The 288,281-nt window shown below is 38.9% G+C and overlaps 3 protein-coding genes and 2 pseudogenes across 8 annotated transcripts; 2 read left to right on the top strand and 3 right to left on the bottom strand.

Annotated features, from left to right (window-relative positions):
- Positions 1–64,750: 64,750 nt before the first annotated feature.
- DOCK7 (dedicator of cytokinesis 7) lies at positions 64,751–253,420 on the top strand. Of its 3 annotated transcripts, none has more exons than XM_028142342.2 (48): positions 64,751–64,875; positions 94,068–94,173; positions 99,323–99,498; positions 99,685–99,753; positions 102,892–103,021; positions 103,120–103,332; positions 104,134–104,219; positions 107,475–107,541; positions 108,854–109,003; positions 110,250–110,330; positions 114,177–114,342; positions 118,515–118,657; positions 122,579–122,672; positions 123,322–123,484; positions 147,535–147,652; positions 151,077–151,147; positions 155,174–155,312; positions 156,226–156,327; positions 163,554–163,640; positions 166,001–166,232; positions 174,423–174,587; positions 176,215–176,384; positions 181,486–181,575; positions 182,520–182,615; positions 184,277–184,417; positions 184,509–184,622; positions 186,073–186,243; positions 191,422–191,561; positions 194,204–194,373; positions 195,093–195,247; positions 204,626–204,808; positions 204,914–205,049; positions 209,083–209,179; positions 212,077–212,173; positions 212,752–212,886; positions 214,246–214,398; positions 227,088–227,246; positions 227,895–227,995; positions 228,849–229,041; positions 232,163–232,306; positions 234,980–235,111; positions 242,976–243,110; positions 244,234–244,323; positions 244,441–244,677; positions 245,001–245,144; positions 246,849–246,955; positions 249,659–249,826; positions 252,489–253,420. In XM_028142342.2, the coding sequence occupies exons 1-48, from the start codon at positions 64,838–64,840 to the stop codon at positions 252,529–252,531; spliced, it is 6,297 nt and encodes a 2,098-aa protein (XP_027998143.1). In that variant the 5' UTR covers positions 64,751–64,837; the 3' UTR covers positions 252,532–253,420. The 3 variants fall into 3 exon arrangements, with proteins under 3 accessions (XP_027998143.1, XP_027998141.1, XP_054576783.1); XM_028142340.2 differs by having other exon boundaries at positions 204,914–205,076; XM_054720808.1 differs by lacking the exons at positions 151,077–151,147; positions 156,226–156,327; positions 163,554–163,640; ... (27 more) ...; positions 249,659–249,826; positions 252,489–253,420 and having other exon boundaries at positions 155,174–155,211.
- LOC103284182 (glycine cleavage system H protein, mitochondrial-like) lies at positions 100,753–101,284 on the top strand (annotated as a pseudogene).
- Positions 132,194–141,313, bottom strand: ANGPTL3 (angiopoietin like 3). The gene is made up of 7 exons (XM_008139385.3): positions 140,816–141,313; positions 140,052–140,162; positions 136,820–136,934; positions 136,199–136,312; positions 135,676–135,771; positions 133,594–133,860; positions 132,194–132,366 (listed from the first exon to the last, which is right to left on the bottom strand). The coding sequence occupies exons 1-7, from the start codon at positions 141,311–141,313 to the stop codon at positions 132,194–132,196; spliced, it is 1,374 nt and encodes a 457-aa protein (XP_008137607.2).
- A 2,064-nt stretch (positions 253,421–255,484) lies between the features above and the next one.
- USP1 (ubiquitin specific peptidase 1) lies at positions 255,485–269,157 on the bottom strand. Of its 4 annotated transcripts, none has more exons than XM_008139384.3 (9): positions 268,677–269,157; positions 266,053–266,294; positions 263,926–264,046; positions 262,987–263,091; positions 262,271–262,431; positions 259,890–260,575; positions 259,020–259,190; positions 257,783–257,984; positions 255,485–256,960 (listed from the first exon to the last, which is right to left on the bottom strand). In XM_008139384.3, the coding sequence occupies exons 2-9, from the start codon at positions 266,223–266,225 to the stop codon at positions 256,228–256,230; spliced, it is 2,352 nt and encodes a 783-aa protein (XP_008137606.2). In that variant the 5' UTR covers positions 266,226–266,294; positions 268,677–269,157; the 3' UTR covers positions 255,485–256,227. The 4 variants fall into 4 exon arrangements, with proteins under 4 accessions (XP_008137606.2, XP_054576782.1, XP_027998131.2 ...); XM_054720807.1 differs by lacking the exon at positions 268,677–269,157 and adding an exon at positions 268,189–268,204; XM_028142330.2 differs by lacking the exon at positions 262,987–263,091 and having other exon boundaries at positions 268,677–269,156.
- Positions 269,158–285,046: 15,889 nt separating this feature from the next.
- LOC103284078 (60S ribosomal protein L23-like) lies at positions 285,047–285,464 on the bottom strand (annotated as a pseudogene).
- Between the last annotated feature and the right edge of the window lie 2,817 nt (positions 285,465–288,281).

The following is a 288,281-nucleotide window of genomic DNA, read 5'->3' as shown; positions in this document are numbered from 1 at the left end:
TTACCTCACTAAAACAGGTAACTAGAAAATTCATTTTTTGTTATGTAATAGGGAAGCCAAGTAATTAATCACTCAAAGGATGGAGCAAAATCACAAATGGAACATTTATTAGATTGAGCAAACAAGATTACTGGTTTCTTGCCTGAATAGATAGCCTATGGTTCTGAGGCAGGATAGTAAGAAGCTATGGAAATTCCTTGACAAGTGGAATAAGGGAAACTAAGACAAAATAATTAGACAATGCCAAATAATTTGAGCAATTTACAGCTAGTTAATAAATCACAAGGTTTATCTTTCCTAACCAAATACACTTAGGAGCAAATGGTTTACACATTACATACCGTCCCAGGGCAGACCAGCCTTAATCCCAATCCCCCTTCGATCACATTCTAAAAATAAAACTGACCAGAAAATAACCCTGGCCCCTTTACACACACATTTTGATGAAGACACCTGAAAAGCTAATGAATATTCTGTTAAGACCCTCCCCTGAGACCTCCCCTAGGATTCCAGCAGGCCAAAGAAAGGTCAAGAAATCTCCAAGAAGCTGACGCCACAGCGAGCTCTCCCAAGAGCATGCCCACGCCTTGCATCTTTGCTGTTTTACTCCTAAACTCTAAGGGACCTTACAAGACTTGCAACTACGGAGCAGTGGGCAATGGCAGGTCAACCTAGGCCTGTGGTCGGCAAACTGCGGCTCGCGAGCCACGGTTTGCCGCTCTGTTGACTAATGAGTTTGCTGACCACTGTCCTAGACTCTCGATTCCAATAATTACAGGCTGTTGTTGTTCCTTGTGATTAAGCCCCTAGGCTAACCCCCTGAGCCTGTCTCCAAGGCCCCCTTTCTCTGACTTTTCCTCTCCCGTTGCTTCTCCTACCTTAAGCCCTCCCTTTGTTTCACTGTCCTCAGCTTTAATAAACATACTCTCAAAAGCCATGTGGACTCATTTTGTGAAGTCTTTTCTACACAAAGTCAGGAACACTACCAGCGGACCCCAGGCAGACCTGCCCCAGGTCCACACCCCATCCAGTAACAGTTCCATATTTTAAAACACAGAACTCTGTTTTGATTTCTTAGAACACATAACACGCATTAACAAGCTGTGTGGATACCTTTTTGTTACTTTCATTAAGACTAGGATTACAAGAATGAATTTATTTTATTTTTGATAGTGTGCATTAACAGACATGAGAAACAATGCTTGAATTCTCAAAATAAACTACATGGTAATTATAAAACAAACGTGTGTGCATGCAACAAACAATGGTTTTCTATGGATTTATAGCAAAACAAATTTTAATTGGTTAAAACAGACTAGAATAGTCTCCATTTTTACAACTTCATGTAGAAGTCACAGAGGGAAATTATATTCTGTAACATTGACATGGCATCAGCTACCATACAAACTGCCTTCCAACACCAGTGTGCTAAATTATGCAGCACTAGCAAGTAAATATTTAAAATCTATGATCCTGGAAAACAATCTGCTGCTTTCCATGCTCGTGCACCAACACAATAACACACAGAGAGAAAGCATTTCCTTTGGAATGATACAGAAGTAATGATCAGCTATAATTAGGTTCTCAGCTATTCATAGGTGTTCATAGTAAATAAATACATAATTGCATCCACTTATTAGGGGAGTTATTAAGGAAGCTTTAAAAATATGCTAAATATTTGATACACATATTTCTAGAGCAGTTTCAGTGATCAATTGGGTAAATGAATGTGGAAGAGAGTTTAAAGAATACATAATTTATGTAACAGAATTTAGGTTTTTAAAAGAGATTTTTGCAGCTGCAGTGCTTAGCCATATTCTCTCCTCTAGATGTATCTTTGAATTTCCAAGTCAGCCAATTCCCAACCATACAAGAGTTAACATTGGACAAGATATTCGTTTCAGTTCAACAAATACACCTGCTGGGGGCAAAGCACCCTGCCTAGGCACTACAATCTGTTTCTGAAGCACTGATAGTTTTGATAATTAGGAAAGACTTGAAGGGAAATAAAAGGAATATAAGAGCTTTATCGGAATGGAAAATAGAAAGTAACATGTGTAATATCAACTTTTAATAATCACAGATGCATTTGGTTAATTGGAACTCTGTAATAGCCCATTTACCTTCTAAAAGGCAGGAGCCACATCTTAAACATCTGTGTCTCTCTCAGCTCTAAGCACAGTTCTTTGTACAGAGTGACTGGCACTCCCTAAGTGTTTGTGGGAGTCCACAGTGATGTCTGAATCCCTGAAACTCTCTCCTCATCCATGCTATGTAGTTTTAACATAAGCTATTATTTTTAAATTAATAATTCAGGTTATATAATAAAATAGCTATTAAAACCAGAATATTTGATTAATCAGACATTCAAAAATAATGAGACAGCAATTTACTGCTATAGATAGATAGATAGATAGATAGATAGATAGATAGATAGATAGATAGATAGATAGAGTTAGAGATATACTAGTATATGAGGCAGGACAATAAGAAGCTAGAAAAATTCCTTGGCAAGTGAAATGGGAAAACTGAGGCAAATAGCTGAATAAACTGGCCAAGCAATTTAAAGCCAGATACAGAAGGTCATGAGGCTAGAAAACCCCTGATGCTTAGCCACAGGCAAAACTGGTGCGGGACTTAGCCCTCAGGGTGGCCTTTCCTCCTCTGGCATATCACTGGTCATGAGGTTTAGGCCCCTGACCTTACCCCCCTAGAGAAAAATATCTAGGCCTCAATTATATCTCAGCTCCAGACCCAGAAAAGCAGCAAAACCTTGTAGGCCATGCCAGGACCAGCCTCAATTACTAATGACCCCTGCCCTAGCACTCTGAAAGGGCACACCTGGGAGCTGATGACTATTCCATTGAGATATCTCCTCAGACCTCCCCTGAACTCCTAGCCTCTAAAAACCCTCAAAATAAAGGACCCAGCACACTCTCCCTCCATGCCTTCCCCCCACCCTTCCTCCCTCACAGGCATGCGTCTCCTAGACTTGAAAGCAGAGGAGCAATAGGCCACAGCAGCCCGTCCCGGGTTAACCCCCTGAACCCCTTTTCCCTGACTTCTCAGTGAGCCAAAGCAGCCCCTCCTAGGCTCTCTCCTGTTGCTTCTTTTATCCTAGGCCCTTCCTTGTTTCCTTGTCCCTGGCTTTAATAAACATACTCTCAAAGTCACCTGGACTTGCATTGTGAAATCTTTCCTGCACAAAGGCAAGAACCCACAAATCCTTCCTGCAAGAACTCAAGAACCCACATACTATGGGCCAGTCCGAAGCAGACCTGCGAAGGGCCAGGTCCCCTTTCCGGTAACACATATGTATATTACATACATTTATCTTAAGTGTCAAGCCCTTTCTAAAATGTCATCATATCCCATGCTTGTACTTTGAGACCATACCAGCCACTCTAGTAGCATATTGATTGTGATGGGCTCTACATTTTTGTTAGTAAATTTCAATCTTTAACTTCTACCTAGTATACTCCGTCCTTAATTTATTGATTGATTTAAGAGAGAGAGAATGAAAGAGAGAGAGAGAGAAACATCAATTTGTTGTTCCACTTATTTAAACATTCATTGGTTGATTATTGTATGTGCCCTGACCAGAGATTGAACCCACAACCTTGGCGTAAGGGACGCTGCTCTAACCAACTGAGCTACCTGGCCAGAGGCCTACCTAGTATACTTCTTATCCATCTTCCTCCTGGACCTAGGGAAAGATGAAGGTTCTGCTTAATAAGTAAATGTGTACAATGAATGCTTGATTGAGGATATTACTTTGAGATAAATTGAACTCAATTAAGGATATTATTTTGAAATAACTTGATGAGGTGAATACCTTGTAGACTTTACAAGACTAAAAAATTATTTTAGGCAAAATTTGGTGAAACCTTTTCTCCTTTCCAAGTGACCTTATTTCTATCACCTCTCCTGTATATTCAACCTCCCCCTCTCTCCGCTGTCCCCTTTACCTCAGCCTACAAACATTCACAGGATTCCTATAATTTTGCAAGCATCTTCAGTGAACTCAGCTTCCCTCCTAAATGCAATATTATTCTATCCTCCTTTTCCTTTCATAGTCACACTTCACAAGTGCTACCAAATAAGTCTTAGCCTTGAAATGTAGCACAGTATCTATTCACAGCTAATATTATTAAACACTGTGCTAAAACCTGGAAATATGAAAAGAATTTAGATAATATATGTATGGTCGCCCAATATAGTGTTATGATAGAGGTATGGACAGGTAATACGAGAAAAAGGAATGTCAGTTACTCTCAAATTGAGGGATCCTAGAGGAGGAAATCCTGCGGTCACTTAAATGACAAAAATAATTATTAACCAGCTTCAGAAGAAGGAAGTTCAACTAGTTTAAGATAGCCCATAAACTCATTATAACTGGAGCATGAGAATGAGGGAGTGGTACGATATAAGGCTGGAAAGACAGACTGAGGCTATTTTATAAAGGGGCCTTGTATACTATGATAAAAAATCTTGGACTTTAACCTGACTATAAAGGGAACCATTTAGGGAATGGGAACGACATAATTCGATTGCATTTTAGGTTGCTCATTGCAATATTATGGAGAATGGCTTGGACTGAAAAGACCAGTTGGGATATTATTTTTATATTTCAGGTTGTGGGTTTTTCTTTTTTCAGGAATATCTGAATAGTGATAAGGAAAAAGCAAAAATAAACTGGTTAGAAATATTAGGATAATAGAATAAAAAAGAGTATGAGGGCCCTGGCTGGTTTGGCTCAGTGGATAGAGCATTGGCTTATGGACTCAAGGGTCCTGGGTTCGATTCCAGTCAAGGGCACATGCCCAGGTTGCGGGCTCAATCCCCAGTAGGGGGTGTGCAGGAGGCAGCCAATCAATGATTCTCTCTCATCATTGATGTTTCTATCTCTCTCCCTCTCCCTTCCTTTCTGATATCAATAAAAATATATTTTAAAAAAAGAGAGAGAGATATGAGGGAGAGAAGAAATCAAGGGAGACTCCCAGGTTTCTGTTTTTCAACTTTCCACATATTAAATTAAGAGAGCTTTGGAGATAACAGATAGCTATGCCCAGGAGGCAATTAGATTTGGAGTTTAAAAGGAAGATTTGAGCTGAGCATTTAGCATTGAGAGTCATCAGTTTTAGATGACAGTTGAAAAAATGGGCAAGGGTAAGATTGTGAACCAGGTTGGTGGGAATCTGAGCTAGTAACCATCCAGCCAAAATGTGACAGAGATGAGGTGGGGTGGAGAATGATATATGCAAATGTCATGAAATCCTTTAAGGAACAGATTTTTACATTAAAGCAAAGCACTACTGAATTATATAGCACTAAATAATGAGGAGAGAGCTGAACTCATCTGTGGACTGTGGATGTGGTGTTCATGAATAAATGAAACCAAAAAGACAAAAAAGCATAAATTCAAGAAAGTTGTAGGGGGACAGAATCTTCAGAGATGAGTCGGTATTCCTTAAGACCAAGAAGTGAAGCAAGAATTCTGTGAGAAGAATCAGGATGTAGCTAATAAGAGCATCAGAGAAGGAACTGAAATATTTGAAGGGAGAAAAGTAGTGGGAGATTGGGTCATGGGAAAGGAAGCACAGGAGAGAACACAAAAAGAAAGATGGTGATGGAGGATGACAGGAATGTGAGATAGTTATCACTGGCCTCAAGGTTTCAAAAAAGAAATCCTATGTAAATCCGTGTTTTACCCTAACCTGTGTGTGCAGCTTTCACTCATCTTGACAGCAGAGAGTGTAACTGACTTGCTTACAACACTCACATACTTCCCTTAAAATGGAAGGCACCCTCCTCCTCAAAGCCAAGAGCTTCAGGGGAGGAATACTTTCCAAGCCCTTCATGGCATAAATTATCATTTGCCGAAAGTTTAGACTCTAAGTCAAACATTGTGGCCCACTTTCTTTTTTAAAAAAAAATAATTTTTAAAATTTTATTGATTTGAGAGACAGAGAGAGAGAGAAACAACTATTTATTGTTCCATCCATTCACGCATTCATTGGTTGATTCTTGTATGTGCCCTGACTAGGGATCGAACCCACAACCTTAGCATATGGGGTCAATGCTCTAACTAACTGAGCTACCCAGCAGGGCTGTGGCCCACTTTCTTGGTTTAGGCATGAACATGTGACATAATTCCAGGCAATAAGATGTAAGGGGAAATCTGCTGGGGAGCTTCTGGGAAAACTTTTTCTCCCGAAAAAAAAACAACACAAAACAGTGCATGCTGTACATGCATGCCATAGCAGCATTATTCACAATAGCTCAAAGATGGCAGCAACTCAAGTGTCATCACCAGATGAAAGGGTATGCAAAATATGGTATATAGATATAATAGAATATTATTCAGACTTTAAAAAATAAAAAATTCTGACACATGCTACAACATGGGTGAATCTTGAGGACTTTATCCTCGGTGAAATCAGTAAGTCACAAAAAGACAAATACTATATGATTCCACTTACGTGAAGTACCTAGAATAGTCACATGCACAGAGTCAGACAGTAGAATGGTTGTTGCCAGCGGCTGGGGGCTGAGGGAAATGGGGAATTATTATTTAATGGGTATAGAGTTTTAGTGTTGTTAGATGAAATAAGTTCTGGAGATGGATGGTGGTAATTGTTGCACAACAATATGAATGTACTTAATGCTACTAAACTATACACTTAAAATGGTTATAATAGTAAATTTTATGTTATATTTTACCACAATAAAAAAATGGAGAAAAAAGCAGTGCATGGCAACCAAGACCATTCAATAGCAAAAGAATAGTCTCTTCAACATGCAAAAGAATAAAGTTGGATGCCTACCTCATACCATATTCAAAAACTAACTAAAAATGGGTCAAAGATTTAAGTATAAAAGTTAAAATGATAAACTAGAAGAAACCATACAAGTAAATCTCCATAACCTGGACTTGGCCATGGCTTCTCAGCTATGACACCAAAAACATCAGCAAAAATGAAAACATAGATAAATTGGACTTCATCAAAATTAAAAACTTTTCATGCATCAAAGGACACTGTGGAGAAAATGAAAAGACAATCCACAGAATAGGAAAACATATTTGTAAATATATATATCTGAAAAGAGTCTAGTATTCAGAATATATAAAGAACTTACAGATCAATAACAAAAAGATAACTACCCAATTAAAAGATGGAGAATGGACTTGAATAGACATTTCTCCAAAGAATATATACAGCTGGCCAATAAGTACATGAATAGATGCTGAACATCACTAATCACATTTTTATGATAAATAAAATATATTTTTATGTTTAGACCTATATTTTATACATTTAAGAATAATATATACATTTAAAATTGCAAAATGTTTCGCAGCCACTGGATTAGTGACATATCCTATCTAATAAAAGAATAATATGCAAATTGACCATCACTCCAACACACAAGATGGCTGCCCCCATGTGGTCAAAGATGGCTGCTCCCATGTGGACACAAGATGGCTGCCACAAGATGGCCAGCAGGGGGGGGGGGCAGTTGGGAGGGACCAGGTCTGCAAGGGAGGGTAGTTGTGGGCAATCAGGCCAGCAGGGGAGGGCAGTTGGGAGGGACCAGGCCAGCAGAGGAGGGAAGTTGGGGGCGACCGGGCCTGCAGGGAAGGGTAGTTGGGGGGGACCAGGCCTGCAGGGGAGGGCAGTTAGGGGTGACCAGGCCTGCAGGGGAGGTCAGTTAGGGGCAATCAGGCTGGCAGGGGAGCAGTTAGACATTAATCAGGCTGGCAGGGGAGTGGTTATGGGGTGATCAGGCTGGCAGGCAGAAGCGGTTAGGGGCAATCAGGAAGGCAGGCAGGCGAGCAGTTGGGAGCCAGCAGTCCTGGATTGTGAGAGGGATGTCCGACTACCTGGATCGGGCCTAAATGAGCAGTCGGACATCCCTCAAGGGTCCCAGATTGGAGAGGGTACAGACTGGGCTGAGGGACACACATCCCCGTGCACGAATTTCATCCACCAGGCCTCTAGTTTTGTATAACAGACTACCCATCTCTTAGTGGTTTTAAAAAACAACATTTATTATCTTACAATTTTTAGGAATCTGGGCATGATATGGTTGGGTCCTCTGCCTCCTGGTCTCAGACAAGGCTGCAACCAAGGTGTGGGCATGCCTTCTGTGGCATGACTGGGGAAGAATGTGCTTTCAAGTTCACTCGGTGGTTGGCAGGATTCAGTTATTTGCAGTTGGACTGAGGGCCTTAGTTCCTCGCTGGCTGTTGGCCATAGCCACTCTCAGTTCTTTGCCACATGGGCCTCTTCAAACAATAGCAGCTTGTTTCATCAGAGCATGTGAGCCAAGAAAGCCAGAGAGAAAGTCTGCTAGCAAGAAGGAAGTCACGGTCTTAAAATCCCATCATGAAATTAACAGCCCATTACTTTTGCTGTATTCCACTCACTAGAAACAATTCACCAAGTCTAGCTCACACTCAAGGGGAGATGATGACACAAGGGCACACATACAAGGAGGTGGGAATCCTTGGAGGCCATGTTAGAAATACCTATCTCAGTCACCACATACGATGGCTGCACATACCATGCTAATTCCTAAGTACCTTGGAACCCCAAATTGGAAGAGGAACAAAAGCAAGAAAGTGAATGCCTAGCTGTATTGCAAAATGATTCTTTGCTATGCAAGAATCTATTGCATTCATAATTTTTGTGAGAAAAGATTTGATAAAAAGTCTTTTTTCCTATCTGAACACTTTGCCACTCGAATCCTCTCCATACCCTGAAGCAGTGTTTATCTTTGATGTTGCCACCAGCATGACAGCATTCCAACACAGTGGCCTTTGTGGGGCAAGAGATGTGGAAAAGCATTTCCCTGGGGCCTGACAATGTTAGTCCTGAGAACGGATGTTTAGGGGGAGGAGTTGCACTGGGTTAGTGCTGAGAGCCAGGAAAAGAAAATGAGAAAGATACTCTTGTGCTTTTAGTATGATTTTTGTGGGTGTATTATGTGTGTGACCTCTAAGGCATGGGGAGATAAAACAGTGGTTCCTCTTACTTGGTGCTGGTGGCAGAATTAATGTTTTGTTGTGTGTTTTTTATAATTCTTTGTTGTTGAAAGTATTATATGTGGACAAAAAGGGCCACATGCTGACCTGACAAGCCCAGGGGAGGCCTGCATGGCAGTCTTGCAAACTCAGAGACCTAAAGGAACCACAAAGGATGGTCTGAATTAAACTAACTGAACGCAGTTATGGTGGGCAGTTACGTCCTAGGCCTGTATCTTCACTGACAAGGTCAACCTTTACCTTAACTGAGCCTATCTGTCTTTTTGCATCTATGATAAGATACCCTTGAAATGTCTGGGTACCTTGTAACGTCCCTTTTTCTGGAGCCCCTGGGGCACAACCAATTGTGGTGGGCACCAGGACAGATACCACAAATTCCTTCATTATCATGTTAATTGTTCCTGCACCCACCTAAGTATGTGTCCATCATTTTACTTTTTATCCAATCCCAGAGGGTCCTGCCCCCCCCCACCCCCCCACCCCCCGCTTTGCTTTAGCCCACCTCCTTAATCTATCACCAATGAATTTCATGTAACCCACCTATGTTCCTCCTTTGATTGCAATGTATAAATACAAATGTAACCCGCTATTCTGGGGAGCATTATCTCAATTCGTTGAGGTTCTGCTTCCCAGTATATGTCGACAGTTTGGCTCAAATCAACTCACAAAAAATTCTTTACAGGTTTCAATGTTTTGTTTTGTTTTTTACGTTAACATATATATGTCCCCTTTTAGAACTAATGGATTTAAGCGAGAAAAGCTGTAAGAAAAAAAGGAATCGTTCAAAATGTCACCATCTAAAGGCAACCATTGTTCACATTTTGATCTGTATTTTTTATACCTTTTCTAAGTATAGTTTTTATACATGTGTTTGACAGAGTTGTGATTATTTTACCAGCATAATTTTTATCCAGCTGTTTTCACTTGTCATTAAAACATAAAGCATATACCCATGTTATTATGAACTATTCATAAACATTATTTTTTTAAATGCTCTTTTTTTTTTTTTTCTACCTTACACTCTTTCCAGGGAAAGACAGGAAGTTAAACACTGCTCATAAACATTACATCTATTAGTCTAACTTTCAATCTGGCCCAATTTCAGATTCTTCTGAATCTAAAACTAGTCTTCTCAGAATATCATGTAAGGAAAAAATATCCTGTAAGTAAATTACATCTAGAAAATTTGTACTTTAGAAAATTAATTGTAAGGCTAAAAATAGTCTCCTCTCTCTCTCTCTCTCTCTCTCTCTCTCTCTCTCTCTCCTCTCCCTCTCTCTCCCTCTCTCTTGCACAATAAAAAATTAACTATTTTGGATATTTGGAGACTCAAGAATTCAGTGATTTTAGAGAAAGAGGAAAGAGTCTAATAGTGGCAGTTTGTCAGTTGATCTAAAAGCAAGATCTCAAACTTTCAATTAAGTTGATATTAATATTAAATCTTGATATCACAAAACTTTAAATGAAAGTATAAAAACATTATATGTATATATTTTGAAATAAAAAGCCATTTCCAGAAGAGAACTCTTCTTGATATTTATTCTTTTTTATTTCTCTGTAGAAACACAAAAACTGGGAAGATCACAGTACTTCAGTGCAAATGTCAACATAGTAAAAAAGACAGATATCTTAGAATTATTATAAAAACAGTTTTGACTGCAAACTTCTTGAGAGTGTCTTGGAAATCCCCAAAGTTGCAGACCACACTTTGAGAGCTAGTGCTTTAAACTCTTAGTCATTTACATCTTAGCAAATACCTGATATATTCCAGTCTCAGCTCTACACGTTGTCTTTATTGTAGAGCTGGGGAAAATGAAGCTGAGAGAAGTTCACTGATTTGCTCAGGATCACATAAGTGTAAGGGAGAGAAGTAGAATTTGCATCTAGAATTGTCTAAATCCAAATCCCAGGCTCTCCCTCTATTTTATGTTCCTTGGATAACAATGCTTATTTTCTATTTTGCAAAATATAGTGCTTAAAGTATTTGTTGCACATCTCTCCTCAAGTGGGTGGTCAAGTGTACATATGGACTCTTGATGATCTGTTTTTCTAGTCATAAAAGTAATACAGGTGTGCAGCCAAACTAACATAAAATAATATTGAATGTCAACTATAATTGAAAAAATGTAACAGGTAATATTTTGAACAAGAAAACCTCCACATTCTCTTACTACAAAATATATAGAAAAGCTTAGTGAAAAGTAGACAAGAAAGAAAGGAGGAAGGGAGGGAGGAGGGGAGAGGGGAAGAGAGAGAGAGAGAGAGAGAGAGAGAGAGAGAGAGAGAGAGAGAGAGAAAGGAAGGAAGGAAGGAAGGAAGGAAGGAAGGAAGGAAGGAAGGAAGGAAGGAAGGAAGGAAGGAAGGAAAGAAAGAAAGAAAGAAAGAAAGAAAGAAAGAAAGAAAGAAAGAAAGAAAGGAAGGAAGGAAGGAAGGAAGGAAGGAAGGAAGGAAGGAAGGAAGGAAGGAAAGAAGGAAAGAAGGAAGAAAGGAAGGAAGGAAGGAAGGAAGGAAGGAAGGAAGGAAGGAAGGAAGGAAGGAAGAAAGAAAGAAAGAAAGAAAGAAAGAAAGAAAGAAAGAAAGAAAGAAAGAAAGAAAGAAAGAAAGAAAGAAGGAAGGAAGGAAAGAAGGAAAGAAAGAAAGAAAGAAAGAAAGAAAGAAAGAAAGAAAGAAAGAAAGAAAGAAAGAAAGAAAGAAAGAAAGAAAGAAAGAGTTATCTTATTCTAGAATTGGGTAGGAAAAAAAGAAGGGGTGGGGGAATTTCACAATTTCCATATTTTGCAATTTGAGTGTGTCCTCACTCAGGTCTGGAGTTATACTCCACGCATAGCAGGGAATCCTCAAATTGAGAAATTGATATAAAATGAATGGAAGAACCAAAACATCTCCCTACCACACACACACAACTTGGACAATAACACTGAAACTACCTACCCCCTCACTCTCCACACATACCACTTGCTCTGCATTAACATGACTTTACTATTTCATTGTCTGTATAACCTTGTTTATGTGTATTTCTGTTTAAAGACACCTATGTAATAGATATTATAGACTTATTGTTGTTATTATTATTATTATTATTATTATTATTATTTTACTCCTCACCTGAGTATATTTTTCCATTGATTTTTAGAGAGATTGGGAGAGAGAAAGACAGAGAGAAATATCGATGTGAGAGAAACACATTGATTGGTTGCCTCACCAAGGTACGTGCCCCAAACCGGAATCGAACCTCAGACGTTTGGTTTGCAGACCAATGCTCTATCTACTGAGCCAAAACGGCTAGGGCTAGGTATTATAGATTTATTAACATTGAACCCATGGTCAACATACTATAATTCATGGCCTTGAATGAAGCTTTTCTAACACAAGCATTTTCTCTGTAAGGCACATCACAGCCTCTGGCACTGAGGAACACTAGACACAGCACTTCAACACTAGCTTGGGGGCCTTTCCAACAAAAAGCCCAAGAATCTGTAAAACAAAAAAACACACATAGCAATAAGTATACCTCGAAAGGGACACTTGTTTACCATCTGAGAGCTGAAACAGAAAGGTCTTGTTTGACCTCTGCTGGGACCATGAGCGGGGAACTCATATTTGTCACAGCTCCATGCATGAGCATGTCCACCAATGACAGAGAAAGAGCCATGACTATGGATTTGCAGGTCATAAACAAATTATAGCAAGTAGGTGAATTTGCAAATATGGAATCCACAAATAATAAGAATCGACTACAATTATAAAACTTTGCTGAAAAGTCACCCTAAAGTCAGGCCACCACAAAATTCCTATTCTGTTTAAGATGTGGTCACAATCCAATTTAAAAAACACAAGAGGAAACAATTTACCGTGTGAGATAGCAAACATAAGTACTTAGAAACCCAGAAATATCTGGAAATATAATTATTCAATAGGGCCTATGAGATAAGAATCTTTAAAGTTTAAAGTGATTTTAAAAATAAAAGGAGCCCTAACCGGTTTGGCTCAGTGGATAGAGCCTCGGCCTGTGGACTGAAGGATCCCCGGTTCAATTTCGGTCAAGGGCATGTACCTTGGTTGCAGGCACATCCCCCGGGGGGGGGGGGGGGGGAGGAAGGGCATGCAGGAGGCAGCTGATTGATGTTTCTCTCTCATTGATGTTTCTAACTCTCTATGCTTCTCCCTTCCTGTCTGTAAAAAAATAATAAAAATATATTTTAAAAATAAAAAATAAAATAAAAGGAGAAAAATCATATTGTTTTAAAAAACCAGATAGTACCCTGACCGGTTTGGCTCGGTCAGGGCACTATCTGGTTAGTGGATAGAGCATCAGCCTGCGGACTCAAGGGTCCCCGGTTCGATTCCAGTCAAGGGCATGTACCTTGGTTGCAGGCACATCCCCAGTAGGGGGTGTGCAAGAGGCAGCTGATCAATGTTTCTCTCTCATTGAAGTTTCTAACTCTCTATCCCTCTCCCTTCCTCTCTGTAAAAAATCAATAAAATATATTTAAAAAAATAAAAAACCAGATAGTTGTGAAGAAGTCCAGACAGAATTTCTAGAAATAGAAAAAGTAGTTAATTAAATTAAAAACTCAATGAGAAGGTTAAACAATGGACTAGACAGTTGAAAAAAGAATTTATTGAACTTTGAAAATAGATCAGAAAAAATACCATTCTAATCAATGCAAAAATTAAAACCAGAAAATAATATAAAGTAAAAATCATAATCTGGTTACCAAGTGGTAACCTTTTTTATTTTTACTTTTTTTGTTGTTGACATTATTATAGACCAAGTGGTAACCTTTTGTTAATATTTTTTGTGTATATATTTCCCTATATCCATACATACATATATTCAGCATATATGTATGTAAGTAATGTATGTTATAGCAAACATAATAAAATATTATAGCTTAATTATTTTGATTTGGTAATTTGCTTTGAACATTTTCCAGTTAATATCTCTGCCTCTTTAATTGATTGCATTATATTTCATTGACATGTTATAATTTACTTAGTTATTTCCCTGTATAAACTATTTAAGTTGTTTCCAAATTTTTTATTTAAAACTATTACTATACTGCATATTAGTACATATATTGTATATATGCAGTGAATATACTAAAACACTGAATTGTACACTTCGAAAGAGTGAATTTGATAATATGTAAATTATATCTAAATTTAAAAAAAAATACAGGTAGAGGAACAGATTTGGTGATGGAGGAGAAAATGTGTCCCCTTTGAATATGTTAATATCTTAACTCTTAAATACCTCTAGTATTTCCCGGTTAGATACTCCAAGCAGGCATTCGGAATTACTTCACTACAGTTCTGGGGATAGACCAAAAGTCATGTGAGTTCTGAAACTATGAAAAACTGTGAGATCATGTGGGGATAATGGTTCAAAAGAACAGATTCTTATAGAGCATATAAAGTCCTCTGGGTATGGCCTTTGCACACTCCTTCAGGCTGATCTCTCATCACTCTGTGTCTCAGATTTTTTTCTCAATACTGGGTCACATTTATTCATTAAACAAATATTTAGTAAGTGTCCAATATAAGATGGGGGGTAGGGGTGGGGGAGTGAGCAAGAAGACATAGCCCCTGACTTCAGGGAGTTTGCAGTCTAGAAAAGCAAACAAACAATTATATTTTAGTGTGGTTGGTGCTGTGACTGGGCGAACAAGCTAAGATACAATCCCTTTCTTCATCAGGCTAAGCTAAGTGCCTCTCTATTGTGGTCTCAGAGCACCCTTTGCATATATTAATTAACTTATCACATTATTTATACTAAAGTATACCTATGTTTGCATTTTCATCCTAACTATATATAACTTTTTCAAATTTGCCCTAGTGTCTCTATAAGCATTAACAATAGTGATTACATAATATGAATTCAATTAATTTTTTAAAAATCTGGTTATGGTTAAGAGTATGAACACTGCAGTCAAATTTCTTGAGTCTGAATCCAAGCTCTGACACTTATTAGCAGCTTGACTTTGGGGCAAAATACTTAATGGACCAGATCTGGGCATATATTGTCTGCTCTTATTATGTTTACTTTGCTAAATATCATATAACCTGTCATCATCATTCCTAGTGTGATAGCCAAGTTGGCTAAATTTCAAAGAACAACTCCTAAACACGGTTATCTGGGTTTCAAGATACCTTCTTTCATGCAAAGTATAGCATGAAGGTTGGTCAGATTAAATTTATCCCGAAAGTTGATCACAGTACTACTTATGGAAGTCTATTTGGCATAGAAACCAAATGAATAAAACAGATTTCAATGAACTGCCAGTAGATGGCTCTCTTAATTTATTTTCTTTTCAGTTCAGATTTGTGCTTCTAAGAGTCAGGTTACACCATCAGAAAACCCCAATAATAGGGTAAAAATAATTCTCCAAGAATTATCTAATTCATTCTTCTATCTTTTGGTTAGATTTACAATCAACAATTGTAAATTCATTTGCAGAGGTACCTCTTCAATGGATAGTTAAGGCGGGGAAAGTGTTGTGATTTTTTGTTTGTTTGTTTTTTAATTAATAAAGCATAAAGAAACACTTTTGGAAATGTTTTTATTGGAGGCTAGAATTTTGATGATTTTTATCTGTTATGATAGATGGATGAATATAATTTATTTTTTAAATTTTCCTTAAAATGAACTTCCAATTTTTCTTGCTGTCTCATTTCTTTATTATAACTTTAGACCTGTCTAATTCTTCCCTCAGTTTTTCTCTGCGTTACAAAGCTAAGTAATAACTTATAAAAGTCTATCTTTTCTTTAATATAGCAATTAGTTGTCCTGGATCTTTGTATCTCCACACTTACCTTATTTTATTATACTACTAGAGGCCCAGTGCATGGATTCATGCACCGGTGGGACCCCTCAGCCTGGCCTGCGCCCTCTCGCAATCCAGGACCCCTTGGGGGATGTAGTATTGTACGAAGTGGCAAGTGGCTAGGGAGGAGCCCTAGCCCGGGCCGGGCACCACGCTGCTCCCGCTCATCCCAGCCCCACTGCGCCTGCGGCCACCGCCACTTGGTAAGTGCTGCTGCAGAGGTGGGAGAGGCTTACACTGCCACAGTTGTGCTTGCCAGCCATGAGCCCAGCATCTAGTGCCTGTCGGTCAGCTGAGTAGCGTTCCCAATGTGGGAGCGCACTGATCACCAGGGAGCAGCTCTTACATTGAGCGTCTACCCTCTGGTGGTCAGTGCGCATCATAGCGACCATTTGACAGGTTGTTCGGTTGTTTGGTTGCTTAGGCTTTTATATATGTAGATGATTTGAGGGCGGGGGGGGGGGAGCATTTATTAGTTTTACTGTTAGTTCCTCAAATGGAACTAAAAAGTTATTTGCTGCTTACAGATACATCCATATATTCACTGGTTAAACCTTATAACCTGTAGAGTTTATAGTCCTATCACTGTTTCTGCAAAATTCTAGAATTTATTTCCTCAGATTATGTCTCTAAACCCCTAAATATGCTACAGTTCCATTCTATCCTAGGCCATCCTGGGAGGGGAAGGAAGCCCAGTGTCTTCATTCCTTCACAAAAGACTCACTTGTACTCAAGCACTTGATAAAAATCTTTAGAGTCCTAGAGAGGGGTCACCATGCCAGGTGGTTGTTCTTCCTTAATTGAAAGTCTTATATGATTTCACTGCATATTAATCTCTTTCCATTTCTTCCAGAATAAAAATAATAAACTCAACCATGTTCTTCAGATCTGCCAAGAGTCAGACCTTCTCAAGTTCCCCAGATGCCTCAACTGATCTAAAGCTGGGATGGCCCTTCAGATATGTCTTGAATCAAGGCAAAAGGTTAGGCCCCCGGTAACCCTCACTCCTCAGTCTTTGGATGCAGGCTGCTCCCAAGGAGGAGGCATTACCCGAGGGAGGCACCTCCCTTTGGTTAAGGGCAATTCCCAGAGAGAAACAGAGATCTTGAAATCTGGTAGCATTTCTATTCTCGGATCCTGCTGTCCCCGAAACAAGCTCAACTTCTAAGATTTCTGTAGTTTGGTTGTGTGCTCTACAAAAGCAGGAGTCCCAGTTGCCTGGCACATGATAGATACTCCTCAGATATAGACTTAAGTTTGGACCAAAATGGAGTGACAGGGGCCACAATTAAAAATGCAGATAAATTATATGAAAAAAATGGTTTTTAGACATTAGACATCAGACAGAAGAGAACAGACTGATTCCTGAGAGAGAGAGAGAGAGAGAGAGAGAATAAAGTAAGTCCTATTATTATTCCATTTTACTGTCTGGAGAGAGTTTCCATACTCTATTGCAAAGAGGGGAATCCAGGAAGAGCCTCATAAACTCTCTGAGTTGAGAAGATGGGGTCATGGGAGACAAGGCAGCTGGAGTTCCCAGGACAGCATACCAGAGAGGAGATTATTGCACATAGAGAGTTCTCTGGAAATCACAGAGGGTTCCCCTTTATTATTTAGCCGAGTATTAATCAGAGTATGTAAAAGAGGAACTATCTGAGGTGGGAACTGTAAAAAAAACAAGCATATCTTTGAGTATATCTGTGCTCCAACCTGGAAAATAAACACATCTTTATAGTTTCCAATGAACAAAAGCTCTAATCATTTTTTAAAATTCTTGAATAAATGTGAGTCAATAAATTCTCCCTTTTTCCTTAAAGCTAGTTCTAGTTGGGTTTCTGTTGCTTGCAACCAAAGAATCTTAACCAATACACCTTCCAATTCCACTTCCCAGAGTTTCTCTTCAGGGACAGACAAAGAATTCCAAAGATTTTGATTATAAGAATGTCTATCATTTTAATGTTTATAAATGTCAAAATCCATAAATAAACCAAATAAAGATGTTATGCAAATTTTAATAAATTAATCTAATAAGATACTATGTAGTAACTAGCATATTTTACTTTTTCATTTGATATAGCAATGTTTATGATATATATATTTTTTATATTTTTTTTTATTTCAGAGAGGAAGGAAGAGGGAGAGAGATCAAAACATCCACGATGAGAGAGAATCATGGATTGGCTGCCTCCTGCACACCCCACACTGGGGATCGAGCCCCCAATCTGGGCATGTGCCCTTGATCAGAATTGAACCTGGGACCCTTTGGTCCACAGGCCAATGCTCTATCTGCTGAGCCAAACTGGCTAGGACTGTTTATGATATATTGATGAATTTTAAAAAGCAGGTTATAAAACAGAATGTATAGCTTTTTATTATTCATATGTATATATTCATATAAAGTATAAAAGGATATATCTTAAATTTTTAATAATTCTTATCTCTGGTTAGAGTTTCAGATAGTTTTTTTGTTTTGTTTTGTTTTGTTTTTTTTAGAGGCCTTAGAGCCGTAATTTGACTTCCATGGGTCCTCTTCCCCTTCCCTAGCAGGCTCTTTTTTTTTTTTTTTTTAATATATTTTATTGATTTTTTTACAGAGAGGAAGGGAGAGGGATAGAGAGTCAGAAACATCGATGAGAGAGAAACATCTATCAGCTGCCTCCTGCACATCCCCTACTGGAGATGTGCCCGCAACCAAGGCACATGCCCTTGACCGGAATCGAACCTGGGACCTTTCAGTCCGCAAGCCGACGCTCTATCCACTGAGCCAAACCGGTTTCGGCCAGATAGTTTTTATTCTCTCTTTTTTTTAAGTATCTGTGTTTTCTGATTAGTCCACAACAAATTTGTTTCAACTCTATTTTTTTAATTCCTGTCTCCTTAGTTGACCTCTGAGTTTCTGTTTTTTATCTAAAGTTTACCCCTGATTTTCAGTTTATTTGAGAATCAAAGATTGACATACTTCTAGTCAGTTGAATAATTAAGTCATGTCCTATTCAGATTACAAATTCCTCCTATTTCCCCAAATCCTCTTCCAGAGCTCTCATCATTGCAGTTTTACAACATAACAATTGTGCTCACTGTACACGTACTACAGGCACAATTAGAAATTGTTAAGTAGATGGTTATTCTCTCAGTAATATCCTAAGGAAGATATGTTATATAATCAAAGGTATGTGTTCGATAAAATGGTGCCAGAGAAGTTTTAAACTTTTACCAAAACACATTGAAGCAACTCAGTTATTAAAGCTTAGAAATGTTTGCCAGTGCCGGGATGATCTAATGCTTTGGCAAATATTGAAAGTGGCCTATGTCCCCAGGGGGAAGCACATTACGCCTCATGATTCGATGTCCCAGATTTTCCAGAAAAGACCTGATTTCTTTTTTTTTTTTCATAACAAAGGTCATTCCTTTATTGGATTTTAACTTTTATGTCTCTGGAAGATTTTCCCTGTAAATTAATTCATGCATGTCAATAAAATATCTTTTGTTAGATTAAAAATCCCAATTTTTAAAGTAGAAAAAGGATCACCAAGGCATCAGGGTTGGAACAATTAATCCTCAGGTAGGGCAGTGTGGTGCTGGTGACTCCAGCAGGCTCAGGGAGAGATGTGAATGTGCTGAATGAATATGAAAAATCTAATTTGGGGCTTACACTTTGCTAACCACAAGAAACTACCACTTGAATTTCCAGACAATTTGCACCATAATTACTTTTGACCTTGAATTCTAGTCCCAGATATAAAGCCAACTAGCTTTATAAAAGAAGCTCAATCAGTCAATATTTTGTTGCTTTCCATACTCTAATAGCTCAAGTAGAATTTTAAAAGATGATTGATCAGCCTTGCTGGGTTGTTTTGAGAATTAAATGAAATACAGAGTGTACATGTGAATTAAAAGCCCTGTTTGCTTGATTTTGCCGAGTCCTTTGTTAACATATTACCATGAAAGTCAGAAAAATAAAACGCTGGAAAGTTGAACAGCTCTTGTTGAAGATGATATAAAGGGCAGAGGCCTACAGATTTGGTATGTTACCCTTGCTTCTTCCCATGTTTATTAGAGAAAAAGTTAAATAACTAATAATTCCACCACATAGAGAACTGTTCATGGACTGTATTTTCCCAGACCCTAAAGAATATCTTCAGGCCGCACACCCCTGGGTCCGGGAGAGGCCACACGCCCCTGGGTCCAGATGAGGCTGGGTCCCGGGCCCTGGTGAGGCCAAGCGCCCCTGGGTCCGGGAGAGGCCACGCACCACTGTGTCCGGGTGAGGCTGGATCCCGGGTCCGGGTGAGGCCGCGCCCCTGGGTCTGGGCGAGACCAAACCAGAGGGAGTCAGACCTGCATTACCACCATTTGTCCACCATCCAGAGCTGAAGGGTCAGTGCTGACATGTACACATAAGGAACTGGTGGACATTGAAATTGGGTCTCAGAAGAACTGTTGGTCCAGAAAGAAACTCACTACAGACTGATTCATTTGCCTGACAGCATAACTATTATTGCTCGTCTCACATTCGGTTCTTATAAGTATATTTCTAGTAACACATGATCTCACTCATCTAGGGGAAATAATGAACAACATAGACTGATGAACAAGAACAGACCCAGAAACAAGGAGGCATCGATCGGACTGTCTGGCCTCAGAGGGAGGGTAGGGGAGGGTGGGGGGAGGGGGGAGAGATCAACCAAAGGACTTGTGTGCATGCATATGAGCCTAACCAATGGTTAAGAACAACAGGGGGGTGAGGGCATCCGTGGGGAGGGGTGTGGGATGGGAATGGGGGGATGAGGACAAATATGTAACACCTTAGTCAATAAAGAAATTTAAAAAAAAAGAATATCTTCAAACAAACTTGATTGAACAGAATAAAATCTCTTCTCCACTGCTCAGGGGGCTTAATTATTCAACTGACTAGAGGTGGGTTTGAGATTTCAACCTCAAATCCAGGAAGCAATGGAACACATGGCCAGAAAGAGGCGACAAAGGCCAGAGCTGCTGACTGATGAGTGTGATTGAGAAGCCGGGCTGAAAGATACCTAGAGCGCTCTGGCTAATATAGCTAGAAATAGGACTAGAGTTAGCTTAGCTTGTTTCTGTAGTCCAGTGTCTGTAAATTGTTGGTTCAATCAGAATAGTATAAAGATTCAAGGTTATCAACATAATTAAACAAAATGTGGCCTTTATGTTAGGCTTATAAAACTGCATTCTGAATGTTTTATTAAAGGCTTAGCTGCTGTACAAACATTATATTGAATATACTTTGAATTATAAGGACAAAAGAAAGATAATTTTTGTCTTCTTTTCACTTAATGGAATGATTTTCAAGTTTTTTTTTCAAGTATGGTAATTATAAATTAAAATACTAAGCATTTATTGGTAAATAATAAATATGTTTCATTTCAATTAATGTAATAAGTGAATGAAGTTGTGATAAGTGCTCTAAAATTATAAAAATGACTACGAATTAGAGTGACTATTTCCCGATACCCTTGCCTTCTCCTACTTTCTTTTTTTTTTTTTTTTTTTTAAATATATTTTATTGATTTTTTTACAGAGAGGAAGAGATAGGGATAGAGAGTTAGAAACATCGATGAGAGAGAAACATCGATCAGCTGCCTCTTGCACACCCCCTACTGGGGATGTGCCCGCAACCAAGGTACATGCCCTTGACCGGAATCGAACCTGGGACCCTTGAGTCCACAGGCCGACACTCTATCCACTGAGCCAAACCGGTTTCGGCTCTCCTACTTTCTTATATCTCCAGGGTAAGACAAGAATATAACTTGAAAGAAATATAATAAGGCCCAAATAAATAAAGGTTTTTCCATAACAGTTGTTTAAAAACATTACTATTTGGTCTGTAAAGAGATATTAAAAATATTAAAACCAGCCCTAACCGGTTTGGCTCAGTGGATAGAGCATCGGCCTGAAAACTGAAGGGTCTGGGGTTTGATTCCGGTCAAGGGCATGTACCTTGGTTGCGGGCACATCTCCAGTGGGGAGTGTGCAGGAGGCAGCTGATCGATGTTTCTCTCTCATCGATGTTTCTAACTCTCTATCCCTCTCCCTTCCTCTCTGTAAAAAATCAATAAAATATATATATTTTAAAAAAATATTAAAACCAGATAGGATTCTGATCGTTGGGTCAAAACATTCATCTAGAAACTTCCAACTCATGCATGCAAAGGTGCAAAACCTTTCTGAAACATTTGATGATTGTTCTGCATCTTTCATTATCCTCCTGCTTATCTTTAGCCATTCTTTACTCTAGCACCTCCCTCCCTCCCATCCAGACTGGGCTAAATACCCTTCTATGTGCTCTAAGCCCTTCTATCATTTCTATTTACCTCCTTGTGTTGAAATGATCTGCTTATAATTTTTCTGTTTGGCTGATCCAAAAGCTTCTGTATAGAAACCCTCCACAAACCCCAGATGAGATTGAGTTCCCTATCTTAAGCGTCCATGATTCCCTATAGTTTTCTTTTAAAACACTGACGGGTGTGATTATTTTTGCAACAGGGATAGTAATTACTGCTCTCTGGTCCCGCATAAATAATCATTAGGGTTGAAGCTTTCCCTTACACACCACTATCACTTTCCTTTCTGCATCCCTTTATTTTCAAAAGATTATTTGTGGGGGAGGGAATGTTGACTGTTTCTTGCTCCTTTATTAAAACCATAGTTTATCTTTGTACAGAGATTTAAAAGTCAAAATACTATGACTTACAATTTTTAAAAATAAATTCCTGCTTCTGAAAAGCAATTTTTTCCTATTATATTAGCTTCAGATTCTTCTGCTACTTGCCTCAGTCTTCCTAAATAACATCCTTATATTGTTGCTATTTCAAGATCTCTCAGTTTCGTATCTTTTGGCTTCCTGCTATGGAGGGTGAAAACTAAGCTTTTAACAACACTGCCTGCCCCACACCCCATCTCACACACATTCACATGCATTATTTTCCTCCTCCATTTCTCCCTATACAATTCCATTATCCATAACTTTTGACTAAGTCAACATGCCCATGAGGTATACAATGATTATACTTCCTTTCTTGCACAATTTTTTGTTTCTCCTGGAATTAATAGTTGTCTTTATTGTTTGCTTAGTTTTCTGTATCACTAATTTATCCCCAAACATTCCTCCAGAATTATAAATTTCCTCTCATAATGTCCAAATACATCGGATTTTTTAAAAGTTTTTATTTATTTTGTGGCAATACCCCTGGTGGAGTCCTCTGCTCCCTTGTGCCAACACCAACACATTGTTCTCTAGAAATGTTGTGCAGGTATCTCTCTGGAATCTCTTTATTTATTTTTTATTTTTTAAATAATAATAATAATTATTATTATTATTTTTACATATGTGTCCTTATTCCCCCATTACCTCCTGGAATCTCTTTAATACTCATCCTGGGGAGTCCCTTCTTCTCCCTCTGTTGGATCTCCTGTTTTTTGAATTCTATATCTTTCTTCCTTGTTTTGCATCCTTGCTGATGGATCATGTATTCCAACAATTCCTGAGAAAGGGTACATGTTTGGTATATTCTTTAAAAACATGAACATATGAAAATGTCTTTACTCTAGCCTCACACTTGAATGAAAGTTTGGCTGAATAAAGTTGAAACTATTTTTTAAAATATGATTTTTTTTAATTTTTAATATTAGTTTTTCTCCATAATTATCTTTTTTTTAAAATCCTCACCCAATAATATTTTTCCTTTGATTTTTAGAGAGTGGAAGAGAGAAGGAAAGACAGAGAGAAATATCAATGTGAAAGAAACACATTGATTAGTTGTCTCCTGCACGCACCCTGACCAGGGCCGGGGCGGGGAGGAACCTGCAGCTGAGGTACATGACCTTGACTGAAATCAAACCCGGGACCCTTCAATACACAGGCAATGCTCTATCCACTGATCCAAACTGGCTAGGGCTGTTTTTATTGATTTTTAGACAGAGAGGAAGGGAGAGGGAGAGAGAGATAGAAACAACCATGATGAGAGAGAATCATTGATCGGCTGCCTCCTGCACACCCTCTATTGGGGATCAAGCCTCAAACCCCGGCATATGCTCTGACCAGGAATCGAACCTGAGCCACACCGAACCTGAGCCACACCGGCCAGGCTAGGTTTAAACTATTTTCCTTGGATTTCTGCAGACATTACTCCATTGTCTTCTTGCATAGAGCATTGTTGGAAGAGTCAATTCCTTTAAAATTCAAGTTCTTTATTTGTGGCCTTTTTTTTTTTTCCTCTTGGGAAATGTCTAGAAATTTTGTTGTTGTTGTTACTCCTCACCTGAGGATATTTTCCCTTTGATTTTTAGAAAAAGTGGAAGGGAGTGGTAGAGACGCAGAGAGAGAAAACTTGATGTGAGAGAGAGACATTGATTGGTTGCCTCCGGCAAGCACCCCAGCTGGCCTGCGGATCAAGCCTGCAACCAAGGCATGTGCCCTTGATGGTAATCAAACCCCAGATCTCTTCAGTACCAGGGCCAATGCTCTACCTGCTGAGCCAAACTGACCAGGGCTAGAAACTTCTTTGTATCCCAGTAAATAAAACTCCCCAGGTGGGTCTTTTTAAATCTATTGTGCTAGCATTAAGTGGGCTCTCTTACTCTGGAAAGTCATGTCTTTCTGTTGTGGAAAATTTTCGTGAATTACTGCTTTGATCATCTTCTCCCCTCTGTTTTCTCTATTCTTCTTTCTGAAACTCTTATAATTTAGATGCTGAACTGCCTTAAATTTTCTTAGGTTTTCTATTTTCCATATCTTTTACATTTTCAGTTTTGTTTTTTGGTTCTATTTCCTCAGAGATTTCCTTCAATTTTATATTCCAATTCCTGAACGTTTAGGGTTCTCACAGCATGAATCATCTTGTTATTACAGACGGTCCTCAATATACGATGTTTTACCTTACGATTTTTGGACTTTACAATGGTGTGAAAGTGATACACATTTAGTAGAAACTGTACTTTGAATTTTGATCTTTTCCTGGGTTTGCAATGTAAGTATGATACTCTCTTCCCTGATGCTGGGCAGTGACAGTGAGATTTTGCCCCACTGTAGGCTAATGGAAGTGTTCTGAACACAGTTAAGATAGGCTAGGCCCGTGGTCGGCAAACTGTGGCTCGCAAGCCACATGCGGCTCTTTGGCCCCTTGAGTGTGGCTCTTTCACAAAATACCATGGCCTGGGCGAGTCTATTTTGAAGAAGTGGCGTTAGAAGAAGTTTAAGTTTAAAAAATTTGGCTCTCAAAAGAAATTTCAATCGTTGTAATGTTGATATTTGGCTCTGTTGACTAATGAGTTTGCCGACCACTGGGCTAGGCTAAGCCATGATGTTTGGTAGGTTAGGTATATGAAATGCATTTTTTACTTGCAATCTTTTTAACTTACAATGTGTTTATCAGAATATAACCCCATGGTAAGTCGAGAAGCTTTCCCATCTGCAAGTTGAGTTTTGAGATTTTTTTACACTAGCATATTAGTTCTCACATACTCATCTGCTTCCATTCTTCCAATTTTATCTTGCTTTCTCTCCCATTCTCTTGATCCTTCTTGGTTTATGCCTTTGGGGGATCACTTTACTGGGGTTTCAGGAGAAATCTGTGGTAAATACTCCGGTTCAATCTATCACATATAATCAGAACCTTTGTTTATTTCCCTCTATTGCCGGGGCTGACCAGCAGCCCCTGAACGACGGATGAACAGATTACTCTGACAGAACAGATTACTGCAACACAGTTGCACTGTCGGGGAGAGGGCTAAGGGTCGACCTGGCTGATAGCAGCTAGGCAGCCTCCGTTGCCTGCCTCATTAGCCTTTTATTGCAGTTTTTATCCTAGATACAATCAGTAGGTGAGTAATCTTGGGAGGACATATGTTTACATTGTCCTCTAGGCAAGGGCATCCAGGATTAAGCATAAGGATTCCAGTAAACACCCGGGGGTCTGCATATACACAGGCTTGTTTGGAAAGGACAAGGAATAATTAGGGGCGCAGCCTTCGACACTCCCCTAAGTCTCCCCTAAGTCAGAATTCCGATAAACGGGGCAGGTGGCCTTCCACACACTTCCCTTTTCTCAGAATGTCCTCCTTACAAACTTTCCAACCAAGTCTCTTGTGCTTCCCAACATTCTATAATGGTCATACTTCTTCTCAAGGCAACATGGATACCTCTGAATTACAGGGAAAAGATTAAGTACAAGAGAACAGAAAAAAGAAAAAGTGCAAATATTAATATTTCAAGATATTATCTTATAACACTTCCAACGGTGTTGAAGCCAGCTCATACTATTTCACAAAAATAGTTTTATTTTCGGGAATTTTGTGAGCAATTGCTAAACAACCATTAATAAAATTTAAATTAATTAAACTTACAGTCCTATATAATAAAAGTGATGTATGCAAATTGTCTCCTCCAATGGGAGTTCATCCAGGAGTTCGACCAGGGGGCGGGGGTGGCCAGGGGAAAGGGAGGGAGTACCCAGCCAGCAGCCACTAGGGACCTTACCAGTGTACAAATTTCATGCACTGGAGTAGGGAGAAAATGGCGACGGAATAGAGTCGGGTTTGGAGTCTGTTCCTGGGGCGGAGAGTCGGAGCAGCAGAGGCTCGCAGAGGGAGTGTATGTGGGCAAGCCAAGGACAGCTAAACTCCAGGAGAAGGCGGGGGAGTGCTGGGCAGTGTTCCTCTGACCGCGCAGCACCCACAGGGGCTGGGTCCCCTCCTGGAGCTGCGGGCTCGCCGGGCGCCTCGCCATCTTGCAAGGAAAGGAGGATTTTAGTGGAAACCTGACTTTCTGCGACAACTGCAAACACTGAACGGCTGCGAGCACCAGACCACTGGTCCCCTATCAGCGCAAACATTCGGATTCAAAGGAACTCTTCACTGCACCACGGAAAGTGCCTTGTCTGTTGTGCCTGGTTGTGTTGTATTTTATACCTTTAAATCAACGCCAGAGAGAGAAATCTATATAACCAGACATCCGGAGAAGAGAGACCATGAGGAGACAAAGAAACAGCCCCCACAGGAAAGAGAAGCAGGCATCACCAGAAAAGGAAGTAAACGATTTAGAGGCAAACAACCTATCAGAGAAAGAATTCAGAGAAATGGTCATAAAGTGGCTGAAAAGGATGGAAGACAAATTCGACAATATGAGTAAGAACCAAGAAGAAATGAAGAAGAACCAAGAAGAAATGAAAAATGACATCGCTGCTGTAAAGAACTCAATAGAAAGCATCAAGAGTAGACTAGATGAAGCAGAGGACCGCATAAGTGAGCTAGAAGACAAGATGGAAAAAAATACCCAATTACAACAGCTTCTAGAAACAAAAATTAGAAAGATTGAGGAGAGCGTAAGGGAACTTCGGGACAATACAAAACAAAACAACATCAGGATAATAGGGGTGCCAGAAGGAAAGGAAACTGAGCAAGGAATAGAAAACCTGTTTGAAGAAATAATAACAGAAAACTTCCCTGATATAGGGAAGAAAAAACCCACACAAATCCAAGAAGCTCACAGAGTTCCAAGCAAAATGAACCCCAAAAGACCGACGCCAAGGCACATTATAGTTAAGTTGGCAAACACCAACGACAAAGTAAGAATCTTACAAGCGGCCAGAGAGAGACAGACAGTTACATACAAAGGAACCCCCATCAGACTAGCAAATGATTTCTCAACAGAAACTCATCAGGCCAGAAGGGAATGGAATGAAATATACCAAGTCATGCAAAGGACGGGTCTAAATCCAAGAATACTGTACCCAGCAAGGCTATCAATCAAAATTGAAGCTTCACAGACCAAAAAGGACTAAGGGAGTTTATCACCACCAAACCAGCAATGAAAGAAATGCTAAAGGGTCTGCTGTAAAAAAAAAAAAAAAGAAAGAAAGAAATAGGAAGCAAAGAAGGTACACAGGGGTATAGAATAAAAATGGCGTCAAATAAGTACCTATCAATAATAACTTTAAATGTAAATGGATTGAATGCCCCAATCAAAAGACACAGGGTAACAGACTGGATAAGAAAACAAAACCCAGATATCTGCTGTCTACAGGAAACCCACCTCAAAAAAAAGGATGCATACAGACTGAGAGTAAAGGGATGGAAAAAGGTTTTCCAGGCAAATGGAAATGAAAAAAAAAGCTGGGGTTGCAATACTTATATCTGACAAATTAGATCTCAAAGTGAAGGACATAACAAGAGATAATGAAGGCCACTTCATAATACTAAAGGGAGAAATCCAACAAGAAGAAATAACTCTGGTAAACATATATGCACCCAATACAGGAGCACCAAGATACATTAAAAAACTCCTGGAAGATATCAAAGGAGAGATTGACAGTAATACAATCATAGTAGGAGACTTCAATACCCCACTATCACCATTGGACAAATCCTCTAAACAAAAAATCAGCAAAGAAACATCAATCCTAAATGACTCACTAGAACAGATGGAATTAATCGACATCTTCAGAACATTTCACCCCAAAGCCACAGAATATACATTCTTCTCAAGTGCACATGGGTCATTTTCAAAGATAGACCATATGTTAGGACATAGGCAAAGTCTCTCCAAATTCAAGAAGATAGAAATCATATCAAGTATCTTCTCAGATCACAGTGGCATAAAACTGGAAATCAACTACAATAAAAACAACCCAAAGAAATCAAACACTTGGAGACTAAACAGCATGCTATTAAACCATGACTGGGTTACCAAAGACATCAAGGAAGAAATAAAAAACATCATGGCAACAAACGACAATGAAAACACAACAATCCAAAATCTATGGGACACAGCGAAAGCAGTCCTGAGAGGGAAGTTCATAGCTCTACAAGCCTACTGCAAAAAGCAAGAAACAATGGTAGTAAATTACCTAACCCAACAACTCAAAGAGTTAGAGAGAGAGCAACAAGATAAGCCCAGTGTAAGCAGAAGGAAAGAAATAATAAAGATCAGAGCGGAGATAAACGACATAGAGACCAAAGAAACAATACAAAAGATCAACAAAACCAAGAGCTGGTTCTTTGAAAGGATAAACAAGATTGATGGACCTCTAGCCAGGCTCACCAAGAAGCAAAGAGAGAGGACCCAAATAAACAAAATCAGAAATGAAAGAGGTGAAATAACAACAGATCCCGACGAAATACAAAGGATTGTTACAAAATACTACGAACAACTCTATTCCAACAAACTGGACAACCTAGAGGAAATCGACATATTCCTAGAAAAATACAACCTTCCAAAACTCAATCAGGAAGATTCTAAACAGCTCAACATGCCAGTAACTATGGAAGAAATTGAAGCAGTCATCAAAAAGCTTCCAGCAAACAAAAGCCCGGGGCCAGATGGCTTCACAGGAGAGTTTTATCAAACTTACAAGGAAGAACTAAAACCTATCCTCCTCATACTATTCCAAAAAATTCAAGAGGAAGGAACACTTCCAGGCTCCTTCTATGAAGCCAGCATCACCCTAATACCAAAACCAGATAAAGACAACTCAATGAAAGAGAATTACAGGCCAATATCCCTCATGAACATTGATGCCAAAATCCTCAACAAAATTCTAGCAAATCGGCTCCAGCAGTACATCAGAAAGATCATACACCATGACCAAGTAGGATTTATTCCAGGAATGCAAGGATGGTACAATATCCGCAAATCAATAAATGTGATACATCACATAAACAAATTGAGAGTTAAAAATCACATAGTCATATCAATAGATGCAGAAAAAGCATTTGACAAAATCCAACACCCTTTCTTGATAAAAACTCTCAACAAGGTGGGAATAGAAGGCTCATACCTCAACATAATAAAAGCTATATATGATAAACCCACAGCAAACATCATACTCAATGGGCAAAAACTAAAACCATTTCCCCTAAGAACAGGAACAAGACAGGGATGCCCACTCTCACCACTCCTGTTTGACATAGTACTGGAAGTATTAGCTATCGCAATTAGGCAAGAAGAAGAAATAAGAGGCATCCAAATTGGAAAAGAAGAAGTGAAGCTGTCCTTATTTGCAGATGACATGATATTGTACATAAAAAACCCAAAAGATTCCATCAAAAAACTAATAGACTTAATAAATGAATTCGGCAATGTAGCGGGATACAAAATTAACGCCAAGAAATCTATGGCTTTTCTATACACCAATAATGAACTTACAGAAAGAGAGACTAAAAAAGCAATCCCATTTACCATCGCACCAAAAAAATTAAGATACCTAGGAATAAACTTAACTAAGGAGGTAAAAGACCTATACGCAGAAAACTACAGGACACTGAAAAAAGAGATAGAGGAAGACGTAAACAGATGGAAGAACATACCATGTTCCTGGATTGGTAGAATCAACATCATTAAAATGTCCATACTACCCAAAGCAATCTACAGATTCAATGCACTCCCCATCAAAATACCAACAGCATATTTCACAGACCTAGAAAGAACTCTCCAAAAATTCATCTGGAATAAAAAAAGACCCCGACTAGCCTCAGCAATCCTCAGAAAGAAGAATAAAGTAGGTGGGATCTCAATACCAGATTTCAAGCTGTATTACAAAGCCACTGTTCTCAAAACAGCCTGGTACTGGCACAAGAACAGACATATTGATCAATGGAACAGAATAGAGAACCCAGATATCGACCCAAACCACTATGCTCAATTAATATTTGACAAAGGAGGCATGAACATACAATGGAGTCAAGACAGTCTCTTCAATAAATGGTGTTGGGAAAACTGGACAGATACATGCAAAAAAATGAAACTAGATCACCAACTTACACCATACACAAAAATAAACTCAAAATGGATACAGGACTTAAACATAAGACGGGAAACCATAAAAATACTAGAGGAATCCACAGGCAACAAAATCTCAGTCATATGCCACAAGAACTTCTTCACTGACACTACCCCTAGGGCAATGGAAGCTAAAGAGAAAATTAACAAATGGGACTACATCAAAATAAAAAGCTTTTTTACAGCAAAAGAAACCATCAACAAAACAACAAGAAAGCCCACTGCATGGGAAAACATATTTGCAAATGCTATCACTGATAAAGGTTTAATCTCCAACATCTACAGGCAGCTTATGCAACTTAATAAGAGGAAGATAAATGATCCAATAAAAAAATGGGCAACAGACCTAAACAGAATATTTTCAAAAGAAGACAGAAGGAAGGCCAAGAGACACATGAAAACATGTTCAAAGTCACTTATTATCCGAGAGATGCAAATCAAAACAACAATGAGGTACCATCTCACACCTGTCAGAATGGCTATCATCAACAAATCAACAAACAACAAGTGTTGGCGAGGATGCGGAGAAAAAGGAACCCTCGTGCACTGCTGGTGGGAATGCAGACTGGTGCAGCCACTGTGGAGAACAGTATGGAGTTTCCTCAAAAAACTGAAAATGGAACTCCCATTTGACCCAGTAATCCCACTCCTGGGAATATATCCGAAGAAACTAGAAACACCAATCAGAAAGGATATATGCACCACTATGTTCATAGCAGCACAATTTACAATAGCTAAGATTTGGAAACAGCCTAGGTGCCCATCAGCAGATGACTGGATCGGAAAACTGTGGTACATCTACACAATGGAATACTATGCTGCCATAAAAAAGAAGGAATTCTCATCATTTGCAGCAACCTGGATGGAATTGGAGAACATTATGCTAAGTGAAATAAGCCAGTCAATGAAAGAAAAATACCACATGATCTCACTCATTTAGGGATAGTAAAGAACATTATAAAGTGGTGAACAAAAAGATAGATACAGAGACAGTAAAGCATCAAACAGACTTTCAAATTACAGGGGGAAAGTTTGGGAAAGGTGGGGGAGTTATGAAATCAAACGAAGGACGTGTATGCATGCATATAAGCATAAACAATGGACGCAAAACTCGGGGGGGGGAGGGCATGTGTGAGTGTGGGGTGGGGGGGTAATAGTAAGATATGTACACATATAATACCTCAATAAAAATATTAAAAAAAAATTTCATGCACTGGACCTCTAGTGTTTAATATAGCTTACAACTTACAATGAAATAAATTGTTAAATACAAAAATAATAAATACTCAAAACTCATAACTTCTTCATTATTTTAGTGAAATATCCTATCTAATAAAAGAGTAATATGCAAATTAACCATCACTCCAACACACAAGATGGCTGCCCCCATGTGGTCAAAGATGGCTGCCCCCATGTGGACACAAGATGGCCACCACAAGATGACCAGCAGGGGAGGACAGTTGGGAGGGACCAGGCCTGCAAGGGAGGGCAGTTGTGGGCAATCAGGCCAGCAGGGGAGGGCAGTTGGGGGTGATCAAGCCTGCAAGGAAGGGCAGTTAGGGGTGACCAGGCCGGCAGAGGAGGGAAGTTGGGGGCGACTGGGCCTGCAGGGAAGGACAGTTGGGGGGGACCCAGGCCTGCAGGGGAGGGCAGTTAGGGGTGACCAGGCCTGTAGGGGAGGGCAGTTAGGGGCGATCAGGCTGGCAGGGGAGCAGTTAGGCATCAATCAGGCTGGCAGGGGAGTGGTTAGGGGGTGATCAGACTGGCAGACAGAAGCAGTTAAGGGCAATCAGGAAGGCAGGCAGGCAAGCAGTTGGGAGCCAGCAGTCCTACTGGGATCGGGCCTAAACGGGTAGTCGGACATCCCTCAAGGAGTTCCAGATTGGAGAAGGTGCAGGCTGGGCTGAGGGACACACACCCCCGTGCACAAATTTTTGCACTGGGCCTCTAGTTATATAATAATGTGCTATACTAATATATCACTTTCAACTCCATGTTTAGTGAAATCATATTCGTAGCTTAAAAGTGGCCAAAGTGGGAGTATTTGTAACAGAAATTTTAAAAAGCTACAAATAACAGATTGATACTGTTTTTCTTTTTATTGTCCAGACTTAAGAAAGTCATGGAGAAAAATATTAATAATGCCAAGTAATTTAAAATATGTTGTGTCTGTAGCATTTTCAGTGTGAATAGTACAAAAAATTGAGAATCTCTTCTTCCAGTATTCAAAAACTGTTACCTCAGTCACCCAATAAATCACTCAATCACTGACAAAAAAGTGAAGTTCTGACATTCTTCTTTTTTTTTTTTTCACTTTTCTCTTACTCTTTAACTTAAATGAAAATATCAACTGATGTTCAGGTCAAAAACATTCATTTTGTCAATTGGAACCATATGTTGGCCATGGATGCAAGAATTCTGCAAAAATCAGTGACATCCTTCTGTGAGAATCAATAGGCTATAACAATTTTACAATAAAGTATATATTATCATTTATAAATTTGTGCTACACATCCTTTCTATTAGTAAAATTAATACCCATATACCTTGTTTGATTTATTTTTGGAGAGCTAGTTCTTTTTTAAAAAATATATTTTTATTGATTTTAGAGAGGAGGGAAGAGGGAGAGAGAGAAAGAAACAGCAATGATGAGAGAGAATCAATCATTGATCGGCTGCCTCCTGCATGCCCCCTGCTGGGGAATCGAGCCCACAACCCAGGCATATGCTCTTAACCAGAATTGAACCTGGGACCCTTCAGTCTGCAGGCCGATGCTCTATCCACTAAGCCAAACCAGTTAGGGCTGGAGAACTATTTCTTAAACTTTTATCACTGTCCATAACTGTTCTTATACAGTAAGTTCTATGAGGGCAGTAACTGTTTTTGTTTGATTCCTCTCACCATTTCAATACCTACTAGGTACTCCATAAACATTTATTGAATGAGTTCATGAAAGCACAGGGACCTTGCCTTATTCATTTTTCTATCCAAGAACTAGCACAGCGCCTGGCACAAATTAAGTTTTGAAAAACAATGTTTGATGACCTGAATTGAACTTGAATCATATTCTCCTAATTCTGAAAACAATCTCCTGATAATCAAACACATCAAGACAAAGAGTGAGATGGATTATTTTTTCAGGCACAAGACTTGTTTTCACGGTTGCTTTGTAAGTTAAGTCCCTTGCCGCAGGAAGTCCAGGGTGGAAGCCAGATCTCCTGATTCCTAAAACAGTGCCCTATTCATTAGATTCCCTATTTCTCAAGGGCACCAGTACTTTTTAAACACTAATTTTGGACAGCAGAGCTGGTTTCTTGCTTTGTGGCTACAAGATTTTACTTAAGATAAATGACAATAAACAGTCAGAAGGAATCAAATTACGATGTCTATCATTTAATGAGCCCACACTATGCTCGTTATAAAACCGTGCATTAATCCTGTAGTTTGGTTTCTTTCAACAATGCTATAAGGTAGGATTAACTGTACATTACAAATGAAGGCACTGAGATTTAGAGAGGTTTATGAACTTGCCTAAAGCTAACAGATGCTAGGTAGCAATACTGGGATTGCAAGCAGTTCTGACGTAAGACAAATGCCTAGGTATTTGTATATGTTTTTTAATCCTCAACCAGGAATATGCTTGTTTTTTATTTATTTTGGAGAGAGATGGAGAGACAGAGAGAGAGAGAGAGAAATCGGTTGCCTGCCTTATACACCTTGACCAGGGATTGAACCTGCAACCTTTTGGTGTAAATAAGGGATGACTCTCCAACCATCTGAGCCACCCAGCCAGGGCTATTTTAATTGGACAATGTTTCTTTGTGTTTTTAAAAAATCTTTATTGTTGAAAATATTACATATGTCCCCTTTTCTTAAATATCAGCTGTTCATACACCATTATTTACGTACTACTTTCAGGATTTGGTCATATTTGCATGCCAGTTATATTACCATTTACTTCATATTTATCATGGACTTTTTTGTTATTATTCAGCCTAATCTGAAACAATAATATCCATAAAATAATGGTTTTATATGTTATCTTCTTTTTTTTAATATTTTTTAATTTTTTTAATTTTTTATTTTTTAATGAATCTTTATTGTTCAGATTACAATTGTTTCTCCTTTTCCCCCCCATATCTCCCCACCACCCGGTTCCCACCCCCCCTCTGCCCTTACCTCCGCCCCCCCCCCCCCCCGCTGTCCTTATCCATAGGTGTATGATTTTTGTCCAGTCTCTTCCCGTACTCCCCACACAGACACCCCTTTCCCCCTGAGAATTATCAGTCCACTCCCATTCTATGCCTCTGATTCTATTAAGTTCACCAGTTTATTCTGTTCCTCAGATTTTTAATTCACTTGACTTTTAGATTCACTTGTTGATAGATATGCATTTGTTGTTCATAATTTTTTATCTTTCTTCTTTTTCCTCTTTTTAAAGAATACCTTTCAGCATTTCATATAATACTGGTTTGGTGGTAATGAACTCCTTTAGCTTTTTCTTATCTGTGAAGCTCTTTATCTGCCCTTCAATTCTGAATGATAGCTTTGCTGGGTAGAGTAGTCTTGGTTGTAGGTTCCTGCTATTCATCACTTTGAATATTTCTTGCCACTCCTGTCTGGCCTGCATGGTTTCTGTTGAGAAATTAGCTGATAATCGTATGGGAGCTCCCTTGTAGGTAGCTAACTGTTTTTCTCTTGCTGCTTATAAGATTCTCTCTTTGTCTTTTGCCCTTGGCATTTTAATTATGATGTGTCTTGGTGTGGTCCTCTTTGGATTCCTTTTGTTTGGGGTTCTGTGTGCTTCCTGGACTTGAAAGTCTATTTCTTTCATCAGGTGGGGGAAGTTTTCATTCATTATTTCTTCAAATAGGTTTTCAGCATCTTGCTCTCTCTCTTCTTCTGGTACCCCCATAATTCTGATGTTGGTTCGCTTGAAGTTGTCCCAGAGGCTTCTTACACTATCTTCAACTTTCTGAATTCTCTTCTCTTCATGCTTCTCTGGAGGAGTGTCCTTGGCCTCTTTGTATTCCAAATCTTTGAGTTGATGCTTGCGATCCTCTAGTCTGTCCTTGGGTCTCTGTATAATATTTTTTATCTCAGTCAGTGTATGTTTAATTTCTAGTTGGTCCTTTTTCATATCCTCGAGGGTCTCATTGAATTTATCGGCCTTTTCCATGAAATTCTTGAAAAACCTTATAACCGTGGTTTTGAACTCTATGTCCAGTCGCTTGTTCTCCTCCATTTCTTTGGTTTGTGATCTGTTTCTTTGCCTCCTCATTTTCTCTGCTTCCCTGAATTGGTAGGGTAGCTTTGTGTACTAGATGTCCTATTGGTTCAATGGGTCAGCTTCCCAGTTACCTGAGGTGGACACTCTTGGTGCACCCTTGTGTACTGTGTGTCCCCCAGCAGGAGCTACAGCAAGAACTAGTTTTCTCCTCCTTTGCTTGGGCGGTTTTGGAGCAGTCTGACTGGAGCTGCAGTTTATTTGGTTAAGCTGCCACAGAACAGGCCATTTATATGCAAAAGCCGCTGTGTGGAGCCTGGGCGGGTTTGTAGAATGTGCGGGGCGGGGTCTCAGGGCTGGGCGGGGTCTCAGGGCATCACTAGGCTAGGGCGTGGCCAACGGCGATGGCTGCCGTCAGCTGTCTCTGCCTTTTCTCGTTTCCAAGTCCCTGCGCCCCGCATTCCAGTGCAGTAAAACAATGATTGCTGGGCACACCTCTGCAAAAAAGTCACTCTCACTTTCCGACCCAATGGCTGAGAGTCCAGCTTCTCCCCGTAGGTGTCTGGATCCCCCGAGTGTCCCCAGAAACTGGATTTCAGAGTGATCGGGAGCTTGTCTCCCTGTGGGTTGAAGAAAAACCGCGCACCCAGTCGCCCGCCGCCAGCCCGATTCACGCGCCTCCGTACCTCAGCTTTTCAGCATTTGTGCTCCTTTCTCCCCTTAGTTGTAAATCTACCACTCAGCCAGCTTTCCCATGGTTCTGGGTGGTAGACGTTTTGTCTTTTAGTTGTATTTTTGAAATTGTTGTGCGAGGCAGCAGATTAGTTGTTTAACCATGCCGCCATCTTGGTTCCTCTCTATCTTCTTTTAATACATATTAAAATGAACACATAATTCTTAAAATAAAATTTGCCTACTCACCAGCTAAAGTGACCTTAGATGCTATCAGAGCTACATATACATTCCTGAGGCAAGCACGGCTTCTTGCAACGCTGTGGATTTAACTCATACTGGGGCGGGGCAAGAGTGAGGTCATATTTTTTGGTTTGTCTTCCATTTCCACTCTGAAATAAAAGAAAACAAGTCCATCCATTTTATTAGAGGGAGCCTGACTAATACTTCTTGAGCAAATTCCTGTTGCACAAAACAAGGAGGTTTACAAAACTTTCTTCCGGGGTCACTGAAACCTTCCAAGCAAATGACTTGGAATTAAACTTGGCAAAGATTATTAAATGCCTACAGCATTAGACAATTGAAGGTTTCTGCAGCAAGAACACAATTCAAGAAAAATAAAACCAATTTGTTGGAAAGCACCTACAGTGAGAGTCACGCAGGATTCAAAATGTAAGAAAAGCTTCCTGGCATTTGTGTTGCCCAGCTGGAGTTGATAAAATTGTTTCTATTCTTTCCTGTAAGTATGTCGGAGGAGGAAGTAGTTGGATTGTCTTTCTCGGCTTTTGAGTGGGAGGTATAATACAGCATTGTCAGAGATGATGACAGAAGAAAAAAAGAGAGAAAACAACTTTTTATGAACTGCTGAAAAACTGGATTCACATCTCTGTGGCAGAGCCCAGATTTGGTTAAGTAGATCATTTGGAATGTTGTCCGATGCATTTCAAAGGGAAAAAATAAAAAGAGCATAAAAAATCCTAACAGCCAAGACCATAGTGGTAAATAGTATCATTTTTTAGGGCTTGTGAAATATAAATGTTTGCATTTGGTTCCGTTTTAATATATCTTCTTTATGGTTCCTGCAAGTCCCTCCACAATGTGACTTCTACCACTTAATCAGCCCTCTCTCTCTTTTTTTTTTTTATAATATATTTTATTGATTTTTTTACAGAGAGGAAGGGAGTGGGATAGAGAGTTAGAAACATCGAAGAGAGAGAAACATCGATCAGCCGCCTCCTGCACACCTCTCACTGGGGATGTGCCTGCAACCAAGGCACATGCTCTTGACCGGAATCGAACCTGGGACCCCTCAGTCCGCAGGCCGACTCTCTATCCATTGAGCCAAACCGGTTTCGGCAAATCAGCCCTCTCTTTACCTCAAACACATTTGGGGCCTATGCCCAGGATCACTGGCACCAGGATTTCACTTACATCTGGGCTTTAAGTAAACCAGAACTTACAAATCTTAGCACTGCTGACCTTTTATGTCTTACACAGAAAAATCCCCCGTAGAATTTAGAGCTAGGAGGAGTACTGTTTTTCAAAGGAAACAGAATCTTTCACAATAATGAGAACTTCATGATAGAATGTGTGTTTTCATCTTGCCCTGACTGACTGTGTGGCTAGCAACCTGAATGACAAATCAAATGACTTCCAGTTGCTGTAGAATCATAACAAATGCATGAGAGATCATTTTTCCTCCCTTCCTGGGGGAGGAGGGACTATAGGGGTGGGAGAGGGGAGGGTAGCCAGGGCTACCTGTGTTCTGTTTGGTACAGTCTAGGCTTCCTACACCTAGTTAAGAAAATGTTGTTTTTGAAATCTAGGTTCTCAGAGACTTGTGGGATTGGGTCGAAAGGGGAAGAGCTTCCGGTTTTAAGAGAGAGGGGGCTGGAGCAGAGATGGTTTACCCAAAGTAGCAGATGGAATGCTAAGTCCTCTAGCCGAGGGGCTCTGCACTCTGCTTCCTCACAGTGGCCTAGAAGTCAGAAATTTTGATAGGCAGTGGCTTCGTGTGTATCTGGGGACTGAGCACTAAGCTGTAACTCTCTCTCTGTAGTGAAGGTCGCAGTTGTCAAACTTGGAACAGAGGGAGTCAATGTTAACTTTGGCAGAAGCAGACACCTCTTTTATTTTTAACATATTTGTATTGATTTTAGAGAGGAGGGAAAGGTAGAGAGAGATGGAAACAACAATGATGAGAGAGAATCATTAATCGGCTGCCTCCTGCACACCCCCCTTCTGGGGATTGAACCAGCAACCCAGGCATGTGCCCTTGACTGGAATCGAACCTGGGGCCCTTCAGTTCACAGGCCGATGCTCTATCCACTGAGCGAAAACCAGCTAGCGAGAAGCAGCCACCATTGAGCAGACTAAATAGATGGGGACAATATGGGTTCCAGCAACAAATCAATGGATTGAGGATTCTCTACACACCTATTCCCCACATCAGTTTTCCTTATTTATGTAAACCTTAGGCCAGTGATGGCGAACCTCTGACACGCGTGTCAGCACTAAATATTTAGTTTTGGGTTTATTAAATACAATTATATATAACAATTATACATTTATGCTATTTAAACTATAAATATCTTGAAATAATGTTTTTTCCTCGAAGTGACACACTACCCGAGTTATGCTCAGTTTTTTGGTGAAGTTTGACACACCAAGCTCAAAAGGTTGCCCATCACTGCCTTAGGCTTTTTATGAAGAATAGGTAGGGCCTTATAAAAATAACCATGATTGAATTATCAACCCTAATAGGTGAGGGCCCAAAAGATTTATTTTAATCAAGAAAAATATTGAAATGTAGTATTCCCTACACCTCAGTTTTATTAGTTATCTATTATCCTATATAATAAAAGGCTAATATGCAAATCTACCGAATGGCAGAACGACCAGTCGCTATGACGCGCACTGACCACCAGGGGTCAGACTCTCAACACAGGAGCTGCCCCCTGATGGTCAATGTACTCCCACAGGGGGAGTGCTGCTCAGCCAGAAGCTGGGCTCACAGCTGGCAAGTGCTGCAGCCTTTCCCGCCTCTGCGGCAGTGCTAAGGATATCCAACTGACGCCTTAGGCCCGCTCCCCACCAAGGAGAGGGCGCAGGCTGGGCTGAGAGACCCCCCCAAGTGCATGAATTTCATGCACCATGCCTCTAGTTGTATAATAATATAACCATAAACTGAGTAACTTAAAACATTATTAATTAATAAATTATTATTTCTTTTAATCCTCCCCCAAGGATATTTTTTCCCACTGATTTTTAGAGAGTGAAAGGGAGGGAGGAAAAGGGAGAGGGAGGAAAAGAAAGAGAGAAAGAGAAGGGGGAAAAAAATCCATGAGAGAGAGACACATTGACTGGTTACAACCCAGGTACATGCCCTTGACTGGGAATTAAACCTGAGACCCTTTGGTGTATAGGCCAATGCTCTAACCACTAAAACATACTGGCCAAGGCTATTTATCTCTATATATAAAAGGCTAAGTGACCATTCGACTGTCTGACCAATAGCTATGATGTGCACTGACCACCAGGGGGTAGACACTCAACACAGGAACTGCTGAGCTGTGGTGACTTAGCAGCGGTGGTTCTCAGGTGATGCACCTGGAACCAGAGAGGAGGGAGCCCGATTCCAGGGTGCGTCACCCGAGAATCGCCCTCTCACAATCTGGGACCCTTCAGGGGATGTCAGAGAGCTAGTTTCGGCCTGATCCCTGCAGTCCAGGCTGAGGGACCCCACCTGCCAGAGGGACCCCGCTCACTCCGCAGACTCCCTTTGAGCTACCGCACCACCCCAGGTGTGGCTGGCCGGGGAAGGACTGTGGGAGGTTGGCTCCAGAGTGTGTCTGGCCTGTCTTGCCCAATCCCACTCCGCCGGCCATCTTCTAATTAATTTCCTTTCAACGTGCACGAATCTGTGCACCAGGACACTAGTTTATTATATCATAGTTTCTCTGGGTCATAGCTTAGCTCAGTTTTCTGCTTCAGGACTTTTCACAAGGCTGTGATCAGGAGTCAGCCAGGACTGGGCTCTCATCTGAGGTCTGACTGGAGAAGGATCTTCTTCCAAATTCACATCACTGTTGGCAGCATCCAGTTCCTTGCAGGTTGTTGGACTGAAGGCCTCAGAGCCTCCCCTGCTGTCCTGAGTTCCTTGCCACATGGACCTTTCCATATGGTGACTTACTTCATCAAAGCTATTAAATAAGAGACTCAATAGGGAAAGTCTAGCAAGATCAAAGTTACAATTCTATGTAATGCATAGGAAGCTGATACAAGGAAAGCCCTCTGCCCTCCACCTACTTGCCTACATGCTAGTTGTAAGTTAGTAAAAGTATTTCCCCTCCCTCTCTACCAAGAAGGACAACAGTTAATTACCAGAGACAACTCTCTGACCCTTATGAGCCCAGATGCACCAGAAGAATCTACATAACACATTTTACTAACTAGTCCTTATCTTCCATTAGTTCTCCCATATGGTGGCCTACCCACAATTTGCCACCCTGGGAATTCAAGGCCATTTCCCTCTCTGAAAATGTATCATTCTTTTGTTAAGATGCTATATATATATATAAAGAGGTAATATGCAAATTAACCAGGGCGCCGTAACATCACGACCGCTCAGGAGGAGGCTGTACACACATGTGGGCGGGAGGGGACTGCGTGTGCAGTGAGGCAAGCCACAGATGGTGCAGGCCCAGAGACAACAGGGCCTGCCAGTCGCCATTGCAGCAAGCAGGCCCACAGAGAACAGGGCCTGCCAGCTGTGTGCACCGGCAGTCCCACCTCTGCGTGTGAGCTGCAGAGGAAACACCTTTTCTGACTGCTCATTGGCTAAGCTCCCCTTACACCACTCTCAGTGTTCTTGGTAACTTGGGAAATAAGAATCAAAGAAGGTGATCTAGGGTTTTTCCCTCACTCCTGGAGAAAAAAATGAAGGTCCGCTGTTGGAGGGGCTAAGAGATGTCATATCCTGCCCTAGCCAGTTTGGCTCAGTGGATAGAGCCTCGGCCTGCTGACCCCAGGGTCTGGGTTCAATTCTGGTCAAAGGTATGTACCTAGGTTGCAGGCTCCTCCCTGGCCAGGGCCCAGGTCAGGGCTCATGCAGGAGGGAACCAATCAAAGTGTCCCTCTCACATTGATGTTTCTCTCTGTCTTTCCCTCTCTCTTCCACACTCTCTAAAAATCAATGGAAAAATATCCTCAGGTTAGGAAAGAAAGAAAGAAAGAAAGAAAGAAAGAAAGAAAGAAAGAAAGAAAGGAGGAAGGAAGGAAGGAAGGAAGGAAGGAAGGAAGGAAGGAAGGAAAAAAGGAAGGAAGGAAAAAAGGAAGGAAGGAAGAAAGAAAGGAAAAAAGGAAGAAAGAAAGGTCATATCCTATGAAAGAGACATCTTAAAAATGCCTAAAGAGCCCTAACTGATTTGGCTCAATGGATAGAGCATCAGACTGCAGACTGAAAGGTCCCAGGTTCGATTCCGGTCAAGGGCATGTGCCTTGGTTGCAAGCACATCCCCAGTAGGAGGTGTGCAGGAGGCAGCTGATCTTGCTCATCGATATTTCTTTTTTTTTTAATATACTTTATTGATTTTTTACAGAGAGGAAGGGAGAGTGATAGAGAGTTAGAAACATCGATGAGAGAGAAACATCGATCAGCTGCCTCCTGCACACTCCCCACTGGGGATGTGCCCACAACCAAGGTACATGCCCTTGACAGGAATCGAACCTGGGACCCTTCAGTCCACAGGCCGACGCTCTATCCACTGAGCCAAACTGGTTAGGGCTCTCATTGATATTTCTAATTCTCTGTCCCTCTTCCTTCCTCTCTGTAAAAAAATCAATAAAAATATATATTTTTAAAAATGCCTAAAGAAAGTTGTCATTTTTTTCATGGTGAAGGAACTGGAGTCCGTGTTGATGAAAACACCTTGGCAGCTGCGGCGGCCAGCAGTGGCAGCAGCAGCAGGGTTATGGGGGCGGTGCCTTCCCCTGATCAGCCTGGTTGCCTCCTGCAGAGGGAGGCCAGACTGCAGCTTAGGCCCAGAGTGGGCCAAAGCCATCAGTAGGATATCCCCTGAGGGCTCCTGGATTGGAGAGGGTGCAGGTCAGGCTGAGTGACCCCCCCCCCCCCGCATGAATTTTGTACACCAGGCCTCTAGTCTATAATAATAAAAGCGTAATATGTTAACTAGACCGGACAGCTGGACAACCTTCCAGACGAAGTCACGGCTGTGAGGACTGAGGCAAGCCACCGTGGCTGCGAGGGCCAAGACCCTTGCATGAATTTCGTGCATCAGGCCTCTAGTATAATTATATAAGCCCAAGTTCTAACTGCCCCTTTGAGTTACTCATCTCTTAGTGCTCCCATGTATAAGTACGATGCACATGTTATAAACTTCTGCTTGGTTTTTTTCTTGTTAATCTGCCTTTTGTCAGTCTATTTTATAGAGCTTCAGCCAATGAACCAAAGATGGGTAAAGGGAAAATAATAATTGTTTTCCTTCCCTACATTGTTCAGCAAATACTTTGTAATGGATAAGCCATCGTTCCTCCTGTTCAGTTGAGAAAAGTGATACAGGAGAAGTTAAGTAACTTATCGAAAGTGACACTGTTCGTTTGTCTAATCTTTTTTTTTAAATTGATTTCAGAGAGTGAGGGAGAGGGAGAGAGAGAGACAGAAACATCAATGATGAGAGATAATCATTTATTGGCTGCCTTCTGCAAGCTCCCCACTGGTCAGTTTGTCTAATCTTAGGCCTGTGCCCTTAGCTCCCCTTGCCTTCTTCATTTAAAAAATAATAATAGCTTAGCCAGCATGGTTCAGTGGTTGAGCCTTGACCTATGAGCCAGGAGGTCATGGTTCAATTCCTGGTCAGGGCTCATACCTGGGTTGCAGGCTTGATCCCCAGTGTGGGGCATGCAGGAGGCAGCCGATCAACGGTTCTCTCTCATCATTGATGTTTCTATATCTCTCTCCATCTCCTTTCCTCTCTAAAATCAATAAAAATATACTTTAAAAAAAAAATAAATAATAGTAATCATAATCTATTGCTACCTTCTTAATAATAGATGACATTTTCCTGGAATATGAATATTGTTTTCCTCAGCTAGCAAAATAATCCATTCAAAATGCTTTCTTGGAAAATATTTTGACATTATGGATGCTCATCCTTGCTGTTATCCCCACTTCATTTTGTGCTTCTGTTTTTCCTTTGGCATTTCTCTCTGAGGTGTATTCTGGGTCAGGGAAATCTTTCCAAGTGCCCCTCAACTGCCTCCGCCTACCCATAAGGCTGGCCTTGTGTCCAACACACATCGACTTCTCTGCCTCCGAGGGTGTAGTCTTCCCTGGCCACAAAATGTAATTACTATTTTCCTTTCCCTTTCTTCCCACACTAGTTTCTTTCTGGTCTGCATAAGTGGCCCTTCCCACCCCCTGAATATCCAAATTACAATGTATTTTAGAAAAAACTCTCTGCTCCTCTGAAAACTTTTCCTCAGGGCAGACCTCTGACTGCTATATTCACATTTTACTATAGATAGTTATCACTGTTTGAGGTCTCACAGCTGACTCCATTGACTCAAAACAACACATCAAAGCCAAGATTCTGACCTACAAAACATTTCCTCAATAGCCTGATATGAAGCAAAGACAATCATACTGAGGCCTTTAACCCAGGTTGCACGAGCTCAGGGAAGTTAATTGTTTGATGATTTCCTGTACTTGAGGAGTAAATGCTTCCTTTTCCGACAACAGACTCACTAAAGCCTCAGTCAATGCAATGAAATTAGGGACTTGAAGAGCATCCTGTATTCAGAAAACAGGGAGTGGTAATTTATTTTTTTAAATATATTTTATTGATTTTTTTACAGAGAGGAAGAGAGAGGGATAGAGAGTTAGAAACATCGGTGAGAGAGAAACATCGATCAGCTGCCTCTTGCACACCCCCTACTGGGGATGTGCCCGCAACCAAGGTACATGCCCTTGACCGGAATCAAACCTGGGATCCTTGAGTCCGCAGGCCGTCGCTCTATCCATTGAGCCAAACCGGTTTCGGCAGGGAGTGGTAATTTAGACTATGATGTTTGCAGGATCACAAAAGGCCCACCCAGTGTGAGAATTCTTTTTTTAAAAAATATATTTTTATTTATTTCAGAGAGGAAGGGAGAGGGAGAGAGAGATAGAAACATCAATGATGAGAGAGAACCATTGATTGGCTGCCGCCTGTATGCCCCCCACTGGGGATCAAGCCCGAAAACCAGGCATATGCCCTTGACTGGAATCAAACCTGTGACCCTTCAGTCCACAGGCCAACGCTCTAGCCACTGAGCCAAGCCGGCTAGGGCTCAGTGTGAGAATTCTTAATAATAGTTCTGAATATTTCTGGAGGGGCTGTGGCCCTTCTGTCAATGACTCCTTGATTTTTTTGCACTCTATGGAGTTCAGAGTCTCTTTCTTACAAAAGAGAAAAAGGTGGGTCTGGATAGTATGCAAGCATAAGCTACCAAAGAGACCAAACTCCTAAGCATAAAATAGAAGAGCCTTCATGAATTGAATTTTGACTAACCAGACAGTTTTTCTTTTTGTTTTATCCTGACAAAGATGCTTTCCTTGACCAAAATTTAGTCAGACTCCTCTAAGACCTCTTCTCAGCTAGGCCTTGACCTTGGGCTTCAGTGTCTGTCTTTGTAGGCCTGCTTTGCCCAGTTTTAGCAAGAATCCTGCTAAGTCAGTTTAGAGAGAATTGCCCACCCTTGATATTGGGCCAAATTCTTCATCTGCCACTATCTCTTAGGTGATATACCTGATTACCCTGGCCTACAATCAGCAAAAATCCTAGTAGGTCAGTTTAGCAAGAATTATCCTACCCCCTTAGTAATTTTCCATTCACTGACAGACAACACCAACCACCCACAACCCCCACCCCACTCCCTCCTTGCCTGTAAATCCCTACTTTCCCTTATAGTCCTGATAAAGACTAACTGGAACTTGAAGCAAATACAATCAGTAAAGGGGTCTATGGGAGGAGTTAAGGCTTTGGAAGTTCTCACATTCTAGATAACTGTGGAAACCCTACACGTGAGCACACCCTACAGGAAGAATTTTATATTTATAATAAAGCTTTATGGTCCTGACTTCCCCTTCCCTTAACTTCCTTTTCCCTTCTATAAATACCCCTTCATCTTGGCGCACAGACCAGAATATACACGTGGCTTATTGTGTTTGTGTGCACTGGGTTGCAACCCTTTCTTTTTCCCCAAATAAATAATTTTTGTTGACAAAGCTAGTTGATATTATTTTTCATTCAACAGTCCAAATTGAGCCCAGTTCTCCACTGAGGTCTCTTTTCCCCTATTGCAATAGTTCCTAAATAAAATCTGTTTACACCACTTTACTTCCCAGCTCTGGTTTTTCTTTGACAGTCCACTGAACTGGTCCTATGTTGTAGTCACACTGAATGATCCTCCACTCTGGGAACATTTCTTGCTTTTCCACACCTCCCTGCCTCTACACCTGCCTAGGAATGTCCTTGTTTCACTTCTCTGCCTGGTTGACTCCTAATCATTCTTTAAGACCACGCTGACATTATTTATTAACCAAGTCCCTTCCTCTCCATTTCTAAAACCACTGCCAGAGCTCAGACCCTCAAAATTTCTTGGCTGGATGGCTGCCAACAGCTTACATTCACCAGGTCTCTAGGGTTGAATCTCTTCAAATTTGTCTTCTACCCACCAGCCAGAGCAATTTATTTTAAACACAAATTTGATCATCTTATTACTTACTTGGATTCTTAAAGTCTTTCCGTCAGCTACAAGGTAGAGTCCAAGCTCATTAACATAGAATATGGAGGTGATTCTTTTTTTGTTTGTTTGTTTTTTGTTTAAAGTATTACAAATAGTAGTACATATGTCTCCTTTTTTTCCCCGTTGACCTTCCCCCGGCCTCCCCTACATCCTGGCACATGCCCTCACCCCACTCCCCCCAGTGTCTTGCGTCCATTGGTTATGCTTATATGCATGCATACAAGTCCTTCAGTTGATCTCTTACCTCCCCTCCCACAACCCTCCTTAGCCTTCTCGCTGTAATTTGACAGTCTGTTCGATGCTTCTCTGCCTCCGTATCTATCTTTTTGTTCATCTTTACTATCCATAAATGAGATCATGTGGTATTTTTCTTTCACTGACTGACTTATTTCACTTAGCATAATGCTCTCCAGTTCCATCCGTGCTGCTGCAAATGGTAAGAATTCCTTCATTTTTATAGCAGCATAGTATTCCATTGTGTAGATGTACCATAGTTTTCTAATCCACTCATCTGCTGATGGGCATTTAGGCTGCTTCCAAATCTTAGCTATTGTAAATTGTGCTGCTATGAACATAGGGGTGCATATATCCTTTCTGATTGGTGTTTCTGTTTTCTTGAGATATATTCCTAGAAGTGATATTACTGGGTCAAATGGCAGTTCCATTTTTAAATTTTTGAGGAGACGCCATACTGTTTCCCACGATGGTTGCACCAGTTTGCATTCCCACCAGCAGTGCACGAGGGTTCCTCTTTCTCCACATCCTCGCCAGCACTTGTCATTTATTGATTTGTTGATGATAGCCATTATGACAGGTGTGAGATGGTATCTCATTATTGTTTTGATTTGCATCTCTCAGATGATTAGTGACTTTGAGCATGTTTTCATATGTCTCTTGGCTTTCTGAATGTCCTTTTTCAAAAAGTGTCTATTTAGGTCATTTGCCCATTTTTTGATTGGATTGTTTATCTTCCTTTTGTTAAGTTGTATGAGTTCTCTGTAAATGTTGTATATTAAACCCTTATCAGAAATAACATTGGCAAATATGTTCTCCCATGCAGTGGGCTTTCTTGTTGTTTTGTTGATGGTTTCTTTTGCTGTGCAGAAGCTTTTTATTTTGATGTAATCCCATTTGTTTATTTTCTCCTTAGTCTCTCTCGCCCTAGGATCTGTGTCTGTAAAGTTATTGCTACGACATATGTCTGCAATTTTGCTGCCTATGGAGTCTTGTAGGATTTTTATGGTTTCCTGTCTTACATTCAAGTCCTTTAGCCATTTTGAGTTTGTTTTTGTGTATGGTGTAAGTTGGTGATCTAGTTTCATTTTTTTGCATGTATCTGACCAAATTTCCCAGCACCATTTGTTAAAGAGACTGTTTTGACTCCATTGTATGCTCTTGCTTCCTTTGTAAAATATTGAGTATAATGGCTTGGGTCATTTTCTGGGTTCTCTATTCTGTTCCATTGGTCTATATGTCTGTTCTTGTGCCAGTACCAGGCAGTTCTGAGAATCGTGGCTTGGTAATATAGCTTGATGTCTGGTATTGTGATCCCTCCAACTTTGTTCTTCTTTCTCAGGATAGCTGTGGCTATTTGAGGTCTTTTTTTATTCCATATGAATTTTTGGAGAGTTTGTTCTAGGTCTTTGAAGTATGCCATTGATATTTTAATAGGTATTGTATTGAATCTATAGATTGCTTTAGGTAGTATGGACATTTTAATGATGTTGACTCTACCAATCCATGAACATGGTATGTTCTTCCATTTGTTTATGTCTTTCTCTATCTCTTTTTTCAATGTCCTGTAGTTTTGTGAGTACAGGTCTTTTACGTCCTTAGTTAAGTTTATTCCTAGGTATCTTAATGTTTTTGCTGCAATGATAAATGGGATTGTTTTTTTCATTTCTTTTTCTGTGAGTTCATTATTGGCATATAAAAAGGCCATAGATTTCTGGGTGTTAATTTTGTATCCTGCCACATTGCCAAATTCACTTATTAGGTCTAGTAGTTTTTTGATGGAGTCTTTGGGGTTTTCTATGTATAGTATCATGTCATCTGCAAATAAGGGCAGTTTTACTTCTTCTTTTTCAATTTGGATGCCTTTTTTTTCTTCTTCTTGTCTGATCGCTATGGCTAATCCTTCTAGTACTATTTTGAACAGGAGTGGTGAAAGTGGGCATCCTTGTCTTATTCCTGTTCTTAGGGGAAATGGGTTTAGTTTTTGCCCATTGAGTATGATATTGGCTGTAGGCTTATCATATAGGGCTTTTATTATGTTGAGGTATGATCTCTCTATTCCCACTTTGCTGAGAGGTTTTTTTTTATCAGGAAAGGGTGTTGGATTTTGTCAAATGCTTTTTCTGCATCAATCGATATGATTATGTGATTTTTGTCTCTAATTTGTTTATGTGATGTATCACATTTATTGATTTGCAGATATTGTACCATCTTTGCATCCCCAGAATAAATCCCACTTGGTCATGGTGTATGATCTTTCTAATGTATTGCTGAATCCGATTTGCTAGAATTTTGTTGAGGATTTTAGCATCTATGTTCATCAAGGATATTGGCCTATAGTTCTCTTTTTTTTTTTTTTTTGTGTGGTGTCTTTATCCGGTTTTGGGATTAGGGTAATGCTGGCTTCATAGAAAGAGCTTGGAAGTGTGCCTTCCTCTTGAATTTTTTTGAAAAGTCTGAGGAGGATAGGTTTTAGTTCTTCTTTGAATGCTTGGTAGAACTCTCATGTAAAGCCGCCTGGACCAGGGCTTTTGTTTGCTGGAAGATTTTTGATCGCTGTTTCAATTTCTTTGGTAGTTATCGGCCTATTCAGGTTTTTTTGTTCTTCTTGGTTGAGTTTTGGGAGCTTGTATTTTTCTAAGAATATGTCCATTTCATCTAGGTTGTCCATTTTGTTGGAATAGAGTTGTTCATAGTATTTTTTCATAATCGTTTGTATTTCTGTGGGATCGATTGTTTTAAAAGTATTTTTCTCTACATAAATATTTCAATAACTGGTGGGTTTATTTGCATTATTAAGCTTCTCTTTTATTTAATTTTTTAATTTTTTTTTATTTCCGTAGACTTTAATTTTATCAAATGAGAGAAAGAGAAAACAACTTGAAAAAATGTAGTAGTTTAAGGTTCTAAAATAATGTTCATAAAATTTAATTTAGCTTCTTAATTATATAACAACTAAGCTTCTCTTTTTTAAAAACATTATTTTTTAAAATATATTTTTATTGATTTCAGAGAGGAAGAGGGAAAGATAGATTGAAACATCAATGATAAGAGAGAATCATTGATTGGCTGCCTCCCGCATGCCCCCTACTGGGGATCAAAATGGGAATTGAACAGTGACCTCCTTGGTTCATAGGTCGACGCTCAACCACTGAGCCATGCCAGCCGGGCAGAGCTTCTCTTTTTAACAGCCAACTCTCAAAGAGGAAAATCATCAGTCACCCACACTTCAGTGTGAATTACTTCGGATCAGTAGGAGTTGAGAGGCTAACCGGAGTAGAGTAGTACATTTTTGTTATTCTTACTGGCTGCACAGAACCTTTGAATAGTCGTCATATGTTTGGTGAGTCTTTCCTATTGATTAGAAGCCAAACCTCACTTTCTCAACCTTCCCTGCAGTCACATTCCTCCAGTCCAATCCATGTGCACCAAACTTTGAACTGGAGGCGAGGGAGGTAAAGATGCATGCATGACCCAGTCTAGACCTTAATGCAGAGGCTCCATTAAGAAGGTCCATGCTGCACTTTAGAATCAGTGGTAGAGACTGTGATGTTTCTCTGGTGGAGTTCTGTCATGTCATTTGGGTATTGGTCCTCCAAGCCTGGTTCTCTCATGTTCTGGGAGATTCTGTGAACTTCTTAATATCCTTGAATATCCCTTTCTGTTTAAAATAGCTAGAATATATTCCTGTACATTCTATCTAATCCCGTGACTAACAGATGTAAGGAGGAAGAAGGAAGTACTTTTCATGGTGCTTTGGGGAAGACAAACCAGAAGGATGGGGAACTTTGGATGAGGGAACTGCAATTCAAAGACCATGAATCCTTCCCTAACCGGTTTGGCTCAGTGGATAGAGCGTCGGCCTGTGGACTGAAAGGTCCCAGGTTTGATTCCAATCAAGGGCATGTACCTTGGTTGTGGGCACATCCCCAGTAGGAGGTGTGCAGGAGGCAGCTGATCGATGTTTCTCTCTCATCGATGTTTCTAACTCTCTATCCTTCCCTTCCTCTCTGTAAAAAATCAATAAAATATATTAAAAAAAAAAAAAAGACCATGAATCCTTAGAGGAGCAGGGCAATCACCAAACTTTGCCCACTTGGTTAATTTTGCTTCTGGTCCTGGTAGGAGCCATTATGGGCCTAAATAATTCCAAAAATAATTCCTTATCTATTTGAGTGAGAGAGGTGGGTGTATGGCTGAGAAATACTGATATCTATTGGTTTAGAAAGCTGCAGAATTTAATCTTCTCCAATCTTCTCAAGCTCCCTGGTCCAGAGAACCCTTGACTCTTCTAATACAGACCAGTTTCTTTACATATAATTGCTGTTCCTCTTTCCATGAGGAAGAAGAGGGAGGGAAGAGGAGGAGGGAGGTGCAGCAACAGCAGGAGCAGAGTACAAAGAAAGGAAAGAAGGAGGGGGAAATAATATGTGGAGAGGAGAAAATGCTGGGGAGAAAAGACATGCAAATGTCCACTTGAAAAAAGAGCATCATCCTTTTTCTTTTAACTGCCTCGTCTCTTCTTGGCTTTCCTCTCCCTCTAAGACATTCATTCTACTAAGGATTTTCCCATTTGAAAAGTCTTCCAGAGCATATTTCTTCACAAATATTAAGGCTTTCCTATAAATGCTAACTAGGATATAGGCCATCTAAATACATCTGAGGGAAAGTATATTCATTTATTCAACAAATATTTACTGGGACCCTTTATGTGCCAGGCACTAAGCTCAGGAGCAGTGCTGAATAAGATAGATAAAGGCCCTTGGGAGTTTTCATTAGCACTGAGCTCATCCATACTCTCATGTTTCATAATCTATTAAAACAAATGTTCTCTCTTGAAATCATAGCAGTGGTAAAATGGCAGATTAAAGTGTCTATCCCAAGGTTACATGCAGGTAGGCGCTTAGTATAATTGCTTTGTAATGATAAAGTGATGATACTATTAAAACTCTGAGTATAGGCAGGGTAATTTCTTGAACTTTATAAGGCAATGGAAAAAATTAATTTTTATCAAGAATATTGAAAAGAGCTATAAATCAATCAATTTGGACCTTTTAGATAGACAAATAGATGTATTTAACCTGTGAGTATGCTATTAGCGTTATTGAAGGTCCTTCTTTCCTACTCCTGATGTTTCTTCTCTGTGACAGGAGCCCATTAGTGTACATATTAGTATAGTGCTTCTGATTTTCTGCCAACTCTGCACTCATTCCATTCTGGGGGTGATGTGTTGTTGTTCTTTAAATATATTTTTATTGATTTCAGAGAGGGAGGGAGAAGGAGAGAGATATAGAAACATCAATGATGCTCAACCACTGAGGCATGCTGGCTGGGCTAGGGGTGATGTTTGCAAAAAGAAACTGGGCATGAACAACTCAACTTCTACCTCTTGGGATAAAACTGAAGAGAGGGTGTATGTGTTTATCTCTCTGCTCCTCTAGGGGCAGGCACCACCCATGCTGGGGGCAAAGCAGGGATCTGCTCAGTTCCAGCACTGCCTGAACTGGGTAGGTGTGGCTGAACAATTCTGGACTCAGTGTTATGAAGTCCACTTGCTCAGACATCAGTCCCCCGACCTAAACTTTATCAGTAATAACGGTGGGTTTTTTTTTTTTTTTTCTTGTGTGTTTTTTTTCCCTCCCACTGCCTTACTCTTATGTCTTGTTTTCTCATTTAGAAATGAGGTGAGGAAAAGGGACTAGTAAACAATAACTGGGGGTGGGGAGAGGGCTGATTTGGAATATCCAACACTGAGATAGTTACAAAAGTATTTTTGCTTTCACGAAAACTTATCTTTTTTTAAAAATATATTTTATTGATTTTTTACAGAGAGGAAGGGAGAGGGATAGAGAGTCAGAAACATCGATGAGAGAGAAACATCGATCAGCTGCCTCTTGCACACCCCCTACTGGTGATGTGCCCGCAACCAAGGTACATGCCCTTGACCGGAATCGAACCTGGGACCCTTCAGTCTGCAGGCCGACGCTCTATCCACTGAGCCAAACCGGTTTCGGCGAAAACTTATCTTTTTAAGAAATAACACTAAAAATGTATTTTTAATTTCTGAACTAATTAACTAAAAATACATTCCTCATAAAAAACATTGCATGTTTTAAAATAATTTGGTAACTCAATAATTCTTTTGGAATTCAAGAGAGATAATGAGGATAATTAGAGTGAAAGTGATTATTTCCAGTTTATTCATCTCCCTCGATTATCATAGAGAAAACCTTTACTGGTAGTAATAAGGTCTTCCTTTGAGTCAGGTATGATGAGAGAAGTGCTGGGAAAGAACAAATCAGGCATCTCACTTTTGTAGACTATTTGTGTCCCCTCATTTTTAAAGCTAATGTTCCATGTATGAAATTGTCTGTGAGTCAACATAAGATACCTGCTTTTTTCCCCCTCATAGGCATCTTTCTGAACACAGTTTTCATCATCCTTGCCCATCTCTGCTGATTTCAATTCATCATTGGCAAAGGTATGGAGTGTTTTGTGGCTGGGAAACAGATTTATGAAAAGAATCCAGATATGTTTCTATTATTTTTCTGATGCATGCTTTCCAAGGTTCATTGGGTTTGGAGATTTTCATGTTTAGCTCAAATAAATGACAAACACTGTTATCAATTTGTGACCTATAACTCCACTGAAAAGTAACATAAATTGATTTGATTTAGATTATGCTATTTGTTATGGGGATGCTTTTTCACATTTTCTTTGCTGTCCTGAAAGTTTACACGTAGAATATTTTCTCTGCAAACGGACTGTTTAGGTAAAAAGCAGGTAAGAATTTCCCTTTTGTCTATTAGTGCTTTCACAGTTTATATCATTCTTAAACAAATCTACCTATCAGCAACTACACAAATAAAACTAGAATTAAAGGAACAAACTAATTCTATTGTGCTCACAAGTGGAAACGGTGTGCTTGTGCAAAGCACTAATGAGCGGTTCCTAAGATTATACGCACAGATTATAGGAACTCCAGGCTTCAGCATTCTATTGTGGGGTTCATACAAGGAGCCAGCCTATGCAGAGAGGGAGATGTTTTGGATCGGAACACTCACCCCACAATGGAAGCCATGAGAATACATCAAATGCATCAAATAAATGACTGAAAACATATCTCTGGTAAATCCAGACCACAAAGGACACTTGAATACCTGAATTCAACTTGATTTCTGACACTAGCATAATCAAATCAAGTGATTTTTTTTTTTTAGAAAATATTCTAAATGTACTCTTAACCAATATTGCCTAAAACGAAATGCTCTCTGGTTGACTCTAGGGCAAGCATGTCAAACTCAAAGGCTAACACGGGCCAAATAAACAAGGTTTAAGTTTATGTGGGCAGCGAAAAAACAAAAGCTTCAATTTTCATAGAAATGTAGGTTTATTTCGATAAAGACATGCTGAATACAAAGGGCTGAAATAAATGAGTAATCGTTAACATAAAATAATAGAACATTTTAATAAAATTTAATATATTTTCATGAACATTAACTTACCAGACACTGAGTAACTGCACAAATTAATAAGCGTGATGCAAATAAACCTATTTTTCTTGTTCTCCGAAAGCGAAATATTTCCTGTTGCGCACAACAAACCAATCAGTACAAGACTAATGATGTGACAATGGGCTGCTGAAATATTCGCTGCTGGTATTAGTGGAGAGAAATGGTGCGCCTGCGCATAAGGTGCGCAAGGGAAATGACTGCAACACGATTATAGTAACCAGTCATTAGTGAACGTTGTAGTTCGTTATTAATAATTATGTATAACAGGATAGTGTAAAAATTAAGTTACAAAATTTTTATTAGAACTTTCTTACATCCCGTTATATTGGCTGGGCCGCAAAAATATTCGCTGTGGGCCACATGCGGTCTGCAGGCCCCGAGTTTGACATGCTTGATGTAGGGAATCAAATTTTCAGACTGCTTTGTCTCTAGCATCTTCTCCCGTTTCCCCCAGTGGGGAACAACATATGTACTGAGCCAATTTTGCTAATAAATATTAGAACTCTTTTAGTGGCCAGCATCAGAAACTCAACTCAGAATGCCTTAAGCAAAAACATGAATTTACTGGTTTATGTTAGTCTGAGTTAGATAATTTGGGGGCATGGCTAGGTTCTCAAACCAATGCTGTTCAATACAGTATAAATACAATAAAAACCACAAATGTGGTATTTAAAATATTCTATTATCCACATAGGAAAGGAAAAACAGATGACATTATTTTTTGCTAATATGTTTTATCTAGTTCAATATATCCAAAATATCATTCCCACATTAATCAATAGAAATTATTAATGAGAAATTTTACATTCATACTAAATCTTTGAAATCAGTGTGATTTTACACATATAGCACATCTCAGTTTAGACTAGCCACATTTCAGGTGCTAGTCTTGGACAGTGCAGGTTGAAGCAATGCATCAGAAGGGTATAGCTTGCTATTGCTCCACTCAACTTGTCTTTCTGCCGGCCTCAGCATGCCGCCTCATCTGGCTAACTCAGCTTTCAGTTTTATACATTCTGCCTGTGGTGATCTTCTCTCCTACTCAGCCTTATTTACTAGAGACATGGCAGTGTTTGAATGGGTGTTCTTTATCATAAAGGTTTTGAAGGAAAGGACACACCAGTCCAAATTCATTATTATTAACAGCAGCCAGATGAAGAGATCCAGAGGTACATAGGGCTAGATCCCACACAAATGAGCTTCTGTCCTGTGGAGCTTAGGGCCCAGTAGGGTGGCAAGTGGAAGCTTTCCGGTTTCCCAATGAGGGACTTCTCAGAACGCCACCTTGTTTTGGTTTTTATGGGGACTTTGTTACAAAGGCATGATTGATTAACTCATGGACTATGGGTGATTGCTTGGGTTCCAAGGGTTTTGGGAGCTGTGAGCCAGGAACTGTGGATAAAGAGTGAAAATACCTGAGAAATATATTTTGGTTATCTGAATAACCAAATATATGTATTTCTTATAAATCACAATTTCAATGAGGACAATTTATTAGAGCCAGCAGCAAAGACAGAAGCAGAGTCGGAATCTGATTCGGTTGTCCTGATAGTGTTGGGAAGGGTAAGAATCCCTCCTTACCCTTCTTTAGTTCTTACGGCCGAAATAACAATAAAATGAATACAAAACCAGATTAACAGGAGAAAAAAAAAACCACCACCAATTTAAAACATGTTCACAGGGCAATCATAAATGATGCTCAGAGAAATGATGAACCAGACAATGTTTTATACTTTTTAGACAAAGAAACAATAAAAATTTGAAAAACTGGCAGGACATTAGAAAGGAATCTAAGCAAGGCTTGGGGATTTGTTAGTGAGGAATCTGATTAAAGTTTGGGCTTTGAGTAGTAAGTCAATAAAGAGGCAATAAGGGTTGTTGGTACAGGCTCTTCAGTGCTAGATCTCTTAGCTCTAGTGATAATGTTGTCTCTCTAGCCCTCCTGGAACAGGGCACCTTTTACAGGAGAGATTAATTTCCTGCCTTCACGGAGATAAGGGGGGGGGGGGTCCAGGTACCCTTCTGGCACCAGCTGCTTGTCAAGTAACTTTATTTCAAAGTAATCAATACACCACTATGGGGTATTTGGAGGTGACCTGTCTTGGGCCCCAGCAATAGTGTGTCTATTCCACCTACTGTAAAAACAATTGTGTGACAATATAGAGCAAAACTAGTAAAGAAAGCAGTGAATTTTACTTATTTATTTATTTATTTATTTATTATTTATTTATTCATTATTTTAATATATTTTTAATTGATTTCAGAAAGAAAGGGAGGGAGAGATGGAAACATCAATGATGAGAGAGAATAATTGATCGGCTGCCTCCTGCACACCCGCTACTGGGAATTGAACCACAACCCAGGCATGTGCCCTTGACCAGAATCAACCCGGGACCCTTCAGTCCGCAGGCCGACACTCTATCCACTGAGTCAAACCAGCTAAGGCAAGAAAGCAGTGAATTTTAAAACAAATTGTAGGTAGATTAAAATAGCAAATACCAAAGCTAAGGTACAAGATGGCTTTCTACTTTAGAATCACGTAGTTAATGGATTTGGCAGCATTCTGAAGAGGCAATCACCTACTTTCCCCCCTATCTGTAAGCAAGGCTACATCTAGTAGTCCCTAAGCAGAGCAAGCTATGCAGTTCTCTAAGTTATTTGGAAAAAGAATAGTCTACCACTCTTTTTCAGACTTGTCCTAGTACCAGATGATACTGATAACGGAGAATTCTTATTTGCCTCAACAATCATCTGGTTTTATCACTTTTATTTTATAACTGAGGAAAAAGAGGCCCAGAAAGGTTGCTATTTGCTTAAAGTTTCATAGTAATATTGTGGCAGAGCCAGAACTAAAACCCCAGTTGTTCTGATTTCCAGTCCCCTGCCCCAACTGTAGGAAGAGGATTGTGACTTTCAGGACTTTCACCATTTCACTTTCTATGTCTCTTCATAAGTTTTCAATGTGGTCCCTGGCACCCCAGCCAAGGCCTTAGCTTTCAGTTCATAGACTGAACCAGTTATAGCACTGACCCCATGCCTCTGAGATTCCCTCTTTTCCTGGTTGTGGCACACAGAATTTTAAGATGGCCTCCAAAGTTCCTGCCTCTGGTGTATATGCTCTGTGTAAGCCCTCCCAGGTGTGTGGATGGGACCTGTGTGTACGATGAGACAGTCACTCCCTGGATAGGTTACATAATGTAACAAATGTATGATGGTGGTCGTCTTTGATTACACAGTGATAGACCATGAATATTGCTGCCTTACATGGTTACATTTGGTGAGAAAATGGAATTCTATCTGAATGTATCTCCCTCGATTTTCCTTATTTCCACCTTCCAAATGCTGCATGGTTTTCCATCCTTTTCTTCCCTCCTGAGGTAGCAGATAAAAGGTACCTGTTTCTCTCAAGGTTGTCAAAAGTGTCTCCCTCGTATTTTCAATTTTCTCTCTCCTCTTAATTCTTCCTTTAGTCTACAAACATGTAGGGTCTCCTACCGGTCAGAACCTTTCCATGACTCCAACTCTTGAACTTTGGTGCTTCTTCTTTTCTCTGTCAGACCTGTTTGTTTCAGAACTTCCCTACTGTTCCTAAAGAACACTAGGATCTGCTGGGCCCAGATCCAGAATCAATAATCCCAGCAGGTTTTAGCTCCTAGTCCCCTGAAATCAAATCACAGCACAACAGGGCACCACTGACATTCGTCCCAAGCTGGCCCTTGGGCCAACATTTCTTCTACTTGCTTTATTTCTTTAACCCCTGGACGCTTAGACCTTCTAGCCTGGCTACATGATAGAGTCATTCTGTGAGCTTTCACCTCTGTTTCTTCTCTAATCAGCAGGTTGTCTTCTCCCTTCTGACATCATACCAATTTAGGCCTTTTTTATTTTCTTTTTTTCTCTTAGAAAGAATGATATAATGAATCCCAACAGTCCCATCACCCAGATTCAACATTTATCAACATAAACCCAATGTTAGGTTATTATTTTTTGTGTGGCCAAAACCACATAACATTAAATGTATCATCTTAACATTTTTAAGTATAAAGTTCTATAGAGTTAAGTATATTCACATTGTTGTGCAATAGCTCTCTGGAACTTATTTTATCTTTTAACACTGAAACTTTATACCCATTAATTATGAATCATATTGGATTGCTCTTAAAGCAAACCCCAGAGCTTACATAATTTAATTTATAAATAGTTCAGTGTGCATCTTCAAGGAATAAAGATCTCTCTCTCTCTCTCTCTCTCTCTCTCTCTGTCTCTCTCTCTCTCTCTCTCTCTCTCGTTCTCCCTCTCTCTGTGGTACAACCACAAAATCCTTATCAAACATAAATCAACACTTCAACAGGATGACACACTCAAAATAAGGTAACTCTATGAGGGTTTATTTAAAGGTTGTGGGTATAGGGGAACCACAATGTATAGTGTAGTAACCTAGGGTACGCGGCTAAGTTGGTACTACCTGCAGACCCATAGGGATAAGATGAGGGAGTGGTTACCAGAACTTGGAAGGAGAATGAGGTTAGAGAGTTGGCTCTTCTTAGAGAAGCAATGTTCTTTGGTCAAGAGATACAGCAAGCAAGAGGTGGCCTTGCAGGGAGGGAGGCAGGGGAATAATACCTTGACATTACTCTCCTTCCTCCCATGGTTCTCTTGCCAGTATTTCTCACTGGCCAAGTCCATCTAATAGCTAAAGGCCGTGGGAACCCTGCTGATTTAGTTCATATAGGCCAGCCTTCTGGAGAAGAGAACAGGCTGGAGGGTGTATCTGGAGGAACATCTGGAAGATATTCAGAAAATAATAATTCTTATCATCATTTAATACCAAATCAGAGATCAGAATTTGCTGTCTCACAAATGCCTTTTATTTTACTGTTGGTTTGTTTTCTTTGGACCCATGTGTTGTATTTAAGTTGCTATGTGTGATGGTTAATTTTATGTGTCCATTTGACTGGGACACAGGGAGCCTAGATATTTGGTCAAATTTTATTTTGGGTGTTTCTGTGAGGGTGTTTTTGGATGAGTTTATACTCAAATCAATAGGTGAAGTAAAGCAAATTACCACCCTCCCTAAGGTGGGTAGGCCTTATCCAATCAGTAGAAGGTCTAAATAGAACAAAAAGGTTTATCTTCCCCCAAATAAGAGGGAATTCCTCCTGTCTAATGGCCTTTGAACTGGGACATCAGTTCTTCCTACTTTCAGACAACTCAAAATCAAATATTGGCTCTTCCTAGATCTTGAGCCTGCTGGCCTTCGGACTGGAACTGTATTCCCAGCTCTCCTGGTTGTCATGCCTTCTGACTGGGACTGGAACAACATCATTGGCTCTCCTGGGTCTCCAGCTTGCCAACTGCAGATCTTAGCACTTAGCCTCATTATCTGCGTGAGCCAATTCCTTATAATAAATCTCTCTCTTTATCTGATTGGTTCTGTTTCTTTGGAGAACCCTGACTAATATAGTATGTCTCAAGTCTATTTTATTCTTTAAAAAAATAATTTTATTGAAATATGATACAATAAGAAATACATATTGGTCTTTGTCTAAAAGCCTAGAATTCCTGAGTGATAGAAGTGACAGGAACATCTTTTGTTATTTATAACGATCCCCTTTCAACCACATCTTTTATGCAAATGAGGTGATTGTTGGTGGGCCCCAAAATAGCTTCAGGATGGGGGCTGGTTGTCAGAGGAACCACTTGTGATTAGAGGTTGGGACTTTCAGCCCCACCCACAGACCTCAGAAGAGAGGAGTGGCTGGAGATCGAATTCAATCACCAATGGCCAATGATTAATCAATCATGCCTACCTAATGGAATCTCCATAAAACTCCTAGATGATGGGGTTTGGAGAACATCTGAGTTGATGGACATATTCATGTGATGTATTAATCATTGCTTCTGGGGAAATGTAAATTAAGGCAAGATCACAAAATATTTAGTCCATGGCATTTATTTGCTCAAAAATATTCACAGAGTGATTATAATAGATCAGGCAGTGTAGTATATGCTGGAAATACAATGGTGAACAAGAGATCAAATCTAATGGGAAATACAGATTAATAGGCAATTAGTGAATAGTGTAGTAAGCAACATAAGAGTAAATATAGGTGCTATTAGTTGTGCAGTGTGGGTAGGTTTGGAATCCCTGAATTATCTCTTGTAAAAATCATATTGCTAGACATTAAGAGAGAGTGAGTGACAGAGAACGAGGTAGACAAAAGCTTCCCTAGCTTAGACTTTGTGCCCAACTCCTAGACTTCAGTTTGGGATTGAGGTAAGCCCAAGTGGCATGGCCCAGTCATCCCTTCCTCTGGGCCACACTCATTGGCCTTCCGTAGAGCCTTCTAGTGGAGGGAGCCTCATGTCAATTTTATTGCAGGAATCCAGTGATGCTTAATAAAAGCTCAAGCTTAAATAAAGGAACCACTCTCTATCTCCTTCCCTCAACCAAGTCCCCCAAAGAGAACGAATTCTGCCTGCAAAGCCAGAACTTTATCCCTCGTAACACAAACACTCTGTGGCCTTAGAACCTTGACTTTGTCACAACCATAATCTTCCTTAAAGGGGAAACTTGAACTCTGTAAAGGTTAGAATGTGAAACTAATATGAATTCCTCTCCCTTTTTTTCTTCTTGCCACATCCCTAAGTCTTCTGCTTAAAGGACTTTAGAACAATGTGTATGTCTAGTGGGAAAACTGTCCTGAGGCTTTCTTACTTAAAAGTCACTGTTTTGAGGCTGCTCTGCCAAATAGGTCCTGGCTCTTGGTAAGTCATTTCTTTGCCAGTATCTTCCCATCAGTGGGAGACTTGGGTTTTGAATTCATCAATGTCTGAGCCATTGGTGCTCCAGAGTTCCAAACAGTCTTTCCACAGTTTTAATAGGGTTACACATAGTTAAACCCCATCTAGTTTTCACCACCTTATGTCAAATGAACATCCTGGTGATAATCTGGTCTTTAACTGATGCTGAGACCTGATGCTATCTAGAACTGACATGGAGCATCCTGAACTTTTCCCATGTTAGTACTTAACATACATTTTACTTGTTTATCTCTTCAACTAGACTCTAAACTCTTTGAGGATACAAATAGTATCTCATTTACCGTTATATCTCCAGGGCCTAGTAGCATTGGTTGACTAAATAAAGGTCTCTATCAGGTAAGGCTCTTTCAGTTGCTAATGTCAGAAAAGCAAATGAACTCAAATTAGCTTAAGCAAAATCACAAACCAAACCAACCAACAGACAAAACCTCAGCACATTACTTTGTGTAACTGCAAAGTCCAAGGATCAAGTAATGTTATAGGAGCTCATCTCTTCTTCCTTGTTCCCATTTTTTGCTCTCCTCTCTGCTGTGTCTGACTTCACTCTCAGGCAAATGAGATGGAGGTACCTGGTAGAGCACATATAATTTTTAGTTCTGATTGGGCCCAATAGTCTTGGCTTGATTCACATGCCTATCTCTAAACTCGTTACATAAGACAGAGGAATGTGCTGCTCTGCTTTCCAGGGTTTAGGCCACACATACTCATCCTTTAAACTGGGATGACAGGGGAGCTGGGGTGGAGGTCAGCTCCATAGAAGTATGGTGAATTGAGGCCAGTGTGTGTGTGTGTGTGTGTGTGTGTGTGTGTGTGTGTGTACACGCACACGTGTACATATGTGCACGTGTGCGCAGGTTGGTGTGGGAAAGCAGGAATGCTGGTCAGCCAAAGCAATTCCACTCTCACTTCCTTTGTTGAACTCCATACATTTCCCTGAGATTGGACCCCTGTGGAACATGGATATCTGCCCGGACTGGTCTTGTCTGTGACTGCCAGCACTTCCCCAGAGATGGGGGCCACCATTCTTGCTTGGAGTATTCCCCAAACTCTGTCTATCCTGCTTACAGCTTGGTCCTGCAAATCCTCTTTCTGCTCTAAATGTTCCCAGCAGGCTGCACAGTGCATGCAATGTCCTTCCAGACACTTTGGCAACTAGTGAGTCATGTATACAAAGAACTATTCACAACAGAATTTGCTCAGTTCTCTATGAGAGTGGTGAAAAGATGTTTGGGGAGCAGAGATAAAGGCATACAACATCTGACTGGGCTTGAGAGCAGACAACCAATTCAGGGACTATCAAGCACCCAGGACAAGCGTCAGTGTAATGATGAATAATGATAGTAATAGTGATAATAACAACAGTTGCTAATACATATAGTACTTACCGTATGTCCTTTTCTAAGAACTTCATACGAATTAACTCCATGAATCCTCACTCTACTCTTTCAAGTAGGTACAATTATTTCCCCCATTTTAGAGTTGAAGTTAAGTAATTTACCCAAGGTCACATAGGAAGGAAGCGGCAGAATAAGATTGGGTTTCTATACAGAGGATCTGAAAGGCCATGATACAGTGTGAGCCTTGACTTACAGTTTTATAAGCAGCTGTTTCATCTTTCCCAATGGACTCAAACTTCCCGAGAGCAGGACTGAGTCTAATCCAGCTTTGTATTCTCCAGAACCCTAGGGGGGCTCTACACTTAGGTAGAACCTACATATATCTCCTCTTTGAGGAAACTATCTTTGCTGGAGCGAGCACTGTTATACAAAATGCGTACATGAAATCTCCCACACTGTTAGAGCACTGGACAGGAAGTTCTGGATCTGACTAATGGAGGTTTTTACCTCTGACTCAGTGTGTGAGTCCAGGCAAATAACTTAATGGCTGAATACTACAAATTTGCCAACTGTAAAATAGGAAAATAAGTATCCCACGTACTTCACAAGGACACAGCGAGGATGATAATAAATAAATACATAGGGTAAATTCTTGCAATATTTAAGAGGAAAGGTACAAAAAAACCAAGATATTGTTCTTTTTTTTTTTTTAAATTTCTTTATTGATTAAGGTGTCACATATTTGTCCTCATCCCCCCATTCCCATCCCACACCCCTCCCCACGGATGCCCCAACCCCCTGTTGAACTTAATCATTGGATAGGCTCATATGCATGCACACAAGTCCTTTGGTTGATCTCTCCCCCTCCCCCCACCCTCCCCTATCCTCCCTCTGAGGCCCGATAGTCCGATCGATGCCTCCTTGTTTCTGGTTCTGTTCTTGTTCATCAGTCTATGTTGTTCATCATTTCCCCTAGATGAGCGAGATCATGTGTCACTAGAGATATACTTATAAGAACTGAATGTGAGACGAGCAATAATAGTTATGCTGACAGGCAAATGAATCAGTCTGTAGTGAGTTTCTTTCTGGACCAACAGTTCTTTTGAGACCCAATTTCAATGTCCACCAGTTCCTTATGTGTACATGTCAGCACTGACCCCTCAGCTCTGGATGGTGGACAAATGGTGGTAACGGAGGTTCGACTCCCTCTGGTTTGGTCTCGGCTGGACCCAGGGGCACGGCTTCACCTGGACTCAGGGGCACGTGGCCTCACCCAGACCCAGGGCGCGCGTGGCCTCACCCGGGCCCTGGGGCCCAGCCTCACCCGGATCCAGGGGCACACGGCCTCACCCAGACCCGGGATCCAGCTTCACCCGGACCCAGGGGCGAAGATATTGTTCTTATTTTCACTGTAACTTCACTAATCAGCAAATGTGCACTAGGAGGCAAACAATCTAGACACATGGGATTACAACAGAATAATAAAGCATGCTTTCTGCTACTCCCTATTTAATAATCAGATTTAATGGGCAAGATCAGTTAGAGTGATAAGCAGAAATTACTTAATAGAATAGGAAATTGGTAAAGTACACAGAGCTCACTTCGTCCAACATATATAATGGAAAATGAGATCCAGAAGCGGGAAGTAACAGACTCAGGAAGAGTACTATCAAGGCAGAAACACTTGTCCTCCAAGCAAAGGCCTGGGCTCTGGGCTTGAACGCCAGTGGCAGAGATTACTATCCGTGTGACCTGGGGCCAGTAGCTTAGCTTCTCTGAGCCAATTTCCTTCTCGCTAAAACTGTGATCACAACTTACTTCAGAGAGCTATTGTGAATTTTAAATAATATCGTGCGTGTAACACTTTAATCCAGGGCCCGGCGAAGCACCGCAAGTCAACTATCCTTACTGTTACTTCTGCAGGAGAAAGGTCTTTTCTGACTCTTTCTCTGTAAGACAAGCCATTCTTTGTGCAGTCAGACCCCGTTCACACGGTGGAAAAAGAAAAAGAAAAGTGCTTTTAATAGGTCGGAGATGGGCGCTGCTGGCTCTCGAACCGAGCCACCCGGGGCGGCAGAGCACAGCCCCGCTCAGCAAAGTCCATCTTCCATTTCCTTCCCTTCCTTTTTGGGAAGGGCCCCCTCGCTTCCCTCACCCCCTCCCGCTAGGTCGCTGGCCCCATTCTGGCTTCTCTCTCTGTCCTGGAGGTCGTGCGGGCCACAGCAGCGCGGCGGCCAGGGCTGGCGCCTCGGTCCCCGGTCCCCCCTCGCCCCATTCTTCCTCTGGGTTCCCTCGCCGGCACTCCCGCGGGAATTGACGCGCTTGGGGGGGTGGGGGGGTGCAGAGGGGGGGAGCGGTTTCTCGCTGCGCCGCTCTCAGGAGCATTACGGTAGGGCTCGTTCCCGGCTCGGCCGCCAGCCCCAGCCTCCCGAGTCCGGCGCCGGGACTGGCGGAGGCCGCGAGCGAGGGAGCGCGAGCTGGGAGGCACGCGCCCGCTCTCCGCGCCCAGACCGCCGCCGCCGCCGCCGCCGCAGCCATGGCCGAGCGCCGCGCCTTCGCCCAGAAGATCAGCAGGTAAATCTCGGGCGTGGGACGCGTCGCCGTTGCCGGAGGAAGAGCGGGGGAGTCCTCCCGCGCCGGGCCTCGGGGGTGGGTGGGTGTGGCGGCGCGGGCGCCGGGATCCCGCGGCCTGCCCTGCGGCTGGGCGGAGAGGCTGGCGGCCGCGGCCTCGCGCCGCCCTCGGGTCCCGGCCCGCAGCCTCGCCTACTCCGGGACCTCGAGAGCCCGGGGCGCCCGCCTCCACCTCCGCCGGCCCGCGGGCACCCGGGCCTGGAGTTTCGCCGCGGCTCACGGACGGGCGGGTGGGGGAAGCTCCTCGGCCGGCCGGCTGATCGGCGGCGCTTCCCAAATTCTTTGTGTCCCCACCCCCGGCGCCGGGAAAGCCGCGGCGCTGCGCCCCCTCGCGCTCCCCGCCCACTCCCCGTGTGCCCCCCGGAGGGCGCGGGCGGCCGCCCTCCTCTCTCCACCCCGACAAAAGGAGCGGCGCGCGCGGGCTGGGCTCGGGCCGGGGGAGGCCGCCCCTCCTTCACGCCTCCTTCCCTTCCCTTCCTGGGAGATCTGACAGGGACCCTCTTGGCACCCAGAGGCCCCATGCAGGGCGGGCTCCTCCTGCACCCAGGATTGATGGCCACAATGGAAAGTTAAGAACCTGCGGTCTGCACCTTCGGGGTGCTGCTGCAGAACGTTGGGCGAATGGTGGGCTGCGGCTTGCGGTGAATACCATGTGCATTTCCGCGCGTCCCCGTGTTTCCAGCACCAGAGGAAGATGGATGAAAGGCAGTGTCCTTCACTCACTGGTCCTTTCACTGAGGTTTCACCTGTTTGGGGTGGGTTGATTGTCACCTTTCTCCCCCGCTCTCAAAACTAAAAACTGAATTACTGTGGAGGATTCTAGTATTTGTAGGATTTCTTTGTGGGATACACCAGTGTATAAGATGCTAGGCATTTTTGGTTTCTAGGGATCATGGTGTTCCAATAAAAGAAACATTCACATGTATTTTTTTTTGACAATTGTGTTTCTGTGGGTCTGGATCTTTTTAGCTTGCTGAGGTTTCTTAAAAGATTTTTGGACCTCGCAAACAGGTCCTTTCTGAACTGCCTGAACTTCCATCGTGCTTCTCTGTTTTGGCACGTTGTATATTTAAACCTAACATTTCTTTGATTTAAGCTTTGTGCTTAATTTTTTTTTCTTTGACGTTTTAAAGATGTATTTCATTTTCTCCTTAAGAGGCAAAATAGTCAATGCTAAAGGGCACGGGCTCTAGTGTTAAACTGTTTACATGAGATCCCAACTGTTATTTTCTAACTTGCTATCTTGGCCAAATTGTTTAAGCTATCTTAAGTTTTACTTTCCTCCTCTGGAAAATGGAGGTATAATAACAGTGCCCAGATCGTAGAATTGTTGTGACAATTAAATGGCAAAATGTGTGTAAAGTGTTTAGCATAGTGCATGGCCTATGCTAGCTATCACTGAATACTTACAATAATTAGCATATCCTAGAGAGCTGTGATTGATTTAATACTCAGTTAGTACTTTATTTTTTAAAACAATTGGGTCTCGTTTCTGAAGGCAGTGCCATTTTTAAAAAGATATATTACTTGACACCATGCTTAGTATTAATTTCTCTTTAATGAAACCAAAAGTTCATCTCTGAGAACATTGCACTGTTCAAGAATGTGCACATTAGGAATTTAGATATGAAACATATACAATGCTTGCTCTCCATCTATGGAGTTTGTCTTCAGATGGGACAGGACAACACACATACACACACACACACACACACACACACACACACACACGAGATCGGTTTTGCAAAACTAACACTAAATTCAAATTAATATAGCCTTATAAAGTAAAGTTAGACCCTTGCTGGTTTGGCTCAGTGGATAGAACATCAGCCTGTGGACAATTAGCTGTGTCCTTAGGCAAATTTTTAACTTCTTTGTGCCTCAGTTTCCTCATCTGTAAAATGGGAATGGTGATAATAGAAATTGTCTTAAAAGTATATTGGGGCCCTAGCTGGTTTGGCTCAGTGGATAAAGCGTCATCCTGGGGACTGAAGGGTCCTGGGTTCCATTCTGGTCAAGGGTACATGCCCAGGTTGAGGGCTAGATCCCCAGTAGAGGGAGTGCAGGAGGCAGCTGATCAGTGATCCTCTCATCATTGATGTTTCTATTTCTCCCTCTCCCTTCCTCTCTGAAATCAATAATAAAATAAAAAAAATCAGGAGACAGAATAGGTTTGAGGGTAGAAATGAAGTGGAATAGATACCATGATTCAGTGTTGGACATGCTCATTTGAGGTGCTCATGGAGCATTCAAAGGGAAAATTCTACTAGCTTGTTGGTACAGGTTTTAGGTGCAGAAGAGAGAGAATGGGATGAAGATCTAGATTTGGGAGTCATCAGTAAGTTGATTGTAATTGAAGCAGAGGAGATGAAAGCCCAGGAGAAATGTGCAGTCTTAATTTGGAGGGAAGGCCAAGGACAGAACTGCTATAGATGAAGTATTATCTGCTTATTGTGAGTGAAAGGCACTTTCTTCCTTGTTGCCAAATATGACTGAATAATACTTCTGAATAAATTCTTGTTCTGCTTCTTAGTTTCCTACTAACGGAAGTACAACAGCACAAACTCTGGAAGCAAACTGCCTTAGTCTGCCATACTAGCACTGCCCCTCATTGAGTAAACTTGGGCATGTTACTTTATTCACCTTATTATGCCTCATTATCCCTATCTATAAAATGGGATAATAGTAGGACTTATAGGTTTGTTGTAAAGATTAAATAAATCAATACATGTAAAGTGCTTAGAACAGTGCTTTTTACTAGTGCCCAGTGTCAACAATTTTTTGTTATTACAGTATTTATAATATGGCTAGGACCTTTTCTTGATGTGATAATCCCTTCTATAGTGTGCATATATGAAATCTGTTGCTCTGAAAAACCTGTTGCTATTTGAAACGTTAACTTTCTTTTTTAAAAAGCTTTATAATTATTAGAAACTTTACTTAAAAAAGAATTACGTTGATTACTTTTCTGGCTCAGTTATTTCCTAATCCTTTTGCTGTTATTTAGTGCTGTTATTTTTTAGAGCTGTGATTTTCAAGCTCTTTATTCTGTATCATTGATTGTTCTGCTTACCTCAGCTCATCATAAAAAAGCAGCATGTTCATTTTGTCAATATCTTGTCTCCCTACTTTTTAAGGACAAGGCACATGCATTGTGAAGGTTTATACTCACCTCCAGTATATAATATGTACATTTTTTGGAATGTTGACTGTAAATTAATGATCTAGGATTTTGTTTGGATTATTTTGTCCTGTTACTTGATATTCAGCAGTAACGATGAGCATTTGTATATTCTTAAAATACGTTTTACTACATTTTCATTTTCATAATCCAGAGAGGCAGAAGAACATATTAAAAAAAAATCCAGGGCACATTATACAGGTTGAAATTTTGCTTATATCACAAATAGCTATGTGATTCTGGAAAGTTGATCTAACCTCTCTATTTTCATTTATTCATCAGTGAAGCAGGGATAAATCACCTCCATAGAATTAATGTAAGGATTAAGTGAGTTAATACATGTAAAAAATTTAGAACTGTGCCTAAAACATAAGAACCATTAAAAAAAAAGTTAGTTGCTGCTATTCTTATTTCTATATTATTTTTTGTTATTATTTTGTCCATAATCTAGATAAGGAATTGAGGCCTACTGGGCATGTGATTATTTGCTTAAATTTGAACTCAAATCCTAGTCCTCTGATTTCTAGTCTTAAGGTCTTATGCTTAAAATAAATTTAAAAAAAATTTATTGGTTTGAGAGAGAGAAACATCGACTCGTTATTTTACCCATTTATACATTCATTGGTTGTGTCCTGTATGTGCTCTTACCTGGGATTGAACCGGCAACCTTAGCATATTGGAAGGCAGCTCTAACCAACTGAGCTACCTGGTCAGGGCAGGTCTTACACTTTTTATTCAACTGTATTTTCTTTCTGCAAAATATTTTCTGGACTAGTTCCAGATTTTCTAAGAGTGCTACTGTTAGCATCTCAAAAGTTATCCTTGCCTTTTTAGTCTTGCCTTTGTTAACTTAGTATCATTTTGCTGCTAAAGAAGCAGAATATAATGAAAGGCTTTCATCAGATCTTTATTTCTGATGAAAATTTTACATGAGTAGGGTTTCCTATATATAGGCTTATTTATAACCCCAATTGTTTTTAGTCCTGAACCTATTCATAACTCTGGTTGGGTAGGCCCAATCTTTCAATCTGCTGAATCTGCTATGTTCAATTCATTATCTCACTCCTGATCAAAGTAAATCCTTTCCAATTACTATCAACTACTTTAATGCTGCCTCTTTTGTCACTTTGGACATATACTGCATTGAGCTTTTGTTATACTCATTTCACTAACTCTTAATGCTGAGTATCTTATAAACTACTAGAGGCCCAGTGCACAAAATTTGTGCACAGGGCGGGGGTTCCCCTCAACCCAGCCTGCACCCTCTCCAATTGGACATCCCTCTCACAATCTGGGACCACTGGCTCCTGAGTGCTCACCTGCCTGCCTGCCTGATCGCCCCTAACTGCCTCTGCCTGCCAGCCTGATCTCGTCCCCAACTGCCCTCCCCTGCAGGCCTGATCTCACCCCCAACTGCCCTCCTCTGCTGGCCAGTTTGGTTCTGATTGGTTGGTTTCTATGCCAGTCAGCGTCAAAAGCTCTGCCTCCTAGGCAGCCATTGGCTTCCCACAGCACCCACATTTGGTTCTGATTGGCCGGTGTCTATGTCAGCGTCAGAAGCTCTACCTCCTAGGCAGCCATTGGTTCTTCACAGCACCCACATTTGGTTCTGATTGGTCAGTTCCTATGCCAGTCAGTGTCTCTGGGTCTATCAACGGGGCCTGATCAGAAAGGCGGGGCTGATCAGCAGCCCCGGTGGAGGTCTGGAGAGAAATGGAGGCGAGGCTGCTGGTCAGACTGGGAGAGAAAGAGAGAGGCAAGTGCTGATCAAAAGGTGCCACAGAGGCAACGGATCAGTCCCTGCTTCTCTCTTCAGGCCTGTCTCTGGCCCTGATTCGCAGCCCCTCAGCAGTCAGTGCTGGGGCGCTGTGCCTGCAGCGGAAGCAGTCAGCGCTGGGTTGGTCGAGCCTCAGTTGTTACTGGTTGTTACGACCCAGGGTTTTTATATATTAGGATTTCTTACTCATGAGCTGTAGAGTAGTGTTAGAGGGAGACTAGACCAGTTCACACAGACAATAGAGTGGTGAAGGCCTGGGAGGGGTGGGTTCAGGGTGGAGGGGGTCAATGGTAAAAAAAACCCCACAACCGCACAAAGGGGACATCTGTAATACTTTCAACAATAAAGAAAAAATAAAAAACACCCCAAAATTGATCTCTTATTAATAGTTTCTCTTTGAAGTTTATTGTAAACCATTTCTCTCATTTATCATCTTTGTTTCCCTACATCATCTTTTACTGAAAAGTTTGACATGAGTTCTTCATTTTAACCTCAGCATACTACTGTGCCAATATGTCATTTAACCATCTTTTTCTTGAGCCTGAAAAGTGTCTAATCTCTAAGACTTACCTATTTTATTGTACTTTGAGTTCCATACTTTGCCACTTCCCTCAGAACCTTGATCTCACAATTTTTCCTTTCCTTTCTAGCATCTTCAATCTATTCCTTTTAATGGATGCTTCCCTAAACCATAAGACTTACTATGCCTTTCTCATCATAAAACAAAGAACCATTGAGTCTTTTGGCCTTTTTAGCTGCCAACCAATCATTCCTTTTTCTTTTCTAGTCATATTTCTCACTTGTTTGTGGTATAGTCGAGACTACTTCCTGCTTGTTCTCATCAATCCTTGCTCCATATGGCTGTACTTACCATGGTACCTTATATGTACTTGAATTATAGAACTCTTGAAGATTAGGAACCTTAGACTTTTTTTCTTTTCTTCATCACTGATTTCAGAAACTACTGCTTGTTTTTTAATTTTTTCTCATGCTTCCACCCTCCCCTCTTTCTCCTATTTTACACTGGTTTTCAGAGCTCTCTGATGGCTGGTCTGGGTCATTTTATCTCCAGTGCTTAGCCCAGAGTCTGTGTAAACTGGACACATAAGAAGTGTTTGAATGAATGCCACCCTGACACCGTGGAGCATCTTTCATTACCTCACTTCTAGATGACCACAAACCAGTGTAATTGATCCCTGGCTCTCCCTCTTCTAATTCAAATTTGTTGCAAATGAATTCTCCCTAAAACACATGGCATTCTTTTGTTTAAGAATATATAATGGTGCCCTGGTCAGTGTAGTTCAGTTGGTTGGAGCCTTATCCAATATACCAAAAAGTTATGGGTTCAATTTCCAGTCAGGGCACATACCTGGGTTGTGGGTTCAATCCCTGGTCGGGGCATGTGCAGGAGGCAACCAATCTATGTTTCTCTCTCTCTCTCTCTCTCTCTCTCCCTCTCTCTCTCTCTCTCTCTCCCCCCCCTCCCTTACCCTCCCTCCCTCCCTCCCTCCCTCTGTCCCTCCCTCTTTCCCCCCTTCCCCTCTCTTAAAACAAAACAATGAATATGTCCTCAGATGAGGATTTAAAATATATAGTGGCTTCCTACTGTGTTAAATGCAAACTTTTGCTTGCATTTTAATGTCATCTGTAATCTTGTCCATCTCTTTTTTATTTATTCTCTAGCTTGCATTTTGGACCAGTCAATCTGGGGTTTTCACTGTACACCCACAAATGCTCTGCTCATTTGCATCTCTATAACTCTTCTGTTTTTTCTTTTTGGTATATCCTTCTTCTTCTTTTCTAAATCCTACCTTTTTCTTCAGACTATTCTAATCCAATACCCTTACTTTTGGGATAACCATTTCCTTTCTTTTCTTGTCTTTATTTTTTACCACGTATTAATGCATCTCTAAGCAACATGATTTTTTTCTGTTTTTTTTTTTCCATTCATTTGAATCTAATCATACTGTATGTTTGTATGCTTTATTTTCTTCTTCTTTTGCTCAAAATTATATCTGTAATTGATATTCATAATGTTAGGAGTAATTGAAGTTTATTCATTTTCATTGCTTAATATTATTTCATTGTATAAATACCACAATTTTCCATTTCACAGTCAATGGAGAGTTGGGTTGTTTCCAGTTTTTGACTATTAGAAGCAATGATCCTATTAATATTCCTATACATTTATTCTGGTACACGTGTGCTTGAGTTTCTCTATGGTATACCCAGGTATGGAAATTGCTGGGTCTTAGATATTTTATTGCTTGTCATAGCAGTTTTATTTCTCATCAAGTTTATTAGGTAATGCCAAACTCTTTTCTAAGATAGTTGTAGAAATTTACACTCCCACAACAATGTTCTTTATATAATTACATCATTTGGTATTGCAAACTTGTTTGTTTTTGCCAATCGGTGGATGGGTGATGCTATCTTATTATAAAAGTTTTAATTTGTATTTACTAATGAGATTGGGCTGTTTTATATGCTTATTGACCATTTGAATACTCTTTTGTAAATTGCTTATTTAAATCTTTTGCCATTCTTTCTCTTTGATTTTTCGCTTTGGGTTCTGTCTTTTTCTTACTGATTTGTGTGAGTACTTTATATACATTTAGTGTATTAGTCATTTATTGATTATATGTGTTGCAAATATCTTCCTACTCAGTTTTTAATCCTCTTTATGGAGTTTTTTTTTTTTTTCTTTCCAAAATGGAGTGCTCAGTTTTAATGCAATTTATCAGTCTTTTTTTTTTTTTTTTGACGGTTAGTACTTTTGAGGTCTTGTTTAAGAAACACTTTATTGCCCTGAGGTCATTAAGATTTCCACCTGTATTATCATAAACTTGTAGTTGACTCCTTTGTATTTAGGTGTATATTCTACTTGGGCTTGATATGTATATGGTATGAAATTTTAATTTTACTCAGAGTGGATTATTTTTTCTCCCTTGATCTGACCTTCCCCCTCTGTAATAGATTGTGTGTCCTTATTTGTGGTTTTTTTCTGGCTCTCTATTTTGTTCGATAGGTCTGATTATACATTTTTTCACCAATTATAAATGCTCTTAATCCTAATAAGTCTTAGAATTTGGCAGAGTAACTCTTCCCACCTTATTAAAGTATGAGTAGAGTAACTCCTCCCACCTTTTTAAAGTATGCTGCTCTGAGCTCTTTGAATTTCCATGTATATTTTAGAAAACCTCCAAATCTTATTAGAATTTGATTGGGATTTCATTGAATTTATATATCAGTTTGGGAACAGTGACATCCTTATTGAGTTTCCAATTTATGATTATGGTGTACTCTCCATTTATTTATTTTTTAAAAATATTTTTATTGGTTTCAGAGAGGAAGGGAAAGGGAGAGAGAGATCGAAACATCAGTGATGAGAGAGAATCACTGATCAGCTGCCTCCTACACTCCCTAAACTGGGGATCGATCCCACAACCCAGGTATATGCCCTGACCGGGAATCAAACCTCCTGGTCTCCTGGTTCATAGGTTGATGCTGAACCACGCTGGCTGGGCTACTCTCCATTTATTTAGTTCTTTATATTGCACAATGAAATTTTATAATTTTCTCTGCAAGGTTCTTACATATCTTTTATTAGATTTACTAGAGGCCTGGTGCATGACATTCGTGCACTTGGTGAGGGGGGACGATCCCTCAGCCCGGCCTGCCCCCTCTTGCAGTCCAGGAGGCCTCAAGGGAGCTGCTGCGGATGTGGGAGAGGCTCCTTCCACTGTCGCTGTGCTGTGAGCCTGGCTTCTGGCTGAATGGTGCCCCCCCTGTGGGAGTGCACTGACCACCAGGGGACAGCTCCTGCATTGAGCCTCTGCCCCCTGGTGGTCAGTGCACGTCATAGCGACCAGTCATTCCACTATTTGGTCGAGTTGCATATTAGCCTTTTATTATATAGGATTCCTAGGTATATAAGGATTTTGTATCCAGCTATATAACTTGCTAAACTCTTGTTAATTCTAAAAATGTATCTGTGGATTCACATGTATTATGAATAACCATATCATCTAGAAGTCATCTAGAAATCATGAATTTTTGTTCCTTCCTTTCCAAACCTTATAACTGATTTATTTTTTTATTTTATTACTGTGCAAATTATTATCATTTCTATTCAACTTTGTATTAATATTGAGAATCCTCATTTTGTTTATGATCTTAATGCCCGATGATTGCTGTACTTTTATTGGTCTGGGTTCCCTAGAAATGGGGACTGAGAAGGATTAAGAGTTGAGACTTTATCTGGGAGGCATAATTCCAGGGCATCAAAAGAGAAAATGAAAATGAGGCAGAAAAGGAAGAGAAACAATATAAGGTGATAACTTATCTCATTGGCCACTGCTCCCCAAAGAGCTGGGAAGAGATTGTTGACAGGTGTGCTTGCTTGGCCACACAGGATATCTTTTTATGGAGGAGCAGTTCCTCAGATCAGTAGATGGGAGTCTGGAAGAAGAAGAAATTAATCGCCCTGCTTTTCTCCTGCATCGTGTTTTCCGTTGGTCAATTCTGTCGCCTCAGAGAGATAACTCCCCTTCTCTTCTGGATTGCATCATTTGGACCCCTTTGGCAACCATTCTAGATGTTTCACTACTTTTTAAAAATATATGTATTTTTATTGATTTCAAAGAGGAAGGGAGAGGGAGATAGAAACATCAATGATGAGAGAGAATCACTGATTGGCTGCCTCCTGCATGCCCCACTCTGGGGATCGAGCCCACAACCCAGACATGTGCCCTAACCAGGAATTGAACTGTGACCTCCTGGTTCATAGATCCCCGCTCAACCACTGAGCCACACCAGCTAGGTTGTCTCACAACTTTTTCAGTGACTTTTTATAAAGGAGACTTTTTGGTTGCAAGTGACAGAAACTCAAATCAGATTAATTTGCACACAAAAAAGTGTTGACTTAATAACTGAGTACATCTGGTCCAGAGATACATACGATGTCGGCAGTCCTCCTATCCTCATGTCTTATATAGAGTTTCCACTGAGTTACAATGAGGGTTTGTAGCCTCAGGCTCAAATCCTGCCAGTTTAGTTCTGGCACAAAAGATCCAGCAACAATTATTGGTCTGGCTTGGGTCACATGTTCTTCTTTGTTTTTTTTTTTTTTTTTAATGAATCTTTATTGTTCAGATTACAATTGTTTCTCCTTTTTCCCCACATATCTCCCCACCACCCAGTTCCCACCCCCCCCCTCTGCCCTTACCTCCCCCCCCCGCTGTCCTTATCCATAGGTGTATGATTTTTGTCCAGTCTCTTCCCATACTCCCCACACAGACACCCCTTTCCCCCTGAGAATTATCAATCCACTCCCATTCTATGCCTCTGATTCTATTAAGTTCACCAGTTTATTCTGTTCCTCAGATTTTTAATTCACTTGACTTTTAGATTCACTTGTTGATAGATATGTATTTGTTGTTCATAATTTTTATCTTTCTTCTTCTTTTTCCTCTTTTTAAAGAATACCTTTCAGCATTTCATATAATGCTGGTTTGGTGGTGATGAACTCCTTTAGCTTTTTCTTATCTGTGAAGCTCTTTATCTGCCCTTCAATTCTGAATGATAACTTTGCTGGGTAGAGTAGTCTTGGTTGTAGGTTCCTGCTATTCATCACTTTGAATATTTCTTGCCACTCCCGTCTGGCCTGCATGGTTTCTGTTGAGAAATTAGCTGATAATCGTATGGGAGCTCCCTTGTAGGTAACTAACTGTTTTTCTCTTGCTGCTTGTAAGATTCTCTCTTTGTCTTTTGCTCTTGGCATTTTAATTATGATGTGTCTTGGTGTGGTCCTCTTTGGATTCCTTTTGTTTGGGGTTCTGTGCGCTTCCTGGACTTGTAAGTCTATTTCTTTCATCAGGTGGGGGAAGTTTTCATTCATTATTTCTTCAAATACGTTTTCAGCATCTTGCTCTCTCTCTTCTTCTGGTACCCCCATAATTCTGATGTTGGTTCGCTTGAAGTTGTCCCAGAGGCTTCTTACACTTTCTTCAACTTTCTGAATTCTCTTCTCTTCATGCTTCTCTGGAGGAGTGTCCTTGGCCTCTTTGTATTCCAAATCTTTGAGTTGATTCTTGCAATCCTCTAGTCTGCTTTTGGGTCTCTGTATAATATTTTTTATCTCAGTCAGTGTATGTTTAATTTCTAGTTGGTCTTTTTTCATATCCTCAAGGGTCTCATTGAATTTATCGGCCTTTTCCATGAAATTCTTGAAAAACCTTATAACCGTGGTTTTGAACTCTATGTCCAGTCACTTGTTCTCCTCCATTTCTTTGGTTTGTGATCTGTTTCCTTGCCTTCTCATATTCTCTGCTTCCCTAAGTTGGTAGGGTAGTTTTGTGTACTAGGTGTCCTATTGGTTCAACGGGTCAGCCTCCCAGTTACTTGAGGTGGACACTCTTGGTGTACCCTTGTGTACTGTGTGTTCCCCAGCAGGAGCTACAGCAAGGGCTAGTTTTCTCCTCCTTTGCTTGGGCGGTTTTGGAGCAGTCTGGAGCTGCAGTTGGTTAAGCTGCCACAGAACAGGCCATTTATATGCAAAAGCCGCTGTGTGGAGCCTGGGCGGGTTTGTAGAATGTGCGGGGCGGGGCCTCAGGGCGGGGCGGGGTCTCAGGGCGTCACTAGGCTGGGGCGTGGCCAACGGCGATGGCTGCCGTCAGCCGTCTCTGCCTTTCCACGTTTCCAAGTCCCTGCGCCCCGCGCTCCAGCGCAGTAAACAATGATTGCTGGGCGCACCTCTGCAAAAAAGTCACTCTCACTTTCTGACCCGATGGCCGAGAGTCCAGCTTCTCCCCGTAGGTGTCTGGGTCCCCCGAGTGTCCCCAGAAACTGGATTTCAGAGCGATCGGGAGCTTGTCTCCCTTCAGGTTGAAGAAAAGCCGCGCACCCAGCTGCCCGCCGCCGGCCCGATTCGCGTGCCTCCGTACCTCAGCTTTTCAGCGATTGTGCTCCTTTCTCTTCTTAGTTGTAAATCTTCCACTCAGCCAGCTTTCCCGTGGTTCTGGGTGGTAGACGTTTTTGTCTTTTAGTTGTGTTTTTGAAATTGTTGTGTGAGGCAGCAGATTAGTTGTTTAACTATGCCGCCATCTTGGTTCCCTCCAGTCCACTCTCCACATGTTCTTCTTTGAACCAACTACTATGTATATAAGGGTCTTTGGCAGGTACTGGGTCACATGTCCTTCTCTATGGCTTGAAGGAGGATGTGATGGTGTCAGCCCCACCCGATCTCAAGGAATGAGTTCCTTACAAAAAAGAAGGGGTTTCTGACCAAAAGAAGTAGGGCAAGAGTGTGGTCACACCAAAACAACTCATGGTCTTTATAATAAGTCATTTTAAGTTGTACAACATCACTATAATTATTTAAATATATAGCTGTATGGTCCACTTTGCCACCTATTAAAATTTAAATATAGGTTGTGAAATATCCTATATAAACAGCCTAATATGCTAAGTGTCCGGTCTTCCAGTTGTCCATTCAACCAATCAAAATGCAATATGCTAATGATGCTAAGGCTGTTCAGTCGCTCCCTATGATGTGCACTGATGACCAGGGGGCAAACAGTTGACCGGTCGACCAGTCGCTGTGACATGCACTGACTACCAGGGGGGCAGATGCTCAACGCAGGAGCTGCCCCCTGGTGATCAGTGCACTCCCACAGGGGAGCGCCACTCAGCCAGAAGCCCGGCTCACAGCTGGTGAGCGCAGTGGCGGTGGCTGGAGCCTGTCCCACCTCCACAGCAGTGCTAAGCCGTCAGTCGGACATCCCCTGAGGGCTTTCAGACTGTGAGAGGGTGTAGACCGGGCCTAAGGGACACCCCCTCCCCCCAAGTGCATGAATTTCATGCACCAGGCCTTTAGTGAAAATATAAAGGAAACCAGTGTGACCTGATGCCAGCTGTGCATCTGGTATTTTAACTTTTAGTTCTGAGATTTATGCTATCTAGAGCCCTCCCAAGGAGTTGTGCTTGTTTTTTTTGCTTTCCCATGCTTCTTTCTGCATCTACATTTCTGTGTATCTTGAGGTGTGTCTTATTTGTCCTGTGACACCCAAAAATTGAACTTCTTAACTCATATCAGCCATTTAATGCTTTTCATAAACTTGGATAGAGATGCAGGGCTTGTGGTAAGGTGTCTCATGATGCAAAACTTTCTTAGAGACTCCACTTCAGCTCCTCTTTTTCCTAATGTTATCATTCTTACTCTACTAATAAACAGCTTCTTCCCCTTATCTTCACAGAGTAGTTCCAACCATACTCAAACTCTTATTTAAAAAAATAACTTCATTGAAGTATAATTTATATACCATAAGATTAATTCAAGTGTATATTCAATGATTTTTAGTAAATTTATAGAGTTGTGAAACCATTACCCACAATCCAGTTTTAGTGCATTTTGATCACCCCCCAAAATCCCTGTGACAGTTTATAGTCACTCTCTATTCCTACCCCAAGCTCCGGGCAACCACTTAATATATTTTCTGTCTCTTCTCTCTAGATTTGCCTTTTCTGAACATTTCAAATAAATAGAGTCATACAATATGTGGTCTTTTGTGTCTGGCTTCTTTAAAATTTTTTTTTTAAAGTTTCAGTTACATTCAGTGCTATTTTGTACTAGTTTCCTGTGTGCAATGAAGTGATAAGATAATCAAGTACTTTACAAAGTGTTCCCTCTGATATTTCCAGTACCCACCTGGTACTATACCTAGTTATTACCATATTGACTACTAGAGGCCTGATGCACGAAATTCATGCAAGGGCCTCAGCCCTCGCAACCGCGGCGTCTTGCCTTGGCTCTCACAGCCCCGGCTTTGTCCAGAAGGTCATCCGAAAGGACATCCGGAAGGTTGTTCGGCTGTCCAGTCTAATTAGCATATAATGCTTTTATTATTATAGATATATCCTATGCTGTGCTTTACATCCCTCTTGCTTCTTTTTTTAAAAATTTATTTATTGATTTTGTTGTTGTTTATCCTCACCCAAGGATATTTTTTTCATTGATTTTTAGGGAGAGTGGAAGAGAGGGAAAGACAGAGAGGGAAACATCAATGTGAGAGAAACATATTGATTGGTTGCCTCCTGCATGAGCCCTGACCCGGGCCAGGGCTGGGGAGGAGCTTGCAACCAAGGTACATGCCTTGGACCTGAATCAAATCCGGGACCCTTGGTCTGCAGGCTGATGCTCTGTCCACTGAGCCAAACCAGCTTGGGCCCTCTGGCTTCTTTTACTTAGCATGATGTTTTTGTGATCCACCCATGTTGTCCCTCGGCCTAGCCAGCTGCGGGGGGGGGGGGGGTACTGCAGGAGGTTGGCCGGCCCTGGGAGGTTGGCTGTGGGAGCGCACTGACCACCAGGGGGCAGCTCCTGCATTGAGCATCTGCCCCCTGGTGGTTAGTGTGCATCATAGCTACTGGCCAGTCATCCCAGTCCTTCGATCATAACGGTCACTTAGGCTTATATATAAATAGTATTTCATTGTATGTATATAGCACATTTAGTTTATCCATTCACCAGCTGATGGACATTTAGGTTGTTTCTAACTTTGGCTATTGTGAACAGTGCTGCTATGAACAGTCATGTACAGCTTTTGTTTGAACACCTATTTTCAGTTCTTGTGGGTGTATTCATAGGAGTGGAATTGCTGGATCATCTGGTAATATTGTTTAATTTTTGAGGAACTTCCAAACTGTTCCACAGCAACTATACCATTTTACATTTCACCAGTTATGTATGAGGGTTCTAATTTCTACACATCCCTGGTAACACTTGTTATTGTCTTGTTTTTGATTATAGACATTCAAACGAGTATGAGGTTGGCATTTTATTGTGCTTTTTATTGCATTTCTCTAATGATTAGTGATGTTTTTCTTGTGCTTATTGACTATTCACAGACTTCTTTGGTAAGAGGGCTATTAAAATCATTTATTCATTTTAAATTGGGTTATTTATTTTGTTTTGTGTTGTAAGAGTTCTTTATATATTCTGGATAAAAGTCCTTTATTATATATATGAGTTACAAATATTTTTTTTTCCTGTCTGGTTTGTGTTTCATTTTCTTAATGGTGAATTTTCAAGCACATTTTAAATTTTGATGAAGTCCTGTTAATTAATTTTTCTTTTATGGATCATTATTTTGGTGGTGTATCTAAGACTGCTTAATTCATGGTTGAGAGGCTTTCTCTGTTTTCTTCTACAAGTTCTATAGTTTTAGCTCTTACATTTAGGCTTATGATCCATTTTGTGTATGGTGTGTGATGAGAGTCTAACTTCATTTTTTTTTTTTTGCATGGAAATGTTCAGTTGTTGCAACACTCTATTGAAAAGACTATATTTGTTTCATTTAATTGCCTCGGCACATTTGTCAAAAATCTGTTGACCATAATGCAAGAGTTTATTTCTTGACATTCAGTTCTTTTTCATTGATCTGTATGGCTATCCTTAGACCAGTACCACATTGTTTTGATTAATTACTGCTACTCTATAGTAGGTTTTGAAATCTGGAAGTGTAAGTTGTCCAAGTTTTAACTTAAATTTTTTCAAAATTGTTTTGTCTATTCTGGATTTTTTTGCATTTCTATAAACATTTAAGGATCAATATCAAATATAAATTTTGTTAATTTCTGCCAAAATCCTTTTGGGATTTTGATAGTGATTATGTTGAATCAGTAGATTAGTTTGGGGAGAACTGCCATGTGGACAGGATATTTTTTTTCTTTATTTTTATTGTTGATACTATTACAGATGTCACCATTTTCTCCTCCTTTGACCTCCCCCTCCACCTTGTCCCGCCCCCCTTCCCTCTGGCCATTTGAACAATATTGAGTCTTCAAATCTAAGAACACAGACTGTCTCTTCATTTAATAGATCTTACTTGATTTCTCTCAGCAAAGTTTAAGTTTTCATTGTGTAAGTCTTGTACTTCTTTAGTTAAATCTATTTCTAAGTATTTTATTGTTTTTGAGGTTATCATGAATGGAATTACAAAATTATTTTTGGTTTGTTCATTGCTAGTGTATAGAAATGCAATTGATTTTTGAATATTGAACTGGTATCCTCTGACCTTGCTGAATTCATTGGTTCTGGTAGCTTTTTTGTGTGTGGATTTCTTAAGATTTTTCCGTATACAGGACCCTGTTATCTGTGAATAAACATAATTTTATTTCTTCCTTTACAATCTAAATGCCTTTATTTCTCTTTCCTTCCTCCCTCCCTCCCTTCTTTCCTCCTTCCCTCCCTCCCTTCCTTCCATTTCTGCTTGCACTGGCTAGAACCTGCATTACAGTATTGAAAAGAAGTGGTGAGAGAAGACACTCTTGCTTTCTTCCCTTTCTCAGAAGCAAGCATTTAGACCAAGGGTCCTCAAACTTTTTAAACAGGGGGCCAGTTAACTGTCCCTCAGACTGTTGGAGGGCCGGACTATAATTTAAAAAAAACTATGAACAAATTCCTATGCACACTGCACATATCTTATTTTGAAGTAAAAAAACCCCCGCATGTGGCCCGCTGGCCGTAGTTTGAGGATGCCTGATTTAGACTTAGAGCATTAAGCATGCTGTTACATGTAGACCGATGCTGTAGAAAAGGGAAGGAAGGGACAGAGAATTGAGAAGTATTTAAGAATTAAAGAACAGGACTTAGCAATTAATTGTATATAGTTTACACCAGGATATAATTTGTACATTTGTAAGAAGATTCTGGCTTTATTTTTATGAAGGAGGGTGGAATTGAAATAAATTTATCTCCTTTTGGGAGGATTGACTTTCTAGTAGAGGTGTTTCTCCCCCTCTCATCCCCCCCCCCATCTCTCCTCCCACTAGTTTTCTTTTTAGTTGTTAATTTCAGATGTGTTAATTTTTCTAAGTGCTAAATTTTTAAATATAGTTATAATTTAATATGTTCCATGATTTTTAGGGAGCAATATTATCCTCATGTTTTAGGTGAAGAAATTGAGTTATATTGAAATGCTATAGATCAGAGTGATGGAGACATCCAAGTCTCTTTAATACAATGCTTTCTAAATCTTTGACTGAAATGTTATCCCAAAATAGTGTCAGATGGGATGCATGAGTCATCTGACTTTTTAAAAAATTCTCCACAAAAAGAAGCTATGTCTTACATGTTAAAGCCTATTATATAGAAGGACTATTTCTGTTCTTTGGTTTCATAAACCAACCTATATGTTTTCATTTTTTTGGCCTTTAGTGGTTACTGGTGTACTCTGAATCTAAATTCCTAAGGAATTTAACACAGGCTAATTTATAAGTGGCACAGAGGCAGTGCCTCAGATGGGAGTTTCATTTAGCCATCCGTGAAAGGTAGGAAGCAGATCATAACACTGGCGGTAGTCATTAAAGTGTTCCTATTTATATGGTAGTATATAAAACTAGACATTTTCCCCGGGTATATTTAACTGACCTCATAGCTAGGTTTTGAAGAATAGAGAAATTATTGGTATTAACTATAGCTAGAATAATTTACCTTTGGAAACTTGCTTCCATAAAAAGAGGCCTGAGGAGCTTTAAGGATCTGAATTCAAACCCTGGCTCTACCTTTCAAAATAAGCTTGAGAAAGTTACTTTAATTTTATCTCAATATCTATTTTTTTCTGATTATAATAATACATAGTACTGCAGAAAAAAGGCACAAAAGAGACAGTAAAAATTACTCATAATTTTTGATTCACACAAAAATCTGCCCTAATGAAATTTACATTCCAGTGACAGTCTTTGCAAAAACTAGAAATAGCCTAAATGTCTACCAATAGAGACTGGCTAAATATGTTCCAGTTTATGTATGTCATGGACTCTATTACAGATAAAAAGAAGGAGAGCAGTGGTTAAGCTCAGATCTTGATGTTACTCATTATTGCCTGTAGGAACTTGACCTCTTGAAAGTTAAATATCCTGATATAGTGCCTACCAGATAGGGTTGTTCTGAAGATTAAATGAATGAGGTGTAACAAATGTAACATTTTGCTCATTGTCAGGTAGATTGTATGTGCTTGATAAATATTGCTAGAGTATTATTTTTTATGTGCTGATATGTATCAAGAAAATGTTATTGTATGATATTAAATAATAAGGGATATATATATATATATATATATATATATATATGTATATATATTGATAAATACACATCTTTTTCTTGAAGGATACCTAAGAAAATATTAAGTGGTTACATTTGGGGAATAAGGCTGGGGATTGGAAGTGGTAGAGAGATATACCTTTTTCTTTTACCTCTTTGTGAAGTTTGAATTTTTAAAAATATATTTTATTGATTTTTTTACAGAGAGGAAGGGAGAGGGATAGAGAGAAACATCAGTGAGAGAGAAACATTGATCAGCTGCCTCCTGCACACCTCCTACTGGAGATGAGCCTGCAACCAAGGTACATGCCCTTGGCCAGAATCGAACCTGGGACCTATCAGTCCGCAGGCCGACGCTCTATCCACTGAGCCAAACCAATTAGGGCTGAAGTTTGAATTTTTTAATGTCATGCACATATTTGTTATATTTATTTTTTAAATGTCTTCTTTTATCAAGTTGTTTTCTTTGTCTTCTCTCTATATTGAAAAATCTATTCTGCTTCTCATAGTAATTTTATTTGCATAATCATAAAGCTTGAAAGTAGTTCTGGAACCAGCCCTTTGCAGAGATGGTAAAGATATATTAGAGACTACTTAGAGATATGTAAACATGTTATATATCTTGTTAAAAAATAAGAGTTTCATTAGTAACTTTTTTACCTTACCAGTTAACACATGGGATAATAATGGTGTCAATTATGCTTTTAAAGAAAGGTTATACATTTAGAAATCTGTGGATTCATATTTTCCCCCACCAGCAAATATTTACCTATTTGATAGAAATAGATTAAAAAGCATATGTTCTTGTCCCTTCTCAATAAATTAGAAACCAACTATACTTATAGGTTAGTTTACTCTAAAAAGCATTTGGAAAGTTCATATATGATGTAATCTCTAAATTAATTCTTATTACCTACCTTCTTTTCTCTCTTTCCACTCTTACAGTATACTAGTATCTATCTCTCTCTCCCCAACCCCTCCTCCCCCTCTCCCTCCAAGAAGCTCACATCACTCATTCCATTTTAGTATTCTCATTGAACTGCTTTTTTTTTGGGAGGAGCTGCAAGTTTCTCTTTATTCTCATTTTCCACTGTGGCTTTGTAATCCTTTTTAAAGCACCCTGCTAAAGGGTATAAGAATAAATAATGTGAAGATCTACCTTTTAATTGCTTAGTTCTTGCAAGGAGATTGGTAAATAGATTTCAAAAACAATTTGATAGATGCCATGATTAAGGTATTGTTCAGTTGTCACAATGAAGTAGAAAAGAGCCATCAGACAGAGTTAAAGAATATAGAGGGTGGGGCAAAAGTATGTTTATAGTTGTGAGTTTGTTCTTGTATTATTATTTATTAATTATTTAATACAATAAAAAGACAATAATAATTATTAATTATTTGCCATATGAACAACTAATTGTTAACCTACTTTTGCCACACTCTGTACACTTTCTTTAATGGCAGACATTCACCTGCTTTGGGACATTTATACAAAATAAGAGACAGCAAAGCGTACTCCAATCAAAGTGAAGTTTTCCTTTTCTTTCTTTTTTTTTTTGTTTTGTTAATCCTCACCTGAGGATATTTCCCATTGATTTTTAGGGAAATTGGAAGAGAGAGGGAAAGACGGAGAGAAACATTGATGTGAGAGAAACACATTGATTGGTTGCCTCCTGCGGAGCTGGGGAGGAGCCTGTAAACAAGGTACATGCTGCCCTTGTCCGGAATCGAACCCAGGACCCTTTGGTCCGAAGGCTGACGCTCTATCACTGAGCCAAACCAGCTAGGGTGAAAGTGAAGTTTTTCTTATTCCTCCAGATTCCTCAAGAAGGTTGCAAAGGTGCCCCTAAAGAGTGAGAGTGTACCAGGCCTGAGAAACCAAATTCTATTTATTTATTTATTTATTTTTAATTTAATAAATCTTTATTGTTCAGATTATTACAATTGTTCCTCTTTTTTCCCCCATAGCTCCCCTCCACCCGGTTCCCACCCCACCCTCTGCCCTTAAAACCACCCCCCGCCACTGTCCTCATCCATAGGTGTACAATTTTTGCCCAGTCTCTTCCTGTACCCCCCACACCCCTTTCCCCCAGAGAATTGTCAGTCCACTCCCTTTCTATGCCCCTGATTCTATTATATTCTCCAGTTTATTCTGTTCATCAGATTTTTTTTTATTCACTTGATTTTTAGAGTCACTTGTTGATAGATATGTATTTGTTGTTCATAATTTTTATCTTTACCTTTTTCTTCTTCTTCTTCCTCTTCTTAAAGAATACCTCTCAGGCCGAAACCGGTTTGGCTCAGTGGATAGAGCGTCGGCCTGCGGACTCAAGGGTCCCGGGTTCGATTCCGGTCAGGGGCGTGTACCTTGGTTTCGGGCACATCCCCAGTGGGGGGTGTGCAAGAGGCAGGTGATCGATGTTTCTAACTCTCTATCCCTCTCTCTTCCTCTCTGTAAAAAAAAAATCAATAAAATATATTTAAAAAAAAAAAAAAAGAATACCTCTCAGCATTTCATATAATACTGGTTTGGTGGTGATGAACTCCTTTAGCTTTTTCTTATCTATGAAGCTCTTTATCTGACCTTCAAATGATAGCTTTGTTGGGTAGAGTAATCTTGGTTGTAGGTTCTTGCTATTCATCACTTAGAATATTTCTTGCCACTCCCGTCTGGCCTGCATAGTTTCTGTTGAGAAATCAGCTGACAATAGTATGGGTGCTCCCTTGTAGATAACTGTTTTTCTCTTGTTGCTTTTAATATTCTCTCTTTGTCTTTTGCCCTTGGCATTTTAATTATGATGTGTCTTGGTGTGGTCTCCTTTGGATTCCTTTTGTTTGGGGTTCTGTGCGCTTCCTGGACTTGTAAGTCTATTTCTTTCACCAGGTGGGGGAAGTTTTCGGTCATTATTTCTTCAAATAGGTTTTCAGTATCTTGCTCTCTCTGTTCTTCTGGCACCCCCATAATTCAGATGTTGGTACGCTTGAAGTTGTCCCAGAGGCTCCTTACACTATCTTCATATTTTTGGATTCTTTTTTCTTTTTGCTTTTCTGGTTGGGTGTTTTTTGCTTCTTTGTATTTCAAATCTTTGACTTGATTCTTGCGTTCCTCTAGTCTGCTGTTAGATCTCTGTATAATATTTTTTATTTCAGTCAGTGTATGCTTAATTTCTAGTTGGTCCTTTTTCATATCCTCGAGGGTCTCGCTAAATTTATCGGCCTTTTCTAGAAAATTCTTGAAAAACCTTATAACCGTGGTTTTGAACTCTATATCCAGTCATTTGCTTTCCTCCATTTCTTTCATTTGTGATCTGTTTCTTTTTCTCCGCATTTTTGCTGCTTCCTTGAGTTGATAGAGTGGCTCTGTGTGCTAGGTGTCCTCTAGGGCCCAGTGGCTCAGCCTCCCCAGTTACCTGAGGTGGACACTCTTGGTGCACCCCTTTGTGGGCTGTGTACACAGTCTTGTTGTAGTTAAGCCTTGATTGTTGTTGGTTATCACTGGGAGGAATTGACCTCCAGGCCAATTGCCTGTGAGGATCAGCTGTGTCTACGCTAGAAGAACTTCTGTGCTGGAGACACCCTAATGAGACAAGACTATCAAAAGCCGCTGTGCTCAGCTTGGATGGGGCAGAGTCTCAGGGTGGAGCAGACAGCATTGGTTTCCCATCAGCCCTGCCCTAATAGGCCCCTGTGTCTCAGTGTCCCGTGGTAATCGCTGCAAGCACCTCTGAGAGAAAGCCGCCCTCTAGTTCCGCCCGCTGCCAGACAGTCCAGTTTCTCCCCGAATGAGTCTGTGTCCCCAGAGTCTTGCCCGGAACTGGAGTTCAGTGCTGTCGGGAGGTTTTGTCTCCCTCTCGCTTGAGAAAGCCAGCCGCGCACTCAGTTGCCAGTCCTCTCTGCGCACATGTCTCAGTACCTCTGCCTCCTGCAGCTCCTCTGAGTCTCAGTGTGCTTTTCTCTTTCCTTCTAAGTTGTAGAATTTCCACTCAGCCAGCCTTCCTGTGGTTCTGGATGATGTCCGTCTTGTCTTTTAGCTGTAGTTTTGAAATTGTTGTGCGATGCAGTTTAGGTGTTTACCTATGCCACCATCTTGGTTTCTCCGAGAAGCCAAATTCTTGATACTTAACTGTACCTTTTTCTTTTCCACCAAATTTTATAGTTGAGGGTTGCATCACCACTATTTAAGAAAAACCGACTTTGCAATTTATGTGCTTCTTTTAAAGAGAATGTTTACAAACCAGGCTTTCCTGCTGTTGAAATCAAATTCTGTCAGCAAGGCCAGATTCTTCTTATGCTACAGTGAAAAGCAGTCTGGCTAGTCTGCTGCCTGTCTGAACTAGCCTCCTAGGAACTCCATTTCTTTGAACGTATATGGATAAACACAGAGTGCTTGGAAAGCCCAGCGGAGTGTCTTACCTAAGTGAAATAGAATAGAAATAATCAGGCAGGGCTTTATGGGGGCCGTGATATACTGATTGAAGGGTTTTTGCCCATCTGTAACTCATTCAATTTGCTAGTTTTCCTCATTAAGCCAGAGTAATAATAACTAAAGAGTCCTAAGCTAAATCATTTGTATCTCTAAAATATAAGGATATTTTCTTGCACACTTAATACTGTTTTCACACATTAAAAATAAACAAACCAATAATTCTTAATTATGTAATACCTTGCTTCTCTGTGTTCAAATATCTCATTAACCCCAGAAATGGTTTTTATAGCTGCTTTCTTCACACCAGTGTCCATGAGCCATTTGTTCCCTCCCTCCCTCCCTCCCTCCCTTCCTCCCTTCCTCCCTTCCTCCCTCCCTCCGTCCCCTCCCTGTTCCTCCCTCACTTTGATAGTCACAGCACTGGGACATCATCAGCTGTTTTTGTCCTTTTTCTTTTGGAGATTTTTAGTTAGCCCTTTTTTGCCTTGCCTTTGATATACTTTCTTACCTGGTATATTCTGTGGTATATTCTCTTCCCCTTCTCTTTCTCCCTGACTTCTATCTTAGATATAAACAGTGCCAGTTCCAAGAGGTCTTGTTCTTTTATTTGACATGTTACATTGCAGCTATTTTCTATGACATTAAAGAAATGGCTCAACTAAATGCTTTTATTTTAGTCTAAACTCTTCTTATTTACTTTACTCAGGCTGACTGGAGATGAGAGAGACCCAGATTAGCTTATTACCCTTGGGTCATTCTGGAAGTCATGGTTGGATGGTGCATCTGAAAATGAAAGGAGGTTAGAGGAAAGATTAAATGCAACATTACTTTGCTGCAGAATATGCATCCTTTGTTGGTTATTTCCAACATCCTATGGTGGAGAGAGTTGATAAGGAGACCAATAGGTCAAATATTGGATCATGTTCTTTTGGGAGGGGAAGAAGATATTCTCTTATAATTTAGGAGCATAAGTAATTAGGGGATTTCTGACCTACTCTTCTTCTCACTTTGCAGTTGATGTTAATAGCTTATTAGGACTTAAGAAGGACTTCCTTATTACCTTACTATATGTGTTATCACTAAGTATAGCAAAAATTGTCAGAAAAAGTAATCTATGATAAAGTATTTTAACTGTTATCAAGAACTGTATTCATCACATTTCTTGTCTTGCATTCTCTGGACCATAATATGGTTAAGAGATACTGTTTTTTATTTGGGAAAAATTCCTTGTTACTATTTAATGAAATCTTTTTATACAGAGATCTCATTGTAAATACATCCCTTGTCTGGGTTGCAGATATTGCTGTTATAGCTCAGTTTGGAACTGGTTCTTATTTTCAATTATTGTCAGTTTTCTTTTTTGGGAAAATTATGTCATACAGAAATAAGACAAATATTTGTAAAATGGGGATTATTTTTTGTATGTCTGCTATTAAAAGATTCTCTTTCTGAAATACTCATTTTCGTTATTTCAAGTTTCACTTCTTAACATGAAATCAGGGTATGTCTTCCAATTAATTCATGGTGTGATAGTTAATTGGCAAGAATTTTCTTTCTTGGATATACATGAAGTAATGGCACTACTTAATCCATTAGTGACATCATTAATTTGATGAAATAGCATTTACACGTTAGATTATTCATGGTGTAGGCCCAGAAACAGTGAGGTAAGGGCTGAGGTTGGTATAGTGAGTTGAGTAACACTGAAGAAGATAGACATAGAATATTTGTTCTTTGTCTCTTTTTGAAGGTTTCTTCATACTAGTATTCTCATCTTGACAAAAGGATTAGGAGATTGTAAGGCCTTTAAACTAAACTTAATAACACTCCAAACATTTAGTTTCATTAAAAGGGCAAAGGGGAGTCCTGAATTGAAATGAATGTGCTTATCTTTTCATATCCAGAAGTGTACAGAATTTGCACTTGGCCCTCTCCTCAATCTGTATTATCCTTCTTAAAGACTTCATTCCTTCTCTAGTTTTCATTTCTAACCTTTAATTGTTGTCTTCATGTTCTTTTCTTCCTCCTGTGTCTGTTCTGAGTTGGCCTTGTTTGCTTATTTATTTATTTTGTTTAATTGAGTTTTGGGGGGAGCAGTTTTAGATTTATAGAAAATTGAGGAGAAAATATAGAGTTCCCATGTAGTTCTCATATAGAAACTTCCCTACCAAGTTTCTTCTATTATTAACTTCTTGCATTTGTGGTACATTTATCATAATTGATGAGCCAAAATTGATACATTATTATTAAGCCCATAGATTACATTTTGTTTATTCTTTGTGTTATACATTCTATAGGTGTTGACATGTACTAGTATAATGACATTAACTATCATTATAGTATCATACAGAATAGTTTCACTACCCTAAAAATCCCCTGTGCACTACTTATTCATCCCTTCCTTTTCTGACCCCCTGCACTCCCTGGCAATCACTAACCTTTTTATTGTTACCGTAGTTTTGCCTTTTCTATAATTTCATATAGTTGAAATCATATGTAGCCTTTTCAGATTGGCTTCTTTCACTTAGCAGTATTCTTTTAAGCTTCTTTTATATCTTTTTTATAGCTTGATAGCACTTTTTTTTTTTAATATTGCTGAATGATATTCAATTGTAGGGGCTATATTATAGTTTATCTACCCATTGAAGGACATCTTGGTTATTTCCAAGTTTTGGCAAGTATGAATAATGAATTAGCCTTTTATAAAACACAAATGTGATCTAAAGTACCTTAAGTTACCCATAGAAAAAAGAGTTGAGGCAGTTCAGTATCTTGAGCCTCAAAGAATGATAGCTCTTTTACATTATATCAAAAATTTCTGTTATGAGTAGTTGGCTTATAACAATGTTCAATATGTGTGTGGAATGATTGAATATATAAAAAAGCAAGGAGATATGAAAGAGGAGAAGGGGGAAAGATTATATAAAAAATCTGGATAATATTTAGAAAATGAGATGTTTAGAAATTGAGCTGGAAATTTGAATGGGGACCAAGATGTTCAGGGCTCTGAGCTTCAAAACCCTTCAGAACAAAAGTATCATCAAGCTGGTCCAGAAACCAGGTCATGAAGCCTGTTTCACTTTATGTGCTATGGAAATGATAGGAAGAAAGTAGGGTTTATTTTTTGAGAAAGAGTGAAAGAACAGAAGGCAAGTTTTATAAAATAGAGAATTGGCCAGTTGATTGATGATCATGGGTAGAAGTTAGGCATTGACATCAGGAAAATAATTGCATAAAATCTGTGGGTAGTGGTCTTTATTTTGTATTGCTGAGCTATATTTTCTACTTAATAAAAATATTACTAATGTGAGGAAGTTGTTTAGTTACTGGATTTAGGATTCGCTGAATATTTTGGTTTATAGCTTTTTTGGAAACTAAGGAATATAGATGCGAGCTATAAAGTCACTTGAATATCTAAAATATTTTGTTTTAGAAATGCTAACTAGTATGCCCCCCAAGCGTCAATAACTAGCTTGAATTTGTGGAACTTCTAAACTCTAATCCTGATTCCAAATAAAGACTTACCTGTCAGGTTATGTTATGGTAATACCTTAGTGGTTTACTTCATTGACAATAAATAATACTATATTTTTCATAGGGCTGAACATACAACTGTTTTGAGTACCATTTGTTAAATATTTTAGGGAAAACAAAATAAATGAAACCACTGCCTCTGTTTATGTAGACTGTACATGAAACATGAAAAAAATAAGTAGGAGGAAAATGCAATTTAGGTTATGATACATGCTCTAAGGCTTTTAAAGAAGGGTGATATTATCTTTAGTTATAGTGAGTCAAGAAGTTTGTTGTATGGATATCTTGGCACTTGAGTTTCAACCTTAAAACTAATTAAGGGGCCCTGACCGGTTTGGCTCAGTGGATAGAGCGTCGGCCTGCGGACTCAAGGGTCCCAGGTTCGATTCCAGTCAAGGGCATGTACCTTGGTTGCGGGCACATCCCCAGTAGGGGGTGTGCAGGAGGCAGCTGATCGATGTTTCTCTCTCATCGATGTTTCTGACTCTCTATCCCTCTCCCTTCCTCTCTGTAAAAAATCAATAAAATATAAAAACAAACAAACAACTAATTAAGGGTAAAATTGAATTTGTGGATACAGGAGAGAAACAGCGTTCTAGGAAGCAATTTAAGTTCAATGACAAGAATTTGGGAAAGGTGCTTAGGGTCAGAGTATGGAAAGCCATTAATATGAAAGTATAATGACATTTTTTTAGTAGTTAAGAAAAACAGGGAATAGTTTTCTGGAGCATGAATGAGGAGCTAGTAATATTAGAAAGGAAAAAGGGTGTTTTTTTTCTTCCTAATTCATATCAATGTTAATTTGTTAATAAAATATTTTAGAATTAATTTTATATCCTTAAAATATATACATTTTAATGTATGCATATATTTATAGCTTCTAGCTCTATCGTAAGCCAAAGTATATTCCCTGATATGCCATGTATGAAAAAAGCCTTATGTAAATTATCTGTCAGTCTTATATCCTACATCAGCATTATAAAGATGTTCTTCTGTAATTGTAAGCAGTATTAACTGATCCTATCTAATAAAAGGGTAATATGAAAATTGACCGTCACTCCAACACACAAGATGGCTGCCCCCTACGTGGTCAAAGATGGCACCCCCATGTGGACACAAGATGGCCGCCACAAGATGGCCAGCAGGGGAGGGCAGTTGTGGGCGATCAGGCCAGCAGGGGAGGGCAGTTGGGAGGGACCAGGCCTGTAAGGGAGGGCAGTTGGGGGTACCAGGCCTGCAGGGAAGGGCAGTTAGGGGCGACCAGGCTGGCAAGGGAGGGCAGTTAGTGGTGACTGGGCCAGCAGGGGAGGGCAGTTGGGGACGACCAGACCTACAGGGGAGGACAGTTAGGGGCAACCAGGCTGGCAGGGGAAGGCAGTTAGGGGTGACCAGGCCAGCAGGGGATGGCAGTTAGGGGCAATCAGGCCGGCAGGGGAGCAATTAGGCGTCGATCAGGCTGTCAGGGGAGTGGTTAGGGGGTGGTCAGGCTGGCAGGCAGAAGCGGTTAGGGGCAATCAGGCAGGCAGGGAGGCGAGCGATTGGGAGCCAGCAGTCCTGGATTGTGAGAGGGATGTCTGACTGGGCATACACGGGCAGTTGGGCATCCCTTGAGGGGTCCCAGTTTGGAGACAGTGCAGGCTAGGCTGAGGGACACCACCACCACCACCACCACCACCACCACCCCCCAACCCCCCATGCATGAATTTCGTGCACCGGGCCTCTAGTATCTTATAAATTTATAGTCTTAATTTGCATATTACTCTTTTATTAGATAGGACTAGAGGCCCGGTAAACGAAATTTGTGCACGGGGAGGGGGTGTCCCTCAGCCCAGCCTGCACCCTCTCCAATCTGGTACATCACTCTTCTATCTTCTATAATATGCCTTTTTTCTTTTTTATTGGATTTATTGAGGTGACTCTGGTTAACAAAATTATACAGGTTTCAGGTGCACAATTCTACACAATTCTTGCCTGTCTGCCTTCCTGATTGCCCCTAACCGCTTCTGCCTGCCAGCCTGGTCACCCCCTAACCACTCTCCTGCCAGCCTGATTGATGCCTAACTGCTCCCCTGCCAGCCTGATTGCCCCTAACTCCCCTCCACTGCAGGCCTTGTCACCCCTAACTGCCCTCCCCTGCAGGCCTGGTCCCCCCCAACTGCTCTCCCCTGCAGGCCTGATCTCCCACAACTGCCCTCCCTTGTAGGCCTGGTCCCTCCCAACTGCCCTCCCCTGTTGGCCATCTTGTGGCAGCCATCTTGTGTCCACATGCAGGCAGCCATCTTTGACCACATAGGGGCAGCCATCTTGTGTGTTGGAATGGTGCTCAATTTGCATATTTCTCTCTTATTAGCTAGGATAGAGGCCTGGTGCACGGGTGGGGGCCAGCTGGTTTGCCCTGAAGGGTTTCCCGGATAAGGGTGAGGGTTCCCTTGGGGCATGGGGCGGCCCGGGCGAGGGGCCTGTGGTGGTTTGCAGGCTGGCCACGCCCCACTGGGACCCAAGCGGAGGCCCTGGTATCTGGGATTTATTTATCTTCTATAATTGAAACTCTGTAGCCTTGAGCGGAGCCAAGCCTCCTGCTTTCTCTGTGGCCACAGCCATTTTTGTTGGGATTTATTTATCTTCTATAATTGAAACTTTGTAGCCTTGAGCGGAGGCCAAAGCAGGTCAGGGCTGCTGAAGCTTGGCTTCTTCCATTGCCGGGGGCAACTCAAGCCTCCTGCTCTCTCCAGCTCCGTGGCTGCCACCATTTTTGTTGGGATTTATTTGTCTTCTATAATTGAAACTTTGTAGCTTTGAGTGGAGGCCTGGGTCGGCCAGGGTGTGCAGAAAGCTTGGCTTCCTCCATTGCCGAGGAAACCCAAGCCTCCTGCTTGCTCCGTGGCCGCAGCCATCTTGGTTGGGTTAATTTGCATACTCGCTCCTGATTGGCTGATGGGCGTGGCTTTGGGTGTAGCAGAGTGATGGTTAATTTGCATATTACTCTTTTATTATACAGAATTGACATGCTGAGGTTTTGTTGTTCTTCAAATGAATCTTTAGTATACTTACCTTTCTCCCATTTTGAACCTAGTTTGTTTTCTTTTTAAAAATAATGTATTTGCTTTCTTTGTTATAGAACTGTGGCTGCTGAAGTTAGGAAGCAGATCTCTGGGCAATACAGTGGTTCTCCTCAACTGCTTAAAAACCTCAACATTGTTGGCAATATATCCCATCATACCACAGTAAGTAGCATATTTAAAATATGGATATGGTATGTTACTGTTATATTACTGACTAGGACATGAAAAAATAGTGGAAAGATAGGAGCCAGTAGATTGGATAGCATCACTGGTTTCATAACCTTATTTATTGTTTCCTCACTCTTTCCTGAAATTTGAGTTGGGGGAGAGTATTAGGAGGTATTATAGAAGTGTTGATTTCCTAGTCAATTCTGAAACTACATTCAGGATTTAATTAATTCTGAAATTTTAACTTTGTTTTTATGGCATTGACTTGTTGAGGAAATTGGGTTAGTTGTCTTATAGTATATCTTGCCTTTTGGATTTTATGTTTGCTTCCTTGTAGACTTATTTCTCTATCTCTTGTATTTCCTGTAACTGATTAGATTCTGGTGCCGCTTTTTTGAAATTTCTTCCTTGTAGACTTGTTTTTCTACTTCTGTATTTCCTGTAACTGATTAGATTCTGGCTCAACTTTTTTTAAACAGCTTTATTGAAATTTATTTTACATACCATACAGTTCATCCATTTAATGTACAATTCAGTGGATTTAACATATTCATAGATATGTGCAACCATTGCTACAGTCAAGTTAGAATATTTTCATCACCTCAAGAAAACAACAAAACTCTTTAGCTATCACCCTTTTATCCCCTTTCCTTCAGGCCCAAACAACCACTAATTAAATGCCAGAAGTTTTTTTTTTTTTTTTTTTAAATATATTTTTATTGATTTCAGAGAGGAAGGGTGAGGGAGAGAGAGATAGAAACATCAATTATGAGAGATAATCATTGATCAGCTGCCTCCTGCACGTCCCCACTGGGGATCGAGTCTGCAACCCAGGCATGTGCCCTTGACTGGAGTCAAACCTGGGACCCTTCAGTCCGAAGGCAGATGCTCTATCCATTGAGCCAAACCAGCCAGGGCTAAATGCCAGAAGTTTTGATGGCACGCTGCAAAGGATTGAAAGAGATCTTTACTCTAAGTATGTCAGCCAAAATAAAAATAAAACAAAAATAAAAGAAACATGTCAGCCAAAATTCCAATGCAATGATTGCTGAAGTTGGACAAGTTCTCACATTGCCTGTGAGAGATTCTGTAGTGCTTCCCTATTCTCTTTGTCACCCTTTAACCCTGCTTACTGACCCATCATTCACTCTCTCTTATAAAATCATGTTGCAATCTCCTTCTTTTTGTCAGTGAATACAGGATCTTTCTTTGGAGTCTTGTAAAATAATTTATAGTTGTAAGGAGCTCATCACTACATCCCAAGACTAACCCAGGCTGCTGTCTCCCCATGGGCATCAGAGGGAATGGAGACGGTTGTAGCAAAAATAAATTTGTTTCCTTGATCTAGCTAACATTACACCTAGAAAGCCACTGACCTTCTCTATGAATTATAGAAACAAGATCAATTATCCTCTATATGATTTAATGTTTTTAAGAGAGTGTCATAGCTTCCTATGACACTTACCCTAATACTTACTCTTTTTTTAAAATTGATTTCAGAGAGGCAGGGAGAGGGAGAGAAAGATAGAAACATCGATGATGAGAGAGAATCATTGATTGGCTGCCTCCTGCACATCTCCTACTGGGGATTGAGCCCGCAACCTGGGCATGTACCCTTGGCCGGAATCGAACCCTGGACCCTTCAGTCTGCAGGCCAACGCTCTAGTCACTGAGCCAAATTGGCTAGGGCCTAACACTTACTCTTGATATGGTTGGTATTATGAGGAAAAATTAATTTTGAATTAGACATGTGGAAGGTCCCCCAACTTTTGTCATTATTTTTATTGAATATTCATTTGTGATACTTTAAATCTTAAAAATTATACTGCCCCCAAATAATAACTGGGTGGAGAAGCATTGACTTCAGTTTTTAAAAAATGTTCATTAAAATTTTTTTATATATCTATCTATCTGGTGTTAAAATATACATAACATAAAATTTACCAATTCATTTCTAAATGTATAATTCATTGGTATTAAGTATATTCACAGTGTTGTGCAACTATTACCACTAGCTATTTCCAGAAATTTTTTATTCCAAAACGAAACTGTATACCCATTAAACAATAATTCCCTATTCTCTCTCCTCTCAATCCTTGGTAACCTCTATTTTCTGTCACTGAATCTGTCTATTCCATGTACCTCATATAAGTGGAATTGTACAATGTTTGTCTTTTGTATCTGGCTTATTTCATTCAGCATAATGTCTTCAAAGCTCATCCATGTCATATCATCTAATCTAATAATAGACAAATATGCAAATTGACCATACCTCCGACACACCCACAAGCCACGCCCACCATCCAATCAGAGCGAGTATGCAAATTAACCCAAACCAAGATGGCTACAGCCACAGAGAGCAAGGTTTCCTAGGTAACAGAGGAAGCCAAGCTTTCTGCCAGCCGTTACAGGCCTAAGCCTCCACTCAAGCTACAAAGTTTCAATTATAGAAGGTAAACAAATTCAAACAAATGGCGGCAGAATGGAGCTTGAGAGAGCAGGCCAGGGTTGCTGCCGGAAACAGGGGAAGCAAAGCTTTCCACACACCCTGGCCGGGCCCACCCGCTTAAGACAACAAAGTTTCAATTATAACCCCAACACAAACAGCTTCAGGCCTCGGAGGGAGCCCCAGGCTTGGCTCCGCTCCAGGCTACAAAGTTTCAATTGTAGAAGGAAAATAAATTCCAGATACCAGGGCCTCCGCTTGGGTTGCCAGGTGGCGTGGCTGGCCTGCAAACCACCACAGGCCCCTCGCTCAGGCCGCCCCATGCCCCCAGGGTACCTCACCCTGATCCGGGACACCCTTCAGGGCACACCAGCTGGCCCCCACCCCTGTACCAGGCCTCTATCCTATATAATAAAAAAGTAATATGCAGATTGATCATCACTGCAACACACAATATAGCTGCCCCCATGTGGTCAAAGATCCTGCCCCCATGTGGACACAGGATGGCCACCACAAGATGGCCAGCAGGAGAGGGCAGTTGGGAGGCACCTGGCCTGCAAGGGAGGGCAGTTGGAGGTGATCAACCCTGCAGGAGAGGGCAGTTAGGGGTGACCAGGCCGGCAGAGGAGGGTAGTTGGGGGCAAACAGGCTGGCAGCAGAGTGGTTAGGGGGTGGTCATGCTGGCAGGCAGAAGCAGTTAGGGGCAATCAGGAAGGCAGGCAGGCAAGCAGTTGGGAGCCAGCAGTCCTGGATTGTGAGAGGGATGTCCGACTGCCCGTTTAGGCCCGATCCCTGGGATCGGGCCTAAACGGGCAGTCGGACATCCCTTGAGGGGTCCCAGATTGGAGAGGGTATAGGCTGGGCTAAGGGACAACCCCCTGCCGTGCACGAATTTCGTGCACCGGGCCTCTAGTCCTATATAATAAAAGTGTAATATGCTAAGTATCCGACCAATCTCAACCAGTTGCTATGGCGTGTACTGACCACCAGGGGGCAGACGCTCTGACCAGTAGGTTAGCTTGCTGCTGGGGTCTGGCTGATCGGGACTGGGCGAGAGGGCCAGACACGCCCTGGAGCCCTCCTGCAGTCCCTCCCCGGCCAGCTGGCCAACCTCCCGCGGTCCCTCCCTGGCCCCAATCCCCAGCCAGGCCGAGGGACTTCACCCATGCACGAATTTGTGCACCGGGCCTCTAGTGTGTTATAATTTCAAAGGCTGAATAATATTTCATTTTGTGTTTAAACCACATTTTGTTTGTCCATTCATCTGTTGATAGACATTGAGTTGTTTATATCTTTTGGCTATGGGTAATAATGCTACTATGAACATGAGTGTGCAAAATCAGTTTGAGTCTTTATTTCAGTTTTTTTGGGTATTTACCTAGAAGTGAAATTGGTACATCATATGGTAATTCTGTGTTTTTTTGTATTTTTTTCAGAACACCAATGGTCCATATCGGTACATTTGTTATATAATCCTTTATAGTTTTCCCTAAATATTTTTTCTTCCTTGAATCAGGAAAGAAGTTGGGTGTCTTAATAAAAAGTATATTTTCAACTTGGCTAAGGAATGCCCTGAATATTCTGTTACTACTAATAGAAACTTTTAATATGGTCTGTGAATTAGTTTCCTTTGGCTGCTGTGATAACTTACCACAAACTGGGTGGCTTAAAACAAAATAAATTTATTTTCTCATGCTGCTTATGTCCAAAAGTCTGAAATCAGCATCAATGGACTGAAATCAAGGTTTTGGCAAGGCCTCACTCCCTTTGGAGGATATAGAAGAGAACTAGTTCCTTGCCTCTTCCAGATTCTGATGGCTGCTTATAACTGCATCACTTCTATCTTTAAGGCCAAAATCTTCAGATCTGTCTTTGTATGTCTTCATATGGTTTTCTCCTCTGTGTGGCCCAACTCTTCCTGTCTTCATATAAGGATGTATATGATTGCATGTGTGACTCACTCAGATAGTTCAGGATAATGTCCACATTATAGATCATACCTTTTATTTTTTATCTTAATTTTTTTGTCATGAAAGATCCATGGATTGGTACAGGGAGATCTTTTGGAGGGCCATTTTTCAGCTCACCACAGTCTGATTATATGTTTTTACTAGGATAATCAACAATAGCAACAAATAAAATAAAAGTACTATTTAGAAACTTAGCAATGAAAATTCCAAAGATATAAAAAAGAAAAAAGAATTCCTCTATGAGCATTTTGTCACTGTAAAGTATTATAAAACCGTTAATGATCATTGCTGGCTTTACATGAGAGACATGGATAAAGTCTAAGCAAGTGGATTAAAGAGATTACAACCCAAAACCTCGTAGTTTCTTTAGTGCATCTGTTGAAAATTTAGAACAGGGGTCCTCAAACTTTTTAAACGGGGCCAGTTCACTGTCCCTCAGACCGTTGGAGGGCCGGACTATAGTTTAAAAAAAACTATGAACAAATTCCTATGCACACTGCACATACCTTATTTTGAAGTAAAAAAACAAAACGGCAAAAACATTCGCATGTGGCCCGCGGGCCATAGTTTGAGGACGCCTGATTTAGAAGTAACTAGGTTAAAACATATTATATTTTAAAGAATAAAAATTTTTTGCTTGAAGTTTCAAATTCTTAACATTTGCCTCTTCCTTTCCATTCACCTCTTATCCCCTACTACCTCCCCCCTCTCCCCCCCTTTTATAAAGGTGCCCCTTACGGAAGCCGTGGATGCAGTGGATTTGGAAGAGTACCTTGCTACTCATCCTTTAGGTGTGGATTCTGGGCCTTTAAGGGAGTTGGTTGAATTCCCTCCAGATGATATCGAAGTTGTTCATAGTCCTAGGGACTGCAGAACACTTGTTTCAGCTGTACCTGAAGAAAGGTAAGGAGACATTAACCTATTTTTGGTTTCAGTAACTACAGAAAGGCTATGATCCATTATTTGATTTATATCCTATTTCTTATGGTGGGGTATTTTTCTGTTATACAAACAGAGAGTTATAGCAACCAAATTCATCAACATTGCTGCTTTTCTGTCTAAATTACAAATGTTTTTCTTTTAAAATAGTGAAATGGATCCACATGTTAGAGATTGTATAAGAAGTTATACAGAAGACTGGGCAATTGTGATCAGAAAGTAAGTTATATGTTTATTATAGCATTTAAAAATAGTAAGTAGGATCTATAAATGGATTAAGGTAAATTAATAATAATTATGAAACCTGAAAATTACTTTAAACAAATAGCTGAAGAAGCAAAAGATATCTTCAGCCATGTGTCTTCTCTCTAGGAGTTCCACAATTACTTTTACTTTTCTTTTAAAATAATAGGTTTGTGGAGATAATATTTCCATGTTATCATAGATCACTAATAACTGATAGTATATAATTAAAATGATTTGTAGTCTAATTCTTTTGGGAAATCAAGGATAGTTATTGATGAATAATTTTGTTTTTAAAAAAGAATTCAATTTATTGAAACTTAAGTAGTTAAGTTAAATTTTTTAAAAAAATTTTTATTGACTTTTTATAGAGAGGAAGGGAGAGGGAGAGAGAGATAGAAACATCGATGATGAGAGAATCATTGATCAGCTGCTTCCTGCACGCCCCCTACTGGGGATCGAGCCTGCAACCAAGGTACATTCCCTCGACCAGAATCGAACCCGGGACCCTTCAGTCCACAGGTCGACACTCTATTCACTGAGCCAAACCAGCTATGGCTTAAGTTAAATTTAATAGCCGCTTCCAGATCAAGCTGTTTGAGACATCTGTGCCTTTTATTAACTAATTTTTTTTTTAAGAGATCAGGTTTTAGTTTTGTTTGTTTTTAAAATATATTTTTATTGATTTCAGAGAGGAAGAGAGAGGGAGAGAGATATAGAAATATCAATGATGAAAAAATCATTGATCAGCTGCCTCTTGCATGCCCCACACTGGGAACCGAGCCCGCAACCCGGGCATATGCTCTTGACCAGAATCGAACCCGGGTCCCTTCAGTCCACAGACTGATGCTCTATGCACTGAACCAAACCAGCTAGGGCATAAATTTTTACAAGTCTTTTATCTATCCATTCAATCAGGTAAATACTTATAAAAAATAATGTTTTATTCTACCACAAAATTTATTTTTCTAATGGATGGTGTTGAAATATAATGTCCGATTAAGAAATAAAATAGACTCCTGCAAACATGGTGTTACTTGCAGCGCACCTGCCATGCCCTAACCACGGAGGCCAGGGGGTCTGAAGGCTGGTGCTGTCAGGATGCTGTGCACCAGCTCAGTCTACTTTCCCTGTGTAAATTCACAGAGAAACATGAATGGATAACAACAGAAAATGATATTGGAACAGTGGGAGTCAGCAATTTTGCACAGGAAGTTTTGGGAGAAATTATATACTGTACTCTGCCTGAAATTGGGACAAAATTGAACAAACAAGATGAGTGTAGTGCTTTGGAAAGTGTGACAGCTGCTCTAGTGAACTCTGTTCTCCTCTGTCAGAAGAAATAACTGAAATTAATGAAGCTCTTGCAGAAAATCCAGGACTTACCAACAAAGCTTGTTATGAAGATGGTTGGCTGATCAAGACGACACTGAGTAACCCTTCAGAACAAGATGAACCAATGAGTGAAGAAGCATGTGAGAAATACATAAAAAGTATTGAGGAGTGAAAACGGACCCTCCACCTAAATAAAGTAGCATGAAACAACTTGGTCTAGCATAGTTGTCAGAAATTAGTGGTGGATAGGAGATTTAAAATAGCAACTTTTAGTAATACCAATGGAAAAAGAAACTACAACAATGCTATTGGAAGAAAATACCCCTAACTTTTTAATGATTGCAGATAAACATAATACACTTCTTTTTACAACACTTCATGATTTTTAGGCTGGGCTACAGTTATAATATTCAGAATTCCTGGAATTATCTGTGGTAAAATCTAGGTATAAAATTTATGTAATTCAATCTTAAGCCTTATATCTACACTAATAAAAGAGAAAGATGCAAATTGACCGCACCTCCGTGACACCTACCAGCCAATCACGAGTAAGTATGCAAATTAACCCAACAAATATGGCAGGCTAATTTGCATATATAGGCATGGAGCGAAGACTGAAGACTGAAGGCACCGCCACAGCGGAGCCAAGCCTGAAGGCTGAAGGCTTGGCTACACAGTGGCCCGGGTCCCGGGTGCCAGAGGAAAACCGGTGCCGGCAGCCAGGGGAAGGAAGGCCTATTGCATGTATCTTTGTGCAACGAGCCTCTAGTATTTTTATAACTCCTTACATCTGTCTCTGGATTTGGGTGAAAATACTTAATGATATTTCCACTGAAAATGACTGGCAGTGGAGAAAGTTTTTGTTAGTCTTTACAGTGTCAAATGATGAACAATACTGTCTTAATTTTGTAATATACTGTGTTTACTGGTGCTATTTTTATATAGTGAAGCAATAGTCTTGTAGGAAAACAGGAAAGTTTAATAATAAAACACTCGACTTCAAATAAAACTTTTTAAAAATATATATATATATTTTATTGATTTTTTACAGAGAGGAAGGGAGAGGGATAGAGAGTTAGAAACATCGATGAGAGAGAAACATCAATCAGCTGCCTCCTGCACACTCCCTACTTGGTATGTGCCCGCAACCAAGGTACATGCCCTTGACCAGAATCAAACCAGGGACACCTGAGTCCGCAGGCCGACGCTCTAGCCACTGAGCCAAACCGGTTAGGGCAAATAAGACTTTTATTTTGCTACTTTGCATAATGAAGATAAGAGACTTTTTATGAGACTTTTAATTTTTAAGCCTTATTTTTTTAAAGGAAATATGATGACTGAAATAGTGGAGAATTCTTTTATGACTTCTGTAGTTTTCAGAATTGAAGTACTGTGTGCTCAGTTGTTCTAGCAACAATGATGTATCCTTTGCTTATTGTTTTGCCCTTATGGCTCGTCTTATTTCACTGGATTTAATATTGTGCTAAGCATCACTCTTGGGGATACTGCTGACATGCTTTTTAGTTTTATTGTGACCTAATAAAAGCACAGACTGCTACTCTTTCTAAAGAAGAGCTGTTTTTATGAACTTACACTTTTGATAAGTATTTCAATAAGTTTTCTTAAACCTCTGGTTAATTTTTAGCACACTCAAAACTGCTAGTGTATATCTTTATTATGTAAATAAATATTCAGAGAATATTTGGCTTATTATTTGATTTTGAAAAAGTGGAAAATTTTTAAAAATTGGTATTTACATAACTGTTTTATTTTGAATAGATATCATAAACTGGGAACAGGATTTAATCCCAATACATTAGATAAACAGAAAGAAAGGCAAAAAGGTTTGCCAAAGCAGGTGTTTGAATCTGATGAAGCTCCGGATGGCAGCAACTACCAGGATGAGCAAGTAATACTGTTATTTTGAAATTACTATAAAATGATATTTTAAAATGGTTTATTTTATTCATTAATTAATATATTTATTTTTAATATTTTACATGTCAGGATGATCTTAAAAGGCGTTCAATGTCAATAGATGATACTCCAAGGGGTAGCTGGGCCTGCAGTATTTTTGACTTGAAAAATTCACTTCCCGATGCTCTGCTTCCCAATTTACTTGATCGAACTCCAAATGAAGAAATAGACCGTCAGAATGATGACCAAAGGAAATCAAACCGTCACAAGGAACTCTTTGCTTTGCATCCATCCCCAGATGAGGTATAGTTATTTGGGAATAAAGAAGCAAGTAATTATGAAATAGACATTTTGGGAGTATGATTTATATATAGTATAGTGTTATAATAGTGTAGGGGATAAATCTCAACTGAATCATAGCTATAATTTTTATAAATGAAACATACTTTTTTTAAAATTTATTTATTTATTTTTTAATGAATCTTTATTGTTCAGATTACAATTGTTTCTCCTTTTCCCCCCCATATCTCACCACCACCCAGTTCCCACTCCCCTTCTCCCCTTACCTCCCCCCCCCCACTGTCCTTATCCATAGGTGTATGATTTTTGTCCAGTCTCTTCCCGTACTCCCCACACAGACACCCCTTTCCCCCTGAGAATTATCAATCCACTCCCATTCTATGCCTCTGATTCTGTTAAGTTCACCAGTTTATTCTGTTCCTCAGATTTTTAATTCACTTGACTTTTAGATTCACTTGTTGATAGATATGCATTTGTTGTTCATAATTTTTTATCTTTCTTCTTTTTCCTCTTTTTAAAGAATACCTTTCAGCATTTCATATAATACTGGTTTGGTGGTGATGAACTCCTTTAGCTTTGAAACATACTTTTTATTCTAGTGAATTTATTCTTAATGAGTAGCTTCTGTGAATTTAGCTCACTTATGATCCAGTGACTTCTGTTCTAGAATAAATAGGTCATTCTATTTTGTGTTCAATTGTGAAGACTAAAAGTACTAAATTAATAAAATAAGTTCTTAAAGAAATTGTGAAGGGTTGAAATATGATAAGCATGTTCATTTTGGTGTTGCTTGTCAATTTGTAGGAAGAACCAATAGAACGACTTAGTGTTCCTGATGTGCCCAAAGAACATTTTGGTCAAAGACTTCTTGTAAAATGTTTATCACTCAAGTGAGTATGCATTTCGTTTACTGCATACTTTTGTTTACTGTATTCTTTTGAGAAGTATTTTCTTGGCGTGGGGAATATAAAGATAACATATCTTTTTCCTTAAAGAATTGGTTGTACCTTTGTCACATGGTAGGCTTTGTTTTTTTGAAGTACATATTTTTTTCCTTCTTTAAAAAAGTTAAATATTCACATTTATATTATGCTTCACAAAATGCTTTCTCTTATTTTGTTTCATGCTGTCTTCAGAGTAATTCTGTAAGGTAGATATTATTTTCTTTATTTTACAAATGAGGAAACCAGGGTTCAAAAGCATTAGCAGAGATTAGCATACTCATGCAACCTATGCTCTTTATACTCTATCATGTTAATATTATCAGTTAGTTAGTTATTAGTTCTGACTTATGAAAAAAGAAGTTTCAATTCATAGAGCTTTTTGAAAGAAGCAACGCATAAGGACAGGCCACTTCTGTGTTTAGATAACATAGGCAATTTTCTTCCCTTGAAAGCTAAGGCTTTATGTGTTTAATTAAACATGAAAGCATGCATATTGAAAATCAAATATGATACCATTTACGCACTGGAACGGGTAAGAAAAGACAGACAATTCAAAAACATTAGCATTGTCAAGTATTACAAAGGATGCCTAGTAGAGGCTTACTCATGTACACAGTATTACCAAGACCCCTATTCTTTTGGCATCTGTTTGGGGTCTGCTAAGAGAGGCATCAGTAGCAAGTCAGAGGGTGGAAGAGAGTGAGATCAGGTTGGGGTACTTGTTTTTCTTAACTCATTCCTTGCTAGATAACATTGATTAGTTGTCACCCTGTCCCCAGGGCCAGTTTTTTGTGAAGGGTCCTCCATAGAGCTATTTTTTATAATTTTGGTTACCACTTGCACATTTTCCTTTAGGTTAGGGCAGTGGTTGGCAAACTCATTAGTCAACAGAGCCAAATATCAACAGTACAATGATTGAAATTTCTTTTGAGAGCCAAATTTTTTAAACTTAAACTTCTTCTAATGCCACTTCTTCAAAATAGACTCGCCAGGCCATGGTATTTTGTGGAAGAGCCACACTCAAGGGGCCAAAGAGCCGCATATGGCTCGCGAGCCGCAGTTTGCCAACCACGGGTTTAGGGGATGATAATGAGCTGCTGATGTTGCTGTTCCAGGGAATAGCACTCTCTGTAATTGTTTCCCCTAAGTTATGTCCAAATCTTTGTCAATGGCTTTTTATTAAACTCTTAATCTAATGAAAATATGTTGTTTATCTCTTCTAAGGACTTTGACTGATAGTCATATGATAAAAATATGAGCATTATTGACATTTTTGTCTGGGGCTCTCCTATCCTATATAATAAAACCCTAATATGCAAATCGACTGGCAGAATGACCGGTCACTATGACATGCACTGATCACCAGGGGGCTGGCGCTAAATGCAGGAGCTGCCCCCGATGGTCAGTGTGCTCCCACAGAAGCTGGGCTCACGGCTGGTAAGCGCAGTGGCAGTGGCGGGAGCTTCTCCCGTCTCCACAGCAGCACTAAGGACCCCTTGGGGGATGTCCGCCTGCCTGCTTAGGCAGGCAGGCGGACATCCCCCAAGGAGTCCTGGACTGCAAGAGGGCACAGGCTAGGCTGAGGGATCCCCCTCCCCCCCAGTGCATGAATGGCGTGCACTGGGCCTCTAGTCTATATAATAAAAACCTAAGCGACTGTTACGGTGGACAACCAGAACGACTGGTAGCTATGATGCGCACTGACCACTAGGGGGCAGTTCCTGCATTGAGCATCTGCCCCCTGGTGGTCAGTATGCTCCCACAGGGAGAGTGCCCGTTCAGCCAGAAACTGGACTTATGGCTGGTGAGCGCAGCAGCTGTGGCGGGAGCCTCTCCTGCCTCTGCGGCAGCACTAAGAAGCAGTGAGCCAAGCGGTAAGGAGTGAGCAGGTCGGCAGTAAGGAGCAAGGGATCCTGGATTGCGAGAGGGATGTCTGACTGCCAGCTTAGGCCTGATCCCTAGGGGTATTGGGCCTATGCTGGCAGTCAGACATCCCCCAAGGTGTCCCGGACTATGAGAGGGTGCAGGCCTGGCTGAGGGAACACCCCCTCACCCCCCAGTGCACTAATTTTGTGCACCGGGCTTCTAGTATAATATAAAATGGTTAGCCACCTCTCTGGCCGCTGCTCAATAAATGTCAGTAATAATCCTGGAATAATTATAATAATCAAAAATATCTCCAGACATTGCCAGATTTCTTCTTGGAGGCAAATTAGTCCTTGGTTGATAACCACTGTTCTACCATTTTATTAACCTTCTATTACATTTTATTTCATTCAGCAAATATTGATTGTTTTTATTTTTTATTTTTTATTTTTTTTTTTTAAATTTCTTTATTGATTAAGGTGTCACATATTTGTCCTCATCCCCCCATTCCCATCCCACACCCCTCCCCACATATGCCCCCACCCCCCTGTTGTCCTTAACCGCTGGTTAGGCTCATATGCTTTGATTGAGTGTTTACTAAATGTAAGTCATTGTTTGTGGAAGTCAATTAGACATCTCAACTTACACATATCGTTATAAAATAAGTAATGAAAATTAGTATGCCAGCATTTAAAATGATAGATTAACATTTATGTCATGGGAATATATCCATAAAATGTTAAGTTTAAAACAGACTATAAAATATGTATACAGTGACATTCTTTAATTAAAAAAGTAATCGATTTAATAAGTGCATTTATACATAGAGAAAAGTCTGGATGGATAGGCACTCAACTGTTAATTATGGTTCTATGTTGTGAAATTTTGGATGCTCCCATTTTCTTCCAAATATTTTTATGTATCTCCTAAATTTTTTACATTGAATATGTGATTTACAAACTGAAAAAGAAAACATTAGGTCTTTACTTTTAAAATTTATTTAAAATCTTACATATCTACATACACAAATAACCAAATTATAGTTAAGAAAGTACTTAGTGTCAGAACGTGGACTTAAAAATGCCATGAGCTTTTATGCAGAGATTACTTATAGCTGGAGAAATTAAGGAAGATTACCTAGAGGACGTAATGGTTGATATAAATTGAAAGATATGCCTGGAAAAGTGTGTTTCAGGAAGAAGGGGCTAGCATAGAGGGTGTAGCACAGATGTAGGAAAGTACAAGATATTGAGATTATTTTTGGAATGAGAATTTCTCTCCAATTATGTGTTCTATATTTATTTTTAAACTACTTCATTCTTTTTCTTCCTAAAGGTTTGAGATTGAAATTGAACCCATTTTTGCAAGTTTGGCTTTATATGATGTCAAGGAAAAGAAAAAGGTAAGGTTATATGATTTAAACATAATAGGTTTCAGAAACCTGATTTTAAGTTGTTTTATAAGATAAATAAGTGCCCAAAACCGGTTTGGCTCAGTGGATAGAGCGTCAGCCTGCGGACTCAAGGGTCCCAGGTTTGATTCAGGTCAGGGGCACGTACCTTGGTTGTGGGCACATCCCCAGTAGGGAGTGTGCAGGAGACAGCTGATCGATGTCTCTCTCTCATCGATGTTTCTAACTTTCTATCCCTCTCCCTTCCTCTCTGTAAAAAATCAATAAAATATATTTAAAAAAAAAAAAAGATAAATAAGTAACAATTTTTGAGAATTATTAAAGATTGATATTTTACAAAGGAAAATGGAAATTTAAGACTTGTTAAGTATTTTCTTAATAAGGAATAATTTAGTTGATACCTAGATTTTATTTCATTGAAAGAGTTCCAAAAGCCAGTAGCAGAAGCAACTTTTAATTGTTAGTTTTACCATCATCATTTACAGAAGGTTATCTTATCACAGCATTTCTTACTTGAATATTCTAAGCCTAAAGGGTAGTAGAAACTTGAAGTGCCTTCAGTGACTTCTGCTGTCAAAATATTATGGTTTTCTGCAGTGGAACTTTGCTTGAGCAACTTGTATTTGCTAAATCAAAACTGCTGAGATATCTACACTAATAAAAGAGAAAGATGCAAATTGGCCATACCTTTGCAGTGCCCACCAGCCAAATAGGAGTGAGTATGCAAATTAACCCAACAAAGATGGTGGGTTAATTTGCATATGCAGGCGCTGAGCAGCCGGGGGCGGGGCGGGGCGCTTGTGCGATGACACAGGCATTCCGCACTGCCCCAGTTGCTCAGGGCCTCTGGACAGCGTGGGAAGGTGGGGCTGGAGTAGAAAGAGGCAGCTCTGGGGCCAGAGTGGAAAGGTGGTGCCGGCAGCCAAGGAGAGGAAGGCCCATTCCTGCATGAATCTTCGTGCATTGGGCTTCTAGTTATTCATATAATATTTAAAGACAATTTGGGATAATTCATCTCAATAATAACTTCTTTGTATATTTTATTAGAGGTTGCATTTCTAATTAGAAGAGTTTGAGATATGCTTCTTTAGAGTATGTTTATTGTATTATATTTCCCAAATAGTTTGTACATTTCTTTGGATTTAGATATGTAAAGAATGGTTAGTGACATATATGATAAGCTGTATGTTATAGTATAAATATTTTAATATCTATAATAGTTTAAGATTGGGTATATATGATTTTTGTGAGTTTTTATAAAATGTAAAAATTTAAAAATTTGACATATGATTATATTTTTTAGATTTCAGAAAACTTTTATTTTGACCTTAATTCTGAGCAGATGAAAGGATTGCTACGCCCACATGTACCACCTGCTGCCATTACCACCCTGGCAAGATCAGCTATTTTTTCTATCACTTATCCTTCCCAAGATGTTTTTCTTGTAATAAAGGTGAGACTAATCTATTCATATAAAAGCCTAAGTGACTGAATGACCAGTCAGTCACTGACCACCAGGGAGCAGACGCTCAATGCAGGAGCTGGTGGTCAGTGCACTTCTGGTGGTCAGTGCACTCCCACAGCCAACCTCCCATGTGGTTTCTCCCCCGGCCAGCTGTCCCCAATTGGCCCCGATTGCTGGCCAGGCCAAGGGAGCCCACTGATGCACAAATTCGTGCACCAGGTCTCTAGTGTTAAATATATTTGTTTATTTGTGTAGTGTCTGTATACTCATCTCTCTATCAATGGTGCAACTTTTTATGGGCACAGATTTTGCCTTTACTTATTTTTTCTTCTTAATATTCTTTTTTTTTTTTTAAATTTTCTTTATTGATTAAGGTATCACATATTTGTCCTCATCCCCCCATTCCCATCCCACACCCCTCCCCACACATGTCCACCTCCCATTATTGTGATTTTGATTAAATCTACAGATTGTTTTAGGTAGTATTGACAACTACATTAAGCTTTCCAGTTCATGAGTACAAGATGTTTTGCCATTTATTTGTGTTTCCTTTATTTCATTTTATTTTTTTACCACCGTTTTAGTTTTCAAAATACAAATCTTTCAGTTCTTGGTTAGTTCCTCAGTATTTTATTCTTTTTTGATATTATTGTAAATGGAATTATTTTCTTAATTTCTTTTTCAAATTGCTTCATTTTTAGTGTATAGACATGCAACTTATTTTTGCATGTTTTGTGACACTTTGCTGAATTCCTTTATTAGTTCTAAAGAGTGTGTGTGTGTGTGAGAAATATTAGGGTTTTCTGTACAAAAGATCATGTCGTCTAATTTTACTTTTTCCTTTATAATTTGAATGTGTTTTATTTCTTTTTCTTGCCTAGTTGCTCTGACTCAATCTTTCAATTACTACATTGAATAGAATTGGCAAAAGTGAGCATCCCTATCTTGTTGCTGACCTTAAAAGAAAAATTTTAAGTCTTTAAACACCTAGTATGATGTTATCTTGTGGGCTTTGCATATGAGGGCTTGATTATATTGAGGTAGCGTTCTTCAATTCCTAGTTGGTTGAGTGTTTCTTTTATGAAAGTATATTGAATTTTGTTCAGTGCTTTTTCTGTATTGAGATGACCATGTAGTTTTATTATATTGATTAATTTTTATATGTTGAATCATCCTTGCATTCATGTTTATAGCTTTTTTTTAAAGTTTAATCTTTAATTTTTGTCTTTGACAGTTAGAAAAAGTCCTACAGCAAGGAGACATTGGAGAGTGTGCAGAACCATATATGATTTTCAAAGAAGCAGATGCCACCAAGGTATAGAATATCATGCCTTCATTTCCCCCACTTTTGTATTTATTGCCATTCCCCCCATATCACCAAACCCAACCCTAAATTACCTCTAATCTCCCGAATTATTGTTTGGGAAACTACTATATAAAGCATACTAATAAATTTAATTCATTTTTTTTTTTATTATCCTACTCAGTTTCTTTATTTGCTTTGTCACTTAGCTTGTGTCACATGCTGTGCTATTTTTTAAAATATCCTTCACCAAACATTAATTGATTATTTAAATTTTTTTTTGTAGAAAACTAAGTGAATTCAGTTTAATTCCCAAATAATTACTTTTTTTCTTATATATACAGAATAGTGATATTGATGGACCTTTTCCTAGCAAAACAGAAATATTCTAGGCCTCTGTCTAGCTATAGATAATTAAGAATGTGTTAAAAATAGAAAATGTAACCTCTATTTTGTCAAATAACAAATTTCTAGAATTTAGATAAACTTCTAATGCAAAAATAATTGGTCAATAATAGGTCCCAAATTCCAGATACCCTGAGTTAGCTATAGTAATAACAGGTGATCTTGGGTCTTTGAACACTTCAGTTAATACTGGAAACATCCAGGAGAGGTATGCTTGAGAAATACTTGACAAACTAGAAAATGTTTTGCTTTCTATTTTTCTGAGATTCAGAACAAGAGCTGAGCCTTTTCTGCTATTATAGGTAGATCTGAACACATAATAATCTCTGATCCCTGGCTATCTGGTTGAAAGCAGGGTTAAAGTATTCAGGCTTTCCTAGGTTGTCATTTTACAAATTAAATTTGCTCTATTATTTGGAGTTCAAAGTAATTATAGCAGCTTATCCCACATTTCTTTTTACATCCTACCTAATAAAAGAGTAATATGCAAATTAACCCAACCAAGATGGCTACAGCCACGGAGAAAGCAGGAGGGAGGCTTGGGTTTCCAAGGTGATAGAAGAAGCCATGCTTTCCGTGTGCCCTGGCCGGCCTAAGCCTCCACTCAAGGCTACAAAGTTTCAATTATAGAAGGTAAACAAATCCAAACAGAAATGGCTGCCGGCCACAAGCAAGCAGGAGGCTTGGCTCCACTCCAGGATACAAAGTTTCAATTGTAGAAGGTAAATAAATTCCAGATACCAGGACCTCTGCTTGGGTCACCAGGGGGCGTGGCCAGCCTGCAAACCACCACAGGCCCCTCGCCCAGGCCGCCCCATGCCCCAAGGGAACCCCCACCCTGATCCGGGACACCCTTCAGGGCAAACCAGCTGGCCCCCACCCGTGCACCAGGCCTATATCCTATCTAATAAAAGAGTAATATGCAGATTGACCATCACTCCAACACACAAGATGGCTGCCCCCATGTGGTCAAAGATCCTGCCCCCATGTGGACACAAGATGGCCAGCAGGGGAGGGCAGTTGGGAGGCACCAGGCCTGCAAGGGAGGGCAGTTGAGAGGGACCAGGCCTGCAAGGGAGGGCAGTTGGAGGCCATCAACCCTGCAGTGGAGGACAGTTAGGGGTGACCAGGCTGGCAGAGGAGGGAAGTTGGGGGCAAACAGGCTGGCAGGGGAGCAGTTAGACATCAATCAGGCTGGCATGGGAGTGGTTAGGGGGTGATCAGGCTGGCAGGCAGAAGCAGTTAGGGGCAATCAGGAAGGCAGGCAGGCAAGCAGTTGGGAGCCAGCTGACCTGGATTGTGAGAGGGATGTCCGACTGCCTGTTTATGGGTTTGGGCCTAAATGGTCAGTCAGACATCCTTCGAGGGGTCCCAGATTGGAGAGGGTGCAGGCTGGGCTGAGGGACACCCCTTTGCCCCCGTACACGAATTTCGTGCACCGGGCCTCTAGTATTTACATAAGCTGATAGAATTAAATACATTTTACAGCTAGGCTTTTAAAGCAAGAACCTATTTTTAAAGTATACTAGGTATAGCAGTAAAAGTGATGCCATTTAGCTATCCTTCCATTTTTTTCCCAATTCTGAGTCTTCAGATAGGGAACTGTCATTAGAATAAACCACACCAATAGACATATTGTATAGAAAGAATATGTGAGGAGTTTGGTGTGGGTTTTCACTCTTGGACCATTGGTTGGATATTATAGGTCGCCTTAGTGTTTGTTCAGGAATATCCTAAAAGTTGAGTCAGCCTCAGGGTGTCTTCCAAGTAGGCATATACTGTTTGGACCATTAGTCTTTTTCTAGGATTTAGTACTCTCATAATACTTTTTTTTTTTTTGCTTCATTTATTATTACTCTGGGCTTATTTATTGTCATATTTGTGCCCTACACTCCCACCTCATGGTTGCTCTAAGTTAGGAACTATTTTAAATTGGCTCAAGTGCTTTCATATTTTTTAGAATATTTCAAATTAATGAGTCATAACCTAGAATATTTTTTTTTTTTATTTTTATTTTTATTTTTATTTTTTCTTAAATATATTTTATTGATTTTTTTACAGAGAGGGAGAGGGATAGAGAGCTAGAAACATCGATCAGAGAGAAACATCGATCAGCTGCCGCCTGCACACCCCCTTACTGGGTATGTGCCCGCAACCAAGGTACATGCCCTTGACCGGAATCGAACCTGGGACCCTTGAGTCCGAAGGCCGATGCTCCATCCACTGAGCCAAACCGGTTAGGGCTAGAATATTTTTTAGTTTGCAGTTGGAAACATGGTAATGTTTCATAAAATAGTACTTGCAATCTCTATACTAATAAAAGGGTAATATGCTAATTAGACCAGGAGACCTTCCGGGAGACCTTCTGGATGTCCTTCTGGACAAAGCCATGGTGGCAGGGCTGAGGCAGAGGCGGTTAGGGACAATCAGGCCAGGAGGGGAGGGTAGTTGAGGGTGATCAGGCCGGTGGGGGGGCAGTTGGGAGCAAGCGGGCTGGCATGGGGGCTAATAGGGGGCGAGCAGGCCGGCAGTGGGGGGCAGTTGGCGAGCAGGCTGGCGGGGGGGGTCAGTTGGGGGTGATCAGGATGGCGGGGGCCAGTTGTGGGCAAGCAGGCCAGCAGAGGGGGCAATTGGGGGCAAGCAGGCTGGCAGGGGGGCAGTTGTGGGCAATCAGGCTGGTGGGGGAGGCAGTTGGGAGCAAGCAGGCCGGCGGGGGGGGGGCAGTTGGGGGCGATCAGGCAGCAAGGTGGGGCAGTTGGGGATGGGAAGGCCAGGGGGGGGCAGTTGGGGGTGAGCAGGCTGGCGGGGGGACAGTTGGGGGTGAGAAGGTCGGCCGGGGGGGGCGCAGTTAGGGGCGAGTAGGCCAGCAGGCAGTGTTATGGGTGATCAGGAAGGCAGGCAGGTGACTGGTTAGGAGCCAGCGGTCCCGGATTGCTAGAGGGATGTCCCAGATTGGAGAGGGTGCAGGCCAGGCTGAGGGACACCCCCTGTGCACGAATTTTATGCACTGGGCCACTAGTCTCTATCATAAAAACCCTGTGGTCATGTCGCTGTCACGGCAGCATGACCAAAGACTGGTCACCAGGAGGCTGATTGTACGGGCGCCGGCGAGGACTTGACACTGGTGCAGATGGGTGGGGCTGTGAGATTTCATGTACTGGGCTTTTAGTACATAAACATGTTTGACACTTGCTCTTTTTTTCTTTTCTCTGGAGATGAGATAATTTCAAACTAATGTCAAAGACTTATTCTATACATACATTTGTAGGACAGGTTAAGATTGTTCAATGGTTAAGATAGCACACTGTTAATTGATCTGTGAAAGGTACAGATGGTTTTTCCATCTTTGTTGAAAATTGAGAATTCTCAAATTGTGTCTTTATTTAATATGAAATACCCTTTAATTCATTTCTTTGAGCATAATCATATAATGTATAAAGTTTTGTTTTGCAGAATAAGGAAAAATTGGAGAAGCTGAAAAGTCAAGCTGATCAGTTTTGCCAAAGACTTGGGAAATATCGCATGCCTTTTGCTTGGACTGCAATCCATTTAATGAATATTGTTAGCAGTGCTGGGAGTTTGGAAAGAGATTCTACAGAGGTAGAAATTAGTACTGGAGGTAAGAGTGTTTTATATAAAATGTTTCTAAATATATAATTTTTTTTCTTTTTTCTTACATAAGCTTGTTTTATGTGTAGACTTTGCAATGTGATGAGGCATACAAAGGTTTCTTTTTTTGCCTTTTGTTAAAACCTTAACAGCTTTTTTGAGATGTAATTTGCATACCATATATTTCACCTATTTAAAGTGTATAATTCAGTGTTTTTTTAAAACAGCAGGGGAGGGCAGTTGGTGGGGACCAGGCCTGCAGGGGAGGGCAGTTAGGGGTGACCAGGCCAGCAGGGGAGAGGCAGTTGGGGGGGACCAGGCCTGCAGGGGAGGGCAGTTGGGGGGGACCCAGGTCTGCAGGGGAGGGCAGTTAAAGGTGACTGGGCCAGTAGGGGAGGGCAGTTGGGGGTGACCAGGCCAGCAGGGGAGGGCAGTTAGGGGCAATCGGGCTGCCCAGGGAGCAGTTAGGCGTCATTCAGGCTGGCAGGGGAGTGGTTAGGGGGTGATCAGGCTGGCAGGCAGAAGCAAGTAGGGGTAATCAGGCAGAGGCAGGTGAGCGGTTTGGAGCCAGCAGTCCTGGATTGTGAGAGGGATGTCCAGCTGCCAGTTTAGGCCCGATCCCAGTTGGATATCCCTCAAGGGGTCCCAGATTGGAGAGGGTGCAGGCTGGGCTGAGGGACAACCCCCCCCCCCTGTGCACGAATTTCGTGCACCAGGCCTCTAGTGTCTGAATAAACAATGTACATAATTTAATTAAAAATGCTTTCTTGCTAAAATATGCTAACCATCATCTGAGCCTTCAATGAGTTGTAATCTTTTTGCTGGTGGAGAGTCTTGCCTCAATGTTAACGTCTGCTGACTGATTAGAGTGGTGGTGGTTGAAGGCTGGGGTATCTGTGGCAGTATCTGAAAATACAACAGCAATGAAATTTGCTGTATTAATTGACTCGTTCTTTTGCCAATGATTTCTCTATAGCATGTGATGCTGTTTGATAGCATTTTACCTATAGAACTTCTTTCATAATTGGAGTCAGTTCTTTTAAACCCTGCTGCTGCTTTATCACCTAAGTTTATATAATTTCTATATCCTTTGTTGTCATTTCAACAATTGTCACAGCATCTTCATCAGGAGTCAATTCTATCTCAAGAAACCACTTTCTCTGATCAACTATAAGAAGCAATTCCTCATCTATTAATGTTTTATCATGAGATGCAGCAATTCAGTCACTTCTTCAGGTCCCACTGTTAAGTCTAGTTCTCTTGCTGTTTCCACCACATCTGCAGTTAATTCCTCCATTGAAATCTTCAACCACTCAAAGTCATCAGTGCGAGTTGGAATCAACTTCTTCCAAACTCCTGTTAATGTTGGTATTTTGACCGCTTCACAAGAATCAGTGTTATTCTTAATGACATCTAGAATGGTGAATCATTTCCAGAAAGTTTCAATTTACTTGTCCAGATCCATCAGAGGAATCACTATGGCAGATACATCCTTAGGAAATGTATTTTTTCAATAAAAAGACTTAAAAGTTGAAATTACTCCTTGATCCATCGGCTGCATAATGGATGTTGTGTTAGCAGGCATGAAAACATTAATGTTGTACATCTCCTTTAGATCTCTTGGGTGACCAGGTGCATTGTCAATGAGTAGTAATATTTTGAAAGGAATCTTTTTCTGAGCAATAGGTCTTAAGAGTGGGCTTAAAATATTCAGTGAATCATGTAGGCAGATGTGTTATCATCCAGGCTTTGCTGTTCCTTTTATAGAGCACAGGCAGAGTAGATTTAGCATAATTCTTAGGACCCTAGGATTTTTGGAATGGCAAATGAGCACTGGCTTCTATGTAAAATCAGCAGCTGCCTTAGTCCCTAACAAGAGAGTCAGGTTTTTAAGCTTTGAAGCCAGGCATTAACTTCTCTCTAGCTATAAAAGTCCTACATAGCATCTGCTAACATAAGGCTGTTTTGTCTCTATTGGGAATCTGTTTAGTGTAGCCACCTTCATTAGTTATCTTAGCTAGATCTTCTGGATAACTTGCTGCAGTTTTTATATCAGCACTTGCTGCTTCACTTTGCACTTTTATGTTATGAACACGACTTCTTTCTTTACACCTATGAACCAGCCTCTGCCAGCTTCAAACTCTTCATCGGCATCTTCCTCACTTCTCTCAGCCTTCATAGAATTGAAGAGAGTTAGGATCTTGCTCTGGATTTGGCTTTGGCTGAAGGAAATGTTGTGGGTGGTTTGATCTTCTATCTAGACCACTAAAACATTCTCCATATCCTCCTATATAATAAAAGGCTAATATGCAAATTGTCCCCTCGGGGGTTAGACAGACCTGGAGTTCGCCCACTTGCTATGGTGTGTGCTGACCACCAGGGGGCAGTGCAGAACGAAGGAAGGCCCCAGCCTGCAGCTGGAAGGAAGGCCCCAGCCAGCGGCCAGAAGGCCCCAATCAGTCCTGATTGCTGGCCAGGCCTAGGGACCCTACCTGTGCTTGAATTTTTTTTTTTTAATGTATTTTATTGATTTTTTACAGAGAGGAAGGGAGAGGGAGAGAGACTTAGAAACATCGATGAGAGAGAAACATCAATCAGCTGCCTCCTGCACACCCCCTACTGGGGATGTGCCTGCAACCAAGGTACATGCCCTTGCCCAGAATCGAACCTTAGACCCTTCAGTCCGCAGGCCAATGCTTTATCCACTGAGCTAAACCGGTTACGGCTGTGCTTGAATTTTGTGCACCGGGCCTCTAGCCAACAGTAAGGCTGTTTCACTTTCTTAACTTTGGTGTGATCACTGGAGCAGCACTTTTTAAATTTCTTTCAAGAACTTTTCTTTGCATTTACAAATTGGCCAACTCTTTGGTGCAAGAGGCCTAGCTTTCAGCATATCTTGGCTTTCAACATTCCTTCCTCACTAAGTTTAATCATTTGTAGCTTTTGATTTAAAATGAGAAACATAGGACTCTTTCTTTTACTTGAACACTTGGAGGCCATTGTAGGGTTATTATTTGGCCAGTTTCAGTATTGTTGTGTCTCAGGGAATTGGGGTATCTAGGAGAGGGAGAGAGATAGGGGAATAACCCATCAGTGGAGCAATCAGAACACACATTTATTCAGTTTGCTCTCTTTAAGTTTGTGGTGCCCGAAAACAATTACAATAATAACATCAGAGATCACTGATGACAGATTACCATAACAAATATAATAACAGTGAAAAAGTTTGAAATAGCTCTAGCCGGTTTGGCTCAGTAGATAGAGCGTTGGCTTGCGGGACAAAGCGTTCTGGGTTCGATTCCAGTCAAGTGCACGTAACTCGGTTGTAGGCTTCTCCTTGACCTGGGCCCTGATCATGGCACCTGCAGGAGGCAACCAATCGATATGTTTCTCTTACATTGATATTTCTTTCTGTCTTTCACTTCTCTTCCACTGTCTCTAAAAATCAATGGAAAAATATCCTCAGGTGAGGATTAAAATAAAAAAATAGTTTGAAATATGATGAGAATTACCAAAATGTGAACAGAGACAAATTGAGCAAATATTATTGGAAAATGGCACCAATAGAGTTGCTCAATGCAGGGTTGCCACAAATCTTTAATATGTGAAAAATGTAATATCTGTAGAGTGCAATAAAGCAAAGGGCAATAAAACAAGATCCACCTATATATAATCTGTCTTGGAGAATGTCTTATGTGTGCTTGAGAAGAATGTACTTGCCTTTTGCTTAGTGGAGCATATTGTAGATGTCTGGTAGGTCTAGTTTGTTTATAGTTTCAAGTTTTCAACATAATTATTTTATTGGGTTTTAATAATAGGGTTATTTTGCAAAAATTTGAAAGTTTCATATTCAAATGCTATAAGACTGAGGGACCATATATCGTGACTAAAATTTATAGTTCCTGATCTTCTTAGCTCATTTTGGTCATATGCATAATCTTTGTGTGGTAATTACCTTTTTTTTTTTACATTGGAGAATTTTAAAGAGAACCAGAAGATTTAGGTGTAATATTTCCTTACTGATCTCCCCAGAAGTGAAGTGAAATTCTTCTACTATAATCAATATGCTAAGTGGTTAATTTTCAACCTCAGTGGATTTCCACCCTGTGTTTGGAAAGCTGCTTTAAAACAATTTTTTAAAATATTATAAAAATGAATATTTTACTTTTTTTTCCTTTGTAGAACGAAAAGGGTCTTGGTCAGAGAGGAGGAATTCTAGTATTGTTGGCAGACGATCACTTGAAAGGACAACAAGTGGAGATGATGCTTGTAACCTGACCAGCTTTCGACCTGCTACGCTCACAGTGACAAATTTTTTTAAGCAGGTATTATTCTGTCATGTAGGAATTCTAGGGAGTTATTTATCCGTAAATTTCTTTTGGTTTCAGAAAAATCATGAATGTATATGCACATGTAGTACTTTTACATATAATAATTGATTGTAATTTCAAGAAATTAAAAAAAATTTAAGAATAAAAATAAAATATATAAAAATAAGTTATATATGTTTTATCATTTTATTTAAATAGTGACATTGACTAATAATGCATCAGAATCAATCCTCCACATCTATATTCTATTTCCTAATTGTAATATTTTAACTTTTCTTAAGTATTCATAGTTTATGGATTTTCATAGAGTGATTATGTGGTTATATTTGTCCTCCCAACCCAGGTTTTTTTGTTTGTTTTTTTTTTACCTAACCTATCACATCCATGGTACATGGACTAGAACTTTCAGGTCTTAGTGGTGCATCTCTGTACTAAAATGCCATTGCTATTTTTAAAGGTGAATTTATAAGTCCAAGAAGTTCTTAAAGAGATTTTATTATTTGCAAGTATGTTTCCTACACTTCAAATCTTGAGTCAAATCGGTATTTTTCAAATGCTGGTCATGATCCATTAATGGTAATAGAAATTTAGTATATAATACCCAGCATAAAAACAAACCCTGATAGAATAGAAATAATACTACTTCAATGAGCTTTATTCACCCTAGTTTTTTTATGAGTGTATGCATACTGGATTTTGAAGCAAAATTAGTTTTATAATGTGAACCAAAGATCAGAAAAATTTTAAAGCCTTTGTCTTGAGTAAGCAGATGACCAGAACCATATAAGAATGGAAGAAAATTTGTATTAGTGTGACAAACTGGAGAAGAACTATTCACATATTTTAGAGCAGATTAAAGGAAAATGCAAAATACTCTCTCAGAATTCCTCCTTTTGAGATGTTATTCTAAATATAGGGAGGAAATCCTCGCCTTCTGATACCTTGTAACTTGAGAGAGCTAGATTTTAGGGTAGGATGTGCCATGAGTTGACAGATAACAATGTACTGGAAGTGCCTTTCACAGTTATCTATCAATAGCATTCATAGGCAACTGCTCTGAGACACTCGGATGGAAAATAAAGCAGGTAAGAAGTGTCTGAAGTGGTAAGGGTCTTTTTATTATGAATTCGAGGACCGCGGTGCATGGACTGGTGGAGTCCCTTGGCCTGGCCTGTGGGGATCGGGCCGAAACCGGTTCTCCGACATCCCCTGAGAGGGGTCCCAGATTGCGAGAGGGTGGTTCTCGGGTGATGCACCCTGGAATCAGGCTTCCTCCTCTCTAGTTCTGGGTGCGTCACCCGAGAACCACAGCTGCCAAGTCATCGCAGCTCTGCAGCTCCTGTGTTGAGCGTCTGCCCCCTGGTGGTCAGTGCGCATCATAGCTACCAGTCAGACAGTCGGATGGTTGCTTAGACTTTTATATATATAGATTGTAGTACAAGAAAGAGTTTAGAAAAGGCCTCAATGTTACTTCGATGAGGTGATAGCCAAGTACAGCTATGGAAACAGAGTGGTAGATTTACCCGATACAATGACACAGCCTCACAGCTATGACGTTTTTCTCTTTGTGCTTCTAAAGCTGCTACATCATTTCTGCTATTTTCACAGCTTTTCTTTTCATTTCTTCAGCTGCTTTATCATTGAACTGGTATTGTAAACTCAAATCAACAAGTTATCCATCCACCTACCCACCTATTTATACAAAGGTACTTTATTGAGTATTCACCGTGTACTGGAGACTAGTAACTGGAAACTAGCACAAACTACTTGTGAAACTTAAAAATCAATTATTGCTGGAGACATAGAGCAATGGAAAGCGTTAACACTTGACTTTGTAGGGCTCTGTACTAGTATTATATAGCAGGCAAATGCAAATTAAGTAAAAAGCAGAGATTATAATTTTAATAAAGTAGATTTTAAGGCTTAATTTTCTCCTAAATGAGATACAGAAAGCAGGTGTTTTTGTTTTAATTGATGAGCAATTACTGCTCATGATTAGGATATAGTAATCAGTGCTTATGTACAGATTTTAAATGTGACAAGCTAAAGTTATTAGAAATAGATGGAGATTTAAAAATAAAATCAAATTCACACATTAGTTTTAAGGGCATTTTTTCTATTTATTAAAATGTGTGTAAGTTGTTGCTTTAGGAGTACACAACAGTAAACCTGCAGTGTGGAGAAGGGGTTGTCAGCTAGGTTCATTCACATGTTTAGAGGTTGACTGGGGTCAACTGATCTAGACTGACTTTTGGGAAGACAGAAATAACAGACCTCCTTCATGTTTCTCAACTTGTACTCTCATCATCTAGCAGGCTAGCTTGGTCACGTTCTCATAGCAGTGGCAGAAGTTCAAGAGGGAGGGCAAGCTTAGTTGTGCAAATGTTTTTGAAGTTTCTGCGTCATCTTTGCTTATTGGCCAAAACAAGCTTGGGAAGGGAGTTAACGTCCCACCTAACGAAAGGTATGGAAACAGATATGGAGTAAAGAATGGAGGTCAATAATATAATCAATTTAACAGGTTAAGTAGACAGAAATAATTGAATCTAAAGATAATCTTAATGTATCTATATATATAAAAGCCTAATACACTAAGTGTTTGACTGTTTGGTCGACCATTCGGTCGACTGCTTGACCAGTCACTATGATGTGCACTGAATACCAGGTGACAGATGCTCTGACTGGTAGGTTAGCTTGCTACTGGGGTCTGGTGGATCAGGACTGGGTGAGACTGGCTGGACGTGCCCTGGAGCCAACCTCTCGTGGTCCCTCTCTGGCCTCTAAAATATTTCTTCTAATTAATTTCCTTTCAGTGTGCATGACTTTGTGCACCAGGCCTCTAGTTATAAATAAGAACCATTTAAGGATATATGTAATTTTGTATTCAAAAGAAGAGAATATACTGTTTTAGCAACTGATAGAACATTTGTAATAATTATATGTTAGGTCACTGAAAAAATCTTCATAGAGTCAAATTTGCTAACCATAACTCAATAAAATTAAAAACTATTTATAAAAGTATCAACAAAAACCTCCAACCTCTTAGAAAGTAAAAATCACTTTTCTAGATAGTGGGATAAAAGATGAGCAATTCTGTACCTGTTCAGAACATAGCAGTGAGCAGGTGGAATATATAGCTCTGGGTGAGCGCATAATAGTAAATAACCTTAAATCTATTTAAGATAAAAAGATGACATGAACTATGCTTTAAAACCACTAAGACATTAAATGCAGGAGGTTTAAATTAATAAACTGAAAACTAACTCTTAAATTAAAAAACAAAATTAATCCCTGCCTATTTTAATTGCAAAACATTACATTAAATTGAAAAAATTTTATTAATTAGGTATGGTTTGATTTGGTTTGTCTCTTTTTCCAGGATGGAGGTCTTTTCAGCATTTTTTTCTTTCTGGTTTAATATCAAGATAGTTATACTTTATTTCAAGAGAAGTTTTTGTTATTCTTTCCTCTTGTAAATTTAGTCAATGCTGTATATTTTGCATTTGAGAGACTTGGTGATATAAAGTTGAAAAGAAATATAAACTCAAGAGTTAAAGTTTTTAAGATTGTCATTATATGTATGTCTGTTTTATATCAATATTCATTTTTTTATCCTTTTCATCTATCTCTAATTTGTATTGATTTTCCATATTTTAGAGTTCCCTGTAATACCTTATAAACAAATGGGCTATAAATAAATATATAAAATTTAAAAACAGATAGCAATATCATAACTCAATAAAATTTGAAAGCATAAAAAGGAAATAAGTCAGCATATTGATTTTTAATCACGATTATATTAATTTCACTTTTCACTCTGACTCAAATGAAGAAGGGCAGGATTATTAACAAGCAGTATTTTAAATCTACCATATTTATTTTATCAAATAATTTTTCCTTTGTTTTCAAAACCAGGAAGGAGACCGCTTAAGTGATGAAGATCTGTACAAATTCCTTGCCGATATGAGAAGGCCATCTTCTGTTTTACGGAGACTAAGACCTATTACAGGTATTTAGAAATAATTATAACTGTTATCATCACAAATATATTGTATTGTTTGTAATATGTATTCCTTTTTCATTTACTTGGCCCATATGTCTGTCTGTGCTCAATGCCTGTCATTACTCTTCATCTCATTCTACCCTCATGTGGTCTGACAGTTTGGAGGCAGGAACCTTTGATAATTTAAGTACTGAAATGAGAGCGATGAATAGTATCATGGCTTAAAATTATTTTCTAGAGGAAAAAAATGCATGAAATGGTAAAATTTTAGAAACTGATTCATATTATGATCAGAGCAAACCATTCCAGAGTACAACTATCTTTTAAGCCTACCAAGTTTAAATTAAACATTTAATCTTTGAAATGGTAGCTTGTTCCTGTGCTAGATTTCTGTTTGTTTGTTTTTGTTTTTTTTTTTGCTTCTTTCTTCCCATTCATTCATTCAGTATTTTACATGTATTTATGTCTGTCTCAGGAATTTATACCTTTGAGACTTGCTAAAATGACATGATTTAGAGGACTGAGACAATAATAATTTCGGTTTCTTCCCAGTCTTCTTGCAAAAATATTATCTAAATTCATTCAAAAACATTTTTAACATGAAGTTTTTATTTATTATGTTTACATTGTTTTAACAATATATTTTTATATGCAGCTCAGCTGAAGATAGACATTTCTCCGGCACCTGAAAATCCTCATTATTGCCTAACCCCGGAGCTGCTTCAGGTGAAGCTTTACCCTGACAGTAGAGTTAGACCTACCAGAGAAATTTTGGAGTTTCCTGCTAGGGATGTTTATGTTCCAAACACTACTTACAGGTAATACATTTTAATTTGGGAGAATTTTGAAATAAGATACTATACTAATAGTAATATAGAACTAGAATGAAACTCTCCAAAATCTTTTGTAGCTTTGTTACTTGTTCCATTTCTTACCACATGACTGTATTAATAGCTGTAATGTATGAAGCTTTTACTGTGTGCCAGATAAAATCTTAATTATCTTACATACATTATCTTACTTAATTCTCATAACTTGAGGTATGTGTTACCTTCATTTTAGAAGTGGCTAAACTGAGAGATGGAGAGGTTAAGTATACTTGAGTGTGGTGGAGCTAGCACTTGAATCATGGGCTATTCGTTTAAAACATTTGAACTCCTAGTTCCTATTTTTTCTCAAATGTTCTTATTAGCAGAATCTAGTATTACACATGAATCATGTTTATGTGCCTACACTATGTTCTAACAATAACAGTATTTGGTAAATATATTATTTAGAGAATACCTGACATGAGGTTATTGGATAAGCTATTTAGGCTGAACACTACATACTAGTAACTCCATGGGTACCATTTACATATACTTTTTATAAATGATGCTCACCACATTTTGTGAATGCTGAGACCATGACTTGATAAGTCTGTTGGGATATCCAACAGGGCAACTCAGACATAAGATTCTAATGCAGACTTCCCCATCTTAGCATATTTCACCACCATTTACCCAGTTCCTGGGGCCAAAATTTTGGGAATCAAAATGATTTCCCTTCTTTTCTTACTCCTCCATTTACTCCTGGAACAAGTTTTATAGGCTTTAATTTTTAAATGTATCCCAAATCTAGTATTTCTTAAGTCCTCCACTTTTAAAACTCAAAGTCTAAGTCACCATGTAGGTCAGCATCGTCAAATAGAAATATGTTAACCACGTTTGTAATTTAAAATTCTATAGTTGTTACATTAAAAAAATAAAAAGAAACAAGTGAAATTAATTTTAATGATATGTTGTTTAACCTTATATACCTAACATATCATTTTGACATGTACTAAATGTAAAAATTATTGAAATATTTTACTTATTTTCTCCCCTACTAAAGTCTTCAAAATCTGAGGTGTATTTTACTTTTACTAGTAAAGCACTTCTCATTTCAGATGCTAAAGAGCCACATGGGACTAGAGGCTATTATGTTTGGTTAGCTGCTAATCTTGAATTTTGTTGTACCTTTCAAATTTGATCATATTTCTACTCCTGCCTCAGTCAACTCTCAACATTGCAGCCAGAGAGGTTTTTAAAAATTAAAAATCAGATCATTCATTCCTCTTTCTAAAGCCCTCTAGTTGTTTCCATTATAAGCAAAAAAAGAATGAATTTTTTTGTAATTGTCTATAAGACTCTACATATCTGCCTTCTGCCTTTCTTTAACTTCATGCCCATCTAATCTCTGCTTTACTTATTTCATTTGAGCCTCAATGGCCTTTTTATTCATCCTGTACAAACAAAATTAAATTCTGCGTAAGGCATTCTATGTGTTTTCTTTGCCTGTCGTTTCCCCCCAGATTTCTGCATAGCTTGGTTCCTTTCTCAAACATGTATCTCTTAAAGGTCACTTCTTAGAGAGGCTTACTCTCATCACCCTACCTAAAATGATCCACTGCTTCCCTCCTCTAGTTCTTTATCCTTATTGTATTTATCATTATCTGACATTATAATATATAGTTATGGGATAATTTTTGTCTTTCTCATTAGAATTTAATGACTGAAAATGCCAGGGATTTGTTTGTTTTGTTTACTGCTTTATCTTCAGCACCTACATGAGTGTGCTAGCACACCAAAAGCACATAATAAATATTTATTCAATGAATTAAGAAACTGGAAACTAGACACTGGTCTAAGGGTGGGATTTAAAGTCTACAAATATGAATTTATAAAAGTAGTTTTTATGTTTAAGATTAAATCCTTGATTTTATATTTTTAAAAAGGTCATTAAAACCTTATTTTATAAAGGTTATTGGGGGAGATAGTTAAGCCTACCTTCATGACCTTGAACTGCACATTTCACACCGATTGAGTAATTTTGACCTAGTCTATTTTCCATGAGAACACTTTGGACTTTGATAAAAAGGCCAAACTGTTGTGTTGGATGGTCACTTGGTGGTACATGCATACATGCAATGCTTGTGGTTGTTAGTGATGGAAATAATCAAGGAAATTTGATTATCCTATAACAGAAGGTGAAATATGTAGCCATACATATTTGGAATAGGTTTCATAAAGGAGGCAAGTGGGAGGTACTGAATAAATACTGGTTAATGAGTACATTTTTGGTTAATGAGTGATTTCCATGAGTCATACTATTAGGAAGGAACGATACAGGCATGAAAACATGCTGACTCTAGGATGAGAAAGAGTGGGTAAATAGATTGTGCTGAAATAGGTAATCCTATTTGTTCTTACTGTAGATTTAGAAGCCTCAGAATATGATGTTTTTTCTTTCCTTAGTAAGTCTAGAATTTTCATCTTTCACTTAAAGGAAGCACTTTAAGATTTCTCGTTGGCTTATCCTAAGATAAAGAAGAAATGAGTATACTTGCTCTCAGTAAAATTCACACTGGTTCAGAGTAAACTTTTGGTGTAGAAATTTTGCAATACAGTAGTCTCTCTGTATTTGCAGGGGATATGTTCCAAGACCCCAAAGGATGCCTAAAATCCCTGGGAATGACAAACTCTATATACTAAAAATCCTCACTTAATGTTATGGATAGGTTCTTTGACTTTAAGTGAAATGACATGTAGCAAAACCAACTTTACTATAGTCTAATAGATATAAACAAGAGTTAAGTTTCTATAGCATCTCATCAGCGTTAGAATGAAATGATGTTGAATGAAATTATGTTATTTGAGGACCTGCTATATTGTACTATGTTTTTTCCTATACATACATACCTATTATAAAGTTTAATTTATAAATTAGGTACAGTAAGAGATTAACAACAACTAATAATAAAATAGGATAATTAAGTCAATATACTGTATTAAAAGTTATGTGAATGTGGTATCTCTGTTTCAAAATATCTTACTGTACTGTACTCACTCTTTTGTGATGTTGTGAGATGATACAAATGTCTATGTGATGAGACGAAGTGAGGTAAATGATGTAGGCATTGTGATGTAGTGTTAGGCTACTAATGACCTTCTGACAGTACATCAGGAGGATCATCGAGACATGATGATGTCATGTCTTCTACCATCAAGTTTAATGCCTTCCATCTTTTTAAAAAATAAATATTTTATTGATTTTTTACAGAGAGGAAGGGAGAGAATTAGAAACATTAGAAACATCAGTCAACTGCCTCCTGCACACCCCCAACTGGGGATGTGCCCGCAACCAAGGTACATGCCCTTGACCGGAGTTGTCCTCAGGCTGACGCTCTATCCACTGAGCCAAGCTCTATCCATTGAGCCAAACCCGTTAGGGCATAATGCCTTCCATCTTATCTAAGCACTTATGCACTGGGCTGTATCTTTGGCATTTTGAGGTGTGACAGCAAAACTACCACAAGCTTCTTTTTTCTTCTTCACCATTTCACGGATGGAAGATTTGTTCTTACTGTAGATTTAGAAGCCTCAGAATATGATGTTTTTTCTTTCCTTAGTAAGTCTAGAATTTTCATCTTTCACTTAAAGGAAGCACTTTAAGATTTCTCGTTGGCTTATCCTAATTGCCTGCATTACTATTCTTGTGCTTTAGAGACCATTTTAATCAAAATAAGATTTACTTGAACAGAAGCACTGTAATCTAGTACAGTTGATCTGATCACCTAGGCTGCTACTAAGTGACTATTGAGTATGAAGCATCTACAGCTTGGAGATGTTGGTCAAAGGGATAGTCATATCTTGGACAGGATGAAGTGGGACAATGCGAGATTTCATCATGCTACTCAGGAGAGTGCACAATTTAAAACGTAAATAAAAAAAAAACAACCCTTGTGAATTGTTTGTTTCTGAAAATTTCCATCTAATATTTTTGGACCATGGTAGAGCATGGATAATTGAAACCATGGAAAGCAAGACTGCAGATAAAAGAGGGAATTATAGTAATTCACTAAAATCAAGTAGATTGACTACTATCTTTGCTCTTGAAGTTTTTATTACTTTTTCTCGCAATTTATATTATGTTTGTCAGATTTACTTTTCTGTCTTGTCTTCATTTGTTAAGTGTCAGTTGAAGGTACAAATAGCAATGCTGCAAGGTTGCAGAGGTAGAAGCCTCCATTTACTAGATATTTGTGGAAAAGTGACATTATCTGTAACTTGAAGTATAAATAGAACCTAGCCACGCAGAAAGGTCTGGGAGGCATTCTAGGCAAGTGGAAAGTCATTAGGAAAGTATATAGGGAATGTTTAAAAGTAGGTAATTTTTATTGGAGCTGAGGGTTTGTGTTGGGCAAGAAATGGTTAAAGAGGTAACCAGATTATGAAAATCCTTGAGTACCTGGAAGAGATTTGGATTTCATTCTGAGGTTTATGCTCTTTCAATTGGAGTACATGTTCTTGTGAGGGCACAGCTAGATGGGACATGCAAGTCCATAGGATAAACATGATACATCTTCCAGGAACATCACTTCTTAGAAGATTTGGGGAGGAAATAACTATTTTTATATAAAGATAGATTTGTGGAGTAGAAAACATAATTTGCATGTAATTTTAAGATAAGATCATAAAATTTAAGATAAAGTCCTATTACGATTCTAAAGTAAATCTTTGCTTATATCAAGCCATTTTATCCTATAACTGCAGAATCTGTAAGGGTATGTTTTCATTATCTTTTCTTTGTTGTTATACTCTTTTAGTAGACAAGTTTGAGCGACACAGGTTGAAGCAGTATACAGCCATTACATATTTGTTTTACAAAGATTGAGGGGCAAAAGACATAAAATTAGGAGCCCAGGCAGGAGACTATTTAGATAATTTTAAGACTCAGGTTAAAGGCAGTCCTTGGTAGAAATGGGAAGAAAGCATATCAGGTTAAGAGACTGCAAAAGAAGATTGTGATGGATTTAGTGGCTTATGATAGAGAGGTTGTTTACAAAGTTCAGTGAAAAGCCAGAGATGTTTCTTGGGTTTTAAACTTCTGTGACTGAGAAGCATGGTAGTGCCATTAGGATATAATGAAGTAAGGAGGAGAGTGGGATAGGGTAAGAAGGGAGGAAGGACCGGCAGAGGCAGTAAGGCATTGATGCATTTGTTATTTGATATGTTGAATTTGAGGAGACTATAGGATATTGAAAGGAGAAATGGCAGGTAGGGGAATTGGAGAGAGAGCTGGAAATAATATGCAGATTCTGGAACTTTATTCATGGAAAATGAATGAGTCTATGAGAGTAGATTGAGTTTCTGGAAGGTCAGAGAAGAAGAGATAATTGAAGATTGGACATTAGTCCACAATACTAAATACTAGCAGGGAATAGGGCTGTAAAGATGGATTCAAGATAGGGATAATTCTCGGAGAGTGTAATAATATTATGGAAACAAAATGACCGTCAAATTTGAAAAAAAATGTTGTTATTAATAAGTAGTAGGGAGATCAAAGATTATGCAGACTGGGTAAAGGCCTTTAGATTTGACAATTGTGAGTTAGTGATGAAATTACAACACTTTTGGCAAAGTAATGAGGATAGAAACTCGATTTTGTGAATAATAAAGGAGAAAATTACTTCTCTTTCTATACCAGAATGATCTCTCAATTTGAGCTTTATATTTAAAGCAGAAAAAAACTAATAGTACTCCCAAAGGGAACAAAATGAAACATATTGTCTGAGAATTGTTAAAAATTGAAAAACAAATAGCCCTACCCTCAGTGGATAGAGGGTCACCTGACCTGTGGACCAAAAGGGTCCTGGTTTCGATTCTGGTCAAGGGCACATACCTTTGTTGCAGGCACCTCCCTGGCCTATCCCTGGGGCCCTGGTAGGGGCTCCTGCAAGAGGCAACCAATTGATATGTTTCTCTCATATTGATGTTTCTCTTTGTCTTTCCCTCTCTTCCACTCTCCTTAAAAATCAATGGAAAAATATCCTCGGGTGAGGATTAACAACAACAAAAAGGAAAAACAAATAGAGAAAGTAATTGGTATGTTAAATAATGCATTATTTCACATTTGAAAGCTTTCAATTTTTTCTTTAGAAAAGCTATTTTGGTGTTCTGGCTCTAAAACGTCAATTTTGACACTTTGGCTGTGGTTCTGAAAACTGAAACTTATTCTTCCCCATATTCTTTTGTGCTTTTTTGGAATAAAATATTTCTGTAGGATATATACATATTTATATATGTCATATATTATTTATATATGACACATATACTGGGTAATTTGAAATACATAATGTTCAATATTTATTGGCTAAGGTAAGTCATTATATAACTTGGATACTGTCTGTATCCTTTGAAAACTGGATTTAATTCAAAATTTTACTTCCCCTTTGGTAGTTTCTTTAAAAACATTTAAAAATGAATACTGACAAGTGATATGATTGTCAAAAGTTTTACATCTAATAATTCTGGAAGGTTTAGAATTTAAATTATTTAAATTAGAAATAGCAATTGTACTTCTATTGGATGTAAATAAAAATATACAAGAATTTAAATTTCTATAAATTAGGGGACTGAGTCTATTGAATTTGGAGACGTACATATACGTGACTCAGGCTGTTTAAACATTCAGTAACTTGAATGATTTTGAAGTCTTTTTGAAAACCTATACATAGGTATTAGACTCACACCATGTCCAGGGAGAATACATTATTTAAGTTGATGTCACAAATACATTAATTCTTTAAAAAAATATATTTTTATTGATGTTTAGAGACACTGGAAGGTGGGGGAGGGAGAAAGAGAGAAACATTGATCGGTTGCCTCCTGCACACCCACTACCGGGATCAAGCCTGCAAACCAGGCATATGCCCTGTCCAGGAATTTAACTTGGAACCTGTTGGTACATGGGATGATGTCCAACCAACTGAGCCACACTGGCTAGGGAACAAATACATTCATTCTTATTGTATTACTAGAGGCCTGGTGCATGAAATTCATGCACTCAGGCGGGAGTGGGGGTCCCTCAGCCCAGCCTGCACCCTCTAGCAGCCTGGGACCCCTCGATCCATACTGCTCGCTGCTCCTTAACACTAGGCTCACTGCTCCTTAGTGTTGCCGCGGAAGCAGGAGAGGCTCCCACCACCACTGCTGTGCTCTCCAGTCAAGAGCCCCACTTCTGGCTGAGCAGCACTCCCCTTGTGGGAATGCACTGACCACCAGGGGGCAGCTCCTGCATTGAGCGTCTGCCCCCTGATGGTCAATGCGCATCATAGTGACCAGTCATTCTGGTCGTTCTGCCTTAACAGTCGCTTAGGCTTTTATTATATAGAGTAGAGGCCCGGTGCATGAAATTCGTGCATGGGTGGGGTCCCTAGGCCTGGCCGGTGATCAGGGCCTATCTGGGTCTTCTCGCCCAGTTCCTATCAGGGCTGGGCTGGCTGGGGCCTGCTGCTGGCTGGGGGAAGGGACAGGGGAGGGATGGTGGGAGGTTTGCCAGCCAATGGGAGGGACTGGGGAAGATTGGCTGGCCATGGGAGCGCACTGACCACCAGGGGGAAGCTCCTGGGTTGAGTGTCTGCCCCCTGGTGGTCAGTGCATGTCATAGCGACTGGTTGACCAGTTGTTCTGGTCATTTGGTTGTAACAGTCGCTTAGACTATCGTATCATATGATACGATACCTTAAAATGTTTTGTTTTCACAGTATTAAGTATTAAAATATGTAAAATGTATACATTAGCCCGACCGGCGTGGTTCAGTGGTTGAGCGTTGACCTATGATCCAGGAGGTCACCGTTCAATTCTTGGTCAGGGCATATGCACCAGTTGCAGGCTTGATCCCTGGTGTGGAGCATACAGAAGGCAGTCAATCAATGATTCTCTCTCATCATTGATGTTTCTATCTCTCTCTCCCTCCCTCTTCCTCTCTGAAATCAATTTAAAATTAAAAAAAAAAGAAATATATATATATATTTAATGTATACATTATAGATAAGTTAGATAATATATGTTAAGGTACAGTGGTACCTGATATTAAAGTCAATATGACTTAGTAATCATGATCTACTGAATTTAAGACCTATTTCAATACAGTATTTCATCCCACTTCATAAATAAAGCATACCAAACATTTAAATATTCCAAACTCTTTTGTAGCAAAATGAAGCATCTGTTTTAAAATTCATATTATAGACTTTTACATGTACTATGAACTGAGTGGATTTTAGTTTTGTAATAAATAGTATTACAGTATTTAAGAACTATACAATTATCAGTCCTTTATACTTATTCAAGTTTAGAATTTTAAGAAAATTAGTCTTTTTTAATTGGGGAGGTTGTGAAAGTAGCCTTCATGATGACTTTTAAAATAAAAGTCTCTTTGTAAGCTTTTATTTTAAAAAGTTATTTAAAAATTCACCCATTAGTTAAAATTGATTTCCATATCACAAAATAAATCAGTAAATGATATAAGAATTTGATTGAGAAGGTAAGTGGTATTCTTTTAGGTGATGTGATAATATGTTTAATCTTAAATCAACAGTGGCTTTAAAATAATCTTTTTCTAAAGCTTTATATTTAATACTAGATTATTAAATCACAGTAACTTGGGATGATTTTAATGTTTAATTTATTGGCTTTTTAATTTGCCTTAGTTCAGTCAGAGCTTTATAAATCTCTTGGATGGATCAACATTTTGGTTGATTTGATGGAGTATAACCTTCCATTTTGAGACTTCCAATATATTCCTCTTCTCCTCTCTGGCTTAGGTTTTGCTCTTGGCTTGTTATATTTACCATTTAGGTTGTTTTCCTCACATACATCATGCCACCACCAGCCTCCTAAAGAAGATAGATATGCAATTTAATGAATAGAAACTCATGTAGTTATTGTTACTGTATTTCCACATGAAGCATATTTTTATTTCATATAAATATGACAGTGTTGTATGCATGTATCTTTATTTTAAACTAGAGTCCTGGTGCATGACATTGTGCACTTGGTGTGTGTGTGGGGGGGTGTCCCTCAGCCCATCCTGCACCCTTTAGCAGTCCTAGAGCCCTCAGGGGAGCGGGCCTAAGCCGGCAGTGGGACATCCTTAGCGCTCTATGGAGGCAGGAGAGGCTCCCACCACCACCGCTGCACTCGCCAACGGCTGTGCTCGCCAGCTGTTAGCCAGCCCTGCATTGAGCGTCTGCCCCCTGATGGTCAGTGTGTATCATAGCAATTGGTCGTTCCACCATTCGGTCGATTTGCATATTACCCTTTCATTATATAGGATAATCTGTAAAAGACTCATATACTCCACCAAAAATAAAATATCTGAGCAAGGTTAAAGGTAAAAAACACACAAGTTAATATTTAAAACAACACTTAATATAATACTTGTATTAAGATGTTATATGTGTTAATAACACATATCCTACCTAATAATAGACAAATATGCAAATTGACCGTACCTTCGCTATGCCCGCGATTGGCCAGAAGGCGTGGGGGGGCGGGACTCAGGGTGGCTGGGGTGGCTGATTGGGCCGGCGGGACGCTGAGCTCGCGTCTGCGGCGGCTCGAGCTCAGCGTCTGCGCCATGGCTGTGCTGCGGCACAGAAGAGGCCTCTGGGGCAGCAAGTTCACGTCCCCTGCGGACCATCAAAAGCGGGGGAGGCTGGGTGCCTGTCCGCTCAGGCACCAGGCCTTTCAGAAGCCTTGCCGCGCCGGAGGCTTCTGAAAGGCCTGGTGCACCAGCGGACAGGCACCCAGCTCCCCCACGATCGAAAGCAAAAGTATGGGAGCTGGGTGCCTGTCCACTCAGGCACCAGGCCTTTCAGAAGCCTCCGTGGCGCTGGAGGCTTCTGAAAGGCCTGGTGCACCAGCAGACAGGCACCCAGCTCCCCCCGCACACGTGCATGATTCAATCATGCACTGGGCCTCTAGTGTTAACATATTAAGATATGTTTTACCTGTAGAAAAGTGATTATTTGGGATTCAGTTTTTAAAGAGTTAGCATTGTAGATACTTTGGGAAATAGTGTCAACATAGAAAAACAAAGTATTGATATTAGGAAAAAATACCTGAATAACTTTCTGGACAATTGAAGTGTCCTTTTGCTCTGTGATCCCAAGTAGAAAACACCAAATCTTTGTTTTCCAGGAGTGCACTGGGTACATTGCCGGTAATCTCAACTAGGTGTAGTTTATAGTTGGTTTCATGATTTCCCAAGTGAAAAGAATATTCAATATAATGCTTGGTGTCTTTCCAATCTTCTAGTTCAATTCGTAAAATGTAATTAGATTGCTTTACTATGGAGTATATCTTCTCTAGACCCAACCAAAATTCTCCTGAAAAGAAAAGTTGTAAAAATCTGTGGATTGTTAACTGCAGATTAGGTACTGACTTTTTATTTTTTTCAAGAAAGATTTTTGCTAATGTAAGTAAATGAGTTGTTTTAGTCTCAAATTCTTTAGTTATTTTAGAGTCTCTTAAAATATTTCTTTTTGAAACAATTTTATTGAAGATAGTTACATGTACAAAAATGTTAAAAATATTAATAGGCTTGCCTAAGTCTGATTATTGTTTCTCAAATGGATATTGTGAACTATAGTTCATGGGTTAAACATATTAGGCTATTATAGACATTTTTATGTCTGATCATTGGTAAAATATTATCTGTACTGGCTTTACTATCAGCTATTTATTAATACCCATATACTATGAAGAGATTTGTTAAGTATTTCCAGAGACCTGGATGGTAACAGTCATTTTTGTCAAATATAATCTTGGCCTTTGACAATTGCTTGGTATATATGTTGTTGTTTTTTGTAGAAAAAGAAGAAAATAAAAATTTAAAAACATTTAAAGTTAAAGAGTATAATTTTAATAACTTTTCTCTATAATTGAAAAATTATTTTTATTTGAAATTAAAACATAACATAATACAAATAGATCTTTTTAAATAATTACAATGCTTTTTACTAAAGTATTTAAGGAAAATGTCGAAATTTTCTGTTGATACTGAATTACTAAGAGAGTTCATTTTAAGAATTGCAAGTACAAATAGCTTACTTTCTTTTTTTTAAAATCTCAAACATAATTTAATGGGAAGGCTGACAAAGACAGGCTAAACATTCAGATTACTGTCAACAGTGTTCGCTCAATGTTTCTTATGACTAGGAACCAGGAAGCAAGGAAAAGTTGGCTTTTTAAAAACCAAACATATAAATAATAACCACCATCAATGGATGGGAAATGGCATACTTGGGAAATAGAAATTTGGTACCAAAACTGATTTCCTATGTGCTTCCAGTGAGTTAATATAAGGAAACCTAATTTAAAGACACGAACAGAGCCATATATCAGGCACTTAATCATGTATAGACTTTGGAATGCATTGTAAGTGACTTATCTTCTTTCCAAAATAAATGAGTACTTTGAACTTAACTGTCAGCCTTTTATTTTTGGGTTCATTCACTCTTAGAAGAAGATTTGAAGCTACAAAACATTACTGAATATACCTTTTAGTTAGGGATTTAACTGGTAGTTTGAATACAAAAAATTTTTTAATGCTCCAATAGTATTGAGTTTTTAAAAATTTGATAAAATGATGAAATTTTCCATTTTATAAATGTATACTTGTACATCATTCATGGATTCTATAACATGTTTTTTGGATTTAAACCTCTTTATTCTACTAATTTTTTATCTTTAATAATTTTATTCTGTGATCAAAGTATAATACTTTGTATGGAGTTAACTAATTTATTTTAAACACAAATCTTATAGTATACATTTATAATATTTAAATAATTGATATCTAAGTTGCTAATAAGAAAGAGTGACTAGTAATAAGGATGGTTTTCTTTGTTCATCATTCAGAGCATTTACCATGTGTCACAATATATAGCATTTAATTAGAATTGTTTTTTTAATTATAATTATTAGAAGTCATCAAATTAAATTATGATAAGAGCAGACATCTAGTTTTGAGTAGTGTAATTCAAATAAATACATAATAAGTATAATTACTAACAAATGTGTAACTGTTAAGGTCCTATGAAGGCTGGGACTGTTCTCATTCATTGTTACATTCCTAATGCCCAGTCCATAATAAATAAATATTTTTAACAAGTAAATGAATGAATATGAAGTCACCTTACCATCAAGCTGCCCAAAACCATATTTGTAGTTTTCCCAAGTTTCATTGAAGTTTTGTGATCCATCTATTCGGTGTTGAATTAATGTCCACGAACTACCTGAATACAGTGGACAACAGTGCATTTTTAGTAGATTGATGCTGATAGATGTAACAAAAGACTGTTACTTGGTTTGGTTTTGATTGATGGCTGTGTAAGATAATTATTAATGCTGTTACAGTAATAACATTTTATTATTTATTATGGTCCTTAGACGTTAAGTAAAGGATAACTAATGAGTTTGTCTTAATAAACTTATTGACAATAGTAACTTCAGATTATTTTATGGAAAATATTTAATATATGCATAAGTAAATATATTAAAAAAGACAAATATAAGTACTAGATCTATATAACTATTACTCATGTTATATACTATATTTCATTTGATATATATTCAGAATAAAAATGACAAGATCAGTATTACTAATAGGTAGTAAGTAACCTGAACTAACTATTGTCCGTTGTCTTTGTAGGCTAATTTTACCTGATTTAACATCACAGTAGACATTAAAAACTTGAGAGTCGCTGGGTCTAATGGAATAGATGCCACTTGTATGTTCACCTTTGTTATAAATGGTGGTACAATCAGCAGGAATGTCTAGAATCAACAAAATGTTACTACATAAGATATAGTAATAAGAACAATATTTTCAGAGTTTGAGATCTTGACATTTTATGGAATTATAGTGAATGTAGCCTTGAGCCTTCTTCAGTAATGTATTACTGAAATTAATGTATTACTGAAGAAGTACTTTATGCTAAAGCTTTTTATTAGATAGCATGTTATGCAAAGAATGCCAAAATAGTTATTACCATGAGATTATTCTTTTATATGACTACAATACCACTATTACATCTAAGAAAATGAATAATAATTCCATATTATCTAGTATCAAGTCTATATTCATATATCCCTGATTATCTTAAGAATGTATTTTATAGGGTTAAAAAAACAAAAACACCAGGATCCAATTTAGGTTGACATTGTATTGGGTAGCTTTGTCTCTTTACTCTCTTTTAGTCTAGAATAGGCCCTGAGAATAGAGATTTTGTGATGGAAGGAGAATTTGATAATCGCTTCAGGAAGGAAACCAAATTATCTTACCATCATGTTCTACATTTTTTGTTTCATTTAAGTGAAGAGAGGGAGTAGTTCTGGGTGCTCTTGGTTTTGAAGAAAGAGAATTTTCTGTGGATTCTTGAATACCAGTTCTTCTTAACTGATAAAAGAATATAAATGTACATTTAAAAATGATACTGAATATACAGTTAGGGGAATCTGAGTGAGAATATTAAAAGGACAACGTGTATGTATCTTTTAATTCATAATTGTTATTGCTTTTGGTTTTTTAAAAATATATTTTATTGATTTTAGAGATAAGGAGAGGAGGAAGAGATATAAACAATCCATGATGAGAATCATTAAATTGGCTGCCTCCTGCACCCCTCCCCACCACTGGGGGTGAAGCCTGCAACCCCGGCATGTGCCCTGACCAGGAATTGAACCGTGACCTTCTGGTTCATAGGTTGACACTCAACCACTGAGCCACACCGGCCAGACTTTGCTTTTGATTTTTAAGACGGATAATCGATGCTATACAGATTATACAGACATGTTCTAAAAATATTTAATCAGGCACATTATTTAATGAGTTACAAAGTAAAGAAAAAGCAAGGCAAAGAGACATCAAGACCAAAGGCAGAGACTTTGCATAAATATTTTAATATGTTCTATTTATTTATCTGAATAGAATATATGTTGTAATCACTAGCAAGGCAGATTTTAAATTTATTAATTCTCAGTTGCAGATTTTATTGTTTCTCAGACCTGCTTTAAAGACATAGCATATAATTCGAACAAGGCTGCTTCCTGATAGTTTTTGACATGTAAACATATCTATAAAGGTACCAAATTGGCAGGCTTATTTATTTACTTTCAATATTTTCAATATTTCATTGTCCTATGAGTTTAGCAATAACAGCTTATTTAACGTGTTCTAGGTTTGCAATTTATAGGCTGAAAACTTTTCTTATTAATATCTTCTGTTACTAGTATTAGTTTTTTTATGTCAGCAGGTTCATTTAGTCATAATAAAAGATATAGGAAAATAATTTAGAAAAATAACAAATAAGAATGATATTATGGAAATCAAAACTACTTATCAAAAAAACTTTTGGACAATTTGTAAAAAATCATCTAAATTATGATTCATAAATTAACAAAAATAACCTACTAAAATTAATGTCACATAATTACTGAAACATAGTGATATGTTCGTTTATTGGAAATTGGTAATAATATTTGTACTATAATTCTTGGCAACTATTTTTTAATCCATTTCTCCAAGTCTGTTATTTTTGAACCCTCTTGACTGTTTAATAGTATTATTAATTAATATTTCTAACTATCCTATATAATAAAAGCCTAATATGCTAAGTGTCTGACCATTCAACCAGTCGCTATGATGTGCACTGACCACCAGGGAACAGACACTTCGACTGATAGGTTAGCTTGCTGCTGGGGTCAGGACTGGGTGAGATGGGCCGGACATGCCCTGGAGCCTTCCCGCAGTCTCTCCCCAGCCCTGATCATGCACAGGTGGGGTCCCTTGGCCTGGCTTGCACCCTTTTGCAACCTAGGACTCCTCAGGGGATGTCAGAGAGCTGATTTTGGCCCGATCCCCACAGACCAGGCCGAGGGACAACACCGGTGCAAGAATCTGGGCCTCTAGTGGTATTATATATTGGAACTAGAGGCCTGGTGCATGAAATTCGTGCATGGGGGTGTGTGTCCCTCAGCCCAGCCTGCACCCTCTCCAATCTGGGATCCCTCTCACAATCCAGGACTGTTGGCTCCCAGCTGCTCGCCTGCCTGCCTTCCTGATTGCCCCTAACTGCTTCTGCCTGCCAGCCTGATCACCCCCCAACCACTCTCCTGCCAGCCTGATTGATGCCTAACTGCTCCCCTGCCAGCCTGATTGCCCCTAACTGCCCTCCCCTGAAGGCCTGGTCCCCCCAACTGCTCTTCCCTGCAGGCCTGGGTCCCCCACAACTGCCCTTCCCTGCAGGCCCAGTCACCCCCAACTTCCCTCGTCTACCAGCCTGGTCACCCCTAACTGCCCTCCCCTGCAGGCTTGATTGTCCCCAACTGCCCTCCCTTGCAGGCCTGGTCCCTCCCAACTGCCCTCCCCTGCTGGCCATCTTGTGGCAGCCATCTTTGACCACATGGGGGCAGCCATCTTGTGTGTTGGAGTGATGGTCAATTTGCATATTATTATTTTATTAGGTAGGATTTTTAGATTCTGATAGCTTTATTCTAAATAGGTAGTTTTCATACCTAGCCAGTTGTTTACATTGTAGATTAATTTTATTGTTGGGAATTAAACTTAATTATCAGATACCCAGTTTCTAATAAGAATAAGTTTTTATTGATTTTTTTGTGTTGATTATGTTGTTACCTTTATTAATTCAACATATATTTATTAAGTGTCAGACTGTGCTATCTTCTGAGGCAACAGCAATTTTAAAGATGGAAGAAAATTCCTGTATTCATGGAGCTTACATACTAGTGCAGGGACAGGCAAAATAAGTAACTAAAATATATATTATGTTAAATAGAGGTAGGTACTAAGGGAAAAAAAAAGAAGAGTAATTAAGGAGGTGGCAGGTTTCAAGGATGGGAGTAGGGGATTCTAATTTTTAGGTGACCCGAGAAGACTTCATTAAAAATCCTGTATTTGGAAAGACCTAAAGGAAATGAGAGTGGCCATGCAGAAGCAGGGAGAAGAACACTCCAGGCAGGGAACAGCAAGGCAGAGGCCCTGAGATGGCAGCATGTTAGAAGTTTTTCAGTAACATTGAAGAGACTTGTATGACTAGAGTAGAAGAGATGAAGTCAGTGACATAGTAAAGGCTCATCTGGGGTCTCACAGGCCTGTGAGACCCATTGTAGGATTTTGAACAGAGAGACATGATCTCATTTAAATTTTAATAATCGCTTTGGCTGTTATATTGAGGACATACTTTACATGAATCAATCCTTTTTTTTCTCATAACAATCCTATAACATAGTTTTTTATTATTATCTCCATAATAATAGGAAAGTGAGAGACAGAGGGGTTAAGTAATTTATTGAAGGTCACACAAAAATTTTAGACTCAAGATTCAAACCCTGGTAAGTTTATCAGCTTCAGAGCCTGCAAGCATAACAATTATGCTGATACGATCCTTTTACTCACTCTTCAGCTATAATTATTTAAAATAATTTTAGGGTTCAGTGTTTTCATAAACCTAAAATTTATGTAAAAGATTAATATACCATTAAAATATTGACTTACCTGATTTTCTATTTCTTTTATTTGACTATGCTGTTGGTTTAACTGCCTATATTGCTCTTCCACAGTCTGGAGAAGGTCTTTGATGCTGTTATCTTGCTGTTCTACAAAAGTCTGAACATAGGTTATAGGTTGGTTAGAAGTTTCTTTTTTCATTTTAGTTAAGTTAATTTTTTTATTTCTTGTAACATTATCACAGTATAATTTTTAAAGCTAGTAGTAGATTAGAAAAATGAATATAGGTAATTATTTTACTCTTGTATGCTTCTTTCAAATAGTACATGTTTTTTAAAATGTTTCATTTTAAATGTACCATCTCTAAAATCTGATTTTCTGAACTTTAAACTACTTCAATTAAATAAAAAAATAAAAAACCCAAATCCTGTATTTTAGTAGAAATAAATCTTTACCATTTACTGTATTACTTTTATTTATTTTAAACATGGAAGAATAGTTTCAAGTTATATTTCTTTAACATTTTCTTGCCTCCAGTAATGTGCAATACTGTGTCCTATATTTTATTATTTAAATGTAAAGTTATAATTTTCATTTGAAATGTAGTATAGTTGTTTTCATATATAATGTATAATGTTAGGGAATCAAAAACTAACAAACTTGTAATGGAAAATGTTATTTCCTGGAGGCTTTTTTTCTTGGAAAAAAAAATTCAGTTGTGCAACAGAGTATTTAAAGTAGCTTATCTTAAATATTTTTTAAAAAGATCCACATTTAAACATAATCAAGAACACTTTTTGGTTTCTACTTACTTTAAGTGAAGTTACCTCTGGGTGTTCCTGAATTTCAGTTTGATTTTTAATTAAATTGGTTAATTGCTCTTCCAAATATCTCACTTTTTGTTGAAGTAGAATTTTTTCTTCTAGGACGTTTTCAAGTTTTGAGTTGAGTTCAAGTGACATATTCTTCACTTCTTCATTTTTGACTTGCAGTTTGGATGTAGTTGTTCTAAGTTTCTTTTCTTCTTCTTTTATTTCATTAGTTTGCAGTGATAGATCGTAGAAAGACTGATCAAATATATTAAGTTTTTCAAATATGTCATTAATTTGGCCCTTAGTCTTATGGACAAAGTCTTTAAGACCATGCCCTAATTGAAGAAGGCCATTGGCTAAAATTTTTACATCATCTAACATAGCAAATCTTGATTTTGGCTGTGGAGATATAGAATCAAATTGTGAATATAAATCTTGGTCAATTCTGGAAGAGATAACTAGAGGAATAATAAAAAGAAAGAGCTTAATCGTGTACATTTTATCTTAATTATTCAATTTCAAGCAATTTGGGACAAGTTTTCTCTTGTAAGCAGACCTAGATTTCTGAACTCTATATATACACCACTATTTGCCACATGAGCCATAAGGTTGGCAGGTGAATATAGTTAATCATTAAACTGTGTAAACTTGTACGAATGTAACCTTCCACATGAGTCAGATCAATGCTAAATGAAATCAAAGAAATGAGCAACTAACTTAAAAGGTCATTCTAAATTGTTAACTGTATATTTAATTTTGCTATAAGTTGCATTTTCATTGTTATGTGATCTACCTGTTTTTATTTTTATTTTATTATTTTTTTATATTTTTATTAATTTCAGAGAGGAAGGAAGAGGGAGAGAGAGATAGATACATCAATGATGTGAGAGAATCATTGATTGGCTGCCTCCTGCACGCTCCCCACTGGGGATCGAGCTTTCAACCTGGGCATGTGCCCTTGACCGGAATCAAAACTAGGACCCTTTAGTCTGCAGGTCGACGCTCTATCATTTGAGCCAAACTGGCTAGGGCATGATCAACTAACTTAATCAACTAACTTTTACCTGTTTTTAAAAGCTAATTTTAATTTGTCATTATATTTAGAGATTTAGAAGTAAGCACCAGACTCTTTTACCTGGTAAATTCATCATTAATGAATTAAGTATGAATTTCCCAAATTATATTTTAGTTTTTATGAAAACAGTGACCTGTTACAAAAATAAATGCCTTCTCTGTGAAGCCTTCCTCCACTTTTTTGGGTGATCTTTATGATTCTCAATGCTGTACTCACACGCTGTATAAGGTAACAAATGATTATATATTTCTTGTTATAATAATTTGTGAGTATACATATTTGCTTCAAATGATCTGTCTTAACCATATGTATTTGTATATTATCACAAAATCCCATACATTAAATGGCATTTCATCCCTTTTTCCCCTTATATTTTGTCTCTATGTTCTAGCTTGTTTTCTGTGTACCCACTGAAAGACCAATAGATTGTGTTCTTCTAAGATCAAAGCAGAGTTAAATACTTCCAGTGTCTGAAATGATGTACTCATTATAAATTTTTCTGAAGTTTGTGAGCTTGGTAACAATTTTGATAATGTAAATTTAACAAAACCAAAACAATTAGTGCTATGTGCAAAAATTAATGTTCCACTGTGCTTCTTCTAACTTAGGGTTAAAAGGAAAAACACTTAATACTTTGGTTAAATTATAAGTGATTATTCTTCTTGAGTCTTCATATTAAGAACTCTTGGAGAAAGTAATAATTCTTTAAAAATTCCTTATCTTGACAAATTAATATAGTAAAATTGTTAAGGGTGTGGGTTCTGGAATCAGACTGTGGTCTGGGTCCAAAAGCCAGCTCTTGCTGTCTGGCCTTAGACAAGTTATTTAACCTTTTCATACCTCAGTCTCCTCAACTATACATTAGAGTAGTTCCATATACTACATAATTATAGGATTATGAGAATTAAAAGAAGTAATATGTGAAAAGCACTTAGGACAGTGTCTGGCAAATAGGAACACTCAAAATGTTAGTCATTATATCTCATGAAACAGTTTTTAACCTGTGTGTTTCTGTAAAATCAGTCCTACCTAAAAGAAATTTTGCATGAAGGCTTTTGTTTGCAAAGAGAAAAAAGCTTTAACATAATGAATTTCAATTTAAGTTGTAAATTGTCAAGTAACACTTTACAAAATGAACCATTTCTAAATTTCTACTCTTAGAAATGCCTCTCTTTCTGGTATAAAATAGAGAACCTTTTTTATTTTATTTAGAATTAAGGGCTTTTGGATACATGATATTTACAATAGAGGTATATGCTTTAGTGGTTGAGTATTATGGAGAGAGACTGGCTGAATTGGAATGCTCTGCTATTCTGCAGCTGTGTGACTCTTGGTCAGATTACTTAGGTTTTCTGTATCTCTGTTTTCTTGTCTGTCAAGTGAAGTTAATACCTACTTCATTGAATTATATGAAGATTAAAAATTGATGTTTTTAAAGCACTTAGAACACTACCTGATGCTTAGTAGGGTTTTTTTTGGTAGTTAGAAACAATCAATACATTTATGTACATACTGTATTATTCTATTGTTGAATATTATCTAATTTCATGTTAAGACATAAGTTGGGAAATTTTGCCAGAATCTAGATTTTTGGAATTTTGTTCTCTTGGACTTTAGTAGTACATGGAATTATATTGTCTTTTGTTTAGCCTGTGTATACTTTTTCTAAGTATCCAATACAGAATCATGTAAATATTTCTGTTAAGAAAAATGAAGAATGCAACTAAATAAAATATACAAATACTTCCAGTAATGAAGAAGAAAAACAAAAAAAAATTCCTTATACTTTATATTCATCTTAACCTTTACCAGTGGTACATATTACAAAGTTATAAAAGCATGTGTTGAAGTAGTAAAGAAATTTGAATTTTCTCCCTCTTTTTTTAAAAAGGAAAAGTTAGTGTTGTCATTATTGGTCATGAAGGGCATATTTCGAAATTTCTCTTAACTAAGCTGGTCTACTTTTCTGGCTTAAAACTATTGACCCTGATATTTTATCTACTTTCTAGTTGAGGGGAAATTGAGATGGGCCAACTTCTCATCTCTATTGTATTATAAGCTGTTATTAGCAAGATCTATATCTGTCTTTAATTTACTAATATATCCCTTACAGCATGTTAGTACAAAGCCTTACTTTTTGGAGAAATAATAAATATGTACTGAATTAATAAGGGAATTATAAAGTCATAACATGAGAATTTTCCATTCTTTTTAGAGAAAGGAATTTAAAAAGTAGCCCCATCCAGTGCATAAAAGTAACAGCATTAATACCAAAGAGAGATTGTGTGAAGGAATTTTCTTCCATTTGGGTTATTGTACTAGAATATTAACCTTTGCATAATTTATACACTTCCTCCCTTGTGTCACTGACAGGTAGATTGGAATCAATGTCACATATTCTTGTTTTTTAGACTGTATTGTTTTGGGGTAGAAATATTTGGATTTTTTTAAATAGTAGTTTGACATATTATTGAATATAATTAAATAATTTGCCTAATTACAAGCTGTGTAAGTGTGTCAACGTGGGAAATGTGATGAAAGTAGTAATTTTATAAATGGTTTTTTATTTACCTTTCAGTGTCTCCTGCCTGAGTACACACATTATTAAAGGCAGAATATAAACTTTGTTTGAACTCGTGCCTGTTTAAATAGAGCCCTGATCAAATATAACCAGTAATGTTATAAAAATTAAAAATTTTATGCCAAAGAAAATAAGAGGAACTAAGCAAAATCAGGCCCCAATTTAAGGATTTCTAGTTTCTAATAACTAATATACAAAATTTTTAGCAACATAGAAATTTAGTACATTTAGAAGCCTTGTTTGAATTCCAAGCAAAGCAAAGTCTCTTATCCTCCCCCAGGTTGTGTAATCTTTTGGAGATACAACTTCCGAATAAAATACAAGGCATTTTGGATCTTTTGAATATAGTATCCTGTTAATTTCTCCCTTTTTAAATGTGATAATTTTTTAAAAAATATATGTTATTGATTTTTTACAGAGAGGAAGGGAGAGGGATAGAGAGTTAGAAACATCGATGAGAGAGAAACATCGACCAGCTGCCTCCTGCACACCCCCCACCGGGGATGTGCCCGCAACCAATGTACATGCCCTTGACCGGAATTGAACCTGGGACCCTTCAGTCCGCAGGCTGAAGCTCTATCCACTGAGCCAAACCGGTTTCGGCTGTTTTTTAATTAATGTATTTGGTAGAAAGAATCTGAAAGTAACTGAGAAAAACATGTATAAATAGAAATGTTTATATTAACTAAAGAATAATGCCAGAGTAATTCATTAGCTCCCGTTTCCTCTCTTTGTTCGCATTGTCCAGTGCAAATATAGTGAATTATACATGTAAAAAAGCTAAAAAGAAACTAGTGAAATTAATTTAAGTCCCCCAAATAGACACTGAGTCTGGTGTATATTTTATCTCTTAGGATATCTCAGTTAGAACAGGCACACATCAAGTGCTTGATAGTCTCCTATACCCGTGGTCGGCAAACTGAGGCTCACGAGCCACATGCGGCTTCTTTGGCCCCTTGAATGTGGCTCTTCCACAAAATACCATGGCCTGGGCGAGTCTATTTTGAAGAATTGTCATTAGAAGAAGTTTAAGTTTAAAAAATTTGGCTCTCAAAAGAAATTTCAATCGTTGTACTGTTGATATTTGGCTCTGTTGACTAATGAGTTTGCCGACCACTGTCCTAGACTATTTTATTGGACAGTGCTGATCTAGAAGGTGAGTGACTTTTCCAGGAATAATTTTATTTATGTTACTTGCTTTCACTATTAATAAATGTTAAATGTTTTATGTTAAAAATACTTACTGTGGAAACTCAGACATTTCAAAAACCTGTAAAAAGTAAAAATTCCTGCCCTAGCTGGTTTGGCTTAGTGGGTAGAGCATCAGCTCTCTAACTGAGGGATCCCAGGTTTGATTCTAGTCAAGGGCGCCATCCTGGCCCTGTCAGGGTACATGCGGGAGGCAGCCAATCCATGTTTCTCTTTCTCTCTCTTCCTCCCTCCACTCTCTCTAAAAATCAATGGAAAAATATCCTCCAGTGAGGATTAACAACAAAAAAGTACAAAATCCTGAATTCTATTAACATTTTGGCGTGTGGGATGACGCTCCAACCAACTGAGCAACCCCGCCAGGGCACTTTTGACTATTTTGAGCACAACTGATTCTTCTTCATTTCTTTAGTGATTTTCAGATTGCATGTTTATTGTCACACACACCCATATTCCCACCATGGAAACTACTTTATTGCTTTTTCTAATTATAAAGATCATATATTCTCACTGTAAAAATTTTTCAAATAAAATTATAAAAAATAAATTAGACCCATCACTATTAACCACTATGAATATTTCAGAAATATCCTTTTTACTCATTTCTGTAACTCCCACTCTAGATTTCTACAAGTAGGCTAATGCCGCTATATCCTGCTCTGGAACCTGCGTTTTTTCATCCAACATGTGGATATCTCCTTCTACATGAATAAATACTACTGTACATTGTCATGCTGTATTAATTTATCCAGGGCTGATGAGCATTATATCCTATACAATAAAAGGCTAATATGCAGATTGTCCCCTCGTCTCCTTGACTGGGAGTTTGACCGGGAGTTCGGCCAGGGGTGGGGCCGGCCGGACCCCACCCATGCATGAATTTGTGCACTGGGCCTCTAGTTTCTTTATAATTATTTGTAACTATGTCCTATTATAAGAAATGTTATAGTGAATTTCTTTGAACACACCCATTGTACAAATGTGTAGTTTTCTCCTTAGACTAGAGGTTGGTTTGTTGGATCAAAGGGTGTATTCACTTAAAATTTCTATATTACCCTAGCGCCTTCCAGAAAATTTAGACCTGTTTTTGTTGCCCTAGCAGTCCATTAGCAGGGTTTTATTATTATTGAAGTTTTGTTTATCAGCTGTCATCACTAGTCTTTTTTTTTTTTTTTATCACTAGTCTTCATGTAAAGTATCTCTAATTTTTTTTTTTTTTTAGCTCTTTCTTTTGGCAAATTATTTCTCCTCTGTGTTTATAGCAGGAACTGTTAAAATTGTGTGAGATACAAGATCATAAACTGGACATGAAGTCAAATGCAGAGTAATGCGTGATTATCTCATAGTAACTACCTATTGCTGCTCGTTATACTTATCATAATTGTCATATATGTTTTTAACAATAATATTGAATATTATACCTCAAATCTTTGATCACATTTATACAAAAGCCGCATTTAAAAATGTCATCCTATTTATACTTGCGTGGAGAACGTAAGAGAATATTAGAACTGCCTTTTAATTTCTTAATGTTTCAGTGCATACTCCTTTATTTCCTAAAGGCCTTTTGTAGGGGAAAGAACATGTGTTTGGAAGTCTGAACTGTATTCTGATTTCAGCTGTGCCACATACTTGGTTGTATGTGAAAATTCCTTAACTTTTTGGGGCCGCAATTTGTCTGCAAAATTGGGATACATTTATTTGAATGATTGCTCTAAGGACCAAATAAAACATTGTATGTGAAAATACTTAGCATAGTGGCTAACAAATATTAATAATTCTATCTGTTTTGTGACATGTTTGATAGTGTTTTTAGGTATGTATTCACTTTTGTGTACACTATTGCCTTCACAGAAATCTTCTCTACGTATACCCTCAGAGCCTCAATTTTGCCAATCGTCAAGGTTCTGCCAGAAATATAACAGTGAAAGTCCAGTTTATGTATGGGGAGGATCCAAGCAATGCCATGCCGGTAATAAATGTTCTTTACTTTGCCTATTCTTCATATGTAGTTCAAATAGACACCTTTGGGGTATCACTTGGTTGGCAGGTCTAACCTGGAAATTAATGTGATCTTGTAAACCAAATTTCTAACTGCATTACTTCCTGTCCAGATAATCATAAATTTATTTGCAGTCTTAATTTTTGTGGATTTGGTATATGCAAGGCACTCCCAGAGATACAAAGATGAATACGACTTGTAATCTGGAAGATATAAGACAAATACATAAAATTCTAAAATAGTGATTTTCAAAAGAGGGTCAGATCATATTTACTTCGGCTATTCTAACAAAGCACAGATACCTTTCCTCTATCTTGGCATCTGGATTATTCTCCTCCTTTAGAATGAAAGGCCAGGCAACCGAGGTGGAGATAATGGGTTGTGGTATAGTTTAAAAATGTTCTCCAGCTGATTTTAATATGTATGGTTCTTCCCATTTTTTTTTAAATTTAATTTAATTTTTTTTTTTTTTTTTTTAGAAACTCTGGCTATAGATCTCAACCTTGGCTGCATATTATACCCACCTGGGGAGCTTTAAAAAATATCAATGCCCAGACTGAATCTAATTCCAATTAAATTACAATCTCTGAGTGTGGGAACCAGGCAGATATCAGTATTTTAAAATCTGCCCATGGGATTACATTTTGCAGCCAGTATTGAGAATCAAGGTCTGTGCTAATTATAGAAGATTGGTATAGGGATTCAAAGGCATAGGTGCTCAGTGGTAGGAGAGAATGTCTTAAAGGTGGTGAAATGTTAATGGCAATAGGTCTAGATGGTGGGGGTAGGAAAGCAATTCAGGTTGGAGAATATCCTTCAACCGAGGTGAGTTGCCAGTGAGCCAAGAGCAGTGGAAGGTAGAAATAGTAGATTGAGGCCAGACTGGGGAAACTGACCAAATTATGACTTAGTATATGTGGAACACTAATAAATGCAAGTAGATTTTTTTACTGAACTTGAAGTTAGTAATATATAGAATAGGGGCACACTGTCACTGTAGATGTTCAACTTCTGACAACTCTAGTGGAATGCAAATGAGCTAAGAATAGGTGCAACATTAACAATTTTATTTTAGCCTTCTGTATCAGACATTTGAATCAAGTTCTGATTTTCTACCAACTAGGAAAGCTGTATATTTTCTTCTTCCCTGTTGCCTCAATTTCATCAGGATTTTTAGAACTTGGTAGCAGAAGCACAAATTATTCATCTTTGTATTCTGTGGCAGCTGTTTCAGATCCTTGCATATAATACATATTGAATAAATATTTGTTAAGTATGTAAATTTATTTTTGAAATTCGAATTAGCATTTCATGTTCTTTACTAGCTCTTTATTTCTGCTGAAGGGATGAACATGATATCATAGTTCATAAAAAGATACTGGATTGTAAAAATAGATGTGTTGGCATCTTATGTGAATTGCCATATGCATTTGAGTTTATGACAAATGCAATACATGTAAAATAATCTGTTTTATTGTTTGCCTAACAAACTCTTCCTTGTCTTACCATCTGTATGGCCTCCTCTGTAGAACCCTAGCTGCATCCAGCCACATTGCAGTTAGACCCCTCTCCCTTTTTGTGCTACCAAAGCATCTTCTTCTGTTATGGGCCTTACACCTTTATGACTATATGTTGATTTCTTCATCATGTCCACTAGACTGTGAGCTCCTTGAGGGCAGGGACCATGTCTTACTCATGATTATATCTTGATGCCTATCTTAGTGCTTGGTACATAATTGATGCTCCGTTCATATTGATGACATACATGTCGATGGTCATAAAAGGAATACATTCATTTCACTGTACATCATTCATGTTATGAAAATAAATGAGTTATTCTGTAAAAAATGATAGCTTCTCAATGGGAAAACAAAGGTACCACGTTCCTTTATTTGTATATTATTAGTCATATGAAAATATAATGTTTTTTATGTTTATGTGAGTGGTTGTTTTAAAAGAATATATGAACAGACACATTTTGTTTGCTTATTTAAAAAAATAAAGACTAAGATAATTTTTGATCATATAATGTCAATATGATAAAACCATAAACTCTAATTATGGCACTGGAACAATCTTTAAAAAATGTTTTTTAATCCTTACCCAAGGATATGTTTTTATTGATTTGAGAGAGAGAGGAAGAGAGAGAGAGAAACATCAATGTGAGAGAGAAACATCAATCTGTTGCCTCGAATATGCCCTCAGTTGGGGATTGAACCTGCAACCTGGGTATGTGCCCTTACCAGGAATCAAACCCACCACCTTTTGGTGTAAGGGAAGACACTCCAACCACTTGAGCCACAACGGGCAAGGCTGGAACAACCTTTTATAAAAATATAGTGAAGTATGCTTAGTAAATTGATTAAATTAGAGTTTTCTAGGAGAGCCATAATTATTACACTTAAAATAAAAGGGCCTGCTTGAGATACTGCAAAAAGAGACAAAATACCTGTTAATATGTTCTTTTTTGGGGGGGGATGGTGCCAATTAGTCCCTTTGTATAGGAATAAATTTGAGTTGTTTTACCAGTTTTGTTGATGAAAGTGTGCTGCATTCCTATTCATGCATACGGCTGGCCAGACGTAAGAGTTTAACTTGTGACTAGATAACATTGCAAGCCTACCTGTCACCCACTGGAATCATAGCTGTGACCTTGACATCATTAAGCCAACGTTCTAATCAGCTGCCCTAATTAACCACCACTTACTGTTAGAATTCAAGAGGCAAATGTATAAGACTATTATTTTACTGCTAAAACTTATTCAAAAGTAGTATTGTATTTTTTTTATATGGTGGATTTTTAAAATACATGTTAGAATATAAAATGGATCTGTATTACTTTCAACAATAAAGATAAAATTTTAAAAGAATATAAAATGGAGCTCCCCTCCATTGTAGAGTAGCTTGCAGGAAGTACTGGAAGCAAAGGATACCTAAAATAGGATTTTAAAATATCATTTATAAATAATAAATATTTGACTTTCAGAATGACTGCTGTCTTAGTGACGAAGCCACCAATTTGTATAGTAGATATATGCCACCATTTTAGGACCATATTTCTTATATAAATTTCAAATGATGTGCTGTATCCGGATTTTAAGATGAATTATCTTCTTTCAAAAAAGAAAGAAATGTACCTTATTGCCCAATATATATAAATATAATGGATAGAAATTTTTTGAATGTTTGAATGTCAGATGGGTCTATAGTTGAAAAGAAATTTAGAATTAAGCAATTGAACTTATTAATGATCGTCAGTAGGCACATTGTTCTTCATTGGGCTAATTTTGCCCATTGTTCTCAAATAGTTATTAAATCAGACAAATTCTTACATAGATATGAAACATCCAACATTTATTACAACAAAGTTTCAACATGCTGTTATTTGTTACAGGTAATCTTTGGTAAATCTAGCTGTTCAGAATTTTCAAAGGAAGCCTATACAGCCGTAGTATATCATAACAGGTACTGAATTCAAATATTTCTTTCAAAGTTACTCACTTCTCAGTGGCATTGTTAGCACTCACGTTAGTGTGTTTCCCAAATGCTTTGCTGCACTGAATGTGCAAATTCAAGACAGCTGACATCACAGTGATAATTTTCAACATGTGGATCCATATTTTCTACATACATCTCAAATATAAGACTTTATACACAAAACATTTTTTCTATCAAATTCTCTGATCCTTTCATTTTTATTATATTATGATTGATTATCTTTGTGGCTTCTGGTTTTTCAGTCTTTCCCTATTATGTTCCCCTAACATTTTGCAGCTTTATTTAACTCTTTACTAAGCTTGAAACCACTAGTCAATTAAATTGATGATATTTTCACCATCCAATAATCCTTTGATTTGGTGCCTTTCCATTTTACTTCTTTGAGAAATTAACTTTGGATAACCTTTAATTTTTGCCTTTATTCTTTTTCTTTTAAAAAAATATATTTTATTGATTTTTTTACAGGGAGGAAGGGAGAGGGATAGAGAGTTACAAACATCGATGAGAGAGAAACATCGATCAGCTGCCTTCTGCACACTCCTTATGGGTATGTGCCCGCAACCAAGGTACATGCCCTTGACCTGGAATTGAACCTGGGACCCTGAGTCCGCAGGCCGATGCTCTATCCACTGAGCCAAACCGGTTAGGACTTGTTCTTTCTTTTTTTAATTGAATGCTGTTGGAGAAAAAGCACAAAATTGTACCAATCAGTACTATCATCGGTTATTTTATCTTCTTTTGGCCCCAAAAGATAACTTTTTGTTAATTTTTTTGTCATCACTTTTTACTCTCTCTCATTATGCAGTAGCTATTTTAAGTTTTTCTTCCCCTTCCTCTAGCTGCTACCTCTTTTCTGTTTGGTTTTACTCTTAGCTTTTCTATTTTATTAAGTTGATTGAGTTTATCCCACTTGAGATCCATCAGCTTTTCTGCCCTTCACCTCAAATATCTTTGCACTGATCTGCCTTCCTTCTGTTTCAAAGGCTGTAATGAGCCACATCCTGCTCAATGTGAATCTGCTCTCAATCTTATCCAGCTTCTTCCAGAATATGACTTCATCAGTTATCCCTTCTCTTGCATCATCAATCTTCTGTTTCATTAGCTCCTCTCTTACTGTCAAAAAGAAGCTTAAGTTTCCTATTCTTAAAAAAAACAAACAAAACAAGTCTTTCTGCAGTGCTATTGTACAGCATGTTTTCCCGTGACCTCCTTAAAACTTTCTTCTTTCTCACCTTTTTTTATGGCCTTCTATCTCTTTGAACACTTTTTTATTCTGTAGTTATTATTCTCAATTTTTCTTTTCTTTTAAGTACAGACATTCCATACAAAACACTAAGGTTTTGTTCTTAACCCTCTATTACTATACCATTCTCTTCCTAAATAATTTTATGTATTTCTCAGACTTACATTCAATGAAAATGCTACTACTTTTACCTTTATGTGGACTGCTCACAACTTTTATTTTCAGCCAGTACCTTCTTTCTGATGTGTATTTTCGGTGGCCTATTGGGCATATTCATTTGGATTCTCTGCTGCTTTTTCAATTTCCATGTATTTTCTCCTGGCCCTCTTCCTGACCCTATCTGTCTGTTTATTTTTTTTAGTAGTACCACCAATTTTCCAGTTAGTTTGACTCAAACTTTAAGACATCCTTGCCTTCCTTCTTCTTTCCTCTAATATTCAAGTATCTTTCTTTTACATCTTGATGATTTTCTTCCTATCTCATCACCAAACAATCTGTGCTGTCCTATTTCTGGGCCTTTCTTGGATCTTTATTTCTATTATATACAGATTCCCTCTACCTACTGAGCTTTTACTCATTCTTTAAGGCCCATATTGTATATCACTTCCTAAATACAATTCCCTGACCTAAAATTTTAAGAAATCTGTTGAACTCCATTCTTAAAGCATTTAACTTTATATGCTCTATCCCAGGAGTTGGCAAACTTTTTCCACGAAGGGCCAAATAGTATATATTAGGCCCTGTGGGCCATGTGGTCTCTGTTGCAACTACTCAGTCTTGCTGTTTTAGTTCAAAAGCAGCAATAGCCAGTAAGTAAAGTTGCAAATCAATGGGCATGACTGTCTTACAATAAAATTTTATTTATGGGCACTGAAATTTGAATTTCATATAATATTTAAAGTGAACCAGTATTCTTTTGATTTTTTCAACCGTGTAAAAATATAAAAACCATTCTTAGTTTATAGTTTGAACAAAACCAGGCAGTTGACTGGATTTGGTCTCTGTGCAATAGTTTGCCAACCCTCACTCTATTTATATTTCTTCTAAATTATATATTTTTGAGGGTAATTATTTTTAATGTTCATCTTTAAACCCACCACAAAAGTAATACAATGCCTAACCTAAAGGTGGGCAATTCACTCGCTGATGAATAATTGGAAGATGTTTAATTTTTTGTAACAGTCTTCACATAATACAATTTAAAGGAAGACATTAACTAAAACACTCCATACAAGGAAAAATATTGATAAAGAAAGTAGTAATTTCTAGAAGTATCTCAGTTTATGGCTAAGTCTTTATTTTTGTTGTTCTTATCATTAGTAGTATTTAAATGACAGTATATTCTAACATTCTAGTAAATTAAACTTTCTCATTAATTCAGTGATGACTAGGAAGATCAGTAATAAGATGTGTAGCATCTTTTTACTCACCAAAGTCATCAAATTCTCAGATGGCTAGCATTGGCTATCTTTCTTATGGGTATTAAAAGCCTCATTCCACTTACTATTTCTGTGATCAAATCTACACCCCTTAGCATTTTGAGGCTTATCTGAAAAGAATATTTGACCTATAAGTGTCAGAGAAAAAAAACCCTAATTGGTTTTAGATGAACAGCCTTCACTTTAAAGGTAGTTGGAGCTCTATAGTTTGGATGCATTTTCATTGAAGATAAATCTGAGAGATACTAACTCAACCTGGAAGATTGGGATGCTAAGATTCTATCCCTTTCAAGTCTATATAATAAATAGTAGCTATGCTTTCCTATAAAAATTCTCAATGGATATTGAGATGAAAATTCCATTGGTTTGATCAAATATATTTGCTGTATTCTTTATAGTGACTGGAAACACTTCTAAAATGTTGAACAAATGTAATTTGTGGGTATTCCCTGATTTTTTTTTCTTTTCTTTGAGCTGTTAGTCAATGTTTTAGTAACCTCATTTATTTCTCTTTTTTTTAAAATATATTTTATTGATTTTTCACAGAGAGAAAGGGAGAGGGATAGAGAGCTAGAAACATTGATGAGAGAGATACATCGACCAGCTGCCTCCTGCACACCCCCCACCGGGGATGTGCTCGCAACCAATGTACATGCCCTTGACCAGAATCGAACCTGGGACCTTTCAGTCCGCAGACCGACGCTCTATCCACTGAGCCAAACCGGTTTCGGCACATCATTTCTTTCTTTAGCAATGGGATAATTGATGTAAGACATTTCATAGAGAGCCCCACTTGATACTAAGTTGTCTAAAGATACCTTTTTCTTTTTTTTTACAAAGGGGTAATACAAATTAGTCTTAATTTGAAGCTGTACTCCTATAACAGAAAAATGTTTTTCTGTGGTATGGTTTTAAAATATACTCTTATAAAATTCTATTTTATTTTTATGTGATGTGTATCAGAATTGGTATAGATATAATAGAAAGCCTTAACCTAGTCTCCTCTTTTATAGTTTCCAATCTAATGAAGGTCTCTGTATCAAGGTGGTAATTATTAATGAATTTTCAAATAATAGGATTACTCAGCCCATTAATAAAAATGGGAGGAGAAATTTTAGAAACAGTAACAGTTCCCTCATCTGGAAGTAGGAGTTAGTTACTTATTTGGGAATAAGAAATATTTGGACTAGAAGAAAAATTAAACATGAATCCTGAAATTAATTTTAAAATTACTCAAATATACAAATGCAGTAATTCTTTATTTTGAACAAATTACTGACTATTGACCTGTTTTGTTGTTTTTGTATGAAGGTCTCCTGATTTTCATGAAGAAATCAAGGTTAAACTCCCTGCTACTTTAACTGACCATCATCACTTGCTTTTTACTTTTTATCATGTTAGTTGTCAACAAAAACAAAATACTCCTCTTGAAACTCCTGTTGGATATACAGTAAGTATATTTTTGTTAAATAGTTAGCTCTTTGATCTTAAAACTAGTACAATATTTAAGATATATGTGGTTGGTATAATAATTCTTATCTGATTCCCCACATTGGTTCGGAAGGATCACTGTAACAATAAAATGCTCATTATTGTAATTAATTGACTAACAAGTCTAAACATTAGTTGTTGGGCCTAATTATTATGTTTATCCAACTGTACAATATAAATATAATTTTAAGGTTCTTAGAAAAGAGTAATTTGAATGTAAAATGATTAAAAAGGACTTTTGTCAATTAAATATATTTTTACTTTAATTAAAGGCAATTAACCCTTGAGTACTTTTAGAAAATCATTATGATTGAATTGCAAAAGCAAATCTAAGGTGAAGGACATCATAATACGCTATTACTACTTTGTTAGAAAATTCATGCCTCCATCCAAAAGAGAAAAGTCAACATTTGATTTATTTTTTTGTCTTTTGCAGTTTGTGACATGAATTTTGCTAAATGTAAGAAAATAAATTCATGTTCACACTTTAAAATTTTCTTTTCAACAGTCATATCTAATCAAATCTTTTTTTTTCTTATATTGACACTGCTACCCCAGTTTAATATTGATACACTCTGTGACCTTTTTCTACTACCAATTTTCCCTTAGCTAATAAGAACCTTGTATAGATTTAAAAATTGTATAGTTAGTTAGTACTAATAATATCCCACAGATCATCCTTAATAAAATATTGTCAGGGAACCTTTGGAGAAATTATGAAAGCTCATAATTACATAATTAAATCCCTTTAATTATGTAAAGGGATTTGGAGATGTGAGACAAATGTGGCTCATATTCAGTTCTTAAAACAGATGCAATTACTTTTGTAACAAACATATTTAAATGAATATTGTTTTCTTTTTATTTAAAAGTGGATACCAATGCTTCAGAATGGACGATTAAAGACTGGGCAGTTTTGCCTGCCGGTCTCACTGGAAAAACCACCACAGGCTTATTCTGTACTGTCTCCTGAGGTCAGTATCATGTTGAAATTCTCCAGATTGAATGAAATGAGTTTTCATTACAAAGGTGTTTTTCTCAAACAAGACCTTGTGATTCTGTCTATAAGTGTGTTGATAATGAAATAATAATATTATTTTCCTCTTAAAATTATAGAATACTAAGAATCTTCCATACTATTTTTAAAAATGTAAGTTTATTCATTTAAAAATAATAATACATGAAATATAAACTCAAAGAAAAGATACATTTGGAAAATTTTTATATTATAGCATGAGAAGTTTCTTTAAATAAATAATCTTTCTTTTAGTAGATAATCCTATATTATAAAGAGGTAATATCCAAATTGACCATCATGCCATCATAAGATGGCAGCACCCACAGTGGGGGTGGGGCCAGCTGCTCTGTGCGCTGGTCGCCGAAGTCCTGTCATCCCCACTGGGGACCTCGGGTCCTCCTGCACCCCCCACTGACAGGCTCAGGCAAGCAGAGCAGGCTGAGGTGCAGGCAAGCCTCGGAATGGTGGCTGCCCAGCCACCCAGGGCCCGTCCAAGGCTCAGGTAACCAGGGCTGGCTGAGGCTTGTGCTGCCAGCAGTGGCAGCAGCAGAAGTGTGATGGGGGGCATCGCCTTCCCCTGATCTCAGGGTCACCTCCTGCCCCTGAGGGCTCCCGGACTGGAGAGGGGGCAGGCCGGGCTGAGGGACCGCCCCCGCCCCCCCCCCCCCCCACTCCAGTGCATGAATTTTCAGTATTTTAGTATTTAACTAAAAGGCTAGAGGGAGGAGAACACATTTAAATTATTTTTAAAGAAATTTTTTATAATTGCTGATCATATATGTAAAAATAAAGTGGCTATAAATATGCTATAAACATACTCCTTTATTTTAAGAGACATTAGCAGCTTTAATGATTATATGTGACTTGAAAGAAACAAAAACATTGGAAAAATCTCACTCAAGAATCAGTAGCCACTGTTCAAAAACCAAAGTGCCCTTTGAGAGAACTACTACATGATGATTACCAATCCATTTAATGCTTTGACCATCAATATAAACATTAATCTGAAATATGTATTGTTAATGTTGTCCTGGTGGAATTTTTTTTCAGAATAGAACTCAGAAAGTATTCATAAGTAAATTAGTATTGTTTTTATTTTTTAAAACAGAAGAAGAAACAATATAATGCTACTGCTTTGACCTCATTTTTCAACATTATCTCACTGTGCTCTAGCCACATAGCACAGTCACTTTAGCTGTTCCTCAAACAAGAAAAGAGCATTTCATCCCAGGCCCTTTGCACTTCTGTCTGCTGGCAATGCGTTATCACAAGGCCTGCTTCTCCGTTTCATTCAGGTAGCCACTTAACTGCCACCTCTTCAGAGAGGTTGTCTATGATAATTGTTTCAAGTAGCAGCCTCCACCACTTTTTATCCCATTACTTTGCTATATTCTCCTAATACTTATCACTGACTTTATAGATTATGTATCTTTATATATTTATTGTCTCTAGGCTATAAACTCTGTGAGGGTAGGAGTTTTCTTGTGCATTGCTGTATCTACAAGTACTTCGAATACTGCTTGGCTCATAGTAGGAAATCAATATTTATTAAATGAATGAATAAAGATAGTAGAAATTAAAAATATGACTCTCTCCCTCCTTCCCTAATCTGTCATTTAGTTTTTCAGGAACACATTTTTTCAGTAAATAAGTTAGTCTTCTGCCAGGGGTGCATTATATTTCAAAAGGAAATATTTTGAAAGAAAATATAATTTTATGAAAGTTATGTATTTGATTTTCTATGATTTGCAAATGCAAGGTCAGCTTTCGAAAGCAAAGCTGGTGGCTTCTTTTAGCTATGTTGTGTATGCTCATATATAAAAAATATGGTGATGGTTTGGATTTGACTATAGACATGTAGTATGGCTGATTGATACTGAGATAAAGCACCTGATTAAAAGTGCTTACACTTTTGCATATTTAATTACTATATTAAAATAACAGTATATATTCTTAGCTTTTATTTAAAGAATAGTAAATATTACTGGTTTTAGTGTTTAATTTAAAATATGTGAGAGATAAGTATTTCAACATTGAACTTTTATAGGTCATTGCTTAATGCAATTTTTTATTTACTTTCCTGGCTGAGGTTGAGCTTTGTTTGAAGGTCAGGGACCTTCTGATATGTGCTAACTCCAGTAGTTCTTTGGGCTTAGAATATGAGGCTTGCCATATATGCATGCTTAGATACTGGTAAACTAATTTCTATAACCAATGAACTGTTGTTTTATGATATTTGACTGACCGTTTCTAGTGATCAGTGGATCATTTTCTTTTTAATACTGGGTAGAAAGGAAGGTGAACCTTTATGTGGCTTTGTTTTGCCTCTTCTTGATTGTTAACTATTTTCCCCTTAAGTTTTCATGTTCCTTTCACTCTGAACCTGTACTCTTCCTAGGCAGGACCTCCGGCTGCAGTTCATGTGAACAGTACTTCTAAAGTGTATAACTTGTACAAAAATCAAGATGCTCTTGACTCCTACTGTTAGTTGATGAATCCTAAATCTGCATCTCTGCTCATCCATATTTTGCCAGTTATTTTTCTTTACCAGGATATTCCACAGATACCTCAAGCATAACATGCCTAACATTAGATTTATTCTTGTTAAATAACTTTTGGAACCTTATGCTGAGAGAAAAACCTTGGCCACCAGTATACCTCAACAGACTGATGGTACTCTGGGGAATTTACCTCACTTCAGTGTCATCAGCTTTTAAGGATCAGTGTTTATTGGGCTCTAGGAAGCAGATTCATATTTACAAAATTCGTGGAAGATAGACATACTAGTAGAGACCAGCATGGCAGTCTGTCAACAGATTTTTTTCTCTGTAGGATTATGGTATTCAGCACTCATCATAGTCACTTGGACCTTAAAATAGTTTTGTTTGATTGTTTTTGCCTGATATATGTCACAATGAAAAATATACATAACCTTTGTGTGTGACTAAAGAATACATTTTTTTAATTTGCTTATGTTATGAATTAAACCAAAATTTATTATTTGTATGTATTCCTCTGGGACTTGCTTTTTCTTTTCTTTTTTTTTCTGTTTTTAAATATACTAGTATTTCATTGATTTCAGAGAGGAAGGGAAAGGGAGAGAGATAGAAACATCAACGATGAGAAAGAATCATTGATTGGCTGCACACTCCACACTGGGGATGAACCTGCAACCCCGGCAGGTGTCCTGACCTGGAATCGAACCGTGACCACCTGGTTCATAGGTCGATGCTCAACCACTGAGCCATGCCAGCCAGGCTGGAACTTGCTTTTTCCATTCAGCATTATATTACCAAGATTTAGTATTTCTTTTGATTAAAATAAAATATTGCTGTGGCCTTTTGTTGTCCTTAAAATTTAGTCCTGATTTTTTCCCCCATGACCTTCAAATCTCTGAATGATCTGAGGGTGTGCCCACCTCTCTAGCACTGTCTTTGACCATAACTGCAGCCTGTCTCTGAACTTAGAGTTTCTTCCAAAATTTTTCCTGCCTCCAAGTCTTTGAATCATCTTACTTCTCTTCCTGTTCTTCACATGGCTGGATCCTTATCATTCTCTGAATTGTATATAAAATAGCACCTCCTCAAAAAGGTCTCTCTTCACTTCATGAACTTTCGACCCTTTCCTCCTCCACATTGCTGATATACTCTATCATGTTAATCCAATTTTATTTACTTAATACTTATCACTATCTGAAATTATGTACTTGTTTTTCTCTATATATGTCAGCTGCCTGAGAGTAGACCTTATGTTTACCATGAAACCTCAAAACCTAGAAAAATAGGTAGAGACTTTAGTAAATATTTGTTGTATGAATTAAATAGAAAAAAATTACAGAATTATTGGTATTAGTAAAAAACAAAACCTGGGAATTACCTGGATGTCGACCAAGTGTTGAATGTTTAATTAAATTTTTGTGTATCCATACAATGAATGGTATAGTAGTAAGAGGAATGATATAGATTGTAATAGCCCAATAGGATATTTAAAATAAAACATAAAAACAAATAATATAGCGACAACCAAACTTAGTATGTAGGTGTACATCAGTAATTGTGTGGGAAATAGTTTGGAAAATATACATCAAATTTAGCAAAGTTAGTTATTGAAGGGGTGTGGAATTGTGAGAGTTTTTGTTGTTTTAAACCTCGTATACTTTGAAAGTCAGTGTAGCGTAATTACCAGGGTTTTATTAGTATTCTTGGCTCCACCACTTCCAGTTGTGTGATCTTGGGCAAGTGTCTTAATTTCTCTGTTATGGACTGAGTTGTGGTCCCCACTCCCGGCTCATATTTTGAAGCCCTAACTCCCACATGAGATAGTATTTAGAGATTTGCCTTTTGAGAGGAATTAAGTTTACATGAGGTCATGAGGGTGGGGCCTCTGATAGAATTAGTTATAAGGAGACACCAGAGAGCTTGCTTTCTCTTAAGGACACAGTGAGACGGTGGCCATCTCTATGCTAGGAAGAGGTTCTCACCAGACACTGACCATGTTGGTGCCTTGATCTTGGACTTGAGGTCTCCAGACTGTGAGAAAATAAATTTCTGTTGTTTTAAGCCACCCAGCATATGGTGTTTTATAATAGCACCCTAGATAAGACACTACACTCTCTGTGTCTGAATTTTCTCATCTGCAAATTGAGGAGAGTAATTAATGCTTATAATAAAGAGTTGTGTTGATGATTGTATGATTTAATGGTATGCAGAGCATTTAGAATGGTGTCAAGCACATAAAAAGTATTAAAGTAATATTTGCTACTATTACACCATTCCTTTTACCACACTGCTTGTTAGAATTTTTTAAGACAGCAGTTCTTACTTTAGCAAGCATCAAAATCACCTGGAGAGTTTGTTGTAACACCAGTTGTTGAACCTTACTCCCTCCACCCCCACTCACCCCAGTTTCTGATGCAGTAGATCAGGGATGGGTGTTAATTATTTACATTTCAAACAAGTGCCCAGATGATGTTTGTGTTGCTGATCCTTAGTTCAAGCTTTGAGAACCGCTATTTTTAAAGAAGTATGTGTTCACATTTTATTTGTGTGTCCCCCCCCCCTTTTTTTTTTTTTTTGTAACTGAAAACAGTATTTTGGGTTGATAGAGCTAGTACTGATTTTTGCTTTGAGCCATTTAAATTCACTGCTTTTTCTTTTTTTCCAGAAATATTTCTAAATCTGTATTATTTGCCTCAATAGAGACATTGCATTTATACCTATTTATGTTGAATTATTTAACAGGAAATTAATTTTATTTTATTTTCTGCACATAAAAATATGAAACCATGGAAAAGAAACCCATTTATTTATTTATTTATTTATTTATTTATTTATTTATTTCTGAGTGTATAATTTTGTCATTAGTTTCACAGGTATTCATCATTGCTTGTAGTTCTGTGTGTTTTTTAATGATGGCTGCTTTAAAATTCTATCAAATCTGTTCAACATTGATATCATCTCAGTATTGGTATCAGTTGTCTTTTTCTCATTTAAGTTGAGATTGGCCTGGTTCTTGTTATGATGGATGATTTTTATTATATCATGAGCATTTTAGATTATGACTCTAGATCTTATTTATGTCTTGTGTTTTAACAGTGGGGGAAGGAGCTGTTGCTAGGTAAAGTTCCACATTCCTCACATAGCGATGTGTTGGGGTGAGGGCCTGTATTTCAGGCTCCCCACTAGGCTGTGCTAACACCTCCCTGGCTATGAGTGGGGAGGGGCACCTTGTTACTGCTTTCCTCTTGGCCTCCACTGACACCATGGTTGGTGGGGGGTACCACTGGGCTGTCTTTTCTGATACCACCCACTGTGTTTGGGGAGAGATGGGGATGTGCACCTTCTCTAGCCAGCTGAGGGTAGAGACCCAGGCTCCCCACTCAGCCTGTGGAGGTCGCATGGGACTGCAATTTGTTTTTGCCAAAGTAGGGCAAGTATTGGCTTTGACTAAAGAGAGCAGACCTTGCCCTAACCGGTTTGGCTCAGTGGATAGAGCATCGCCCTTCGGACTGAAGGGTCCCAGGTTCGATTCCGGTCAGGGGCATGTACCTTGGTTGTGGGCACATACACAGTAGGGAGTGTGCAGGAGGCAGCTGGATGATGTTTCTCTCTCATTGATGTTTTAACTCTATCCCTCTCCCTTCCTCTCTAAAAAGTCAATAAAAGATATTTTAAAAAAGAGAGAGAGAGCAGACCTTTCTTGAAGCTTTTTTTGTTTGCTCCTTTTGACGTTTCTGGCTCGACAGCTTCTCTAGCACCTAGTCCAGGATATATCAGGCAATACTACCTTATAATTCCTCCCCTCTTGAGGTTCTAGTCTGTCTGCATTCCTATATCCATGCTTCGATTTTTTTGGCAGGACTTAGCAGGAGAAATAGAGAGAACAGATGTATTCTCTTTTAAAAATAAGATTTTATTACATAATTTTAATTAATTTCTAGCAAAGAAAAAGTTTTCTCATCCATAAAATAGAATTCCTTGGTTTATGAATATTTTAAAGCCCACTTAAAACATAAGAGTGTTTAAAATAAAAAAAAATAGAATATTATAAACCATTAAAATGATACTGTGGACATGAAAAGAGATTCACAATGTAAGATGTGAAAAACAGGTTGTAAAATATCTTTGATATCACCTATGTAAGGGTGTGTATAAAACTTATTTTCCTAGACGAAGACTTGGGATTATATAAAGGGATATGTCTCTGGGAAGATACAATTTTGAATGTATATTTTCTGCTTTTGGCTTTTTGAGCCTCTTCATTTAGAAAACATTGATTTTGTAATAAGAATTAAGCATAAGCCGAGGCCGGTTTGGCTCAGTGGATAGAGCGTCGGCCTCCTGCACACCCCCCCACTGGGGATGTGCCCGCAACCAAGGTACAAGGGTATGTACCTTGGTTGCGGGCACATCCCCAGTGGGGGGGTGTGCAGGAGGCATCTGATCGATGTTTCTCTCTCATTGATGTTTCTAACTATCTTTCCCTCTCCCTTACTCTCTATAAAAAATCAATAAAATATATTTTTTTAAAAAAGAATTAAGCATAAATTTTACATTCATTTACAGTGCATAAAAATATATTTCACAGATTTTTTTCTCATCAAGATATTATAATTTTAAAATTTGTTTTCAGAATTCATAACCAACTTAAGCATCTGTGATTATTGTATTTTATGTTTTATAGGTTCCTCTACCTGGCATGAAATGGGTAGATAACCACAAAGGTGTTTTTAATGTTGAAGTTGTTGCTGTTTCATCTATTCATACACAAGTGAGTGTTAATAATTTTTATGATCAAATTTCACTTAAATGAATTGAACATATTGTCTAGTACTTAAATCAGTTTGTTGCCTTCTGTTAGACTTAGGAATGTAAGTCAGTTAAAAATGTATAGATTTATAAATTTCTTTTCATCAACAAAAAGTTAATGTCAACCAAAGCAAATATTTTACTTTTCAAAATATTATTGACTTCATTTTGAACAATTAAGTAATTTTTGTCCCTAAGTTTCTGGTACATGGCAATACTTTAAAGTTCAAAAAGCATCATCCAACATATTTTATTTCTCATAGACTTAGATATTTCAAATGGAAAAAGTTCTTAGGGATCACTTATTCCACATTCTTCACTGTACTTCTCGAATATGCCAAGTTCTCCTTAAAGCCTTTACATTTACTATTTCTCTAGCTGGAATGCTTTTCCTCCTGACATTCATTTGACCTCTCTTCATTAAGGCTTCTGTTTACATCAGAGAGGACTTTTCTGGTGACTTAAACAGCAGGCCTATTATTCTGTGTCATCTTACCTTGCACTTACTACTGCCTTTTGCTCTCATGCACTCTGGCACTTTCTGTGTGTCCATGTGTGTTTGCATGTACATATGTATACATACATAATATGCATTTTTTTATTTGTTCTTTTTCCCATTAGACTGTAAACTTCATGAGGTCAGGGATGTCGTTACCTGTCAAGAAAAGAGACTTTCCTTCAAGGACCTTAAAATAGGGGGAAATGTAAAAATAATTACAATACAATAAAATTAGTACTATGTTACACATATGAACTAAATCAAGTACAGAAGAGTTGTCTGTTTTGCTGGGAACTGAGGTGTTTCACTGATAAGTAGGCATTTGCCATACAGAGAGAAGGTGGGCAGCTCAGAAGATAAAAACGATGTTCAACTGGCAAAGAGACAGTAATCTGTTTAAGGACGGTCAAGCAATGTAAAATGCATGGGAAATTGTGATAGATAAAGATGGAAGACCAGGCTGGTAACAGATTATGAAAGAACTTGAATGCTTTAGAGTTTAGAGTCCAGTTAGATGGTGATTTCTGACCTAAATATAGGAAACATGAGAGAAGTAAATTTGGGAGCACATTAAGGGGAAGCAGTTGTGAAGCTATAGTGAGTTTATTTTTTAGCTTGTTGAGTTTGACATGCCTATGCAATTTAGATGACAATGTCCTATAGGCAGTTGTAGTTTGTTTGCTGTTCAGGATTGGAGATAATAGAGTAAATAGATAGTGGGTGTAGATGGAGCTGAGAGCAATCCTAGCAAATAAAAGAGTAATATGCAATTTAACCATCACTCCGCTACACCCACAAGCCATGCCCACCAGCCAATCAGGAGCGAGTATGCAAATTAACCCAACCAAGATGGCTGCAGCCACAGAGCAAGCAGGAGGCTTGGGTTTCTCTGGCAATGGAGGAAGCCAAGCTTTCTGTACACCCTGGCCTGCCTAGGCCTCCACTCAAGGCTACAAAGTTTTAATTATAGAAGATAAATGAATCCCAACAAAAATGGTGGCAGCCACGGAGCTGGAGAGCAGGAGACTTGAGTTGCCCCTGGCGATGGAGGAATCGGGATCGGGCATAAACGGGCAGTCGGACATCCCTCTAGGGGTCCCATATTGGAGAGGGTGCGGGCTGGGCTGAGGGACACACACCCCCGTGCACAAATTTCATGCACCGGGCCTCTAGTAAATTAGTAATGGGCACAGATTATTTACTAACAAATCTATCCCTATAATTGAGCTCTAAAACAATAAGGCAGACTCACTAGGGAAAATATTCTGAATTAGTATCAATATATTTATTGAGTAATTAGTAGTATTTCAAGTGGCTACTTTACAATAATAAGTGAAAATATAGGGTGGGGCAAAAAATAGGTTTACAGTTGTAAATACACAAAACACAGAGTTTATTCTTATACTATTATTTATTATTGTATTTTTAAAATGTATTTTTTCTTTCAGAAAGGGAGGAAGAGGGAGAGAGGTAGAAACATCAATAATGAGAGAATCATTGTTCAGCTGCCTCCTGCACGCCCCCTACTGGGGATGAAGTCCAGAACCCGGGCATGTTCCCTGATGGGGAATCCACCTGTGACCTCCTGGTTCATAGGTCGACATTTAGCTGGCCGGGCTATTGCTATTTTTTATATTAACAACTATAGACCTACTTATGCCCCACCCTGTAGATTTAGTGTTTAATTGGAAACAATGTTTATATATACTGCTATGTACTTTTTTGTATTATTAGTTAATAAGAGATGTTTTATTAGTGTGTTATAGTTTGGAGAATTTATAGAGCTATACTTGCTTAGTGCTTTTGTTCATTCTTTGTTTTAGGATCCTTATCTTGACAAGTTTTTTGCTCTGGTCAATGCTCTGGATGAACACATGTTCCCTGTCCGAATTGGAGACATGCGAATCATGGAAAATAACTTAGAAAATGAATTGAAGAGCAGTATTTCAGCATTGAATTCATCTCAGCTGGAACCAGTGGTCCGATTTCTTCATCTTCTGCTTGACAAACTGATACTTTTAGTTGTTAGACCTCCAGTCATTGCTGGCCAAATAGGTAATTTACTTTTGTTTGGGGAATCATAGAATTTATAATTTGGTATTTCTAACTTTTGCAAAGTAGAACCATGATTTCTGTTTGTTATTTATAAGGGATGCATTTAATTGGGGGGTGAGGGTTATTGTTTACTTGTTTCAAATGTCAAAAAATGATAACTTCCTTTTGTTTTTTATAAAATGTGCCATATAGACTTCTACTCAAATTATGGAAACAAATTAATTTACTCACCAAGTATTTTATTTATTTTTTAATCCTTACTCGAGGAAATGTTTTTTATTGATTTTAGAGAGAGGAAAGGAAGGGGGGGGGGTGAGAGAAAGAGAGAGAGAGAGAGGGAAAGAGAAAGAGAAACAGAAACATCGATGTGAGAGAGAAACATTGATCAGTTGCCTCCCATACATGCCCTGACTGGGAATCGAACCCACCACCTTCAGTGTACGGGTGACACTCCAACCAACTGAACCACACTGACCAGGGCTCACCCAATATCTTTTAAGTACTTACTATATACCCAGGCACTGTCCAACATGTTGTTTCTGATTTTAAGGATCTCACAGACTAGTTAGGAAAACAGGCAAACAAAAACCATGTTGCATTTATATGACATATACCAGTCTACATTTTCACTCACCTGGTCTATTTAATTCAGCTGTTCTTTCCTTCATTATCTCAAAATCTCTATATTCTTTATTTTTTCTATGTTGCTCTAGAAGGAGAGGTATTTTTATTTCCCACCCTTTTCCCAAGATTTATTCCTCTACTTTTGCTAACATCTTCCTCCTAAATCCTGCAAAGTAGTTGAGCTTGTAAGAAATTTCAGCTAACTTGTTATAGAAATATTGTGTTAAGTTGGAGAGGAGAATTCAATGCTTGGGATTTTTTAGGGGAGACTTGTAACTAGAGGTAATTCTTAGGTCGAGCATTTAAAGATGAGTAGGAATCTGACTAGTAAATAATTAGTTCAGGGAGATGAAACAGCAGTTGCATAGTACACAGATGAACCTGGAAATATTGGGGAATTATAATTACCTAGAGGCCTGATGTGCGGATTTGTGCACTGGTGGGGTCACTTGGCCTGGCCTGTGGGGATCGGGCTGAAACTGGCAGTCCAACACCCCCCAAGGGGGCCCGGATTGGAAGAGGGTGCAGGCCAGGCCTAGGAACCCCACCGATGATGAATCCGTGCACCGTTCCTCTGGTATGCGTATAAGATCTTTGGATAATCTCTTCCTGCCCTCCCCCCTTTCTGAGATTCATCAGTCTGTTCTCTCTGAGATTCATCAGTCTGTTCCATGTTTCCATGCCTGTGCTTTGAGCATCTGCCCCCTGGTGGTCAGTGCACATCATGGCTAAAGGTCGAAAGGTTGCTTAGGCTTTTCTATATACTAGAGGACTGGTGCACAATTGAGGCCAGGGAGGTAGCACAGGAGGGCTCTAGGGCGTGTCTGGCCCATCTCGCCCAGTCCCGATCTTCCAGACCCCAGCAGCAAGCTAACCTACTGGACGGAGTGTCTGCCCCCTGGTGGTCAGTGCATGTCATAGCAACTGGTCGAATGGTCAAGACACTTAGCATATTAGGCTTTTATTATATAGGATAGATTACTGATAAATTAGAAGGTTGGTGATTAGAGATGATAGGTGGTGGGGAAGATAAAGTAGGGTCTTCCATGACGTTTCAGGGAACTGAAACTGTGATTCTGTAAGGAATCAATAGCCTTTGAAGGGTCTGGTCTTAATTAGGGAAGTAACGTGATCCAGTTTGGCTTTTATAAAGATAACTGTGTTGTATGGAAATGGGTTAAAAGTGAGAAAATCTGGAGTCAGGGAGACAAGTTGGGAAGTATTTTATATAGAAATCTATGGGGTCCTATAAAAGAGAGGTGATGATAAGATGGAGAAGAGAGGGTGGGTTAAGAGATGTTGTGGACTACTGTTACAGAAGTCATTGGAGAAGGTTTTAAGAAAAAGATGTTAACATTGTAGAGTCTATAAGTAAAATAATCCTATCTAATAAGAGGGAATATGCTAATTGACCATCACACCCTCACAAACATGGCGGTTCCCACAGCCAATATAAAGAGAATATGCTAATTGACTGCCATGCCCTCAAAGATGGCGGCGCCCACAGCCACAAGATGGCGGCCCAGCCGCTCTGCACACCTGCCTCCGGAGTCCCCCAGTTCCCTCAGACCCCCAGCCGCCCAGGGCCAGCCTGAGGTGCAGGCAAGCCTTGGATGGCGGCTGCCCAGCCGCCCAGGGCCACCCAAGGCTCAGGTAACCAGGGCCAGCTGAGGCTTGTGCTGCCAGAAGTGGCAGTAGCAGAGGTGTGATGGGGGCCATCACCTTCCCCTGATCGATGGGTCGCCTCCCACCCCTGAGGGCTCCTGGACTGTGAGAGGGGGCAGGCCAGGCTGAGGGACCTGCCCCCCCAGTGCATGAATTTTAATGCACTGGGCCTCAAGTAATAATAATAATGATAGTAACAAACATTTGCATAGTACTTACTATATACCAGGAATAGTGCTATGTGCTTTCTTTATAATACCTTATGAAATCTTCACAACTCTGTATGAAGGTATTATTAGTGCCACCATTTCATGAATGAGTAAAGTGATGAACATAATTTAACAATTTGCCTAAGGATTCAAACTTAAGCAAATGACTTCAGAGTCCCACTCTTATCTACTATACCAGCAATTTTCAACCTATTTTATCTCATGACACACATAAACTAATTACAAAAATTCTGCAGGACACCAAAAAATATATTTTTAGCCAATCCGACAAAAAAAAAAGTATGATTTTGATTCAGTCACACCAGAAGGCTATTGTTGTTTTGGTTGTAGTCATTTTTTTATTTGACAGTAAGGCAGTGGTCATCAAACTGCAGCTCGAGAGCCACATGCTCCGACTAATGAGTTTGCCGACCACTGGGATAGGGGCTTAATCACAAGGAACAACAACAGCCTGTAATTATTTGAATCGAGAGTCTAGGTCAGTGGTTGGCAAACTCATTAGTCAACAGAGAAGCAAACCGTGGCTCGTGAGCCACGAGCTGCAGTTTGCCGACCATTGGTCTAAGGGAAAAGAGGCCAGTGCCCCTGACTAAGTCAGGTACTGCATGTTTTTAAAAATTCTTGCAGTACACCAGTGTGCCACAGCACGTTGGTTGAAACTTGCTGTTAAGAATCATCACTGGTGAAATTAACAAGAATAGTTTTAGTCAAATAGTGAAATTAGAAACCAGCTTACAGAGAATGAAGTAGTAAACAGTAGATGATGAAAGGAATACAAAAAGTGTATTCTAGTCTTTAAAGATATTTAGTTAGAAGAGGAAACAAGGTTGATTAGGGTATAAGAATGGAGAGATTTTAACATGTTTATATGCTTTGAGAAGTACTTGCAGGAAAATGGAGGGGGGTGGAATTTACGATATAGGAGTGCAAGAGGGTTAAGCAAGCCTATAGGACAAAAATGAAAGTGGATAGATTATTCTTATGTAGAAGAGGAATACTGCTTTCTTTGAAAAGAAGTAAAAATGCTTTGATTCTGATAAATTTGTAGGAAAAACCTGAGGACTTCCAGGCTTTATACATTTCTGCTAAGAGATAAAAGATAAAAAGCAAGTTTGCTGAGAAGGGAGGTAGGTGGACCTGAGTTTTGAAGAGGATTCTGATGATTTGGAATAGGAATAGCTACTATGAGGAAAGAGAATTAACCAGAACACAAGTAGGATTGCTTAGGTTTCTCTCTAGTTTCTTTCTTTTCCAGTTCAGTATATATAGATACATCTTCCTAAAATGACCACTTTATCTAATTATTCCACTTTTTTTTTTTTTTAATATTTTGTTGATTTTTTACAGAGAGGAAGGGAGAGGGACAGAGAGTTAGAAACATCGATGGGAGAGAAACATCGATCAGCTGCCTCCTGCACACCCCCCTCTGGGGACGCGCCCGCAACCAAGGCACATGCCCCTGACCGGAATCGAACCTGGAACCCTTCAGTCCGCAGGCCGACGCTCTATCCACTGAGCCAAACCAGTCAGGGCTGATTATTCCACTTTTAAGAAACGTAATGGTCCTCATTATCTGTTCATAATTTTCTGTCTTTTTGAAAGTTTATCTTTATTGTTGAAAGTATTACAGATGCCCCCATCCCTCCTCTCAATTCCTGCCCCCTCCCTAAGCCTTCCCCATACTATTGTCTGTCCATGGGCTATGAATTTATGCATATAAGTTCATTGGTTAATCTATTCCGGGAGAGGGACCCCCTTTCCCTCTGAAATATGTCTGTCTGTTGCATGCTTCAATGCCTTTGGATCTGTTTTGTTCATCAGTTTATTTTGTTCATTAGATTCCACATATAAGTGAGATCATATACTACTTGTCTTTCTCTGACTAGTTTATTTCACTTAGCATAATATGCTCCAGGTCCCTCCATGCCAGGGGTCCTCAAACTTTTTAAATAGGGGGCCAGTTCACTGTCCCTCAGACCGTTGGAGTGCCGGACTATAGTTTAAAAAAAAAACTATGAACAAATTCCTATGCACACTGCTAAGTCGGCTGCTAAGCAGGACAGGCAGCGGCGGCAAAAACACCCGGCAGACCTGATAAATGTCCTCAGCGGGCCGCATGTGGCCCGCGGGCCGTATTTTGAGGACCCCTGCACCATGCTGTCACAAAGGGTAAGAGATCCTTGTTTTGTTTTGTTTTTAACTGCTGCATGGTATTCCATGGTGTAAATGTACCACAGTTTTTTAATCCATTCAACTACTGATGGGCACTTGGGCTAGTTCCAGATCTTACCTATCTATCTATCTATCTATCTATCTATCTATCTATCTATATCTATCTATATAAAAAGCCGGGAACCAGAATGTTGTAATGACCAGAATGACCAATCGCTATGACTCCCACTGTGGCCAACGAATAGGCCCTATTGTGGGTGGGGTTGGGCAGGGGGAGGGGCTGCAGGAGGTTGGCCGGCCGGCCCCACCCCCAATTGGCCCCCCCACCCCAATCAAGGGCGGGGTGGACGGCCAACCCCCCCCTGCGGCCCCTCCCCCTGACATTCCCTCCCCCTATAACCCCTCTTACCCCAATAGGTGGTGGGGCTGGCCAGCCAACCTCCTGCAGCCCTTCCCCCTCACTCAAGATCAGCCCACCCACCCCATCAGCTTGCAGCCTCTCCCCCTGGCTGGCCCCGCCCTGATGGGCCCCCCACTCCAATCAGGGGCAGGGCCAGCTGGCCAACCACCTTCGGTCCCTTCCCCCTGGTCGGCCCGCCCACACCAATCAGGGGCAGGGCCAGCTGGCCAACCACCTTCGGTCCCTTCCCCCTGGTCGGCCCGCCCACACCAATCAGGGGCAGGGCCAGCTGGCCAACCACCTTCGGTCCCTTCCCCCTGGTCGGCACGCCCACACCAATTGGGGGCAGGGCTGGCCAGCCAACCACCCACGGCCCCTCCCCCCGGCTGCTAGCCCCCAAACAGCTCCCCCCATTTGGGGGTGGGGCCAGTTGGCCCACCGCCCACAGTCCCTCCCCCTGGCTGGCCTCACCCCAATCAGCCCCCACCACTCCGATTGGCCCCTGGCCCCTCCCCCAGCCAGCCCCGCTCCCATTCGCACCCCCCCCCACTCTGATCAGGGGCAAGGCTGGTGGCTACTGCTTGCAGCCCCTCCCCCCCAGCTGGCCCAGCCCTGATTGGGCCCTGATTGGGGCGGGCCAGCCGGCCAACTTCCCGCCGTCTCCTCCTCCCTACAGGCCCGGCCTCAATCTGCTCCAATTGGGGCCAGGCCAACCGGACCCCAACCATGCATGGATTTGTGCACTGGTCCTCTAGTTGCAAATAACACTGCTATGAACATAAGGGTGCATATATTCTTTCTGATTGGTGTTTCAGGCTTCTTAGGATGTATTCCTAGAAGTGGGATCATTGGGTCAAATGGAAGTTCCATTTTTAATTTTTTGAGGAGACTTCATCCTGTTTTCCATAGTGGTTGTACCAGTTTGCATTTCCACCAGCAGTCTACTAGGGTATCTTTTTTTTTCTTTTTGTTAATCCTTGCCCGAGGATATTTTCCCATTGGTTTTTAGGGAGAGTGGAAGGTAGAGGGAAAGACAGAAAGAAACATGGATGTGAGAGAAACACATCAACTGTTTGCCTCCTGCACGAGCCCCGGCCTGGGACCAAGCTAGGGAGGAGCCTGCAACCAAGATATGTGCCCTTAACTGGAATCAGACCCAGGACCCTTTGGTCCACAGGCCGACACTATCCACTGAGCCAAATCAGTAGAGTGTACCAGGGTACCTTTTTCTCCACATCCTCACCATCACTTGTTGCTTGTTGATTTATTGATGGCCACCATTCTGGCAGGTGTGAGGTGCTACCTCATTGTCCTTTTAATTTGCATCTCTCTGATAGTTAGTGACATGGAGCATTTTTTCATATGTCTTTTGGCCATTTGTATGTCTTCTTTGGAGAAGTGTCAATTCAGGTCCTCTGCCCATTTTTTATTTATTTATTTTTTTTATTTTTATTTTTTTAAAAATATATTTTATTGATTTTTCACAGAGAGGAAGGGAGAGGGATAGAGAGCTAGAAACATCGATGAGAGAGAGACATCGACCAGCTGCCTCCTGCACACCCCCCAACTGGGGGATGTGCCCACAACCAATGCACATGCCCCCGACCGGAATCGAACCTGGGACCTTTCAGTCCGCAGACTGACGCTCTATCCACTGAGCCAAACCGGTTTCGGCCTCTGCCCATTTTTTAATTGGGTTGTTTGTCGTCCTTTTGTAGAGTTATATGAGTACGTCATATATGTTGGAAATTAACCCCTTATCAGATGTATCATTGACAAATATGTTCTCTCATACAGTGGGTTCCCTTGTCATTTTGGTGCTGGTTTTTTTGCTGTGCAGAAGAATCTGAGACTCTTGCTTAAGATGGCTGTTTGGTTTACCCATTTATTCAATGTGCTACCAGTATTTCTTAGTTTTTGCAAAATTTTTCTTTTTTTGTGTGTAAATATATTTTATTGATTTTTTTACAGAGAGGAAGGGAGAGGGAGAGAGAGTTAGAGACATCGATGAGAGAGAAACATCAATCAGCTGCCTCCTGCACACACACCCCCTACTGGGGATGTGCCCGCAACCAAGGTACATGCCCTTGACCAGAATTGAACCTGGGACCCTTGAGTCCGCAGGCCAACGCTCTATCTACTGAGCCAAACTGGTCAGGGCGCAAAATTCTTCTTATATACTGAGTTGAATGACATATAAAATGCTGTACAGTCTTACCTCAACCTGGTTTTCTAGTCTTTTTTCCTCCTAATCTAATATATAAAAGGCCAGTGGCTGGAATGCCGGAATGACCAAACGACCGGTCACCAGGAGGTACATTGATGGGTCCCACAGCGTGGCGGGACTCTGGGTCTCACGCTATTTTGCACGCTGGGCCTCTAGTCCTTTTATAAATTCACTCATTTCTATCAAGTTGCTTGTTCACTATTCTCTTTTCTGATTATGTTAAGTTGATATTTTTAATAATCTACTTTCATTGTTAATATTTTTATTTTTTTAAAACAAAAGTCACATGCTCATTGTGTGCTATATATAGGTTAGTGTGGTGAAGGCTTGGGATGGGCAGGTGCAAAGTGGAGGGGTTCATTGGGGAAAAAAACCAATTGGACATCTGTAGTACTTTCAACAATAAAGATAAATTTTTAAAAAATGAAATAATAAGATAAATGAATAAAATGAGAATTTACTTCTACAAGATAGATGTTTTTCCTATATGCTTTGTATTGTTTACAAAATTTTAGGTACCTGTGGGATGATGTTTTTGACTAAACAAACCCATACAATTTTCATGTTAAATTAGTAAAATTATTTTTTTCCATTTTATTTAGAAAAGTAATTTGGTTTATCTAATACAAGATAATCTTTAACATCAACATCAAATTGTTTAATTACTGTGTTGTATACCTGAAACTAATATATTATTGTATGTCAACTGTAATTGAAAAATTTAAAAAATCAACATCAAATATCTTTATACAATTACAATTACTATGTATAATCACTATACTTAATGCATATAGAGATGACAAAACCTTGACCTTTTTGGAAGTTATAGTCTAAAAAAGTTAATGCAAAAATATTTTCCTCCTTCTTAAAAGTTAATCTAGGTCAAGCATCTTTTGAAGCGATGTCATCAATTATAAATCGGCTTCACAAAAATTTGGAAGGAAATCATGACCAGCACGGCAGGAACAGTCTTCTTGCATCATATATCTATTATGTTTTTCGCTTACCAAATACTTCCCCTAATTCACCATCACCAGGTATTTTATTCTTTTTACTATGAACAGCAAACATTTATTGAATGCCTACTAAGTGGCATGGACTATACTAAGTGCTGGAATAAAATAAATGTTACATCGTAAAGCACCATTATTTACACAGCTTCCTTTAGTTAGATCTTGGTTGAATTAATTCTTGGAAATGAGTCCTGAAAATAACTTCTTGTCTCTGGAAGCATTTTATTTCCTGTTAAGATAAAGAGAATGTTGTATTTATCATTGGAGTCCTATTGGACTTTAAAGAAGAAATAACCCTGATAACCGTGTGAAACCTATAATAATATAAAAGATTATTTTCTAGAAAAGTTCTGATTTCTCCATTATTAATAAAGTAATATAGCTTTTCAGAATACTAGAGCCCAAAGTAGCTATTTGTTTTTTATGATAGTGGTGGTGGAGGTGGTGGATGTATCTTAGTTTGAATAACTCATTAGATGTTCAGTTAGTTAATGAATATATCATGTATATCTTTCAACTTGCTCATATATTTTTCTGTGTGAATCATCATTTATATCTAGTGATAATGGTAAGTGTCCTTTCCAGCAATTGATAAGGTTAACATTAATAATGGTGAAAGTTAATTATGGCATTCATTATGAAAACTAAGCATAATAGTACATGAATTTTAGCTCCTTGTTTTTCTTAATTGCAAAAGTAGTAGTAACTGATTCATATCACATATGGTTCATAATTTCCTCTCTTGGTTTTTAAAATTATAGTATTTGAGGATCTGAGTATGGAAGTGATTGTGGACTATATATAATACTCCTCCATTTACTCTTTCATTCAGTATCTGTTAGAATACCATAGATTATGCAAAACATTTTTATATGCTGATGTGAAAGACCTATAATTAGTTGATATGTATTTGTTATTTGTAAATATGACATTCAGAAATATTTCTTTAAATAAGAAAAATGGAGATAAATTATGGATACAATCGCTGGGTATATTTATGTTCATAGAACATGGTTGAATAATGGTCAGACTTGATTTTAGATGAAAAGGGTTCTTTTATATAAGGTGGGATCTTAGAAGAGCTTTCTTTAGATTTTTTATATGGATATCACAAAGGTGCCATTTTGTTATAGTTCAGATTGTCACTGATGAAGATAGAGAAGTAAAGCATAATCTCTTTTAAGAGATGTTGACAGTAAATTGGCTGTCTCTCTATTGATTGTATCAAGGGGCAAAGCAAGGAGGGATAGAGGAAAAAGAAGAGACACAAGCTGAAGCATTTTGGGTGTTAGATATACTTATACTGTGTGTTAATTATGACAATGTTTATGTATGTGATGTTTTCTATTGTTTTATTGTACACGTAATCTACAATCATAGAAACATTGAAGAGAATTGTATTTATAATTCAAAAAAATGCAATTCAATTGTATTTTTAATTCATAGTATTGCCAACTGCTGTGAAATAGAATATCTTTGTGTATTTATTATTAAGTCTTTAGTCTTTTTCTTATTTATAGTATTTTTCATTCAGAAACAAAAGCAATTCATGGTCTTGGTGAAATTCTGTAAAGTGACAAAGATTAATTTCATATCCTTTCTTGACTGATTTCCTTTGTATAATTATGTGCTGTTTTATATTCACCTCTAGGTCCTGGGGGTTTAGGAGGATCAGTGCATTATGCCACAATGGCTAGATCTGCTGTGAGACCTGCGAGCCTTAATTTAAATCGTTCTCGGAGCCTTAGTAATAGTAATCCAGATATATCTGGGACTCCCACGTCACCAGATGATGAAGTACGGTCAATCATCGGCAGTAAGGTAAACTGAAGATAAGCGCCTATAAATTTGATTTTTAGTTCATGAACAAATGAGAAATGTCCAAATGTTTTAATTTTTTTGAATTTTTAAATGTATTTGAGTTAGTAATAAGCAAGAAATTGTACATTTCCATTTTGCCAGTAAACACTAAGTGTTTTGTGTTTCTATTAAATATGCTTGCTATTGCAAACTGGTTTGTGCCTTCTGCTAAAAAAAATCTGACAAATTCTAAAATTTGTCCAGGATGACCAGTCATATATTTCTCACTTTTGTCTGTCTTTCGTCATGTGAAAAATGATTTTTATATAGATTCAAAATAGATCTATGTGACTGCTGGGTAGAAGGACTATATCATCAGTGATACAAAATGTAAGTCCTTCTCCAAAAAAACATCTAGATTGGTAATTGAGCTATATTTCTTATGAAAAACTCTATGTAAGATGCACCAGGATTAGAATTATATGATTTATTTAATGATGGTTAATGATTACCCCAGATAATAAGGGAGATGCCAGCTAATTTAAGATCTAGCTATATTTTATTTAAAGCATTAATCTTTATTACCCAAAGAAATATACTTAAGGAACAAATAGTTAATTCCCTTTTTATATTTAAAGTACAGAAATATTTCAGAGTTTAAACAAGCTGGACAAAAGAACAGTAAGGCCAAGAAATCACGTCATGTTGTGTTTTGACCAAACCATTGCAAATGTAAATACATTTCCTGTTGGGAAAGAGGAAGATGTTATTGTTATGGAATCATAGCAACTTTTCTTTGGCATTTCAGCTTGGTAATAATGATAAGAGGAAGAATTACTAAACATGTTCTAGGGTCTGTGTTTAACACTTAGTCTGAACTACAATAGAATATATATGTTTTTAAGATTTGGGTTTGTTAGGTGAAATACTTGAACATTGATTAAAAAAATCAGAATTACTTATATCTATTCATATAGTCACAGAAATTTTACATTTTCAGAAGCATTATGCATCGTTCATTGTAAAATAACTTTTTTAAAAAATATATTTTTATTGATATCAGAGAGGAAGGGAATGGGAGAGATAGAAACATCAGTGATGAGAGAGAACCATTGATTGGCTGCCTCCTGCACGCCCCTTACTGGGTATCGAGCCTACAACCTGGGCATGTGCTCTTGACCAGAATCAAACCCGGGACCCTTGAGTCCACAGGCCAACAATCTATCCATTGAGCCAAACTGGCTAGGGCATAAAATAACTTTTAAATAATTTTTAAGTAATTTCTCACAGATCAAAAATACATTTTATAGCCTTACCCCACATACATTTCCATGTTTAGGAAAAATATTCAAGTACTTTATCCTTGTCTTTATTTTTTATTATATCTCATTGTAATAGAGATAGTACTTAGCATTATTTACATATTTATAAAATACAATTCTTTTGTAGAATGAATCTGATATGTGAATTATAAGAAATTCTCCTATTAAACTATAGACACCATTTTCTTTAAGGCTATATACTTTTAAAATATCTGTTTCTGTAAGATTTGCATTATGCCTCATTTAGCATGATTCTAGAGTTTTCTTTTATATGATGTATTTGATAACTTACAACATCTAAGATTTAGAACAAGATTTACATATATTGCAATGATTAGTTGCCTTTTTTCAAGTAGTTTATAAAATGGGACATATGACATAAACTTACTTTTGATGATATAAAATGATAAACATCAACTTTTGAGCAAGCCATCATAAGATGAGAATTTTTTTATGACAACACAGACTTGTATGTATTTTTATTTAAATGCTTTTTATGTTTTCTCTTTGTTGTAAAATTTTTGCTAGCTATCTTTATTTTGGAGTATCCTTTAGTCATAATCCCTTATAATAGTATATAATTTTATTTTATTGAAAAATTGTAAGGAAGCTTGAAGTTTATTTATAGCTGCTTTTCATTTAGTCTGATTTTATTGTCTTAGACATTTAAGTAACTCTTCTTTAACGATTTTGTCTTTCACTTTGCCTCAGCCATGGTCATAACCTGGATCTTCTCATTACCAATAACTTTAATCCTCTTAATCTCAATTTCATGCATTTTGTTCTTTAACCATTAATTGCTAGTTTTCTCTTTAGTACCCCAATTCTAACAATTTCTTTATTTCTCTACACCTCCAATTACTTGATTCAGTGACCTTTATACACTGTGTCTTACCCCCCTAATATTATTTCTTTCAATTTAGCCAGCTAAAATATAATCATTTTAATTATGCCCATTATAATCAAACCTCAATTCCCTTATCCTTTTTTTACTTCATTTTACTTGCTTAACCAAACCTCAAACCATAGTTCAACCCAGTTGACTGCCTTTGCCATGTCACCACCTGTGCCACTGAATAAGACTTGAGAAATACCATGATGGCTGGTCTCATTTGAAATTAAAGACCATAAACCTCAGAAAGCCCTAATGTTACCAAGCAGTTATATATATTTCTTTATTTCATTTACCTTCCCATTCTCCCAGAAAAAGGTTTCATGCCATTTTTTGTTACTTCAAGCCTCATAAAACCTCCTCACCAACCTTCCTTCTGACTCTGTCTTCTACTTCATTGAGAAAATTGAAGCCATCAGAAGAAAACTTTGGTAAACTTTTATCATTGCATCTACCTGCCGATTACCATCTATTACTACCGAATACTTAATACTGTGCTGTAGATGACTATCCATTTCCCTAGGTGATACAGAATTGCTTAACATTGTGACTACTCTTTCTTTTCTTTTACCTGTTCTTCTTTTGATGTTTTCTGGTTTAGGTCCATACTCATGTCCTGATATTTGTAGTCAGTTTCTCTTGGGTTGTCTTCATAAATCTTACTCCAACAATCCTCTAAAAAATTTGTTATAACTTGCTCCACTTCTGTTAGCAGATTCCCAGGCCCAGGTTGCTCGATCAGGATTTTTGGGAGTAGGGCCCAGAATCTGAATTTTATAAACCTTCCCAATTAATATTAATGATCAGTCAGGTTTAAGAAATTGAACTAAAGCCCCAGTTTCCTTCACCTGGCATCATAATGACCTCTTTTAGAGACAGATAGACATAATTCACTTCTGGTCATACACATTAGTAGCATATTAAATTAACTTTAAATTATTGATTGTAATGATGAAGATATAATTACTATAAATAGCTCCAGAATGTTTTTTCTTAATATATATACTAGCCCATTAGACTTAATTACAATAAGTACAATAAAACTGAGCACAACCCCAAATTTACCATTATTTTTAGGAAGGAACAAATATTAGGTATTTTTAAAAAAAATTTTTTACTTAATTTCTCCTATCAGTCCCTGAAAGAAAATAAGAGGCAGGATCAAGTAGAATTATCGAGTATTACTGCACAAAAGTTTTCAGTGATGACATATGGAATGAAATTAAATTCTTCTAGAAAAGAATGGAGTGTTTTTTCTTCCATTTTTTCCTTTGAGACCCTAGTTATGTTCAGAGTAAATTAACTGTTGCTAACTCATACCGTCTTTAAAGAAAATGGGAGGGGGTGTGCCGTGGGAACTTTAGTTGTTGGTACTTCAAGGTGATCCCTTTACGTAAAGAGAAATCACCTTTAAATGGTATTCTTCATGTTCTTGGTGATTTTTAAAAATGTATGTAGTAAGATAACTTTGGTGAACTAATAATACTCTATAGGTGCCTAAAATTTTTGGTTGCGTTAACAGTACTAATTTAAAAAATGTTTGCATTGGAAATTCTGGATTTCTTTAAGAATAATTTACAGCATGCCACATGTAATATTTCTTTCCTTTCCAACTGCTTTCTATTATATGCTTAGGGTTTAGATCGCTCCAATTCCTGGGTTAACACTGGTGGTCCAAAAGCTGCCCCATGGGGATCCAACCCCAGTCCAAGTGCAGAATCAACACAGGTGGTGTTTATATTAGAGGTTTCTTTATTGGCTGCTGATGTTTCCCTTTAGAATATTACTTTTTAGTATATACTATGATTTCAGTGGCTTGCTTTTTTAATTATTAAAAAGTGTGTATTTTTGTTTACTTAGCACATTTTTCAACTACTATGCATGAATACCACCAGTTGCACCAGTATTGTTCTGCTTTCCTATTTCCTTTTCCTTCTCCTCCCACCTTATACACTCTATCATTATATCAGTTCCTGTTGCTTATGCGATTGATGACTTTGATAACGGTTTCTACTTTAGGGGTAGCATATCTTCAGTAGGAATTTTAAAATATTTTGTGTGGAAAAACCCGACAGTTTTCCATTTGCTTTTGGTTTAAAGCGTAGCTATTGTATCGTTTAGCATTTACTATCATGTTATTTTTTTCATAATCACTAAAAATACTGGTAATAAAGCAGAAATTAAATGTGAACAGTATACAGTATGCTCCCCATCCTATAAGATTAAATACCAGAAGCAAAAAACTTTCTCAGTTTGTGCTGTGTTGCAAAGTATGAAATATATTATAACTTAGTTGAATTAGGTTTTGCTGACTTAAGTCTAATTGCTTGATAGCTAATACTGCATGATACCTTCAAATATACTTCTCATCTGTTTATTGACTTTGGAGGAAAATGTTTTTGTTCTTGTAGGAACAATTTAATTACATTTTAATATTAGAATTGATTTATATTTCATGTAGTATATGGCAAACCTGAATACTATTTTTGATAATAGTGGAAAGTGAAAGAAATCATTCTAAACTTTTAATAATTTTTTATTGAATATAAAAGTTTGGTGGGGTTTTTTTTGTCTGAGACCAGTTGAGAAGTATGTTTTTACATTTTCTTACTAGTTATGTGCATGTGTATAGGTCACACAAATAAAAGTTTCATTCTTTGCAGCACTCTGAATTTACATAATTATTAAAATACTCATCTTTTTAAGACTAAACATTTTAGAAGTCATTTTGATATACCTAAGGCATTAAAAAAACTTAAAATGGTAAAAATAAGATGAGCAATAAAATAGATGGTTGCTGAAACCACAATAAAACACTATTTAAAAAATTCTATGTATTCCTTGAGCTGCAAAGTCATCCACAGCAGACTTTAATGTTATCTCGTCATCATTCATCTTCACTCCATAGGCTATGGATCGAAGTTGTAATCGTATGTCTTCGCACACAGAGACGTCAAGTTTCTTACAAACATTAACGGGACGCTTACCAACTAAAAAGGTAGATTCATATGAAGACAATCCATATAGGGGGAAAATAATTTCATCAATTAAATACGAGATTTACTTACCTAATCAATATGAGATGTTGCAGAATTTCCATTGCATTTTAAAACACATTTGAGCAAGTTCTGCTTGTCTGATGTCTTTTGGGGCATGCCTTTTCAGTGTAGGCTCTTTTACATTATTTTAACGTGTTTCTTTGGGACTGGCTCCTTTTGGACTTCAGTGAATTGAAATTTGATCATCAAATTTTAGTGCCAAAAAATGTATCAATTCTTAATTCTGTTTCTGTAACTGCTTCTGTTTTGTGTTTTAAATCTCCAGGAAAAGGAAGATGAGTTAGAAAAATTATCACTCTTAGTAAGATATGTTGATTTGCTTCCCTTATGCACAGTTTTTGTTAGTCCTTTTTCTTATTATACACTACTTTGCAAATGCTTTGTATGCATATCCATTGCAAGGCAGGACATTTCTGCCATTTTTATAAAAAGACTTTCAATACCTGAAAATTTGAAAATTAATGTCTTATGTCAAAGTTTAAATTTTTAAAGGTATTTCCTAAATTGTACCAGCAAAGTTCACGAATGTATTTGCATATGTTGAAATATGTATGTAAGGCACAAACAAAATTTTATTTGTAACTGAGTTTTTGGTCTAGTTTCTGTTTGCAGGTACAATTTAGGAGGCTATTTCCCACCTGTTTTTTAAAAATTACATTTTGCCACAAGATAACATGTAATTTTTCCAGCTATTCAACATGCCACTGTCTTACATGTATAAATAGCCGTTTCGTTAATGGGTGTCCTCACTGCATCATTGAATGGTTCACATGCCTTATTTTGCTTATTCTCATTATATCTTCATTTGCAGTTGCATTATTATTTGGTTTGTGTTATTAACAGACTTGACTTTGATAATAACTTTGGATTTACTTCTGGATAGCTTTTTCATGAGGAGCTGGCTTTGCAGTGGGTTGTTTGCAGTGGCAGCGTTCGGGAGTCAGCTTTGCAACAGGCCTGGTTCTTTTTTGAGTTAATGGTGAGCAAAATAAACAAATTTTTTAAATATTGTTTTCCTTAGTGAACACTTTTGTGTTAACTCATTATTTTATACTAGAAATCTTTTTCTGTTGTCTTACAGTTTTACATGTTTCTCCAAGACAAAATTACATATATTACATCCCTAAATAAACATTGTGAACACTCAGCACAATTTAGTTGGAATGATAAAATTCATTTTATTTTTTTTAGGGATGGTTAAAGAAGCCAGCTATTTTTTTAAAGCACCTGTGATACATTCTTTCTTATTATGAATATGCTGCTGTGTAATGGCAGTATTTTAGATTACACACAGAACATAGATAAAATGAGCTTTATAGATAGATACTTACTGCTTTTATGGTTAGAAAGCTCTTAGGGAAATGCTAGTTAAAGCCAATTAAAAAAACTTTTTGCTTCATTCAATAAATGATATTAAAAACAAAGGAATCAATTAGGAGCTTAATATTTATGCACACACATCATTGTTTATTGCTTTTGTGTATATATGTGTGATCGGGTGTGTACAGTGTGGTAGCACTGTCTCCATGGGCTAAATATTACCAAAGCACAGGGATTAAGTAACTTAAGTATACACTGCTTATAGATTTCAAACACTGGCATTCTGGCACTAGGGATCTTTCTCTTCAGCCTCTAGAAAGCTGAAATCATTGAAACTTTTTCTTCCGGAAAAACAGTATGTAAAAAATAAATAAGAAACAAAGGAAATCAAAGCAAAAACAGAAAGGTAGAAAAGGAACACAAAAGGAGCTTCTAGAATACATCATAGGGTCAGTCTCAGGATTGAATGTTACAGATACTGAGAATAGAAAGCCATTTCGTCACCAAATAAGTGAAAAGGGACCATCCATAAATGATAGGTAACTCATTTTTTCCCTAGAAAATAAACACCAAATTTGTAATTCATGTACTTTTAATATAAGTTCAAAATTATAATTTGACTTATTTTTTGATAGTTGTAAATGTATGTTTAGATTTCTTATATATAAACTAGTCTAAAGGTTATATAGTTTAAGACTTGGATCTGCTATTTACTAAATGTAGAAATTTAGCTTCAATTTCCCTGAATCTAAAATATTTCTTACCATTATCACATGGGGATAAGAATCTATACCCAGAAACATTTTATCAACTTAAATCACTTAGTTAATTTTTACCTAATATTTCATTTAGGTAAAATATTTACTTATTCATATTTAATATACATCCACCATTTGATACTAGATGTTAGATACCAGAGGCACTACAGTGAAGTCCAGGTTTCTAATCTCTCAAAGCTCACAGGGGATAAGAAATGGCAAAATTATTGAGTCTTAGAAAGATTTAATTTAAAACAATTTTAAAGAGTGCTTTTTCTTTTTTTTTTTTTTCTTTTGCATACATACACTTTTTTTCCTATTCACAGCCAGGGTAATTTTATGAAGATGATCCTGTGATTGGATTGCATTTTTTTTTTAACATTTCTTTGGAATATACAAAATATTATAGTGAACTTTCCAAAATATTTGAGGAGCTAAAAGTCTTTCAGCTATGTAATAAATCACATGGTATATTGAAAAAAATAACCCTACTGTTTAGAGTCTCTGTAACTATTAATTGTATCTGTAAGAAATTAAACTAATGGCTTATTTATTTTTTCAGGTGAAGAGCATGGTGCACCATTTATACTTTAATGATAAACTAAGTGCAGCAAGGAAATCTCGTTTTCCAGAGCGTTTCATGGATGACATTGCTGCTCTTGTCAGTACAATTGCCAGTGATATAGTTTCACGATTTCAGAAGGTAATGATGACTTTTTTTTTTTAAATCTTTTTCAAGCTCACATTAAACTCTCATACTTTTATTTGTTTTTGCTTTTGATTTCGTTTCTCAGGATGCAGAAATGGTTGAAAGACTCAACACAAGTCTTGCATTCTTTCTCAACGATCTGTTGTCTGTTATGGACAGAGGATTTGTCTTTAGCCTTATAAAGAACTTCTATAAACAGGTAATTCATAATTAGTAATAATTAGTAGTCAAATAACCTAAATACAGTGTTTGCTCTTTTTACAGCCAGAGCTAAGAGACCTTCATATATATGCATATACTGATATATTTTTTAATAGCATAGTTTTATTAGTAAGGCAAAAGTAAGTTACATTTGTTAATCAGGACACAAGACTGTGGCAAGCTGATATCAGTAAAACTGGCTTTTCCTTGGGTTACACTGGCCCATTCTGGAGCACACCACCAGGTCAGTAGTCCAACTGTAAAGCAGCCCCGAGATTCCATTCAAGAATAATGTTTATACTAAATGAAGAACTAACTGCACTTTTTGTGTCTTCATTGATATTTAAAGTAGCTGCATTTTGCTATGTATTCCTCCTAAAATATATAGACCTCTGGGTCCCATCTCAGTATTATTGAGGAGTTTGAATCCTGATGGTGGGCGTAGGGAGTGAGGGACACGGTGCTTGTGAAGCACTTCCCAGCTGGGCCACAGATTAGATTTGGGGAACTACTAGGTAAGAATGCTATTTGGCAGTGAAATGTTTAGTCTTTTGAAGATATGTTCTATTGGATGCCTTTACTGTATGTTTCTTTTATTAGAGAAGTTAAAACTATGTGTGGACACTGACCCACTTATAATTATTTGCTATAGTATGCATTATTTTTACTCTATCCCAAAAATTTCATGTACTGCTGCTTCCAAAACCTATTCCTGTCTTTATTCTTCAAGTATTAACCTCCTACATTTGTTGAACATTGAACTAGATCCTAGGGTTGCTGAAGTTATTAAGTCCGTTCATATATGTCCTCAAGTAGTTTATGGTATAGCTGGGGAAATAGGCAAATAGATCATTATAAATATAGGTTAACACAAGGTACTGTAAAAAGAATGGATACTTTCTTTTATGAAGTTAATTTGGTGGTGTATTTTTTCCTCATAAAGTATATCTTTGAAAAGCGGAATATTAATTCTGTATTGGAAATACAAGAATGTGGCTTTGTCCTAGCCGGTTTGGCTCAGTGGTAGAGCGTCGGCCTGTGAACTGAAGGGTCCCAGGTTCGATTCTGGTCAAGGGCACATGCCCAGGTTGCAGGTTCTGTCCCCAGTCGGGGGCATGCAGGAGGCAGCTGATCAATGATTCTCTCTCATTGGTATTTCTATCTCTCTCTCTCCCTCTCCCTTCCTCTCTGAAATCAATAAAAATATATATTTTTTTAAAAGAATGTGGCTTTTAGCCTAGTCAGTGGAATTCTACAGTAAATCTTGTAGTTCAAAATTTTGTATTTTAACAGTAATTTTAGAGACAGCTGATATTATTACTTAAATCACAAAAACCAAAGCTGTCCACTGAGTACTGTTCTTTAATTATTTAATCTGTCATTCTGGTGTTGGTATTAGAGAATGATATATTCGATTGGTTTTCTCTTATTTATGCAATGCTTACAAGGTGTCTTCAAAGCTTTACTCATTACCAATTCCAAGTGTCCTGGTGTCCTTGAGGTTGGATTTTCTGCGAATCATCTGCAGCCATGAGCACTATGTTACATTAAACTTACCCTGTAGCCTGCTTACTCCACCTGCATCACCATCACCTTCTGTTTCTTCTGCAACATCTCAGGTATGGAAAGTGTAAGAAAGAAATATCCTTAAAGTCCTCATCTGTGAAAAAGCATTTTAAACACTGGGGAAAAATTATAGGTAACACTATTGAATAAAAGCTGTATAATAGGTTCTGTATTAAGTGCTTCATAAGTATTAATCATTTAATTCTCAGAGCAACTCTAGGAGGTAAATTCTATTACTATCTCTATTTTACAGATGAAAAAACTGAAACACAGTAAGGTCAATAACTTACCCAAGGTCACACAGTTAAATGGCACAGCTATACTTTGAACCAAGTCACATGTTGACATTATTTTAAATTTATTTTTCAGTTATAGTTGACATATAATATATTAGTTTCAGGCATACAACATAGTGACTAGATATTTATATAACTTACAAATTCATCACCACTGTTAGTCTGGTACCCATCTGACACTGTACATAGATGTTACAATATTACTGGTTATATTCCTTATGCTGTACTTTGCATGTTGGGTTTATTTTAGATCCTAAGTTGTTAACCACTATGTTCTACTCCTCTTAGAGATTGTGCACATGTGAGTGAATTCATCCACATAAACTCACTTATTTAGATGTTTTCACAAATTAGAATTTTTTGAAGCAGACAGACTGAGTTTGGGATATAACATGTTTGTTAAGGATTAATACTAGTGAAAGAAATGGGGATGAAGCATAATTTAGCAGAAAAAGAAATCAAACTGTGACAGAATTATCTCCCAAAATTCAGGTTTGTGTACCTAATGCACTAGTAGGCCCTAACAGTGAAACACCAGTGCTCAGAGATAGAAAGACTTATTTGATTGGGAGGATGGGAGCGCAAGCTCTCTCAAATCCATCTCTCTCAAAAAGCAAAAGTAGGCAGTTTTTTGTAAGTAGGGAATGAGGTTAGTTCCAGGAACTGAGAGAGAAGACCATGTTTATTTAGTCACAGATAACACTTTTTCATATCAGACTTCTTGGAATTAGCCGCTGGTCGCAGCTACCCTGAAGATATTCTTTTCTTGTACAAAACAAACTCATAGATTCTCCTCGAGACCCTGAAGTTATGTCCTCCTGCTTGACAAAGAAATAGTACATCAGCACCACAAAATTATATACTGAGGACAAGTGGTGCAGCATTGAAGGACCAAGATTCTGCAAAATATCTCACAATTGTGTGTCAGCGATATTATCTTTAAAGTAAAAGGCAGAAAATTGACTTCTTGTGATTCTTGCCACTAAGCTATTATTGGTTTGGGGCTGAACTAGCTATATTTTTCAGTTATCTCAAGCAAAGGATGCTTTTAGACATTTCTCCTGGAACTTAATGTACAGTCAGAATATGACTCACATACTTTTCTCAATCTTTGAGTAGAAGCTACCTGACAACCAAAGGAATTAAAGCATTTAGTTAAAGCTTATACCTATAGCCCTAGCCGGTTTGACTCAGTAGATGGAGCATCGGCCTACGGACCAAATGGTCCTGGGTTCGATTCCAGTCAAGGGCACGTACATTGGTGCAGGCTTCTCCCTGGTCCGGGCCCTGGTCAGGGCTCATGCAGGAGGCAACCAATCAATGTGTTTCTCTCATATTGATGTTTCTCACTTTCTTTTCCTCTCTCTCCCACTCTCCCTAAAAATTAATGGAAAAATATCCTCGAGTGAGGATTAATAAAAAATAAAAATTAAAAAAAATAAAAAGCTTATACCTATATCCTAATTTAATTGTAGCTCCCAAAAATACTAGCGGCATTAAAATCACAAAGGCTCTGTTATAAAATTGTAGTGCAAGCCTGACAGAGCCCTGCTACCTCTCGTGTATCCAGAAAACCCAAAGGAAACTAGATGGATGTTTATAGGCACTTGACTTCAACAGCTAGTAGTTTCTCTAAAGATGAAAAAGGGTTATCATAGCAGTTATTATGTATCCTGTCATACAATTGAGATTAAGGGATTTTGTGGTTTTAGTATCAAAGAAGCCTAGATTTTTCCCTCCTAGTGAAACATCCTTTCTGCTATATAATTCCTGAGGCAAACAAACTGCTTCCTTAAGCTCTTAATGTCTGAAGTCAAAGTTGATTTTAACTCTTCTCAATTTTATTTTTGAGATATTTAACTCCTTAATGTAATTCTGTAGGCTAGATCAATGTCAGATGCTTGATAAAAGAAAAATTTAAACTTCACTTAGAAAAATTGAAAAACATCAGAGAGCACCTACAACTTTTCACTTTACCTTTGTGAAACATCTTTTTCCACACACTCTTTTACCTGGCTAGGACACATTCTTCCTGTAATGAATGAAGTTAAGTCTTTTGTGTTATTTGCCCAACTTCTTCCAAAGATGTGGCTACACAGATACAAATAAAGCATAGGTTCAGTTCTAAAATCTTTAATGAAACACACTTGTTTACACCTAACACCCTGCTGAACATCATATTCAGCAAAGAAATTCACAGAATTTTTTTCATTATCTTGTTCCCCACCTTGTCATCTAACTACAGTGCATAATTTTCAGATTCTAATATATGACAGAGACATCACTTTTTTGGGGGTGTGGAAGAGGAATTTTATATAGTTATAGGAAAATGATGTCTCCATGAAGAAATCTGAAATCTATTGTTCTTCTGAGAAAACTCACATAGATGATCTTGAATTATGGATTAGGGGATGAAGTTGAGGACCTTCTTGCTTTGAACTATATCTTAGGGGTTGCTATTTTGCAGTATTAAAAACTTTAAAAATTCAGTAAGTGTACCATAAATTATAGTGATTTTCTAGAGATAGTATTTTGTCTGAGAAACAATTTTACCCATATTTGAAATTTCCCTGAAAACCAATAGCCTTGACTATGAATATTTCCTGCACACTCAGCAAAGAGTACATAATACAGTTTGGGGCAAAGATAGGTGTACAGTTTGTATGGGAAATAACACAATAATTAATAAATAATAATATAAGAATAAGCTGTGTTTTGCATATTCACAACTCTAAATCTACTTTTGCCCCACCCTGTATATTATTTGGACTTAGTTGCTTTTTTTTCCATTCAGAGTATCATATTAAAACATTATCTTACTCATATGTTGAATCTAATGAACAAAATAAACTGGTGAACAAAATAGATCTAGAGACAAAAAAGCATGGAACAGACTGACAAATTTCAGAGGGAAGGTGGGGTTGGGGGTTAGGGGGAGTGATTAACCGGGGAACTTTATGTATATATGCATAGCCCATAAATATAGACAATAGAGTGGTGAAGGCCTGGGAGGGGCGGGTGCAGGGTGGATGGGGTCAGTGGGGAAAAAAAAAAACAAAGGGGACATCTGTAACACTTTCATCAATAAAGATAAAACAAACCAGAAAAAGGAATAAAGAAAAAAACAGATGGGGGGAGGGGGACAACAGATGGAAACTTTTAGTATGAGAAAAAATAAATTGAAAATAATTGAAAGTATATTTCATCATAGTTTTTTATACCAAAAGTAAGAGTAGTTACTTTCTCCTATCTATCTATCTATCTATCTATCTATCTATCTATCTATCTATCTATCTAAAGAGCCAGGGTCCGTAACGTCCAAAACGACTGAAGGGACGATCAAATGCCAGGCTGCACGCGCAGCAGGCTCGGGTGGGCAGGGACTGGCAAGCGGGCTGAACTACTGACCTCTTGGAGAGAGAGAGAGGTGGGGCTGATCAGCAGCCGCCCCAGGCTGCTGGCAAGGCCCGGAGAGAGAGAGGCAAGGGCTGTTTCATGCACCAGGCCACTAGTCTATATATATATAAAAGCCAAGCAACTGGAATGACCAGTCAGCCCTTGCCTCTCTCTCTCCGGGCCTTGCCAGCAGTCAAGCCTCTCCAAGAGGTCAGCAGTTCAGCCTGCTTGCCAGCAGCCTGGGGCAGCTGCTGATCAGCCCTGCCTCCCTGATCAGGCCTGGAGATAGGCCCAGAGATGCTGACTGGCATAGAAACCGACCAATCAGAACCAAATTTGGGTGAACTGCGAGGAGCCAATGGCTACCTAGGAGGCGGAGCTTTTGACGCTGACTAGCATAGAAACCGACCAAACAGGACCAAATCTGGGTGAACTGCGAGGAGCCAATGGCTGCCTAGGAGGCAGAGCTTTTGACACTGACTGGCATAGAAACTGACCAGTCAGAACCTAATCTAGGTGAACTGCAAAGGCAAAACCTAAGGTGGGAGCTTAGGAGGGGTTTTAAGGGCAATAGCTGTTTGGTGTAAGGTGTAAGAAAGCAGTTCAATTTTTTAATGACTGATTTGGCAGTATAGTGCATATGGCTGGCTATCAGTCCAGATATAGGGATTATGTATTTTTTTTCTGCCAAGAGCATCTCCTGCTGAAAAAGGCTCCCCCCCCCCCCATTTAAGCAATCCTATCCTACGTAATCTATATATACTAATAAAAGGGTAATATGCTAATTATACCGGATTGACCGGCCATCTTCTGGATGTCAGACTTCCTTCCGGACAAAGCCATGGTGGTGGGGGCCAAGGCAGAGGCAGTTAGTGGCAATCAGGCTGGCAGGGGAGGGCAGTTGGGGGTGAGATCAGGCCAGCAGGGGGTTAGGGGCAATCAGGCTGACAGAGGAGGGCAGTTGGGGGCGAGATCAGGCTGTCAGGGGAGGGCAGTTAGGGGCGATCAAGCAGGCAGGTAGAGAGGTTAGGGGCAATCAGGCAGGCAGGCAGAGGCAGTTAGGGGCAATCAGGCAGGCAGGCAGACAGGTAAGCGGTTAGGAGCCAGTGGTCCCAGATTGCAAGAGGGATGTCCGATTGGAGAGGGTGCAGGCTGCGCTGAGGGAACCGCACCACCCACCCCCGGTGCATGAGTTTCGTGCACCAGGCTACTAGTCTATATATATAAAAGCCAAGCAACTGGAATGACCAGTCACTATGACATGCACTGCAGCCCCAACCACCCACAGCCCTTCCCCCTGGCCAGCCAACCACCCGTGGGCCCATACTCCCTGCCGGCCCGGACCCACCCATGCACAAATTTGTGCACTGGGCCTCTAGTTTTAATAATAATGATCTGTAATAAACCTTAGGCAATAAATTATTCTAGGCAAAGTTTATCTCACTTTTAGATAATTCTCACATTCTATTTATTGTAATGTGTGTCTGGAATTTTTTGTTGCACAGCTATTATAGTTTGTTCTACCTCACTCCCAAACAGAGTTCTGGATTTTCCACCAATGTACAGGACCAGAAGATTGCAAATATGTTTGAATTGTCTGTGCCTTTCCGCCAACAGCATTATTTGGCAGGACTTGTATTAACAGAGCTGGCTGTCATTTTAGACCCTGAGGCTGAAGGGTGAGTAGACCAGTTTTTGCCTTGTAGAATATCAGCTTGATTTTGATGACAGGACAGAAGTATCCCACTTAAACTTCCTAAGAATCAAAAGATTAATCTTTCCCACTCTTCTACTTGAGAGGAATGCTTTTCTTTTTATTCCATCAGCTTGCTAAGTAACCAAGAGTAATTCCTTGAGTGCAATAATATGTTCTAATACTGATCACAGATTTGCTCTCTAGAAACGCTCATTATAGGAAGAAAGTTAAAACTGAAACAATATACTATGATTAAATGCTAATTTTGTAATACAGACATAGTTGTGTAGAAGATTAACGCCTTTATTATAGCATTTGTAACATTGAATTATTACTTTGCTGTCTGTTCCTCTCTTACTAAAACAAGCTGTTTAAGAACAGAGACAATGTCTTATCGCCAACATCTAGAATAGGATATTGCAGGTCCTGCATAAGTGTATATTTAATTACTGTGTGTAATTGAGTTTAGATAGGTTGAAGTCTGGAATTGGGAGCTGTTGAGAGATAAGGAATAGACAGTCAGGTTTGGGAATCAATACTGGTGATACAGGAAATAGAAAGGGGGAACATAAAAAGCAAATGACCAGAAGGGGAGGAACTATTTGGAGAAAATATTGAGAAAAGAACATATAAGATGACAGTGTCAAATAGAAATCTAGAGAATTAAATCTGACATATGTTCATTAGATGTGGTTCATGACAATATTTAAAAATATACTTTCTGAATAAATATCTGGAAGGGAGAAGAATCTCCAGCTAGGTTTCATAGGCAGCTATATAAAATGGCAGATAAGGGTTCTGGCGTTAAGACTACTTTGTTTCAGATCCCAGCTTTTAAATCTGTATGATCTTAAGAGATAAAAATTAATATTTATTGGTGCTCTCCCTCCCAGGAGCATGCCCATCTCTTTCCCTTCCCTTCTCTCTCCTCCTCCTTTCCCTCCCCTCCCCTCCCCTCCCCCAGGCACAGTAGCTTCCTCACTCCCAAGCGCCAAGGGCCCTTCCTTTACCTCTGTAACTCGTTCCTAAGCCCATTTCTTCTAGGAATTACTTCTACCTCTGTCATTTACCTAATAAACGTTCTCTTGCAAAAAAAATTTAAAAGTTACTATTTACTGAGGAAGGCAATATACAAGGCACTGTATTAGGCATTTGGCATAAATTGTATAACTCAATTTCAAACCACCTTAGGTAGGTTATTACCCTCATCCATAGATAAAGAAACAGAGGTTAAGTATCTTCAAAAAATCATTTAGCTATTAAATGATGAAGCTAATAAGTACCATATTATAAACATTCAAATACTGTTAGTTACAAACAAAGGAAGTAAATAGTAGGAAGAAAGTGGAAACACTTGGTGTAGACTTAAAACATTCAGGAAGTTTATAACTGGGGACATTATGTAATAGTTTATTACTAAGTGAAATACTGTGTAAGTTAGAGTAAACTAGTTTCAAGTGAACGTATATTTTCAAGGTAGGAAAGAATGAAGGGGACATTTAGGCTGTTGAAAAAAGATGGGGTTTATTGAATATATGGAGAAATTACTTTCTGAGAGAAGATACAGCTTTTTCTGAAACACAGGAAAGATGATCCTATAGCTATATAGATGGAGATATGTTAAAAGATGTGACCAGCCTGGCCATTGTGGTTCAGTGGTTGAGCATCAACCCCTGAACCAGGAAGTCACGGTTTGATTCCTGGTCAGGGCACATGCCCAGGTTGTAAGCTTGATTCCCAGTAGGAGACATGCAGGAGGCAGCCATTCAATGATTCTCTCTCATCATTGATGTTTCTATCCCCCTCCCTTTTCCTTCCTCCTTCTGAAATCAATAAAAACATTAAAAAAAAAAATGATGCGACTAGAGCAAATTTGGAATGGCTTTCTTTCCTAAAAGAAAGAAATTGGAGATAAGGTCTTTTACTGATATTGATGGTGAAAGGCTTAAGGAGAGAAAATGTGATCTGAAACTGGTACCAGGTACAGCATTAAGGGCCAGGTAAAGTTGTATGAATTTTTAATTAGAATGGTTTGCACAGTCAAAGCACCTTCAATTTAAGAAGAAAGGCAAAAGTATGAAGATGAGAAAGACCCTTGCTAGTTTATTATCTCAGTTGAAATGCAGGCGACTGGGAGTCTAGAAAAGTTGTTAGGGCCCATATGAGGTATATGAGCAAGGAAGTTCTGTTTAAATAGATGTCAAAGGCAATCTCAGCCTGTGAATGACATAATCCATTAGGTAGAGGATTTTTCTTTTGGAAAAAGGAAATAAAAGTTTACTTAAAATGTAGCTGTAACTTTTTATTTTTTTGCTTTAAAATATAACCATAACTGCTCTTAAGTTATTTAACATTAAAATGCACTAAGAAGGAGTTAATGTAAAAATATTCAGGTTTACTCTTAAGTGAATTTATATAACATTTCTTTTCCCTCAATTTTTACTTATACAGAAAGACATTTATTAATTTTAAAATAGAAGTGTTTTTATAGGAATAGATGCAAATATGTGGCAAAATTAAGAAGTTGAACAAAATTGATTCAGTACCATTGCTTACTAATTGCTTTAAAGGTATTAACTAATATCTGTGACCTTATTGCTTCTTCTCCATCTTCTTTTAAAATAGACTGTTTGGATTGCATAAGAAAGTCATCAATATGGTACACAATTTACTATCCAGTCATGACTCAGACCCTCGGTACTCTGATCCGCAGATAAAGGCTCGGGTGGCCATGTTATATCTACCTCTGATTGGCATTATCATGGAAACTGTTCCTCAGCTGTATGATTTTACAGGTACTCAGTATATGTAAGACAGATTTTAATGGCAAATCACAATATATAATAAAAGTGTTAGACAATTTCTCAAGATTAAAGATCTTATTTTAGGAAAAGAAATATAAAGAAATGTACACTAACATAAGTAAACTGTAAATAATTATATCACTGAAAATCTTTTGACACTGTGAGAGAATCCAATGCAAGGTTTCTGTAAGTAGTTCTTATGATGAAATTTTAAGTGATGATTGTATAGTAGTTCTATTCCTACTTGTTAGAAAATAAATTTTTTGTGTACTTACTGTTCCTCTAAAAAATACACAAGAAAACCTGAAAACTGTCTACTATCCTCAGTATCAATTTTATTCATATAAATGTAATATAAATTAATATTCACCCGAATATCAATAATTAGGTTTATTGCTAACATTGGGTTAATAAGATGAAGTTTTGTTGCTTTTTAAAAATTAGGACCTACAAAGTTTTATTGCTCTTGCTTTTCAATTAGAATTGAATTCCTTCACTTGCTCTAAAGAAAACACTGTAGGTTGCATTTAAACTAGCCATTAACTAGATAAAATACTTCCAGTTCAATCAAAACAAAAACAAACATTTACTGAGTACCTAATGTGTATTAAGAACTGTTTATTAAGCTATTCAGAAGTTTTATGTATGTATGTATGTATGTATTTATTTATTTATTTTGGATTTTTCTCCCCCCTTCCACCCTCCCCCAGAAACTCACAATCAACGAGGAAGACCAGTTTGTATAGCCACTGATGATTATGAAAGTGAGAGTGGAAGCATGATAAGCCAGACAGTTGCCATGGCAATTGCAGGAACATCAGTTCCTCAACTAACAAGGCCTGGCAGTTTTATTCTCACATCAACGGTAAAAACAACCCTCCTACAGAAGTTTTTTTGTACCCTTAAATAACTAAGATTATTTGTTGTATTAACTGATGCAGAAGTACTCTGAGTTTTATTTTGTGGAAATGTTAAGGTTCTGAGAATATTATCTATCTTTTACAAGTTATTTTTAAAAGTACTAATTATTGCAGAGTTACGGTATAAAGCTCTTTTCTGTCATTCAGAATTTTTGAAAGTTGCTTATTTTATAGCCTATTTTTTAAATCCATTTTACTTTTTCCCTCTTTATTGAATTTATTGGGTTGACACTGATTAACAAAAGTATACAAGTTTCAGGTGCACAACACATCATCTGTTGACATTCTGAGAAATTTCTAAACTCTTTCACAGTGGCTGCACCATTTTACATTCTCACCAGCAATGAATAAAAGGTTCCTGTTTCTCACCTACACTTTTTTCTTATTTATAGCCACCTTAGTGGGTATGCAGTGGCATCTCATTGTGGTTTTGATTTTCATTTTCCTAATATCTACTAATGTTGAGCACCTTTTCATTTGCTTATTGGCACATCTTTTTGAACAAATATCTTATTTAGAGAAAAGTCCATTCAAATTCTTTGCCATTTTAAAATTATGTTATTCTTTTGGTTACTGACTTAAAAGAGTTCTTTATATATTCTGGGTACAACTCCATTATATATAATTTCAAGTATTTTCTCTCATTCTGTGGCTTATCTTTTCACTTTTTTGATGGTGTCATTTGAAGTGCAAATTTTTTAAATTTTTGTAAATTCTAATTTATCAATTTTTTTTATTGTACTTTTTGTTTGTTAATCCTACTACAAGGATATTTTTTCCATTGATTTTTTTTTTTTTTAAGAGAAAGTGGAAGGGAGGGAAGGAAGGGGAGAGAGAAAGGGGGAAAGATACATGTAGATGTGAGAAAGACATTGATTGGTTGCCTCCTGCATGCGTCCCAGCTGGGGCTGGGGATCCAACCTGCAACCCAGGTACATGCCCCTTGACCAGGAATCGAACCCGAGACCTTTGATGTGCACGCCAACACTTTAACTACTGAGCAACACCAGCCAGGGCTATTACTTGTCCTTTTGATATTATACATACAAAAGAATATCCTGTATAATAAATAGGTAATATGCAAATTGACCATCATGCCATCACACAAGATGGCCACCCCCATGTGGTCACAAGATGGCCACTACAAGATGACCGGCAGGGGAGGGCAGTTGTGGGTGATCAGGCCAGCAGGGGAGGGCAGTTGGGGGTGACCAGGCCTGCAGGGGAGGGAGGGCAGTTGGGGACGACCAGGCCTGCAGGGGAGAGCAGTTAGGGGCAACCAGGCTGGCAGGGGAGGGCAGTTAGGTATGACCAGGCTGGCAGGGGAGGGCAGTTGGGGGTGACCAGGCCTGCAGAGGAGGGCAGTTGGAGGGGACAAGGTCTGCAGGGGAGAGCAGTTGGGAATGACCAGGCCTGCGGGGGGGGAGAAGGGGGCAGTTGGGGGTACCAGGCCGGCAGGGGAGAGCAGTTGGGGGCAACCGGGCCAGCACGGGAGGGCAGTTGGGGGGACTGGCCTGCAGGGGAGGGCAGTTAGGGGCAACCAGGCTGCAGGGGAGGGCAGATAGGGGCAACCAGGCCGGGAGGGGAGGGCAGTTAGGGGCAATCGGGCTGGTAGGGGAGGGCAATTGGGGGCGACCAGGCCGTCAGGGGAGGGAAGTTGGGGGTGACCAGACTGGCAGGGGAGGGCAGCTGAGGGTGATCAGGCCAGCAGGGAAGCAGTTAAGTGTCAATCAGGCTGGCAGGGAAGTGGTTAGGGGGTGATCAGGCTGGCAGGCAGAAGTGGTTAGGGGCAATCAGGCAGGCAGGCAGGCGAGCAGTTGGGAGCCAGCAGTCCCAGATTGTGAGAGGGATGTCCGAGATTGGAGAGGGTGCAGGCTAGGCTGAGGGACATCCCTCCCCACCCCAGTGCACAAATTTTCGTGCACTGGACCTCTAGTATAAACTATATGTACAATTAAAGTAAAAGAAACAGCAGTATATGTACCACCCAGTTTCAGAAATAAAACATTGCAAATACTTTGGAAGTTCCTTTCTGCCCCCAATTCACTCCATCTCTCCCCTCAAAGTGACTACTATTCTCAGTTTTATTGACTTTTTAAAACTTTTCTTTATGTGAAATATATTGCACATGAAAAAGTACATGAAACAATGTACAAGTTAAAATATTATAAAACTCTTTTTCACCTTTGTAGCCACCACTCAGGACAGACTATAGAACATTGACTGCCTTTTAGAAATCTTTGGCATGCTTTTCTCCACCACAACTATTTACCAAGCTCCCATTAACCTGACTAATGAAATAATTGCTTAATTTTATTTATAGTTTTACCATCTACAATTGCATTCCTAAATATTATAGTGTAGTTTTATGTCTTTAATATTTAAGCAAGTTACAAATTGTACTATAATTCAGTGATTTTATTTCTGTACTAGAGGCCTGGTGCACGAATTCATGCATGGGTGAGGTTCCTAGGCCTGGCCAGTGATCAGGGCTGATGGGACCGTCTTACCCAGTCTCTCTAGGGGCCTCCTGGCCAGGGGGAGGGACTGGAGGAGGTTGGCCAGCCATGGGAGGTTGGCTGAGGGAGCGCACTGACCACCAGGGCGCAGCTCCTGCATTGAGCATCTGCCCCCTCGTAGTCAGTGCACATCATAGCGACTGGTCAACCAGTTATTCGGTCATAATGGTCATGTAGGCTTTTATATATATTCTATATAATAAAAGGCTAATATGCAAATCTACCTAGGGGAGCTGGCCTAAGCCAGCAGGTGGACATCTCCTGAGGGGTCCCGGTCTGCGAGGGCGTAGGCTGGGCTGAAGGACATCCCCTCCCCCAGTGCACGAATGTCGTGCATCGGTCCTCTAGTAAATGATATTCCATTACCTGAATATAGATCAGTTTATTTACCCATTCTGTTGATAGATGGTTGAATGGTTTCTGATCTTTTGTTATTGTAAATAGCAACCCTATATATTCTTTTATATGTATCCTGTATGCATGCCTATACTATTATTTAGGGTATTTACTAGGATTGGAATTTGCTGGGTCATAGAATAGTTTCTTCACCCATACTAGATATGCCAGGGTGTTTTCTGAAGAGTTTGTCTCATTTTATACTTGCACCTATGAGAGTTTCCATTCTTTCACATGTTCATCATCACTTAGGATTTTCAGACTTTTCAACTTTTGTCAACCTGGTAATTTATACTTGTGTTTCATTTCCCTGGTGTGTTCTGAGAGTACACATTTTATCATATTTGTGTTGACCATTTGGACTTTCTCTTTTAAAGTGCCTAGTTTTTGTTCATTTTCCATTGGGTCCTCTGCCTTTGTTTATGCTTTGCAGAAATTTATATGTTCTGGATCAAGCCTGTTGTCAATTATAAATGGGTCTTTTATGTGGCTTGCTTTTTCACACACTTAATAGTAAATTTGGTGATTATAGTGTCTTATTTTATTTTATTTTATTTATTTATTTATTTTTTAAATTTCTTTATTGATTAAGGTGTCACATATTTGTCCTCATCCCCCCATTCCCATCCCCCCCCCTCCCCACGCATGCCCCAACCCCCTGTTGAACTTAACCGTTGGATAGGCTCTTATGCATGCACACAAGTCCTTTGGTTGAACTTTCCCCCTCCCCCCACCCTCCCCTATCCTCCCTCTGAGGCCCGATAGTCCGATCGATGCCTCCTTGCTTCTGGTTCTGTTCTTGTTCCTCAGTCTATGTTGTTCATCATTTCCCCTAGATGAGCGAGATCATATGTCACTAGATATATACTTATGAGAACTGAATGTGAGACGAGCAATAATAGTTATGCTGACAGGCAGATGGATCAGTCTGTAGTGAGTTTCTTTCTGGACCAACAGTTCTTTTGAGACCCAATTTCAATGTCCACCAGTTCCTTATGTGTACATGTCAGCACTGACCCCTCAGCTCTGGATGGTGGACAAATGGTGGTACTGGAGGTCCGACTCCCTCTGGTTTGGTCTCGGCGAACCCAGGGGCACGGCTTCACCCAGACTAAGGGGCACGTGGCCTCACCCGGATCTAGGGACACATGGTCTCACCCGGACCCAGGGACGCTTGGGCTCCCCCAGACCCAGGGGCACGTGGCCTCATCCGGGCCTAGGTGTACGAGGCCTCACCCGGATCCAGGGACACATGGTCTCACCCGGACCCAGGGACGCTTGGCCTCTCCCAGCCCAGGGGCACGTGGCCTCACCCGGGCCTAGGTGCACGAGGCCTCACCCAGATCCAGGGACACATGGTCTCGCCCGGACCCAGGGACGCTTGGCCTCTCCCAACCCCAGGGGCACGTGGCCTCACCTGGGCCTAGGTGCACGAGGCCTCACCCGGATCCAGGGACACATGTTCTCACCCGGACCCAGGGACGCTTGGCCTCTCCCAGACCCAGGGGCACGTGGCCTCACCCGGGCCTAGGTGCACGAGGCCTCACCCGGATCCAGGGACACATGGTCTCGCCCGGACCCAGGGACGCTTGGCCTCTCCCAGACCCAGGGGCACGTGGCCTCACCTGGGCCTAGGTGCACGAGGCCTCACCCGGATCCAGGGACACCTGGTCTCGCCCGGACCCAGGTGCGCGTGGCCTCTCTCACACCCAGGGGCATGTGGCCTCACCTGGACCTAGGTGCACGAGGCCTCACCCGGATCCAGGGACACATGGTCTCACCCGGACCCAGGGAGCTTGGCCTCTCCCAGACCCAGGGGCACATGGCCTCACCCGGGCCTAGGTGTACGAGGCCTCACCCGGATCCAGGGACACATGGTCTCGCCCGGACCCAGGGGTGCGTGGCCTCTCTCAGACCCAGGGGCACGTGGCCTCACCCGGGCCTAGGTGCACGAGGCCTCACCTGGATCCAGGGACACATGGTCTCGCCCGGACCCAGGTGCGCGTGGCCTCTCTCACACCCAGGGGCACGTGGCCTCACCTGGACCTAGGTGCACGAGGCCTCACCCGGATCCAGGGACACATGGTCTCACCCGGACCCACGTGCGCGTGGCCTCTCTCACACCCAGGGGCACGTGGCCTCACCTGGACCTAGGTGCACGAGGCCTCACCCGGATCCAGGGACACATGGTCTCACCCGGACCCAGGGACGCTTGGCCTCCCCCAGACCCAGGGGCACGTGGCCTCACCCGGGCCTACGTGTACGAGGCCTCACCCGGATCCAGGGACACATGGTCTCGCCCGGACCCAAGGACGCTTGGCCTCTCCCAGACCCAGGGGCACGTGGCCTCACCCGGGCCTAGGTGCACGAGGCCTCACCCGGATCCAGGGACACATGGTCTCGCCCGGACCCAGGTGCGCGTGGCCTCTCTCACACCCAGGGGCACGTGGCCTCACCTGGACCTAGGTGCACGAGGCTTCACCCGGATCCAGGGACACATGGTCTCACCCGGACCCAGGGACGCTTGGCCTCCCCCAGACCCAGGGGTACGCGGCCCCACCCGGGCCTAGGTACAAGAGGCCCCACCCGGATCCAGGGACACATGGTCTCACCTGGACCCAGGGGTGCGTGGCCTCTCCCAGGCCCAGGGTATAGTGTCTTATTTTAAAATACTAAAATTTGTCAATCTTTTCCTAGTATTTTTTGTATTTTTTAATATCTCTATTCCAAAATTTTGGAGGTATTTTTTGTTATTTTTTAAAATATGTTTTTATTGATTTTAGAGAAAGAGGGAGATATAGAAACATCAATGAGAAACATCAGCTGCCTCCTGCACACCCCCTACCTGGGATTGAGCCAGCACCCAGGCATGTGACCTTATCAGAATTGAACTAGTGATCTCTTGGTGCAAGGGATGACTCATACTCAACCAACTAAGCCATACCAGCCAGGCCTTATGTTATTTTTTAAATGCTTTTCTTGTTCTTCCTTTTATATATCACCCTAAAATCTACATGGAATTAATTTTTATGAACAATGGAATTTGGGCACCCAAATTTGTTTGTTTATTTTATATATTATGCCAAAATCATTTCAACATCATGTATTGAAAGATTTTTCCACCTTTCATCTACATGAACTGTAAAACTTTTTCTTTTGGCCATATACTCTATTTTGTATAATATTAGTATAGCTATGCCAGGTTTCTTTTCTCTAGACTATATATGGCATGAATTTTTTCACTTTTTAATTTCAGTGTTTTTGCTTATGTTTTAAATATTTGAAACTCATTTGTCCACCATCCAGAGCTGAGGGGTCAGTGCCGACATGTACACATAAGGAACTGGTGGACATTGAAATTGGGTCTCAAAAGAACTGTTGGTCCAGAAAGAAACTCACTACAGACTGATTCATTTGCCTGTCAGCATAACTATTATTGCTCGTCTCACATTCGGTTCTTATAAGTATATCTCTAGTGACACATGATCTCACTCATCTAGGGGAAATGATGAACAACATAGACTGAGGAACAAGAACAGACCCAGAAACAAGGAGGCATCGATCGGACTGTTGGGCCTCAGAGGGAGGATAGGGGAGGTTGGGAGTAGGGGGGAGAGATCAACCAAAGGACTTGTGTGCATGCATACAAGCCTAACCAATGGTTAAGGACAACAGGGGGGTGGGGGCATCCGTGGGGAGGGGTGGGGGATGGGAATGGGGGGATGAGGACAAATATGTGACACCTTAATCAATAAAGAAATTTAAAAAAAAATTGTCTTACCCACTATGTGTGAATTATTTTTTATTCCACATTTTCTTCTAGTTTAGAAATTATTCTGTTTCTGTCTTTTTGTGTTTATATTACAAATCATAGTATGCTTCCTTAAATTAAATGATAGTCTAATGTAAATCATCTTTATATTCACTTTGGTTAAAAGAAGGATCTTAAAACTGGTTGACTTTAATTACCATTCTCCCTACTCACATGCTATTTTATGCATTTTTAATTTTGCATATTATTAAACCTGGTATTATATTAAAACAATCCATTAAACCCGGCCGAAGTGACTCAGTGGTTGAGTGTCAACCTATGAACCAGGATGTCACAGTTCAATTTCTGGTCAGGGCCCATGCCCATGTTGTGGGCTCGATCCCCAGTAGGGGGCATGCAGGAGGCAGCCAATCAGTGATTCTCTCTCATTGATGTTTCTCTCTCTCTCCTTCTCCCTTCCTCTCTCTGAAATCAATAAAAACATATTTTTAAAAAACCAATCCATAATTCATAGAGTTCTTAATTTGGTTACTGTGAAAGCTTTTTTTTTTTTTTTTTTTTTTTAGTTTTTCTAAATTCTATTTATTTCTTCTATTTTTGTCAAGAAGCCTTTTCTTTATACTTTCAAGTTTCCTGTCAGATTTTTTTGGGGTATAATACTTTTAAAATATTATTATTTTGTGGTTTTATTATTTGATAATTTCAGTATCCCAAGTCTTTGCATACCTGTTTCTGTTGTCTATTTTGATAGTTCTCACTCATGATCTATTGCTTCCTGTGTACCTGATTCTTTGACTGTGTACTGGACTTGGTATTTGGAACATTATTTATAGGTATAATAAGAGTCCTGTGATTGTGGATTCTTCCTGCAGAGAAGTTTCATTGATTGCTAATACCAGACCAGAATTATCTCCCTCGCCCCCTTTTTTTAATGCCTTGGGAGAATGGGGAAAATAGGCCCTCAGTTATACCTTGGAGGGCTTAATTCTCTCATGGAAACTTGGTTGAGAAAGACTATTCTTGATACTAATCTCAGGTTGGTTTTATATGCAGCAATGTCTACTATTTTATTGTGTGCATTTTCTATCTGTCTATTTGAATGAACACATTGTTGCGATTTTAATTTAGGCAAATTGACCATCTTTTTTGTGGGTTTATAGTATATGCTTTTTAGATCTTATTTAAGAAGTTCTGTTCTACCCCCAAGATTATAAATATAATCTCTTATATTTCCTTGTAAAAGTTTTAAAATTTTGCCTTTTACATTTAAGTTCTTTCTTTGTGTTGAATTTATTTTTTGTACAGTGGTGCAAGGTAGGAATCTTACTTTTTTCTCTAGTGAACCAGTGATCTCAACACCTTATAATCCATCCATCCACACTGATCCATAGTGCCAGCTCTGCTGTGTATCAGATTTTCATATATGCATAGGATTTCTTATTCTTTCTATTCTATTTCATTACATTATTTGTCTGCCATGTGCCAATATCAAACTATCTTAATTATTCTAACTCTAGTAAATTCTACTAAATTTATTAATTTAAGATCATTATTTCAACAGTTAAGTATGTTCAGCTTTCCTTTGTCTTTCATCTCAACATCTCTTCCATTGCTTTTTTGTTATTTAGTATATTTATTAACCAAATATGAGAATGTAGTATAAAGGTAAAGAGAAAGTTTTGGAGTCTGGTTAACCTGTATGAAAATCCTGGCTTTACTTTTTCTTAGTATGTGATTTAGAGCAAATTAATCTCTAGCCTTTAGTACCCTTACCTATACACTAGAAATAATAATAGTTAATACTGCCTCATAAAATTATTGTGAATTAAATAAGAAAAAGTTAACATAGTATCCAGCACATTTCAAATTTTGTTATGTTTAGTCATCATCATCATCATCATCACCATCACCATTGTCATCCTGCATCTTGTCTATAAAATTAAGATGATACTACCTGCTTGGTGATATTGTTGGAGAACTAAATGAAATAATGTATGCAAAGAGGTTGTCATGATGACTGGAATAGAATAAATGTCCAATAAATGATACTGTAAACAAGTTCTTATTCTTAGTTTTTCATTTGTATTTTACATACTTATACTAATGCAAATTGAAAATTTTAAATGGCACCTTAACTTTATATGGTCTGTGTAAAAATGCTTTTTATTTATACAGTGTCGAAGACTTCTTTTTTGTCAGTGTCCCTGACAGGAAACAATGGTTCTCTAAACCTGATAAGCTTTTTGTTATTACTTTCTATTCTTATACTTCTCTTATTTTTTGAGTCAGCTGTTTCTTTTTACTTTCATCGTGTTTGATATTATGTGGTAGATATGATAGTTTTTAATAGTAAGACCTTTTAGTTTTTTGCTTTATAAATTCTATTAACATTTGCGAAGCCCTACCCAAGTTAAAACAGTCTTCTATTGCCAGGAAAGGTTCAATAAACTTCAAGACCTTAAGTCTAAGGTTTGGTATGACTTACACAAGTATTGTCTAAATCAAATGATTATTTTATAATATTTGATTTTTAAGTAATTTTGTTTTTTTGCTTTTAGAAGAAAACAGTTGACAACTACCCAAAAGGGAAATGGTCATTGATCAATCTGACTTATTCTACTGTTCTTGATTTTCAGAGTGGCAGGCAGCACACTACCTTTTCAGCAGAATCAAGTCGGAGCCTTTTGATCTGCCTCCTTTGGGTTCTCAAGAATGCAGATGAGTCAGTTCTACAAAAGTGGTTTACAGATCTCTCAGTCCTGCAGCTCAACCGCCTATTAGATCTGCTTTACCTCTGTGTATCTTGCTTTGAATACAAAGTAAGTGATCATTATGCCATTGCAAAGAGGAACAAGATAGGAAATTAGGTGGAAAAAGAAGAAAATTTTCTCAATGCTTCCTCTTTTCTAATGTTTAAATTTTAGGGAAAGAAAGTGTTTGAAAGAATGAATAGCTTGACCTTTAAGAAATCAAAAGACATGAGAGCTAAGCTTGAAGAAGCTATTCTTGGGAGCATAGGTGCTAGGCAAGAAATGGTGCGCCGAAGCCGAGGACAGCTTGGTATGTACACAATATCTTCTCCTTCTGGTGAGAATTTCTTCATTTTCCTTCAAGTTTATATTATAGTCCTCATTGTTGCAAGTCTTCAATGAAAGTTCTACCCTTTAAAAAAAGTGTTTTAAAAGTAACTGTGAATTAACTGAAATAACCATTTCTCTGTAGGAACTCAAGTTAAGAGTTCTGATTGAAGTAGGGTAAATCGTACTTTGTGATTTGCTCTGGATAGTCTCAGTTTATTCCTGTTGCCCTTGTGTGATTATTAATAGCATCCTAAAACTGCTCTGGTTTTAGAGTAGTTTTAGGTTCACAGCAAAATTGAGCTGAAGATACAGAGATTTCCTTGCCTGCACGTATGTATAGACTCTCCCATTATCAACATCATTAATGAACCTACACTCACACATCATAATCACACAGAGTCTATATAGGGTTCACTCTTTTTTTTTTTTTTTTAATATATTTTATTGATTTTTACAGAGAGGAAGGGAAAGGGATAAAGAGTTAGAAACATAGATGAGAGAGAAACATTGATCAGCTGCCTCCTGCACACCTCCTACTGGGGATGTGCCCACAACCAAGGTACATGCCCTTGACCGGAATCGAACCTGGGACCTTTCAGTCCGCAGGCCAACGCTCTATCCACTGAGCCAAACCGGCTTTGGCTAGGGTTCACTCTTGATGTCATAAATTCTTTGTAGCATCTCCTTTTATTCTTAAAAGTTTCCTATTTTACACAATGAATTAATATACCCTGTATCTAAGGCAAAGATATTGGCCATGAAACTCAAATATTAGAAGAAACAGTAGCTTTAGAGGCCTGATTCTAATCCCAGGTCTGCTAACCATTAGCCATATAACTTTGACCAGGTCACTTAATCTCCCCACTTTCCTTTTCCTCATCTACTTGTGATAGTTTGGAGAATTTAAAAGGTAGTATAACTAACTGAGCTTATCATCTTTGTAGTGATCATGTGTATAAACATTTCATAAATTCTAAAGTGACATGTAAATGATATTGTTGCTGTGAACTCCTTAAGGACAGGGCCATGGCTTAGTCATCTGTGTACATGACACATGTTAATAGTTCCATGTATATTTGTTGACTTAAAATATGACTATACATTTATAAGTATACTAGAGGCCCAGTGCATGAATTCATGCACCTTGAAAGGAACTGTGGGCCATGAGGCTGCAGTGGGCACAGGTGCGGGTCTCGGCCCATCCCCGCACCCCCACCCGGCTCCTCCAACTGTGGCCCTCAGTCCCCTCTTTGCCAATGGCCCCGCTTTCACCCACTGACAACATGGAGTAATTGGAGCCGGCGCTAGCAGCGGGTGCGAGCAGGGTCGGCACCATCAGCGGGTGCGAGTGGTGGCAGCTGCCCCAATAGCCCCTCAGGAGCAGGGGGCGGTGGAGAAACCCTCAGGGGTGATCAAGGCCTGCAGCTGCCATTCACACCTGCTGACAGCGTCAGCGATCGGGACTGGCGCCAGGTGCCGGCAGCAGGTGTGAGCGGCGGCTCCAATGCTGGCAGCAGGTGCAAGCACCTGGCGGGACCACAGTGCACGGGAGCAAAGAATTTTCAGTAACCACCAGAGGCTTGCCCCGATGACAGCGACCAGCGCCCTGCCTTGGTCTGACACCCCTGCTCACCTGCTCCACGATCCCGTCACAGCCAACGCCCGCCATGTTCCATGCCCTGCTGCCTGCTGCCAACACCCACCATGTTCTGTGCATGCCACCTGGTGGTTAGCGCACATCATAGCGAATGGTTATTCGGTTGTTCTGCCATTCGGTCTATTTGCATATTAGGGTTTTTTAAATTTATAGATAGATATTTTATCTATTGCATATTAGGGTTTTATAAATATATAGATAGATATTTTATCTATTGCATATTAGGGTTTTATAAATATATAGATAGATATTTTATTTATTGTTTTCCAAAATGCTGTTACCACGGTGTGTCAGGGCCAGCCTGACAGGTTGAACCGGGCTGAGGTAGGGAGGTGGGATTTGAGAAAAGAAAGAAAGACAGGACAGTGGGATCGGGAGGTCTACGAGTCAATCAAGAGACTGTAGCGTCGTTTATTAACTGTGTAATGCCTTTTATACACAACACACTGAATAGGAGGTCTAGCAAGAGGAATGTATTATTTGTTCCGTTTAATCTCTAAGGGAGAGATAGAGTAGAAGGACAAATTCTCGGTACAGTAAATCAGGCAGATTCTCAGTAAATAGTTACAGACTTCTTGGCAAGCCATGAAAGGGTTACTCTCATTCTACTGATAACCGCCATCCAAACAAGTCTGGGAAAACTGTGTGGGTAGGGAGCCAGCCTTGCTAGCCCCTCCAGGTGCAAGGACCGTGTCAGCTTACACCCTGTCTCCAACAACGGTGATCACTTATTTAAGTGAACTTAAATATTCTTTATATGCTGTGTATGTTTGGAATTTAATAATGAATAAGATAGTCTTTGCCTTTAATGGAATTAATAGAGCACCAATTTTTTCATTGTAGTTATATACAATTCACAATGTACCTATGTATTTTCTTTTAACTCATTTATTATGTACAACAATCTTCTAGAAAGGTATGAAAATTAACTTTCAAGTAGGTCATTTAATTATTACCAAAATCTAATGAATATTATCCTCATCTTTAAGATAAAGAAAATAAAACAGAGATAAACAACTTGCCTAAGATCATAAATTAAGTGACAGAAGCAGGATCTTTTGGCTTCCAATTTAGTGTTCTTCATATTATACTATAGCTCTTTCTGTAGTTTATTGTTGGAAAGGTGGAACTATTAACAATATATTACAATTTATGAAATGTTTACACATTTCCTTTCTTGTTCCTCCAATTTGTGAAATGTTTACAGATATGGTCACTACAAAGATGATATATCCAAGACATGTCCTTTATTGTGTGGCAAATTATATTTTTTTCTTAGTATTTTTAAAATTTGTATTTGAACTCTGAATTTTGACTTCCATTTTTCTTTCCATCTTCCCAACCAATTTAAGGTCTTATGTTTTTCAAAAAGGAGCATTAGCTTTCTCATTGAAAGCCTAAAATCATGGCATTCTATTGTTTAAGTATTTTTATATTTCTGCACAATTCCCAATGCCTTCTCCACTTCTCCTGGATTTGTATAAATCAGTTCTATTGCTACTGCCCCTTAAAAGAGTCTATGTGATTCAGTCCACCTTCCATCCTAGAAACCTCTTGGGAGAAAGCCCTTGTTTTTCTCTTGCTCTGCTTTCCATTGTCTAAAATAAGTAATTACTGTAGGAATTATCCTTATTTTCTTTATTTATTAAACAAACTTATTGAGCACTGAAAATGTGCCAGAAACTTTGCCAGCCTCAGACATTAAGTGGTGGGCAAGTAAACATAATCTCTGTTCTTAGTAATTTATAGCCTTGTGTTTATAAGTGCTATGGAGAAAAGTAAAGCAGATTAAGAGGAAAAGAAGTTGGAGAATTGGGAAAGGCCTTTCTGTGGAAGTAAGGAATGATTGGCCAGTGAAAATTTGGGCAGAACAATATGGTAGAAGGAAAAACAACCCTTAGACAGGTTCTAAATCAGGAGCATATATTCAGAATACACCACACACACACACACACACACACACACACACACGCAGACACACACACTCACACATAATAACTTTAGTGGTGCAATCAAGAAGAATAATGGTAGGAAATAAGGTTATATCATGTAGAGCCGTAGAAGCTATGGTTAAGATTTTGAGAAAATCGGTATTAGAAAAGTTGCTTATTTAAAAGGGTGTTGTTGTTATTGTTGTTTTTGTAATACATGTAGCAAACATATTTCTTCTGTAACTGTTATGAAAGCTTTGAATAAAAAGCATCATTGTCAGGTTTTTCCATTGTTATTGAGGATAAAATGACTGTGTATAAAATTATTAACATTGTGCAGTATTTCTTAAATGTTTACAAGTATATATATAAGTGGTCCAGTTGAAATAAAATTTTTTAAAATGGTTGTGAAATGTACTTAACAGAGAGAAGCCCATCTGGAAGTGCCTTTGGCAGTCAAGAAAATCTGAGGTGGAGAAAGGATATGACTCACTGGCGGCAAAACACTGAGAAGCTTGACAAGTAATATAATCTTCTATTTTATGTTAATGACAGGCCTGTTGAATTTCAGATGCAAGAGGAAAATGACTAATTTTAATGTTATTTTATGTATATGTTAGGCATTCAAATCTTAGAAGAAAAATTATTGTACTTAATTTTTAAATTGAAGATTTAAAAAGATTTGGGGGAAGAATTTTTAATGTGGTATAGTAAAGCATAATGTTATATATTTTAAATGTTACCCCATTTTCCCCAGCAGCCCACCCCCTTCGAAAGTTGCATTCTACAACTATTTTAGAATATATTTTGGGTGTCACACTTAAACTAAATATTTCAAGTATTACAAAAAATTAGAAAACTATTATTTGCCCTCTTGGAGCCTAAAATATAATTAAAGGAAGACAAAACACTCTGGGTCTTCTGATTCTAGCATGGAGACAAACCAGGTAAAAACACAGCTGAAAATGCACTACCATGAGTCCAGGAGCCTAAAGGACTTCACTACACCATCAGTATAAAGAGAACTAGAAATGAACCCTTCTCACTGCCTAGGTGACTGCAGGTAAAATTGCTTGGCTTGAAACTTGGCATTGAATTAAGAGGCTAAATATTTTCTCTTGACAATTTGTAATTACAAGTTAGCCCTCGAGTGGAGGGCTTGACTGGCCCAAAAAACTTTAGAATATGATGACCAGCTCATTCAGGTTTGCCTAGTACTCCTAATTTTTAGCACTGAATATTTCATATCCCAGGAAACCCCTCAGTCCTGTCCTAAAGCAAACCAAGATAGTTGGTCACTCTATCTGAAACCATCTTCAGCCCAAGAGTTAGAGGATTCTTACAAATAAACTTCCAGAAATATTAGTTCACAGCAGTGAAATCGTAAAACACAGAAAGCAAGGCCCTATGCAAGCCTGTAGAGAAAAAACAGTAACAGCAGACTCAGAACCATGTAGATGAGAGTTTGGAATTATCAGAAATTCTTAGTCTCTTTAGGCTGCTGTAACAAAATACCATTTGCTGGGCCACTTATAAACAACAGAAATTTATTTCTCACAGTTCTGGGAGCTGGGAAGTTCAAGATCATGGCACCATCAGATTTGGTGTCTGACCCTCTCCCAGGTTACAGACTTCTCTCTCGCTATGTCCTCATATGTGGAAAGGCAAACAGATTCCCTGGGGCCTCTTTTATAAAAGCACTAATCCCATTCCCAAGACCCTTACCCTCATGACCTTTGCTTCACCTCCTAATACCATTACCTTGGGCATTAGATTTTCAGCATAAGAATGTAGTGGGGACACAAATATTCAGACCAAAGCAGATACTGAGTATAAAATTAATTTGCTAACATTTTTGAACTTTGAGTGTTCACTTTTCTCTCTTCTTTGTCTGCCTAAGTCCATTTCTTTGATTACTTTTCCACATGTGTTGTAGAATTCACAAAACAGCCAGCATATATTGCTTTATTTCTGCATTTGTATAATGTTCTTTCTGCTTATCTTGCGGTGTTCTAAGGAAGCTGTTTTTTAGTGTTTTCCTGATTCTTTTTGTTTAAACCATATATATTTTTTTAAATATATTTTTATTGATTTCAGAGAGAAAAAGTGAGGGAGAGAAAGAGAGATAGAGAGAGAGAGAAACATCAGTGATGGCAGAGGATCATTGATTGGCTGCCTCCTGCACACCACCTACTGGGGATCGGCCAGCAACCTGGTTATATGCCCTTGACTGGAATAGAACATGGGACCCTTCAGTCCACGCTCTATTCACTGAGCCAAACCAGCTAGGGCTAAACCATATTTTTATAATGTTTCTTTACAGAAGTCTCTCTGGATTTTATGTTTGAACAATGCATTATTTTCTTTTTCAATTGAATTCTAACTGTGCTGTATTTTTTCCTTAAATTTAATTTGTAAAATGTAAACTCATGAACTTTTCTCTTTAATGGTAGTAATAAAGATTCAGAGACTTAAACATCTAAGAACTTCAGTACCGTACTTTCTGGCGTATAAGATGACTGGGCTTATAAGATTTTCCTGGGTTAAAAAGTCGTTTTATATGCCGGAAAATACGGTATATTGGACTATATTGATGGGATTAGATATAATGGATTAGATATATTGGACTACTGTATTTTCCGGCGTATAAAACGACTTTTTAACCCAGGAAAATTTTATACGCCCAGTCGTCCTATACGCCGGAAAATACGGTTAGTTATTATTTAGTATGTCCTTATACTTCTGCTTTGATTTGTGTATTGTTTTGTCTATTTAGATGTAATACGTAATTTCTATATATGTATTGCTACTAAAATAATGTCAACTTTACCTATAAATCATCTATAGTTTTTTAAAATTTTTAAATTGTTATTAAATAATACTTTTGTATATATTGGATAGTCAAGTAAATGACTTGATTGGCATCAGATGTTTTGTTTCTAATGCGTGAGTCCATCCAGAGTCTCATTGAAGAGTTAATTTATTTTCTGCATCAAAATTTAAAATTTTTGAAACTTTAGGGGGGGAAAAGTACTTTTATCCTTTAACATTTTGAATAATGCTACATGAAGCAGCCCTAAATGCAAGCCCACATAGCACCACCTAGTGTCTATTCCATGCAGAATAAAACACTTCCCTGTGTTTGCTGTATCTCTGGAAGCTAAGTATTTCTGCTTTTAGTGGCATTGTGATAAAATGTGTATAGGAATGGTCAACAAAATGTAGGGTAAAACAAAACATTAATATGTAAAATATTGTCTTTTCCCTTATTCTCTTATAATTTTCAATTCAGGCAAATACTGAAAAATGATTCCAAGTTTTGTTTTTTTCTATGAATCTTTTAAGTCTTTTTGAATTGTGGATCTGTTTTTTTGTTTTGTTTTAAGATAAATATAATTTCTTATACTATTTTACATTAGGTCAAGAGCAGAGATTGAACATGAAGCACTGATTGATGGAAATCTGGCTACTGAAGCAAACCTAATCATTTTGGATACACTAGAGATTGTTGTCCAGGTAAGAATGCAAAGAACAGGAATTTAAAGTATAGATTTGGTTCCCTAGCTCGTTTTGCTCAATGGATAGAGTGTCAGCCTGTGGACTGATGGGTCCCGGGTTCTATTCTGGTCAAGGGCACTTGCCGGGGTGCAGGCTCGATCCCCAGTAGGGGGCATGCAGGAGGCAGCTGATCAAAGATTCTCTCTCATCATTGATGTTTCTATTTCTCTCTCCTTCTCCCTTCCTCTCTGAAATCAATAAAAATATATTTAAAAGAAAAAAATATATAGATTTGGTAAATTGGGATTGGGGAAAAGTATTTAGAGCCATATTATTACATTTAAAATATACATAGTTCCTAAAAGTTATATCCTGGCTCTCCCTGCTCCCCTTAATTTAAATCCTGCCCATTCTGTTTTTCCCTTTTTTCTTTTATCTAAATCCTGGTAAACTCCTTTTTTTTTTTTTTTTTTAAGTCCTCCTAGATCTTATCATTTTCCTATTTTGAAAACAATATTTGTTTGTGATACATATTCTGTCTCCTTAACCAAATTGCAAGTACATCTCTGTTTTATTTATCTATTTTTAAATTGCAGACAGTTTCTGTAACAGAATCCAAAGAGAGCATCCTTGGTGGGGTGCTAAAAGTGCTACTACATAGTATGGCTTGTAACCAAAGTGCAGTCTATCTACAACACTGTTTTGCTACACAGAGGGCCCTGGTTTCAAAGGTAGGTTAATTTTGTCCCTTCAGTCTTACAAGACTTTATTAACATTGTCTAAGATCATTTGACATGTTCACTGGTTAATGTATTTATATTTAAAGTTTTCATAGAAACCCAAGACCCTTGATTCTTCTTTGTCTCTCTTCTATTGTTTGCCTTTTGGAATTCTTATTTGGATCACCTTTAACCAGTTTCTGGCTTAAAAAATAATTTTGATGTGGAGAAAGGCCTAAACTTAATAGCTAATTTTAAATTTGGGGCTTTCCTTATTTCTTGTTCTGCCTGTTCTTATTAACTTGATAAATCAAGAATTTAATGTATAAGTAGTTCATTCCATTCAATTTAAGTTAACTTAACCTATGGTGAATGGAAAATAAAGTACATTTGTTTGTTCAAGGACTTCAAATATTTATTTCCTACATTGGTTTCCTCCCAAAAATTTGTATATTCTTAAATCTCAAAGGTAGCTATTTCTTTTTCTTTTTTTTATAGTATTACGGATATCTCGAATTCACCCCATCCTTACTTCCCTCCTCTCAGCTCCTCCCTAACACTCCCAGATCTTCACTATCCTGTTGCCCATACCCATGGGCTATGCATATAAGTATATAAGTTCTTTGGTTTATCTCTTCTCGTCCCCTCAACCCCACATTGTGGTATGTGAGTCTGTTCCTCCATGCTTAAGTCTTATCTTGTTGGTCAATTCCTTTTGTTCATTAGATTCCACAAATAAGTGAGATTATATTCAAAGGTAGATATTTCATCTTATACATCTTATAAGATGGAATACAGAGCTATTGATGAAACTTAACCAGTGAAAATAACTTACAATACTCTTTTGTAATAATAAAAACATATTACAGAATTATTACATGTTGGTTACTATACCAAGTGTTTTATGGACATTATCTAATATAAGATAGTCATACAACCCCATGTAGATAATATTATTAGGCTCATTTTATGGATGAGAAAACTTGTCCACAGTCACACTGCTACTAGCTAGTAAGTGCCATAGTTAGTATTCAAACCCAATCTGTCTGAATCTAGTCCACATTATTAACCACTAGAGGCCCAGTGCATGAAATTCATGCACAGGCAGGGTCCTGCTGGCTGGGGCCTCCCTTCCCCAGTTGCCAGCTGGGGCCTTCCTTCGTTCCACGCCACCCCTTGGTGGTCAGCATACATCATAGCGAGCAATCGAACTGCCGGTCAGTCGAACTCCTGAGGGGACACTTTGCATATGAGCCTTTATATATATAGATTAGCAAATATTGTCCCTTCACCATTCTTTTGATTCTTAGCTATACTAACAAATCTCTAGTTCAGGCTACATAACTTCAATGTTGCTGTTGTTTTTTACAGTTCCCTGAACTCCTGTTTGAAGAAGAGACAGAACAGTGTGCTGATTTATGCCTCCGGCTTCTCCGACACTGTAGCAGTAGCATCAGTACAATACGGTCACATGCTAGTGCCTCCCTTTACCTACTGATGAGACAAAACTTTGAAATAGGGAATGTAAGTATTTTGTCTCTGGATTCATAATGAAATATAACTCCTGCAGCTGTCTATTAAATGGATTTAGGGGGAAGCATGGAATTATTTTACGTATTTTGAGCCTAATCCTACACTATCTTGATATTTCCCATTCTATAGATATCTTATAAAAACGCAAATCTTTAATTTTGTTTTCTTTATTAAAAATAACATACAGCACTTAGCCGGTTTGGCTCAGTGGATAGAGTGTTAGCCTGCAAACTGAAAGGTCCCAGGTTCGATTCCAGTCAAGAGCACATGCCCGGGTTGTGGGCTAGATCTCCAGTGGGGGACTTGCAGGAGGTAGACGATCCATGATTCTCTCTCATCATAGATGTTTCTATCTCTTTCTTCCTCTTCCTTCCTCTCTGAAATCAATGAAAATATATTTTAAAAAAGTAACATAGAGTAGTAAACTTAGAACAGGGGTCCTCAAACTACGGCCCGCGGGCCACATGCGGCCCACCGAGGACATTTATCAGGTCTGCCGGGTGTTTTTGCCGCCGCTGCCTGTCCTGCTTAGCAGCCGACTTAGCAGTGTGCATAGGAATTTGTTCATAGTTTTTTTTTTTTAAACTATAGTCCGGCCCTCCAATGGTCTGAGGGACAGTGAACTGGCCCCCTATTTAAAAAGTTTGAGGACCCCTGACTTAGAACATAAATCTATGTTGAGCTGTTATAAATTTTAATTGTTACTATTCAGTAAAATGAAAGTAGTAATAAAGAAAATTAAAGGTTTAAATATTTTGGCTTGATATTTTATGATTATACGCCAGACTTTGAGGAATTCCATTTTTTCATTTAAGTATTTATTTGATAATACATTCATGTGTTGTATTTTTTATTTTAGTGTTTTTTTGTGTGGTTTTTGTTTTTTGTTGTTGTTGTTTTTGTTTTTTTTTTTTAGTCAGATGTTTAATTCACTCAGGTAAGTATTTAAAAATTAAATTTTAGAATTTTTCTTTGAGTACTGTTTTTGATATCTTATTGGGTCTGATATGTAGTATTTTCTTTTAACCCAAACAGTTGATAGTCCTTTTTGTTTTAAAGTTTTTAAATTTTTTTTTTTAAATATTGATTTTAGAGAGAGAAAGAGAGGGAGGGAAGGGAGGGAGGGAGGGAGGGAGGGAGGGGGAGAGAGAGAAACGTCAATGTTATTTATACATTCATTGGTTGATTCTCATATGTGTCCTGACCTGGGATCAAACCTACAACCTAGGCATTTTTTGACGATTATGTAACCAGCTAAGCTACCTAGGTAGGGCTTGTTTTAAAGTTCTTAGTTTGTTTGTTTTTTTGTTGTTTTAAATAATGTATTTATTGGTTTTAGAGAGAGAGAAAGGGGAAGAGATAGAAACATGGATCGGCTGCCTTCTGCATGCTCCCTACTGGGGATTGAGCCTGCAACCTGGGCATGTGCCCTGACCAGAATCGAACCAGCAACCTCTTGGTGCATAGGACGATGCTCAATACACTGAGCCACACTGGTCAGGCATGTTTAAGTTTTGATGTTAGTTTTATTGCAGTGTGATCATACAGTATATATCTCTTTCGTACTGTGTGCGTTTGTGTGTTCATATATGCAATGTTTTTGTAAATGTTACACAAGCATTTAAAAAGAAGGGCTATTTCTTATTTTTAGAGCATTGAGTTAAACAAACAAAAATACCTTATTAAATACATTATTCTGTTTTTCTATATCCTTGTTTATTTTTGGTCCATTTGCTGGACTGACAGAAATGATTTTAAGCCTACAAATTGTATATTTTTCTCCTTTAGCTCTTATTGGGTGGATTGATATTCATAACTATTACATCCTTTTTATGAATTATTATTCCCTTTAGAATTGAAAGGGCATGAATAGGCTTTATTTTAAATTTATTTTGGTCTAAATTCTACCTTGTATGGTATTAAAATACCTCCGCTTTCTTTTTAATTTGAACCCTCTTCATTTTGTGTGCTTTTCTCTTCCCTATACTTATGTGTTCTTCAGTTACCTTTGTCTTTTTATTTTTACTTTTAAGAATCAATTTATTTTAGGTGTGCCTCTCATATATAAGATAGAGTTTTGCTATGTAATTCACTCTCTAAGTTGAAGTAAATTTTTTCATATTTGCTATTATAACAAGCTAGTGGCCGGTGCATGAAATTTGTGCACGGAGAGAGGGGGGTTCCCTCAGCCCAGCCTGCACCCTCTCCATTCGGTGACCCCCTGTGGGATCGGGCCTAAACCGGCAGTCGAACATCCCTCTCACAATCTCAGACTGCTGGCTCCTAACCGCTCACCTGCCTGCCTGCCTGATCACCCCTATCTGCCTTCCCCTGCTGGCATGATCTCACTCCCAACTGCCCTCCCCTGCCAGCCTGATCACGCTCCCAATGGCCCTCCCTTGCTGGCCTGATCTCGCCCCCAAACTGCCCTCCCCTGCCAGCCTGGTTGCCCCCAACTGCCCTCCCCTGCCGGCCTGATCTTGCCCCCAACTGCCCTTCCCTGCCAGCCTGGTGCCCCAACTGCCCTCCCCTGCCGGCCTGATCTCGCCCCCAACTGCCCTCCCCTGCCAGCCTGGTACCCCCAACTGCTCTCCCCTTCTGGCCTGATCTCGCCCCCAACTGCTCTCCCCTGCCAGCCTGATTGCCCCTAACTGCCTCTGCCTGCATGATCACCCCTAATTGCCCTCCCCTGCTGGCCTGATCTCGCCCCCAACTGCCCTCCCTGCCGGCCAATTTGGTTCTGATTGGTAGGTTTCTATTCCAGTCAGCATCAAAAGCTCTGCCTCATAGGCAGCCACTGGCTCTTCACAGTTCACCCAGATTTGGTTCTGATTGGTCAGTTTCTATGCCAGTCAGCATCAAAAGCTCCACCTCCTAGGCAGCCACTGGCTCCTCACAGTTCACCCAGATTTGGTTCGATTGGTCTGTTTCTATGCTAGTCAGCATCTCCGGGCCTGATCAAAGAAGTGGGGCTGATCAGCAGCCCCCACGGCTGCTGGCGAGGCCTGGAGAGGAACAGAGGTGCGGCTGCTGGTGAAGTGTGGAGAGAAAGAGAGAGGCAACGGCTGATCAACAGCTGCCACAAAGGCTGCAGATCAGACCCTGCCTTTCTCTTCAGGCCTCTCTCCGCAGCCCCCTCAGCGTCAGTGCTGGGTCACCACACCCGCACTGGCGGCAGTCAGAGCTGGGTTGCCACGGCAACCCAGCCCTGACTGCAGGACTGACTTCTGGTGTTCGGTTGGTCGTTATGGACACTGGTTTTTTATAAATTAGGATATGTCTTTGAATTCTGTTGTATAATTTTATTATGCCTCCCCTTCCTCTCCTTTAAAAAAATTTGTTGGTTGTTTTTACCTTGCAACATCTGCTTAGTTCACTTTATGTTTTGGGTGTAATCCTACCTTATAATAGACAAATATGCAAATTGACCGCACCTTCGCTACGCCCAAGCCACGCCCACCAACCAAGCCACGCCCACCAGGAAACCGTTGCAGGAACGTTGGGGTGTGGCGGAGCCCAAGGCCGGGAAAGCCTCGGGCGGAGGCTTTCCCGGCCTTGGGCACCAGCGGGGAGCCTGCACAGATTGCAGGCAACAACCAGGGGGTCGGCTCCTACGATCCGTAGCAGGGAGGCTGGGGTGCAGCAGAGCCAAGGCCGCAGCCCGGGCCAAGTCCGACCCTGAAAGAAGGCAGAAGGCGGTGGCCACAGCCAAGGCCTGAGTCCCCGGTGCCAGCAGAAAACTGGTGCAGGCAGCCAGGTGAATGAAGGTCTATTGCATGAATCTTCGTGCAAACGGGCTACTAGTGTTTATTATATTCAGGAAAGTTTATATTGCTCTAATGATTACCTTTACCTAATTATACAATATCTTTAGTCATCTATTTCGTTAGATTATGCATCCTTAGTGGGGGCAATACTGCCACCAAGCAAGTAAAAATAGGTTCTTGGGAAAGAAAAAAACCCTCTTAGCTATCACAATGGTTGGTAGCCTTACAAAGCACAACCCTACCATTAGCATTTCACCCTGTAGTACAGTTGACACTTGAACATCATAGATGTTAGGGGCACTGATCCCTGCACATTCAAAAATTCATGTATAACTTTAACTCCTCCCAAAACTTAACTACTACAGCCTACTGTTAAATGGAAGCCTTACCAGTAACATAAACCGTTTATTAACACATATTTTGTATGTTATGTATGCTATCTATACTAATAATAGAAGAATATGCAAATTGTCCGGGACGCCATCACAGTAACAACCAAACAGCAGGCTGCATGCGGCAATCAGGCCAGCAGAGGTGTTAGTGAGGGATGACCAAACAACTGAACAGCAGGCTGTGTGGGGCGACCAGGCTGGCAGGGGGGCAGTTGGGGGCGATCAGGCTGGTGGGGGGGGGCAGTTGTGGGCAACTAGGCCAGCGGGGGAGCAGTAAGGGGTGACCAGGATGTCAGGGGGGCAGTTAGGGGCAACCAGGCTGGCAGAGGGGGGCAGTTGGGAGCAACCAGGCCAGCTGGGGGGGGGGCAGTAAGGGGCAATCAGACTGGCTGGGGGGGGACAGTTGGGGACAACCAGGCCGGCAGGGGCGGGGGCAGTTGGGGGCGACCAGGCCAGCAGGCAGAGGTGGTTAGGGGTGATCAGGTTGGCGGGCAGAGGCAGTTAGGGGCAATCAGGCAGGCAGGCAGGTGAGCAGTTAGGAACCAGTGGTCTCAGATTGTGAGAGGGATATCCAACTGCCAGTTTAGACCCGATCCTCAGGATTTCATGCACTGGGCCTCTAGTCTATATAATAAAAACCCAGTGGTAGTAACGCCATAATGACCAAAGACCGGTCACCAGGAGGTGCCTTGACACTGCGTCCCGCAGCGCTGGCGGCACTTGATGCTGTGTCCCACAGTGCGCTGGTTCTGGGTCTCGTGCGATTTCCTCTGATGGGCCCCTAGTATTCTTATAATAAAGTAAGCTAGGGAAAAGAAAATGTTATTAAATCACAAGGAAAAGAAAATACATTCGCAGTATTTACTGAAAATAATCCATGTATAAGTTCAAACCTTTGTTGTTCAAGGGTCAAGTGTATTTATTTCTCTCATTGGGTTTTATTTGGTATTGCATGAGCAGCACTGGCATCACGTTCATAGAAGAAAAAGAACAAAATATATGCAAAATTGGTGCTGCAAAACAATGGAGGATATATGGCTATGATTTGGAGGGACTTTCAGTCAGTTGCGGGATCCTAACATGTGCATCATGTGGCAAGAGGTGGTCTATATGTGACTATTGCCTTTCATTGGTTTCTTTATGGATGTTGTTTATGTTTGATCCTCAGTGCTTCTGTGTGTGAATTGGGCTTTGAAAAATTTTTTAACTTTATTATTGAATTCAAAAAAGTTATTCAACTTACCATTAATTATGTTAAGTGCCAAAAGGAAAAATGTCAAACATATCTGAATGAATATCAAGCAGCTAAATACTATTCTGTAGCTATTTTCTCAAGAAAGTTCTTGGGAAACTTTCCCAAGTTCTTGATTATTCAAAGTTGTTTCTACTTTTATCCTACATAATAAAAGGGAAGTATGCAAATTAACCATCACTCCGCTACGCCCACGATTGGGCCAGCAGGAGGCGCAGGGGCGGGACTCGGGGTGGCCAATCGCGCTGGCAGGAGGAGCTGGGAGCGGAGACTCGTGAGTGATCCCTGGCAAGCTGAGCCGGTTTGGGCTGGGGGGAACTCAGGCCGCCAGGCCACGCCCCCAAGCCATGTGATGGCTCTCAAGCCACACCAGTTTGGGCTGGGGGGGTCTCAGGCTGCCAGGCCTCGCAAGCCGCGCCAGTTTGGGCTGGGGTCTCCGGCCGCCAGGCCACGCCCCCAATCCCTGCGAGTGATCCCTGGCAAGCCACACAGGCTTGGGCTGGGGGGTCTCAGGCCGCCAGGCCTCGCCCCCAAGCCGCGCGATGGCTCGCAAGCCGCGCCAGCTTGGGCTGGGGTCTCAGGCTGCCAGGCCACGCCCCCAATCTGCACGAGTGATCCCTGGCAAGCCGCACAGGCTTGGGCTGGGGGGTCTCAGGCCGCCAGGGCCACGTCCCCAATCCGCATGAGTGATCCCTGGCAAGCTGCACAGGCTTGGGCTGGGACCCCCCAAGCCGCGCGATGGCTCGCAAGCTGCACCGGCTTGGGCTGGGGATCTCAGGCCGCCAGGACCTCGCCCCCAAGCCGAGCTGCTTGGGCTGGGGTCTCAGACCACCAGGGCCCCGCACCCAAGCCGCAGGATCCCCTGGCCATGAGGACAGCTTGGGCTGGGGTCTCAGACACACACCCGGGCCTCTAGTATATGCATACACACACACACACACACACACACACACACACTAGAGGCCCGGTGCACGAAATTCGTGCATGGAGGGGGGTTGTCCCTTAGCCCAGCCTGTACCCTCGCCAATATGGGATCCCTCTCACAATCCAGGACTGCTGGCTCCCAACTGCTTGCCTGCCTGCCTTCCTGATTGCCCCTAACCGCTTCTGCCTGCCAGCCTGATCACCCCCTAACCACTCTGCTGCCAGCCTGTTTGCCCCCAACTTCCCTCCTCTGCCGGCCTGGTCACCCCTAACTGCAATCTCCTGCAGGGTTGATCACCTCCAACTGCCCTCCCTTGCAGGCCGGGTGCCTCCCAACTGCCCTCTCCTGCTGGCCATCTTGTGGTGGCCATCTTGTGTCCACATGGGGGCAGGATCTTTGACCACATGGGGGCAGCGATATTGTGTGTTGCAGTGATGATCAATCTGCATAGTATACTCTTTTATTAGATAGGATAGAGGCCTGGTACAGGGGTGGGGGCCAGCTGGTTTGCCCTGAAGGGCGTCTGGGATCAGGTGGGGGTTCTCTTGGGGTGTGGGGCGGCCTGAGCAAGGGGCTTGTGGTGGTTTGCAGGCCGGCCACACCCCCTGGCAACCCAAGCAGAGGCCCTGGTATCTGGAATTTATTTTCCTTCTACAATTGAAACTTTGTAGCCTGGAGCAGAGCCAAGCCTGGGGCTTTCTCTGAGGCCCGCAGCCATTTGTGTTGGGGTTATAATTGAAACTTTGTTGCCTTAAGTGGGTGGGCCCAGTCAGGGTGTGCAGAAAGCTTTGCTTCCCCTGTTGCCGCCGGCAACCCTGGCCTGCTCTCTCAAGCTCCATCCTGCCGCCATTTGTTTGAATTTATTTACCTTCTATAATTGAAACTTTGTAGCTTGAGTGGAGGCTTAGGCCTGGCAAGGGCAGGCGGAAAGCTTGGCTTCCTCTGTTACCTAGGAAACCTTGCTCTCTGTGGCTGTAGCCATCTTGGTTTGGGTTAATTTGCATGCTTGCTCTGATTGGATGGTGGGCGTGGCTTGTGGGTGTGTCGGAGATATGGTCAATTTGCATATTTGTCTATTATTAGTTAGGATTTTATATATATATATATATATATATATATATATATATTATTGATTTCAGAGAGGAAGGGAGAGGAAGAGAGAGAAACATCAGTGATGAGAGGGAATCATTGATTGGCTGCCTCCCGCACGCCCCTCACTGGGGACCAAGCCCAAAACCTGGGCTTGTGCCCTTGACCAGAATCGAACCCAGAATCCTTGAGTCCACAGGCTGACGCTCTATATACTGAGCCAAACTGGCTAGGGCCAAAGTTGTTTCTACTTTTAAGGCAGCAAGGATGGTTATGAAATTTTTGCCTCAGACTTTGAATAATAAAAAGGGTAAGAAAGCAAAACTTACAACATAAAGAATACTTAATAGAATAAAAAAATTACTTGATTACCATTTTATTCTGGCATTAAATATTGTTGTAGAGCCATCTGAATATAGCCTGGTTTTTTCTTCCCTTTAAATAAATATTTCCCTCTCAGCTGTTCAAGTGATCTTTTTCTTTATATTCGAAATTAAATCCCTTTTGTAGAATATGTCATAGTGTTGACTTGATTTTTGTTAATTTTCTCAGGCACATGATGTCTACTTTTAATTCACTTAGCTCAAAAAGTTTACTTGAATGCAGAACTGAATATTTGTTTTTGTCCAGAGTTTGGATATTTTTCTGCTTGCTACCAGTTATACATATGTTTAATCTGATTTTGCTTTACTTTTTACCTATCATTTTCTCTTTCCTTTTTTAACACTTTATTTTTTTTAATATATTTTTATTGATTTCATAGAGGGAGTGGGGGAGAGAGATAGAAACATCAATAATGAGAATCACTGATCAGCTGCCTCTTGCACCCCCCATACTGGAGATCGAGCCTCCAACCCAGGCATGTGCCCTGACCAGGGATCAAATTGTGACCTCCTGGTTCATAGGTCAGTGCTCAACCATTGAGCCATGCCAGCTGGGCTCCTTTTTTTTTTTTTTTTAACACTTTTTAAATTTCTATTCATTTTGGATGCTTTTCTCTCTTATACATACTTTTATGTGTTCTTTACATCTTTCTTTTACTAATTTTATCTTTTGTGTTTCTATTTTTCAAGTAGTGTCAACTGACATGCGAGCTCCTATTTCATCATCACTTTCTTATTCTTGCTATCTTTCCTTAAATTATTTTATTTCTGCCTTTGTTCTCTTTCTAAAGTTAATGACTTCACACATTTTTTTTATAATGTAAAGCAAAATATTTCATTTCATCTGTTTCATGACAGCATTTTTGTAATAAGTGTTCTTTATCTGGTGAATTTCACTGATCTTCTTTACCATTTTATTACTCAACTAGAGGCCCGGTGCATGAAATTCATGCACAGGGTGGGGGGGGGGTGCCCTCAGCCCAGCCTGGACCCTCTCCAATCCGGGACCCCTCAGGGGATGTGTGACTACCAGTTCTGGCCCGATCCTAGGGATTGGGCCTAAACCAACAGTCAGACATCTCTCTCACAATCCAGGACCATTGGCTCCTAACTGCTCACCTGCCTGCCTGCCTGATTGCTCCTAACTGCCTCCCCTGCCAGCCTGATCACCCCTAGACACCTTTGCCTGACAGCCTGATCGCCCCCAACTGCCCCCCGCCAGCCTGGTCACCCCTCACTGCCCCCCTCTGCTGGCCTGGTTGCCCCTCACTGCCCCCCATGCCAGCCTGGTCACCCCTCACTGCCCCCCTCTGCTGGCCTGGTTGCCCCTCACTGCCCCCCATGCCAGCCTGGTCACCCCTCCTGCCCCCTGTGCTGGCCTGGTTGCCCCATGCAGCCTGCAGGTCAGTTGTTACTGCAAGGGCATTGTGACCAATTTGCATATAACCTTTTTATTAATATAGATATAGAATAAGCTGGGTTTTCTTGGCCCAGGTGTTTGTAGGAAATTCCTTCAAGAATGTATTTCTCATGGAACGTTGCTCTTATACATACATCTTGTCTAACTTTCTAAGTTTCTGGTCAATCTGTTTCTGTCCACTCCTCACAGATTTTTACTCATTTACTTTTCAGGACAGATAGTTTTATCACTTCAAAATGAGTCTTTTATTTAAAAGAAGTATTTTTTCCCATTATTTCTGACATCTGTACCTTAGGATAAGTAGGTGAATAGAGCTTTGTAAATAATTAGAAAGGCCTGTAGACAATAGAAGGAGACAGGGAAAAAGATACTTTTTAGCAATGCTTAATGATTATGACTGGAAGAGAGAGTAATAAAAGATAAAGTTGTCATTGAAAAGGCCTAGACCAGTGTTGGGCAACCTTTTGAGCTTGGTGTGTCAAACTTCGCCAAAAAACTGAGCATAACTTGGGTAGTGTGTCACTTTGAGGAAAAAACATTATTTCACAAATGTTTCATCCTCGGCATGTGGCCGCCTCAGCGACTGCGTGTCATCAGAAATGGCTACGCGTGTCAGTGCTGACCCGCGTGTCATAGGTTCGCCATCACTGGCCTAGACTAAGCTTTCATAGGACAGATATTTATTTTGTTTGTTACTGTACTCTCAGTTCCCACCATATAGTTTGACACATTTCCTGAGTTGATACTTGCGTTTTATCCTTAAAGCTATGCTCAGCAATTGGAACTTTTAAAAAAGAGATGTGTTTAGATTTGCATTTGACAAAAAAATTTCTGAAGCTATTTAGAAGATAGACTTGGGGGATAAGAGAAAAGGCAAAAAGATCAGTTAGGAAATTATTACAGTAATTCAAGCATGAAATGGTAAGGATATAAACTAAAGCAATGGCATTGGGAATGGAGAAAGAACAGATTGGAACAGATTAGGGAATTGTGAATTGGATTTATAGTATGAGTAATAAGGGAAGAATGATTTCTAGATTTTTGGCCTGAATGAGTACATGAATAGTAGCACCATTCATTTAATCTATAGGAAGAGAAAGTATTTTAGTGTTAAAATTGCGGTACCCATGAGACACATCCAAATAGAGCCATCTAGTAAAATATAATAGCCTGGAACTCTATAGAGAAAAATATGAGCTATAAAGACATAGGCATGTATCTATACTAGTCAAAAACAAAGAAATGGATGAGACTATTTAGAGTATGACAAGTAAAAAGATTTCTTGCCAGGCTGGGGTGGCTCAGTGGTTGAGTGGTGACCTAGGAACCAGAAGGTCACAGTTCTATTCCCTGTCAATCCCCAGTGGGGGGCATGCAGGAGGTAGCCGATCAATGATTCTTTCTCATCATTAATGCTTCTATCTCTCTCTTCCTCTCTGAAATCAATAAAAAATATATAGTTTTAAAAAAGTTTCTTGACAGAATCTTTGGTACCAAAAGAGTAGATAAAAAATAGGAAAATCAGGATAAAGTGGTACCACTGAAGATAAGCTAGGAAATTTTAAAGGAAAAAATAATCAATACATTTACATATACAAAGATGTCAAATAGAACTTTGACAAAAATACCTTCAATTTGACAATTACTATGTTATTATTGATAACTTCTTAAAAATAGTTTCATAGTGGGGAATGGTGAAACAAATGAATTTACACTAAAAATGGAATAATGTAAACTCTCTTATAGACATTATTCTAAGGATTCTACCTTTAAGTTACTTTATGAATGATTTGTGTTATTTATGTCATAATAATGGACTTAATGAAATGGGCCAGAGTTTAAAGGCCATATCTACCATTTAAGAATTTTGTGATGGCCCTAGGTGGTTTGGTTCAGTGGATAGAATGTTGGCCTCCAGCCTCTGCACTTAAGGGTCCCAGGTTCAATTCCAGTCAAGGGCCCGTACCTCAGTTGCAGGCTTGATCCCCTGCCCTGGTCAGGGCATATGTGGGAGGCAACCAATCCATGTGTTTCTCTCACATTGATGTTTCTCTCTCTCTCTCCCGATCCCTTACACTCTCTCTGAAAGTCAATGGAAAAACTATCCTCAGTTGAGGATTAACAAATAAAAAATAATAATTTTCTGATGGTTGGTTAAGCTCTTTAGTCTGTAAAAATTGTGTTATCCTATATAATAAAAGGGTATTATGCAAATTGACCCTAACAGCAGAACAACCAGAATGACCGCTGGACCAGTCACTATGAGGTGCACTGACCACCTCTTGGTCCCTTTCCCCGGCTGGCAGGCTCTGATCGCCTGATGGCCACCCGCGGCTGAGGCAGGGCCAGTGAGCAGGTGAGAACAACCAACCTCCTGGTCCCTTTCCCTGGCTGTCAGGCACTGATCACCCAATGGCGAACAGGGATTCGGGGGTGAGTGGTGGCAGGGGTCGGGGCCAGCTGCGGGCAGCTGGGGAAGATGGCCCTGATTGCAGGCAAGGCCTAAGGGACCGAATTTCATGTGCCAGGCCTCTAATTATTAATAACATTGTATATAATAAAAGCCTACTATGCTAAGTGTCTGGTTGTCTGTTCAACCAATCAAAGTGTAATATGCTAATGATATGCTAAGGCCACTCAACTGCTTGCTATGACGTGCACTGACCACCAGGGGGCAATTGACCAGTCACTATGATGTTCACTGACCACCAGGGGGCAGACGCTCTGACTTGTAGGTTAGCTTGCTGCTGGGGTTTGGCCGATCAGGACATCCCTCCCCAACTGACCGATCCCAGTCGGGACTGGGTGAGATGAGGCCGGACACGCCTTGGAGTCCTCCCATGGCCCCTCCCTGGCCCGATCATGCACCAGTAGGGTCCCTCAGCCTGGCCTGCGCCCTCTCACAATCCAGGCCCCCTCGGGGGATGTCGGAGAACTGGTTTCAGCCCAATCCCACAGGCCACTCCCCTCAAGAGGGTGCTAGCTGCAGGGTTCTCCGCTGGCTGGCAAGCACTGCTGCAGTAGCACAAGCCATTCCCGATTGGGACTGATTGGGCACGAGCCTGTGGCAGGCACAGTGGGGCCAGGGTGAGCAGGAGCGGCAGGTAGGAGCTGCAGGCGGCGTTAGACTGCGAGTTTCAGCCCAATCCCCACAGGCCACCCAGAGGGGCCCCACCTGTGCACAAATTCATGCACTGGGCCTCTAGTATTTCAAAATAGATCAATGTTAAGTCTAGGCACAACTTCTAATTTAACTGTAACACATGGCACTTTTTAAGACCCTGTTCTGTTTTACGTTCTTTTTAAAATAAGATTTCAATATGCATATCTCATTACTTTTTAAAAGTATTTTGCTTAGAGTGGTATTTCTTTCACTAACTAACCTTTTCTTTTGGACTGTTCCTTTAAGCTCTCCTATATTAAATGGTAACCTGATAATTTCTCTGTTACAGAACTTTGCCAGGGTTAAAATGCAGGTAACCATGTCACTATCTTCCTTGGTGGGTACATCTCAGAATTTTAATGAAGAATTCTTAAGACGTTCTCTGAAGACTATATTGACCTATGCTGAAGAAGATCTGGAATTGAGAGAAACAACCTTTCCTGATCAGGTCAGAAATGCCACTTTCTAGATCATTAATTGAAATAGGATTGTAAAATAGGCACTTTTCCAAATTGTTAAATCAATCTTTGTTTTTTACTGGAGGAACCTATATTTTTCTTTCAATCCACATATCATATGCCATAGATAGAGATGAATTTTTTTATTTCAATAAGCTACTTTTCCTTCTTAGATTAAAAAAAGAAGGGTTTAATTCTGTGTATTTGTCACAAAAAGAACTGTAGACAGGCAACCAGAAAGTTTTATGATGAAACGTTATTTCCACTTATTATTGAAATAGTAATTTGCCTTAAGAACTAGAGTTTTCTACAAACTACCTTTTGGGAGAATCAGAAACATAGGAGAGAATTATATTTTGTATTCTTTTTTATATCTATTCTATCCCTATATTTTATTTCTACTTATAATTCTACTTGTTTCCAGGTGAGAGAACTGAAAAACAAAAAACAGTCTGCTGAGGAATTTGTAGAAAGTTTAGTACCCTTAACCCACCATACTCCAGCAATCCCACTCTTAACTATATCAATTATTTGTTTTGAAATCTTCCGCTACTCTTTGGAAATATCTTCTAAACTAATTTAGTAATTGTGAATGAATGGCAATTGAAGAATGTTTTTCATATAATTCTCTGCTGCAGGTTCAAGATTTGGTTTTCAATCTTCATATGATCCTTTCTGATACTGTTAAAATGAAGGAACACCAGGAGGATCCTGAAATGTTGATTGATCTAATGTACAGGTACCATTTGTTTGATTCACTTATAATAGCTTATAGAAAGGGCTTAAATTAGTAAAACACAGGAAACATTAGATAAAAAAATAAACACACAAATATTAAGTCATTTCCTAATGGGAGATTGAAAAGTCAAAATGCACTTTTCTTTAGGCTGCCTTTTCACATCTCTTGTGTACTCCTTCTTTGAAGAACGAGAAGGTTTTAAAAAATAATCAGAACACATTAACACCTTGGCATCCTGGACCCTAGACTTCCTAAGAAGGCTCAAGAACCCATATTTTAAATGTAAAAATCAGTCCTTTAGTGATATTTATCATAACCATTTTCCTGACTTTAAATATAGTTATGCTATAGAATATGTCTAGGGGCACATTTTGAGAATTTTGTAATTCCTATTATATGTAGAAAGATGTAAGTAAGACTTGAGGCTTTTTCTTTGCCACATGACCCTCTCTTTTCAGTTTTGGAGTTCTTTAAAGGGCACAAATAAGACAAATATATTTATAAGTCTTTTTTTTCTTGAATATAAAACGTCTTTATGTTTTTCCATAATAAACACATCAATTCTCATAGTTTTTCCCTTATTGTTTTCTTTAATAGCCAGATTTTAATATGACATGACTATTTTTAGTATTTCCTTCTCCCCCCTCAAAAAACACCTGATATTGCCCATTCCATGGGCCCACTTTCTCTAAGCATACACAAAGACATTTCCATACCCCTAAAAAACTTGTCTTAATTGGTTGTGTTAGATAACAGAAACCTTTATAGGTAAACACTACTCGTAAAAAGCAATCTAACTCCCTTTCAGCTAAGGAAGCAACTGCTAATTGGGAAGAATTTCTGTTCTATTTAGAATTGCCAAGGGCTACCAGACCTCTCCGGATCTGCGTCTGACCTGGTTGCAGAACATGGCTGGCAAGCACTCGGAGCGCAGCAATCACGCTGAGGCTGCACAGTGCCTGGTCCACTCAGCAGCACTGGTTGCGGAATATTTGAGCATGCTGGAGGACCGCAAATATCTCCCTGTGGGGTGTGTAACATTTCAGGTAGGAATCTGCCCTTTTTTGGTTTTAATTTTTCTCCCTGGTGTTTAGATTAATTCAACTGGTAAGGAAAGCATAAAGATGGAAGGTATGCTTTATAAGATGGAGTAACATTTCAGTATCACTGTCATTAATATATTTTTTAAGAGTACTTCTTGCTAATTCTATCCACATGGTCTTACCTCTGAATTACCAGTGCCATCTATGTTTTTTCTCTTTGCCTAAAGTACTATGGGACTTTTATGTTATCTATGGAATACACTCAAAATACTGAGAATCAAAATTCAGTAGAAACTCTTACTTGGCTTTTACTTAACACATCAGATAAACCAACATTCTCCATCCTCTGTATAAAATATGCTAATACCTGGCTCATAAGTGGTAGTTTACTAGGTTTACATACCTCTGATTCACTAGTTGAATTCTTTGCTTACAAAGAGTCAGTTATGTGTTGCTTTTCTTAAAAACCTGTTATGCCAGGTTTGGAAAATTTCTAATTTGGATTAAATATTATATACTCTGATGAAATCCAAATGCAAAAAGAAAGTGAGTTATTGTTTCTTTGAAAACTAGGTTGAATGATTTACAAAGACTTGATAAAAGTGAGTCTCTGGAACAGTTGTTGAGTTAATTTTGGATCAGATAGATATAAAAGATTGCAGGAAAAGCTGCTAAAAATCTAGGATAATTCTATAAACTTTTTAAGTTCAAATCTTTACGCTATAGAAGCCAAAACTGAAAATAGCAAATAATGATTGCATTATGGGTATTTAGTCAAGAGAAAGTGCATGGAACTCTTATCTGGAGGCCCATACTCAAAGAACAGGTCTAAACCTGCCTGAAAAAATTGACAAATGTGTGTGTATCTCCTGTAAGTGTTTACATCACAATAAAATATTTAAGGTATTTATGCATCATTTCTTTTTTAGAACTAATGATTGATCCCAATCTTAGGGAGTAAAGGGTTTTTTTTTATTATACCTGAGTTTTTTTATTAACTCTGTGTTGGGAAAATCAAAGAGACCATTATTTTGTACCTTAATTTCCCTCATAGGGAATTTTGACAAGATCAATTAAATTAAATACTTTTTAAATCTTCTTGGATGTCCTATGTATATCTATATATATAAAGAGCCAGGGTCGTAACATCCAAAACGACCGAAGACTTGACCATACTCCAGGCTGCGCGTGCAGCAGGTGAACGGGCTGAACTGCTGACCTCTCGAGGAGAGAGAGTGGCGGGGCTGAGCAACAGTGGGAGTGGCTGCTGGTGAGGCCCGGAGAGAGAGGCAGGGTGATCAGACCCTGCCTCTCTCTCCGGGCCTCACCAGCAGCCAAGCTGCTCTCTCACTCTCCCAGAGGTCAGCAGTTCATCCCACTCGCCAGCAGCCTGGGGCAGCTGCTGATCAGCCCCGCCTCTATAATCAGGCCCGGAAATAGGCCTGGAGATCCTGACTGGCATAGAAACCAACCAATCAGAACCAAATCTGGGTGAATTGCAAGGAGCCAGTGGCTGCCTAGGAGGTGGAACTTTTGATGCTGACTGGCATAGGAACCGACTAATCAGAACCTACTCTGGGTGACCTGCAAAGGCAGAATCTAAGGTGGGGGCTCAGGAGGAGTTTTAAGGGCAACAGCTGTTTGGTGTAAGGTGTAAGAAAGTGATTCAATTTTTTAATGACTGATTTGGCAGTATAGTGCATATAGCTGGCTATCAGTCCAGATATAGAGATTATGTTTTTGTCTGTCAAGAGCATCTCCTCCTGCTGAAAAAGTGCCCCCCCCTTTTAAGAAACCCTATCATATATAATCTATTTATACTAATAAAAGTGTAATATGTTAATTAGACCGGGTTGACCGGCCATCTTCCAGACATCCGACTTCCTTCCGGACAAAGCCACAGTGGTGGGGGCCGAGGCAGAGGCAGTTAGGGGTGATCAGGCTGGCAGGGGAGGGCAGTTGGGGACGAGATCAGGCTGGCAGAGGAGGGCAGTTGGGGCGAGATTAGGCTGGCAGGGGAGGGCAGTTAGGGGTGATCAGGCAGGCAGAGGCTGTTAGGGGCAATCAGACGAGCAGGGGAGAGCAGTTAGGGGTGAGATCAGGCCGGCAGGGGAGGGCAGTTAGAGGCAATCAGGCAGGCAGGCAGAGGCAGTTAGGGGTGTTCAGGCAGGCAGGCAGAGAGGTTGGGGTGATCAGGCAGGCAGGGGGGCAAGGTAGGGGCGATCAGAATGGCAGGGGGGCAAGGTAGGGGCGATCAGGATGGCAGGGGGGCAAGGTATGGGCGATTAGGCTGGCAGGGGGGCAAGGTAGGGACAATCAGGCCACAGGGGGGCAAGGTAAGGGTGATCAGGCCAGCAGGGGGGCAAGATAGGAGTGATCAGGCCAGCAGACAGAGGGGTTAGAGGTGATCAGGCAGGCAGGCAGGCGAGTGGTTAGGAGCCAGTTGTCCCGGATTGCAAGAGGGATGTACGACTGCCCGGGGGCAAGATAGGAGCGATCAGGCCTAAACCAGCAGTTGGATATCCCCTGAGGGGTCCCATATTGGAGAGGGTGCAGGCCCGGTTGAGGAACCCCCCTCCGTGCACGAATTTCGTGCACTGGGCCTATAGTGTCATATTAATATTTTCCTTAGCCTATGATTTTTTAAAAATTTCTTTCTCACAACTTTTTATTGATAGAAAAGTTTTCTTGTCACCTTGTCATTTTATTGTCATCTCCAAAATTACAAAAAGGTTTTGGAGATTTGTCTTTTATTTGTGCATAGACTACCCTTAAAAAAAACTTTTTTTATTGATTTCAGAGAGGAAAGAAGAGGGAGAGATAGAAGCATCAGTGATGAGAGAGAATCATTGATTGGCTGCCTCTTGCACCCTTCCTGCCCCTCTACTGGGGATCAAGCCTACAACCTAGGCATTTGCCCTGACCAGGAATCCAACCATAATCTCCTGGTTCATAGGTCAATGCTCAACCACTGAGCCACACTAGCCGGGCTGACTACTCTTTTTTTTTTTTTTTAACCTAAGCTGATAACTATATTTTATCTTAAATTACTTCTTCATATACATCTTTTATGCTAAGAAATTAATTCCATTTCACAAACCTTTTCGATTTTTTTTCTCCCTAGAATATTTCATCTAATGTTTTAGAAGAGTCTGCCGTCTCAGATGACGTTGTATCTCCTGATGAAGAAGGCATCTGCTCTGGAAAGTACTTCACTGAGTCAGGACTTGTGGGATTGCTGGAGCAAGCAGCTGCTTCTTTCTCTATGGTAAATGACTAGTGCTCATTCTCTTTCCCCAGTTACATACCTCTGGATTATTAGTGATGTGTATATTTTATTCTCTCTGCTTATGATCCTGCTTTTCCTTTACAATACTTTCCTCTGAGTACCTTAAGAACTATCTAGGAATAAATCTTCTTCATCAATTTATTATTGCTTACTCTCCTTTTAATCTTAATAATCTGTCACTTTCAGTGTTCTCTATTTGCTTGTTTATGGACCAACCCTTAATCTACAACAGATTTTTGTTGTTGTTTATAAAACTTTCACCACCAAACAGAACAGAATTTTATAAAAAAAACAGAACAGGACAAAACAAGGACTCTAAATGATTTCAGTTCCTGCTTGGATAGACTGACATGGCCTGTTTATTAGATGAAAGGGAGAATCTGTTTTTGAGTGTGTTGAGTACTCAGGAAGATTATGGTTTCTCATCTCATTGGTGGCCTGGAGGTGTTAGGGGCCTGGAGCTCACATATCAGGAATTTCATGAATTACATTCTAGATCCCTGTGTGACCTACTCTACCATGCTTTAACCCCAATCCTGTCCCTCCACATCTGTATGTGAAAAATTTAAGTATTCATGTGGATCTAGGATGGGATGTTTATCAGAGAAAGGAGAGATAGCTAGCTGAATCCCCTTCTTTAACCATGGTTATAGGGTCACCTACTTTCTGTGACTTTTCTGCTAAGTGTCTAGTGTCCCAGCACCAAGGTTTAGGAGGCAGTGAGGTACATGTTAGCGTAAGATGGTAGCTTGAGGTAATATGCAATGCTGCCCCAACTTCCCCATTGTACCACGATTAGGAATTGGTTATTTCCTCTCTTGACCTTACCCCTACCTTGCAATATATTGGTTAAGGGTATAGATTTAGAAGGCAAACAGCCAGAATTCAAGTCCTGGGTCTGCCTCCTTAGTAGTTAAATCACTTTAGGCACTAATTATTCAACCTATCAGTGCTTTACATTTCTTACCCATTGAATGCTTCTAATAATAGTACCTACCTCATAGGAATGTTGTCAGTATTAAATGAGTTAATATATATAATGTGGCTCCAGATTAGTAATAATGTGTGCTGAACCACTGAGCAACACTATCCTCATCTGCATCGTATTGGCACTTAGAACCAGGTAGTCTGAATATAATCATTCTTAGCCCAGCCAGCGTGGCTCAGTTGGTTGGAGCATTGTCCCGTGCATGGAAAGGTTGCTGGTTAGATTCTCAATCAGGGCATATACTTGTGTTTCGGGTTTGATCCCTGGTCAGGACTCATATGGAAGGCAACTGATATCTCTCTCTCTCTCTCTCTCTCTCCCCCCCTCCCCCCCCCCTTTTCTTCCTCCCCCCTTTCTCCCCCCCCCCCCCCCCCGCTCTTCCTTCCTCTCTAAGCATGTCCTTGGGTAAGGATTTAGAAGAAGAAGAATTTAAATAAATAAATATAATTCTTAGACTCTAAGGATGTTAGGTGTTGGTCCACTTTAAAATTTTTTGTCTTTGAGAACCTCGGATCTCTGCTCCACGAGTTTCAATGTAATTGATCTGAACTAGCAGGGGGGAAATGTTTTTTGCTATTAATGAAGTATTTTGATAAATATACACTGTGTGTATTAGTGTGTGTGTGTGTGTGTGTGTGTGTGTGTGTGTGTGTTTGTAATTTTAATAATCACAGTAGTGAATTCAGATTGTGGTACAATGGCCTAATTACAGAATTTCTTTTGCAATAAATAGCATGTAATTTTGAATTCCATTCTTTTTCAATTAATCTATTTAATCTTAATTAAAATAATTACTGAGGCATTTTAGTTACACTAAATATATTTCACTCTTATAGCTATGTGACTGCTTAAACATATTCCTGTGAATTGACTAGAAAATATAAGAACCATATGTTTATTTCCTTGGGAAAATATGTTTGCTGATTTGTAAGGCAATGGGAACTCTATGGCTCTTGGAAAACCTCTCTCTTCCTTCACTATAGCTACCAACCCATGATAAAGGACAAGAGAATCGAAGAGTAGTACAAACACATTTTGTCCCATACTGAGTATAACCAGAGTAACCCTTGGCCAACCACTGGCCAACTAGCCACTAGTGGAATAAAATCTGATGACTCAGGACTTTCGCATGTTTTGTTATAAATCAGTTGTTTTTCCATAGGCGATTTCCTGTGCCAATTTAATATCTTGGAAAAGTTAAATAATTTTAGTTTCATTGGAGGCCACAGGTTATCTGATAATAATGTATCTGTGACCAATGTAATAATTGGATTTCTTTTATCTCTCTGCTCAGAATTAGTTTCTGCAAAAGTTTATCTGCATATACAAGTACACACACATACACATATTTACCTTAGCAAAGTAATTACTGGGTAGATAGAAGCAGAATGTCCAATTCAAATTATATAGAAATATAAATATGCATGTGTATGTTAAATGCACACACACATATATATATGCATGTATATCCGTCTAGAGAAGATAATACATTGTGAAAAATTCTTCTATTAAGTTTAGTAAAATTAAAATTAGTATTGTTTGTTTTTATGTTCTATTGGAAAAGCTTCAGTTGGTATTGTTGTAGCAGAAATATTGTGAATTCATAAAGTGTAAATATTTACTTTCTTGTTAATGTAAAAGAAAGCAATATCTTATTCTTACAGGCTGGCATGTATGAAGCAGTTAATGAGGTGTACAAAGTACTTATTCCTATTCATGAAGCTAATCGGGATGCAAAGAAACTATCCACAATTCATGGTAAACTTCAAGAAGCATTCAGCAAAATTGTTCATCAGGTAATGATTGCAATTTCTAGCTTCAGTATAAATGAAGAAAACTGTCTAAAATCATTAGTATTGCATTGAATTGATGTCAAACTGTATCCCATGGAATGACCATTTTAATCAGGTTACAAATGAACGGTGTCAAAATGATGGTTCAGGACCAAAGCAGGGCTCATTAACAAAAAAATGAATTTACCTAAAGTAGATTAAGATCATCATAAGCTTCCCACATAGCTTGTCTTTGTTGCTTTTTTTTTTTTTGTCCCTTTTTTAAATGATGATTAGTTGCCAAATTTTTAAAATTGTGTGGTATTTTCTGTTTCACAGTGTGAGTTATAATTATGAATCTGATTTTTAAATTGATTTCTATTTCTAGGCTGCCAAAAAAGTTTTTTTAAGTTAATTTTTTATTAAATGATAAGAAAATTTAATAAACCCCTAATATTTTGTGATTTCATTTGGACTTAACTGTTTTATCCTACATGTTTTCATTTAATCATTCTTTGATATATTTCTAGTATGAAAATAATGAATAAAATGGTTGTCTTACATGTATTCAATAATAATAGTATAACTTCAATACTTGTTTATAGTTCGTGGAATCCACATATCACAAAAATTAAAATCAAAATAAACTTAGTTTACAATTAGACTATTAGCAATTGCTGTCCCTAAAACTAAATCCTTGGCTCCATTTAAATACTCCGTAATACCCTATTGAGCCTTTTCCTCTTCCACTTTACTGTTCCTTTCCTGTGCTACTCATGCTGTTATCTGCTATTGCCATCATCTAAGAAGGAAGTGGAATCTGAATATCCACTTCTGTATTCAGTACTACTTCTTTACTGTCTATCAGCTTGACTTCTTCTTTCTTGCCATGGACTAAGCTGTCCTAGATGAAATGATATAATCTAAAAACTTTAACAGTCTTAAAATAGAGCTGCTATACTGTTATGCCAGAATTTTATTGTTGTCTGCTAAAATATTGAAATTGCAAAAGATTTACTAGTATTCATGACCATAACTGGGGGGGGGAGGGGGAGGGAGGTTATACTCAATTATACATATACTGTCAAAGGAGCCTTATTCCAGCTTCTAAAGCTGTAAACTGCAAATTACACAAGTCAGGTCTGGAACATCTAGAGCTAGTAGATTCCAAGAAACTTTCATCCATGTGTACCAAAGGCATTTGAGCAAAATTACAATTTCTATTCCAATTTACCCCAGGTAGTTCAGCTGAGTTTAGTTAGAGATCGAATTTAGACACACAAATGGAACAAGCAGTAGGCTTTCTTTCCCCAAAATATGTACTTGCACTTTTAAAGTTTTTAAAAGGCAAAATTTTAGCTATTAGGTTTTGAACAAGCAATTTATAAAATTATCAGAGGTCTTAAAAGTGAAAGAACGTGGTGTTTAAAAATATCCTAGTACTGTCAGTGGAGAAGAATTTATGGTATATGGTGCCTTTCTTTATACTACTGAACTTCCTTTGGCCTTTTTTTGTTCTTTTTAAACAATTTTTTTATGACCTGCCCTTTTTTACTTTTTATTATACAGAGTACTGGCTGGGAGGTAGGTAATGTTTTAGTTAGTTAAAGACACTAATAGATTGATTTGATCAGATTTCTTATGCCAATGCTTTGCCCACATGTGCTAGCTGTGGGCATTCTGTTGCTATCTGCTATCAACTGAATTCATTAACCAAAGAAATTTTGTTAAAATACTGTAAGTTGTTTTTTTTAATTTATTATTAAGAGGTGTAGGCAGTGCATGGAAATCCATATTACACTAATGAGATTCTTTGGTAAATGAGCCACTTTGTCATCACTTTAGTTTTTATCCCTTGAAGCATTTTCTTTCATCAACATTTACACACAGATTTCTTTTTTTAACCATATTGTCTCACCTCATTTTACAGAGGTCGATTTATGTGTTATTGCTCAGAGGTGTAAATAGAAAATACTGTATTTCATCTGATCTAAGATGCCATCAATTGTAAGACATCCCATTAATTTACATGCATTTAAGAAAGAAAAAAGAAACCTGTGCATTAAACCACAATATCTTATCAGGTGAAAGATTAATGCCAACTACAGAGTTATTAAAATGTATGCAAAAACAATTATGCATCTTAGAGTTGATGAAAGAATGTGTTAATTTGATCTTGAGTCACTTCACCTTGAGTATAAGCACTCCTGAAGAAAGAAATTCAGTTTTGTTGGGGGGAGGGATTAAAGAGATTGGGAGAACTTGAAATTTAATTGACCTCGTATTCTGACAGTGTTTGATAATTAATGTTCAATGAAAACGATGTGTGCAACCTTTTATGTATTAAGTGGTTAGGCTCATGAAAATTATATCAAATCTTAAAATGCCAGGAAGAAATTGATTGCCATTATTTTAAATTTTTATGTAAAGGAAAGAATTCTATAAAATGCGTTTTAATTTATTTTGATGAGGTAAAGCAAAATATTAATAAATCAGATTTATTTAAAGCGAGGTGTATTTGCAAAGTTGTCTGCTTTGCCTTCTCACTTCGTAGTCACATTCATGTTGACTAAACAGCTTAGGCTTTCTGTTTGGTTTCGGTATTGCAGTCCTTGTTTTGGGACCCAAATAGAAAACCTTAGCAATAAATGTTACTACTGTATTTTCTCCATTTCTGAATTGGTTCCCAACTTTTTTTTTTTTTTGTACTTTTGCACCTACCTTAATTCTCCAGATGAAATGTGTATGACCTTATCAATATTTAGTATAGAATCCCTCATGTCTGTGGCTTAATTAAGACATATGTAGACTTGCCATGGTTATCTATGAGTGATAATATTCCTTATGGATTTCCTATCGTGAAATGGAATTAGCTGAAAAGTAAGCATAAAAGATATATAGAAACCTCTGAGCAGTTTATTACTAGTCAGCTTGATGCTAAATCGACCCCTGAAAGGTATAATTTTCACTGGTTATGACATTAATATCATTCTGTCATCATGTTTATTGCATGGTAAAAGTCACACAGACTTTATTTTCTTGTTTATATCTTGTCACTGCCTTTCACTGGACCTTTAGCTTTGTAGCTTCTAAAATTGTTGCACGCTTGTTTTTTGCTTTTTCCTTGTAAAACTTAAATGGATGCTTGCATTTAAAAAAAATGTGTTTGCTACCATTTGCTGCTTATTTGTTTTGAAATTTCCTTAATTAAAATGCCTTCTGTTTTCTCTTCTCTCTTGCCCCTGGTTGCTGACCCTACTCCCTACTTTTACTATTGTCTATTGTGGTAAGTTCCTATCTTGTGAATATTTTTCTTTTTTACTCAGAAAACTTCAGTAATTTCATTTTTTTTTTCTAAAAAACTGTTCTCTAGCTAATTTCCTAGTACTCTCAAAGAACTCTCACTGGGTTGAAATTCAATAAGGATGATTTATACATTATAGAATGATTCTTTGACTTAGAGGAAAAGCCTTTTGCACTTATATATTTGCATTGTGTTTCATTTTTTTCTTACTCTCCTTGATTTGGTATAAATTGTTTGAGTTGGTGAAGCTTTTGGGGGATGTGTGTTCGGGTTTGTGTATGTATGTAAATGGTAACTCTAACACTTATTAGTAAAGTATTTACCATGCAAAATAACCAATCACAAACCCTTGATGAATCATGGTGACTGTTAATCTGCTGTCCAGTTTCAGTACCTCACTGGCTGTTAGCTGTTGACTTTTATTTTTTCTTTTCCCACGTCCATTTTTTTTAAATAATAGGAAATACGATGTGCTTTAATAATTTCTTATTATTGCATTTTAAATTGTTTTTATTTAAAAAGAGAAATGTTGAGTTTCTGTTTGGATATTTTTATAACCACCTCATATATTGTATGTGTATTTCATTTTAAAAAGATATCTTTACCAAATAGTGATCAGTTTATATTCAAAAATAGATCATTTGTATTCATAATTTAGTTGTAAGATAGAGAACGACAAAACATAAGAAGAGAAGTACCACGTAATTACTCAAGGAAATTCTCAAAAATTCTCAGGGAAAACATAAGAGAAGTGTCAAATGATATATATACTTATGTTCTAGTTTTTGTATACCAGTATAAAGATTATGGGGAATATATAGCCTAATTAAGAACTTGGACTAAGGTGTCAAATATATTGGGATTTAACCCCCAATTCCACCACAGTATGGTCTCCAAATGTGACCTTGGGCAAGTTATTTTCCCTTTTCCTAAAATAAGGGAGGAAATAATGGTACCTCAAAATTGAGATAAAAATGGACATACTGCATATAAAGTGGATAGCCAGTGTCTAGCACATACTAAGTACTCAAAAATGTTGGAGATTATTGTTTTTGTTGTACTATATTTATTATCATCATTATTTTTACTATTACTTGAAATCTTAACACAATTTGGTTAATAAAATCTAAGACGTGTTTTGTCCCCAAGTTGAGATCTGTGACTAAATAAACTGATAAAAGTATATAAGTGTTCTCTCTCTCTTTAAGTATGTTACTTTTCTTTAATGTTACTTTTTTTAAAAAGTTTTTTTTATTGATTTTTAGAGAGAGAAAAAAGGAGAGGGAGAGAGAGAAACATCGATGTGAGAGCATAACATTGATTGGCTGCCTCCTGCACACCTCCTAGTAGGGATTGAAGCCACAATCTGGGCATGTGCCCTGACTGGTAATCGAACTGGCAATCTTTTGATGCATGGGATGACGCCCAACCAACTGAGCCACACTGGCCAGGGCAATGTGGTCTCTTAAGGGGAATAGATCTAATAGAAGGGAACTACCACTGTGTGAAATACTGGTATGCCTTTATGAAATTCAGTTAACTTGAAGGAAATACAGGGAAAAACAATTGAGTGAGGATAAAAGAAGTTATAGAAGTGATGTCATTGTAGAAATATATAACCAGCCCAACAGAATGTTTCTTATGAAATACAGATTTAAGATATATTTCTCATAAGAAATTTCAACCATTAGAGACATGGATAGATGAGTAAATGGATTTCCTTGTCTGGGATAGTTTCATCACCCACAAGACTGTGCAAGTCAATAAGTAGAACTGCTAAGCATAAGTTGAAGTATGTGGGAAGTTCCAAAAGAGTTCATAACAATAAAGGAAGATTATGTTAGAAAATCATAGGCTAGGTTAAAGGAAAGTGGATTTTTATTTTTCAAATTCAAAGGAAAACTTATCATTCCGTGGTCCAAAACTCTGAAGAGAAAATAAAGATGGAAGTGACGTTTTTCCTGAAGATAAAGCTATGTGTTAATGTTTCATGAGCCTGATAGCATCAGTGGTTTGACACTGGAGAACTCTAAGTTGAAAATAAATTTACTCATTGGGGGCTGGGGGTGGGCAATGAGGGAGAAAAGAGGGACCTAGGTAATACTTTCAACAATATATTTTTTTAAACAGAAAGAAAATAAATTTACTCAGACTCTTAATTTTCCTACCTCTGCTGCTCCCTCCTTCACTTTAGTATGCACACATTCATTTTTAATTCCAGCAGCTCCATACAGTTACCCCTTAACTCTGCGTCAGTCACACTGGCCACCTTCCTGTCCTCTGAACGCATTAGGTAGGCACCTGCCCTTGGGCCTTTGCACTGGCTCTTTCCTCTGCCTGGAATCCACTTCCCCCAGAGATCCACATGAATAACTCACTTCCTTCATGTCTTTGCTCAGATGTCGTCTTCTTAATGAGACCTATCCTGACCACCCTCTTTGTCTCTTTTGTTCGTTGATTTATCACAAATGTCTAGGATAGTTTATTGACACATAGAAGGCACTCAGATATGTGAATGGATGGTTTCCCTTACAGACATTCTGTTTCATGATTTTCCCTCTTTCTCCGCTGGCATGTCCTTTCCTCCGCCCACATCCAGTGTTCATTCTCGAATTGTAGAACCCTGTCTGTGCTATCCCTTTTGTGACCTGGATCCAATAGGATTAATACTTCTCGGTACAACTTTTTAGCACATAATCCTTCATATTGTAATTATTTGAATACATTTTTTACTCTCTTGAGGAGCCAAATCATATTTTTATGTTCCTGTTACTGATGAATAGTGGCTAACACATCATAAGCACTCATTGTCTTTCCTTGAACTGAATGTTATTATGGAAAGTAAAGTTTTAAATGGTTGCTCATAGTTCAATTTTAAAGTACATTAATAATATTCAAGTCCAGATCCAGGGAGGCAGTGAGCCTCACTTATCAGATCGCTTATAGCAGTATTAGATCTATTTCTGAGGCACCACGCTTTAAAAGATGGCACTGAAAAAAAACAAATAAAATGCACACGGGATAGTGATTACTCTCATATGGAAAGTATAGCTAAAGGAAATAAATTTTAATAGCCGTCTTCAAATATTTAAAAGGCCATCATATTGAAGATTTGAAATAGTATCTTAAATTGGAAACCTCTGAGAGGAGTACAGCCAGAATAACAATATTTTAATATTTGTGGGAATTTTCATGTATATAATGTTTTTGAAAATCACAAATCATTCATTTTTTAAAATAATTTTTATTTCCCATGCAGTGTTTTCTTTGTTCCTTGATTATATCAAAATTTGCTATTATTATATTATTCCATTAGCATGTTGATAGTTTTTATCAGAATTTTCGTTGAATACATTTAATCTATCTAGAAAGATTTCCTTTGCTATAGAAATCAGTTAATTTTTATGTCTGTTAAATTTTGAAATGAAATAACTTGTGGAAAAAATTTAAATTAGAAACCTCACATTTTTTTGGCTCCAAAGACTTTTTAAAAGAACTTTAAATCTTGACAAAAATGTGGGGTATTTTAATATGTACTTTTTTAAAAATTATAAAACTGGTAAATTAAGGATCAGACTTTTCCATTTTGCTTGATTATCTATGACATTTGTGACTTATTTTACATACATGCCCTTTGCCTTTATAGTAAGAACTCAATATAGGAAAAATAAGTATGGGACAGATTAGGCTTAAATATTTATGTGTGCTGTGTATGTAGGAGCCACCACAAAATCCTTCTAAAATATCTTTGTATCTAAATTGAAAGAATTGCATAGAAAGCTTCCAACTATTTTATCTTTATTGAAGGAATTTGTTTCCAAATGCACTGTGTAAAAGTGACTGTAATGTACTTCATACCTGAAATGAATGTGTGGATAATGTATGAAGTGAGTGGTTTGAGGACTGACAAATAACTAACTCCTCTCAAATTTTTTCCCCTTTTAGCTTTCAGTTTTACATTTCCCCCTTTCTATTTCATTTTTAGTTACTCATCCAAATAAAAATATTTTTATCAGCACAGGTCTACTGATTATAAATGTTTTGCTTTAGTGCTTCTGAATGGTCTTGGCATTTACTGATTGTCTGCTCTATGCCAGGTGCTATACTTGGCTTCTAACTTTTATGATCTATTTTATTATATTTAGAGATTATATAAGGCTGTTAACTAAAAATGTTAGTGTTTTTATGTAGTATGCTCTAATTTCAGAACAGTTAAGACACAGTCCATGTCATACTGAACATCTTTTCTTGCAATAAGGAAAATAAGTGAATTTATTTCAAGTGTATGGACTTAAAACATAAACCAATGTGAAGTAGTCACTTGGTACAAACCTTAAAAAGCATATACCATATGTGATTTATTCAGTTGGTGAAAGCCCAGTTACATAATGTTATTTGTTAGAAATATTGAAAGAGGAAAAGTTATTGTTTTGTTTTTATCTTCATTTGGGAAATAACAAAGTATTGTAATTTTTAATTAAAACTGTTTGCAGTGTTTTGGGAATTTTATATTATAGTAATCTAAACATAATGTCAAAAACAAAAAGACTTTGTATTAAAGTTTCTTTATTTTCCTAAACCTAGGATGGGAAGCGGATGTTTGGCACCTATTTTCGTGTTGGTTTTTATGGAACCAAGTTCGGGGATTTGGATGAACAGGAATTTGTTTACAAGGAGCCTGCAATAACCAAACTTGCAGAGATATCTCACAGATTGGAGGTGAATGCTGTGGTGGTTCATACAATGTCATTTTTAATTCGCAATGAGAGTAGACTTTCAGATCCAAATCTAATCATCTGATAATTGATAATACACATCATGCCAAATAAACTGTCCTTTAGAGTACAAGCAATTATCTTTTCTGCTATCGTTTTGCTTTCCAACCTTTCTCTATTCTTATCCCTCAAAGTGTGGTTCAGGGACCAGAAGCACTGGCATCAGCTGGGAGATTGCTTGGAAGGCAGAGTCTCAGGCCCTGCCCCAGACCTTCCTAATAAAAATCTGCATTTTAACCAGATCCCCAGGTGACTTGTATTCACCTAAGTTTGAGAAACACTGCTCTCGGCTTGTTTTTATTCTCAACAAAATTGTTAATTTCTTGAATGTTTTATTCTTATTGATGACTTTACTGGTCTCTATTTCTGTAAATTGGCTTAAACTGTGACTTAATTTTTTAAGAGGCTAGGTAAGTCTTGGGAAATATGGAGAGAGTGTTCCTCAAACTTAATCATAAAAATTACCTTTGGAGGAAGAGTAGGGTTCCTTCTTTGAAGTTTCAGATTTAATTTTTCCTTTTGAATAGCTCCATTCATTGCCCATGCTGCTACTCAGTGTCATATGGAAAAGTCACTGCATTCTTGACCCAGGGTTGCCTTTTCAAAATCTAAACCTATGTAAAACTTCATCAAGTTAGTGCTTTTATTTGAAATTCTAGAACATTGCATGTAATCATTCATAAAAATGAGTGCTTCTTCATTGACCCGTGTCTGCAAAAAATCAGGCCACATCAGACACAATAAAAGTAAGATCTATACATCAAAGATACTGAGTTTCTTTTGTTTCTGCTTTCTGTCCCTTTTTGTTTTTCGTATTTTTATTGAAGAAAATTGTTTTATTCTACTTTGTGTTATTTAAAGTGAGTAGATGGGAATAAATATCAAATAAATATGGACTGAGACTGGGCTAATTTGTAGGGTAAATATAATTTCCTTTGTAATTATTAACATGGTTGTACATAAGCTTACTAAATGGCCTAATTTTGCTCAGGAGTCTCCCTCAGAGGCCTTCTCTAGTCTCTAATACTGTAAACATCATGTAAAAGATTTCTTTTTCTTTATTGTAGGGATTTTATGGAGAAAGATTTGGAGAGGATGTGGTTGAAGTAATCAAGGATTCTAATCCTGTAGACAAGTGTAAATTAGATCCTAACAAGGTATGGTTGCTTAAACTGTAGTGACACGTAGGCATATTTTTGAGGCTGTGATGTTGTTGGAGAGAGACTGTGTGATGATTTATCAGTGAGAAAATGAATGACTTTTTCCTTTCCCAGGCATATATTCAGATTACCTACGTGGAGCCGTTCTTTGACACATATGAGATGAAGGACAGAATCACATATTTTGACAAAAATTATAATCTTCGCCGTTTCATGTACTGTACACCCTTCACTTTAGATGGTCGTGCCCATGGGGAACTTCATGAACAATTCAAACGGAAGACCATACTGACTACTTCTCATGCTTTTCCTTATATTAAGACAAGGGTCAATGTTACTCACAAAGAGGAGGTAAGTTCACAAATGGGGAAAGAGAATTAGTGGAACTAATACATTGGAGCCATGTGAGAACAGTGTGGATGCGCCTTTATGTACCTCCCCTCATGTGGTAGCATACTAGAACTTGATCCATTTTTAAACGATTTACTTTAAGCTTCTTTTCTAAGTCCCTAATTCACACTCAGCTTTTACTCATTAAGGCATCCAAAGTTTGGGATTTTATTGTTAAATGACAGTTTACAATTGGTCTCCACTTTTTTTATTTTGATTATATATAAAGCTCTTTAAATAGTTTTCTATCAGTACACTGACCTAATAGGTGTTATTTCGTCCAGATCATCTTAACACCAATTGAAGTTGCTATTGAAGACATGCAGAAAAAGACACAGGAGTTGGCATTTGCAACACATCAGGATCCGGCGGATCCCAAAATGCTTCAGATGGTGCTCCAGGGGTCTGTGGGCACAACTGTGAATCAGGTTGGTGCTTTCTGCTGGCACTGTTTAATTTAAGTTATGAATGGAATTTGGAGTGATTTTATTATTATACTAGAGGCCCGGTGCACGAATTTGTGCATGGGTGGGGTCTGGCCAGCCCACCCCGATCAGGGGTGGGGGGTGCAACCGGGGGCCGGGCCGACCAGGGGGAGGGGCCAGGGGAGCTTGGCCAGTGGCAGTGCTTGTCATAGCAACCGGTCTTTTCGGTCACTTGGCTTCTATATATATAGATTTTACAAAGATCACAAATAAATGCCAAATCAAGTGAAAAAGATGTTAGAACTGGTTGCAAAAGACACTGAAAGTATAAATATGAAGGTAAACTGGAAAAAGTTTTTAGTATCATCTCAATGGTAAAGATTTTCACTCCTGCCTTCTACACTGCCTAGGTTTTTCTACCTGTCTGTTCTTAAACATTCCATTAAGAAGGAATTGGGCCCTAGCCGGTTTGGCTCAGTGGATAGAGTGCTGGCCTGCAGACTGAAGGGTCTCGGGTTCAATTCTGGTCAAGGGCACCTACCTCAGTTGTAGGCTCCTCCCCAACCTGGGCCCTGGTCAGGGTTTGTGCAGGAAGCAACCAATCGATGTGTGTATCTCACATTGATATTTCTCTCTGTCTTTCCCTCTCTCTTCCACTTTAAAAGATCAATGGAAAAATATCCTCAGGTGAGAATTTAATAAAAAAATAAAGAAGGAATTGGTTCACTTAGAATAGCCTTTCCTTTTTGTACTGAAAGAATATGCTCAAAAAAGGAGGGTTCGTTTTCAGAGCTATGTACACACCTGTGAACACCTACTCTCTTACATACTTACTGATGTTATTTTCTCCAGAATGCCACACTGAACTGTGAGGAGTAAATAAGTAATGTGGAATCATTTTGAAACTTTAATGATATATGTACACAAAAGAGTACTGTTGGTTTGTCATATGTAGATTAGAAGGCATCCCATTGTCTCTCTGATGATGATTAGGGAATATCTCAAGGTAGAGGAAATCCAGACAGGCTTCAAGTAAGATTTCACATAATGTGTCTTATACTATTTTTTCTTTATATTTTTATTGATTTCAGAAAGGAGAGGGAAAGAGAAATAGAAACATCAATAATGAGAAAGAATCATTGATCAGCTGCCTCCTACACACCCCTACTGGGGATCGAGCCCACAACCTGGTCATGTGCCCTAACTGGGAATTGAATCATGGCCTCCTGGTTCATAAGTTGATGCTCAACCACTGAGCCACACCAGCCGGGCTGTCTTACCCTATTTTTTAGTTTAAAGGAATAAAGCCAAAAAGGAAGCAAACACTTTAAGACCTTTAACCCCCTAAAACACATGATTTGGTGGTCTGACCTCCAAATAATATAACTTGCAAAAGATTATCTTCTTTAATTTATAGTGTTGGGAACATATTTTGAATACTGAGGAAATGTTTCAGGAAATCAAGTCTAATAATCTGAATTAACAATTGATTGCCAGTAGCCCAAGAATTTAATTTAAATTTTGTCAGCAAGAATATCGACTTGACATTAGGAAAAACTAAAAACATATGACCAGACCCTGTCGCATACACATATGCATTAAGCTTAGATGCAGCCATTTTAGTACTAAGAAAAATCATTCAGGTAACTTCTATCTCTCTGATTTTAGAGAAGACAAAACACACCTCTTGTTTTTCTTATTTTACAGGGGCCTTTGGAAGTTGCCCAGGTTTTCCTATCTGAAATACCCAGTGACCCAAAACTCTTCAGACATCATAATAAACTGCGACTCTGCTTCAAAGATTTTACTAAAAGGTATTCAAGGCTTCCTATATAAGGATCTTCCAATTAGCAAGCTTATGAGCCTAACCAGCGGTTAAGGACAACAGGGGGGTGGGGGCATGTGTGGGGAGGGGTGTGGGCTGGGAATGGGGGGATGAGGACAAATATGTGATACCTTAATCAATAAAGAAATTAAAAAATAAATAAATAAATAAATAAATAAATAAAAAGATCTTCCAATTGAGAATGTCTAAAACCACACTGTAAAATAAGTGTCTTAAGGGACAATTGAAAAAAGAAAATATAGGGAAGGGATTCATTATGAAAAATAGTTGTGTATTTCTCCATTTACTAACATCTTTTAAATGTTTTCTTAATATTATTTTAATTTTTCGTAGAGGCCTTATATATCTTTTTATTTATTCCTTGGTATTTAATACTTTTATGTTTTTGTTAATGGTATCTTTTAAAATTATGTTTTGTTTACTGGTATACAGAAATGCATATATTGATATATTTTACATAAGAATATTGCCAAACTTACTTGTTAATGCTAATAATTAACCTGTAGAATATTTTTATAGTGATGTTTAGGATCGTTGGCACTATGTTGAATGGTAATAGTAATAGAGGCATCCTTTTCTTGTTCCTGATCTAAAAGGAAATGTTTTCACTGTTGAGTGTAATGTTTACTTCAGGTTTTTTGTAGATGTTTTAACTAAAGCGGCTCCCACCTATTTGTACTTATGCTAAGAATTTCTTGTTTTGTTTTAAATATATTTTTATTGATTTCAGAGAGGAAGGGAGGAGAGATAGAAACATCAGTGATGAGAGAGAATCATTGATTGGCTGCCTCCTGCATGGGATTGAGCCTGCAACTGGGCCTGTGCCCTGACCAGGAATCGAACACTGACCTCCTGGTTCATAGGTTGGTGCTCAACAACTGAGCCATACCAGCCAGGCTATGCTAAGAGTTTTTTATCATGACAAATTTAAAATTTTTATTAAATGGTGTATGTGTGTGATATTTGTTAACACATTTTCCTATTATTTTACTTGGGAGTTTTGCAATTGTTTTTAAGGGTGAGATTGAAATACAGTTTTTTTGTGTTTTTTTTTTTGTGTGTTTTTTTAATTTATTTTATTGATTTTTTACAGAGAGGAAGAGAGAGGGATAGAGAGCCAGAAACATCGATGAGAGAGAAACATCGATCAGCTGCCTCTTGCACACCCCCTACTGGGGATGTGCCCGCAACCAAGGTACATGCCTTGACCGGAATCGAACCCGGGACCCTTGAGTCCGCAGGCCGACGCTCTATCCACCGAGCCAAACCGGTTTTGGCTGAAATACAGTTTTTTCGCCCTAATCGGTTTGGCTCAGTGGATAGAGCATCAGCCTGTGGACTGAAGGATCCCAGGTTTGATTCCGGTCAAGGGCATGTACCTTGGTTGCAGGCACATCCCCAGTAGGAAGTGTGCAAACATCGATGTTTCTACCTCTCTATCCCTCTCCCTTCCTCTCTGTAAAAAATCAATAAAATATATATTTAAAAATGAAATACAATTTTTTCTTATAGTTCCCATTAGGTTTTGGTATCTCAAACTTGAAAAATGAGTTGGAAACTCTTCTCAGGAATAGTTCTTCTCCTCTCCCCTCCTCCCACCCCATATACTTCGGATTTTTTTTTTTTTTAATAATCTGGAATTGTCATATTGGGATTATTCATCTTTACAGTGTTTGGTAGAATTTACATGTTGGTGTTTACTTTGGTTATAGATTTGTGACTTGGCTGATTCTATGTATTTGATGGTTTTAGGATAATTCATGTTTTTTTCTTATTAAGTCTGTTTTGATGAATTATATTAATCTAGAAGAATATCATTTCAGATTTATTGCATTAAATTATACATATCCTCTGTGCCTTTATGAACTTCTGCTGTATTTGACTTTATGTCTCACTTTTAATTTCTTATAGGGATTATTTAGCCTTCTCTCATTTAATCTTGCTAGTGCTTAGTCTTTTTCTTTTTCTTTCAAAGAACCAACTCTTTTATTTATTGATATAGAGCTGTCATACTTTTAAATTTATTTTCTTCCTTATACTTCAAGTTTATCCTGTTCTTTTTAGATTGCTTAGCTCTTCAGTTTTAGCCTTCTTTTCTAATGTAAGCATTTAGGGCTATATATTTTCCCCTGAGCATCACTTTAGATACATTCTGCAAGTGGTGATCTGTATACATTGCCTTTTAATATCCTTTCATTTATCTATCGCAGTCAGGTATTTTTTTTCTCAAATATCTGAATAAACTGGTCTCAAGAGCTATTCATTTAGAAACATTAGGACACAGGCAAACCACTGTGCCAGATGCCATTGATGCCTCATAAATGAATATGGCTATTATATTTCTTTTAGTTTAGAGCTTTAAGTTTAGTGGTAATAGGAGGGAGGAAAAATGGCTTCAGAATTAATATTTAAAAATACACAGTTTTTTCCTTGTTAAATTTTTATTGAATAAAAATAATTTTCAATTAAATGAAAACTGGAAGTGAATGTTAGATTTTAAAGTTGATCATCTGTTCCCTTTCTTAAACCTAATATAAGGCAGGATATTTAACAATCAACCAAGAAACTTGAATGTCATCATGGAGAATGTGTGTGTTTATACAGTCAGTATATGGCACTAACCCCTCAAACTATACCAGAAGAAAGTTTTTGACATCACTGTTTTTTCTAGGTGTGAAGATGCCTTAAGAAAAAATAAGAGCTTAATTGGGCCAGATCAAAAGGAGTATCAAAGAGAACTGGAGAGAAACTATCATCGCCTTAAAGAGGCCCTACAGCCTCTGATAAACAGAAAGATCCCTCAGTTATACAAGGTAGTATTACCTGTCACCTGCCACAGGTATGCTTATTTTTCTATTATTTGGTATATGTTCAGAAAAATAAAATCTGTTGAATTATTGGTTTTAATAATGAATTAGTGTAACTTTTATTACATGATTTTAGATACTGTGTCTCCTGACAAGTTCAACTAATAATAAGCCTTTTATATCTCTACATGAATCAGCCTCCAAGTTACGTATGTAATTCAAGAATCATAAAGTTGTGCTAAATACTCATACTAACCAGGACCACACATAAGTCTGGCCTCTTAAAACTATTCCTTTTATTAAAGTCCTGTCACACTTCCTAGTATTTTTGTGGGAGAATTCACTGGAGTATATCAGGAACCAGATATTTGTTTCCCTCAGCCCTGGCAGTAAATAGTATGCAGTGTTCTTCATTTGTATTAAAACACATACCCACATTATCAAGACGGCTTCAGTATTTTTCTCTACTTTCCAAGTATGACACAAAAAGTTAGAAATAGAAATAACTTGGAATTTTCTACAACTGATCCTAGTTGTACTTGAGCAGGTAATTTAACCTAATTTTTAGATTTCTCCTCTAAAATTTCTTACCTTGAAAAGGTTGTTGTGGACATTAAATGGCATGTACATTTCCAAGCATGGTACTTAACATTGTACTTTTTAGTGCCTCAATTCTGGACAGGGCATGATAAGGTAAACTGTTTTTGCATTTTGAAATCTAAATATATATATAACTTGAATTATTGTGGTACCAATGTTACCACCTTCTGAATTAATAACAGTAAAGCCATTAAATTATACTTACCTAATTAATATTTAGAAGGCCTTTGAAGTTGCTTGTAAGAAAACAATGTAAATGCATACTATAATATATTACAAAAGAAAATTATTTGATCATCTGGAAATTAGTTCTTGTTCTTCAGTAATCTATTTCTGTACTTCTAGGCCTCTGAAAAAAACATGTTCATTCAAAAAATGCCAGCTATCTGGCTGCTATATGTCACGTCCCCTACAGGAAGCATGTAGATTATTTGAATCTATTCCACAATCTAGAGGAGCAGAGGGAGATCAGAGGGCCTGATTTAGATCCTTCCTCTGGCAAAATATTATTTTGCTTCCACCATCCGGTACAGATGTGAATGCCTAAGGTGGCTTCCTCTTAAAATTGCCAAAGGGAAACAACACTAGTCCCCCTCCACTTTTGGCTTCTTCAGTCACTTTGGAGTTTTTCTTCTTGCTGCCTCTAACCCCCTTCCACCAGTTTTACACTGTTTAAATGACCTAGAATGAGGGTGCTGGGTCCCTGAGGTCCTCAGACAGTTTCCTAATCTTGTCTCACTTCCTTCAAATCTCTCCCACTTTTCGATGGAAAGACTGCATTCTTCCTGTCTGAAGGGAACTCCCTTACACTGTTATCCTGAGCTTTTGCTTTCTCAACTATCTGATTATGGTCAATCCCCCAAGATTCAGTTCTTAATGTTTGCAAGAAGTTCTTTGGAATTTAGAAAAGCTCTTATGAACATTATCTAGCTTTTAATACTGCTATTTTCCCTGGAACCAAAAAAAAAAAACCCAACACCCACACTTTGAAATTCAAAGCTTCATGACTTTTATACCTGCCCTTTCCTTTCCTGGAGATTATAAACCTCAAAGATTAACCTTAATAGCAGGAAAGATAAGTGAAAGAAATTCAGGATAAAGGAAAATACATTAAGAGATATTGAAGAATATTAGCTACTAACTAAATAGCTATTAACTAAATCTTCACTATTAACTAAATCTTCAGAACTTAGAAAATAAAGCTTCCTTAGAATTTGAAATTTTTATTTTACTGATTTAAAAAATCTAGAGTGTTAATTATTTATACAGTATTAAGATAGTGGTTCTCAAGGTCTGGGACTTCTGTGGGAGGGTGCCCCTGAGACCTTTTCAGGAAGTTCCTCAGTCAAAACGAATTTTATATAATACCAAATATGATTTGCCTTTCTCACTGTCATTCTCTTGAGAAAGTACAGTGGTTTTGCAGACTTCATGCAACGTGATATTGTAAAAGACATGAGAACCTAGGCCTTTTATTAAGCCACGCATTAAATATGTAAGCATGCCACTATCGTAAAATTTCTTCCACGTTATTTTTAATAAACCTATTTATGTAATGGGTTATTTTATAAAAATAAGTTGAATTTTTCTTAGTTTGAATTTCTAATATGGTAAATATGATCCACATAAACAAAAGCTTCCTGGGTCCTCAATTTTTAAGTGTAAAAAAGTCCTAAAACTCAAAAGCTTAAGTACCACTGATTTAAGACTTGAAATTTAGTGTTTTAAACACACCTGCCTTTTGCCTTTTAATAATTGTAAAAAAAAAAAAAAAAATCTTTTCCTGAAATCTCTCCCATTACCCCTTAGTTCCTTATTTATCATATCTAATGCTACTATTGCACAAATGACTAAATGATCATTGCATTTGGTAAAGTGTTTACTGCAATATAGCTTTAATCTATAGAGGTCTATAAACCAGAGTATGTGTAAGGCAGAGTAACTTGAACATTAATAACAACTTTGGTACAAAAAGTTTTAAAACTTATTAACTTTTTGGTGGCAAAACTTTTGAGATAACTTTGGCAGAACAAAAAAGTAAAGCCTAATCTACAGAAGTTTGCTTGCTTATAATTATATCCTTTTTCTTCCCAGAGATTCCTTCAGTCGAATGAGCCTGCGCAAAATGGATCTCTAAAATAAATACTTGTTTTTATTAATTTGAAAAGAGCCACATATTCAACATTGAGTCTGAAAAGAAGTTAAGATCTATTGAAAAATAAGACTTGGGACTTAAATCTGAAAATTGTAGCATTAATTTACTCAATGAAGAATGCAGTGGTCAAATCAAATGTAGATTGTTGAAGTTTGAGAATCATGGCTTTAGCTTCTAATATTCTGGTAATATGCTGTTATCTTTTTAAAGACATTTTAATGACTCAAGGGTACACTATACATTTACCATTATTTATACCATAGCTAATGTTAATTTTATTTACTTTAAGTTTGTATTTTTTAATTTATATGACCATTTATAGATTCATTTTGGAACCATTTTAAATGTAGTAAATGCTTATTTTAAAGGTACTATTAAATATGTGAACGTTTACACTAATTTTATTGAGTGGGACTTTACAAATTTTCTTTATTGACAAAGGCAGAAAATAAGTTAGAGTTGATTCAAGAACTAGCATAATGAAAATAAAAATTGACAGTCACTTTATGGCCCCAAAGTTCCAAATTGAATGAATTAATGGGTGAAGACATTGATAACTGGTTTGTGAAGTCTTAAAACTGGTTTCTAAGCTATTTTGCATTTAGATACCAAAAAAGGGGGGGATTTAGAGTAAATTGCAGAAATAACTTTAAGTACTGGGATAGCTAATACCAGTGACAGTAGCTTGATCTTTGACTTTCAACTTTATTATACTAATAATAATGGTATCAGCTTAATGACTCTCAACAACTAAAATGAATGATTCCTGTTTCAAATTAAACAAGCCAGTCATCAGTTTTTTTGTGACCAAAACTATTACATCATAAAGCTATTACACCAGAAAAACACAGAGCTGCTGTTTGACTTTAATTTACCAGCTGAGAAGTTATATTTTTTGGTACTTGTATAGATTTTACAAAATATATGTAAAAGTAAAATTAGCTGTTTTAATTGAAGTTAAGAACCAATTAATTTAAAATTTTAACTTTATAAGAAATTCAACAATTTTGGGGGAAATATATTTCAATTACTTGGCAAATTTTTCCAAGAAAATGCATTAATGCTTTCTGGAAGTGTTTTGACAATGTTTTCTTTGTGTAGTATTATAGCTTATAGAAAGCCATCATTTATAATCTATTTCTCTGATCTGACCAGTTACATGAATCACTTAGGAAAATAACATCTCCAAAACATCTGATTCTCCTAAGTGCATAGGTGAGGTGAGAGTATCTACCCCCCTCCAGCCTACCTTTATAACTGGCAGTATCATATCAAATTCTTATCTACATCAAAGACTGAATTATGAAAAGGATTTTCAGTTAAGTCTACAATGTTGGACCACAAGGGGTTAACCAAGGAGTCAGCAAGGTATAACTTCAAAAATATATTTGGGGACAAAGGATCCAGATGGACAATAAGGAAAGTCTGGAATTAATGGACATTCTTTAAAACAAAAAAGGTAACATATACTTTCCCATGGGTGTGGAAAGGAGGTAGATATAAGGGAGAGGATATTAAATCCCTAGGTCATTTCTCATTAAGTTGCATTTATGTAAAAGCTTGAATAGTTTCAAACAAATCTGTGACAATATCAAGAACTTGAATCCTATATAATAAAAGGGTAATATGCAAATTGACCCTAACGGCGAAACCACCAGGAACAACCCGTCACTATGACATGCACTGACCACCAGGGGGCAGACACTCAATGCAGGAGCTGCCCTCTGATGGTCAGTGTGCTCACACAGGGGGAGCTCCTCTTAGCCATAAGCCAGGGAGCAGGCCTAAGCTGACAGGTGGACATCCCCAGAGGCAGTCCGGGCTGAGGAGAGACGCCCCCCCATGTGCACAAATTTTTGTGCACCAGGCCTCTAGTATTTTATTTAATTAGCTTGCATTACTGATTATTTTCTGACTTGATTCAGAAGAGATTTTCTCTTACCCTTAAGACAGCAACACTTGGTAACTTACTGTGAACTCCCAATTTTCTTTAAACTTTCTCCTATTAGGAACCTATACTAGTGGTTCTTAACCTTGGCTGCCCCTTAGGTATTGGAGGCCTTGACTACTCCATCAGAAGCTTATGGGTAGCGTTCAGGGCTATTTCTTTTTAAGAGTTCTATTAGTGATTCCTATTTCATCAGATGGATACCGTTCAGAGCTGTTCTTAAAAAGTTCCATTAATGATTCTGAATGTAGAATGAGGTGAGCCATGACTTTTTATATCATACCATCTTATGGAAGGATGTAAGACATTATTTAACTACACTGAGTGGCCATATTATTATGATCTCTGAACATATAATAATCTGGTCACTATGTGTGTGTGTGTGTGTGTGTGTGTGTGTAGGCCTGGTGCATGAATTCTGCATGGGTGGGGTCCGGCCAGCCTGGCCAAGGGGAGGGGACATGGGCAGTTGGCAGGCCTGCCTGCTGGTCAAACTCCTGGTCAAGGGGACAATTTGCATATTAGCCTTTTATTATTATATAGGATATACACTGAGTGGCCAGATTATCATGCGTTCAGAGATCATAATAATCTGGCCACTCAGTGTATGTAATTTATTAGTTGACAGGTACTTATTTGTTAAGTGTTATTCCAATAGTGTATATTCTTTAGAATTATTTTTAAATACCAAAAATGTCTTTTAACAAGTCGTAAGACAATTGACCACTTACCAACTTAGTTTCTTCATTACAACAGTCAAAAATATTAAGTATTACTAAAGATAATTATGCCTGTTTACTCTCTTCTATGAATTTGTATAATATACATATATACACATATACATATATATATGTGTGTGTGTGTGTGTATATATATATATATATATATATATATATATATATGCACACACATATATTCTGTTAAGAGAACCCCGCTGTATTTATGGTAAAAATAAGCAAGTTTTAAAAAAATGAGCATTTGTATACATAGTTTTTAAGCATTTAAAATTTTATTGACCTTATTTTTTAAAAAAGTTAAACTTAAGGTCACACCTCTAAGTTTGATATACTATATACAGATCGTGCAGAATATGACTATGAAGAGATACAAATTAGTCCATGCCCAAAAAGATTTACTAAAGAATCACCTTCATAAATACATATAAAATTCTTGTGAAGATAGGACTGTCCAAGTTTTCTGAGACACTTTCAAAGCGACCCAAGGCACAAAATGTACACACCACTGTGAATACATACATATTCCAGACTTTGTGCCTCTATTACAGCCCATCAGATTTGGCTTCCTGACTTATAAAACTAAATGTACTGAAAGGATATTCTGCTTCTTAGCTGAAAAACCACAGGACCTATAAACATGTAGATAATTACTCCAAAATATGGAGATACAAATACAAGCACTTTATTTTAAAAAGCGAACACAAAAAAGGTGTAAATTCAAAAGTGTTTAAATGCTTCCATTTTGGATAATTCAATTAAGAACCTATACAAGTTTTTTCCCAGAGCTAATACATCACTAGTCTCTACTAAGGAAAATGAATTCTAAAAATTAACATGGTTTTCGGTAATTCAAATTTCACTATACAAAAACCTAGAGACCAATAGTATCCAACAGCTTCAAAAGATAAGCTAGACTTTTTGATGTAATCAACTTTATCAATGTTTGTCTGGGTTTTTATATATATATATACACACATAAGGAAAATGTACACTCTATAGTTTCTTATAAAATAGCAAATAAGGAGTAGATGTAGGAGATGTAGAAGGGGAAAGAGAATTCAAAAAGTCTTTCTCTTCAGTAACTTTTACTTCAGAATCATCAAAAAGCAACCACTTCCCCTCATACTCCTTTAAGCTTTGCACTACATCTGAAATTTTGTTCTCGAATCCACTCATGTTAATGCTTGTTTGGTCACTGGATTCCTTGTTCCTATCAGATTCATGGGTCCCATTAGTAATGTTAGTCTCAGAATTTCTATTTTCAGCAAATGCTGTACCGGTACCTTTGTCAGGATTAGCTACTTTGTTGTATAGCTCATAATCTGCTTTGCTCTTTTGTCCTCCAAGAAGTCCAATAGCTTCTGCATTTTTTTTGTTCAAAACTTTACTTGGCTGTGTGTTTCCATTGACTCTAATTGACACTTCATCATCGTAATTTTCAACCACACCCCTTGCTTCCTCCTCATTCAGTGGTTCTGGCTTATTCATTTCACACAACTGGTCAAGCACAAAATTTCCCTTATCTAGTTCTAAACTGTTAAGGTCTGTGACTTTAACAGAAGCAGTGTAGTGCCCACTACTAATTGTAATGCCACTATGCATCACAACTGCAAATAATCCATAGCTGTCATTGGTTGGCTTTGTACTCCATTCTTCTAGTGACAATTTAAGAGGTGTCAGTAAAGGAGTGTTGATCTTGGAAAGTCCACCACCATAACAATCAAACCTTTGGAAGAAGAAAAAATAAATAAGATTTTCTGCTATTCCACTTTATATATATATATATATAAATATATTTTATATACCCAATGTGAAACCAAGAGTCTGAATGAACCCTTAATATTTAGTGTTCCTATAAGTAAACACAAAATAATAAAAAAGACCCCAACATATATTTAAAATATTTCCACAAAGAAAAATACTGAAAAAAAAAAAAGCTAATTAATATTTAGGTGTTTCTGTAAAGGTATCCCCCCCCAATCCCTCAATTTTGTGCAATGAGAAAATGAAAGGATCATATGTCGTTCTTCTAGCACAATAAAGTATATGGAGAGCTACTGGGAAGCTCTCATCCTAATTTTAAAAATTCATTAATATAAAAAGGAATAAAATCTACGACATGTATACATGTCAGAAAAAGTCAGACTATTTAAAATGCAACTGATATTTTATACTTTTTTAATTGCTTTTAGATATTTAAATTTTCAACTATAGAAGCATCTAATTGTTCAGATTTATTTCCTGGCTTACCTTAAAACTAAATAATTTTGCCTTTTTTCTCCCTGTAAAAAAACCTTAATGTATATAAAATTTGTTCTCTGCTTTAATCAATTCAACTATATCTGATAAGGAATGAAAAGGTGTGAAGAAATCACAGAATATGTATTCATACTGATACATTTTTACAGGGAAACTTAAGAGAACAAATTTTTCTAAGGCAATCTTTATAAATTACTTCATTTCAATAGTTTATATTATACTATTTTGAACAAACTTCTCTTATATAGCAGCTCATTTTCTTCATATAGCTTTTATTTATAATACTTACTCCAAGCCACTAGCAGCAAAACACTTCAAATGAATGGTTATAACTTCAGGCATTTTGTCAAACAAAAGACTTCGTTCAGCTTCAGTATAATGATGGCAATTTTCACAGAAATATTTATCTTCTCCTACAATCCTCTCCACTGAAGCAAATTGTGAAATTGCCCATCTCAGGGTCTTCATTTCTGTTTTTGGCTCTGGAGAAACTACATAAGAGAATCCTTTCACTCACAAATGAAAAATCTGTCCAACATTTAAAAATTAAACCACAAAGTTCTATGTTCAAAATTAGCATTAAATTTCAACTTACTAATCCTTCCAATAATAAAGACAATAACTAGTCTCAGAAACTATCATTAACTTCTCCCTCAGCAGTGCACGTCTTTTAAATATTTGTATTTGATCAGCCAAAAAACATTTAGATGCTAGAGACAGAAAGAATATGTCGGACAAACCTAGTCTCTGGCTCAGTATAAGACAGACTTTAGTTTATATTTAACTGTAGTGATGGCGAACCTCTGACACACGTGTCAGTGCCATTTCTGATGACACACGGCTGCTGAGGCGGCCGCATGCTGAGGATGAAACATTTATGTTATTTAAACTATAAGTATCGCAAAATGTTTTTTCCTCAAAGGGACACACTACCCGAGTTATGCTCAGTTTTTTGGCGAAGTTTGAAACACAAAGCTCAAAAGGTTGCCCATCACTGAACTAGAGGCCTGATGCACAAAATTCGTGCAAGGGGCTCGGCCCTCACAGCAGCGGCAGCTTGCCTCAGCATTGCAGCCCCACTTAGTCTGGGAGGTAGTCCTGCTGTCTGGTCTAATTAGCATATTATGCTTTTATTATTATAGATGGCCAATTTCCAATATCTGAGCAGGTAAATCAGTCTCATGATCATTTCCTCTAATATTTCCATACTTTTTGTCATTTAGACAAAACAATGGCTCAAATATTGTGTTAAAAATATCCTCAGTAGCTCTGAGAAATTCATGTACCCAAATGTTAACTTATCAAAGCATTTCATTTTCTCACTATACTCTACATATCAAAAAAAAGATGCCACAATTTTCCAAATGCTAACTATTGACAAGTGAAGCTATATAAGCAGAAAGATTTTATTGTACAAAAGAAACTAAAAAACTTCTCAATAACTATACAAACTATTTACTAGACTGCTAATTGAAGAAGACTGTAATTATTTCATGGTCCTTACAAATACTCCAGTTTTTGCTTACTTTCAGAACTCTCCTCTACTTTGGAAAGCTCATCTTCTTGTACTGGCACACTGATGTCTTGAAAATCTTCTCTTCTTTCTGTTAAACTTTCACATTCTAAGCAACGAGTCCTTAATACCAGCTGACCTTGAAATAACTTCTCTACAAGCTCAAAACCAATTTGCTCTGTGCCTAAAACAAAAATAGGAAAATATAATATATATATTAGTTTTCAGCATAGCCCAAGTAACCAATATTCGTTTAAAGCATATGTGAATAAAAAGCTGATTTTCAAATCTCAACCTGCTTATTAGCATTAAAAGGTGCCTTATTCATGAAATGTAAATTCTGTGAAGGTAGTTTAGAATATAAATTACTGTTGTCTCTAAATAAAGGAAGTCATAACTATGTCTTCATAATTCCTACCCCCCTAGAGAATAACTCTAAAATAAGGATGACACTTGGTAAAACCATAACCACATCAATACTAGCTTCCCTGAGAGCTGCAGATCTGAAAGTAGGTAGAAATCCAGTCCAAGTATGGTGCATCTACTTGGTTCTCTACTTTAAAACTGCATTTCACTGAATACCTTTCATGTGTTTATGTCAAATATTGCTTGCTTAAAGGGGTAAAGTATACATATATCCTCTTTCCATTAAAATTTATTGAACTCCCTTAGTTTCTAATACATAAACTAACATTACCTTAAGATTGAGATTTATACAAACACATAGCACAGTGCTTAAAACACCACAATTCAAAGTATTAAATTTTTCTTTTTAAACAAAACGTCAGCCAGATTTATATTGTACATATATCTAGAGAATAATTCTAATTCTGCAACTGTTAACTTGCCTACCTATCAATGTCTAAGAATAAATTATACTGACCTTTGTTTATGGGCTTAACTTCATTATCATTAATGGACTTAACATTATTTCCTGGAGATTCAAGTCCACAGCCATTAATTGTGTTATCATTTTCACACTTCCCAGAGTCCTCTTCAAGATCATATTCATTTTCTTTAGATTGTCCTTTGGATCCTTGGTTTATTTTCCCCAGACTACAGAATTTAGAAAGGATGCTGGGTTGCTTAGTTGCAGACTTTAACCAACTTATTTTAACTTTTGATTTTTTCTGTGAGGGTCTTGCACACTCATTTTCAGGAATGTACTTAGCGACTATTTTAGGAGGTATCTCTAATATATCACCTGTAGCTTTTCTTTTTGATCTAGTTTGTCTCTGGTTCTCTTCCAATGACTGATGTTCCTTGGATACTTTAATTTTTTTCTTCATGTTACCAAATTCAGTGTCACTTTTTCTCTTCCCATTTCCTTTTGGGAGTTTTTCTTTATAGTCTTCAGAATGCCCCATATTGTCCATCTCTATGCTATTAACCCCATTAATTTCCTCTCTCTGATGAGGTTTTTCTTCTACCTTGTTAGATAATTCTGCCACATTTTTTACTTCTTCTTTTTTTAGGAGTTGGCATGTTTCTTGAATATTTCCCAAAATACACTGTAATACTTCCTGTGCATCATGCTGTAGATATCCTTCATACATAGGGTTGAGTTCCCTATTAAAAAACAAATTCCCATTTCATATATTATACTTTTAAAGATACAATACAAATAAAACTTTCCTATATAGAAGCTAGAGGCCTGGTGCATGAAATTCCTGCACTGGGGTGGGAAGAGGCGGGAGAGTCCCTCAGCCTGGCCTGCGCCCTCTCGTAGTCCAGGAGCCCTTGCTCCTTACCGCCTTCCTGCTCACTGCTCCTTAGCGCTGCCACAGAGGTTGGAGAGGCTCCCGCACTCGCCTGCCATGAGCCTGGCTTCTGGCTGAGCGACGCTTCCCCTGTGGGAGCACAATGACCACCAGGGGGCAGTTCCTGCGTTGGGCGTCTGTCCCTGGTGGCCAGTGCGCATCATAGTGACCTGTCGTTCCACCGTTCAGTTGATTTGCATATTAGCCTTTTATTATATAGGATTAATACAGGATGATTTAATATTTATAGGGATATCATAGCTTTACTTCATTTTTATCATGTTTTGAAAATTCCTCAGCCAATATGCTTTCACTGAGTTTTAGAGCGAGGAAGGGAGAGAAACATGAATCAGTTGCCTCTTATATGCACCCCAACCGGGAATCAAACCTGTAACCTTTTGGTGTATGGAATGACTCTCCAATCAAATGATCCACCCAGCCAGGGCCATAACTTTATTTTTTAAATCTAAAAACATTCATTCAGTTACAAATGTGAAACTTTCAAACTTATTCTTAGCCCTAGCTGGTTTGGCTCAGTGGATAGAGGGTCCCGGGTTCGATTCCAGTCAAGGGCACATGCCCGGATTGTGGGCTCTATCCCCAGTAGGGTGGTGTGCAGGAGGCAGCCAATCAATGATTCTCTCTCATCATTGATGTTTCTATCTCTCTCTTCCTTCCTCTTTAAAGTCAATACAAATATATTTTTAAAAAATAACAAATATAATTATTTTTAAAAAATAACTTAGTCACCATGCTACACTGCCTCTTACCAAACATATAGCAATGTATTACACCTACGTCCATTCCTAAACCAAACGAGTAGATAATTTTATTTTAAAAGACTTAACCTATAACATTTTAAATAAAGCTATTTTATATAGAGGATAAAGTTTTAGTTTTAAAGACAATACTACAAAGAGATCTAATCCAGTTAACAGCTCTAAGTACACACAACAAAAAATATTTGGAATTTATAGTTCTTATGCATATTTTGCATACAAACCTACAATTCATAATCTGAAATCTTTATGACAAAGTATGTTTGGGAATTCAGAATTTTTCAGATTAAAAAAGACAATATGACACAAGTAAAACATATATCACCAACATGATAAGGGACACTATCCTCTAAGCAAACACATTACTATTTCTATTAACCCTTTGCACTTGCTTGTTTTTTTTTCTCGATTCCTTTATTCTAATGCTAACCTTGTAGAGTCACACTCGACATCTGAGTGCAAAAGGTTAAAAAAAGTATGGATCTTCGTATTACAGGTAAATATGAATAAAGACTATAAACTCATATACATTTGGGTTTAATGAGTTTAATACCAAACTTATGAAAAGTTTTCCAGTTTTTTGAGTCTCTGGGATAATAAGGACTATAAATATGTAGTTTATATTTTCTTTGCCCTTTATTACACCCCCATTTGTTCATGTATCACTCTCCTCCAAGGAAAGAAGTAGCTAAATTAGAATCCTAAAATTATATTACAGGCTATACCTGAGTGTGTTAAGTAATCGTCTTGGCTGAGTAGCAAGTTCATCAGTATATTTTTCTGGATTTAAAAGAAAACTAGCTTGAAGTTGTTCAACTGAAATGATTAAGGACTGTAAACTGCATATTAGTTCATAACTTGCCAAAGAATCTTCTTTACAATTGCCCTGTCAAGAAAGAAACACACAAATCAGTTTTATGAACAAATTAAGTACCTTTGTCTCACTAGATAAAACTAGTTTTTCTAAATTTAATTTCATTATAGCAGTAATTTTATGGAGGTATACAAATAAACTTAAAAAATTTTTTTTTATTATTTGGATGATAATGGTTTTCTAATTATGTAAGTCAACAGTTCCTTTAATTTACTTATATTTTAAAAGTGAATCAATTGGAAAAACAATAGATGAGTAACAGGTGATACAAAGTTATGATAAATTGTGATGGTGGGTATACAAATGACAATGTTTATTGGTAAACAATAAATTAAAGGCCTGGAGAAGACACTCAGTAAAAGGGAATAATCTAGTTAGCTACCCTGCAAGAATGACAAATAATTGCCTTTCTGACTGTAAACTACTAAGAAATTCAATTCTAAGTTATATTTTGAGAAATAATCTTTTGTCATCCTCCTCACAAATTCTCTGTGCATCTAATTACCTTTTTGAAGCAAGTGAGTTTCCATTAATTTATTTTTATATTCTGTTATTTTTATATTTTACCTTTTCTTTTTGATTGGCTTCATCTTTAAGAGCTTCTTTCTTCCTTGAAATAATATTAAATAAGTGCTTCACTCCAGATTTAAAACCAGGACAAAAATATAATACCTATAAAAAGTGAAATTGTCTGTGTTTACTGAACAAACAACAATAGTATAGCGTTTAAGGTTATTCAAACATTATCATGCTTTTTAAGTAGCGCACTTTAAAATGTGCATTACTGAAATTTCTAGATTATGATTTGTGTCAAAAAATTGTTCTCGCCCTAGCCAGTTTGGCTCAGTGGAAGAGCGTCACCTGCAGACTGAAGGGTCCCTGATTTGATTCTGGTCAAGGGCACATATCTCTGTTGTGGGCTCGATCCCTGGCCCTGATTGGGGCCCTGCGGGCAGCAGCCAATCCATGTGTCTGTCTCACATCAATGTTTCTATCTCTCTGTCTCTACCTCTCCCTAAAAACCAATGGAAAAACATCGTAGGGTGAGGATTAACAACAAAAAATTTGTTCTCTATTTCATCATCGTAGCCCACTCTCTTCCTTCACTGGCAATAAAGCACTGAGCCTGAGCAGATATTGCTAAGACTTATGGTTGTAAGAACACAACATAAAACATATGGTTCCAAGGGTTAAATACTTATCACCATAGCACCAGGAATTGAGAGAAAAACTGAACGTCTGGCATCTTACACTTAACTAAGGTCTACTCAATTATGCGCTCCCAATTTAATGCATCACTTTCTCTTACCCCAAAGGAAGGTTATAACATAATACAACTTAGAATCATTATTCTTATTGTAGCCCATTCTAGTTTATTTACAATCAAATGCAAAGATAGTATGGACAATTAAAATACTCTAATGATCTGAAATTCTCAGAAGCATTAAATGCTTTATCATTCTTTTCCTACTAAGGTTTTATTATATATCAAAATTGTCAACTTACCTGAAGTATACTATTAAGATAACAAGTATTGCCGAGATTATTTAGCCCCACAAATGGTAACAAGTTTTCTCTCTTCTCACAATTCATAGGTGAGGACTGTGCTGCAGGAACAACTTGATCACTATTAAGTATAGAGAAGAAAGATATAATGAAATAGTATCTTAGAGAAACAAAGCAGAAATATTACTTCCCTAGATTTAGTCTTTTCCCAAAAGTTGTATGATCTGAAAAGCGCATGGATTTTACTCAAATGACATTTAAAGAAAATATGCAGAGGTGAAAAATCTGCTGTACACCCAGAATACAAATTTTACAAGCACTTTAAAATTATTACAATTAAGATACCTCAAAGTTAATTCCATCAAGAGGCTATTACTTTTAAAAATATATATTTTATTGATTTTTTACAGAGAGGAAGGAGAGGGATAGAGAGTTAGAAACAACGATGAGAAACATTGAACAGCTGCCTCCTGCACACCTCCTACAGGGGATGTGCCCACAACCAAGGTACATGCCCTTGACCGCAATCAAACCTGGGACCTTTCAGTCCGCAGGCCAACACTATCCACTGAGCCAAACCAGTTAGGGCCATCGTAACACTTTTATCAAGTACAGCTGACTCTTGAACAACGCAGGGTGTGTGTTTGGAGGTGTGTGTGTGGGGGGGGGGGGGGGGGCAGGTAGAGGTACTGACCTCCGCCCCCACTCATGGTTGAAAATTCCCCTGGCTTTTGACTCCCCCAAAACTTAACTACTTATAGCCTACCAGAAGCCTTACTGGAAAAAAAAAAGTCAACATATTTTGTATGTTATGTGTATTATAAACTGCAGTCTTATAATAAAGTAAGCTAGAGAAAAGAAAAATGTTAAGAAAATACATTTATGGTATTTATTGAAAAACAGCCTGGTACACATGGACTCACACAATTCAAACCCACATTCAAAGATCAATTGCAGTTTAACTCTGAATAGAAACCTTGGAATAAGTTGACTATGACAATATTTGGGAGAAGCTTCACTAAGTTAGATTCTATTAATGAGTCCTAGCTGGGTCGGCCTGCAGAGTGAAGAGTCCCGGATTCTATTCCAGTCAAGGGCACGAACCTGGGTTGCAGGCTCGATTCCCCATCTCCAGCATGTGTGGGAAGCAACTGATCAATGTGTCTCTCTCACATCGATGTTTCTTTGTCTGCCTCCCTTCCACTCTCCCTAAACATCAATGGAAAAATATCCTCAGGTGAGGATTAACACCCCCCCCCCCCCAAAAAAAGTAAGAGGAAAAAGTCTATGAAGAGAATTACATAGTTGTCCCGCACTTAAAAATGAATTAAGTTTATAACTTTAACAAGCATTAAGTCATTATAGCATTTTTATTTTATGGCTGCTATTACTCTGGCACCTCAAAGTATTTACAGGCCTGAATGCTGGTAAACAAAAACTTCACACACAACCTCCTAAGCTGATTATTGGTTAATATTAGGAAATTACACATAAAACCATATCTACTGTAGACATACAGCTGAGTACCTATCTGTTGAATAGGGAGCTAGTGTAGACTCCAACTGGAGCAACTATTGATAGAATAAAGTATTTCATTTTGTTCTGCTTTCCTTTTAGTCACCAAAGGATTATTATCAAAAACACTTGTTTTTAATTTTATTTAAAATAAATTTGCCATTGTACATCTCCAAGAGGTTTGCAATTCACATATCAGGTATGACTATTAATAAAGTTTAAGTATCTCAGGTAACTGTCAAGTACAGTATTCTTTAAAAAAATCACCCATTTATTTACCCTTATACTGTGTTGTACTACAAAACAAAGAAGTTTACATTAAAAGCAGTGTTAATGGATAAATATTTCTGCAAGTTAGTCAAATTGGCTGAGCACAATGTAAATGAGTTAACATGGATGTGATCCCTGAGTGGAATCACCACTAGTTTTGCTGTTTCCACTACATACAGTTAGAGTTGTCTCACAAATATGTGAGGGTTGTTTTTGTGTTTGTTTTTGTTTTTTGTCTCTATGGACTATCAGGTAGGAATGTCTGAAGATATTGATCTAATTTCACCAGTTTTTCCTTGATGTAGAATTTTATAAGTACAGAAATATACTTACGATACCTACATTTCAGATCCTCTATAATCAGAAGAAACCTTTTCTTCATTTTCTTGAGAATCTGTGAAATCCAAGGCTCTCTTAGTTTCCTTTTTCTGAAAAAACTTCAAGGAAAGTCTGTTTTTCTTTGATGGACTACCTCTTGAAAGCCCATTACTTTCATTAGGTATGACACCAGGCATTTTTTCTTCAAATACCAAAGAGTTGACAAATACTGATTTATATATGGACGTTATAATCACCAATCATATCTGTGAATCACAAAAAAGTTTTCAGTTATCAGCTGCAGTCAATAAAATAAAATTTGAAAACAAATTTACTAAGGAATAATTACTAATTAGAACTTCATATTTGAAAACCTAATGCCTGGCAATAATAAATGCTCAATGTTCTATTGCCTGCCATTTGTCCTAGCTTTCTTACACAACAAAACATATCAGATAGCTCTACCGGTGTGGCTCAGTGATTGAGCATCCACCCATGAACAATGAGGTCCTGGTTCCATTCCTGATCAGGGCACAAACCCAGATTGTGGGCTCAATCCCCAGTACTGGGCGTGCAGGAGGCAGCCAATCATTGATTCTCTCTCATTTATGTTTCTCTCTCTCTCTCTTCCTCTCTCGGAAATCAATAAAAACATTTTTTTTAAAGTAGCTGAGAAATATTTTTTTAGCCTGCATTAGAGTAAGGGTCACCTCACAAAAGACCTCATTTTAGTAGATCTACAGTAGATTAAGAAGTAAAACCTTAATTTTTTATTAACTTACTAATTCACTCAGCAAATATTGACTGAGCAACTACCATCTCTAATTTACAAAGTGGAGAGTGGGAAACAGAAGGATGAATGGAAAATCAAAGTATGCTGGATTAAGTTTTCCTTCCAAGGTCTTTTCTACTTATTAATATGAGCACATGAAATACTCTAAAAAGTACCTTTAAAAATGTAATTTGAATACAAGAAAAGGCAAAGACCTAGTGGTGTTATACCTAAAAACTTGAGTGAAAAGTAAGAGAACAAATGAAAGTTGGGATAAGTGAGCAACTTTGTGTATATAACATTCTTATGCACTAGAAGCAATATATACTAATTTTCCAAACATTTGTTAAAGTACGTTTTTAAAAATAATGCTTTATGTAAAAAAAAAAAAAAGGTAATTTGGTTTGCTTTTTGCTATTTTTCTTCCGCTTTAAGTAAAACTTTTAGGTTAAAAAAATGGCACTACTGCGGTGAAAGCCTGAGGGCTGGGTGCGTGGGGACCGGAGGGGAAGGAGGGAGTCAATAGGGGGGGTGGGGAGGGGACAACTGTAATACTTTAAACAATAAAGATTTTTTAAAAATAAATAAAAAGGCACTATTTGTGGTAGTTACTTTATATGTTAATCCTATTTTTCATTAGGATATCTAGGGGGTGGGGGAGATTATCTAAATTATTTAGAAACCAAAAGCTCAGCCAACAACTTTCAAATATAGATTGATACCACGAACTAACAAAATTCACTCGAATTCCATCTTTACTAAGCATTTCACTGGATGCTTCTGATCTAGGAATTCACAACACTGAAATCGGCAGTGAAACCACATTTTTGAGACTCAACACAGGAATGTGGAAAGTTGACCAATTTCCCCATCCCCTCCTCCAATTCAATTTACTGGCCTGGCCACTTAATGCTCCTGATGAAATGCTAACATGACGACAAACCAGCCTGCGCTAAGTTGTCAGGTGTCTCCAAGCATTCAAAAGGTTTGTCTGGGGAGCCAATTCTAATGAGCGGAAGAAACGGGACTCTCTAAGAAACAGTAACCGGACTGAAGTGAATAGAAGAAAAACTGATCAAGCCGCTGAAATAACGGATTATCAACCAGTCCCGGCTCCCTCAAAGTAATATGATTAAACACTTAACCTTAATGAGACTATAACATTTCTTGCTCTTGGCTTTCTTTAAAACTGGGGCTTATTACGTAAAAAAGTCTCTCTTGTAAGTCTAAGTCAAATTTCACAGAAAACACAATGAACCGAGCATTAAATGTTCTTGAACAAATGACAGCGTTGACCACTCAGTCCCATTAGTTTTAAAAGTTCTTTCCTCTATAAAATGACACGACTCAATTCCAATTTTTCCAAGAAAAATGCAAAACAATAACACCTTCGACAAAGGTTTAAGACACGTAGCGTTCTAAACACTTCTCAGACAAATTAAAACAAACTGCGTGTAACACTGAGCAGCTCTCCACGCAGGACGACGTAAGTGGTTCTCCTCAGTCCCAACCACTCCACGAACGCACAACCGAGTGAGAGATGCCGAGGTTGGGCTGCGGTCGGTGCCCGTCACAGCACGGGGCACGGCGGGGGGCTGGCCCGCGGCGCCCCGGCCGGAACCACAACGCCCGGCCCCCACGCCCGTGGGCATGGCCAAGGTACGCCCAACCCGCACCTGCTTTCCCGAGTCCTGCCGCGGCGGGAGGGGGCGCCCCGGCCGGTGCCCCAGGGGCAGCTCCGCCCGGGCGCAGCACCAATGCGGTCCTGGGGTGCCCCCCGCGCACCGACGCCGGCGTCCCCAGGCAGCCCCGCTCCGGAACCGGCCCAACTTGCGTCGCACCCGGCAACGGCCTCTCCCCGCCAGGCCCTCCTTACCTGGTCATGGCCCCCAAGCGAGGTCCGCGGCGGTGACGCCGGCCAGTCCAACCGGGACGAGTGTGGGTGCGACCGAGGAGACCTCGTCCCGAGCCCGTGGAGTCCCCGGTCCGAGAAAAAGCTGGATAGGTCGCCCTCCCCGCGGGGGAGTGACCATTCGCTTTCAAGAGCGGGAGCCCGGGGCGCCGCTTGGTCCTGCCTCGCGCCGGCACCAACTACATCCCCGGAGCGGCGCCCGCCGCGCCTGCCCCGGGACGGTAAGGAGCGTCGAGAAGGAGTCCCGCTGGCGAAGTGCCTCCACCGCTAGGGTCGTTCCCACTCCACCACCGAGGGGAACTTGGCGCGTTTTCCTCCGTCTCAGGACCCCCGTGTTTTAGCCTCCGCCCGCGCCAGCGCTGCGATTGGAGGTGGTGTCCTTCGAAAATGCCGGTTCTAGTCTCCTCGAGGCAGAGACGCGAGAGGCAGGAGCCGCCTCGCGACTTCCACTAGCCCCCTGGCACGCACGTGCGCCGGAACCAGCTGGAACGGTAGTTCCCGCAAGACCATAACGGGCTCCGCAGTTTCAAACAGCGCAGGCACCGGCGCGGGCAGCTCGCGCGGGTCCTCGCGGAGGGCGCGCGCGCGCGAGGCGCTGGAGGCCGGGCTGGCGCGCTCGAGCCTCACACCTCCCCGCCCTCCCACCCCCACCCTGTGTTAACCATTCGTGCGCGCGAGCGGCCCCGGAAAGGCGTACGGGTCGGGAGACGGGACAGAGAGGAGATGGGACGGGCTCCTTCGCGGAGATGGAGCCGCCAGGTGCTCAAACCCACCAATCCGCGAACAAGCCCCCACCCCGGCTCCCCGGCCCCGAGCCGCCGGGCGAAAGGAGCCAATCAGAAGTACCCAGACAGAGAGCCCACTGAGTGGGCGGGGGAAGGAAGGCCAGCCAATACCGAGAAGAAAGGCTTAACCAATGTCACCCCAATACATTCAATAAAAATAAAACTTTAAAAAAAAAAAAAAAAGGAGGGCTCCAGCCAATCATCGCTGGACATACAGAGTTTTTCAGGAGCTGCTCGCCTCCTGCCGCTCTCATTGGCGCTCGAGGGCGCGCTTCGCCGCCGACTGTTAAGTTTTGCTGGGCGCTTTGTGAATCCTCCCGGCCGCCGAGGGTGCGGCTTCCGGCGCGGGGGCCCTCGCCGCGGGCCCCGCCCCCTGCTTCGCGTGCGCGCTCGGGCGGGGTTCCCAGGGAAACTAGTTCCAGAAAATGGCCGGCCCGCTCGCTCTCCGGTGGGCGCCCGCGTCAGGTTCTCTCTGCAACCGCAGCTCCGGCCCAGGCCTGGCCAGTAGAAACAAGGGCTGACATGGGTAACCGCACAGCCTCAGTAGGATCCTGTAGAGCGCCTTCCTCAGGTCCCCCCACTCTTTTTCGCCTGTGTTTACCCCTTTCCCTTCCCTGCGGGACACGGAAACAAAATACAGCATTTTATGGCGAGGTTCTGGCCGGGAGAGCTGCAAAGGACTCCTGCGCGAGCCCCTGCGGGAGGGCCCCAAAACGGCGAGGCAGGCCTCACCTGGGTTTTGCTTGCTTCTGTGTTTGGGTGCTTTGTGGGGTGCAATTAAGCAGGGTAAGTTCAGACCCCATTCATTCAATCAAGCAGGTCTTGGCGCTTACTGTGTGCCATATATATATATATATAATTTTTTAAAATCCTCACCCAAGGATATTTTCCATTGATTTTTTAGGGAGAGTGGAAGAAAGAGGGAAAGACTGAGAGAAACATCCACGTGAGAGAAACAGATTGGTGGTCTACTGCAGGAGCCCTGACGGGAGGGACCTGCAACCAAGATGCCTGCCCTTGACCAGAACTGAACCCGGGACCCTTTGGTCCACAGGCCAATCCTCTGTCCGCTGAGCCAAACGCTATGGCTGTGCCAGGCATTTTTCAAGGCGCTAGGCATATGGAGTACATACATTCCCTGCTCTAAAGGAGCCTGACATTGTAGGCGGGGACCTAAGTTAAGCTGAAATATTATATATTTCAGGAAAAGGAGAGAAGAGTGTCGTTTTAGATAGGAGTCTGGAAAGACCTCTTTGCGTTGATATTTGAGCAGAGAATGAAAACGGAGGGAGCCTTGGAGGAATCCAAGGGAAGGATGGTCCTGGCAGAACAGCAAGTTAGAAAAGTCCAGAAGCTTAATGTGCTTGGCGTCTGGGAAAGAAGCGAGGAGGCCAGGATGCTTAGAGCACAGTGAGCCTGGAAGAGCAGATTGTGAGAAACAGGATTATTTGTGACCTGGCAGGGCTCTGATTAAGCTGGGTAGAGATGGAAGCCATTGGGTGGTTTTGCACTGGACAGTGGAATGACTTGTAAAGTGATGGATAGACAATGGACCTTAAAAAGTGCAAGCAGGAAGGTCAGCTAGGAGGCTATTTCAGTAGTCCAGGGACTAAAGTATGGTGGCTTGCAAAAAGCTGGTAGCAGAGGGACTGTTGAGAATGGTAGGATTCAGAATATATTTTGTTTTGAAGTAGAGCCACCAGGATATAATAATGAATTGTAAAAAAAAGGGGGGGGGGCGGGGAGAGAGAGACAAAAAATTACAAGATTTTTTTTTAACCAAAGCAACTGGACCTACTGTAATAGGTAAGTCTTTAGTTTGACATTGTGTACCACGGACCAGCGTGTCTCTTTCTCTCATACTAGCAAAATCATTGCTACTTTCAAACGCTACTAGGATGGATAACCAATTCTAATTTCCTATTCTCATTTTCCCAATTCTAGTTTTTCTATCACAGTTGAGATCCTGTTGTCTGTAGCCACTATTCTTCCCATCAGGGCTCACCAAGAGAATAGAATCCATTCCACCTGGCATAGTATGAAGGGCATTGAACACTTGGGAGTGTTGATTAAATAAACTCTAAGTTTCGGTGTTCAGAAATGAGTCCCTAAGTCTTCACAGAGCCAGGCCACCAAGAGAACAATGACTTTCCTATGATCAGGAAATGATGATTTCTGATTTATGTTGCTCCTGCAATTGCCTTGGAAAGCACCACCATCAGAAAGCTGCTTGTGTTGCCAATGCTGTGCCCACTGTGATCTACACCAGCACAAGTATGTCCTAAATCCTGCCGGTCACGGCCCACAGAACTAGTGGCTGGATACCTAGACTTTGCTAATGTCGCTTCAGAAATACCAAACTTGCTTATCAGCAACAGCGGGAGCCCATGGATGCATATCAGGCTTGGTGTATCTCTGGCACTATAATTCACACAAAAATTTTTTTTTTATTATTATCTTTTTCTTTTTTTAAATATATTTTATTGATTTTTTTACAGAGAGGAAGAGAGAGGGATAGAGAGCCAGAAACATCGATGATAGAGAAACATCGATCAGCTGCCTCTTGCACAACCCCTACTGGGGATGTGCCCGCAACCAAGGTACATGCCCTTGACCGGAATCGAACCTGGGACCTTTCAGTCCGCAGGCCGACGCTCTATCCACTGAGCCAAACCGGTTTTGGCAATTCACACAAAAATTTAAAGGGTTTCTAATCCCTTTGCTTTCAGTCAGCTCTGTGTGGGAGAAATTACTGCTGCAGTTCTGGCCTAGATATCGTTGTTGTTTTTTTTAAGCCCAAAGACTATTTATTTATTTGTTTATTTAATCTTTATTGTTGAAAGTCCCAAAAACTCTTTTATCTTTTCTGGCTTCTGCGTGCTGAGCAGCTACCTCACACTTAATGACAGCTAACCTGGGGGCATCTGAAACAATGGGATTTAACAGATTGATAGCATTTTGTTAACCCATATTGTCAGCTCTGTATGGCTGAGTGGCAGGCATATTTCCTTCCAAGGTGGAGAAATAGTTCGTTTTGATCAGCCCTTTAAGACTCCAAATTCTGGGACTCTCTTTTTTCTTATATGTTTTTTTAAAATATGTTTTTTAAAGTTCAATATTTTTTTAAATATATTTTATTGATTTTTTACAGAGAGGAAGGGAGAGGGATAGAGAGTTAGAAACATCGATGAGAGAGAAACATCGATCAGCTGCCTCCTGCACATCCCCTACTGGAGATGTGCCTGCAACCAAGGTACATGCCCTTGACCGGAATCGAACCTGGGACCTTTCAGTCCGAAAGCCGACGAAAGCCGACGCTCTATCCACTGAGCCAAACCGGTTTCAGCTTAAAGTTCAATATATTTTTTTAAATTTATATTTATTATTAAAAGTATTACAGATGTCCCTCTTTTTCCCCCCATTGACCCCCTCCACCCTGCTCCCACCTCCTACCCAGGCCTTCACTGCATTATCATCTGTGTCCATGGGTTTTGCATATATGCATATAAGTTCTTCAGTTTATTGATTTTTGGGGGGGAGGGGGGGCGGGAGAGAAAGAAACATCAATGAGAGAGAAACATCGATCAGCTGCCTCCTGCTTGCCCCCTACTGGCGATCAAGCCCAAAATCCAGGCATGTGCCCTGACTGGGAATCCTCTTGGTGCATGAGATAACACTTAACCAAATGAGCCATACTGGCCAGCCTGAGACTTTTAATCCACTTAGTTATAGACAGAGTACCCCTCTCAACAAAGCTGAATTCCTTTCCATATCTACTTGCAAGTCAGCTAGTGCTGGCCTAATTTCTCATAGAACTTTGCTAAAAGTGGCAAGAAAAAGCCAGTAAATACCAAGTTTATAAATTTTTCCAATTATCTCCCTTCATGCTACAAATATCTTGCAACTGGACATCAAAGGTCACCAGTTTTTCATCTCGCAATATCTGAGTCTGCCCAAATGCTTCCACTCAGCCAACATGACATTTCTTTTAAGGTTATTCTATGTGCATCATGAATCTATAGTCTTCTGGCCACTAGGCCTATAATTAGGGTTAAGTCATAGTATAACCTACCTAGTTGGGAGGTGCTGTGCCTGATAATGGAGGTAAAGGACTATTCCAAAAAAAAAAAGATGCAAGACCTGTTAGGGGCAGAAATAGAATATTGTGGACTAGCTATTAGTTATAAGAAATAAAATAAAAAATATTAATCATGCTCTGTTAACTGTGATTGTTTTGTTCTGATTAAAGTAAGCACATTCTAACGTGGCTGGGAGTTATTCGCCCCCAGGACCTGGGAGTCAATCTTGGAATTCGGTCCATCCCCATTCAAGAACTGTCTATTATCATGGAAAGATTAATAACCTTGTTACCCAAACAATGGAGTCCTGCCCCAGCCCGCAGCCCCCAGGCCCCAGCCCACCTTGACTCCTTCCCCATGCCAGTGGTCCCAGCTTCCGCATGTAATCTTTGTCCTACCCAATATAAGCAGCTGGCTTATGGGGGACTACAGAGCAGATTTTTGTGGATGACCTGCTGCTCTCCCATACTGCCAGCATTATTGGAATAAATGCTCATATATGATTCAACCCTGTTTCTGCTTAATTGGCTCCAGTGACAGGCAGCCCGGACCCATTGGTTGTCTGGTTTCAGACCTACCATCATACACCACTAAGAGCCTGGGGTACGCATGACTTTCAGCAAGTTCCAGCTGAAGGTAGCAGAGACCTCCTAGAACTTGGCTCACTGAGAGCAATGGGGATTACAGGGCCCCAAAACAATAGAGGCCAGGGGGCAGTGCTCAAATACCAGAAGCCAGAGAGTTACAATGATGATAATGTAGACCTGACCCACACAGTTATGGAAATGATTAATGGAACTTCCTGGTGCAAGTTAAAGAAAGACAGGCTCAGTATGTGAACTTGGTGTCCCTTGGGGCAAAATAGATAGGCAGCCAACAAAGGTCTTACTAGTTTGTATCAGAAGAAAAAAATCAAGAATAGATGACCAGGAGGCTAAGGTCTCTCACTCAATACAGTCACAATTCCTTAACCATTTTCCACGCCTATGCCAGTTTATAGACCTGGAACCCATTGACTGAAGAGGTCCCCAAGAAGGAAGGACCTTGCTACACTTCAAGTATAAATGGTAACCATGTCCCTAGTCCATTCCCAAAGTACACGGTTGGGCAAAAGTAGATTTACAGTTGATCCTATGAAAAATAATACAATAATTAGTAAATAATGGCATAAGAATAAACTGTGTTTCATGTACTCATAACTGTAAACCTACTTTTGCCCCATCCTGGATATTTGGTCATTTACTTGGGTAATTGTACCTTGGGGAAATGGGAATACCCAGACATTCAAGGACTGTTAGACATAGCATTTCAGTTGATACCCAGAGACCACAAGTATCGTCATGGCCCTCTGTTAGACTGGAGGCATGAAGAGACCAGTTAATAAGTGGGGTCAAGGCCAGGTCCAGCTCAGCGTAGGTCCATTGGGTCTGTGGCCCACATAGTGGTCATTTCCCCAGTTCCCAAATGTATAATCGGAATGACATTTGGCAACTGGTACAAACACATTGGGAAGTTTGTGGAGTAAAAGCTATTGTGGGGAAGGCCAGTGGAAGCCTCTGAAATTGCATCATCTGCCCAGCCAAACGTGGCACAGGAAATCAAAATAATGTTGTTTCTCAGGAGATGAAATTAGTGCCACTCTTATGAATTTAAAGATACAGAGGTGCTGATTTCTAGCATATTTCCATTTAACTGACCATGTGTCCCTGCAAAAAATAGATGGACCCTGAAAGATGACAATAGATTATGGCAAGCTCACCAGTTAAAGGGCTTGATGCCAGGTGTAGTGTATTTGTAGAACAGATTAATACAGCATCGGGTGTTTGGTACATATCATTGATCTAATGAATGCATTCTTTTCCAATCCAATTGTAAGAAAGGATCAGAAACAGTATTCCATCCCGGGTCCGGGTGAGGCTACGCGCCCCTGGGTCCGGGTGAGGCCACGTGCCCCTGGATCCGGGTGAGGCTGGGTCCCGGGTCCGGGCGAGGCCGCTCGCCCCTGGGTCCAGGTGAAGCTGGATCCTGGGTCTGGGTGAGGCCGTGCGCCCCTAGATCCGGGTGAGGCTGGGTCCTGGGTCCGGGTGAGGCCGTGCCCCTGGGTCCGGGTGAGGCCGCGCCCCTGGGTCCGGGAGAGGCCACGTGCCCCTGGGTCCGGGTGAGGCCACGCGCCCCTGGGTCTGGGTGAAGCTGGATCCCGGGTCCGGGCGAGACCAAACTAGAGGGAGTCGGACCTGCATTACCACCATTTGTCCACCATCCAGAGCTGAAAAGTCAGTGCTGACATGTACACATAAGGAACTGGTGGACATTGAAATCGGGTCTCAAAAGAACTGTTGGTCCAGAAAGAAACTTACTACAGACTGATTCATTTGCCTGTCAGCATAACTATTATTGCTCGTCTCACATTCGGTTCTTATAAGTATATTTCTAGTAACACATGATCTCACTCATCTAGGGGAAATGATGAACAACATAGACTGATGAACAAGAACAGACCCAGAAACAAGGAGGCATCGATCGGACTGTCAGGCCTCAGAGGGAGGATAGGGGAGGGTGAGGGTAAGGGAGAGAGATCAACCAAAGGACTTGTGTGCATGCATACGAGCCTAACCAATGGTTAAGGACAACTGGGGGGTGGGGGCATCCGTGGGGAGGGGTGGGGGATGGGAATGGGGGGATGAGGACAAATATGTGACACCTTAATCAATAAAGAAATTTTAAAAAGAAAAAAAAGAAACAGCATTCCCATGAAACAGACAAAAGTATACTTTGACAGTTTGACCCAGGGGTATGTTAACATTCCTGCCCTCTGTCCCAAAGTAGCTTGAATAGATCTAGACCTTCTGGACATCTTGTAGAACAAGCATGTCAAACTCAAAGGCTAACACGGGCCAAATAAACAAGGTTTAAGTTTATGTGGGCCGCAAAAAAACAAAAGCTTCAATTTTCATAGAAACGTAGGTTTATTTCGACGGAGACATGCTGAATACAAAGGGCTGAAATAAATGAGTAATCATTAACATAAAATAATAGAGCATTTTAATAAAAATTAATATTTTTTCTTGAACATTAACTTACTAGACACAAATTAATAAACATAACGCAAATAAACCTATTTTTCTTGTTCTCCGACAGTGAAATATTTCCTGTTGCGCACACCAAACAAGTCAGTCCAAGGCTAATGACGTGGCCATCAGCTGCTAAAATAATCGCTGCTAGCATTAGTGGAGAGAAATGGTGCGCCTGCATGTAAAGCGTGTAAGGGAAATGAATGCAACATGATTATAGTAATCAGTCATTAGCGAATGTTGTAGTTCGCTATTAATAATTACGAATAACGGAATATTGTAAAAATCACGTTAGGAAATTTTTATTAAAATGTTTCTTATATCCGTTATATTGGCTGGGCCGCAAAAATATTCTTTGTGGGCCACATGCAGCCCGCAGGCCGAGAGTTTGACATGCTTGTTGTAGAACATCATGTTAATCTCTTACATCAATGACATCCGGCTGACTGGGCATCATAAGTAAATTATTCGATAACTGTGTCAGGGCAATTAAAGAACCACAAGTGTCCATGCCTGGTAGAAGTGCACAGGAGTGTGCACAAGAAAGCTAACTCCTTCTATTCCATATTGGGAAGTCAATAGATAATGGCTAACTGAAAAAAATCAAGAAGTAGAAATATGAACATGTTATTTAGATATGTGGTCATAAATATCAAAGAATCAGCTAAAAGTTGAAAGTGGGCCCGGCTGGCATGGCCCAGTGGTTGAGCATCGACCTATGAACCAGGCAGTCACTGTTCAATTCCCGGTCAGGGCACATGCCTGGGCTATTGGCTCGATCCCCAGTGTGGGGCGTGCAGGAGGCAGCCGATCAATGATACTCTCTCATTATTGGTGTTTCTAGCTCTCTCTCCCTCTCCTTTCTTCTCTGAGATAAATAAAAATATATATTTTTTAAAAAGTTGAACCATAAAGAATTATTAAAAAAAAAAATGTTGCAAGTGGTTGCCTGAGGGAACGAGAAGTCTTGTTGCAAGCATTTAGCTCTTTCAACCATGTACATGTATTACTTTGAAAATAGCAAAACACTTTTTAAACAAAAAACACTGTAAATGAATCGTTTTCTGATTTCATCCCCTGGGAAAGGTCAGCGCAAAGAGGCTCAACAGGAGTAGGATTATTTGGGATTGGGTGACAATTCTTCCAACCCTCCCCCGCCTTCTGGGTGCAAGTTAAAGAAAGACAGGCTCAGTAGTGAACCTGTGGCCTGCATTCAGCATCTTTAGCAACCACAAAAGGCAGCCAACCTCAAGACAGCTAGTAAAACCACTATCCAGTATTTAAATTTAAAGATTATTTCCACAAACTAAAGTCTGCTTAAGAGGTAAAATCCATTGCCTTCAGGATTTTAAATTCTTTTTCACCATCTCATGATTGAGGGTGGGGTTGGGGGGGACCTCCATGCCTCTGAAAGGAATGCCTTGCCCCACTTCCTTAATGCTTGGTGTCAATTTAATAGATGAATGTCCGGTAAGTGGGTGGGTGCTGAGGGGGTAGCAGGAAGTCTCAAGAGCCTATTTAGAGCTTATTTATATTTCACGGGAAGAGAGTCTTGTCTTTCACATACCATTAACATTCTTTTATTCTTTGTATGTTTCACCCATCCTGAAAAGAGAACTACAACTAAACTTCAACAATAATTTTTCTTCTCTGAATAAAATATTTTTCTCTTCTTTCTCAATAAACTTTAATAAAGTACTAATATTTGAAGAGAAAAGGAATTCCTATTCTTTTCTTTTGAATATCATTATGGATTCGTGGCTTTTTACATTCGTAATTTGTTTTAAGTACTAGTAAGTATAAGACTAATTTCCTTTTCCAAGCAATAAAACTGTAACAATTTAACCTGGCTTTTAAGTTGGCTTCTAGGTCCTCTCAACGTTTTGACAGTTTCCTGCCTCCTGGCACATTCCAGATCCATCTTTCAAAATATTTCTTACTAGCTCGAATATACCATGTAATGTGTTGCGTTACTATATTACATGTTCAAACCACAATATTATTATTTAAATTTATTGATTGATGGATTTTGAGAGAGAGAGAAAGTGAGTTGGGAGAGAGAAACACTGATTTGTTGTTCCACTTACTTATGCATTCATTGGTTGATTCTTGTTTATGCCCTGACCAGGGATCAAACCCATAACCGTGGAGGATCAGGCGACACCCTAACCAACTGAGCTACCGGGCTAGGGCACTTTACATCCTCTTTCAATATAGTCACAAGATATTTCAGCTACCTTAAGTGTAGGAGAACACTTCGAATCTTTGCAAGGAATAAAACAAACTATATTTGTATTCCCAATTTTATATTTTGTAGTATCTATTCTTTCCCTTTCAGATATGAGACATAGCGTCACATAATTAAAAATTAAAGTTTATTTTAAAAAAAACAACAATTTTGCCTATAGATTTCCTTTTTAATTTCACTTATTAACATTTAGTAAGGAAATTTCTACAGGAAGAATAGATAATGTACCTAAATTAGTTATATCACATATTTTATTACCTTGAACTTATATACTTAATATAAAAGTTCTAAGATTTGGAATTACAAAATTTACATAAAAAAACAAAAACCAGAACTCTTATATGCTTTTTCTCCCTACCAAAAAAGGAAAAGACCACAGCCCAGAAACTGTTGTCTATGGAATGAAGATTCAAAGTGACACCTCTTTTTTCTCTTAGGCATGGAGGAACTGTGTGTTTGTTACCAGATGTGTAGGTATGCGTGCGTGAATGTGTGTGTACAGGCATTTTATTATTATTAGACCTTAACATAATTTTTGTCTGTCTGCTGCTATTTTTTTGAAGCTTTGAAGCATTTTTCTCCTGTAACAGTATGCTAAAACAAAAGTATTAGTTAAAATAATTTAATTCATAATCTTAGCTTTATTGATTTATCACAATATATCACCAATATACCAATAACAGTTATGTCTGTAAGTTTGCATTCAAAACATGCTTATGCATATTTATTCTTGCAAACAGACATTTTAAAATATTTTTTATACCTTTTACCAATGAAAGATTTATGTTTTTGATTAAGGATTTTATTTGGTTGCTTGTAAGGAACGTTTTCTAATCACTAATTTTTGAGGTCTTGAGACATCCAAATACCTCTTAAAACCTCAATTAGTTTGCAAAACATTTGCACAAATTACATGATGTTTAGGGCATGCTCTTTCAATTCTTTGTCTTTAAAATCAAACCACATTACATTAAGTTTCTCATATGTATAATTTTCTAAAATTTCCCTCATTTTGAGTTATAAAATCTATAATAATTTCTGTCATCTCTTTGTCATTCTCTTGACTTTCAGTCAATGGGATAGAAGAATCAGGTTGGGGTGACACCAGTTTTGTTAAAGAACTTTGACCTGGCCTTTCAGGTTTCTGAAGGCTTCCCAGCTGAGATGTCTATAAGTGTGTGCTTCATAAAGTCTAATCCACTGGCTTTCTTGAAGTGTTCTGCTCCCTTGAGTTTCACGTGCATCCTTCGGTTAGCAACATCTTGTCCAGAATTATCTGTGGTACACTCATCTCCAGCATTTGCGAATTAACAACATCTATGTACCGTATACACTAAAAATGTTAATGGACATGTCCTTAGAACTACCCTCTATCTCAGTTCTCACAAAAAGAGTCACCCTTGGTCTACTCAGCCTTGGCTTACAAGGGTATTTCCTCAACTCACACAGGGGAGCAGCGCACTCCAACTGAGTCTTTCTTAACACCTTTTCAGTGTGAAGGCCAATGCTTCTAGATCCTCATCCCTAAAAACCACTTGGAAAAGGGCAGCCAGGGTGGGTGACCGGTGCCCCTATAGGAAAAATTGTCTCAGCATCTTCACATAATCAGAAGTGGCTATATCTCACTTCATACAGAGAGACTCACTCGTTGATATTGCATTTTCTCTAAGTGTAAACACCATTTTTTATACTTTTTAATCTAAGAGAAGTCAAGAAGATCTGTTAGCGAAAGGCATGATCCTACATCAGAGTCAGGCTCTCAGGCCACTCTCCATGGAAGGACTCCAAGAGTGATTTCAAAGGCCCCATCCACCCAACTATCCATCTATTAGACAAAGCAGCTCCAAGTCAAGGAACCACAGATTGTTCAAATAAACCAGGCTTCACACTGTTTGTTAAGATCTTCTAGACAGTATTTTAATTTGGCCAATTTCAACAATTGCTGGGGGAGAGGATGGAAAAGATTATAACTGAGAACATCTGTGTGTGGAACACTGCCTCTTATTCGTAGAGGCATGAAAGACGCATTTTTACGGTGGAAGAGTCACATAAGGATGTCAGCATGATGGCAGAGTGAGAAGACTCCTTGTTTCTCCGTTGAAATTTACAAATCAGGACAACTATAACTCAACCGAGGGTCCCCGGCTCAACACACAAACACACTTGAAAGAGTCACACATTGGAACATCTGACGGTGGGCATATTGGCACAAATAAAGGAGGCGAAATGGGGGAGAGGACGGGGATGGTGGCCGCTGATGCAGGTGGGTGCCCGCCTTTGCTCCAAGGAGTGTGGTGGGGTGGGGAAGCCAGGCTGCAGCCCTCTCACTACCTCCTGCAGTGTACGAGGGGCAGGGACAGTGTCCCCCCAGGAAAGGCGTCATCCTTTTCCCCCTCCCCATCTTGGAAGACCCCAGTAGAGGTGGCTTGGAAGCCTTCAACACTACAGTGGTGTTGATAGCCATTGCTGGCAGGGGGGTGGGGAAAGGGGAGAGGGTGAGATTATAAACCTGCCTCCCTAACCCCACCCATCCCCAGAGCCAGGTAGAGAAAGCTACGAGGGCTTAAACAGTACAGCAGTCTCAGCAGCCATGGCTGGCAGGGGGGATAGAGGGCAGAGCCTTGAAATAATGAACTTGTCCCCCACCTCCCCGCACCGCCCCCCCCCCCCATTCCCGCAGAGCCCAGCAGAGGCAGTGGAGACACCTCCCAAAACACAGCGGGGTCAGCAACCATTAGAAAAAGGAGGTAGCCCTGGGAGCTCACAAAACTGGGTCTCCACAACCTGCCACATTGCCTGTCACAGTGGTGGTGCCGGTAACTGCGGTGAGCCAGTCACAGAGGGGACACCCACCATCTGAGGGCACACAGTATTTTTCTTAATCCAAGTGATGCCACTGCACCATGACCCGGGGTTGCGAATAATGCAGGTTCGAGGAAACAAAAATGTGTGCCATAACACCATCAGCTGGAAACAAAAGAAAGTATTCTACCAGCCTGCTGAATTTTAGAGCCAAACAGGATCCAAACAAGAACAGAGTTTGCCGCCACAGCTGCTTAGACAGAGAAACAATCCATCAAACGCTGTGAACAACCAAGCGAGCACAGAAAAATGTCTCCAGAAACCAGACTCTCAGTTAGGAAAGACTGTGACTTTAAGGACAGAGAATTCAAGATTGCAGTCACGAATAAGCTCAACGAGGAACAAGAGAACTCAGAAAGACAGCTCTGTGAGCTCAGGAATAAAGTTAATGCACAAAAGGAGTGAGTACTTTACCAAAGAAATTAAAACAAACAAAGGAAGAACCAAACGGAAATTGTGAGCTGAAGAACTGAATAAATGAGATGGCCCGTGTGACTCAGTAGGTCAGAGTATCGTCCTGTGCACCAGAAGGTGGCAGGTTTGATTCCATTCCCCATCAGGGCACATACCCAGGTTGTGGGTTTGATCCCTGGTTCAGGCGCGTGCGGGAGGCAACAGGTCGATGTTTCTCGTTTTTTTGTTGTTGTTGTTGTTGTTTTTTAAATACATTTTATTGATTTTTTACAGAGAGGAAGGGAAAGGGATAGAGAGCTAGAAACATCGATGAGAGAGAAACATCGACCAGCTGCCTCCTGCACATCCCCTACTGGGGATGTGCCCGCAACCAATGTACATGCCCTTGACCGGAATCGAACCCAGGACCCCCCAGTCCGCAGACCGACGCTCTATCCACTGAGCCAAACCGGTTTCGGCTCGTTTTGATCTCTCTCTCTCTCTCTTTCTCCCCCACCCTTCTCTCTAGAAAAAAAAAATTAACAACAAAGAAAGAATTCTCAAGGTAGCCAGAGTAAAACAGACTGTAACCTACAAAGGAAACTTAGATTATCATCAGATTTTTCAGTAGAAACATTACAAGTCGGGAGAAAGTAAAGAAAGCATTCAAAATATTGAAAGAGAGGAACGATTAGCCAAGGATAATATATCCAGCAAAGTTATCCTTTAGTTATAAAGGAGAAATGAAGGTTTTCCTAGACAAACAAAAGCTAAGAGACTTTTCCACCACAAGACCTGAATTATAAGAAATGTTGCAAGGAGCTCTTCTATCAGAAACAGAAAGACAAAAGTATACAAAACTTTGAGTCAGATGACTAACATATAGTCAGAACCAGGAAATTGCAACTCTACTTCAGAATAGGATAGTAAATACTTCATTATAACATAAAGTTCAAGGGGGTAAAAGAGGGCATTAAAAATAACTAAACTGCACCCTGGATGGTGTGCTCAGTGGTTAGCGTTTTGCCCGAATTTCTATCTTAGGTACAATTGCCTTCCCAGGGTGAAGGACGTCAATGACCCTTCGTTTCCGCCGAAGTACGTAGTCTGTTGGTCATGAACTTCCTGGTCTGGATAGTTACTGTGTCATTCCTGATGGCGGCTGATCTCCAAGCAGCCAGGGAGGAAGAGCAATTACAGTAGCTGCGTAGCGTAGTCTGATGCCAGGGAGCATGACACCTCCAGCTTTGTTCTTTTTCCTCAGGAGTGCTTTGACTATTCAGAATCTTTTGTAGTTCCATACTAATTTGAGAATTCTCTGTTCTATTTCTGTGAAAAATGCCATTGGGACTTCAATAGGGATTGCATTTAATCTTTACATTGCTTTAGATAATAGGGCCATTGGAACATTATTAATCCTTCCAATTCATGAATACGGAATATGGTCCCATTTCTTTTTTCTTTTTTTTTTTTTTTTAAGAACACCCTTCCTTCGCCCTGCAGCTGCAGAGCCCCAGCCCTCACGCTCCCGGAAAAATTCGGACCTGGTCCCGTTTCTTTATGTCTTCCATTTCTTTCAACAATGTCATGTCATTCTCAGTGTACATGTCCTTCACCTCCTTTGCTAAGTTTATTGCTAGGCATTTTATTCTTTTTGTTGTGATTGTAAATGGGATTGTTTTCATTTTTCTTTCTGATATTTCATTGTTGGTATGTAGGAATGTAACAGATTTTTGTTTATTGATTTTGTGTATTGAAACTTTACTCTATTTGTTTATTATTTCCAACAGATTTTTGGTAGAGTGTTTAGGGTTTTCTATATATAGAGAATGATGTCACTTGCAAGTATTGCTTCGTTTACAATTTAGATGTCTTTTCTTTCTTTTTCCTGGCTAATTGCTCTAGCTAGGACTTCTAGTACATTTGTAACTTTCTAAATAAACTTTCTCTTATAATTTGAAAAAAAAAAAAAAAAAAGCAAATGGACAACTGAGTAAGTTCCTACCTGTTCTGTCATGCTGTATGTGGTTCAGAGGTCACCTCTGCAGAATCTCACACTGAACTAACTGCTCTCTCATTTCTTTTCTGATTTTAGATATACTACCATTTTAGCACTTAACATTTAAATATACTTTTTCTATTGTTGCTTTCTATTGAGATAATTTTTAAAAACTCTGTATCCCCTATGTCTAGTGCCTGGCATAAAGGAAGTGATCAGTGAAGGTGAAATTGAAGTTGCATGTTCTAGTTCATAAATGCAAGCTCACCAAGCTAGAAAAATATCTTTGGTTGAATATTTAAAAATGTAAAAAAAAAAATGCCAGTTACTCAAACTACTTAATGTTAATGTAATTTAATTCAATTTTGTTTGTTTTTAATCCTCACCTGATGTTATTTTTCCACTGATTTTTAGAGAGAGTGGAAGAGTGAGGGTAAGACAGAGAGAAACATCGATGTGAGAGAAACACATCAATTGGTTGCCTCCTGCATGCGCCCCAACCAGGGCCGGGCAGGGAAGGAGCCTGCAACCCAGCTGCATGCCCTTGACTGGAATGGAACCTGGGACCCTTCAGTCCACAGGCCCGACGCTCTATCCACTGAGTCAAACCGGCTAGGGCTAATTCAAATTTTAAAATTTAAAACTTCTGCCCTAACCAGATTGGCTCAGTAGATAGAGCATCAGCCTGCCAACGGAAGGGTCCTGGGTTCGATTCTGGTCAAGGGCACATACCTGGGTTAAAACAAGGACAGTGCACAAATATTTGGCCAGTTAACTAATTAACTGCTAGTTAAAGGGAACTTTTCAAGTTTTAACTTGTTTTTTGTGTGTGTGTGTTTTTTTGTGTGTGTGTCAATAACTTTTAATGGGTTTTTCCTTTACAAATACACCAGAGAGTCATGCAATGGTGCCCGCGTTGGATGAATCCTGGGCCACAAGTCTGCACACTCCTTTGCAACTGGTCCTGTGCTGGCAGAACCTTTCATTTCGCCTTTATTGTCTACTATGACCCCCGCATTATCTTCAAAATAAAGGAACACGCCATCTTTTCTCCGGCATGGCTTTCGTTATCGAATTACTACCTTTGGATGTACCTTCTTTCTGAGCTCTGGTTTGCCTGTTCTGACGGTGACCATCACCGTGTCACTCACCCCGGCTGCAGGAAGTCTGTTCCGTCGCCCCTTGATCTTCACAGAGATAATACACAGATTTTTGGCTCCTGTGTTGTCAGCACAGTGGATCATGGCTCCTACCGGAGGACCCAGGGAAAGCGGCATTTCTCCCCGGAGGACCCGCTATGTCCTCGCTTCCACATCTTGGACGCCAGAAAGGGATGGGAAAAGCTCAAGTTTTCACTTTTAACTAGATAATTGAAATAAGTATCATCTAAGTTTCATCCCTAGGAAGGATCTCTGGAATAAGTAATACCTTGAACTAATAATTCAAGACATGAACCAAGAGGTTCGATTCCCAGTTTAGGGCACATGCCTGGGTTGCGGGCTCGACCCCCAGTAGGGGGCGTGCAGAAGGCAACAAGTCAATGTTTTTTTTTATCTCTCTATCTCTCTCCCTTCCTCTCTCTCTAAAATCAATTTAAAAAAAAAAAAAAAAAACCAAAACCAAAAAGAAAAAAAAAAAGACATTAAGACTATCTGAGCGTGCCTTTAAGTTTCTCAGCAGCAGGTGGCGCTCACATCATAGTGTTGGCTGGCCTTGAAGCCTGCCGGTTTTCCAAAAGAGACTGACTTGATGATGGAAAAGGGCGGTTCCCTGTATTCATCCTGTGTGCTGAGGGCAGAGTATGTAATTATTATAAGGATAAAACAATAAGTGCTGTATTCAAAATACTTTATCCAGCTTCTGTTAGTACTTTAAACACTGCTGTACATTTCTTTTCCTGAGGGTTTAATCAATAATCTGCTTAACCGAAGGGCAATCTGCCTAAGAGTGGCAAGTTAGCCGGCTGTGAAGTCATTTATTGGAGTGCTTGAAAGTTTGGAGTTAGGCGCACCGACAGTTATATGAAATGGAGATGTTCATACTACTTCACCCTATTTTTAAAGCTAATGCTTGTTGACTGTGTACTATGTACCAGGCACTAGGCTTAACCCTTCATATGCATGATGTCATTTAATCATCACGACAATCCTAAGAGGTAGGAAGGAGCTTGCCAGTTAAAAACAAATCCTTCCTCAAAACCACACATGCCCCTTTAGATGCTGCCTTTCCCTATCCTTTACAGCCAAACTCCTTATAATACTTACTATCCCTGTTTCCTCACTTCCCACTCACAATTCTACTGCCTTCAATGTGGCCTCCACCCCGTTATTCCATCAAAACAGTTTTCTGTAAGGCAGCCATTTTTAACCAGTGTCTGCAAGAATTTAAAAAAACATGCAATACCTGATATTTAGTCAGGGACACTGACCTCTTTTCCTTAGATTGTTAAATAAAAAATAACAACAGTCAACACAACAACAGCTGTCTGGTGTGAATGAATCAAAATTATACCTATATTGCCTTGGCTGGGGGGTGGCCTCGATGGATAGAGTGTTGGCCCGTGCACTGAAGAGTAGTGGGTTGCAGGTTCTACCCCCCCCCCCGAGCCTACCCCCTCTCCCTCCCTACCCCCACCCCGGTCAGGGTCAGGGTGCATGCAGGAGGCAACCAATCAATGTATCTCTCTCACATCAATGTCTCTCTCTCTCTCTCTCTCTCTCTCTCTCTTCCCTCTATCTCTCTCCCCCTCCTTCCCTCCTTCCAATTCTCTCTGAAGCAATGGAAAAAATATCCTTGGGTGAGGATTAACAAAAAATAAAATAAATTATACCTGTATTTTTTTCAGATCGGCAAAATATATATTTCATGGTGTGCTGTAGAATTTTAGTAATTAGTTCATGTGTGCCATGAGATGAAAAAGTTGAAAACCACTGCTCTCAGGTCATGAGCAGCCTCCACGTTTTCTTCCCGCACCGATACCCCTTATAACATTCTCTTCCCTGGCTTCTGATGGGCCATGACACATGGGTCTGCAGCAAGGACTGCGAGTGAGTGTGGGGTGTGATGTGAATGCTGCTGTGTTACAGGAGGAACGGGAAAGAGGCCACTCCACAGTTCCTTTTCTTCCAGTGCTTCCTTACTAATCACTAAGGCGAAGGACAAGAGTGTTGGCAGGACGTGTGTGCGTCATGAAATGAAAGAAAGCCAGTTTAGTTTTGTGCAGTGTTTCTACTGTTCGGGTAAGAACAAACACATATTCCTGTGCGAGCTATGAAATGTGGATTGGGTCATTTCAGTGGTTCCACATGTGAATTCAGTGTTCCTAAATTTGCATTTAAGACTGCCACTGCACAATATAAAGGTGAATGGTAATTCATGCTAATCATTTAAGTTTTTAAAATTCCCTTTGCTCAGAACAATAGTAAATAGCAAATTAAAAAGGAGATCTTGAAAGAAAGGAAAAAGCATTACATTTTTAGTACCTTTGAAAGCACATGATTCCTGCTCTTTGAACAAGGGACCTTACATTTTTATTTTGTACAGCATCCTGCAAATTATGTAGCTGGCCCTGTTCACAGCCCTGACTCAGGAGTGCTAAAATGTAACTGTACTTTCTATCACTCAGTTCATTTCTGACTCTGAGCCCCGATTCTGCCTGATGCAAAAACCTGACTGCTCCTATTCAAGGAAATTCAGTCCAATTCAGTCATTTCTTTGTCACCTTAGGTTCAAAACTCAGTTAATTCTGGGTTCTTCCCATCCCAGAGTGGCATCCTCTGTCCCCCAAGGAGGTTTCTGTCTTGTCATCCTTGCTGACATCAGTCTTGTATCTCATCTTTCTTTAGTGGCCTCTATGTCCACTGTGTTTGATGAGATGAGAATTAATTGAGGCTCTTTTCTAAGTTCTGGACTTATCTCACTCATTTAATCTACACAATAATCCTATGAGATAGGAACTATTATTATATCCCTGTTAGAAGTGAGAAAACCAAGGCACAGAGTGGTTAGGCAAATTGCCCATGGTCACACAGCTAGGAGATATCAGACATACTGGCTCCAAAACCTTCTGTCTTAACTATACACTAGACAACCTCTCTCAACCTGGTATTTCCCAAAGGCCCTACTTGGTCAT

The sequence above is a fragment of the Eptesicus fuscus genome, chromosome 9 (genome assembly GCF_027574615.1).
Source record: "Eptesicus fuscus isolate TK198812 chromosome 9, DD_ASM_mEF_20220401, whole genome shotgun sequence".
NCBI classification, from domain to species: domain Eukaryota; kingdom Metazoa; phylum Chordata; class Mammalia; order Chiroptera; family Vespertilionidae; genus Eptesicus; species Eptesicus fuscus.
Note: the sequence above shows the minus strand (reverse complement) of the source record. Positions and strands in the feature narration are given on the sequence as shown.

Bases quoted from the DNA above. Each gene is read 5' to 3' on its own strand.
- DOCK7 (XM_028142340.2), top strand. From the start codon at position 64,838: ATGGCCGAGCGCCGCGCCTTCGCCCAGAAGATCAGCAG. The intron at 99,499-99,684 runs GTAAGGAGACAT...CTTTTAAAATAG, and splicing joins TCAGCTGTACCTGAAGAAAG to TGAAATGGATCCACATGTTA. The intron at 184,623-186,072 runs GTAATTCATAAT...AATGCTTACAAG, and splicing joins TAAAGAACTTCTATAAACAG to GTGTCTTCAAAGCTTTACTC.
- ANGPTL3 (XM_008139385.3), bottom strand. From the start codon at position 141,313: ATGTACACGATTAAGCTCTTTCTTTTTATTATTCCTCTAGTTATCTCT. The intron at 136,313-136,819 runs GTAAGATAATTT...TGTTGATTCTAG, and splicing joins AAAAAATGTAGAACATGATG to ACATTCCTGCTGATTGTACC. The intron at 132,367-133,593 runs GTATTTTTTCCT...TATCTTCTTTAG, and splicing joins TTGTCCAGAAAGTTATTCAG to GAGGCTGGTGGTGGCATGAT.
- USP1 (XM_008139384.3), bottom strand. From the start codon at position 266,225: ATGCCTGGTGTCATACCTAATGAAAGTAATGGGCTTTCAAGAGGTAGT. The intron at 263,092-263,925 runs GTAAGTTGACAA...CACTTTTTATAG, and splicing joins ATCTTAATAGTATACTTCAG to GTATTATATTTTTGTCCTGG. The intron at 257,985-259,019 runs GTAAGCAAAAAC...TCTCTTATGTAG, and splicing joins AGTAGAGGAGAGTTCTGAAA to TTTCTCCAGAGCCAAAAACA.